This window comes from Pipistrellus hanaki (genome assembly GCF_964339955.1).
Source record: "Pipistrellus hanaki genome assembly, chromosome: 4".
Taxonomy (NCBI): domain Eukaryota; kingdom Metazoa; phylum Chordata; class Mammalia; order Chiroptera; family Vespertilionidae; genus Pipistrellus; species Pipistrellus hanaki.
Window position 1 is genome coordinate 40,173,546 of NC_140506.1, and position 246,455 is coordinate 40,420,000.

Below are 246,455 nucleotides of genomic sequence, written 5' to 3' on the forward strand. Positions count from 1 at the left end.
CCATCGTGACAGTCCGCCCACAGCGCAGTTTGCAGAGATTTATTGTGCTAGACAACTGCTCGAGAGCCACCAAAGCTGTTTGGGGAACAGATAAGCACAGCCTCCCTTGAGAAATGCTATATTTACTTCAGAATTCTCCATGGATATTCGTTCTTTCTGCGGCTACTTCCTGAATGGAAATACTCTGGTGTGCCATAGATTTTAGTAATTTTTGTTAGAGACACTCGATGCTCCAAGCAGTAGGCAGGGAAGTCAAGCGTCATGATATTGGGCTTCCCCTGAAAGGCCTGTAACAGCTGTGAGAGGGTTTTATGATTTAAGGTGAAAAGGCATGATTTCTTGAGTCTCAAAACCCTAAGTGCCAAAAAAGCACTTTAAGTAGGAAAAGAATGACAGGCCTGTCAAGCAGTAACATATCTGTATTTTCATCTGACCTTCACGAAAGCACTTTCAACATCTGCAAGGACAAAATAAAACCCCGCCTAAGTCAAGTGGGTCTTAGAACAAAAGATTAATAACACAGCAAAACCTTAATTCAGGTAGGAGAGCCTGTCACCCCAACTCGTCAGCTGTCACCTGTATCAGGACATTCTTTAGAATGAGCTCTATCATTAGGGTTATATAGTTTTCTTCTTGGAGGCTAAAGTAGGGGCAAGAGGGAGCAAAAGAATGTATTTTACGTATTTTTAACTGCAGTGAATCCACACACACTGGTTCTAAGATGAAGACTGACCTGTCTGTCAACTTCGGTAGACATCTCCTTTGTAAACACTTTTGTGACCAGTTTCTTTCCGGTGTGATCATTGTGTTTGTAATCATGTCTTAGAGTTAAGTGGTTGGAAAAGGTATCAGTTTCATTACATTGACAATAGGTCAAAGACTCTATTGACAAACTTTGGAAGTAAAAAATATTTTAGCTTTGGACTTTTTCCTTTGTTCCAGAATAATAAAGCTATACATAAACTTAATAAATGGGTCTTGCAAAGTCATGTGCAAATCAGAGAAAAGATATTAAATGTTTCTCTGATAGTTAGCTGCCTAAATTCTCAGCTGGCACAATGTCTGTAACATCATACAGATTCACTGGGCTTGACTGGGAGTTGGAAGGTAATCTTATTAGCTTAAATATTGTAAGTGTCGTAAATTGATGAAATATATAGACCCTTGTAAGAAGGAAAATTTTAGAGTAATTGTATACTATTTTCCAGATATGTGTAAGACCAGTTTGGGTTGTAATTAACATAAGAAGAGCACTCTTGAAGCTATTTACAGAATAAAATGTCTCTGGGGGTTAGCAATTTGCAAGCATTTGAGGTAATTTTCTAAAGAAGAAGCTTTTATACCTTCCTATGAAGTCTTCTTAGACACCTCCTATGGAGTTACAGTTGATTCATAAACAACATAATGACTACATGTCAAAAAAAAAAAAAAAAAAGAGTGACAAACTGTGGGTCTTTAAAAAAATGGAAGAAACCCTCAACTTGCTTGCTTTCTGTTGACAAGTACAACATAAAATTAGCCCACAAAGACATTTGAAAATATACTTTCTTTTGCAAAGGTAGGTAATTATTTTCAACATTACAAAGTAACTGTAGTTTCCTTGTTTAGTGCTATTTTGTTAAGGAAGAAGATCCTCAATAATGTAAGGATTTTATTTTATTTTTTTTAATCCTCTTGCGAGGATATTTTTTCCATTGATTCTTAGAGAGAGTAGAAGAGAGAGGGAAAGACAGAGAGAAATATCAATGTGAGAGAAGCACATTGATTGATTGCCTCCTATACTAGCCCCTACCAGGGCTCAGGCCAGGCCAGGAAGGAGCCTGCAACCTAGGTACATGCCCTTGACCAGAATCCCTGACCAGAATCCTTAACCAGAATTAAACACAGGACTCTGTCTGCAGTCAAATGCTCTATCCATGGAGCCAAACCAGCTAGGGCAATGTAAGAATTAAAATTAAATAAATAAATACCTTAATAAGAAATCATACTACTTGCTATGAAGAAAAATAAGTAAAAAAATTCTTGGTCAACATTCCCAGGAACTCAATAATTATAGGCTATAAAAGGATACATTCACATATGCAAGCCCAGATCCTTTACATTAGAACTTAGAAATTCTATATACTCATGTTTTCAACTAATACCATGTGCAGTTCTATTCTATCATCTGCCTGTCCTTTCTGCCATGCTGTTCAGAGTTAGTGTAAACGTGTGTCATTGCTATTGCTGAAAAATCTCATCATCTAATGGTGACTTAGTAAAGATTTATATATTACAAATCTGAGAGTTTTGTTTTTAATTTGCTGAGTTATTCTAGATGCAACCAAAGACTATAAGATAACATTTTAAGAGAGAAATTATTCTGCTGAAAGAAATTCATTATAAAAATATAGACTATTTTTAATGAGTTGTCTCAAAAGTATTTCCAGCCACGATAGGTAGAAAATAAGTAATCGTTATCTTGGGAGCTTAATATAAAATAGTTTTTAGGTTCCTAAGTTTAAAAATAAAGTTACATTTGTCTCTGCTCATCTCTGTTCTGCTTTTCTTTGGGCTGGTTCCATTCTCCCTCAGGACCTCTCCACAGCTCCCAGCACTCTGCATCCATCAACTATCCCATAGTTTCATCGTTCCTGGATTGGGTCTTACTGGCCTGGTTTGGGTCTTCCACCCATCTCTTAGCCAATCACTGTGGTCAAAGGGATGAAATGCTCTTATTGATCAGGACTGGGTCATGTGTCCATGCTAGCAAAGTTTTCTTTCATATAAGCCAAACAAACTAATAATGGGGAAGAGGTATATCTCCCATGGAAACCAAGGTGCTATTACCAAAATAAGGAATAGTTGCTGAGAAGACAGAGGCACAAATACTCAAATCACTCTGTCTCAGGCACTTTCACAGCAATTAAAGAAGTTGCTTGAAGACCACATTCTGGCAGGGCAGTGATGACTATAATGGAATTTCCTGTCATCCTAGTATGTTGACTGCTTGATATTTTATGACTAAGATTTATGTGACCACTCACATTATTTATTTAGGCATCAGAAATTATTTAGATTTATTGAATGTCCAAATTACATGTGGATTCATGCCATCTTTGAAAAAACAATGACATTCTAGGAGCCTGTGAGCTCTGGGTTGGAAGTCACATTCCAGACCCAGCTCAAGTGTGAAGTATATACACATTGTAGTGAAATAGATCTCCGGAACTTTTTCATCTTGCAGATCTGAAACTCTCTACTCACTAAACAGCAATTTCTCTTTTTCCCCTCCTAGCCTCTGGAAACCAGCATTCTGCTTTCTAGTTTCTTTCCACTATGATCGGAAAAGATACTTAGTGTGATTTCAATCTTCTTGATTTTTTGAGACTTGTTTTGTGGCCTAGCCTGTGGTCTATCCTGAATACTTTTCCATGTGCACTTGGGAAGAATGTGTATTCTGTTGTTGGATGGCGTGTTCTGTACATGTTTGTTAGGTTTAATTGGCCTAAGCTGTTGTTCAACTCATCTGTTTCCTTATTAACAAGATCTCCTGTCTGGTTATTCTAATTAAGCTTTATAAGTCTCAATTCTTCATCTGTAAAATGACAATAAAAGCACTACCTACAGGTTGATTTAAAAAGCTATTCCTTGTAAAGTGTTAACACACTTGACATAATAGTAATTACTCATAAATGTTAGCTATTGTTAATAATCCCCAAGAAAGCATGAAAGGGTCAAGGCATATGCATCACCATTTTTCAAACATAAATGAAAAATGCTTAGCTTAAAAGATCTAAGCTGAACACTGAAAGATAGATTTGCCAACAGTAGAAATGAGGAATAATACTAATTTTGTATTTATTGCAACCCACTTGTCAGTCAAATGAATGTCTTTCTCCCTCTACTTACATCCACCAACCAATTAATACATCCCCCTGCTCCCATTAGATGCTCCCATCACAAGATGTAGGCATACTTGGCATAAACTCCTCATATTCACGACTCAGGAGATCCAGAGCCCTCCCCAGGCTTTCAACTGATTCCTAATAACTTGTAATCTTATATTTTCCTTAAATCTGTAAATGATGCCTGGTTTTAGCTCCTGCTGACCTAGATCCAAAATTCAGCTTCTTAGCTGATTTCCACAAAAGATCGATTTGAACCAACAATTTCATGCATTCTAAAACTTTCCTAAAGTTTCACAAGGTCATGGGAAGAGGTCACTCCCCACTCTGCCATTGTGTTAGACCTACCTCACTCAGTCTCTCTCTTCCTTTGCCTGACCTCTCTGGAGTAATTCTTCCTCATAACTCTTGGAATGAATGTTTTAGTTTCAAGTAAAATTATCAAGATATATTTTCCAAACAAATACAGTTTTCTTACTGAGGAATTCTGTTACAGATATTAGATAAATACTATTTTTAACCCCATGACATTCCATTAGATTTCATCATATATTCCCACTCAGGAAATAGAGGCCCTGCACCTCCTTTGTAGAAGGTTCTGTACAGGAGTGAGATCTTAAGCAAAGATGCCACTACTCAATCAACCACACATGAAATAACACATATCTCAATGTACCAGTAATGAAAGCCAAGAATATAATGAATCTGTAGGAATTTTTAAAATATATTTTTAATGATTTCAAAGAGGAAGAGAGAGATAGAAACATCAATGATGAGAGAGAATCATTGATTGACTGCCTCCTGCACTCCCTCCACTGAGGATTGAGCCTGCAACCCAGGCATGTGTCCTTGACCAGAATCAAACCAGGGACCCTTCAGTCTGGGGGCCGGTGCTCTATCCACTGAAAGCCAAACAAGGTAGGGCAAATCTGTAGGGATTTTAAAGTGAAATATTGTCTTTAAAAACTTTTTAGAATGACTTTTTTAGAATGACTTTTTAAAGTTTTCCTTTTATTATTTTTAAGAATGACTTGTTTTCATCAGTACATTGCTACAGCTAACATCTAAGAAACATCTACAGCTAGCTCTGAGAAACATTTTACATACATAATCTCATGTGATTCTCATAAAAATAAAATCTCTGTGGCATAGACATTATTATTGTGGGCATAATATAAATGAAGAACAGGTTCATATAGCTATCGTGAACTGAGATTTGAACCTACTTGTTGTGGCTCAAATTCTATTTTATTTTTGCTGTTGTTACATGTGAGATCAAGTTTATTAATATTCTTTCCTTTCCTACTTGGGCTAATATTTTTAACTTCATAGAAAGATTCCTATTTTTTCTCCATGGTTGGGGCAGAAATACATGTTCAAGTGGAAATAGATATTTGGCCTACAAAGTATCCTATCTTTTCCCTTCCTTAGAGCACCTAGCACTTCCTCTGAGAATGTCTTCGCCATTGTGCAGCAAGCTTGTGGTTGGAATGGAATGGATCCCACTTCCTGTTCTACGTGTGGACTCTGGTGTCAATCCATCCGTTAATCTCATCCTGATGGTTGAGGAAGGAACAGTCATTTAGCTTAAAGTCAAGCAGAACTTGCCATTCATTTGACTTGGGTGATTGGTTCAGGTTGGTCCTGAGTGAAGCTCAGGTGTTTATGTCATGATAGACAAAAAGAAGGCCTCTCCATGGCTCCAGCTAGTGTGATGTGTGTAAATGAAACCTGGAACTGCTACAGCTATTTAGCTGTCATTGGAAGCCAATCTAAGTGAACTGCCTAAAAATTCAGTCAGGTTTTGGTCAAACCATGACTGAAGCCCACTTGGTACTACAGAACCTATAGTTACATATGCTAATAAATGTCTTTTATTGTTTGAGTAGGGTTTTTTGTTTTGTTTTGTTTTGTTTTGTTACTTAGAACCAGTATTTCTTAAACTGATAGAACCATTCTCACTTTTATTTCTGAATTTTATTTTTGGTTTTACTTCACTTGACCAAGAAGTTTCTCCCAAATATCTTCTTTTAAGGATACCTTCCACATTTAATTTTGTTTTTTGAATACCATCAATTTTAAAAACTCATTTAAATACATTTCTTATTTTTCTCTAATATCCTAATCTTTTCTTTCTCAGAGTTTAATTCACTTAAAATTCTTTCCTGAGACCCATTTATTAGTGAACTGAATTATCATAATTCAAGGTCATCAATAGCAAAGTCATCTTTTAATTTCACACTGTAAATTAATTAGTTACTACCAATAATCTGAAAATATAATATAAATGTTCCTGCAAATAAATTGTAAATATAATATGGCTTTACCTCCATTTAGATCCTAAAAAAAACATATAATGTTAGTGATGGAAGGAGCCTTAGAAATCATCTCTAATCATAATTATTTTAGAGATAGAAAAATAGAGTGAAAAGAAATTAAGTGACCTGCTTAATATCTCAAAGCTAACGGCAGGTGGTTTCCTGTGATTCCTAGCTTTTTCCATTAAATCATGCCTTCTCGCGTGCACTGAAGCCTATCAAAATTAAATAAATAAGACCAGCATTTCAGAGGACCAATATAATTCCATAATGTCTGGTGTAATCAGTGTGCCATAAACTAAGTAACATAAAAAAAGCACTGACTTGCACTGTATTGATTTTCAAGTCTCAATGGAAATTAATATAGTTTTGTGGTTAAAATTCTATTTGAACCTTAAAAGTCACTGAAAATTAATTTTTAATACATTTCAGGTCATTGATTTCTTAATTTATTAAAGTAACATGTACATCGTTTTTACAAAATAACAGAAATTTTAAATATGAAAGAATAGGAGTTTTGGTAGGCTTTTCTTTCCCTACTTTAAGATAGTAATATTTAAATATTTTTATACTGTTAGATGCTTTCTATAAAGCAGATAGAGATTTCTTTTTTGTTCTCTGTAGCATGGCTCTTCAAGCCTCTCTGATCATCAGAATCAGCCTGAGACTCTATAAAACTACAGATTCTCAGCTATATCCAGAGCTAGATCCAAACAGGAGGGCTCAAATGTCTGTATAGATTCTGCTAATTGGTCAAGTTTAGTTAGGAAGCACAGCTCTACAGCATTCTATAAAATATGTATTTAGCAATGTTTTACTATAATAAAAAATATCCCATCAGACAAACATACGCATTCATTCCCTGAACAATGGATGAAAGCTGAATTAGTAGTTACCAAGATAAGTCACATTTCTTATACTAATGAAAATAAGCATATAAACAAAAGCCAAATTTTATTGTCTAAGATGCTCTAAGATACACCACTATGTACCCTGGAAAATAGTTACTAATTAAGCTGAAAGCCATCAATTGTAAGATGCATTGTGATTTCAGTAATGATAAAAACATGCATTTTTAAATTGATAAAGTGCAATAAGTTCTACTCTTGTAACTAGAGTTACAATGGTACCTGCCATGTTGAGATTGAGTAAAAGAGAATAACCTGTAGGCTATAGAGAAGTTGAAACTCATATTAATAATCCTAGCAATGCTACTAAGACATCTTTGTGGCTCTTATATACTACTTCTAAGCCTTTCCTGATAACTAGAAATTCATCCTGCTAAGAGCTCTGAGCTCCCATACTATCTTGGGGATCTTTGTATAAAATTGATTTCAGAATGGGACCTTTCCTTCATCCACATGTCTAACTTTGATACACACACACACACTTACACACACGCATACATTTCTTGGAAAAGTCATCAAGAAGCAAAGCATCAAAAGCAAAACATGCTAAAGGGGGAAAAAAAGGCTCTTCACAAGGATGACATTCAATTCTCACTATGTATTGTGGTAGCAGAATCTAATTTCAAAGTTTTCATATTATCACTAGAGGCCTGGTGCATGGGTGGGGTCCCTTAGCCTGGCTGTCGATTGGAACCAATGAGGGCTGTCTCACCCAGTTATGATCAAGGATGATCAGGGCTGGCAGCAGGGAGGGGCCATGGGAGGTTGGCTGTGGGAGTACACTGATCACCAGGGGACACCTCCTGAATCAGTGTACATCATAGCTACCAGCCAATCATCTGGTCATCCATTCCTAACTGTGTCACTTAGGCTTATATATATATAGACTAGAGGCCTGGTGCACAAAGTTTGTGTACACGTGTGGGGGGTGTCCCTCAGCCTGGCCTGCACCCTCTTCAACAGGGACCCCTTAGGGGATGTCTGACTACCAGTTTAGCAGGGATGGTGTCTAAATCAGCAGTTGGACATCCTTCTCAGAATCTGGGACTGCTGGCTCTTAACGGCTTGCCTGCCTGCATGATCACCCCTAACTACCTCTGCTGGCCAGCCTCATCACTCCCTATTTGCCCCTCTGCCGGCCTGGCCATCACTTAACTGCTCCCCTGCTGGCATGATTACCCCTAACTGCCTCTGCCTCAGCCCCCACCACTGTGGCTTTGTCTGTAAGGAAATTGGATGTCCATAAAATATCTAGTTGACCCATTCTAATTAGCATATTAACCTTTTATTAGTATAGATTGCTTGGACCAAAGTTGTGCGAGTTACATTTCCTGTTGGGCTATTCAACCTGTTCCCTGTAGCTAACTATAGAAATGCTTTCAGTTTGTCTCCTGAAAGAAAAGCCAAGATTTAAACTTAATTTTTTTTTGTTTTAATAAAACAGTAGCTACTGAAAATTGTGAACTAAATTTACATTCTAGCCAAAATTGTGAACTAAATTTCCATTCTCCCTCCTTAATTTTCATTATAAGTAATGATACATTGGATTTATCTCTCTGGTTGTTTCAAAACTACCTATACTAATTTTGTGGACATAACAGCCTTCCTGATTCATAATATTAATTTTATATTTTTTAGAATTCTTTCTTGGCTTCTCTGCTAACTCAGTTTCATTTGGTAGTGAGTATACTGCTTCCCTATATGATGTTGGCTTTCCTTAAGTGTATGATTTTTTAGATTTTTTATTCATCTTTATTATTAAAAGTCATTAGATTGCCGTGGGGCCTCTATTTGTATGTTACTTTGGAAGAGAGTGGGAATTGCTGCTGCACGCTTGCACACCACACTGCTTTTAGCAAAAAAAGGTGCATGGCAAGGGATGTCACCAGGAAGTGGCTGTAATCATCACTTTGGGTGATCCCTTTTAATTAGGGTGCCCACTTTCATTGTTTGCAATTGGACGCAGACTTGCTGCTTAGGTTTTGTGATCCAAGATAAGAACAGAATCAACATGCATTTTTATTCCTTACTATTGAACTTCAAATAATGACCCTAGTCCATGCCCAGGCCCCAAGTACTTTCTCCACTGTGTCTGCGGCTCACCATTAGTTCTCCCCTGCATGCATCCTGACCCACAAGTTCTCTGTTCAATTGGATGGCATCTATTTCCAACATTCATGGATTCATCTGAGAGTTCCATGTCTTATTTTCAAGAGCAGTTACATATTTATGCATGTTGTATGTGTAGCTTTGGAGGCCCAGTGAAGGTGGGCTCAGTGTCAGTTGCTCTTTTTTTTTTTTTTTTTTTTTTTTTTAACCTCTCGGCTTCATATTGCAGGGACCTCTAGTGCCTAAGCTCCTTTATCGTCTTCTGGGTCTGTTCGATAATGAGAGACCCTGGCAAACGATTGGAACATTTGGAGAAGGGGCAAGCCATGGTGTGTCTCCCCCTTCTCTCTGTTTTCTTTGGAGCCTCTGGCAATGGCTCTTTTAGAATCCCAGGCCAAGGCTTGACCCACAGCTGAGTGGCCCTACCTTCTGAGCTTGTTACCAATGCTTAGAGATAGTAGCTTCCTGTTTTTGTATATCTTTTATTTCTCTCACTGCTTCCTGTTTCCCCTTTCCACATTTCCATCATGTGGAAACCAATCTCCTGTATTAAACCCCTTTCATTTAAATACCTAGAATGGCTTGGGCTTGTTTTTTATAGTCCCTGAATAATACAGAGTGAAAACCTAAAGCATGTTCTCAATCTACTATCTAAAAATGAACATATAGCCGGAACCGGTTTGGCTCAGTGGATAGAGCGTCGGCCTGCGTACTGAAAGGTCCTGGGTTAGATTCCGGGCAAGGGCATATACCTTGGTTGCGGGCACATCCCCAGTAGGGGGTGTGCAGGAGGCAGCTGATCGATGTTTCTCTCTCATCGATGTTTTTAACTCTCTATCCCCCTCTCTTCCTCTCTGTGAAAAATCAATAAAATATTAAAAAAATAAAATAAGATAAAAATGAACATATATCAATAGTAACATTAATGTAACTTAAAAGCACAGTGTAAGTGCTATTTAAAATCGCCTAGGAAACCATGAATATATTCTCTTCGTGGAGGCGGGAACTCCATAGCTAAATAATGTTACGAGGCAGTTGGGACCATTCTGGTCCTCCCACAGCCCTCTGTTAACCACCGTACCACCACAGTGCCTCGGTGATTGTTATTTATCTAACTCTGTTCATTTCGGTTTTTGTATTTGTCTACATAAAAACTGTTTTCAACTTGTGTTGCACCTGCTTTTATGTTCAAAAGGATTTTGATGTCAATTCCAGCCAGAGTTTGCCGTTTGGTGAGTCCCTCGGTGCTACCACGCTCAGCATGAAAGACACTGCTCTGTTACCAAGACAAGAGCCTTTAATTATCTGCATGCTTTCATTGTGTTGGCATGCACTTTACCTTACTTGTTGCCTGTTTAACATTAGAAACAGAAGTCCTTGTATTTTGGTTGTCTAAAGAGAATTCCTTCCTGTGTTTGCCCTCTCTCACGGCTGGTGAGGAAGAGAGAGGAGTCCCTGAGCTGCCGGGAGTATTTCCCAGGACCCTGCCTCTCAAGAATCACCAGTAGCTCCTCCCCCCACTCTGTGCTCTCAATTAACATTATAAGTTTAAACCTGCTATTATCCATTCCTCTTTATAAAATGATTCAAGATACCCGTTAACTCGTTCAGCGTGATTTTTTAAAAAACTAGAGACTGATAAATGGCCTACTTTTTATTTTTCTCAGAATATTTACACTTCTGGACTAAATACTGAGCTATAAGTCATCCATGGGATGGCCTGCTCACAAGAATTTGTCATTGAAGTGATCCCATATGGTACTATGAAAAAAAATGAACATTAATTACAATTAAATGTGACAAGTAAAATTTCCAGTTTGTATCTTCTTTCTCTAGATTTGGAAAGCAACTTTAGTCTGTTTAAGGGCTGTGGGAGGCTGACGTTTAAGCCACAGAGAAGCTTTAGAAAAGGAGCCTGACAAAGCAGCTTCCAAACATAGTTCCCAAGATTTTTTAAGAGGCCCGTGGCTGCTTTGCCAAATCACCAAGTCAAAAAAACACGTGTCTGTTTACTCAATCCAAAAGATTCCATAAGGCTTAGACCCTTTGAAGATGGCTGAAGTACTGCCGCAAGGTAAGAAAAAAAGTTTTGATATGCCATTCTGGAATTTGCAGGAGGTGCTTCTTTATTCTGCACAACCTCACCCACCAGCAGCTTTGCCCACTGGCCTGACACAAGATAACTCAACGCTGTGTCTCGGATGTGTGTGTGAATGGAAAAAGTCTTCCTTCTGCAACAAGCTAAAGCAGGACGTGGCAGGAGGGGCAATGTCTTCTGACGAAGACCAAGGCCGTGGACAATGTGCATCGCTTCTGGACCGATTCATCCACCCTCCCTCAGCTTTCCATCTGGAACAGCCATTGCCAGGCAGGGCAAGTTGGCGGGCTGTGGAAGCACTTAGGCCGAAGAGAACTCTTTTGTTCACGGCAGAGCTGTATTCTGGAGGGACAGCCAGTGCGGACACATTCAGCATCGGCTTTCAGCCCAGGTTCACGCCTTCCTGCCTGCATTTCGGAGCCACAGGTATGTTAATCACTCCAGCCCAGGGACTCCGTGAAAAATAAACACTGAGGTGATAACTCATTAGAAAGGCTGCATGTTCCTCTCCTGCATCAAGTTAAGTGCTTCTTCCTGCCCCAATTGGCTCTCGGGAGAGGAGGTGTGCAATGTCCTCAGGTTTGGGTTTACCTTGGTTCGTTTGTCATCAGATTCTCCAAACGTGGATACCTGTGGCTTGATAGTCATGCATTTTGCTTGGATTTCCAACTTCATTCAAAACCCATATAACTTCCACAGCCTATTGAGACAAACCAGATGAAAGGTTTCCAACCACATCCACTCACCAAGCCAATTTGTTGCTGTTTTCTTAGGGTTTCTGATCGCCCCATCTGTGGGGCTTGGTTTGTGTGAGGCCGGGTGGGAAAATATTGCCTAACTGAAGGAGTGTTAATCATTTCCACTAATAGAGGGAACGTTTTTATTGCTACTTCACTGATGAAATCTTTCCCCAAGGCAAGAAAAAAATAACAAAACCCCCTCCTACCTGCCTGTCTCAAAAGAATTTTAATATGTCTGGGAAATTAGCATCCCTGAGAGATGTTTATTTAATGCCTCATTAAGGGAGTGGTACTCCTTTGGAAATAAGCACTAGGTCAGGGAAGATTAAGCACTGAACTTGGACTCAGAAGTTCTGGGTTCTTCAAGTTTCAGTCTGCCATTGACCAGCTGTGACCTTGGAGAAGAAAAGTTATCATTTATTGAACATCTCAAATTTGCCAGGCATTTGGCATTCATTTCTGAAATGTCAATGATGCTACAATAATTATTAAACCCCCATTTCGAGATTAAAATAAAGTAAGTCACAGAGGGTGCGATGGCCTGCTCAACTACTAACAGCAAACAATCTGTGGAGCCAGGAAACATCCTTGGGTTTTATTTTTCGGACTCCAGAGCCTACTGCCATTTTGCTATCCTGTGATACGTCATTTTCTTTTACTGGATCTGAGTTTTGATTTATTTTCATCTGGGGAAAAAAAAATGAGATAATTAGGCTAAACCTTGAAAAAAACCCCTTTGAACTTGGATACCCTGTGATCCTATAATTGAGCCTAAGCCTTAAACTTGTAGAGACTATAGCTTGGTTCAGTTCAGCCCCAACAATACCCATATTTATAAAACGAAGCTGAACGGCCCTGGGTAGGAGGTGGGACGAGATTAAGGGTCTGTTATTAATCTGGGAAAGCTTCCGGCCCAAAGGGTTTTCATCTGGTCCAGGCAGGAAGAGACACGATGTAGAGTGTGCAGATGGGAGGAGGTCAGCGCCAGCTTCAGAGGGTCTCTGGGAAAACACTGCTGGGGCGGATTCAAAGTGAGAGACCATTAGCAGGTCTGGCTGGCTGCATGACAGACTCTCTGGATCAAGGCACCCGTGCTGAGGAAAATGAAAATGGGCCCTTCACTCCATGGGAATTCAATAAACATTATTGACTGACTGGCTGAGGTGAAGTGAACTGCAGAATTGCTTTGAAGCCCGCAGTTACAAGCCATAATTGAGAAACTGTCAGGAGATTCAAATTCATGGAAAACCATGAAAGAATAATGTTTCCATGTTTCAGAGCTTTCCAAAATATAAAGTTTCCTTTCTGCTGTTAATTTCCTCCCCCCTTCTAATTCATTTTTTTTTTAAACTTTTCCATCAAGGAGCTTATTTAGTAACTGTGTATAATTAATTTTTAGCATCTTTCTTTTCAGAAACTTCAAAATGCTAGCAAATGTTGACAATTGTAACTTTTCGAATAGCCCAGGGGGGGAGGGTAAGGCAGTAGTTGTAAATATTTTTTTTCCCCTGACAAACAGGAATGCTATGAAGAAAATGATTCTAATATCCACAGGATCACTAACTGCACAATAATATAAATACATGCAGGCGGAGAGCTATAGCCCAACTCTTTGGTGAGTTCCTATTCTTTTCCTCTAACACGGTATTAATCATCGGCTCTTTAGAGTGGCTTGGGAGATACAGTCTTTGAACCTACGAAAACAATCATATCTACTCTGTCACCTTGTGCTATGTACTTTAGGTATATTTAACCTTTAAAGCAACTCTTTAAGATGGAGGAGATTTCAGGGTGGAGTGACATGCCCATGGTGGCAAAGCCAGGTTGCAACGCTGGTCTGTTGGACCTCCACCCCTTGCTCCTTCCACGGTGCACCTTACAACCTCCTGGATGGGCCAGCAGGTGCCTGGCTGGCCTCAGAAAGGTGCCTGGCTGGCCTCTAACAAAAGCCCCCGATATGACCTTTGGTCATCATTTCAAATATCTTTACCACGTCCTTTATAGAATCCCTTGAAATGTGCCATAAAGCACAGCCACTCCTAAATGTTTTCTTCACCTTGGCCTGGAAAGAAATGTTCCGTCTTGAAGTTAATGGGTGAAACTACAATAGAAAGAAGGGAGATAAGTGTGAAGGAGTGTTTACCAGAAAGTAAAGCTTACTTTGTAAATGGAACTCTATGTGAATTCCTTTTCTCCCAAAGATAAAGAATGACACAGGGCACTACAAAAATCAGATCCATCTGCATTTAAACATACACGCCTATGTGCACCTATGTGGGCACCTGTAGTATACTTAACTGCTTTATTTGACAATCTTTTAGTTAATAAAATTCACTCACAATTTTACTTTCTAACGAAAAACCCAGTGGTTGATAATCTTCTAGGTTACCTAGGTTAAGTAGGTGTGAATACTAGTTTCCTGTTCTCCAAGGATCCACACAATACAAATAATGAGCCATGTATGAGGTGCCTCTGTCTGTTCACTCATCTTACGTGAAGGACAAGAGGTCCAGAAATCACAGTAATGTGGTCGTTTCACTTTATTGAAGAGAAATTATAGACGCCTTGGGGAAGAGAGGCAGCAACCAAAGCTGGAAAAACAGAAAGTGAGCTGCACCCCGAGAGGAAACTATGCGAACATGGAAAACAACCTTTTTTGATCTCCTGACTTTGACTCCATTGCAATTCATTATGTATCTTCACACTCTGGATCTGTGAGTGTCTGTAAATGTTGCTTCCTGCTCCTAATGTAGAAGTTAGGTACAAACAGGAGGAATGAGACCGGGGTAAACAGATGTGGTCGGCCCATGAGCTCAGGGCTGGGTCCCAAGCTGAAAGTTGTTCAAGTCAAAACAAATGTGTAAACTAAGAAATATTTCTTGGTAAATGCCACCAACCTGACCATGCCCACGGGCACTCGGAAAGCCTCAGCTACAAACCTGGCAGGGGAGGGTGGGTGTGTGGAGGCATCAGTCAGCAGCTAGCATTTGGATCAATAACCTCTACAAAAATAATCACTCCAAAAGCAATCAAAAGGCTTGTTCTTGTTTACACTATTATTCTGTATTCATGCATTTACTGCAGCCATTGAAATAGTAAGTATTTTGTTCAAAGTAGAAAACAGCCGTTATTTTTGGTTATTTTATGTCATCCTGATTAAAATGTCCTTTTTCTCTGGTACCTCTAATAAACCTTATATGTTCTTTTTTTATATATAAATTACTGAATGAAGAAGACTTTATATTTCTTGAGATGTACATGCATTGTTTTTCAGTTCTTTTCTATGTAATTTCTCCTTTTTAGACACAAAATTAAGATTTAAGAGGACTTTTTTTTCAAATTCCAAAATTTAGTTAGAGAATTTTACCCATTATATATGATAATTGGATGCAATTTTAGAGCCATTTTCTGGGTTGGGTGTATAGGTTGAACTTTGGAATTTTCTGGCACATCAAATACCTAACACCTTTTGTCCTTCCTTTCAGAGCAAGAACACGCCCATTGAAATGTTTCACTACGTGAAGCAGCATGGATGGAACTGGAGAGGATTATGCTAAGCAAAGCAAGCCAGTCGGAGAAAGATAAATATCTCATGCTCTCACTCATATGTGGGGTACAATGATCAATGTAAATTTGATGAACAAGAATAGATCCAGAGACAAATGGTAGGGGAGAGGAGTTTAGAGAGCAACCAAAGAACTTGTATGCATGCATATTAGCATAACCAATGAACACAGACCCTGGGGCTGTGGGGGCTTGCCTGGGGTGGGAATGGCTGGGGAAGTTCAAGCAGGGAAAAAGGAGATATATAAAACTTTAAATAATAAATAAATAAATAAATAAATAAATAAATAAATAATAAATAAGTAGTTATACCTAAGCAGATTACTATCCATGCTTATTAATGTGCTCATTAAAGAAGTATTTAAAAATGTGGGCGGGGGGGGGGAAGAGAAATGTTTCACTATGGTTTTATTAAGGAAACTAGCGATAAATATTATTTTAGTAATAACCCAAGAAGGTAAAAACTGTTAAAATATAGGGGTGGGCAAAAATGGGTTTACACCTGTGAGTACATGAAACAGAGATTTTACTCTTGTATTACTACTTATTAATGAATTATCTTATCTTCTATATGAACAACTCTAAACCTACTTTTGCCCACCCCTGTATATAACCCTCATATTTTAAACTGTATATCTTAATAGTCTTTCATAGTCATTACAATGGACAATCTCTAGAATATAGACCACATTCGCAGAAGTACTGCCGTAAATGTCTGACATCTGAGTTATCACTAATCTCCATCAGTAGCATTGTCTTTCATTGAAAGTAAAAACCAGATCTTCATTTTATGATACAGGATTAGGTACCACATAATCAAACCTAATAGATATGATCTGCTCCTCCTTTAAGCTTTAAAAATAAAAGTATCTTCTTATCAATACATATAATGTATGTTAATCCCACCCATATAAGTCTTGACTTCTAAATGCCTTTAGTAGCAAAAGGCACCACAAGAAAAGTGTGTTGACTAGAATTCCCATCAGAATATGGAAATTCTTTTTTTTTTTTTTAAATCATACATACTTGGAGTTAAAGGTGCAAGTAAGATTGTCTTATAACCCTCAAGACAAAGTGGAAGAATGTCCTGGTTATGTGAGATAGGTATAGAAAGGAGTGAAAAGTAAAGGAAAATGGGAGGAGAGGGGGGAAAAAAATAACAAAAGCTAGTGCTGTACTCATTTTCCTAGTATGTTCAATAAAGTTACAGAACCCAAGCTTACTTCAGTTTCTGTAAACTAATTAATAAATGTATTTACTTGTTTATTCAATCATTTAAAAAGGTGACAAGGAGAGCAGTCAGGATAGCTTTAATGAAAAGGTGAAGTGGTCAAAAGGAAAAGGAAGTAAACATTAAGTTATAGGAATTTTGAGTCAAGTTCTACTCATATCGATACTTCAAGGAGGGGAGAAGACCCCAATTGGAGTATGAGTTGTATAAGGTTTTTCCAAACCTTTCTGAACACAGTGCAGCAAATTTCTCAAACACAATAGTCTCCTATAGAAAATTGTCTCCTGAAGTACAATACGTATTGCTGTTTGCCCTAGATGAAAATTATTAAATTAACCTCTTTTGTTCAATATTATTGTATGGTGTAGATTTACTTCTTATTATAACAATAATTCTGAATTTTCTTGAGTTTGATCAAAGCTGAGTTGTTATGCTTTCCAAGTTTCAAAATAGTGTATATCTCTCAAAATGCTTAAAATTTGCTAAGAATTGTGTATTTTCAAATTATGAAGATGAAGTAAATTATTAATTCTCTTTATGCTATTGCCACATGGCAGTCCCATTTTGGCTGATAAATAGAAGTACTTGTCACCATTTTTCATTCATCTGGGTAAGTTGGTCTTGAATTATGCATAGATATTATTCAATGTAAGCAGAATCCATTTTTTTATTTTTATTTTTTGGCATAGACAATGATCATCCTACTATTAAATTGGGGAAAGCATCAGAGAACAGCTGCCATAAGATGTGGAACTTGGGTGACAGAACTGCAACAGGGAGAAATCAGAAGACATCATTTCAGAAAGAGTTAAGACATGAAGTCAAGAAATCAGAGTATGTTTGAGGAAGAGCCTATGGTCCCATTCTTCTGGAGGGTGAGGTACAGGCATCAGCCTGAGGAGCCAGCTCTTGGCACATGTGTTGATGTTCTCATGATGGAACAGTGGTCAGGCTCCTACAATGAGCTTTTTATGCAGCAGGTGTTGACAAGTGGAAACCAGAAAGGGAGAAGTTGGAGGATGCCAAGTGTTGACTACAGCTGGCAAATAAGTGTGATTGGGAACAAAATTATTAACGTATGACTGTTGCCAGTCTTACCATCCACTTAACAGACTCAGGAAAAGTCTTATTTTTCTATACCATTTCTTCCCTATCTCCAACTGCCTAAGAAGGCCCCTATCAGTTTCATTATCTTGGTTCTCATAATCAAGGATGGAAAATAGACCCCCAATAAACTACATAATCAGAGATGCAGAAGAAAGCCTCTGCCATTGTTATTGGAACATAATGGAATGCAACAATCTTCAGAAAACCCCAATAGATAAGCTGAAAACTTTCTCCTTTCCTTCCTTCCTTCCTTCCTTCCTTCCTTCCTTCCTTCCTTCCTTCCTTCCTTCCTTCCTTCTTCTCTCTCTCTCTCTCTCTCATTTATTTATTTTAAAAGCCCAAAACAAAATTAGACTATCAGAACCAGAAGTTTAAGAAATATTATCTGCAGGGGTTAACATAGCACCACTGTAATTGGGGCATAAATATAATTTATATCCATTGCTTAGTGGGGTCAGGGCTTATTGTGGTAGGCATAAATGACACACTGGAGAGATTTTTCTTCACTAGACAAGGACTAGGGAGACATTGAGGACTCCTGAACAAGGTGGTGTTGTGGTTAGTATTCTTTAGGAAGAATCATCTAACAGTCTTATCCATACAAATGAGGGGGGGGCGGGGGAATAGAAGACTGTAGAGGGCTGCCTGGGAAGGCACATGGGCAGTTTTCTTTAATTATCATCAGCTGAACTCAGGGCATAGGCAGAGCCATGCCCTGGGAACATGCTTCCCCAATAAGACTGGACATGTTAATCAGTTCTGATTTCATAGCAGCCCAGGTGTTGGCAGGGGCGGGGCTATATATGTAAATGTAGGTCTATAAAAATAAATGCGCTGTGAGGCTCCAGTGTCCTTGTCTTTGCAGCCTCTCCATCAGAGAGAATGGATGGCATCCCACCCAGCTCCCAGCTTTAAATCTATTTCTGGGTCTTCTTTCTTTATTTCTATTATTTCTCAATCCTTGGCTGCCTCCTCTTAGAACCGGTTCGACCATCTCTCAGCACTGGACATGGAAAAGGGAGATCCCCGCCATATTTGGCCACTGCTGCATCAGGCCCCCACAGAGGACAAGTGAAATCTGGTAGGAGACTTTCCAATATACCAAATGAAAGGTAATGAGAAGGTGTACTAAAAGGGAAGTGTGAGGATAGAAAAGAGAAAATGGCAACGTATTGGTAAAGCAAAATGAATGTAGTCATTGTGGAAGGCAAAGGAAAAGAGTTGATGATTTGATATTTGAGGTCTCAGGAAATGAGAAATGGAAGTCCCTTAACAGCAGCAAAGAAATACTTCAGGGTAGGAATAATTATCTTAATTCTACATGAGTTTTTTATGTATGGGTGGAACATCTGGGCGAGAATGCCCCATGGACAACTGGAAATATAAACTCCAAGAGAAAAGGCCTGTGTCCATCTTGCTGACTTTTCACCATGGTTTATCTCTGAACCCTAACATGTAATAGGGTTCAATAAACATTAATCAATAAACACTGCTGAATGAAGAAAGAATAAATCTAAGTCAGTTCAATACTGTGAGTTCGTATGATAGACTATTGTAATTGTTTTATGCTTGCTTCTCTTTATTTATAGATTCTTTTTTCATTTTTTATTAAGGTATTATATGTGTACATATCTTACCATTGCCCCCCGCCCCACACCCATACATACCCTCCCTCCCTGGAGTTTTGTGTCCATTGGTTATGCTTACATGCATGCATACAAGTCCTTCGGTTGATCTCTTATCTCCCCCATACCTCCCTATTTATAGATTCTGATATATATATATCTTCCATTTCTGAGTGCCTGGTATATCTCAAGCCCTGAATACATGTTTGGTGAATTAATAGATGAATAGGTGCTCTTTTAGTTTATATACTTCCTTATTCACCTCTTTTTTACATTCAAATAAGATAAAACTTACTAAATATCTTATCAACATAAATAATAAATATCCATACCCATAAAACTTATTTTAAAGAAAGAGTGACAGTACTAAATCATGGGTTTGCCCCATCACTTTGGAAATATAACCATGGGTGTTTCAACATTTGGATATTCTGTTTGACTAATAGCCTATCTGCATCGTCAGTAATTATAACTACAAAGAGCCTGAAAAAACCTTTGGGCATCAATTTGGAAATGATTGCTTAAAGGTAAATATTTTTTAATTTTATGAATGGCTGGAGTTTCCCCATTCTTAGTGGCGACATATGACTCACTTTTGTTCCTAGAGCAAGCTTTTAGAGCTAATAAAGCCTGCCAAACTGAAGGTCTCATAAGGTTCCTGGGATACGAATGCTTCCCACAGTCCTCTATCCAGCGGTGGGTGAGGGCCTTTGTAAGGAATATGGTGTTTCTACTTGGGGCAAACTTCTCATTTCATATTCTAGGTTACAAGGACTTGACAATATATTAGCATTGCATATAATATATTTATATGGAAAGGGTATCTGGTCATTAAGGATCATTCACTTATGTTCCCATAACTCTATTTTATAAGTAAAAATATAAAATACAAAATTTTAGTCTGTAGTCATTTTCCCCCTTGGGCTGAGATGGCTTCATGAAAGTTAAAATTTTAAAAAGCACAAACCTTGAAAACAACATCTGGTGTTGCCTTTGGAAATTAGAACCAGATATGCTTCCTTATCCATATTTCAGTTCACATGATTAGCCTGCCAGAATGGTAAAAGGGAAAAAGCCCACTAATTTAATTTCTGTTCTCTTTTTAAAGACACAATAGAAATATTTTAATACTTAAAGTAGCTATGGATCTTTTTTAAGTGCACAGACCATCCCTGAATATACATAACTATCAGAATATAAATTTTATATATAGTTAGCATTATTGTATTTCACATTCAAAGGATTCACTGGGTTTCATATAAGTAACAACAGGCAAACAGTATAAAAGGCTCATAGGTTGCTTTTAAAACTGGTTTTCCAAATAATTTATGGTACACGGGTTCCTGAGAAAAAATTGAGAGCAAATAACCATTTGATTCAAGCCATGTGACAGGCATTAGTACACATCCCATTCAGATCTCGTTAGTACATATCCCATCATAAAAGATGAGGTAGAATTTTTGTGATTTTAAAAACTTGAACACATAATTCACATTATGAACAGAATAAAGATATACACAGAAACTCTTGGACATGTGATTAATAGAATTATAAGTTTACCAAGTACTATAGAGCCCATTTTATTTTACATTTATAAAAAGTTTAAAGTAAGCCAAGTACATATTATTTCCATTTAACAGATGATAATATTAAAATCTGCAAGCATAGTATGTGGCATCGTTACTTTCATACAGCCAATAAGTACTAGAACCTAGAATTTCTGTATCTTAGATCAGAGTGTTTTCCATTATTTAATATTATGTTTTTACATGATGAAAATCCAACAAACTATATTACTAATTGACTGATATTTGGTACCTAGAGTTCAATTGCACTCAATCCTAGAAAAATCTACCTAAGGGGGAAAAAATGGCATGAAAAAACAAACATATTAGCATTGTACTTAGAATATCTATGTGTTAAAACCATTAGATATAAAACTTTTTTTAAAATGTATTTTTATTGATTTCAGAGAGGAAGGGAGAGAGAGAGAAAGAAAGAAACATCAATGATGAGAGAGAATTATTGATTAGCTGCCTCCTGCAACTCCCAACTGAGGATCAAGCCTGCAAAGTAGACATGTACCCTGCCTGAGAATTGAAGTATGACCTTCTAGGTCGACTCTCAACCACTGAGCCATGCTAGCTGAGCTGAGACTTATTATTTTGACAGAATATCTTTATTAATTGACTAGGGCCTGGTGCAGAAAGATTCGTGCAAGGGTGGGAGGATAGGGATCCCTCAACCCAACCTGCACCCTCTCCAATCTGGGAGCCCTCAGAAGAGCCCTCTACAATCCCAGAGTTTCTATCTGTCTTTGCAATCATATGAGCGAGTTGTCTGAGATCCCAACCCAGTTTGGTTTGGTCCTCACAAAATAATAGAGGCTTTTTTTTTTTCTTTGCTCCATTGGTGGATATTTCCTAGAAGTTGCAGGATATCTTTCCTTTAATTTTTCCTCAACACTGACTTTACTTATGTTTCTCACCTTTGCTTTCCCTCCATCCCCCACTCACAACAATAACTTGCTCCAGGCTCACTTTGCTCTAGTGCCTAGGTCAGTGGTCGGCAAACTCATTAGTCAACAGAGCCAAATATCAATAGTACAACAATTGAAATTTCTTTTGAGAGCCAAATTTTTTAAACTTAAACTTCTTCTAACACCATTTTTTGAAAATAAACTCACCCAGGCCATATTATTTTATGGAAAAGCCACACTCAAGGGGCCAAAGAGCTGCATGTGGCTAGCAAACCACAGTTTTCCAATGGGTCTAGGAGATCCTGCAACACATCTGCCACCAGGACTACAATGCCCAGCATTCCTGATGCTCCCCATGCTCTGGGCTTCTGCTTCTGGTCTAGGGGTTGCCAACAGAACTACAATTCCCAGAATTCCTGATGCTCCCTGTGCTCTTGGTTTCTACTTCTGGTCCAGGGTCTGCACAAACCAAAAGGACTGTGAACTCCAGCCACCCCCAGCCTGGGCTGACAGGACCGGACACTCCAGTGGCATCCCCAGGACCTCAGCTGCTTGGCACCAGCATGCTGTACACGCTGCCTACAGGCCTGCTATCTTTGTCAGGTTAATTTGCATACTCACTCCTGGTTGGCTGTGGGTGTTACAGAGGTACAGTCAATTTACATATTAGTCTATTATTAGTATAGATGTTTCTAATTAACTATATAAATATGACTATATTTTCTATTTCTTTAGTTGTTTTACATGTAAGTTTCTCCATAATTGTTCCATTTCAAGAAATTCTATAGTCATAAAAATATTGTGTTTGTTCATTCAAGTGTAGAAAGAAAATACAATGATCTAGTGTATATGCTACATAAGTAAGATTTATTTTTCTTTTATTTAGGGGGGATGAGAAGGCATCTTTTAAAATCTGCTCTTCATCTTACCAATGAGAAAATTGGAATGAAATGTCTCCCTTTTTTAAAATAGGGCTTTTCATGGTGGCACCGCCCTTTGGCTAGTCTGTTAAGGTCAGTTCCAAAGTCCTATTATCAAGTTTCTCTAAATTAGCTTGAGTGCTGGAACATTTTTCCATTTTCTTAATCCCTCCATAATTAATGGATATTCAGTCCTCTATATAGTCTCATAATATAGGATTAACAACAATAATAGTAGATATCTCTCAATATTATAATTTAGTACAGTATTTTCAGTTGTGGAAAAGCTGGAGAAGGAATAAGAAAATCACACAATCATGATAATGCATACTTCCTTTTGTATAAACAATTTGGCTTACTCATCAAAACCTATGAGATAGACAGGGAAGCTTGCATTCTTTCTGTATTAAAGATATATATAGAGAGAAGGTAAATGAGGTATACAAGATCAGTAAATGGCAGTTAGATTAAGAATCTTGGCATCTCTGCTCTGCTGCTCATTTTCAGGTGACTCACTCTAAAAAGTTCCCTAATTCTAGCCCGGTCAGCATGGCTCAGTGGTTGAGTATTGTCCTATGAACCAGGCGGTCATGGTTTGATTACCAGTCAGGGCATGTGTCCAGGTTGCAGGCTCAATCCCCAGTATGAGGCATGCAGGAAGTAAGCTATCAATGATTCTCTCTCATCATTGATTTTTTTTCTCTTTCTCTCCCTCTCCCTTCCTCTCTGAAATCAATAAAAATGTATTTTTTTTAAAAATGAAGAAAAAGTTCCCTAATTCAAAAGCCACATTATTTAAAAACAAACAAACAAACAAACAACAACAAAAAAAAAAAAACCATGAGACAACTATGGACTAGTTTGAAATTCAGGAGCTCTGGATTCCTGTCTCGACACCATTTGGCCTGACTTAGTACTCTTGGGCAACATGGCATCATAGTGAAGGACATGGGTCCCAGAGGCTTTATGTCCCCCATTCCTCCATTTACTAGCTCAATGAGCTTCACAAGTTAGTTTCACTAAGGCTCAGCTTTCTCATCTGTAAAATGAAGATGTAAAATCCTTGAATCCAGATGGTCATGAAGCCTTTCTTTGAACTGCAGTGACTCCATTTTTTAACTTTAGGTTTTTAATCTCATAAGAAATAAATTGAAATTTTATTGAAAAGCTTTGCTGAACTCCATTATGAATTTTCTTGGCTAGCTAATGCTTAGAGCATCACTGTAATTATTAATGGTCTAGAAAAGCATTGGTTTGTGAAAATATTTGTCATTATTCAAAAGGGATGGGAATTAATATCAGCTTTCAAACTTTAATTAATGTAATTTTATAAGTATTCCTAAAATCAGATGGCCCAATTGGATATTGATTCCTGGATGCCAGAGGATTCATTTTCTTTTATGGGATGAATCCATTTCTTCAAATGTATCCCAATAATTTATCATAGTTAACAATGAATGCCCTGTTTTCCCCTCGTCTTCCTTTAATTTTGTTTTGATCCCCCAAAAAATGTAGGATTGAAATACAGCCATAATAAATATTAAAATGAGAAATTCAATTATAACTCCAATCTATTTATTCAAACATACCCCCAAAATCTTTATACAAAAATTAAGTAGTGATAACTTTATTAACATACTTGCATGTATAAATTTAGAATATTTTCATGTCATTTAACATGCTCTCACTCACAGTAACAGGAAACTCAAAATGGATTAAACATTGGGAAATTTTTTGGCTTGCCTGGCTGAAAATGCAGAGGTAAAGTGAACTCCAGAGAAGGCCTTATCCAATCATCCTGGTCGGGTTCCTTTATAGCTCTCTCAGCCCTGCCACTCCCTGTATAATGTGACTACAGGATGGAACAGGATGGCTTCCGAAGACACAAACCCTGCAACAACGAATGTCTACAGCCAAGAGAAGAAAAAACAGAGCTTTCAGAACTCACTCTTAGAAGATAGGAAACTTGTTGAATTTCCCAGCAAACTCCCCCTCAGATGCCTGTGGTCAAAATTGGATTGGATGCCCTCTTGTGTACCAGTATTTGAGGCTGTAGAGTAGTGGGATAATGATCCACCCAAGGTTAGTTTACTTACCTACGTAATACAAAGGGAATGGTTAACATAAAATTGGGATTCTTTTTAAAAAATATATATATTTTATTAATTTTTTACAGAGAGGAAGAGAGAGGGATAGAGAGTTAGAAACATTCAGTCTGCAGGCCGATGCTCCATCCACTGAGCCAAACCGGTTTCAGCTAAAATTGGGATTCTTTAGAGACGGAAAATGTGAAGAATGTATGCTTCTGTGTGGGCAACCATCAGTATCCTCTACCTTCCCATATCTACCCATTCATTTTTCTAAAAGGTATTAACTGATTCATTATGATCCCGAAACGCAAATATTCCTTCTGATATGCCCTTGGAAAAAAGTACAAATGTTTTAAGTATTAAATAAATTGGCTTGAGCTATGACATTTTTATGCTGCTGGCAAGCAACCATGTCACAAGGCGTGGACAAGATTAAAATTTCAGTTTAATGGCTGGGATAAGTCCAAGTATAGAGAAATAAGCTTCTGCAACTATATTTCATGCACATATAATAGTGCATGCCCCCTCTTAAAAATGTAAACCAGAAAATTTCACACACACTGACATTAAGGAGGAAAAAGGAGTTTTCTCATGAAAAGCATTCAGCTTTGAGAACGGCACGCAGAAGTGGTGTGGTATTAAGATCCCCGATAATGCTAGATCCCATGATCCACAGGTTACTTTTAGCCAGTAACCTGCCAATAAATAACTTCCCTGGGAATGAGATCTTACACACAAGAAGATTTATATGGAACTGATAATATTTAACACAACTTTTTAAAATGTAAAGCTGAGGATTTTCAGAGCTCTAACAAAGCCAAGAGGAAAATACAGACTTTCTGGAAATGGTGTTTTGGACATTGATGACTCCATCAAAATAGGAAATCTTATTTTATATTTTAGAATTTCTTTTTATTCACTGCCTTATAATTATTCTTAAAGAATTCCAAATCTCTATCCTAAGGAAGCAATGGGCTTTTCTCTATAACTAATTTAAGTTTGAAAAATGATTATTTATTTATGTTGAGTGATTACCTAAGTATTTATAGAACAGGTTCTATATGTCCAGAAAAAATTCTAATCCATAGTTTCTGCTTTCAAAGAATGTACAATCTATTTCAAGGCCTCAATCCAAACATATAAGGAAATATAAATAAAAGATAGCATTTTAACCACTAAATTGTGAATCAAGGTATATTGATGTAAAAAGGACCAATAAGGAAAATCATATTCTTTAGAGAAATTTCAAAAGCCTTACCATCATACTATCATCTATTGAATACATATCTTGTACAAGATATGTACACTAATAAAAGAGAAACATGCCAATTACCGTCACACTGCTATGCCAATCAGAATGAGTATGCAAATTAACCTGAATACATGGCAGCAGCTTTGCCCCCCACCACTTCAGGCCTGTGGGGGTCAGAGATACCAGGCCCCAGTGCCTGAGGCTGGGTGCAGCCTGGGAGATGACAAAGCTACCTGCCCCATGATCCCAGGCCGCAGCCAGCCAGAGAAATCGCCCGCATTGCATCCCAGGAAAGACGAAGAAGCCACCCACCTGCAGTCCAGGCTCCAGCACCTGCAGCTGGTTATAGCCTGGTAGACGAAGAGCCGCCCACCCCACAGTCCCAGGCACCAGCACTTGCAGCTGCAGCCCAGGCAAAGCCACCTGCCCACCATCCCCTGCTGCTGCAGCTGGCCTGGGCGCCTATAGCTGACCAGAGGGAGGGAAGCCCAGATCCTGGGTGCCTGTGGCGGCTGGAGGAAGGAATCCTGGGTCCCTGATGTGGGGCCGAGGCAGAGGTGGCTAGGGGCAATCAAGCCAGCAGAGGAGCAGTTAGGGACAATCAGGCTGGCAGGCAAAAGAAGTTAGGGGCAATCAGGCAGGCGAGCGATTAGGAGCCATCAGTTCTGGATTGTGAGAGGATTGTCCAACTGCTGGTTATCCCCTGAGGGGTCCCAGATTAGAGAGGGTGCAGACCAAGTTTTGTGCACCAGGCCACTAGTTTTTAATAATATATAATTTAGTCTAGCATCAACTCTATAAATTTAATTCATTGTCATTAATATTTTACAGAGAAATTGATGCTAAGAGATAAACTTGCCAAAGTTAAAAAGTTAATAAAAAGCAGGATTAGGTGCCCTAGCCAGTTTGGCTCAGTAGATAGAGCGGCAGCCTGCAGACCAAAGGGTCCCAGGTTCCATTCTGGTTAAGGGCACGTACCTTGGTTGCAGGCTCCTCTCCAACCTAGGCCCTGGTCAGGGCTCGTGCCCAATCGATGTGTTTTTCTCACATCGATGTTTCTCTCTGTTTTTCCCTCTCTCTCCCACTTTCCTAAAAATCAATGGAAAAATATCCTTGGGTGAAGAGTAACAACAACAAAACAAAAAACAAAAAACAGGATTAGGAATTGAGCCCATATCATCAAATCATACCATGTGGTTGCTTAGCTATGAAGATTTTTCTGCCTTCATAAAATAAGATGGACTTGGTGAGCATTTTGCATATTTAGCAGTCTTTCTTAATAAGTTGGACAAACAAGGGTATATTACCCAAGAGGGCCAACAGGAGTGAAGGCACAGTCCCTGGAGTATCCATGGTATTTGAGGGCCCTTGAAAGAAACTGCCCACACTGATCTAAAGTTTGGACAAGGTGGAAGAGGAAAAAAAGTTTGGGTAAATCCAGCGGAGCTGAGTTATCGCGATGAATACGGCATGGAAGAGTTTTACAAAAGCATTTCTCAGTATAAAATCACTGTTCAAACTCTTTCATCTCTTTCTCATCCTCAGCCACATCTCCAAACGCCAAAGGACTTGAAATGAATCACCAGGACCACCCAACAGCTTTCAGACATTTAGTTTAAAGTCAAAAGCTTGGAAGTGTTCTTAATAGCTAAAAGGTTAATACTTTTCAAATCCTGGGTCAGACTACCCCAGGGAGAGGGCAAGATGGGTTCTGCTGACCTGGAAATCCCACAGGCCCCAGGTGACCTCCCAGGCTGCTCCTCCACATTCCACAGGTTCCGCAGTCTGGCATCGCCTTGTCAGTTCGAAATGGAATTCAGGCTCACGTGGTGTCTGAGCTGAAGATCTCCTCCTATCTGAAATAGAAATAGCTCCAAAACTGAAATAGTGCATATGCGTGTGTTTACAAATATGCAGATAATATCTGGGAGAAAACATAAAAACTGGTTATTGTGATTGTGTCAGGGACAGACAGCTGGCTGGTTGGGGGACATTCAAAGAGAGGGGCCTACTCCTTACAAATCCTCTTGTACTTTTTTCAATTTAGAAGAATATACATGTATTGTTGCACATTCAAAAATGTGTATATTGCAAGTGAATTAACTTTCTATTGGTCTTTTTTTGCTTGTCTTTTTACCATGCATGCATTCAAAGCACAAGTGCCAGATTAATTTCCCTAAAAGCATAGTTCCCATGACATCCTTCTCCCGGTCCAAATCCTTCAGTGGTTGCCCATCACTAACAATAACTAACTTGCAAGGTTCACAAGAATTGATTTACTAATATAATTTATGTTTCACACCACATTTCCAAGTAGGTTATGCCTCATATGACAAGTAATGGAAATGGCATGTCATGAATTTTAAAGATTTGCTCAGGGTTACACAGCTGCCTCTCTCAAGCAGCTTATTGAGTTAAGTCAAAACTCTTTGGCCTACCATTGATTTCAAACCTTCCATGGAAGTTTTCACATGTAAATCCCCAACACCTCTCTTCTATTTCTGATAAATTATTTAAACACTGGTTCCTCAAATACTTTCTCACTTGACTCTCACTGTACCTTTTCTCAGGTTCTTTCTTCCCCCATAGAAAGTCTCCAAACTTCACCTATCGCTTATGAAAATCATCCACAAATGCACCTTGCCCTGACTCTTCCATGGTTTTCATATTTCCCTTCCCAGGACTTTATTTGTACCACTCATAAAACTCCATGTTAGTTTTAATTATAGTTGTTTTGGTGTTTGTATTAACTTGATTACAAAACTGCAAACTTGGAGAACAAAGATCATTGTTTTTCATGTTCATATTTTTCAAATACCTAGAAAACTACTTTTTGCTTATTAGAGGCTCAAAAATATTTGTGGAATTTAGTTTAAGAATTTATTTTCTGGGACACCAGAGATGCTTTGTCAGAGGAAGGGAAGTTTGGAGAAAATCCAGGAACTCATTTTACAACAGATATCACAAGCCATCATTATAACATTCTCTGAAAGACAGTTGTATTTTGTTAGACAGCACAGGGTTTGTTTATTTGGGGATTTTGTTTTTTAATCTGATTTTTTTTTTGGGGGGGGGGGGAGGAGGAGGGGAGGCAGCATTTAAAATCAGAAGATCTTGCCGAAACTGGTTTGGCTCAGTGGTAGAGCGTCGGTCTGCGGACTGAAAGGTCCCGGGTTCGATTCCAGTCAAGGGCATGTACGCTGGTTGCAGGCACATCCCCGGTTGGGGGTGTGCAGGAGGCGACTGTTGATGTTTCTCTCATTGATGTTTCTGGCTCTCTATCTCTCTCCCTTCCTCTCTGTAAAAAATCAATAAAATATATTTTTTTAAAAATAAAATAAAATCAGAAGATCTCATGAAAAAAAAAAAATTGAATTTCTAACCTTTCTTGAAAATGGGGAAATGGACTAGAGTTGGTAATACCTGCCTTTTTTTTCAGTAAGGTACAGCCTATCTGGTGTGCTATTGCCCACCATTCACAACTGCCTTACACCAGGCTGATTATGTGATACCTGTTTGTGCTGAATGTTTACATTTATCATTCCTACTAGGAATGTAGATCCTTGTTTCTTCATCAAAAAGTCCCTAAGACTTGTGACCTCTTACCAGCGCTTCACACCCATTTCAATGGCCTAATGAAAGCAATTCGCTCAACCATTTTTGAAAAAATACCCACCCTCTTCAATGTGTCGATAGTAAAACCTCAAGCAGAATTTAAGTCTATATTACATTCAGGCATTTTAATGAAAATACAGGAAAATTCTCTACACAGAGAGAAAGCTGTCATTTAAACCTTGAGACATTGCCAGTGAAGCTACCACTAATGTCCTAGTGCCTCACAGGCGCGGGGGGTGGGGTTGGGGTGGGGGAGCAGAATGCAATACAGGGGACAGAATTTCTTAGCTACAAGGGATCTAAAGAAGGGCAATCCAACACTTACTTTATTTCTGCGATATTCCTATCAAGTTGGTTTCTAAAATCTCCAGCTCTCCTGTAAGGGCAAGTCCATTTCAACTTTCACAATTTGCATTGCAAAAAAAAAAAAAAAGTATTCTTTCTTATGTGTAGGGAAAAGATGATTTACTGTAACTTTACTACATTGGTCCTTCATTTTCCCTCTGTAGTAACAAAAATCACATGTCACAGCCTTTTTAATATTTAAAGACTACGATCATGTTACCTCAAAGTCTTCGTTTTCCTCAGGTGAAACACCTATGATTTCTGGTTAGTAGGATCCTCATTCCCTTGGTAAGTCCTTGCCTGATACATTATATCCCATCACAATTCTTGGCACCCCAAACTAGACATAGCATTACAGGTATTGTCTGGTCCAACAGAGTATAACAGAGCTGTACTGACTCACTTCATTATTATAACCTTAATTAGTCGTTTTGGCAGCTACAAATCTCTGTTGACTCACATTGTGATTGCAGTCGACTGGAACCCCCAAGTTCTGCTATAGCTCATCTTCACCAGCATGAGCTTCCACAGTTGGGCTTCATATTTATCCCTGTCAAATCTCAGTGTTTATATTGGCTCATTATTTCAACCTACCAAGGTATTTTGGGATTTTATTCTACAATAGAACTCTCCCTTCTTGATTTTTGTTCCTGTAAATGTGATGTGTATGTAGTTCATCTAGTCCCCGGGAGGAACTAGTTTTCTAGTTCCTCCCGAGGACAAGAAAACAGAATAAGAAAGGATCTTGCTTCATATCCTCCCTCCTGGTTTTCAGATTAAAGCTGGTCCCTCAATATTTTTTGAGAGGGTCATTTATCTGTCACTGATCCGCCCAACTCTACTGTTAGTTTTCTCACCTTGTTTTCAAGAATACTGTAAAAAAAAAAAACTTGATGGATTCCTCACATGCACAGGAGAAAAGCAGTGCCAAAGAGAAGCCTTAAAAGTGCTTCTTTTGAGTGGAAAAGTCTGAATATATATGTATATTAGGAAAAAAACACATAGCATATAAGGAGTTCCATGCTATCCACAGTTTCACGTATCCCCTGTAGACAAGGGGGCCTACTGTATCTCAATATCTACATTTCCTCTATTTCAATACTTACATCCATATTTTTATCTCTTTGTACCTATATCTACATACAATACATGTCCTTATATGCTTTGTAGTCACAGATACACACTTTCCTTGGGAGAGAATTCAGTTTCCATTGGATTTTCAGAAAATTTTCTGACATAAAAAAGATTAGGAACCATTAACTTAGTAAATTCTCTTGAGCTACAATATATAAAAAAATAATTCTATTTTTAAAATCTCTAATGATCCTTACTTATAACATGCCTACTACATGCTATAAATGCTCTAGATATTGAGCATTGATATGAACAAAATACACCAAGCCTATGCCCTCAGGTAGTTTACATTCTAGTAAAACAGTAGACCACAATGACCAAGATTAATACGAAAGCGATAGTATGTTTAATGGTGATAAATGCTAAAGCAGAGCGAAGGGATATGAAGTGTCTGGCTCACTGAGAAGATGACATTTGTACAAAGATCTACAAGAACTAAGGTGATTGGAGGGAAGAAGGTCCCAGATAGAGATAACAGCAAATGCAAACTCTTGGTCTCCCTAATGAGCAGCAAGGCTGTGGCGGAATAAGCCGAGGGGAAATAGGTAGAGATGAGTTAGGAGTGTTGACAGGGATGACAAAATGGTTCTCAGATGTGGAGAGCAGGGAGGTATCCCTCAGAGGGCATAGGGAAATCTGGGGAAGAGGTGTTTTTTGGTTGTGATTGGAAACTCTGCTGTCACTTAGAGGGAGCAAAAATCATGCAGCCTGCAGGACATTTTGGGCGATGAAAAAAGGCTTTGCCCAAAATGCAAACAGCAATCCCATTTAGAAACCCCGGGTAACTAAACTCTGGATTTTACTCTAGATATAGATGGAAGTCATTAGAGACCTCAGTGCAGAAGAGTGAATGGACTCATATTTATTAAGGCTCAGCCCAGCCATTACTTTGGAGGTGACAGAGACCAAGGCAGAAGCTGAGGCCAGTTAAGAGGCTGTCACAAACACCATGATAGTTGATCTAATAATGGAGATGATTATTCAGTGACTAAAGGCAGGGGACATGCATACAGTGTGGACACACTGGGCAAAGAGATGGTTCCATCCTAGTCCTGGACGGGACAGAGCAGGAAGGCTTGAGATTTCATCACCCTACACAGAATGGCGTGCGATTTAAAATTTATGAATTGTTTAGTTTCTGGAATTTTCCATTTAATCTTTCCCGGTCTCGGTTGACTATGATAATTGAAACTGCAGAAAGCAAAACTGTAGAGGAGGAGTGAGGGGGAAACTACCGTACAGAAATGAAGAGAGAAATCTAAAAGAGACCAAAAATCACCAGTGAAGTAAATAATTTTATCTTTAGTTATTTACTTCACTGGTGATTTTCCTCACATATTTCCTAAAGTATTTACAACAAACGTGTCTTAATTTTGCGAAAATGTAAAAATCTGGCCTATCTACAACTCTACTTCATAAATCTCACTTAGGACAGTTCTGATTCGACCTTTCATCTTGCTCTTTTTCTATTCCCCTCTCTCCAATGCTTCAAGCATCAAATGCCACCTACAGATGCCACTTTCAGGAATTTGAAATCTCAGCCTTCCTCTACTGGGGTGATTATAACCATGCAATACATTTCCAGACCCCCAGGATTTTCATTCTAAGGAAAAATGGCAGAATTGTTAGCAGCTGGATCCTCTTTGAAAGAGCAGGCCACACAGATTTACTAAAGCTTGGGGGGTTGGTAGGAGGAATGGAAAAATTGTCACTCAGGTCCCCTTTCCTGGCAGCGCCTCAAAAGTTACCAAGTGAGAACAGCAGTGCCCAGCTGCCCTGAAAAGCCAATGAGAGTGAAATTTAAAACTTGAATTGCCCCTCTCTTCTCATTATGTATTATTTGTCAATCACGGGTAAAAAGTGCTTTTTGCCCTCCAGCTGCTAGCCCCGGGGTGCATATATCTATCACTCGGTGGTGCGCTTTCCTGTGGAACATTGCAGGGGGAAAAATCAATGATTTCACCTTTCTTTCAAGGAAAGGTCAGCTTTTTTCTCTCTTCTTTATCTTTTTTTTTTCTTTTCTTTTCTTTTTAACCTCATAGTTTAAACTAAGAAGGCAAGTCATTTGGGGAATCCTCTGCTCCCCCCCCACACACACACACAACAGAACATCAACTTGTTTTTATGGTGAGAGGCATCTTAGATATTAAAATAATGTATATTAGAAAACATGCAAGGAAACGTTCTCCTCTTTCCTGTTGGAGCCAAAATGTCTGAAATGAACTGGATTGCTGCAGCCAGGTAGGCAGGGATGTTGTATTTCCTTGTACTGGGCCTTGCAAATGAGCAATAAAACACACATTAGCACTCAGTACGAGATGCAGACCTTTAAAAACAGATTCGTTTAGATGCCTGCCTTTCAAACTTATTCTACTATATTGAAACACATTGCTCTCGTTTGTACATTCTATTCATGTGACATAGGAAGTGTATTTAAAATTATGTTTAGCACCGTTTTAGGACCTAAGTAACTTTTTATGGTTCTATGAAGGGAAGTGAAGACATGAAGCTCAGATATGTTTTCAATTGATGTAATAGATACACACTAAGTCACACCACACATGATTTTCTGTCTAGTGTTCCTAAACAAAGCACCACAACATCGCACAGTTACTCAAGCACATGAGAACAGAAAACCCTTTAGCGTTTCTTTGTCTCTGAAGTTTTCATCTTTGACTTTTATAAGGAGCAAAGGCCCACTAGAGGACATGCTGACTTTTATTTTAAGATTGTTTAATCAGGAAAGTGCCCTAAAAGCTTAAGGAATCGTGGCATTTGTTCTTTTTTAAGTTAAATAAGCACTTGCAGAAAACATTTCTAAGTTGTGATTAAATGTACGCACTTTGACAGTGAATCAAAATGCTGACGTTGATAACCTGCAATGATGCCGTTGAAGTAAGGTAAAGCAATATTTTCTCTGCTTCATTCTTTTTTTACGTAATTCTAGAAACAGAAGTTGATGCCAACTGAAAAAAATCCAATAATGGAAGCCCCAGTGAGTCAAGCTTGCACATTCATGCTCTAATTCAATGGAAATGTGAGGTAATCACGTCTGTCATAAATTTTACAGAACATAGGTTTGGGCAGTGAGGACAGTCCAATCATTTGGGCCCACTTATTTCTTTAAGTTTCCTATTTTCTGTGGGCAGGAGAGGCACCCAGCTGTAAGCCCAGGATCAAATGGAAATAAAACCACTGAGAGAGACCTGGTGCGAGGCACTAACCTGGCCAGGTTTCCGGCATTGCATATGGTTTCCATCTGAAGCTAACGAGACCTGGGGCACGTCTTTCCATACCTATGAATGCATGTGTGCAGGCTGCCCCCTCGGCTGATTCTGATTTACACCTAACTCCCTCCAGGCTCCCTAGAAGTGAACTTGGGTGAACTTCATGCAGGTTCAATATTCGTAATCAAATCTGAAATTCCAGAGGTTGTGTCTGGGATTCAGTTTCAAAATGAGGACATGTCTTTTCAAGTTACGTGTTTCCAACTATTGTTGATTATCGGGCCCCGGCATCTATTAGGTTTAATGTTGTGCATTCCTGAATAACTAGATACTGTAAGAGAATAAAAACGGAGAGGACCAGCAACATGGGTGGGTGGTTGTAGAACACCCTCAATTTCAAAGTGTGTCTCATAAAGAAGCTTCCAAAGAGTTGAGTATTCTGTGGTGGTTCTTGGCAACAGCTTCTCTTTTTCTCTTTATGCCTCTTCACCCTCCTCAACCCACTCAACAAAACTGAAATGAGAAGTCAGCCAAACCGAATGCTTACCCTTGCTTCCTTGACTCTCTCTGAGTTCCCAGTTTTATGCCTTTGTTCTTCTGTCCTTTACCTGGGATACCTTCTTCCTTTTGCCATATGTCAGCAACCTCTCTAATTATAAGGCCCAGTTTACAGCCTCTTTACCCTGGAGCCTTTCCTGACCCTGTCAAAGGGAAATGTTCTATCCTTTATCGGAACTTTCATAACCCTTATGAAGTGGCGTCATCATCATGATATATATATATATATATATATATATATATATATATATATATATATATATATAATCCCCACACCAGATCATAAGACACTTGACGGTAGGACTAATTCATCTTTCTATCACTCAGTTGTTAGACGATAAAGTCATTCAAATGATACTTGTTGAAAGAATAACAAATGAAGGAATGGGTCTATATTAATTGTATTCAAACATAAAGTGACAGGAGGACATGAACATAGCCTATAGTACCATAACTGAAGGCTGCAGTGAGTGAGCATATTTTAAAAAGAAAGACACAGCTGAAACCGATTGGCTCAGTGGATAGAACGTCCGCCTGTGGGCTGAAGGGTCCCAGGTACGATTCTGGTCAAGGGCAATGTACTTTGGTTTCGGGCACATCCCCAGTGCGTAGTGTGCAGGAGGCAGCTGGTCGATGTTTCTCTCTCATCGATGTTTCTAGCTTTCTATCCTTCTCCCTTCCTCTCTGTAAAATATCAATAAAATGTACTTTAAAAACAAAAAAAGAAAGAAAGACACATTTAGGCCCATTACTACTCTTCTGTACTGTCTAGCTAATGCCAACCTTGCCTCCACTGTGGGTCTCGGATGGATAAGTACTTCATTGTCCTCATCCACCGCTACATCCCCAGCCCCAGCTCCAGCCCCTCAGCACACTAATTGGCCAATAACAGACACTCAATAAATGTGTTTTGAATGAATAATGTATTGAATTTTTTAAAACAAGGACTCTTTATACAATGTAAACCTTTTGGCTAAAAAGGGGAAATCCTAGAGACATCAGAAGATAAAACAAAACCTAAGTTATCTTAAGGCAAATCACTGAAATGGTCTCCCAGTTTCTACCTGTCTGACCTTGTCTGAGCCTCCTGGATCTTTGAGTTCTCTTCCTGTATAATGTCAAGTTGATGAGACAGCCACAAGTGATAATCTGTGTAAACTCGGCTGCTCTCTTATTAGCCCAGAGCAGCTTATAAAAACGAATACTGGCCTTGCGGGTTTTTCTGGAGAGCACTCTCATTTCCAAAGTAGCTCTCAAACTTGATAAGATCCAAGTCATTGGAGCAGAGATTAACATCAGACCCAGGGCAGAGGGTGTGTGTGTGTGTGGGGGGGGGGACAGTTAATCACATTAAAACAAGATAACATGCTATCTGAGAGAAAATTAATCCTTGCTTCTAGGCTACGTTATTTATGAACTTGAAACATGAAAATTCTTTTAAATAATCAGCTGGTCTGTTTCATTTCATATGGCTTCATTGCTTTGACATCTAAAAATCTTCATTTTATGAGTATTCAAATGGTTCCTGATTAAAATAGCTAGCAATTTTATTATTATTTCTTGTTTTATAAAATAAGAATATGATCAGTTTCTAAGGAGCATATTAATATCCTATTTCCAATTAGAATTCCAGGTTTATAATATTAAGTACCTAAAGCTGACAACATAATTTTATTTCCTTCTGCAATTACAATGTAACATTAGCTAGGAAAGATACACAGAAAATTGCATAGTGGCCTGTGGTTGATGAAGAAAGTTTGATGCACATCTGTGAACTTCGTAAAACAAGTAATTGCCTATTTAAAATTCCTCACTTTTCCAGACAGTTCTTGTGATTTTTGATGGCATCATATCCTATTTCAAAATATGCAAGATATTTATTTACTTATAGAACTACCTAGTTACACCTTTCCCCACAAATGACTTTAATTGGCATCCTCATTAATATGATTTATTAAAAGGGAAAATTTACCTTTATTTTACAAACTTTATCTACCAGGTTAATGAAAATATAAGTAAAATATAAGAAAATAGCTTAAGATATTTCAATACCTAAGTACCTTTAATAACTTAATAAATGTTATTTGTATATTGAATACATAACCAGGAAATATTTCTCAATCACTAATATTAAATTAAACTGTTAACGGGGGAGTTCCCTTTTTAATTACGCAACCTGTAACGGGCGCGTACTCTTTCACTAGGACGTGTCAGTACGTCACGCCAGAGGACGTAATTTTATATTATTATTTTTATTTATTTATACTTAATTAAAATAAATGAAATATGCTTTTTCACTTATTTATATATAAAGCACAAAGGAAAATACAAAATTACAAACAAATGGAAAAAAATACCAACAAAAAAATGAAAACATTGAATTAAAAAATTATAAATTTTACAAACAATTATAAAGATTACAAAAAATATATACCGTCCCTCTCAGGGCGCAACATATATTTCAAGGACGTATTCATATGTCCTACCCGTTCCCGATATTGTTTATGTTTGACATATTTATAGTTCCTGCTCGGTTAACAGGTTAAGTAAGCACAGCCAAAAGTTGTTTAAATCCAATTATATGCAATAATTACCATTATTACATTATTTTCAAATTATGTCCATTGAATTACCAGTTATTCTTATCTACCTATTGTAAAGAAAGCTAGCCCCAAAGGATTGCTCTGTAGCCTAGTTGGTTACTATTTACAGTTATAGTAATAATAGCAGTAAAATTCCTTTAAAGTCACTTCAAGTATATTAATATCATGCTCTTAATTAAACTACAGTTTTACAATATCAAGCACCAAAAGGTGAGAGCATAAACAAATGCATTTAATTCAGCCACTTATTTTACTTTAAAATGTTCTGTGATTCTGATATTTGGTGTGTATCAGAAAATTCACACAAACCACAAAGTCCTGTGCAATTTAATTGCATTTCTGAGTTGAATTACTACAGTAAAATAGCTTCAGAATTCTGATAAGCATTCGTTCAATATTTTAGGTAACTTTTAATTTTTAATTTAAAAACACCAAGTGACTACCACAATGATGAGTTCGAGTTTAATCAAAATGTTAACATTAGTTAATACATGACAAACAACCATACTATCAGCATTTCTTCTCTAACCCCAGTTACTCATGAAAATGCCAAAACTAGACTATCACATACTCTCTCTTTTTAGAAAATCAAAACAAACCTATAAAGTGGGCAGAACAGGTGGCATTCCTACCCCTTCCCCACTTCGCTTTACTTATGAGAAATTTGAGACTCAGAGTCTAAATGCCTCAAGTTCACCCAATTGACAAGCAGAAGACCCAGAGAGCCAGTTTGGAGGTGGGGAGGTGGGAAGGATTTGCTAGCAAAATTAATGAAGTATTTTGCATTCAGAACAGCAGGATCACTAGCTCTCCATTTCTTATATTTTTCCAAGAACGCTTATTTGCTTTGTATGGGGAATCCTAATACGTTTCTTCTCTATTTGTAGCATGTCACCTATATGTGATCAATTTATTCTAGTCAGATTTCTATTTTCCACCATACTTGGATTCAAGTGTTAGTATTTTTACATGCTTTTTGTTAGTTTGTTTCTTTAGATTGTCAAGCAAAGGTCCTATATGTTTTCCTTCTTTTGAAGTACCTTGCACCTAAGAGAAAGCCAAAGAGCAGAAATTAAAATTCAGCCAGGTCAAAAACATATTTTAGGAAAATATTTGTTCCACATGCTATCATTGAACAGATATCCACTTGACTCCTACCATGTATCTAACAACGACCTAGGAAGTCCCTACCTAATAAAAAAAAAAAACGATTACAGTGTACCATGCCATGTGCTTTAAAAGAAGCAACAGTTAGAGAGCTCCCAGGAGAAGTTAGGTAACATGGGAAATTGCTAATAGAGAAGGGGACAATTAAAGTAGCTATTGAAAGATGGAAAGGAATCGACAAAGAAGGGAAATCTAGGCAAAGAAGAGAGTTGCCCAACCTGGTATATAGCACTTTTAAGGATCGGTTCCCTTCTGGCAAAATGAGATGTGTTTTAAAAGCAAAAATTTCTATTGCATGCTCAGTTTTGTTAACCTTTTCTTCTTGAAAGTCCACTTTTCACCAGTTTTGTATGATCTGTCTCCTAATATAACTTGGCCTCCTTCCAGATCTTGATAAAGGAACCGATCCATTCTTACACTTTGACCCTAGCAATGATTTCACTTCAGCATATTAGTGGAGGATTCCTAGATTACATCATCCTAGCCCAACTCAAAGTCCAATGATCCATAACTCCTTTAAGCATTTCTCTATCAACGCTGCCTCATCCTCCCTGAAAAATTGGGAGAAAACACAAACAATTGTCCAGGGACAGAAAACAAGTGCATATGGCCAAAAATATGGAGGTCTGGGAGAAAAATGCAAATACTAGAGGTAAGAAAGTAAAAACAAGAACAGTGATAATAATAAAACTTCCCACATTGAGCAGTAGCTGACAGGCACCATGTCAAGTTTAGTCCTCACAATTCCATGAAGTAGATACTGTTATAATCGCTATTTTGCAAATGGAGTGACTGAAGTTCAGAGAACTTAAGTGATTCCCTAAAACCATACAACTGGTAAAAGAACCAGCCAGATTCCCATTCCATCCCACTCCAGAACCCACACTCTTAAGCTCTATGCCTCCCAAATATAGGTTATTGGCTTGTAAAACATCTGAGCTTAATCATGATGAAGCGAGCCATTGAAGGCTTTTAAGCAGATATGTGTTTAGACTTGAATTTTGAAAGATCATTGTGGGAGAACAGGTAAAATGGCAGCAATGTAGAGAGAGTTTGCATACCTCCATTGAGAGAAGATGAAGCTCTCAGCTTGTGTGTTGACAGTAGCAAAAGGAGGAGACAGAAAGTATTTGAGAAGTACCTCACCATGTCTAGATGAGGAAGGTGAGTCGGCGAGGACTGTGAAGTCTTTGGCCTGGCTAACTGTTGATGACTGCTAACAGTTTTCAGCAAAGAATGAGGTCACAGGTGCAACTGGCTTAAGAGACAAGAAACTGAGTTGTGTTAGTGCCAACTACCAGACACACTTCCCACTAGAATAAAGCTTGCCTGTGTCCAGATTGTTCCTCAAACTCAATTTCATAACTGAAAGCTCTTTTTAAAGTAACCTTCTTGGAAATCTGTCAAAGATTCTAAGAGCTGCTGTAAAAAGGAACTCCTACCATTTGCAACAGCATGGATGGACCTGGAGAGCATTATGCTAAGCGAAGTAAGCCAGCCAGAGACAGATAAATATCACAGGACCTCACTCATTTGTGGAATATAATGAACAACATAAACTGATGAACAAAAACAGATCCAGAGACAGAGAAGCATCGATCAGATCTTCAAACATCAGAAAGAAGGCAGGGGAGGGTGGGAGTGAGGGGGAGAGATCAACCAAAGGATTTGTATGCATGCATATAAGTCTAACCAATGGACACAGGCACGACAGGGGTGAGCGCACAAGAGGGGGATAAGGACACATATGTAATACCTTAATCAATAAAGAAAAAAAAAAAGAGTTGAATTCAAAGGAGGTGAAAAATATTACCAAAAATAAACAATTAATTTAAAAAAAAAAAGAATCTATGAACTGTCCTGATGTGTCTGTCTTCACTTTCCCTTTCTCCTCTATTTCCTAGGATATTTGTAGGCATCACAAAGAGAACCCACTATCATCTTCCAAATCAGCACCCAGGCCTTACAGGAAAAGAGCCCACCCAGCAGGGTTTTAATTGCCTCTCTATCTTTTGTTCCCCTAATTGCCTCTATCTAACCACCCAAATATCCTTGTTGTTTTCTCTCCTCCCCCTCTCCTCCCCTCCCAACCTCCCCAAGCCATGACTCATCAGACCACCAGGTAAAGGGCCCCAGGTCAGCAAGCCAGCAACCAGGGAGAACACAGAGAGGGTAGAGAATGGCTCCTAGAGTTTCTCATTTCAAAAAGCTTTTGTAGCTTATTCTTACTGAGCAGAAAATAACTTTTGAGGGGTCCAGTCTATGAGATACCATAAGGTTGACACAGTTGAGATTCAGCCTCATATGAAAATGTGATTGGCTTTCCATGCTAAGAAAAACAAAGCTAGTGACATTTCTTCAGAGCCAAATATTTCATCACATGAACTATAAACCCTCTGTCTTAGCTGTAGGTCATGTGTCAACAAGAGGGTTGTTTATTTTTTTAACTGTGTCATATGACCCAACTGCATCATCTATAATAATTTTCTGGAGTGAATCAGACAGCCAGGACCCTCTCTCAAACACAAATACTGAAGCCAACTCAAAATGGGCAGCTGCTATGTGTTTCTGAATGGGCCGTTGTAATTTAAATGTCTCATTCCATTGGGAGCTAAGAGAGGTGACATAGCACAGGAGCGGCTTGGAAGTGAGAGTGTTAGTGGGGGTGGCTGAGCTATGTGACCTTTAAGGTCTGCCCTCCAATTCTGTTTCTGGTTGTCAATGAATGTACTTCAGGAGTGTTAGGCACTGGGGAAAAGGTTCTTGGGAGGTTTCTATGAAAGGAAAAGAAAAGTTAGGCTGCAAGTAGGAGGCTATGATGAATGGTTTTCTTTACATCAATTTCCATAAAAAGTGGCTAATTAGATTGTGGATGTCTGCTCTACCTGTGTTATAAGAAAAAGGGGAAGTTCAACTTGAACCAAATTCATTCTTAGAGGGTGCTTGAACAGCACTAACAGGCAGAGATCAAGTTGGTTCCAGGGCTTTGTTTTAATTCAGCTAAGAAAAAGGTCATTAAGCACTTCCTACATGCTGTGTTTTGTTTTGTTTTGATTTTTAGTAGAAATACTTAATGGAACTTGGAACCTCACATATAAACTGTTCCTTTAGTATCATGGTCAAATTTTCGCACCAAGAATGGATCTTAATTTTATTCTAAAATTGTAATCCTTAAATCGTACCTGAGACAGTTTTTCAGTGCACTAAATGTGTATGAAAGCATGGGCAGCAAAGGATTGCTTCAAACTAAAAAGCTTCAAACTAAAAAGCTTCTGCCCAACAAAGGAAACAATCAACTGGGTGAAGAGGCAGCCTAAGAAATTCAAGGAAATATTTTTAAATCATCTATTTGATAAAAAGGGACTTAAACCTTAAGATCAAGAAAACAAATAATTCCATTAAAAATTAACAAAGAAGCTGAATAGATATTTCTCAAAAGTAGATACACAAATGGCCAACAGGTATATGAAAAGGTGAAAATTTGAATATTATTCATCCTTAAAATAGAAAGAAATTCTGTCATTTGTAACAACATGGAAGACATTATGCAAGGTGAAATAAACCAGACACAGAAAGACATATACTCATGATCTCACTTATATGTGGGATTTAAAAGTCAAACTCTTAGAAGCAGAAATTGGCATGCTGGTTATGAGGGGGTGGGACGTGGTTACTCTCCAGGGAAAGGCTGCTTCTTCTCATGGGAATGGGAAGAACTCAGACCCTGATTTTAACAGAATAGAAGTAAAAATGCCTCAGTGATTTACTAGGTGTACCAGTTAATAATGCGGATTTTTCCCCATAGATGGAGTTACACATATGTTGATATATATGCGATTTGATATGTATGCTATTGTTGTGTTGACAACGAGCTTCAAAACTTCATATGTCAAATTTGCTGAATGTGTTAACATCATATTTTTATGCTTAAAACTGTCAAATTTCTTGCCAAAAAAAGAGCGTTTGTGGGGAGTTTTAATTCATTACTTTATTTTGAAGAAAAAGTTATTGTAGATTGCAGGAAGCTTATGGTGAACATGCTCCATCTCAAGATACTTGTGAACACTGGTTTAAACGCTTTAAAAGTGATGCTTTCAATGTAAAAGACAAAGAATATCCAGGTCAACTGAAAAAGTTTGAAGACCAACAATTATAAGCATTATTGGATGAAGATTCGTGTCAAACTCAAAACAACTTGCAGAAAGATTAAACATTGCTCAGCAAATAGTTTCTGATCATTTACAAGCAATGGGAAATATTTTAAAGGAAGGAAAATGGGTGCCACATCAACTGAATGAAAGACAAATGGAAGACCAAAAAGTCATCAGTAAAATGTTGCTTCAATGGCATGAAAGTCTTTTCTGCGTGGAATTGTGACTAGCGCTAAAAAGAGGGTTTATTTTGAGAATCCCAAATGCATAAAATCATGGGTTGATCCAAGTCAACCATCAACATCAACTACAAGGCCAAATAGCTTCGGAAAGAAGACAACTCTCTGCTTTTGGTGGGATCAGGAAGGTGTGGTGTATTATTGCTTCTAAAACCAGGTGAAATTGTTAATACTGATCGCTACCAACAACAAATAATCAATTTGAACCAAGCTTTGATGGTGAAATGACCAGAATGTGCCAGAAGACAGGACAAAGTAATTTTGCTTCATGATGACACACCATCACACACTTCAAAACCAGTTAAAGACATGTTAAAAGATCTTTTCTGGAAAGTATTAACCCACCCACTGTGTTCACCAGACCTTGCTCCTTCGGATTACCACTTTGTTCTGATCTATGGCACATGTACTTTCTGAACAGCACTTCAAAACGTATGAAGTGGAAAATTGGGTCTCTGAATGGTTTGCCTTAAAAACAAGAAAAATTCTATTGGGATGGTATCCACAAATTACCTAAAGATGGGGAAAATGTGTAGCTAGTGATGAACATTACTTTGAATAAAGCGCTTTTGATGTTTCTCTTAAAACTATCGTGTTTTCTTTAATTAGAAAATCTGCATTATTAATCAGTACACCTAGTAAGTTGAGAGCAGTACATTAGTTGATGGCTCTTGCACTTAGTTATCAGAAATGTACAAATGTCCTTCATGTGATGACACCCTTTCTTCCAACCTTTTTCATTGCATCAGAAATGAAGTTGCCAATTTCTTTCTCTCCTTTTGCAGAAATCATAGTGACCTGAGCTATTTCTTCAGGGGTCCTCACAAGTTGAGATTGCTTTTTAAGTTCAGCAATTACAGCATCAACAGCTAACATCACACCTCTGTTGATTTCCTCTGGATTAGGACCTTTACTTTCTCAGTCTTCCCTGGCCATAGTGTGCCAGTGCAGTAGCAGTGGTGGTACTATCCCCAGCCTCTCCATTTGTATTACAGGCAACATCTTGAACAAGTTTAGCACCATTTTTATCCTCCCTTTATCCTCTTCCACCTCCCCTTACACTTTTCCCTCTGGTAATCAACATTCTTTTGTCTGTGAGGTTTTGTAAAACCAAATAAGGTAATTCACTAGGTATAATGGTCTAATTATCACAGTATAAAGTCATAGGTCATATCCTAGACCTTACCAGGAACTTTTAATGTATGTTCCAAGTAATATGTAGTATTAATTTCAGTCCCAAAGAATCAAGAAGTTATTCGTATTTAATAATTTATTTAATATATTGAATCAATTTCACACCGTCTGTGAGAACTGCCTCATAATTTTTATAGGCTTGGAATTCCCCAAAGGGTATCTCAAGTGTATCCAAGTGTTCTGTTACTTGGATCAAGGTGCTCTCTTCACAGTCCTTGAAATTCCATAAAGCTTCTGGTAATTTCTGACCATGAGTGGAAGTTTAGATACGGGAGTCCTTGTCAAATGTGTTTAGTGAACTCTGGTGGACATGGGGTCTAGTACTGCTTTGTTCTTGCACTCATTTGAGCCCTAAATGTAGGACTGCTGGCAGGGAAGTTCATCCATAGCACAGCTTGGAACTGAGCACACCGAACCAAGCCTTAAGCACTGTTCCCAAAATGATGTTTTGAGGGCAAGTTTGGGAATCTTGTCAAGTCTTCATCTGAGACTCTTTTCCATATTAGTGTATGCCCTCACCCCCCAGAGTTTTGTGTCCATTGGTTATGCTTACATGCATGCATACAAGTGCTTCGGTTGATCTCTTATCTCCCCCACATCTCCCTAACCTTCCCGCTGTAATCTGACAGTCTGTTTGTTGCTTTACTGTCTCTGTATCTATCTTTTTGTTCATCAGTTTATAATGTTCTTTATTTCCATAAATGAGTGAGATCATGTGGTGTTTTTTCTTTCATTGACTGGCTTATTCCACTCAGCATAATGATCTCCAATTCCATCCAGGTTGCTGCAAATGGTAAGAATTCCTTCTTTTTTATGGCAGCATAGTATTCCATTGTGTAGATGCACCATAGTTTTCTGATCCAATCATCTGCTGACGGGCACCTAGGCTGTTTCCAAATCTTAGGTATTGTAAATTGCAGGCACAGCTCATTAAGCAGAAGGAAGGAAAGCTGGCTCACCCTCTCACTGTTGTCTCTCACTGAGACTGGCCGTCCTCTGCTTTATGAGAGCTCTAAGTGGTGTGCCTTTGCCTCATCAGTTCAAGTGGATCAATGCATACTACCCTGTTTCCCCGAAAATAAGACTGTCTTATATTAATTTTTGCTCCCAAAGATGCGCTAGGTCTTATTTTCAGGGGATGTCTTATTTTTCCATGCGCTAGGTCTTATTTTCGGGGAAACACGGTAGTATACCCATGCAACACCCACCAAGCTTCTCAAGCAATCACATTAGCCTCTAGGAGGGAGACTACACGTGTTCGCGCGCACATGAAGAGCAGAATACATGTCCACAGCGTTTCAGCATCTGTGCTGGACGACATGCTCACCGCCCTGCCCTGGGCAGAGGCGTTAGCCCCTTTTATTCCAGCTCTGAGACCCAGGTCCTGTGTTAAGGGCCAGCGGAGAAGCTCGGAGCTGCATTCGGCCCGCCCTGCTGTGCACAGCTGGAGAAGCACATCAGTCATGATTTAGCACTCAGCAGCTGCGGGAGCGGAGGCCCCTGCCAAGTGCCAGTCTCTGATTCCCCTCTCTGCCAGGCAGGAGCTAATTCATTCCCTGGGCACCCGGCCACATTTCAGAAGGAGCAGGACTGGCGATGGCTGGGACAGCAGAGACACACAGCCTCTTGAACAAGCCACCACTATGAACTAGCTTGCACCGTGAACTTTGTGTTGAAGAATTGAGCAATTGGAAAGAAGAGGATACAGGGAATGATTCATAAGGCATTGTAGAGCCAGTGATAACGTGGAAAGTCCCAAATAAACATATTATAATAAGCAGAACGTAATTTAGCGTCCTTGCGTGTAGGGTGGCTTCTAAGATGAGACCCAATTTTAAATTCAAGGATTCCAGGGCTTAACTGGCTTGCTAATTTAAAAATAAATAAGCAATCTACTATTTCCTGTCAAATCTCAGGGTGAGTCCCCGGAGCCAAAGCAGCATCAATCATTGGACACACGAAATAATCAATGGCCTGCAGTGTGTGTGGGAGGCAGGCTACAGGAAACACTGGCTACCTCAGGCAGTGTGTGAAAGGCTCCCCAGTCACCTCTCCACGAGGTAAAACGTCATTCCTGTCTTCCTTTGTTCTTCCTCAATCTTATCTCGATCTTATCAGTGATTTCAGCATTTCACTCTTGCTCTCTGTGGCATTGTTGCATCACTCCGTTTTCTGCTAGAAACAGCAGATCTTATTCCAACAGGCAACCCTTGGCTTCTCTTTGTGGCAATCTGGGTTTGTGTTTGTTGTCAGCCTAAGGGGTTAAAATTCATTTTAAATAACGGCATGGTGGTAGCAATCCTTCTCACTAGCCTCAGGAACAGGTTTTTTTTGTTTTTTTTTAATTTGCATTTAAAGTCACAGAACCTATTTGGGCTTTAGAGCACATTTAAAGTCACAGAACCTAGTGGGGTTTCAGAGAGAATTTGATTACAATTAGACTTTTTTTTTTTTTTTTTTAGGACATAATAAAAAATAAAATTGTTATTTAATAGGCATTGAGATATGAGGCATGTTGCAGAAAAGTGTTCGAAAACTATGGATAGGTTAATTCATTTAAAATAAATGATGCTATTGCAGTCACCATATTTTAAAATTCTATATGCATTTTTTTTCCCCCCCAAGAAAGAAGGAACCTTAAAGCAGCATTTAGTCTTAATCTTTTAGATCTCCTAAGGGATGCCTCAACCAATACATCAAGAGCCCTGCACTTGAAGTATTGGAAAACCAGCATTTGTGGTGAGCAAGGAACATCGGTTAATCTCAGATTAGGATGACTCCTTTGTTCGATGTGTGGAAGTGGTTTCTAGCAGACATTCTTATATTCCCAGGCACAATATTTATCTTCTCAAAGCCAAATGAACTCTAACAGCCAATGTGACCTTTAAGTAGTATTCTTCTTTTCTGTCTCTTGGAAAACAATTTAAGGGGCTTCACTGCATTAGTGGGATTTTCCCTTTTTTCTAGCCTTCAAAAGGTTTTCCTTTCATCTTCTTTTTCTTGCTCTCCAGCTACAAAATGTGCTCATTATGGGTCTATCTGTCAGCCGTAAAGGGAGGAGACGCCTTCTATTTCAGCAGGTATGAATCTCAATCGCTGCTTTCATCTCCAGAGAGTTCACTTCTGCTCTATTTAATAAAGCCCAACACTTCAGTAATTAGAGTCATTAGCAGGAAGCAGGACTGGAAGAAGGAATGCCTTCATTTATTTTTGGTGTCATACATTATTATACCGTTTAATTCCCCAGTAGGCTCTACACTTTTCTTCCGTCCTTTTTTTTTTTTTTTTTTTTTTTTTTTTTTTTAATTTCCTTCAGATTATTTGTGAAGGAAAACTCCTCATGTAGAAAATTAAGAGTGGACAGCAACAAAATAAAAACACACTACTTCAGAATTGCACACTTGCCAGAAGAAGGAGGACATCGATGCTAGAGATACAACTGATTTCTCTACATTTACAAAGTATTTTCTCTAAGAGAGGCCGAAGCTGTTGCTAGAATAGCAGAACCAGCACGTTTTAAGAATGACAATAGTGAGCAGACTGGCTCACCAGTAGTTCAGCCAATTTGCTACTGAGACTCCAGTTGGTAGTGAGTAGACTACTAGGCTCAGGCATAGTCAGGGAGGAAGGCAGATGACTATGCCTCAGTCAGGGCAGGTGCAGACCACTTGGGTCTCCACAGGACAAGGATTGACAAACTATGACCCACAGACCAAGATGACCCAGAGCCTATATTTCTATAAGATCCACAAACTAAGAATGATTTTTATATCTTAAAATTATATATATATATATATATATATATATATATATATATATAGTATTTTATGATATGGAAATTCTATGAAATTCAAATAGCAGGGTTCATAAACAAACTTTGACCAAAACAGGCACACTTTTTTTTATTTTAAATATATATTTTTATTGATTTTAGAAAGTGGGGGGCGGGGGGAGAGAAACATAGATGAGGAACATCGCTGGCTGCTTCCTCCACACTGCCTACTGGGGATCTAGCCCACAACCCCAGTATGTGCCCAGCATGTGCTTCCTTTGGGAGCCTTAATTTCCTTTCTTATTAGTGGCCCTGTAATTTGGATCGTTTGGGCCAATCAGAGCATCTGATTTCCCCTCGTCATAGTCATTGGTTTAGGAATAAGAACAAGACCTCACTTAGGTCAGCGTGTCAACATGAAAGGATTTTTACTAGAGAATTATGGGGAGTTTTCCTATTCTTATCAGAAGTTAAGGGATAAATCCTTTTTTTTTTTTTTTTTTTTTTTCCCCTATGATTGCATGGTGAAGGGGGAAATTCTGAAATCTCTATAGCCATTATTGCTATGATGAAAGAAGTAAGGGGGAAGCAAAAACAAAAATATGGACGATAGAGCTGAGAAAACTTTGCAAGTCCTATTCACAGTTCTGGACCAGGCCACACCAGAATCTATTGGGTAACTATATTTTAGTCAATATAGTCCCTCTTTAATTATAAAAAGATTGAGAGTAATGTTTCCTCTTTTTTTTTTCAATTACAGTTCACATTCAATATTAGTCTGTATTAGTTTCAGATGTATAGCATAAAGGTTAGAAAATCATGCACTTTACAGAGTGGTCCCGCCATATTTCACCTGGCACCATACATAGTTATTATACAATAATATTATATATTGACTGTATTTCCTTTGTTGTAATTTACAACTCTGACTATTCTATAATTACCAAATTTCACTTCTTAATCCCTTCATCTTTTTCACCCAACCCCCAACACTGCTTCCGTCTGTCAACTGTCAATCTGTTCTCTGTATCTGAGTCTGTTTTTATTTTTTTTTTTTTGTTCTTTAGATTGCACATATAAGTGCAATAATATGGTATTTGTCTTTCTCTTGCTCAAATCTGAAATCATTTTAGCAAATGGAGTTAGTGTAATCTGGAATAAACTCAATGAAAAAGAAAAATAGAGAAGGATTAAGAAATTTATATATTTTTTTTTAAAGGGGTGACTATTCTTTTTAAAAAAATATATATTTTATTGATTTTTTACAGAGAGGAAGAGAGGGATAGAGAGTTAGAAACATCAATGAGAGAGAATCTTCGATCAGCTGCCTCTTGCACACCTCCCACTGGGGATGTGTCCGCAACCAAGGTACATGCCCTTGACTGGAATCGAACCTGGGACCTTTCAGTCAGCAGGTCGATGCTCTATCCACTGAGCTAAACCGGTTTCGGCAAGAAATTTATATTCTTGTCTCAGATTGACCAATTATTAACTACGTCTTGGAAATATTTTGGGCTCTCAGGTCAAATGAGAGGAGTGGATTATATTAGTGGTTTTCAAACATTTTCTAAGAGTGAAGCCTTTTATTCAAATGAAGTCTCAGGAAGAATCCAAAGAATTGCTACTCAATGGGAGCCTAAAGGGCCTACCATTTCCTGCTTCCTGTTTGAGAAATCTTAAGGATCAGGATCACAATGTGAAAATAACTGGAAGTAATGATCTACAGTCTGGACTCAGACTCAAGACAGGTTTGCTGGTCTACTGAATGAGTTCCAATCCAGACTCTGCCACATTCACTCTATGTGACCATGGATGAGTTACCAAATCTCTCTAAGCTTTATCGCTCATCTGTAAATTAAAAAATAATAGCCCCGATCTCATTGGGTGGTTTCTAGGATGAGGAAATAGTGCCCAGCACTGTGAATGCTCAAATGTTAACTGCGATTTAGGTTCTTTATAATACTCTTTAATTTAAGCAGCCATCAAAAAATATCATACTTTTTCCTCCCCTCCTTTTTTTCTTATGAGATGTGGCTCAATTAGGCATAACACCCAGGAGTATGGGATAAAAGCACAAGTAATTAAGCCATTGCTATTATCTTAATTACCACAAATTTAATGAATGCTTGGCATGGCAGAATAAAATGGCTTCTGCCAGGCTCTTATATCAAAAGGCTGTCTGGAGGAGGCAAGCTGGCAGGAATTACACGCCTCCTTTGATTCCCTTTCACATGTTGTTTCTCATTACAGGAAGATGACCTATGACTTACCTACAAACATCTGAACACTTTGAGGGATCTTACAAAAACTCTCTCTTTATTCAAGGACTTGAATGTATGCAAAGTGCTTGAGAAATAAGATGTATAATCATGACTCATCATAAGTAGAGTAGATGCCACTTGAGTCATGTCTTGTGGAGTTATCCAGTGTTTAAAAGCATCACGTAGCTGTTGCTTGACTTCATCCAGTTGTCTTGGTCCTAGTTGGAAGATGGGAGACAGCCAGCCAGTCATCTGTCCTGGATGATGTTATTCAGAGGGGCACTTGACAGTGAGCCCGTGGATATAAACTAATACTACATAATTAGGAGAGTCTCTGAATAATCTGAATGTATTTGAACCCCACTTGGTTTCCCTAAAGGAGTGTACTAGATATAGTATTTTAGTTTCAAACAACAGAGACAAAATTCAGCTAATCTAAGCAGGAAAAAAATTTTAAAAGAAAAAAAAGTAGGCAAGTTTTTTTGTTTTTGTTTTTGTTTTTGAGGGTTCTCATGAATGTGCATCAGAATGCTGCCCTTGCCGAAACTGGTTTGGCTCTGTGGACAGAGCGTCAGCCTGCGGACTGAAAGGTCCCAGGTTCGATTCCGGTCAAGGGCATGTACCTTGGTTGCGGGCACATCCCCAGTAGGGGGGTTGGGGGGCGGGTGCAGGAGGCAGCTGATCGATGTTTCTCTCGCATTGATGTTTCCAGCTCTCTATCCCATTTCCTTCCTCTCTGTAAAAAAAAAAAAGAAAATCAATAAAATATATTAAAAAGAAAAAAGAATGCTGCCATTAATGCATCTTCATTCCACTTACTCCAAGCTTCATGTCGCTCCAGTACCTGGAGGAAAGAATCTGACTGCCTACATTGGCCAGGTGTCACCCACACCTGGAAAAATCTGCCCCATGTGGGGCTATGCCCTGAGAAGCAGGAAACATAAGCTGGGCTGGCACTCCAAAAGGGTCCATCCAGTCCAGAAAACTTGCCAACTACACATCACTCAAACGTACAGGATCCCCATGAAAGTGCCAGAGTTGAGGTCAAGGCTCTAAATTCTACACAAGGCAGAAGTCTATTTCTTCTTGAAATCAATGAGACTGGCATGTTCTTTTTGTTTTTGTTTTTGTTTTTTTCTGAGGAAAAAGTCAGTATTGAGTGAGCATATATTTATATTTTGATGGCCAGGTTATACCAGATATCTATCAAAAGTGATCAATCAATCATTATGCTTTTCCCAGTCTCTTCGATAGAGCTTTGGTAGGTAATAAAGAAGTGGCATACTTGGAAAGTGGAATTAAATCCTGAAGTTTTTCAGTCAATAAATTAAGCTTATTAACAATTCTAAAACTAATAAATTATGCCTCATTGGCACACCTATTCCTTATCTAATTGTTAATGCACAGACATTCCTTTGATATGCTAGGCACTCTTAGTGAGTAAGATAGAATAACTCATTAGTTAAGGAAGAAGACTTCAATCATTAGCCACAACTCATATATAATATCCCTCTTCCATAAGCCATATATTAACCTGGTTCAGTAATTAACAGGATTATAGGACATTTTTAAATGTCCAAAGACATACATAACTACTACAGTATCATTCATGTAGAGATTTTCTTACCAAGAGTTGTCAAATGATTTATTTTTTTTCAAAAGCCTCAAAATATACATAACTGAATGATGAAATAAATATAAAATTCTCCAGTATTTTAAAGGCATGTAAAATGGATGGAGATACATTTGTCATTATTGTCATAAACCAGGTAATCAGGAAAATTTATTTTGTTGATATCTTTGTGTCCTCTAATGTCAGATAGATACATTTCATTTCATTTCATATAGAGAATTGAGTTTCTTCACTCAGAAAATAAACTCAATGAGTTGACACTAATTTTATATTCAATGCAAGGCATTTATTTCTGGAATTGGACCACTTACTCTGTTGTATATTTGAAACGTTCATTGACTAGTATATACATTTTAAGTTTATTATCTTTTGCCTTTACACAAAACCCTTGGCAGGCGATTCTTTAGCATATACGTTGGAGATAACCGAGTCTGTTTCTTGTCAGTTCTAAACTTAAATGATTTACTTTTCTTGATGGTTGAAAGTGCTTAAAGTCAGGGCATTAGGGGGTAAGTTCAGTCCATTTGTGCCTCTTCAAAGAATTAAGAATTTACATGATGGATGAAAGTTTACTAAATACTGTTCACATTCTGGATTTCCAAAGGCAAATAAGGAGTGGCCACCCTTAAACACTTTAAGTTCATATGAAACATCTAGATAAGTTGAGTAAGGGAGACAGTAGAGAAAAGGAAAGATAGAGCAACAGATTTGGAGACAAAATGACAGACATTTTATATTCTCATGGGAATGAAACAAAGGGAAAAAGTCAATAAAGCAAGTTGCAACAGGAGTCTGATGATCTGAAAACATCAAGCATGAGGGAAGAAAAAGTAGAGTGTAAAGTTCAAATGCATTTACTTGCCATTTATTTTATCATATGTTTACCATAAAAACACAGACTTAAAAAATAATAGGAAATAAAAGCCAGTTATTCATACCTCATAAAAAAAAACATTATTGGCATGCTGGTATGTATTTTTATTTTTATATAATGTGTGTGTGCACATGTGTGTGCATATACAGAATTTTAAAAAATATTTTTATTGATTTCAGAGAGGAAGGGAGAGGGAGAGAGAAATAGAAACATCAAAGATGAGAGAGAGTCATTGATCAGCTACCTCCTGAACGTCCCCTACTGGGGATTGAACCTGCAACCCGGGCATGTGCCTGTGACTGGAATTGAACCTGGGACCCTTCAATCTGCAGGCCAATGCTCTATCCACTGAGCCAAACCAGCCAGGGCAATATACAGGATTTTTTAAACTAAGAGATCACAGTGCATATTTCATAATATGACTTCATCACTTAATATATTGAGTGTATCCTTCCATGTAAATACTCCTATATGTATTTAACAATTGCATAAATATCCCATTTTGTAGAATAAACAAATAAATGAGATCCCCCACAACTTCCATTATTAAAATGGAGCTACAGCTCCATCGCACCTGGAAAAACTGTGGCAGCACAGATGTTAGTAGACAGATCACTGTAGGACATTCAAGCTGTTGCATCCAGCGTGTTTTGCTCAGTTGTATGACATGCCCACATCCTGAGCTTTTCAGGTTTCTCTGTCTGCTATTCTGCCTCTCTCATGTCTCAATGTCCAACTTATTTTGTCTAACCCAGGGAACTACTCTCTTTTGCTCGGTGTACTGCAATGTTTAATAGAATCGAATTCCCCCATCTAAAGCAGCTCCAGGCACTTTAATGAAGACTCCTGGTAGTAGAGGAGGGAACAATTTAACATGAATTGTGCCCTACTCTGTTGAAGGTTGACAAGATGTGAATGTTGAACTTTTTAAGGGTAGAGGTGGAGTGGGAGCTATTACCAAGTGGGCTTGAAATAGAAGTAAGAAGTCTACTCTTTTGCCCCCTCCCCACGCCCCCCAAAAAACAAAAAAAAAAACAGCACAAAACCCTGCTCATGCAGACCTAAGTACAAACTTAGATATGTATTTAACTTAAACACCTGTGTGTTACAAATTAATCCTAGTGGACACTGATGTGATTTGTGCCATGCTGTTCTTTTAAATGTATCATTTCTAAAGTGGAAAAATATCATTTCCAATGGCAGGCTATAGATTCAATACCGTATATTATGTTGTATTCTATAGTGAAATACTCTCCAATTATATTATAAGGCTATATTAGAAAAAATTATAATTTATGTAAAAACATTCATGATATATTGTTAAGGGGGGAGGCCATAAAATAGCATGCACTATTTTATAAAAACAAATTACATGTTTTAACTTTATATGGCTATCTAAACATGAATAGTTAATGATGATTATTTTGGACTGGTAGGATTACCGAAAACATTTATTTTTTTCTTTTTGTATATTTGCATTTTCTAAATTTTCTGTAATTCATAGATTTAAATTTTGTAATGAGAAAAATTTTAAGTCATTTTAAGTATGAAACAAATGGTGCCATGAAAATATGTCTCCCATATGACTTCTGAAGGAGCTTTATCACCATCCCTCAAGCACAAAGCTTATTACTCAGAGGTCAATAGTTTCTTAAAATAAAGAATAAATAACGGAAAATAGAGGCATCTCTTGCTTAGCAACATACTGTGCTGGGGTGATCAGGAATAAATGCAGTTACAATAGCGTGTTACCTTGCATCATAGTAAAGTCAGAAGGAGGGCTGAGAATTGGGGGAAGTGATAAGCAATTAAAACACCTCAAAGTGTGTTTTATTTATTTATCCTTCTCTACCCTCAAGTTGATGTGGATATTTGCCTTTGCATTGTATTAACCAATGGTGAGTTGATTCTTGCTGATGGTCATAAATAAGGGTAATTTCAGGATTAGGTTAAGTAGCAACCACGTGCGTCCTGAATGCTTCCTGCTGAAAGAACCATTGTTGTAATCACAGAATGTCTCCTGTAACTCTTGGGAAGACAGAAAGGAGCCCCCACATAACTCCTGGCAAGGTGGATTCCTGAGTACATTTCACAAAGAAGAAATTCCAACCACACTGGGATGGCCAAGGTAATACCTGGAAAAAAACAAATGAATCTTCATTCTCTAAGAGCGCTTTGTCCGTTTAAGCAACTGCTGAGAAATGTAAGTGGGGGCCAACCCAAAGCTGAGGGAAATGAGACTTGCCCCAAAGTTTTGTATCTACAATATTACACAGACATGGCTCCCTCTCACCACTGTCTTCTATAAGGAGAGCTGAATTCACTCTCTTAGACTGCAGTTGTGTGCCTCACTCTATTTTCTCATAGCTCTGGCATTTGTGCTGTAACTGCAGACTATGTATACTTTAGTGGAAGGAAGAAGTGGGAATAGAAAATGTAACATGAACTACACCTAGATTATGTGGACAAAATACTAAATAGGATGTCTTCAGTGATATCTGTCCTCTTTAAGACAAAATTAAATATAAGATTGAAGTCATTTTAGTTTAAAACTTGAACAACTTTTTTTGAGAGCCAATTTCTCTAGATTTCCATGACTAATTAAAATATGACAAATTTGGATGCTGCAGAAAAAGCCCCTGTGCAAATCAGTGTTACATATGCTTACATAGAAAGAATACTTCTGTAGTTAGTAATATATAACTCAGGTACTGTAGTCTGCTGGTCCTATCAACACCAGCTCACCAGTACCTTCCAAGGACCACTTTTTAAAATTTTTAACTCCATTGGGTGTGATATTCAGAGTATCCAAGATCATCTATCATTTTGTTGGACTTCTTCACAGCCTCTCTGTTTCCTGGCTGAGTTATTTATGTAACGTTACTCCACATGGGAAAGCCCAGCTGTTAAAGTTTTAGGATCAGGAATAAGAACACCTTTTTATTAGATCTTTCATCTTGTCTACAGTGTTTTTCTTGGTTTTAAATAATGGTATCAGCATGCTGGCTCCCACACCATAACTCACTCCATGTCTTTGTAGGGAGAATGCCCTGTTGTATTCTGGGGTTCCAGAATGGAGCTTATATCAAACTAATATGAAATCAATATGTGGGATTGTGTAATCACCTGGTGAGTTTGAACTCATACAAGGATGGGCACTGCAGGAATAAAAATGATGACTAAGTTATAGACTGGTGGGAACAAGAGGGAAATGAGGAAAGAGGAGCTTAGTGGATTAGAAATTTTGATCATAGAAGGGAAGTTGTATCACTTTCAAAAATAGGAAAACATAGGAGAAGCATGTTTAGAAGTGAAGATAAAGAGCTTAGTTTGGGAAACATTAAATTCGAGTTGCTGGGAGCAGATCCAGGTGGAAGGGTCCTAGAGGTCACAATGTCCTAGTAATGTGTAACTGGTTCCCAAAGCAAGCTCAAACAGTATTAATACCTGGGTATTTTTTAGTTCTCATACTTTACAAAGTGTGCTTGGTGACTACCCTATTTCCAATACGTATGATCCCCCAACCTCACTCCAGACAAATTTGTATGGTTAAGGATATTAATGCAAATCTTCTGAATTGAAAGCAGACTTGCAGATTTTGCTTTTCTACTATGTTAAATTCAATGGTCTTAAGCAACCATTTTGAATTCTTTTGAGCAGTTAGAAATCAGAAATTCAGTGACTTTCTCTATAGTTTCACATCAACTGGTAATAAAATGGAGCAGTGAGGGATTTACAATACACATCAAAGGAAACTAAGACAGTTTTTCCATTCACATCTGCAATACTTTTTGAATTCAACATTCAGCTACAAATACAGGGGTGTGCAAAAGTAGGTTTGCATTTGAATGGGGAAAATTTATTCTTGTATTATTAACTATTATATTATTTCCCATACAAACAACTATAAACCTACTTTTGCCCACCTCTGCATAGTTATTGCAATTCATCTGGTTACATAAATTCTTTTTAGTAACAGTCTAACAAAGGTATGCCTGTTAAATCCGTGCTGGGAAGACAACAGTAGAAAGACCATGCTACCCAAAAGAAAACAGTATGAAAATACAAGTCTTTTCATATTTTCCAATGGTATAAATTTGGTCAATGTTATAATGGGACACTGTTTAGACATTTTGGACAGAACAAGAGCCACTTGCCAGAATGTTTGGGCAACTGAAGGCTTTCAGCTGAGATAAAAAATAATTGTAATAACTGTCAACTTTCATTCAGAATCAGATTTCAACCATCTCTAGGGGGAATTAATGACTTCCTACCTAAAGTAAGTAATTTAGATTATTGAAGGCTTACTCAAGTAAAAGACTGAACAGTCCTAAGTTGCAAAATAATAACCAAAAACATAAACTCCCCCAAATTGATCTTGACAATTAAAATATGAAAATAAAAATAGAAACATTTCTCTATTATCATCTTACTCAAAAGATGTCAATTTCAATTTTTTTTAACCTTTAAAGAAACTTTCACTCATCTGACAAAAATTAGGAGGCTCTTGAGAGTTCATTTTCATTTTTATTATACACCATAGGCATGAGGACCAACCAGAGTAAGATGATTAACTGTACTCTTAAAATCACAGGAAATATATTTCCAACTCTCCCCCTTTTTTTCTGACATTGGAGTGGCATTTTGGATAATTTGGGATTAATTTAGGGCAAAGTAAGACACCATGGAGGGCAGTATATACATGACATAATTGTGAGGCTATTTCTGGAAACCAGTGAAACTTGCTAATGGTTATTGAGAACAGGCTGCACAGTATCCACAAAGCTATTAAGAGTTCTCACTAAACATCAATAGGTTCTGCGACTTTCAATAAAAAGATGTATAGCGAAAGCAATTTCACCATAGGCTAATGGATATAAACAAGAGTTAAGTTCCTAAGGCATCTCATCAATATTGTAACAAAATGACATTAGTTATGTCCTTGACGTGCTCAGCTACTTGTCTTCTGAACATCTATTGTTCTGAATATCAAGAAAGTAAAAAGCAGTCATCCCATTCTTGTTTTTAGCTTCCCATGATCCAGTAATTTCTCACAGGCTTTGAAGAGCGTAAATCCTTGCTTATTGTATATTGTTTTGTACACCCAAGAAATGTCTGCTCTTGTGCTGATGTGTGCTCTAACAATCATGGCTGCTTTGGCACTGATGGAGTATGGGTGACTAAGGTTCTTACAAATACTTGACCTGCTTTATATACTTAGTAGGTGAGTCTCTGGATAGTATGCTATTGTATTCCTGGGCCAATAGATTTGTTCAACCTTGTTTGTACATTCACCAAGGAAGGATTTTATTTTGTTGTTGTTTTTTGTTAGGCAGGAGGGAACACATATTGAACTTCAATTTTGAGGTAGGTAATAGAAAGTGAGAAAAATATAGATCCTCTAGGATCTAACCTCTGCTCACCTTTCTAGGCTTGTCTAACTGATCCACAGGTAGCATAAGCTAGGTACTTATGGTCAATATATCACTGGTGCCATTGCATACTGCTCTTAAATTCAGCTTAGGCATTGGATCTTTGGAAGTTCACATCCCTGACTGCGTTGTCACCCTTACTTTCTGGTAGAAACCTGGCATTCTCTCAGTAATAAATGCTCTTTCACCCACTACTACTTTATGACTACTGGAGGGAAGAAATTGTGTTCTTGTCTATCTTCAGTGATATTATATGCTTCTTGAGAGAATACTGAAATATAAATATTCTATTTACAAGTCCTAGTTCTTTTCACAAAACTAAGCAGAGATCTGTTCATTTGTGATTTTGTAAACTTGGAGAAATTAGTTCATTCAAACTTGTTTTGTCCTAAGATAAAACTAGACTGGTCTGCATATCACTAAGATGAAAGAGCCTACTACGCATTACATATTACTATTATCCCTAGCACAAAAGGGCTATTTTGAATCTGAATATGTAAGAGCACTCAGGATCCTGTCTGGACCAGCAGCACAGGCACTGAGGAGACACTGGACTTGATTCTAAACTTTAAGCCACAGAGGGAATCCAACACACTATGTAGCCTTTGGATTGACTATCTCTTAACACTGCTTAGAAAGAAGACATGCCCCTACCATTGGCAGAGCTGACGCCAACCAGGAATTATCAGTACAAAACAAATTCCAGGAGAGATGGAATTAAAGGATTCTGGAGCCAGGAAGGCTAGGGAGAGTATCTGAACCTAGTAATCTGTGAACTGCAGTGCCCATTATGCCATGCAGTCTCTCAGTAAGACTGTGACAACAGCAGTCCATCTGATGTGGAACCTGATCCTTATTCCTCTTCTGCATCCTACCATCCCACCATGGCCACAAAGGGAGTATCTGAATATTCCCTAGGCTTAAAACTACCTACACTGCCCTTTGGGTTACAGAACAGGATTCAGTGGTAAGTCTTCGAAAACAACAAAGAAAATGCTAATTGCTTTTATTCATAGAATCCTGTGTCTTTCTCCCACCTCCTAAGGAGCTTGTGTCTCAAAAGGTCAGAATGGCTGGGTTCAGAAATAAGCTGCTTCCCACTCTGTTCAGAATCTATAGAGTGCAAATTTTTATATATCACCACAAATTTTCCAAAGAAAATTGCTTCCTCTATCTTCCACCTACACCCTCCAAAATGCCAAATTAAAGAAATGTCTTAGAATTGATTATCTAGAAAATTTGTCCTGTTTTTTGGTAGTAGATTCATGTAACATATGAAAAGTTAGTTGACATAGCTTCTAGAAAGTCTAATTGGCAGCAGAATTGGACAACAGATGGTTACTAAGAAACCAGACCCAGAAAGGTGACTTACTCTGCATGTATATGCTGACAAGAAAGTACTATTTTGGGGATATCCTGAAAATCCCTGACCTAATGCAAAGCCCAACAGAAAGTTCAGAGTAGGAACAATTATCATAGCCTGATTCTCTATCTAAAGCAAAATATAACACTTTAAACTACCTTTAGATAATAGGCCAAAATATAAAATAAAACAAATATATTGACAGCTTACAAAGCAGCTTTAATCCTTTGAAAAAAGAAGAAAAGCTGGCAACATATAATCACCTTTTCTTAGATGTTTCCTAAAATTCTTTCCAAGTAGTTTAATTTTTAAGAAGAGGTGGCTTTCAGATCTCTGTCTTGTTTCTGCAGAAAGAGCTACTAGCAGACTCATTTAAAAATAATTATAGGGATTAGCTGAGAACAATAACTAATTAATACTATACATAATGGGCAATTTCTAGGTAAGATGGTCCGCGGAGCAAGTAGATTTGAAAAGTATTAATCATCATCTACTAAGTTACATAAGAGATTCCAGTTCAAGTTGACAGACAAACATAAACCAGATTCAAAGTGCTGTATTAAAAAACAACAAAAATACAGTTTGCATTTTAGGGTAATTAAAATAAGTGGAGACCTGACTCTACACAACACAGGATTATCATTTTGTAATTGTTCTATGTTATTCTTTTTATTCTAAGAATGTAGTTTTACTTAGAGAATGACAGCTGGTCAAATTTATACTTAAGACATTTATCCATACTTAACCAGAGAGGCTGTAGAAGCGATTACACCAATCAGCTGTTCTACATCCTTTCACGTTAAATATGATCACTTTCTCAATATTACTCAAGTCACATCTCATTTATCTTTCTCCTTAGAACTGCATAGGCTTATTTTAAATAGTTTAAAAAACTGTTATAAACTACAGAGTTCGTTAAGAGAGGAGGTACTCTGGTTAATGCTCAAAATGGTGTGGCCAGAGGTAAAGCAAGTATTATTAAGTATGAATGCAACCCTTAGCAACACAAATTGAACCCCTTTTTTCCAATAAAAAAGCTAGTTCAATATACGGTCTCATTCTATAAAGATATATCACTTCCAAGTCACAGTGAAAGAAACTTGAATAATTTACCAAATTTTTCTATGTGCCTTGGAGATACTAAAAACTGGTATTGGACACAACAAAATGACAATTGCAGAATGTAATATTGTAGTGACAGTACTGAGATTGATTGCTACAAACTCTTTTGAGTATTAAATGATTACATCTTAATTATATAGAACATTGGTCCAATAACAAAATAGAGAACAGCAGCTGGGAATTTATCTCATTCAATGTTGAAACAAACTTATACATTCTTTGCATCATTTTCTGCAGATAAGTCCCATTTTTATATTGAAATTTGATGACAATTCAATTCAGGTATTTTTCCAAGCTACTGCATGAATAGGATGCTGAAGGCCATCACTATACAGCATACTGCAACATAAGGACTCTTCCGTTCACCTGTTGGAAACAAGGGAGAAATTCAAACTGATTGAGTAGCTAGCAGATATGATTCGGTTATTATTTACTATTGGAGAAGAGTAGGTAAGAATCACAATCAAGTTCTTGTTATGTAGTCCATATATTTTGAGGGTGGGGTGGGGAAAACAAGAACTAGATGTAATATAAAAGCAAGTATAGACCAGCTGGTATGACTCAGTGATTGAGCATCATCCTATGAACCAGGAGGTCACCAGTTCAATTCCTAGTCAGGGCACTTGCCGTAGGTCACAGCTCGATCCCTGGTGGGGGTCATGCAGGAAGCAGCCAATTGATGTTTCTCTATCTTGCTCTCCCCCCACCACCACCTCTTTAAAATCAATAAAAACATTAGAAAATAGTACAATATAGAATGCACTAAACTTCATCAATTTATTTCTAAGAGCACCTCCTTTTCACTTGTTTAGAAAATCCTCAATTGCACCATTTCCGTGCCACTGAGTAAACCCAGATATTAAAAAAATACAACACAGAATGTAGGATAGAGATCCAAGAGAAATTATTCATTCTCAATTAAGGTCAAATAAATATTGCTTAATTTTTTTCTGCAGAAAGGGAAACTTCCATTAAAAAAAAAAATCAACATACTAATTTTAGCTATATTTTTTCCTCATTGGTAGCAATTAGTGACACTTTTAAAAGGAAAAAGAAGCATTTTAGGAGGAAAATGAACAGAGGGTGAACAATAAAAATACATGTTAAGAATGGGCATAAAATAAGATGCTTAATAAAAAACTTATTTGAAATAACAATTTCTGAGATGAATTTCATCTCAAAATTTTTATATATTTTTTATAGTTATGATTACTCTGGGTCAAAACTTTAGAACTTAAAACAACCACTTCAGTATGAGTTGATTTTTACATGTGTTTAAGGACTGTTTATACTAGGGTGAATTTCCTTTGCATGAAATAGATCTGGAGTTGGCTTGTGAAATGGTGTTGTGGACAGAGATTTGCGATCGTGAGTTAACTCAAATTCATCTTATTTTTTCCTGTTTCTTTAGCAATTGCAAGGCTGTACAATTTCACAAAGCACCAGGCATTTATGTGCTGCCTTGAGGACACATAAGAGAGAGTGATGTGCTACTTCTAGAACTGATCCTGGGTTTGTACTGGGACCCTCTAGTAGATATGGTTTATTCATCGCTCACTTGTGTTTCTCTATGTTTAAAACCACACTTTTCTAGCAACTAGGATCCTTATTTCATTTAGCAAGGTCAGTTAACTACCTCAGAAAAATATCAAATTTGACCACACTTATCTAAGATCCTCAATTGAGCTCACATAGTCTTATTGTTAGTGAGTGTACATCTTTGTGTCTGTTCAATGACAATATTCATAAAAAAGATATTACACACACACACATACAAATAAAATAAACATTTGGAGTTTTTCTGAAAGTGTTTTTCTATCCATAGACATTTAATGGACTTCTTCCAGCTAAAGGAAAATATAGGAAGTGAGAGAACAGTGTTTTCACTATACCACTACCTCAACTAGGAAAAAAAAATCTTTTAAAACTAAAAATCTCCTTGGTTATAATTTTTAAGCAATACTGATTTCTTTGGTGGTAAAAACAAACAAACACCCTTGTTATTAAACAAGATTAAAAACCACAAAACTCATTCCAACATAAATTTCAGGTAGATTCCATAAGTAAGCCTGTTACCCTTCTTGGGGCTAGAAACTCTCATTGTCCAAAAGTCTTATTAAACACCCACAAGAGAAATTGATATTGTCCTAAATTTTCCATCTGCTGGAAATTAATTTTTGAGGAAGTTCTCTTCCTCATTCTCCAACTTAGAATGCTATAATTTACATATGGGTTTCATTTTTCTGTTTTTAATTTTCTTAAAAGAGATTGCCATGTGGTTGAACTTGGGTAAGAATGTTACTTCTTGTCTGGTCTTGGTTCTGTATACATGAATGTGAAACAGTTGCTGTAATGTGATGTGTAACATAAGATAATTTGGCTGGGTCTTTTCCCATTAAAATTGCATCCTTTCCTTGTGGACATATTCTGTGTCAAGATAAGAGGAGCATGTGTTTGAGAAAGCAGCATATCAGCATCAACATTTTTTAAGTTTCTTTGCCAAAACAGAAAGCTAATGCATTTATAGAATTGGCAAGAAGTAGTACTTTAACTGAACTCTTTAACCTATGAGAGTCACGTAATCGAGAGGAAAATAAAAATAAATGAGCAAGCAAAAAAGAAAAGGCAGTTTATAATTAGATATAAAAATAGATGAGACTACAGCAAAGCATTAAGCTACAAACTGAATATAAATGTTTAGCTATATTTTCAAGTAATAATTGTGAGCAAAGGAGTTACCTGGGTTGACTAATGAATGAAGCTGTACTTTTATATTTTATTACATAAAATGAATTTCAAATACCTTAATATTTTATTTCTGAACTAGAAACTTAATGATAATACGGAATTAAAAGCTCAGCCTCCTATCTCCATACTTTATTTATTTTTACCAATGAATATTTAGAATTACTTTAATACAGTGACTTTCTATTTCCTCAAACTGTCTTGCTCCTCCATTATGCTCTCTCTTTGAAGTTTACTTGAAATACTCTTACCACTCTGTTCCTTGGCAATATTATTTCTTCTTCTGGGTGATTTGGCGCTGACGCAAACAGTTTGGTTTATATATATTTACATTTACCATCAGCTATCAGCATTAGCCATTGATGATGCTATTGAGTCTCTTTATCTCTCTTTTTTGATTATTTTGAAGTGCTTAAGATTTCTTCTACTATTTCAGGGCTTGCGGCTGTTGAGCATGACTGAATGCCAGATAAGTCTGTACCACAAAGCTCTGTACATCTAGGTTGGGTATTCTCAACTTCAGCACTATTGACATTTTGGGCTAGTTCTGTTGACAGGAGCTGTCCTAAGCATCATACACATTATACAGAACAACACGTTCTCTACTATAGGCATTTGTGCATAATAGTATAAATAATTGTCTAAACTCTTCTCAAAACCAGGAATGCACAGCATTCATACCTGAATTTTAAGAGACTTTTCTCATATTCACAAGGTATCCACCACGTCTAGCTTTAAAAAACGTAAGGGAAGAAAAAACATAAGGAAAAGAATTCAGAGAACTCTACAAACTTTTACAAAATGGCAGAAAATTAGGAAGCCTGCACTGTAAAACTGACATTTGATTTGTGTGAATAGGATATAAGTAAACCGGCCAACAATTTACTGCTGAAGAAAGGAAGATTATACAGAGACACTTACCAATTCTGGCACACTTCCAAAATATACCCAACAGTCTGCATAGAAGAAAAAAGAAAAAAGTAGTCACTTATTACAGGGAAAGAGAAATCATTTTCTCAGTATTATAGGGAGAATTCATTATACTAGTATTTTAACTTCTGATGCTTTGCTTCCAAACTGAAATTTGTTTGATATTAAGTCACTTATGTAGGAAAGTAAAATATAATAACTTCCAGTATTAATGTATATAAACTTACTAACTGGAATGCATGTGGTGTCATAGGTTAAACCTATAGTACATTAATGCAAAAGTGGCAAAAATTTGCAGAAGGGCTTACTATTTGGTCTTTTAAAATGTAGTTCTGTATTTAAATAATTTACAACCATGAACTCCAGAGATAGCATCTATAAAACTATAACATTCAACAAAGAAGAATACAAAAATATGTGCCTATTTTTTCAATGTAAGTAGAAAATCCCACATTAGGAACACAGTGTATGAGTTAATTAAATATGGCATTTAAAACACTTTCTGGAAATAAAGAGAATGAAAATGAAGATGTCCATTTCAATTCTACAAATGAATATATTATGATTAAATACATATTATATGTATGTATTTATCACTTATTTGACATATTGTCAAATTTGACCAATGCAAGAAAAAAAAAAAAGATATTCAATGAATAGAGATATCAGAAAAAATAAAAACACTGCAGATAACTATTTTGTTGGTCTGATAGAATAATTAATGGTGCTGTGCATAGTTACAAGTTAAGATAAATTAAAATTACTTATTGTAGTAAGTTAGAATCAGTGTAACAAAATCATGATATTTAAGTTCCAGGGGAATTTATATTACACTCTTTTTGCCCGAAGAGATGTCTGGCTAATGAATCATTCATTATATTAGAATGATTAAGACTGAAAGAAAATACTGGTTCAATTAAGTTCTAAATAGGTTCTTCCTCCTCTGAAGTATAATAGCTTCCTGACCTCAAAGCAAAGTCTCTTACTTCAGCTTAAATGGAATGGGTAAAAATAGAAGTTATTTTGAAGGATGGACATTCTGACAGGTGAAACAATTTTACTATAAGAATAAAAGGACAAAAACTATATAGACTCTTGAATGAAAGTAGTGACGGATAATAAAAGGGCCAGATTGTGCCTAAATTTAATCCTGCTTAACTGCTTGCTTAATTGTGATTAAGTTGAGCCATTTATCTCTTTAATAGCATTCAGCACTCAATAGAGTTGTTAAAAGGATTAAGTTTTTACACAGCAAGTCTTTAGAACAGTGGCCATGTGTTGTGTTCAGTAATACAGAGGCTGCTAAAGGCACATGTGACAATAACTCCAGGTATCACTCAAAACCAGGTTGTATTTCATAAAAAATGGAAGACAACTGGTTAGTGATGTGTAATGCCACAGTTCCTTGATTCTAAAAACGTATTGATTATAATATACACTACTGATTTAAAGTTACTCTGCTTGTGGGACTTAGGCAGCATACCTGGAGCTCCTCCATGGGAAGCTCAAAGTCCCACAGAACATTGTCTGAAACCATCTGATCACAGTCAAGGTCTTTTCAGATATAATATTCTATTTAGTATCATCAGAAATTTGTACAGCACAGTTGACATATTAAAGCTATTCATATTTCCTTCTTAGACATATTTCTGTATTATTCAAAATGCTATTCATTAAAACACAGGAATTTTAATAGATGGTAAAAACCTAAACAATTATGCTGCTTAGTATCTATGGCTATGAGCCCATAAGTATGTCTTCTGATAAAGCTATCAGGTCTATGAAAATAGGAAACAAGACAAAATAGCAAGCTTTCCCGCTGTTTTTTGTTATCTGAAGCAGCAAAAAATTAAGTTGTGATTTCCAGCCGTGAAGTCATCAAGAACTAGCTTTATGCAATCAACCTAGATTCTCAACTTAAGCATGGAATACTCAATATAAAGATATATATTGTAACTAAAAAAGATTAGTGTATAATTTTTTTCTGCAGAAATATTTCCTATAAACAAATCAAAATAAAATGGGACTTAATATTATATTTATAAAATAGAAACAATTATTTTTAAGAAGCTTTCAAAGGATTAACTATCAACATAAACTTTAAAATATAAAAATAGTTATGTTATTTCTTAGGGCTTTTATGTAGGAGAAATATACTACTACTCAACCTCTCCTGTAAGGTTGGTAGCCCTGAGAACTCCTTTCATGTAGCATGTTATGGAGGTATTCCTGCTCCTAAAGGAATGAGGAGCAGACATATTTCCACATGCAATCTACTTTCTTCATAATAGCATCAACATTCTATTCTACTACTACGTGATTATTCTTTAATGAAACGAACACTTAGAAGTATCTTATTAGGTAGAAGTTAGCATTCCATATGCTTTAACTATAGTTAATAGTTGGGGTTACAGAGGAAGGAAAAAAGGAAATAAAATTGGTTGGGTAAAAAGACTTCACACGCAAGTAAGAAACAAATACAATTAAGCAATTTCAACAAATGGACAAAGTATTAAATTGAGTGCCGAAGATGAAGTGCAATAGTTTAGGGGGGGAAAAAAAATGACAAAAAGACAAAGAAGTAGGGCATGGTCATAAAAACTGATGGACAAATAGCATCTGTTTTCAACTTTAGTAAATTATTTAAATAAAATCCCTCAGGCCAACAGAGCCAGATTATCAGTTTATTAGAACAGGACTAATGATTTTCAATATTCAAAACTGGTTCGAGCTCTATTTTTTTCTTTACAAATGTTCAAACAACCCTAGTAAATAAAAAAGGTTAAAAAAAAATAATTTAGAGAATGGGATGTTTGGATTGATGTTAATTATGACTCCAAAGATAGAATAGATTGAAGAAGAGAGAGCAGAAATTATTACTCTCATGGTTGAATATCTACCACCTGGCCTTTGTAGAAGTTTTTATTAGTGGAAGAGAAGTGTTTGACCTTGCAAGATTCTAATTTGGCCTTTGTATTATCTTCCTGTTAAAAACAAAAAAAGGTGCTGGAGATAATTATTCCTATGTGAAATCTTCTATTATTTCATCCTTTTATTTCTTAAAATCATTAAGTGAGGTACAGGCTCTTATCATGAAAGGATTAAGACAATTCATAGAAAATTAACAATTATATAAGGCAAAGAAAACAGTTTTTACCACATGTTCTCTTTTTTAAATATACTCTCCTTTTGGTTAAATTCAATATGTATTTCTGTATTACAAATATGACACTTTATAAAACTTAATTTTGTGTGTTATGATATTAAGTTCAAATTTTTTTTTTAGGGGGGTAGGGATAATGAATCTAATAATTAACAGGGATGTGACATGCCCAAGAATGTTTAAGTAAATAAATTTCTTCAAAGATGTTAATTTTATGATATAGACAGGGAGTTCATATGATTAGAGCAGTCTTAGACTGGAGAATGTCTATATTATTTTTTTATAGAAAGTATGCTTACAAACTTTAATACTTTCAAAATGTGATAACCAATTTTACTAATTATTCTATATTCTTAATCCCAGAAAAAATCTGTTGCATCTTTTTAAATATATTTTTCAATCTAATAAATTTCAGGTCACTTCTGATATTTATGCTTTTATTTAATAAGATTCTGTGAATATAGTTTGATTTTTAAAACAGAGGAAGAAAATAAGGTAAAAAGTTATTACAAAACTAAGCTATATATAGAAATTAAATTGTTTAATGGTGTTTAGAGTAATTTACATTCAATATCTATAAGAATTAATTTGGGTGATTAGACATCATTAGTAACATACCCAGTTTTATTTCTGTCCAGGAGGCTGGGTGCCAAGGATCGGATATAAGCACAGGTACATATAAGCAGCAAGATTACAGTCAACAGACTCTGAAAATTGAAAATGGCAGACTAAAAAGAGAAAAAGAAAAATTAATATCAAAAGAAAACATAGGCAAAATATGCCTGACAAATCCATATAAAGAATATTTTTTCTTCAAAAAGCCAAACAGAAAAACATATCTAAGAACACTTAAAACCAAAATAATAAGGCATTCCGAGAGTGTACTTTCTTCTTTTGTCTTTGGGCTAAGGAATGGAGAAGATGTAACAAAAATTCTAAATTCAACAACTTTAAAAACACTACAGAAAAAAGTCACAAATCCAAAATAGCTCATCAAAGCTGAATCAATATGTAATTAATACAGATGTTCTGGAGGCCCAGACTACATGTGGGACAAAGAGTCTCCAAGCTCTACTGAATCACTAGCCTCTAAGTCTCTGTTTCACATAAACTGAGTGGAAAATGGGGAGATAGACTAAATGTTGGCTAAAGTTTCTATCAATTCTGAAATTCTTTTAGGATAGGATGCTTTAAATTTAAGCAATTGCGCACAGTTATTTGCTTTTGGTGAAAGAAAAGCACTTGATCATTCACTACTGAATGTTTAAAAGTTATTCAATAAAAAACTTAAAAATCTTAAGTTTCCAGTCATAGTAAAGGAAAGGTAGACTTACTCTATTCAAAATTCAGCTCAAGCATTATCTTTTCCAGGAAATCTTGAACTCATCTGTTTCCCCTCTCCTATTTCATATAGAATTCTCCTTCCTGTTCCCATAGCAAACTGACATACATTTATTATAATACTGGATGGGCCCTGAAGAGTGGACATTGTCTTATCAGACTCAATCTTTAGCACCTAACACATATTAGGAACCAAATAAGGGATGGCTGAATAAATAAAAAGTGCACAAATGCTACTGTATAATAATAAGCCCAAAAGAATCTAGTGAAAAACAATTACAGACCGTAAAGGAATTACATATAAGGTAGCTGGCTACATAAATTAAAATATTTAAATCAATAGGCTTCACGATTATATCATCAACCAGGTAAAAGATATAAAAAAAATTTCATGTACAATAGCAAAATATCTAGGAATAAGCTTAATATGAAATGTGCAAGATTGGCATCCAAGAACAAAACTGACAAAACCACAAAACATAACGAAGAACACAGAAGTAGAACCAAGTGCTAAGCCTGGTTCTTATACTAGAAGGCAACATCGTAAATCCAACTGGATTTTAATTTTGCATCGGTGAAGACAAGTGATATACATTTTATAACTTAAACAGAGTTAATGGATAATCTCAGGATCAATTCTAAATAGAAAACATTAAGTATCTCACAATGCTTACCTTCCAAGGGTCATATTTTGAACACACACACACACACACACACACACACACATATATATATATATATATTTAACATATATATCAGTATGTTGATAAATATACTACTTGGTAATAACCTCATGAAATATATTTCCTTCCAGCAAAAATAACTAAACATATATTTAGTATCTACTCTGGGGTATAAATAGATATGGGATGAAAAAGTACATAGCATGATTCTTTTCCTCTAGGACCCTACAACAATTGATATTCACTGGGTGCTTATTTAGATTATCTTATTTATCCCCATATATATGTTATTAATACCCTTATTTTATACATTTTAACTGAGGTATGCAGCAGTTATAATAGTTAGGACATATGTTTTCAAAACTAAGTAGCAATTCGCTGTAGCATATGTGACTACTGAGCAATGCTGACAAAAAAAGTGCTGTTTTCATAAAGGAAAGTCAGGAAAAGCCTCAAGGAGAAAGCAGGAACTGAATCAAGCCTTGAAAGAGCATAATCAGATGGGCAAAGAACAGAGAGCAGGCTCCAGAAGAGACCAAAGCATGTAAAGCATTCCATAGGATCAGAAATTTGCATGTTCAGGGGAAAATGTGCAGATTTATTGTATTAAGCAAAGGATTTATGTAGTAAAGTGGCTGGAAAATAAATTTGCAAAGGAGCTTTATCATCTTCCGTAATGGAGCACCTAATGCATGATTTTGCAATGTATATTTTTCCCTTTCCTGAATGTCTTGTTAAAGAAACAAGCTTAAGTGATATGCTGTCTGGGATTGGCTTCTAAGTAATCCAGTGTGTGTGTGGTGGAAGGTGTTGGATTGATGAAAAGCTGAGTATATGAGGCTTCACTGGGCTCTTCTTTCTACCTTTGTATGTTTGAATTTTTCATAATAAAAGGTTTTGAGGCACTTAGAAACATGGCTATTATTAAAGAAGTGGGGTGTGTCATATACATTTGTATGTTAAACCGTTTACGAATGAAAATCATTTACAAGTATGCAATATATAATATATGCAACTTTGTTCCTGGGGTTTATAAAACCCCAAATGTAAACAAATAATCTTAGTGGTAAAATCCCTGAGATGCACTCAGACTGGTTTAAAGAGTTTCAACTTCTAGACATCAATGCACCATTGCTTAGCCTACCTAAGCAGTCCTCCTAATGCTTAGCATCTGTTGGCCACTGATATAAAATTCTATTCTCAGGGTTAAAGGAAACAGATGTTCCTGTTCTGTAGAAAATTAATTGGGATTTCAAAAAGGTAAGCGCTAGTAAAGAAAAGGGAAGAAGCAAAGAAAAAAATAAAGCATATCTGATCGCAAAATAAAGGGAAAGGTGATAAGGTGGTAAAGGAAGGAAAATTCATTTACTGTGTTTAATTTTTTTCAGATCTTTTCAATCATGAAATCTTTTTCAAGGTATTCTGCATTTTCCACATTTCCATCTAGTTTTGCCTGCCTGAAACTGGTCTCAACTCAAGAGGTACCTCCTCTGGGAAATCTCTCCTGTTCCCACTCTCCACACCAAGCAGGCAGGATCTCTGACATGTGTTACACACATAGATGCCTATGACAGTGCCCATCATACTGTACTGTAATTGTATCCTTTATTTTATTGGGGTTCTTATCAACCCCACTGACTATTAAGAAAAATAGTGCATAGTAGTCACCGAAAAATGCAGAATGAACAGGAACTTGTAAACAATTACAAATAATATCATTTTAACAAATGCAAGAGCATACTTAGGTTCCAAATTAACAATGAACGTTATTACAAAAAAGTGTAGATCAGACTGCTGAATATTGTTTACTTAAGAGAAACCTCCATATATTCCTTTGCATTTATATTTACTTGTCACTGATACTTGGAAAATCCAAAAGGAAGAAGCAAATATCCTTATGCTTATGTTAACGGCAAAGGCTGTAGGGTAAAAAATAAAGGCCTGAGGTAATTTCCTTTCAACATTTAAATCTTTTTATATCACAAACTGGAATTCAGAGAAAGTTCTATCAGGCAGCCAGTCTTAAGGTGCTTGCATATGGAACAATGTGTCTTCTTCTGATTCACCTAAGAGGTCTGGATAATTAAGTGAGTGGGCAAGCTGGCTGGCAGAAAATTCTAGAAACTCAAAGAATTCTCCCATCTCAGGTTTACCTAGTTTTCCATGAGGACACCTTGTGATAATGGCAGGGGGTTATACAATGGCATGCTATCCAGCTTAATAAATAATAGCTACATAAATTAAACACTAAATAATGCACGTTGGAACTAAGGAGTTATAAACTTGTTTCTTCTGGAGGCTCTAGGGAAGAGTCTGTTTTCTTGCCTTTTCTAGCTTCTAGAGGCTGCATGTATTCCTTGGCTAGTGACCCCGACTTCTACAGTCACTCCAGCCTCCTTCTTACAAGTATCCTTGTGATTAAATCATCCCTTCCCTATCCCCATACATAATTCAAGATACTCATCCCATTCCAAAATTCTTAATCAAATATGCAAAGTACCTTTTGCCAAATAAGATAACATATTTGCAAGGTTTTCTTTTGTGTGTGTGGGGCATTCTGTTGACCACACCTACAAATACTTCCTTTTTATGAGGTATCCAATAACATTTCCTAGACTCAGGGTTGCTTGGGCATCTGGATCACAAACAACCTCAAATACAGTCAAAATGGTAACCCTTGACTTTGACCATTACTCTCATAGTTGTGCTTCTAAAGATATGGTAATGGGAGATCTCCAACTATTTTTCTCCAAAGGCCCCTTTTATTATCCCTCCACACCCCAGACCTATCACACTATGAATAGCTAATCAGAGCTTCTAAAATACTTCAAATAATTAATGTTATTGTACTAAATTAACTTATCTAGACCAGAAGGAAATCAACTTGATGAATCAGTTACTTTGTATAATCTCTTTAAAGTAAAACACTTTTCAGTCCATTTGAAATAATGAAAATAATATAGATTTTCATTTGGCCACCACTACAGTGCATGAAATCATTTATCAATGAATAGTCAATGCAAAGCTTAATGTCCAAACACAAAATTATTTGCAATGTTGATACATCTTTTTAAAATTCGCTATGCTGAAATCAGTTTGAAGAGTTAGTAATACCTATTTCAGATTCTGTTTTTGTCATTTTATCTATGCAGATATAATTTCTTATTTTTGGAATCATTCTTGAATGTTAATGCTGACGGGTCATGAGACAACACATGTCTACACTTATACACAAGTTGTCTACTGAAAGAGCAGCAAGATGTTAAAACTAGTCACTGAGTTTGAATATAAGGACAAGAATTCAAGAGAAAGTTTTGTTTTTAGATGTAAAAATAAAAATACTTCTAAGTAAAAGAAATCATTCAAAACATTAGGAACAGAGGAAAGAAGAGGAAAAGATCCTAAGAGTTTAAAGGTTCACATGAAGAAACAATGAGAAAAGTAGCAGAAATATGCATATTAATATGCTAAACAGTGATTTCCCAGAGAGTGCTCAATGACTGGTTGCTAATCATAAGACTTTAACTAAGCCTATACTATTTCCATTAGTCCTGGATCACTTAGGCTACAAGTAGCTTATTTCTTTATTTTTAAGATTATTAAAATAAATTGTTTAATCAATTTGTTAATTAAGGGCTTTCTTTATGCTTAACACTGTCTGGGAGCTTTAAATGTTGACTGTTTCCTATGTAAAAAACACATTTTTATTAATCTATTTAATTCTGCCAGTTTAACTAAAATTCACTTTAATCAAGAACTGAACACCAAAGATTTAAATAAATAAACAAATAAACTCCAAATAGTAGCAATTTTACTTACTTTAATAACTACTGCTTTTACACAAAACTAAAGTCATTTATCCCTCTCTGGGGGTCGAAAGAAACCCACAGATGACACTCCTGACCTAATTGTGTTACAAAATTATACAGCACTGGAAAAGTGGGTCAGCACTTTATCTTTTACAAATCTAGGTCAGATCAGCATTTCCAACTAGTTTGTACTTGTAAATTCATATGTACCACTATTATCTCTGAAAACAGAAAACATGGAAATATAGGGAGAAATGTAAGCCTGTATGTGAATGTGCAAACACATACACAGATACTCCATTTACCCCAAATAACTGACTACAGGTGACTGAGAGGATTTTCACTAATACATAGGAATATTGAACATTTTCTTTTAGCATTATTAGAACATTAAGGTCAAGCTTTGTTGCTTACTGTAAGGTAGCACTGATATCGTACCAAATATACAAGCTATCTTAATTTAATTTAAAACCCAGAAACCAGGATTGCTTCATGCTTCAATGCTAAGAATACACCAGCTTCTCTGAGTACCTGTGGCTAAGTAAATATTTGGATTATTTAATGAAATAATCCAAGTGCATAAATCTGTCCCTGGGTAAATCATAATTTCTAAGCATCAGTTTAATTCCCTTTGTAAAGTGAGGAAGCTGACTAAATAGCCATTTTATCTCACCGAATCTGTTTCAAAAGTATAGACTTTCTCCACTTACACTTTCCACTTAAAATTAATAACTTTCATTGCTACGCATAAAGCTACAGTCCTGATTAGAAGCACCCCAACTTTGTTCTGCACTGGCAACACCTTCAAAATTATTTTATTTATCCTTTCATTTAATCTAACTACAATTATCAAGAGTTGAGGCATTCAATCATGTACTACCTGGACCACTGCTTTTTTAAAAACTGTCTCCCAAATTTTAATCTTCCTCTATTTAAATATATCCTCTGTATTATTACCAGTTGGTTTTCTAAAATTCACACCATCCTTTTCCCTGCTCATAGTTTTTACCAGGTAAACAATGAAGCATCATCAAAATATAAAGTCCTTAGTATGGCAAAAACCTCTTCAAGATCTGACCCCAATCTTTCTAGTCTCATTTTTCATTTCAGTACTTAACTTCTATTGCTGCCAGTTTCCAAGCAACTATCCAACTGATGCCCTTTGGCTCCATAACTGCCACTTCCTTTATCTGTTATCTAAAGGAGAGAGAACACTGTCCAGCTCCGGATAATGATTCCTTAGGTAATCCCTAATCACTCTTGAACACACAGGTCAGAGCGTTACCTCTCCGCAGCAGTTCCCAGCCAGAATTGCTCCTTTTTTTGTTTCATCAGAACTTCTGTGCTTATATTCTCTCTGCTATATGATGAGGGAGAACATTTCACAACCCTTCTCTTATACTCAGTTTAAATATAAAATGTGGTTTGTGAGCATTAAATGAGAATATCTGTAAGTCACCTATTATATCAACAAATAAATAAAATGAAGATAAACTTCCTTAGGCTAACCAAGAAAAGGATGGGAAATGGTAATGATTTTGACCTCCTGGCTCAGTCTTTCCACTATAAGATTGTCTTTCCATATATTAGCAGATACCACATGGAATTTACCTATTTAATAGACTTTTCCATTGGACTGTGAAGTCCTTGAATACACTGAGCATGTGTCACATGACTTTGTTGTATTGAATTGAGAGTATTCCAAACTCTCATTCATTTGGTGTACTAACTTAATTGACACTGTGATGTCAAGATTGAAAGGTCTAGTCTCTACTTCAAGAACTCTGCCAAAAGAGGGGAGAAATATAGGCAACACCTTTTTTGCTGTTTTTCTTGCGATAAGTGCTATGCTAGTGGGATACTGGAGATATATACGAGGACTCTGGATGCCCAAATGGATGGATACCTAAAGCAGACAAAAATAGAAGGACAGGCAAGGTCTTTTAGGAACAGATGAAACTTTAAGTGAATCTTGAAAGATATAAAAATTTTGGGAGAACAAAGTATTCTAAAGTTCTAAAAAAAAATATTAATTCTTAAGTGGTCTACTATCAGACTGTTTAATGCTCTGATAGTTGTAAATTATTACTGTTGATAAACATTTTATGGCCTTGAAAAGCATTTAAAAAAGAATTCATTAAAATATGGCAACTCACATTTAAATCATTATCACTGGGTAACTTCATAAATATGCCAAGTTTAGGTGCAAACTCAATGCTGATACCCAAAGCTCATAGGAACGAGCAGAAATGAAAAATTAATCCCAGGGCAGTTGTTTCTATTATCCACCCATGTCTGATTGGAATATTACATATGAGTGACAAATAACTGAGACATTTCATCCTCTATTAGGTTGTTTCTATTAACAAATGAAGATTTCTGGCATCTGGACATTAAAATAAATTTGAGTTCCACTAGGGTGTGCAACCCCAAGCACATCAATCTCCCTGTCCCTGACTTCCATCATCTATTCAGAATTTGCTGTGGGCTTGAAATAAGACAATGCTTTTAAGCTTGAAATAAGACAATGCTTATAACCTTGTTGGAAGATATACAAGAATTAAGAGTAGCAGTCTCTCTACTCTTTTTAAATTGAAGGAACCAAATCTAAGTTAAATGACAGCTCACTAATGACACTTTCAGAACAAGTGTATCCACCTTATCATTTGGTAGGTGGAGAAAGAAGCTGGACAGTATCCTTGTCCAGGGAAGGAGTAAGTTGGGACAAACTGCCATCTCCTCTATAACTGAGTGGTAAGTGAGTGGTGAACTTCTTCAGGGAACAGACTATGACTTAATGTCTTAGCTATAATTAAAGTAGCTAGCATAAAGCTGTAACAAGTAATAAGTTTTCCATTAAATGTCTAAAGGTTTTCTGCTTGGTAACTTCTGGAAATACAAGCTTTGCAACTACTGTAGAAGAGCATTTGGGTATTGTGGTTACTTTTGATTTTGTAAAAGGCAGCCATCCTCCCCTCCCCCCCTCCCTAAATATGCTCATAACTGCAACAGTTGGCACATGGAGTTCATAAATTCATCATGAGGGCATGAAGTAGAGGTTTTTGGCATTTTATCATAACACAGGTAAAATGCCTCACTCAGACAGGAGCTTGGGTGCTCATTCTATTACTACTGATATTGAATGTGTTCTCTGTCCATGTTGGCTTTACCTCCTTTTTGCAGGCTGCAGATGTAAGCATTTCTTTTGCAAATTTTGTGACTTATTTCAATCTTTTCTAAGAGGCCCAAACTATTAGATGAAATCTGCAGTAACACAAAATAACATACCACCTTAATAACGCGATGGAAGGCGAGGAAGGACTGAGGCCAGACAGCACTCCAAGTACAATAAGCTACCGGAAGAAAACCCTGTCATGAAAACCTAGAGTGTGTACAGTAGCATCCTCAAGGTCTAGGAGAATCAAGTAGGAGGGACCTAAAGGCTACTAATTCAACCGATTAAAATTTAAGATGTCAAGTTGGACAACAATTAAAAATGAAAAAATCTGGATCAGGAGCATAGGGAAAGGAGAGCAAACTAATATCTCAAAGACCTCCAAGAATCAAGCCAGCACATTTCTTCGGAACAGAGATCAAGAAAGTGGCCTCTAAGGAAGGGAGGGGCTCCAGACCCCGGGGTTATCCTTGGGGGGTCAGCCCCCGATCTCCCGGGCTGGGCGTGCAGGGGCCACATGGCCTCCGGGCCCGTGCATCCTCCGAACCCCGGGGGAATCAGGTTGGTGACAAGGACCCCCGGCCCGCGCGCCCCGGGCCGCCTCCCAACCCTCGAGCCCAGGTTCGGGGTGACAGCCCCTTCAGAAAGCTCAGCCACGACCCCACAGCCCCCGATCTTACCATAGTGAGGCCGGCGGAGCCCCAGCCACATCAGCCTTCCGGGCCCAGGGCGGAAAGGGCGTGCTCGCCGCCTGCCGGTCTCCCTCCTCCCGGCGTTCTGATTGGGCCTCTCGGGGCCCCGCCTTCCGAGCCCCACGACGAGGATGGCAGGATAGGCTCCTTTCCACCGGAAGAAGGCGGGAGTTGGTGACGTCACGCGCTCCTGCGGAAGTAGATGACCCTCTCATTGGCTGCGGGCCGTCAGCCTGTGGGAGCGGGCCTTTTGGAGGAGACCGGAAGTCGAGTCACTGAGAGGTAGGTTTCAGAAGCCACGGCTGGCCTCCTTAAGTAACAGGAATTGGAGTCTTGCCCTTTTTTTTTTTTTTGCTTGTTCTCCCCCCCCCGCCCCTTTTCATTTTTTAAATTTTCATTGTTTTTAGATCCCTTTTTTTTTCCGTCTAGAACTCCGCAGTCCGTGGGCATTTCCCCACCAGGATCCCCTTGAATGTGTAAGCTACGGGGCCCTCCGATTGTGGACTCCGGGGCGCCTGGGTTCGCTGGCCGGATCCGCGGGGCGTGACCCAGCTGGGCCCCCTTGTCAGTGTCTCCCTTTGGATTACAAAGCGTCTTTGAAATGCTCTATAACGGTCTTGGATGAAGAGGAGCCTGGAATCGGGAGGGTTGTGTTGAGTAGGCGGTTGGATCTTTTCTCTAACACTGGCCTCTTCCCTCTCCCAACCTCCAGCTTTTTGTAAACAGTCAACAAGTTGCATCTGGGGCTGCAATGTTGGCCCTTTGGGATCACGGGCAACTGTCTGTGGTCAGGGATGGAGAGCACCTGCCCTTTCCTGAGTTCACTAGCCGGTTATGTACTCTAGAGAAGTGATCCAACGGCAAGACGAGTCATATGCCAACCTTTTCTTCTAATTAGTATTATTTAGCGTTCTCTAATTTTAATAATCACAGTAGCTGAGGCTATATTCCCCCCCAATTTTTTTTTTATTCGCATACCCTAGATAACACAGGCGCGTTGACGTATTCAATTTGCATAGTTTTTGGAATTCTTCGAGTTTATTCCTCTACCCCCTTAAATGAATCAGAAAATTATGACAACTCGTTGGCTCCAGATGTATAGTTTATTTTCTTCCCCCTCAGCAGAGTTCTTTTCAGAATGCTATTTTCTACATTCTTTATTAACTCAGAAAATGGATAGAGGAAAAATGAGAAAGAAACTAATAAGGAGTTGATTTATTAGTCTTTGGCCAAACTATATGAGATCTTTAGCTATATTTGGCCAAACTATGAGATCCTTCTATATTTAAGGCAGCATGGTGATTAAAACATTAGATTTCTGTTATGTGATTATATTGTTTGCTACCACATTCAGTTTTTAAAAAATGTAATTAACTTTCCAATCTACTGAATTGTCAAGAGTTGGTCAAATGTACAATTTTATCAAGTTTTTATTGAGCTTTATTAATGGGAAAATGAGAGTGCAGCAGAGGAATAAAGATGGCCTGTTTCTTGGAGAAATTTAATGATCATGGGAAAGAGGAGAGTAAGAAATGTGTAAAAAGTGTACAGTAACCTCTTCTATAAGAAACCAAGCCACTTATACCTTACAAGTCTTGCCATTCAAGATAAACAAATTTGGCTTAGTTATAGCAGTTATGTTGTGCATCTCATCAAGCTTGGCTTCTAAAGTAGTAAATGTGTTGAGATTTCATGACTTTTTGCTTTCATGTGAAGATTGTCTTGATCTACATGAACATTTAAGGGAAATACTTCTGTGTGAAGCTGTGCTTCAAGCCACCTGTGAAGAGCACTAGGAAGCTGAAGTTCAAGATCACACTGTATTTATGTATTACAATTAATTTTAGGCCATGGGCACTTATGTACTTCAGCTTCAAAAGAATAAAGAATAGTATTAGCCAGTTAAACTTTTTCATTGAGGAACACAAATGGCAATACATGAAGCTAAACATATGTTTTGTTTTATTTTATAAATGTAACATAGCAAACAAAATTAATAATTTTTTTTATAAATGTAACAGCAAACAAAATTAATCTGACCTGTGGTGAGAGGTGGGAAGTTAGTAGTTGTGCTACCTGATCATTAAGTACATAAATCTACTGCTTTTGGTTTTTACTGCCAATGAACTACACAGATAATAATTTAATAAAAAAAAAATATTTTAGGTACTATCTTACATTGCTGACTATTTTAAAAGTCTCTTTTCTGGCAGCACTGCTATGAATTTTCATTTCTTACTAAATCATCTTAGATCCTTTACTTACTAAAAATAAAATCTAACTCTGTCATTCCTTTATTCAAAAACTGTTGTCACGAATATTTTCAATTTTGATTTCATTGGTTTCCTCGAATTTTATGTAAAAATAGTGCATATTTATATTTTTATGTGGAGAGAATTCAGAGTCTTCTCCAGTGTTATGAGACTTAAATGAGTTCATAAAGTAAATCATCTCTTCAAGAATTTGGCATTAATAAGCACACAGTAAGCATTGCTTATTGTGTCTAGCTTTCTCTTTCACTAAATTAAAAATTCCTTAAAGGGAGGGATAATGATGTAGAGCTTATTGACTTGCATGTTAGACACTCAAAAGGTTTTTAAGATAAATTGGTATTGCTTTTATAACACTAGACCACTTTCTCCAGCTTTTCTCTTTTTACTTTGTATCTAGTATTGAAGCTTTCCTTTTATATGACTTCCCATTTTCTTTCATTCACTGATATTCACATATATTAAATGGTTTTATTTAACTTTGTAGCCACCATAGTTTGAGGTTGAGGTTCTTCATGTTCTAGTATTTGTCTTTGTCCTTTCCCTTCTCTTTTTTTTATTCTCTTTTCCCATGGCTTGTAGATTAAGACTCATAAAAGTTTTGTTTGGCTTGCATGTTTTTTTTTGTTTTTGTTTTTTTTTTACCTTAACCTTTCTCAACTTCCAACCCTATTGATTTGCTCTTCTGAAAAATCCTTAGTTTTCTATACTCTAAATCCTAAACTTTTTTCTATTCTTTCTTGTATGAGGGAAGAAAAAATAATGTTCCCTGGCTGGACTAATAAGTAAATATAAGATACATTAATAAGAGAAAATAACCAGGTTTATTACATATTACAGAAGTGTCATAAGAAAATGTGACAAGAGGACAAATTGGGTAGTTAAGGCTCATATGCTATTTTGAGCCCAGGAGAAGGGTAAGGGATAGAGGGTTTGGGACTATATACGGTAGGGAAGCAAACTTAGAAATAGAAAAGCAGATATTTTGTAAATAAATGTTTCCTGAGTCATCTTTTAACTGCAGTGAGGACTTTGGTCAAAGGAGCCTTGGTAGGTTCCTCCTTATCATATACTACTTCTTATCTACATTAATAAAAGAAAAACATGCAAATTGACTGTACCTACATAAGACCACAAGCCACACCCACTAGCCAATCTAGAATGAGTATGCAAATCAACCCAACCAAGATGGCGGCTATTTTGCATATTCAGGCACAAAATGAAGACTGAAGACAGAGTAGAAGGAAGCCAAGCCTGCAGAAGGGAGTGGGATGGCAGAGAAGGGAGGGAAGCAGGCTGGGCAGCGGAGACGGCCACAGGAAGCCCTATTCTTGCAGGAATCTTCCTACAACAGGCCTCTAGTTAAATTATAATTGTCTATGATAATAGCTCTCTTTCTGAAGCAGGACCTTTGTTTAAATTCCCTTAAGCTGTTGGGGGAAGGTAAAAGATTTTTCCTGATTATTTAACTAGCTTTAAATAATCAATATCCCAGAAAGCATATTTTGGGATTATTTCAAAATGGCAATTGCTCCCACACACCTACAAAATGCTTTTTTTTTTTTTTTTTTTAGCATTACCAGTGATCTCTACGTGTGATCATTTTCATTTGTTACCATTTGAACTGTAAGCAACTTTTGGCACAATTGATCATTCTTTTTTTGATGATATATTTTCTTCACTTGATTTCCTGGACTTCACACTCTTGGTTTTTCTTTTACTTACTGTTTGTTCCTTCTCAGTCATCCTTCAGTTAGTCCTGGTCTCTTATTATTGAAGTGCTCCAGAGTGCAGTCTTTGGTTCTCTTTTCCTCTGTCTACACTCCCTCTTGATAATATCAAGTCTTAATGACTTTAAATACCATCTGTATACTGAAGACTATCAAATTCATATTTCTTGTTCCTTCTCTTTCTGAACTCCAAACTCACATATCCAGCTTTCTACCTCCACATCTCCACTTGTTTTCTTCAAGATATTCAAACTTAAATGTCAGAAACTAAACTCTTTTACCCCCCTGCCCCATTCTTTCTCATTTCAGCTGATGGCAATTCTGTACAGCCAATTGCTAAAAGTTAAATATTTGGAGTCATTCTCTACTCTCTCTTATATTCCATCCAGTCCATCAGCAAATCCTATTGATTCTTTCTATAAAATATACCTAGAATTTGACTGTTTCCTACTATTTCTACTGTTAGTATTCTGATCATCTTTTGCTTGGGTGTCTGTCATTAGCCACTATCATTTCTTGTTTGGGTTGCAGTAATAATGTTCTATCTGGTCTCCCTGCATTCTTTAATCCTTGCTTCTCTACAGATTATTCTCATACAGTATGAGAATAGTGATACTATTAAATTTAAGTAAAAAATTGCATTAAAATATAAGATTCTAAATGCAATATGTTATCCTAGATTGAGTCCTAGAGTAGACAAAAAAAATATTAGTGGGAAAAACTGGTAAAATCTGAGTAGTTTGAAGTCCACCTAATAGTAGTGCACCAATGTTGGTTTCTTTGTTTTGATAATTGCACCATGGTAATATAAGGTGTTAATTTTAGAGGAAACTGTATGAAGGGTATATGGGAATTCTGCATTTGCAACTTTTCAGTAAATTCAGAATTATTCTCTAATAAAAAGTTTATTAAAAGCAAATGTCACATTGCTTTTTTGCTTAAAAACATTTCATGTCTTCTCATTTGACAAGACTCTACATGAGCTGGTTCTCCATTACCTCTCTTACTTTATTCCTTCATATTCTCTGCCTCCTCACTCTGCTCCAGCCACACTGGCTGCCTTGTTTCCTAAGTATGCTAGGCCCATTTCCACTTTAGGGCCTTTGTACTGGCTGCTTCCTCTACTTGGACTGCTTCTTCCCAGACATCCACACAACTAATTCCTTCATCTCCTTTATGTATGTGTTCAGACATCACCTTTTCAATAAAGCCTGCCTTAATTTCCTAATTAAAATTGTAGTTTTGCAGCTGATTCCCCTCTTCTCCCAGCTGGCTTCTGTGCTCTCATTTTCCTCTATCCTGTTTTATCTTCACCTTTTACTATAGTACTTACCACCATATTCTAATACTTATTAGGTATAATTTTAATTGTTTGCTCCTATTAAAATGTGAACTTCAGAAAGGCAAGAATTTTTATCCCATTCTATTATGCCCTTTTCTAAAATACTGTTTGGGAGTATACAATATGTTTTGGTTAAATAATTAAACTTGACTGGGTATTTTAATTGTAAACCTTGATTTACGATCCGTCCGAAACATTGAATTATTTATCGTTTTCATTTATCATGCTATTTCTTGCCTTTGCTCCTGCGGATTCTTCTTCCTGGAATGCCTTACTTTATCTTTTTCCTAAATCATTTTTTTTTTTTTTTTACACTTTAAGATTCATATCCATCCCTAAATCATTTTTTTTTTTTTTTACACTATAAGATTCATATCTTAAAAGATGTAACTCAAGGAATCTTTCCTTCAGTGTCAGGCTGCTAATGTGCAGCTTTCCAGAGGAGCTCTCACCCTGCCTCTGCACTTTTGAGACTTGTAATACTTATCTTTGTGTGTTTCTGTGTCCCTGGAGAGCTGAGAATGTGGGATATCACATTCTCATCTTTGGGATATCCAAGCCTGGGTACATAGGTAGTCAATCAACGTTTTAATGTATTGGCCTGACCAAAGTCACTCATCTTCGTAGCAGTAGAGTTTTGATTTCAAGCTTGGTCTCTTGAGTATAAAATCAATGCTGCATTTGCTATAATCTGTTTCCTGTAGGAAAGGTGACCATCTTTAAAACAATAGAAGGATGGGCAATTTGTTCCTTCTCATTTGTGGAGCTGAAAATGATTAGGCTTGAGATTAAGTAATCAAAACCAAATACTGCTTGGAGGACACTCCTGAATTCGTGACTGGTTTCTTTGAGCTTTACTCACCATGCAGAAGTGACCAAACTCGAAATAAGCACAGAGCTTAATCGGTTTTTTGCTTGAGAGGATTCTTTTAGCTTTATAAATTTATCGAACAGTTAATGAGAATTTTATTGGATAAAGAAAGAACTTGCTCAATTGGAACAGAAACAAGTGCTGCTAAGAAATAAGATGCAGCCATTGTTGAAGAGACTCGAAGTCCTTACAGTACAAATATGGACATGATTTGTCAATATTTACCATAGAATTTGGAAATTTCCAAGTTCCTGTTTAAGAATATTACACTAGCATTGAATACAGTATATGAATAATAAGGAACATGTCCAAATGAACAGTTGCTCAGAAAAAATATATAGCATCTGTTAAATGTGGGGCAGTTAAAAAGTTAATATTTAGAAAATTATTGATGCTTCTTTGCTAATTTGTAGGTAGGTGCTTATACAATAGAGTACATTGATATAGTTCCATATGTGGGCTTCACTTAAGTGTTTTTTAAACATGACAGCATGATTGTAATTTATAACTTTGTAAATTAGTTGTTCTATGATACTTATGTGTAAATTGATTTTTAAAAATCTTCCCTTAATATTATGTTTAGGAACCAACCTCTTCAATTTAAGCATTATTCTTATAAAAATTGGCCCAAGTCATGACTTAGATATTACCTTTGGGAACTAAAAGTTTGTGCTCTGAGAATTTAGCAATATAGGAAACATATGAAGTTTCTGGCACTGGCTGGTTTGGCTCAGTGGATAAGAGTATTGGCCTGTGGACTGAAGTGAAGGGTCCTGGGTTTGATTGTGATCAAGGGCATGTACTTAGGTTACAGGCTCCTCCCAAGCCTGGACCCTGGTCAGGTGCATGCAGGCAGCAACCAATCGACGTGCTTCTGTCACATAGATGTTTCTGTCTTTCCCTCTCCCACTCTCTAAAAATCAATGGAAAAATATCCTCAGGTGAAGATTAAAAAAAAAAAAAGTTTTTCAAGTTTAAATGTGATAAGGAAATTTGTTCTGGTTATCATCTAACAACTAAGATGAAAGTCTGGAGAAAAGAGTGAGTTAAGTTGCTATGTATGGTTGAATATCACACATCAACACTGTTAAATCCCATAAGAATATCACTGTATTTGATGTAAAGTAGAAGGATGTTTGAAGCTTCTATAATGAGTCATTGGAACCACTCAATCTTACATCTGTTATGCAAACTTTAGAAGGAGGTTAAACTTCATGTTTTTTTGAGTGATAGTCCTAAAAACAGTTCCAGAAGGTCATAAATTAGGGGTATTGCAACTGCACCTGTCAGTGTTTCTCTTTTTTGATAGCAAAAATTGATAGATTTTACTTAGCAATTTAATCATTTAAGCACATAATGTTATGTTTATATTGTGAAGAATGAATGCAAAGTTCATTTGAGGTCAGATATTCTGTTAGAAGCTATACACTATTTGTTTCTATAAACACCTTGATAAACATGAAAATACAAATTTGCTCAAAATATTCAAGTGTTTATTATATAGCAACTAGAGGCCCAGTGCATGAATTCGTGCACGAGTGGGGTCCCTATAGGTGGTCTGTAGGGATTGGGCCAAAACCCGCAGTCCAAGGCCACCTGCAGCTCCTGCTTGCCACTCCCACTCATCCCGGCTCCACTGTGCCTGCCGCGGGCTTGTGCCCAGTGAGTCCCGATTGGGAGAGGCCCGCACTGCCATAGCAGAGCTCTCCATACATGAGCCCTGCAACTGGTGCCCTCCCAAGGGGAATGGCCTTCAGGATCGGGCTGAAATAGGCTCTCTGACATCCTCCGAGGAGTCCCAGATTGTGAGAGGCACAGGCCAGGCTGAGGGACCCCCCGGGTGCATGATGGAGCCAGGGAGGGACTGCTGGAGGGCTCCAGGGCATGTCTGGCCCATCTTGCTCAGTCCCAATTGGCTGGACCCCCATAGCAAGCTAACCTACTGGTCGGAGCACTGCCCCCTGTTGGTCAGTGCACGTCATAGCTAGCAGTTGAGCAGTCTTAGCATATCATTAGCATATTATGCTTTGATTGGTTGTTCAGTTGTTCTGCCAATTGGTCTATTTGCATATTACCCTTTTATTATATAGGATGAAAAAAGTTGTCCAGTGTTTTGGAAATGTCATATGAGAGTGTAAGCATAGTAAGTTTAAAATGTAAAATTTCCTGTTATTGAATACTGTGTTTCCCAAAGTGTATGGTGCATACATATCACTGATGGAATATGCACAGTCGCTTACTTCCAGCTGTTTTGCAGGTAGCATGAGATAATTTAGGTTAAGAAAATTAAATGATTTGCTGAAGTCCACACAACATTTGCATCATCTTATTTTGTGTATCCCTGAACTAATTATTGTCATTTAGTTAATTTTACTACTTTTGTCCTTTAACCTTTATATTTGCTTCATAAGTGAGTGATCTATCTTTGCTATATATTTACCTTTTTATAGTGAGATTTTTACTTTTGTATGCTTTTTGCCTTAATTTGTGTCATTTCTTTCTTGTAAGGCTAGTTTAGTGGTGATGTACTCTTTTAGCTTTTGTTTATTTGAAGAACTTTTAATCTCTTCAACTCTTAATGATAAACTTGCAGCTAGAGAATTAATTCTTTGTTGGAAGTTTTTTTCTTTCAGCACTTGAATATGTTATGCCACTCAATTCTTGCCTGTGGAGTTTCAGCTGAAAAATCTGCTGATAGCCTTAAGGAGTTTCCTTTGTATGCAACGAGTTGTTTTTCTTTTGCTGCTTTTAAGATTCTCATATAGTATATACTAGAGGCTCGGCATGCAAAAATTCGTGCACTGGGTGGGGAGTGGAGGGGGCTTAGCCCAGCCTGCACCTTCTCGCAGTCTGGAACCCCTCAGGGAATATCCACCTGCCGGGAGCAGGCCTAAGCTGGCAGTCAGACATCCCTCTGGCATCCTGGAAGCCCCCGTGGGATGTCTGACTGACAGCTTAGGCTCGCTCCCTATAGGGAGCAGGTCTAAGCCGCAGTCGGACGTCCTTAGCACTGCGGAGGAGGAGGGAGAGGCTCCCACCACCACCGCTGCTGCGCTTGCGGCTGTCAGCCTGGATTGTGACTGAGCGGAGTTCCACCTTTGGAGCACACTGATCTCCACCAGAGGGCAGCCCCTGTGTTGACCATCTGTCCCCTGCTGGTCAGTGTGTGTCATAGTGACCAGTTGTTCCCAGTTGTTCTGTTGTTTGGGTCAATGTGCATATTATCCTTTTATTATATAGGATATGGTTTGATACTATTCATGGTTTCAGGCATCCAAGGCGAGGGGTTCCCCATGGATAAGGGGGGTTTAAACCTGACCCACATATCTCCTGGAGGCATTAGGATTTTTACCCTCGCTTTAAATGTACAAGGCTTGATTTAAATTTTAGATGTTCAAAGTTTCAGTTCAGTTTGGGAATGTATGATCCAAGCAGACTTAGAATTAAATCTTTGCTTCTATCTTGGAGCCTCCTCCCAATAAAGTTGTCCAAAATATATTCAGAGATGTGGTTGAAATTGCAGCATAGGAAGTATGTAATTATTCATCCAATTAGGAATGTAATCTGCATGCACTGTTTATTACTATCATTTCAACCATGTAAAATTGCCATTCTTTGTGGGTTAAAATTTGTTAAATACTGACAATTTCATATGGTTCTCAAATATTTTTGTATGGATGAATTAGGTAGGATTAACTTTCATTTGTACCCCAATATTATCATTCATTTCCTTGTTTGCTATTAGAAAATAGGGAGATAAATGGATGCAGTTTTAAATAAATGGTGGGTTTGTGAATGAAAAAAAGTACAGTGCAAGTCTTGTTCCTTTTCCACACAACTGCCTTTAGTTACATTTCAATTCTGAGCAGCATATTTTTCATGTAGAAAAGATTATAAGCATAACTGATGGTGTTTCATAAGAATATCCTAACTTTTCTGAAAGTAAAATCTGAGAGAGGTGTCAAGATTTTGAAGCTTAAGAAATCATAAATATTGAATTCTTAATGAGAAAAGACTGTTGCTTAATAATGCCATATTTCAGGTACTATGATATCTTTAGTTCTGTTAAGTGTCATTCTCACATGAAACTGAAATTAGAACTGAAGTGTTCTTGTGAAAGTTTCTAAAATGCTAAGTATACTCATTCATCTGCCCTCATTATTTGTAATCAAGAGTGTTCTTTTGATAAATATAAACAATTCATAGTCTTGGAACTTTTGGTCAAATTTTAAGGGCATTTGGAATACTATACATTAGATTTAATGTGGGAAATTTATTTAGGCTATTTTATTGTTTTTAAATACTTCCATAAGTAAGAGAAAAGAAAGAAGAGGAAGTTAAATTTAAATGACTCACTGAAACTAATGCTTATTAATGGCATTTGTAAAAGATTTAGCAGAGGAAATGAACAGTAAATATGATATTTGAAATGGCAGCAGCTGGCATTCCACAGTTATGAGAGATAATTGAGAATGGACTATGACCTAATTTTTTAGACTTATTTTATATTTCTAATATTTTATTTATGAAGCATCATATTGTTAACATAATGTCTTCTTTGAACATCAGCTATGTAGTATGAATTTTGAATAAGATTATGCCCACAGTCTTAACTATATTTTACTCTTACTTAACGTAAATCAACCATTCTAATTTGCTTGGGGTTGGGGGTTTCCTAACCCTCTAGGAATATAGGACTTTCAATATTAAAATCAATAAAATCTCAGCTGAACCTGGGAAGATGGTCACTTTGTTTTCATTTTCAAACTTAATAGAATGGAGATAATCCTACCATGATTAGAAAGTGACTATTTCATAGTCCTATACATACTTTACCCTTAAAATTTAGAAAATTCTAATTTGAAAAGATTACTTCAGGAAAGCATTTCTTTTAAATAAGGTTAGTGTGATATTTTTGTTTTAATTGCTTTCGAAATATAAAGGTAAATTGGTTTTATGGTCATTTTTTCAAAACAAAACTTTAATATTAGATAACACCAACTAGCAAGTTGACAAGCTATTAATAATGAAAATGCTAGGAATAATTAAAATATTGCAATATGAGAATTTTGACAAGATATATACAAATAGTCAATTTTTAAAAAATATTAAATAGGGAAATAGTCCTTTACATTTAGTTTTCCTGAATTATTGTATGATGTTTGCCTTATCACAAGTAAATAGCTCAATATTTGTTGCCTAAACCTTTCTTTTTAAAAAAATCTAACAACTAGAGGACCAGTGTATGAAATTTGTGAACTCATGGGGTCCCTCAGCCCGGCCTGCACCCTCTCGTAGTCTGGGAGCCCTTGTGGGATGTCTGACTGATGGCTTAGGCCGGAGTCCCAAAGGGAGTGAGCCTAAGCTGTCAGTTGAATATCCTTAGTACTACCATGGAGGCAAGAGAGGCTCCTGCCACCTGCTGCACATGCCAGCCATAAACCCAGCTCAGAGCTTTTGTCTGAGCAGTGCTCCCGCTCTGAGAGTGCACTGACCACTCCTGCATTGAGCGTCTGCCCCCCTGGTGGTCATTACGTGTCATAGCGGCCGGTTGTTCTGCAGTTCAGTCAATTTGCATATTAGCTTTTTATTATATAGGATTATATATGGTCATACCCTTGAATTTTTAAAATGTGATGGAGTTAAGAAAAAATTATCAGCACACTTTTGATTTGCAATTTACCTTTTTTCTTTCTTTTTTGTTGTTAATCCTCACCAAGGATATTTTCCCATTGATTTTTAGAGAGAGAATAGAAGGGTGGGAGGAGACAGGGAGAAACGTCGCTGTGAGAGAGACAATCCATTACTTGCCTCCAGCAAGTCCCAATAGGACCTGGGCTCTTAGAGCCTGCAACCGAGGTTCCTACCCTGGACTGGAATCGAACCCTTCAGTCTGGGGGCCTATGCTCTATCCACTGAGCCAAACTGGCTGGGGCTCTTCTCCTTGAACAAAAACATAAGGTTAGACAAAATAATGTGATCAGTAATCTAATTACAGACTACTAACAGCATGCGCTCTGTGCTAATCTTTATTCCAAACTCACTTTAGGTATCAGCCTACTTTTCTCAACAAGGGGGCACTTAAGTTTAATTGCTTCATTAGAAACATGCATTTAGCCCTTTCTGATCTGTAAGTACAACTCCTTGGCATAGCTGCAGAAGTTTGAACACCTGCAGCCCAAGCAGCTTGAAAAGAAACCACAACTTACTATGCAGGAAACTGAAAGAGGCTCAAGTTCCAAATAGTGTTATCAATGATACAGTGTTGTCACTAACTTGAGCTGACCTAAGAGAGTTGGCTTCTGCACTGCTCCTTATCAGCATCCAAAAGGGCATACAAAATTCTTTGTAAACTAATTTAAAAAGTGTCTTGTTTATTCAGAGGCAACTGTGAATGGTGTTTGTTCAGAGTGTAGATCACATCAATTGCATACCAGCCAACAACTTATTTCTCTTCTAAGAGAGAAGCCAAGTATCAAAGACACAAAGTACTAAAGATAAGCCTCTCAATTCTCAACTGTTCTGAGCCTCAATAAAGTTACTGATGTACAAATTGGGGTGGGATCTAACTGTTTCCACCTGCAGGCTTGTGTTAGATCCTTGGCTCTGGCTGGGAGAGGTAATGATACTAGACTGACCTTTAGTACCCCTAGATAACAGAGTCTGGCTTTCTTATGGCCTAATCAATCAGTCCCTTTGAAAAGGATCGCACCACTTTTCTTCAAGTAGTCTTTGGGCAAAAAAACCAAAACTCCTATGATTGACTATTTTTATTTACATGCCTGGTGAAAGCAAAGAGGCAGTTGACTTGTTCATACTGAATCTTAAAAGTTAATCCAAGTCAATCTTTTTTTTTTCTTTTTCTGTTGTTCTTAGGTATTTTGTATTTGTTAGTTATTGAGAGGATGTTCTCAGTAAATAAGTAAAATAATGAAGTACTTTATTTATTACGAAATATTGTTTTATTAGGAAATTAGGATTCAGTTTATGAAGAAAACATTTCTGAGGCTACTTACACAAAATATTTATAGAAAACTGAGCTGTCACATATGGCTATCAATATATTAAGTGCTTAAACTCAGCTCACATGTAGCATCCATGGTTTCAAATCTGAGTTTACTAAAATAATAGAATCTTTGAAATGATATTAATTTGTTTTTGTGATGAGTACCTAGAGTTAATCAGAAAATTGGAAAATATTTGAAAGATTAATAATTCAAAGCTGTTGCTAAAACTAATCTAATTCTTAAATATCTTTTTAAGATTATTAAAATTAAAGCCCTTTGTGTAATTGTGAGTAGGATGAGTTACTGGTGGGCATTTGGAATATTGAATTTTAAGTTAATTTATCTATATACTTTAAAATTTGTTACTTGTTTCAAATATGGTAAAAAAAATAGCAGTGAAACCAACTACTGTTTTAGTGAAGTAATTCTAAGTACTGTGTTTCCCTTTCACAAAGTTACAGTCATTGCCTGCAATAGCTGTGGTTCATGAGGCACATTTAAGAATAAATAATTTGTGTAAGTGTGTGTTTGTATGTAAATTTTGTAGAGGCAAAATGTGGCCTTCATAAGTAGTTAATATTACCCTCCTTTCCTCCATTATAATTGTGTAAGTTTCTATGTGTCTTTTTCAATGATTGGCTTAAAAAAACAGTAACACACATTTTCCAGTAGTTTTCAAATTTAAGGATTATGGAGCATGTGAGTAATTCACTGCATGTTAAGTGTATTAACTAATTGATCTAAAAGCATTATTCCCAAATGGGTAATGCAGTTCAGAGTTAAACACATATAGGCAATAATGGCCTCGATGTAGGAAAAATTGGGACTAAATGAAATATTTAACAATTATTATATATATTTTTAGTGATTCTGATGTTAGTATTACAAATTTACATATGTTTGAAATGTCAACATGCTTAATTGAGATGACTGAAGTATGAATATTTTATAATTTTGTTTTTTACTGGGAAGAATAATATTTTTCTGAATAAACTTTAGGTAGAAATTAAGAATTACTTCTTATTCATCAATTTGGAAGTATTATGGACTCTTAATTTTAGATATTTTTCTCTTTATTATGAAACTTTCTCGACTTCCTTGTATAACTTTAACATTCTACTATTAAGCATCTTTTCCACTTCCAAAAAACAGAGATCTATAGTAAACTAGTGTTGTTTTGTGAGGAGTTGACAGAGTGAGTTGTTTTTATTTTTATATTCATTGTTAATTAGAAAAATATGATGCTTCATTTATAAGAACATAATAGTTTTAAATTGAAAAAGGAAAGTAGAAGTTCTGATGTAAAAATTTGCTTTTATTAAAATGTAGTCAGTTGTCAATGAAATGACAATAATTTATTTTTGGATTTTTGTAGCATGCTATATTTATTGGTCATAAAAATTCGAAGCAAATTTACATTCTTCTCCCCAAATAAAAGGTTACGGAATATCCTTTTATCTTTTTTAGGATCATCTAGTCAGAGATTCATGCTATGTAATTAAAAGATAATTCTCTTTAGTTTTCTATCTTCGAAGTTTGTGCTTTATTCCTGGATTTGACTTTTTATCGTTTATTCTTTGCATATTTGTAATTAATTTTTAGGCCATTTCTTTGGTTTTGCTTTTTTGCTTCTACAATACACGGAGAGCATGTAGAAGCAAAAAAGCAGGAGACCATGACCATGAAGAGACATGGTCAAAGGATATTCTAGTATTAGAAAAATGTGGTTTCCTTTGAACGAAATAAAATGTGTCATATTGTAGTCTGGTAAGTTTGAGGTCAGCAGGGCAAGGTTCTAGAGTGAATTTCCAGAAGAATTTCACACACAAAAAAAAAACACACCAAAATGAGAGTGAATCACTAGAAAAAGTCTCAAGTCTTAATTTATTCTCCTTTTAAAAACAGAGTATTGCTAGACTTGTGGAGTAGGTAGGTTTTACAAAGGACTTCCCTGGGTCCTTGTGATTTAAATGGAGATAACAGCAATATAGCTACTGAGTATTGATTGATGTCTATGAGAGGCTTGTTTCTTATTGTAAGCCACAGATGTCTATGCTCAAGCTTGTCCTGATAAAATTTTACATAAGTTATTTTAATACTTAGGAGGAAGGTTTATTAAATTTCCAAATGGCAAGATCAGGAAGATATTATAATATGTTGGGTCACAGTGACAGAATCATTATTCAATGTAAACTTGATAAGCCAAATATCTTCTATACATATAAAAGGCTAATATGCAGTGTTCCCTTGGGAGTTCGACCAGGAGTTCAATCGCTTGCTATGATGTATGCTGACCACCAGGGGCAGCGCAGAATGCAGGAAGGAACTGGCCAGTAGCTGGAAGGCCATGATTGACCCGGATCACTGGCCAGGCCTTGGGACCCTACGTGTACACAAAATTTTTGCACTGAGCCTCTAGTAAAACATAAAATTGCACCCCTGCAGAAACAAAGAAACAATATTGAACCTTATATACATATTCAGTCACATGACTGAAGACGAAGGAGATTCAGCAGTGCAGTCAGGGAAGGATAGTCTTTAATAAATAGGACTGGATCAATTTGATATCCATGTGAAAAAATATATATTTTGACTCCTCCTGGATACAATGCACAGAAATCAATTGCAGATCTAAATGTGAGAGATAAAATTATAAAGCTTTGAGATAGCCATAGGAGAACATCTTAGTGCCCAAAGAGTTCTAAAGCAGAACACAAAAAATATTTCCATAAATATTTTGGTAAATTGTAACTTCATTAAAATTAAGAACATTTCATGCAAAGATACCATTATGGAAATGAAAAGGTAACTTGCAGAGTTGAAGATATTCACGATACATCCTATATAATAAAAGCCTAATATGCAACTTGTCCCCTCGGATGGTTGTTCGACTGGGAGTTTGTTCACTATGATGTGTGTCAACCACTGGGAATGGTGTGGAACATGGCAGGTGCTGGCGATGTGGTTCTGGCAGCAGGCGGCAGTGGAGGTGCTGCTGGCCCAGATGGGTCCCGATGAGAGGGGGATTGTGGCAGGATGGTGGGACAGGTGAGTGGGCTGCACTAGGCCAAGGTTGGTGCGAGCAGGGCCCTATTGCGGCGACCAGTGGCAGCGGTGGGTTGTGGGGCCGCCGCCTGGCTTCTAAGCACTGAGGGAGCCGGTGGGGGTCCAGGCCCTGATCAATCATCTGGTGGGGGTGGTAAAGCAGGTGAGGGGGTGGCAACAGACCATGGTGGGCTGCCAGGCAGGGCTGCAGGGTTGTGGGGCTGCAAGGCTGAGGGCATGAGCAGGGACTGCGAGCCTGGGGGTACAAGCTGGGACCTCACCTGTGTACAAATTTGTGCATCAGGCCTCTAGTATATTTATAAAAGGATTAATACCCACAATATAAAGAACAAATAAAGAAAAAACAAGGACATCAATAAGAAAAAGACAACTGAACAGATGCTGCACAAAACTTGATATTCAGATGCCCAATAAATATATAAAAAGTACACAATATTATTTCTCATCTGGGAATAATAATTAAAGCCCTAATATACTGCATACATATTAAAATGGCTAAAATTAAAAAGATGAGAAATGTTTGCAAGGATGTCAAGCAAGCTTTCTTATACCAAGTATATATTGGCACAAACCTTTTAGAAAATTTTTGTCTGTATAGTATTAAAACTGACCATATGTATATACGCTGTAGGTGTTTGCTAGAATGTTTATGGCAGCACTATTTGTGATAGTAAAAACCTGGAATGTATTCAAATGTCTATCACTAGTAGAATGGATCAACAAATTATACTATACATAATGGAATAGTATACATGATCTTCATACAACTCTTAAGAAATATGCATAAATTTCTCAAATATAATTTTGAGTAAAAGAAGCCAGACAGAAAATAAAATATGCCGTGTGTTTATAATAAAAGTGTGATATGCTAATTAGATTGGGCATCCTTCCGGACAAAGCTGGGTGGGGCTGTGAGGGAAGTCTGGGTCCCAGGTGCCTGCTGGTGGCCAGAGGCTAGGAAGCCCCAGTCCCGGGTGCCAGAGGGAAACCAGTGCTGGCAGCAAGGGAAAAGAAGGCCTACTCTTGCCCAAATTTCGTGCATAGGGCCTCTAGTCTTCTACACTAATAAAAGAGAAACATTCAAATTGACCATCCCTTCGCCACAACCATCAGCCAATCAGGAGTGAGTATGCAAATTAACCCAACAAAGATGGTGGTTAATTTGCATGCGCAGGTGTGGAGCGAAGACTGAAGATGGCATAGAAAGAAGCCAAGTACTGCAGAAGGGAGCAAGATGGCAGAGAAGGGAACAAGGCAGCAGAGATGGTAGAGAGCAAGGCAGTGGAGAAGAGAGCGAAGCCCGCTGGCAGATTTCGCTTCCTTCGCTACTTGGCTCTGTCTGTTGGAAGCCCTATTCTTTCAGGAATAGGCCCAAGAAAGATCTATTCTTGCAGGAATCTTCCTGCAATGGGCCTCTATTATATATATAAAAGCCTAATTGACCAAACAACTGAACAACCAGAATGACTGGTCAACCAGTTGCTATGATACACACTGACCACCAAGGGAAAGATGCTTAACGCAGGAGCTATCCCCTGGTGGTCAGTGTGCTTCCACAGTGGGAGTGCTGCTCAGCTTACTGACCCATCCTGGTGACCCACCAGCCCAGTGGTAGCCACTCACTCCATCATTAGTCCTACAGGCCCAATCTCTGGAGAATGGGGCAGGCACTGACAGACCAGCACCTTGGGCACCATCCTGACAGTGCTCTTGGCCTCCTAGAAATCGGCATTGGGCACCACAGCTGCTTCCCCTCCCTAGATGCTCCTCAAGGTGGCTTCCAGCAACCAGTGCAAATGTCAGTGGGACGGATCTGGATCCCAGGCCGGCAAGGGCATTCCACCACCTGCCCATAGGGCTGATTGCATCCCGTCGGGACCCCACTCATGCACTAATTTGTGCACCGGGCCTCTAGTGGGGATCAAGCCCACAATCTGGGCATGTGCCCTTGATCGGAATCGAACCTGGAACTCTTTATTTCACAGGCCAGTGCTCTATCTACTGAGCCAAACCTGGTAGGGCAGATGGTAATATTCTTGATTTAGATATTGCTTACATGGATTTGCTCAACATTATATTCATAAAGTTGTATTTTTATATGTATACTTTTCCCTGTATATAATACTTCAATACAAACTTTATAAACACAAAAAATTGTTTATTGGTTAAGTTTAAATACTTCCATATAATACATCTCTATTAAAAGGTATTCCTGTCTCAGGGGACCAAGTGAGTCACTGAGCTTGGTAACTTCTTTCCTGGGGAAGGCATGACTGACTAGGTACTACCAACTTTTGATTCTAAAAATTTCTTTTCTTAATCTTTATTCTTATTGCCTGTTTTAAATAATTTCAAATAGTCTTTCTCAGACAGAGAAAGAGGCTATTGGATCTTGTAGAAAATTTACTCTTCATATTGGAGATAGTAATTATTTAGCTTCATGATTTGGGCAAATCATTCGCCATTAATGGGCCTCCGCTTTTCATATTTTTAAAAATAGTGAATCAGGATTGAACAGAACTGATTGAGTTTAGTAGTTGGCTAACTATTACAGTTTTGTTTTGTTTTTAACTTATTTTCTTGTTGCTATAGCTGAGAAACCAATACAGAAAGCATTGCTGTTTGATAGTCATAATTTCTTGCTAAAATATTAATTTTATTCTTATATGATAGGTGATCAGAAATGGAGAAAAAAGTAATCAGAATCTGCCTTGCTTCTGAACCTGATAGAATTCATTTTCTACAAGTCAGTTGGGAAAAAACACTTGGATCTGGCTTTGCTGTTACACTTACTGATGGCCAGTCAGCATGGACCGGGACAGGTAATATAAAAAGTAAAATTTCAGTAAGCATCTATTTTTCAGTTGTCAGTGATAGTTCAAATTAAAGTGTTTTGTTTTTTTTAAATAGGTGTTGGATATAATTAATATTGTTGCTTTTACTTGTTATTGATATCTAAGTTGTATACAGATTTGTATTGTATTTAATGCCATTTTGTATAATTAATATTTATAGAAGGATAGAGAAATAAGAGTCTGCAAATTCTGGTTACCATTTGAGCCTTAGTATTTGAATTTGGTTGGACTTTTAAATGACATATTTATACCAAACGATGTGTTGGTTTGGTGGAGTAGAGTAGTGGTGCTTTTCTTTTTATGTTATATTAGTAGTCTGGTGCTTGAATTTGTGAACATTGAAATGTGAGTAATTAGAAGAAATATTTTAATATTGCTATTCGCCATTTCTCTATAATAGAAGTGTTAGCCAAATTCATGATCAACAATGACAGATCTAAACATGTATGCACTTGGCGCCAGCGAGAGCTTTATATGTATCGCACATGTATATCGCATATATATATAAATAAACTTGCTTAATTAGATCTGCTTTATGATTTAGCTAAACTTTTTCCAGCCCAGTGAAGCACCCAACTTCTCTTTCATGTAATTGTCAGAAACACAGCAGTAAATATTAACACGAAGCAGATTATTATTGTAGATCACACAGGGCGAACAAAGGGTAAAATATTTCACTGCAGCTGTGTTTATCTATATTCTGCGCAGTGAAAAAACTGAAGTCATTTTCAAGGTCCACCATTTCTTCTTTTCAGTTGGATCAAGTTTCTAAGCTTTCTAAATCTTTGTTTTCCAGGTAGTGAAAAGAAAATAGTATTCCATCGAGTCTCTTATCTATCTGCTCCAGGACTTCTGTGAGGATCAAATTAGTTGAGGCACTTGAAAACGCTTCACAGACATTTGGTAAAATGTTCCCACCTGGCTGTGAAGCAAGCCATGTTCTTGGGCTGAAGAAACTCCAAGGAGGCTAGTCACTAGGGAGAGGAAACCAGGAGTTGCTATGTGATGTCATTACCAAGACAGACACTTAGCATATTACCCCTTTGTATATATATGTGTATATATACTTTATATACTCACATTAAATTATTTTCTTATGAACATATATCACCTTTGTAACAAAACAAAACAGAACTTATAGCCTAAAGGTTTATAATGCATGGTTTAAACCTATATATTGGATTTGGGCAATTAGTATGTGAAATAGACGATTGAATTATTTATTTATTTATCCTCATTGATTGATTGCCTCTCACATACTCCCCGACTGGGGCCATGGATCAAATGTGCAACCAAGGTATATGCATGCCCTTGACCAGAATTGAACCCAAGATCCTTTGGTGCTTACACCCAAGCTCTAACCACTGAGCACATGAGCTAGGGACTCTTGATTATTTTTATCTTGGTGATAATCTTTTTAAAAAGGCTAATGGCTTTGAAATAATTTATGGAACATGGCACATATACTATTAGAAATCTAGAATTATGTTTTACTTATATAACAAAGTTTTAACACTCCTCTAAAGTATTAATCAAAAGATTTTAAGAACTATTTTGATAGCTATGCAACAGTCATTTCTATAGTTGTGAATGATGTTTTAGGTAAAATAATTTTATCATGTTAATTTACATACTATTACTATCTTCTTTCAACTTTTGCAATACTTCTCTAACATACTATATCATCCTTTAAAATTAGTGTCACAAATGTTAGATATCAAACTTCTGGATACTTGTTGGGTTGGCTTCCTGTACTAAACAAAGTTTCAAACAGAAAATTTTCCAGTGCATTGGTCACTTTCTATTCAAAGATATCTGATAAAGTTTTAAATCTCACATATGTTTTATACTTTTATTATTCATTTCCATTTTCTTGTTTAAATTTTGGGGACAAAATATGAAAACCAAATAATATAACATTGTTTCCATGTTTATTTAAGGCTTATTACATAAATATAATTTGGTTTACAGATAGACAATAATATGATTGAGAACATTGAAACAATTAAATAATTGAAACATGAAAATGGATTTCCTTCCTATACCTCATCCTGCTTTTTGTACAACTTTTTGGTTACTGCAACCTTCAATTTGAATAATTTTTTTCTCTTTTCATTTGAGTGAAATTAAAAGGATGTGGGGTTCTTTTTAATCTCCCACACACTAAACTCACTGATTTCTTTTCCATTAGCAATGTTTTATCTAATGAATGTTTTGGGGGTCTAATTATCTCGTGGTCTATCAGCACTTCACCATTATAGGGGGTAATATCACAGGGTTAAGTCACAAAGTGGGCTAATGATCGATGGCTGTTATGTGACATTTATAAGAGTTACAGTCAGCAGTAAAAAACTTATGTCACTCATCTCTGGAATAGTTTAAATTTCATTGAAGAGTAAATTAAATTGTAGAATTCTTTTATTATCATAATTATATCCACTTATACTTGTCCTAAACATTAATATTTGGTGACCTATATGGAGATTATGTGGCAGGGCTCAGTGGAAAAGAATTTTTAATGAATGGGATAGTAAAGTGAGGCCATTTTAGTTCGTTATACATAAGAATCCAAAGGAAAGAATTTTCTTTCCTTACATTTTCACCTACCCATACACAGTGAGAAAATGATGCCTGCTTGGCTTTTACCTGTCTGAAAAAAATTTCCATATCCTTGCTGAGTTTTATTATTTCCGTGGCTTTTAATCCTGGTCACTGAAGCTTTTGGAGTATTGAATGCTTACAGCTGTGCTCCTTTCAGATAGTCTTAGCACAAAATTCGAAACTGGTAGCTAAGCTGTTGTTTTTTTAAGATTGAAATTCTAAATAGGCAGTGAAAATTTCACATTTGTTGTTATAGGACATGTTCAAGTAAAAATTTTTAAAAAGCTGGTCCCTTTTTATTAAGCAAGTTTTGAAAGGATGAGTGTACTAGTAACTAGAAAGATAAAACTGACGAACGAAATAGAAACAGGTATGGTTACACAGAACAGACTGACAGCTGTCAGAGGCAAGGGGTTTGTTGGGAGGCTGGATGAAAGAAGGTGAAAGGATTAAGCATGAAAGCATATATGTATTTGTATATGTATAACACATAGACACAGGCAACAGTGTACAGTGATAGCCAGAAAGAAAGGGGAGGTGAGGATAGGAAGAGATGGACAAAGCAGGGATAAATGGGGACCAAGCTTTGTCTGGTGTTGCTCAGTGGTTAAAGGATCTGCCCAAGCAATGAAGGGTTGCCGGTTTAATTCTATGTGGAAGGCAGCCAATCCACATGTCTCTCATGTCATGTTTCTCTCTCTCTCTCTTTCTCTATCTCTCTCTTTCTCTCATCCTTTTACTCCTCTTCCCCCTCCCTCCCTCCTACCTCTCTAAAAATCAATGGGAAAAAAATATCCTCAGGTGAGGATTAACAGGAAAAATAAATGGAGAACAAAGGAGACTTTGTTTTGGGTGATTGGTATACACTGTAGTGTGTAGATGATTTTTTGTTGAGCTGTATACTTGAAATATATGGGGTTTTGTGAGCCAGTGTCATTCCAATAAGTTCAGTTAAGAAAAAGAAAGATAATTTTCTTTTGTATGTTTTTTTCTTCTTTAAAATGAAATATTCCATAATAATCAATGCAGCATTCACAGATGGGGTAACATAAGATGATATCTAAGATGTTATTATCTGAATCTATGCTCTATAGATTGGCATTTTTGTCTCTCTTTAACTGTTGTATCCCTGGTGCCTAGAATAGTGACTGGCACATACTAGAAGTTTATGAAATGTTTTAAAATAAATGAATCAATAAATTATACTAAATATTTTCAGATAGTTTTCATTTTAATGAAGTATAAAATACTTTTAACTATGTTTTATCAATGAGAATCTATTTTTCTTTTTTTGTGTTTTATACGTTTGTCAATAGCTGCATTAAAGATGGCTTCTACAGATTTTTATTTCTCTTGTGAATTAATTGCAACTCTTTAAAATTATCCAATCACAAAATATGAAATTATTGGGAGCCCAGTGCACAAAATTGATGCATGGGAAGGGTCCCTAGGCCTAGCCAGTGATCAGGGCCGATCTGTGGGGTGACTGGCAGCGATATCAGTGGGGGAGGAGCCCTGCTGGCACCTGCCTTGGCTGGCCTGCAGCTTACAGGCTGGTGGCAGATCCTGTGTTGGGCGCCTGCTTCCTGGTCATCAGTGTGCATCATAGCGACCAGTTGTTCTGCCATTTGGTCTATTTGCAAATTATGCTTTTATTATATAGGATTCCTCAATTAGAAAGCATTTATCTTCTTATTTGTATATTGTTTCTGAAGGGCTAATAGGGTATTTTAAAGGTGAATAGATTTGATAGTGATGATCATCTTAAATATGTATCTGCTTCAGAGAGAAAAAATATGTGAAAATATTTTAGAAACTGTAAAAATCACAAAAGAATATAAGATATTTTTATTCTTACCTGTCTTCAAAGGCTGCGTTGAGACTCTTTTCAATATTAGACTTATTATCAAAAATTGCTCATTAAATATATATGGATCGCTTCCTTATTGCCTGTCATGGGACTTCCAGATACTTGTTAGCACACAGACGAACATTAAGAAAACCTCTTGTATTTTCACGGATTCTTTGTTTTCTGTAATACTTCATATTAATGTTTCTCAGTATCATGGAAGAAGATATTTTATCCCACATCTCATATCTCTGCCTCATGTCCAAATAGAACAACCAGAGAGACATAAATATGAATTGTAGATTCACCGCTTATTGACTCTATGACCCAAGACTATTACTTGATCTCGTTGAGCCTCAATTTTCTTCTTTGTAAAATGAAAATAATGTCTATCTTTCAGTGTTATGAGGAATGGGATAAATAAATGTAACCTTTAAGTGTAAAAATATAGAACCGATGGTCTTGCATCTTTGTGGTAGCTTAATCAGACACGGAAAACTACCCAATTGCACACTCATTCCAAACAAATGTGGATTAAACCTTGTAATTTGAAAAGCAGACAGATACAAGATCTATCGCAACACTTGAAATGTAAGAAAGAGAAATCCCCAGGTGCCAGGTATGTGGAGATAGCTGAAAACCAGAGTGGTTAATGGCAACAAAAGCTTGACTATATAGGCTCATTGAATATCTGAACTACATATGTCTAGATGTCTGTGATTGTAATATTTGAGTGTGATGTGATATTAAGACTGCAGGCCTCTTAAGGAATTGGAGCTGGGCTCTTTATATAAAGAAAGAAATTTGGAAATGTTATCATGTTAATGAAATCATCTTGAAAAAAAACAACAAAAAACCCACTCAAACTATACTCTAGTTGGGGATGCAGCACAGAATCACTCAAGAGATAAAATGAATAACCCAACAAAAATAAGAACCTGAAGCCTGTGTAATGTTTGGGTGGGAGGGTTTAAATTTGAATTATTTGTCTCACATGTAGAAACCAAGTTAAGAAATTAATTTTCAAAATTGGTCCAGAACAGTGACATCCGTAGGGACTGACTCGAAGGCGGCAAACCAACAGTTTTATTTATTAATAGTACCACCTGTACTGCCCAGAGCTCTATATGCTCTGGCTATAGGAGAGCCATGCTTAAACATGGCCATGCATTTTCCATGCAGGAAAGTAGAAAAGCATATTGAGAATGTGTAAGCAGATAGAAGAAATGGAATTTGTATCCAGGAAATATGCATAAAGACTGATATGAAAGACATTTAAGTATTTTTAAAGACTTCAAATATTTAAAAGGAATGTGTTACTAAAACCAGATTATGACAAAGAAACAGTATCCAAAATTGAAAATATATTTATTGAGCCAAAACCGGTTTGGCTCAGTGGTAGAGCATCGATCTGCGGACTGAAGAGTCCCAGGTTTGATTCCGGTCAAGGGCATGTACATTGGTTGTGGGCACATCCCCGGTAGGGGGTATGCAAGAGGCAGCTGGTCGATGTTTCTCCCTCATCGACGTTTCTGGCTCTCTATCTCTCTCCTTTCCTCTGTAAAAAATCAATAAAATATATTTTTCTAAAAGAAAAAAAAATTTATTGAAGTAAATATCCTTAAGGATGAATAAAACCTGAGCTTTAAAAATACCTAGGTGAGAAAACTGGAAGCCAGGTCTATAATATAGTGTATGCCTTAGAGGAGACACTCTATAATTATTAGTTCCCTTCCCTTTCCTTCCTCATCACCTCACCTTTTCTGTTGTTGGCACATCTATAATAATAAAAGCATAATATGCTAATAGACCAGACATCCTTCTGAATGTCCTTCCATCCGGACAGAGCCTGCAGTGGACGGGGGCCCAGGGAGAGGTGTGACGGCAGGTGGGGGGTCAGGGCCAAGGCCCTTGCCCGAATTTCGTGCATTGGACCTCTAGTACTGAGATAAGAAGAAGGAACTCCACTTTTACATTAATTTGACTCTGCCTATGTGAGTGAGAAATAAATAGACTGCTGACTAATCTCTTTAATAATAGAAAGATGTAGTAAAATACTGAGCTTATAAAGATTATTGGAAATTATTTCTCTGGCTATGACCTTGGAGCAGGTACATAAGATAGTAGTTTCTATGGTATTTTACAAGGCATGCATTTCATCTGAGAAGAGAAAGAAGGCAAGGAATCTAATACTTTCAGATAAGATTTGAAACTAAATGCATTTCTCAAAAATTGTGAGTTTAGTTAAAAGGTATAATTTGACTTAAAAATGTATGGTGTGGGGTTTTATTTTACTTTTTGTTTAAATTTCTACCACATAAGTGATAATTTAGTAGCAACAAGTAAAGGAATATGTTCATATGTTTAGAAGTTTATTTCAAAACTTTTTATTAATATTTCCATAGTTTCTGAATCAGCGATTTCCCAAGAAGCTGATGACATGGCAATGGAAAAAGAAAAATATGTTGATGAACTGAAAAAAGCATTGGTGTCAGGAGCAGGACCAGCAGATGCATACAAGTTTAATTTTTCTAAAGAGTCTTGTCTTTTTTCCTTTGAGAAAAACCTGAAAGATGTTTCTGTAAGTAATACTTTATAAAATGTGGTAAAATATCAGAACACATCTGAGGGATTATTGAAATAATTAGCGTATTATTTTCAGAATATCTCAGAAATAAAAATTTGAAAAGTATGTGGTTTCCAAGTTAGAAGAATGCTTCGAAGTTACAGTCAATGCTTTATCTTAATGAATTATGAAAATTAATTTCTGGAACATGTGTTTAGTTTTTAAAGCTTTAAGTATATATTTTAGAGATAATTGCATGAAGGAGCAGTTCTGAAAAGTGAGGTCAGAAGGTTTAGACAATTGAGACAAGATCTATTGAAATACATTTGGGGAAATACTGATTTTAAGAAAGAAAATAATATATTTATCTTTGAATATTTAATAATTATGACTTTTCTATTATCAGGATGTATTTGGAATTATAAAATGATATAATTAAGTGTAGTAAAATTTATAATTAGGAATTAAGATGTCTTATTTATAGTATAAAACTTAGAAATTTTAAAATAGAAATAATTCAATCCCAGCTTTCCAAAGCTTACATGCTTTACAGACAAGGATATCTACTGCTTGTCCTTCTCAGTTCCTATACCTCAGATCAAGATCAGTGATTTATTAATCAAAAGTATTATGTTTACTGTTTGTATATTTTACCCAAGTTTAAGGAATAATTGGAGATTAAATTATCTGCATTTGGCCAGTGGTTTATCAATCAGAAATGAGCTCTGTAATAGAAGAAAAAGAGAGTCATCTTTATCACATTAAGTTTAAGGACAGTTACTGACAATTTGTCCTAGAACCAAATTGGTTTAAAAATTATTGATAAAATTTTTTAACTCAGATAGGAATTTAATCAATTAGAGAAATATTTGAAGCAAAATATTGAATCATTTTTTCCAATCATTTTCTATCATATAGAAAATAATACAGAAAGACTGGTGTCAGTAATTGCTTCTATTTAGAAGATATATACTTTTCACATTAGCTGCCAATGTATGTAAGTTCCAATAAATTAAGTACTTAAAATGGTAATTTAAAATAAGTTAAATAAGAAGGTCTAGTTTGCCCATACAATGTTCTTTCCTGTACAATTCAATGATTATCTATACTGTACAATTATTTACATATATATACTAGAGGCCCAGTGCACAAATATTGTACACTAGGGGGGTGTCCCTCAGCCCAGTCTGCATCCTCTCCAATCTGGGTCCCCTTGGGGGATGTCTGACTGCTGGTTTAGGCTAGATCACTGTGATATCGGGCCTAAACTGGCAGTCGGACTTCCATCTCATATTCTAGGACTGCTGGCTCCCAACTGCTCGCCTGCCTGCTTGCCTGATCACCTCTAACCACTTCTGCCTGCCAGCCTGATTATCCTTAACCACTCCCCTGCCAGCCTGATCTCACCCCCAACTGCCCTCACTTGCAAGCCTGCCCCCACCCCAACTACCCTTTTCTGCCAACCTGATGGCCCCCAAATGCCTTTCCTGCAGGCCTGGTCCCCCCCCAAACTTCCCTCCCCTGTGGGCCTGGTTGCCCCCAACTGCCCTCCCCTGCTGGCCTAATCTTGCCCCCATCTGCCCTTTCCTCCTGACCTGATCACCCCTAACTGCCTCTGTCTGCCTGACCACCCTTAACTGCCCTTCTCTGACAGCTTGATCTTGCCCCAAACTGCCCTCCCCTACAGGCCTGATCTTACCCCCAACTGCCCTCCTCTGCTGGTCAATTTGGTTCTGATTGGTCAGTTTCTATGCCAGTCAGCATCAAAAGCTTCACCTCCTAGGAAGCCATTGGCTCCTCACAGTTGACCCAGATTTGGTTCTGATTGGTCAGTTTCTATGCCAGTCAGCATCTCTGGGCCTATCAACAGGGCCTGATCAGAAAGGAGGGGCTGATCAGCAGCCCTGGTGGAGGCCTGGAGAAAAATGGAGGTATGCCAGGCCGGGAAAGAAAGACACAAGTTCTGATTATCAGCTGCCACGGAGGCTATGGATCAGACCCTGCTTCTCTCTTTAGGCCTCTCTCTGGGACTGATTCGCAGCCCCCCTCAGCAGTCAGTGCTGGGTCATCGTCAGACATAGCAATCTGCAGGACTGACTTCTGGGTGGTCAGTCCTCTGGTCATTGTGGATGTGATGGACCCAGGGTTTTTATATATTAGGATACACACACACACACACACACACACACACACACACTATAGTACTGTTGATGGTATCTTCTAATATTTTGAAATAAATCATTGTCAAATTGGGAGTAAAGCCATTTCTCATTCAACATTCCCATTCAGTTTGTAGGAAGTAAATAACATTATTTTTTGCAGCCAGTTTCTAGATTTCATGTGTTTTGTGTATACTAACGTGAAGCAAATTCCATATTTGTGAGGTACCTTTGAAACCTGAAAGGCTTTTGGTATCTTTGACATGGTGAAAAGTGGGGTTTGGTACATTAGGCAGGGATGGAGAACTTGCCATGCTTGGCTGTACATCTGGTTTTGTTGCTTCTGTGAAGAAAGAACTTCAAGTCCTCATGACTCATGTCTTTTTCAATTGGCTTGGCATGTATCAGCATCAGAAATGGTGAGAGTAATCCAGAAAGATACCACCCTGAAACTAACCAACTCTTTCAGAGCCAAAGCCTTTTAACCCCTACCTTTTCAACAAGTTCCTTAAGTAACGGAAGCAGAATAAGAGATTCCCAGTAATTGAGAAGTGTAGTATGGTTTCCTAAAGGATATGTCTTAAATCACTACATTGTAGTTTAAATAGCAGCCATCTTATTTATTCATTTATTAACTTGCTTATGGGAAAGAGAAAAGCTATTCTCAGAGGCAAGGAGTTTATTCATGGCTTGGCTTACTTGAGATATATTTTTGGATATTTGAATGAGGTAAAACTTGCACAGTTCTGCAGTCAACCTAATGGATACAGATGAAAATCTCAAGTCCATTTGGACAAACTGCCTTGGGAATCTTCCAGTGCTTCAGGATGTTTCTGCAAATTGAATTTCAGAGTTATAGAGTCTCATAAATTCATCTGCTGGCAAAAATTAGCAGACAATTGGAAACATAGCAGAATACTTCTTAAGGTTAATTATACTTTGGTGACCTAAAAGTTTAAATGGAGTTTGTAATCCTTTCCTTGGTGAGACAGCATCTGATTATTGCCAAATATGACCAACTACACTTAGAAGAAAAGAGAAGAATGAATGTAGATTCCACTCAAAAGGTTGCAGTGAATTCTGGTGTTTGTTGACATAAATTTACTCTTTCATGGCTAAATATATTCCATGAGTTCCAAGTATATTTGCTACCAGAGTCATAATTCTAGGAGTCCAGGTTTTTAAGCATTTGTTGCCATAATTCAAGAAGATTTATGCGTCTTAATCTGTGTTGGTAATCACTATAAATTTAAGCATTTTGAATATACAAAGTCATACAATACATTTGAAATTTATATTTGTATCAAATTTTCTTTTTTTAATCTTAAAAAATAAAGTTGCTGTTGATTTTTATATTAAAAACTGATTTAAAAAATATTATCTGTGTTTTATCAGAGTGAAAGAATTATCAATTTACAAAGCAGCAAAATATTAATTTTATTGATGAAAGTGGAAAAGAGAGAGGACAGAAAAGAGAGTAACATCTATGTGAGAGAGATATCCATTGGTTGCCTCCTGTATGTGCCCTTCTGGTACATGGGAGGATATTCCACCAACTGAACCATACCAGCCAGGATAGCAATGAAATGTTTTAAACATATAATGTATATGTTGATGTTTATATACATTTTGGGAAGTGGGGAGTAGGTGCATAGTTCTCATGAGATTGCTTTTGAACTCAACACACCCAATATTTCATTTATGCTCTAATTGGCTTTTCTTTACAGATAATATAGATGCTTTTATTTTAGCTTAATTCCCATTTGGATAAATGTTGAATGACCTGCTAGACACTTAACTATTTTTCCCTGTACAGTACAAACCTTTTGGGACCATCACCAGTGCTCTTCAGTTGGCAGTAGATTGTGCTAGATGAAAGCATACTCTAGTGCCCTCATTGGGAGCTCATTATCTCTTTTGTATAAGTGCTCTCACACACTCTGGAGACTATTCATGGTCTTCATGTCATTGTTTTCCCTGTACCTTTCACAATTCATGCTGATTTTATAGTAATATATGCTTTGTCATGCAAATACTACATCTTAATGTCTTCCTCTTCCTTTTTTTTTTTTTTTTTTTCTTCCATAGCTTGGTTGTTTCTTCAGAAAAAAAAAAAAAATTTCATTCATGAGCTACAAAGAAAAAAAAGACCTAATTATTTTTTATAAGAATAGCCTTGGGCTCATCATTCAGCTTGCTCACATCTCTGTTTTCTCATCTATAAAATTTCAAAGTGATTTCTTAGATTTAGTTTAGGTCATTGAAAATGCTGTAGTTTTTATTTCTAAAAATTGCCCTAATGAAGGAAAACCAGGAGATTCGAAGGAAAACTAACTATGACAAATAAATCCACATGTGCTCGTGCACACACACATACTGCATAAACACATACAGGAGAACTGACTACAGGTCTCTATTAGAATTCTGGTAAAGTCTTTTTGTGTCTCCTTTTCTTTCGTCTCCCTTACCCCCACCATCAAATGTTGGCGGTTTAGGCTGAAAATTTTATGATGTGAATTCCATGGAGGTTTGTTGTTCTCTGATGTAAAAATCCAAATTGGCAGTCCTGGCTTAATATGATGTCTTTATGATGCCAGAGGTCTAGGCTTCTTTAATCATGTTGCTTTGCCACTTTTAGCAGGTAGTTTTTATCTCATAGTCCAGATGGCTGCTCTAGGCCTCACTGTTATGTTCACCTTTCAGGCAACAGGACCAAGTAAAAGAGAAAATAAAGAGCCATGTACCTTTCCCCCCTAAAATTGCATGCATTACTTTTGCTCATATCATATTGTCCAGAACTAAATCACATGGCTTCACATAGCTACAGGGAAGTCTGTGAAATGTGATTTCAACTATGTTCTTTGCCCAGCAATTTCCATTATTGTATATAGAGTGGAAGGTGGATTTTTGAGAGACACCTAGCAGTTTTTGCATGTTAACATTAGGGAAGATTGAAACATCATTCAGAAAGGTTTACTCTAGTTATTACAAGGATATTTCCCTAGTATTTTTTTTTTTTATTACAAATCTATGTTTCAGTGATATCTTAGTTTTAAAAAATAGTCAACATATAGGCTAACTGTAATCACTATATATTGCAACTTATTTTAAAAGTGGAAAATACATCCTAAGTTCAAACATCCTCCCTACATTTATTTAACTTACATTTATCATATATATATAAATGAGGTAAAATAAATTAGCCAAAAGCAGCTAAAGTTATTTTTAAAAACAGCAGTCCAAAATCCTATATTATTGCCATGTGTCCCTGTGGTTAGGGGACTTTAAATTTAAATGGCGATTTCCAGATGAAATAGCAGAATTGGAGCATTTATTATGGTTCTCTGCCAAATACTTTGTCAAAAATAATAATGACTTTCAGGTTTGTGGGAGTATGGGTTGCAAATGTGTTGTTTGAATGCCTAAAAAAAGAAGTTTTAGTATTCTTTATTTCTATGGTAAAAGTATTTGTATACATCTGCCATGTTTGTATTAAACTCTTTATAATTTCCTGACCTTTTTTGAATGTGGGAAGTAAATTAGTAGTGTAAGTGATGCAGAAATCCTGCTCAAAGTATGTATTTTCTAGTTAAGACATAGAAAGGACTCGAATTATGGCTTTAAAGTTATTTTTTAGTTATACTATTTGGCTTTGAGAACATATTTCAAATATTCTGGATAGTCTGTACTGAAAAAATAATGCTGTTTTAATATCTTTGTGATAAAAATTAAATTGGACAGTTTGTTTACTTCTGTAAGATCCTTGTAATTCTTTAAGTATATTTTATACTGGAGGCCCGGTGCACAAATTCATGCTTGGGTAGGGTCCTGACAGCCTTCAGATCGGGTTGATAGGGCTGGGCAGGCCAGAGGAAGGAGACAAAGGAGGTTGGCCAGCCGGCCCCACCCCCTATCCAGTGATGAACTCCTTTAGCTTTTTCTTGTCTGTGAAGCTCTTTATCTGGCCTTCAGTTCTAAATGAGCTTTGCTGGGTAGAGAAGGGTGTGGCAGGAAATATTCAAAGTGATGAAGAGCAAGGACCTGCAGCCAGAGTGACCTTCCTTTTGAAAGGACACAGCTGCTCTGGGGGCTGAGGGTTCAGTCTCTGTGAAACCGGGGTCAGTCTTTGCATTGGGCGAGTGGAATCACTGAGGCCTATTTGAGAGTCTCCAAGGCTGGGAGTGTGATCTCAGAACAGTGAAAAACATGTTTGTCAAAGGATGTTATGGGTTCTCTCTCTACAAAACCCCCACACATGTCTGGGTTACACCAACAGGGTTGCTTTAACACTAAAGCCTCCATCTGCAAGCCCAACCGCCTCCAGGAGCTGGCGGGAGGTTGAAAGTGGCTGCAGTGATGAGGCCTATGCCAGGCAACCTGGCAGGTGTCAGCAGCTCAGCTGACTGAGCCCCGGGCGCGGGAGACAGGCTCTGACATCACTGTGCTGAGGATTTGACAGCATCAGCAGGGGCTTAGCTTGTTGCTATTTTGTTTTATTTTTATCTCCATTTCCCTTTAAACCTCTCCAGGTTGTGTGCATTCAAGAGAGGAACAGCCCTTGCAGCCTCGTTGGCAGAGAGCATGCCTTCAATCTGGGTTCACATGCAGCCGGACAGAGTCCTGTTTAGAAACCGTGTAGGTCTTGCATTATTTGCGCTATTACCGATGAAGAGGGTTTTAGAGTCTGACACGTGAATATGTTTCCTGCTTATCCATGAGGGTAGGAGGCCGAGTGCAGCCACAGGCACAGCCATAGTACGTACTTCATTCACTCACAGGCCTCCATGCAAGGGCAGCGATGCAGGTGCTTTGCACACAGAGGGGGCTGGGGAGCAGGATGGGGCAGCAAATTCAGAACATGGCCATTGAGGCCCTGCTTCTCCCAGAACTTCTGTCTCAGTCCCGATCTTCCTGCTTCTTCCTCTTGAGGCGGTTTCCGGTGTCTGCAAGACATGATGTTTATTACACACTGTTTCTCTGTGTGGGTGTCAGCATGGGGTTCCTGAATCAGCTTCCTTCAGCATTGTGGTGGTGGTTGGGGGGCAGCATGAAGGTTGGCCAGCCGGCCAGTTCGCTGACCACAGTGGGTCACAGCAACCAGTCGTTCTGGTCATTACAGTGTTCCAGTTGCTGGCTTTTTATATATACAGATAGATACTGTTCTGTGGAGAGTGCTTATTTTTGTTGCAGTGTGGAAATGCCTTATCCTTTAAGAAGTTTTCACTTTACTTTCTCCTTTTTTTCAAAACTTTCTTGTCTTTCTTGGTATTCTTATAGGGTTTCTATATTTTACAATTCCCTTTAAATCTAATACTAGGGGCCTTGTAATTGTCATATTTCACTCTTTTACTGTGCTTAACATTGGAAATGACCACTATGTGCCATATGTTATGCTACATACAACCCTGATGATTTTCTGAACTAGATCCTGTTATCATTTCAGAATTATGGATGAAAATTAGCTATTATAGAGGAAACTAACACTCAGTAGTATATAACTTATCCAAATCCAAACAGCTAGTGAGTGGCAGGGCTAGGGTTGAGCACAGGTGATGTGACTTCAAAGCATATGGGCTAACTGCCGAGCTATATATAATGTCTCTTAATTTTGTATGTAGTTTATGTGCTCAAATTTATATTGAATTGATTTACTAAAGTTCTAGGGCATTACAATATGCCATTTGTAAGGTTGGGAAGGTCTTGGCTAAGGGAGCAGTAGTAAAAGGAAAGAGTTCTAGGAAGACGAATTGCACATCTGCATGCAGTCAGGTACACTGAGCTGTATTGGCCATGTTTGTAAAGCTCTTTGAAGGTTGTCAGGGTAAGCCTCCTTGTATTTAAAGAAATAATCCTTAATTCTGATTACGTTGGCAAAAGAAACCCATTCTGTACATGGCTCCTGGTTAAATGACATCCCAGAGACACCCATTTCCTTTGTATGTTGTTTCACAATTTTTATTCAGAGATCCATCTTTGACCTCATTTTTATTTCTAAATTGTAAATATTAGACATTATTACAAATTCTTTCAGATAAATTACTTGTTTAAATAGTTTTCAGAAATCTTTGAGTAGCATAAATGTTTTTCAATGTGTTTGTCAAATTGGTATTCAATGGTAATGATAGTTTCTATTATATCAGGTGATCTTTCCTACTTGACGACACTTAAATATAGAGATTTGAATAGTTATCAGTAACAGAATACTTTGTGATGAAAAGTGATAAACTTTTTTTTTTTTTCATATTACTCTATGGGCTCTTTATAACCCTATGGAACAGGTATAATTATTTGTTAGTGTGATTCAAAGATTAAATGATTTGTTAAAATCCTCTTTCAGTGCTATTTTTATATCAGGACAGTTTTATTAGTGTTGTTTTTTAAACAATCATTATAATAAAATTCCTTCAGAATAGTAAAGTCTGTTGTACTTATAAATGAAATGAAAATAAAGAAATATAAAACCACTAAGTTACTTAATTTTAAAGGTATTCACTATTTTATATCACAAATTTATCCAACTTGATTAAGTTATCCTCTTAGTTTAAATAGACTGCTAACCCTGGATGGTTTGGCTTAGTAGTTAGAGCATCTGCCTGCAGACCTAAGGGTTGCTGGTTGGATCCCTACTCCTGTCAGGCGTTTGGGTACATGATGGAGGCAACACATTGATTTGTCTCATTGATGTCCCTCTCTCCTCATCTCTCTCCTTCCCTCCCTCTCTCTCTCTTTAAAAAACACATAAATCAATGGAAAAAATATCCTGGGTTGAGGATTAACAACTAAAAAGTGCTGAAAATAAAACTTAATATATTGTGGGGGTTGATATTTTTTTTTTTCTTCTTATTCCTTCTTTTGATCCATTTGTTCATCTGGTATCATTTCCCTTCAACCTAAAGAAGCTTCTCTAATATTCCTTATAGTGTAGGGTGTTTTTTTGTTTTTGTTTTTTTTGCAATGAATTCTCTTAATTTTATTTTTTCTGAAATTTCCTTTATTTTGCCTTCAAACTTGAAGAATCTATTTGTTTTCAGGGGGAGGGGGACAAAGGAATCTGGATTGACATTTGTTATTTTAGGAATTTCAATATGTTAAAGTTCTTTGTTTAAATCTCTGTTATTTCTGATGAGAAATTAGTGTTCCTATAGTTTATAACTCTCTTGTATGTAATATTTTCTCCTATCTGCTTTTAATATTTTGTCTTTATCTTTGTTTTTCAAAAACTTGGCTATAATATGCCTATGAGTTTAATTTTAAAATACTTTTTTTTTTTGTAAGAGTTCCTGAGTTTCTTGAATTTGTAAATTTATGCCTTTCACTAAAATTGGGAAGTTCTTGTTCATTATTTCTCAAATATAGGAATATATATTCTTATTCTTTTTCTTCCTTCTGAGATTTCACTTAAAGATTCCTGAGGCTCTCCCCATTTTAAAAATTCATTTTCTCTGTTGTTCAGATTAGATTATTTATACTGATATTCAAATTTATTATCTCTTTTTTCTTCTCAATCCAGAGATTTTTGAAAAACTTACTAATTTTTAATTTCCACTATTTCTATTTGGTTCTTTATAACTTTTATTTTTCCAATGAGTTGTTCTATCTTTTCATTTATTATGATATTTTACTTTAAATCCTTGATTATAGTTATATTAGCTGATATAAAATGTTTGCTCATTTCAACATCTGGATAAAATATGCCCCTCTCCAGTGATATATGGGATATAGCTTTGATATGTTTTTGTTTTTTCATTTCTTAAGAAATTTCAGATGTTGTCCTGGACATTGTGAATGATATATTATAGAAAGTGGATTCTCTTAGACACATTTGAAGAATATTGACTTTTTTTATGTGTTTGTTTTTTAAGTCAGTTAACTTGGCTCTCTTCCCAACTTCAAATTCTGTTTCTCAGCTGGTGGGAAATATCAGGTCAGTTCTTTTAACCTGAAGAAGGCTGCTTGGAGTCTGACTCTCACATACATGGTTTGGGAATTAATAAGAGATTTGAATAGTTTATCCATATTATAATTTCCCTACTCTGGATTTCTCCTTTCCAGGTTAAAAGCCATAAAAATGGAAATCTTATTCAGTGTGATTCCCTTGTTTTCAGATTCATCCTACTTAAAATTTTTTTTATGTGTGTTTTCAGGTATTATATTTTAAAAAGTAATTTGTTTAGAGTTTGTAATTGTTATCTATGTGATCAGATCCTAAGAGAGCTGTCTGACCAAGAGTAGAAGCAGAGATCTGTACTTAGCTTTTAAGCTCTTCAATCCCTTATGATCTCATGGCTTTTTTTATTTCAACAAAAGTATGTTTATATTTCTGATCTTTTTATTTGTTCGGAAATTGTGCTCTGGCCTAATTCTTTAAATTCAGTCTTTCTGATGTCCTAGTTTGTGCCTTGTCTAATTAAACTCATGCCTATATTTGAATAGTAGAAAATTTCCAGGGAAAGTGAATAGGAGTATTGAGGTACTGACACTTAAGAGTTTACTGAAATGAAATTAAGCAAAGGGCCAGTTAGGCTGAACCTCAGGAAAAAGTATCTAATGGTGAGATTTGTGAGACTAAACAGTCTGGCAAGGGGACTTTCACTGAGCTATGTCAAACTGAATTGGAAAAGTCAGAGGAAAAACAGGTAATAAGTCCAGGTCATGTGTTGGCAGATGGCAGTTTGCATGATCTCATGGTTATCTTTCTCAGTGTGGTCATTAGCAGGAAAGCCTTTCAGGTTGTACATTATTAATATGAGTTTCTGAATTGGATTGGCAAAATAGACTTCTTTAAAAAGCTTACAGTTGATCATGAAAATTCTCCTGGAAAGGAAAAGAAATAGTGTATTTATTTTTATATGGTTCGTCATAAAATTCCATGATAGGCCTTGAATTGTCTTGTTTATCACTGCATTCCCAATATCCAGGATACTGCTTGGCACATAAAGGGCATTTAATAAGCATTAGTATTCCTTGTACTTTTATTATACTTTTTTAAATAACAGTACACTATCAAATGGATGTCAGTTATCGAAAATGATAAATAAGGTTGATGTTTTCCATTATTTATCTTATTCTCTTCTTTTTCCCTTTTCTCCTAAGTCCAGAATCCTAGGTTTAGGTGTACTTTGTCATTTGGGTTATTTGGGGGAAAAACAAAAAACTGTGAAATATACTGCAGGAGAATAGAATATCAAAATTATTTGCTGGAATAAAGATTATTCAGATTGGTTAATGGTACCAGATTTGAAGTGTAATAGTTCTGACTTTGAAATCTGGCTACATATTATATTCATTTGTAACTTTTGGAAACTTTCCTAACTTCTCTGATTTATCACTTTTAAAAAGTGTGGATAAAAAGTATGGATAAATTAATACCTATTTCAAATAGTAAATGTGAATTTAAAATGAGATTAATATATAAAATTGTTTAGCATCATGATATGGAAAGGTTGAAAAATCACTGGACTCAGTCATGGCTATTGGCAGTTAAACTCAACTTTATGTCCTTTTGTCTTCCTTGGAGATCTGGGGTGAAAGTTCAGAAACCTCTAATGTGGTTGGTTCTGGGTCTGAGAGTCACCTAAATTAACATAACAAATGACATCTTTATCACTCTCAACACTTATAAATTTCAATGGTTTGGGAAGCTGTGAGCCAGGAATTATGGAAGAAGACCAGCTATATATAAATGTTTTACATTGTGTTCTGCTGTTCATGGAGTTTACATTGGGCTCCTGTTCTTTTTAGTCAATCACATGTAGCTTGCGTTCTTTAAATGACAGAACTATGTTGAAGTATGTTGCATTAACTTAGTACTAGTCCACAATATTTTTATTTTTGCCTATAGGAAGTATATGTAATGGGTATGTCATCACATGTTAGACTTTGTTACACGTTAGACTTTAATAGAGGCATAATGATTAAAGACATCCTTAAAGCAAAATGAATAATTCATTCAAAACAACAAACTCCAAATATTCCTAACATTCTTAATTATAATTATTGCTCTCCATTAAGTCTTTTGAAGCAGTGATCAAAGAAGCTGCATTTCTGGGTGACTTGGTCTTTTGAAATATTCACTCCCAACCAAGGTAATATTTCATCCAAAGAGATGATGTTGTAAGAACTGATTTATAAATGTACTGATAAGCTAACTCGCTAAGCTGCTTTCTGGATGGTTGTAAGTATTCCATAAGGGATCACTTTTTTAGGGTTTGAGTAATGAGCACAGAAGGTGTTGTTTATTTCCACTAAAATAACAGCTTGTTTGGTATATTGTGCTAACCCAGCTGCAAGGCTAACATGTGCCACCCATGGAGAGTCCAGTGAGGACTTACTGAGGCTTGGCTACTGAAGCTGCTGCCATCTAACCAAACAGCACTGCTGATACTGTGACTTTGTGCTTGATCTAAGTTACATAGGTTAGAAAGAACGAATCTTTCCAAGTATATGAGCTGCTAAGATTTTATATTAAAAAGTAAAAATAATAAAATCAGGAAGAATCATTTTTGCTATAAATTTAAAATCTGATAATTGAATCTTAAATGGTAGCTAAATTGTAATATTTTCTTTAATTTTAGTATGGCAAACATCTTATTTTAAATACTATCTAAATAGCTTTCTCTATAAAGCTATTATTTTTAAATAAAATATTTGTATTATCTGTCTCCATGTTTTGCCACTACAGTGAAATTTCTGAGAACGTTAAAAAACAAAAACAAAAACAGCTATCACTCTGATATCAGTTTTATTGAGTATTCTCGAATAATGCATGTTGATAGCAGTCTATCATATGGAGTTAAGTGTTTTACTTTGCAAAGGAAGCCTCTTGGTGTTAAAAGCTTCCTAAGCAGAATTTGTTAGATCAAGGTTTGAATGATAATATAACTGTGTGGTCTAATATATAATGTTTGTATAGCAGAGGTCACTTGGAGTTCAGAGTGTTTCCCAGGTACTTTAACTGACTGTTCAATTAAGGGGAAAAAGCCTGTTCAAAGATGAAGTTATACTGTTACAGAAAACATGGGAGCATTGAAGACTTATGTGAGGGTTCAACATAAATACACACACACACACACACACACACACACACACGCCTTTGCATTGATGGTATATGAACAATAAGAAAGATTGTTGGGCTTGTGTGCTATGAAATTTATTCCAAAAATATACCCTAACTTTTTGCCAATTTATTCGCTGGCCTGTCACACAGCTGTAAATTAGTGCAGAATATTTCTAGGATTTATTGTGGCTAGAATTTTTGCCTCTGTGATAAAGATAAACCTAATTATTCAGGAATTCTGTATTTGTATAATTCATAGTCTGCTGGTGAAGAGGATTTTTTTTATATTGAAGTATGTGTCTTATAAATTGTGCTTTTGTGTTTTTTAATATAACAAGTTTTTTAAAAAAGATTCATTTAAAATAAGAGCAAAATTCCTATATAACCATTCTTCTACAAACAAGTATATAGTACTTCTTAAATGTTTTGTTTGCCTATGGCCCTCAACAAAGAGAGTGGTAGATTAAGTGAAAATGAGTTAGTGTAAATCATGGTGGATTATTTTACAAGTATAGTGGAGGGCTAAATGTTAGAGTCATTGCCTAAGGTAAAGGTTGAAAGTAATCAAAATTATCCTTGAAAGTCCTCTAAATTGCCAATAAGTATAATATGCATGGCACTATCTACCAATAAGTTCAGTACAAGCAGTTTTTCCTGTAGTGATAAAAGACATTGCTGTTCTTTTCACTAACTACCAGGGTAAAAAAAAAAAAAAAAAAACACCCTTAATTTAGGTGCTATGTTGTATCAAAAATATTTGTACACTTTTTGGAAGCCTATTGAATTTACATTGCTTCTGTTAAGTATGTATATGATGTAACATAACTTACTGCTTGTGGTAAGGTAAGGGTTTATAAAATGTTGCCAATATGTAATGAGAAGAGCATGGGCTTTGGTGATAGGTGACTCCTGATTCAAATCCAGCCCTTTCCCTCCATGTGTGGCGTAGGGCATTTTATTAAACTTCTCTGCCTCAGCCTACTTGTCATGGGAACAGTAAAAATTTTTTTGATAGTGTGTAAATTGGCCTAGCAAAAGTTGCTTTCAGTTATATTTCTGTTTTCCTTTTCTATCTTACCATAAGTGTAACTACAATTTTGAAAGCAATTGGAATTACATTGCTTATTTAAAATGTATGTAATTTGCCGAAACCAGTTTGGCTCAGTGGTAGAGCTTTGGTCTGCGGACTGAAAGGTCCCAGGTTCGATTCTGGTCAAGGGCATGTACCTGGGTTGCAGGCACATCCCCAGTAGGGGGTGTGCAAGAGGCAGCTGGTCGATGTTTCTCTCTCATCGATGTTTCTAACTCTCTATCCCTCTCCCTTCCTCTCTGTAAAAAATCAATAAAATATATATTTTTAAAAATGTATGTAATTTATAAAGACTTAGTAAAATTATATTTTAATAATTTTCAGAAGCTTTCTGATAAAAATTGAACTTTTTAGCGTGAGGCCCTTTATGATTTATCTGTTTTTCTCCTACTATCCTTGTCTACTTCCACCAAGAAATTACTTTTGCTTGTGCTACTAGTTCTCTCACTATCCTTATCCCAACTAACTCTGACACTTAACTCAGTTATCAACACATGCCTCTTGGTTTCTCAAGTCATACATTTCCTTAGCATCCTCTTTGTTGACATAGCTATGCTTTACTATATTTGAGGTCATGGGCCATATATACATAGTACTTAGCATAAATGCATGAGATCATTGATCAATGTTTGGCTCAATTAAAATGTGGTGTTTTTGAAAAAATAGAGAAATGTTTATATGAACATTGCCATGTTCTCTGGGATAGTTTTTGAGACTCCCAGCTTTCATTTGCACACTAAACTTTGAATACTTTCATGGGCAGTTTTTTGACAAGTAGTAGTTTCTCATGTACAAAACAGTAGGCTTGAAAATATGGTAAACGCTTTACTCAGAAGATTAATCACTCTTCCAATTCTATCAGTGTCAGGAGGAAAAATAATCATCAATGCTTCTTTGTCAGAGAATCTAGACATGCAGTAAGAAATGGGTGGAGCTGTAATGAACTCACCAGGCCTTGCATGGGTGCAACTGGCCGTGCTGTAAACAGGAGACAGCCATTTCATCCTTGATAGATCCATGGGAGTGGTTTGCTTATAGATTTGGGAGTTATTTTGGGAAAAACATATATTTTTTGGAGGTTTGTTTTTCTAATACAGTAGCATTAGGCCAGGGGTTGACAAACTGTGTTTGTGGACCAAATTCTACCTGCCTCGTTTTTGTAAATAAAGTTTTATTGGAACACAGCCGCACCCATTGGTTTGCATATTGTCTTTGGCTGCTTTTATGCTAGATGGACAGAAATGAATCGTTGTGACAGACAACTATAAGGTCCTCAAAGCCTAAAATATTTACAGTTTGACCCTTAACAGAAAAAGTTTGCAGACCCTTGCATTAGGTACTTTGCCAATTTTACCATTTGGCAATTGTACAGGAAATTCATATCTGCATAGCCTATCAAGGAAAGTAAACTCCTGTAGAGGCAGTTTAGTAAATAAAACTAATTTTGGTTTTTATTAAATCTATTAAAGTATAATTTCAAAAAATATAAAATCATAACATTATAATTATTAAGTGAACCCATTTAAGTTTTTATTTAACTCATTAATTAACATGGGAACCTGTAAGATATTAAAACTGTTTCAAAGGAAAATAGTGTATACTTATGTAATCAGTCATGCTGAAGTAAATTTTAATCAGTGTAAAACTGGGTAATATACAGCAATATAATGTTTGTAATCATCTTTTCTATGGGTGGGAATTGTATTTATGTCAGACAAAATGCATTTCTATGGACAAAACGAGTATACTTTCAGTTTTTTTAAAAACTTACGGAGTTAGAGAAGACAGCAATTATTTGTACACCTCCATAGAATCAGGGGCCTAGGATGTTCTCTAGAGAACATCCAGCATTCCATTGAAAAGACATTAACAAGTAATCTTTTGCCCGTTTCAAAATCTTTACCCATTTTCCCTAACAAAGGATAAGCCAGTTAAAAAGTACTTTGATACAATAAACATGTAGGAGCTAAAATTTAAAAATGTTATTGATTGTTGCTCCAGATAAAATGAAGTACTTTTGTAGGGAGAAGTATTGTGTTCATGGATTGGAATACTCATGTAATAAGGATTATATTTCTCCCCAATTAACCCATAGATTCAAAGCAATTTCTATGAAATTACAGAAAAATTTTCTGTAGACAGAGTCAAATTCTAAATTTTATTTAAAAGAAAAGGCACAGACTCTGGAATACCCAAAACAATCTCGATGAAGTAAAGTGAGAGGAATCACTTCACTTGATTTGAAGCTTGCTATTTACACTAATCAAGACAATATGGTATTGGCAGAGATATAGACACAGATCAATAGAACAGAATTGAGAACTATTGAAATAGAACCACTTGAATATATTCAATTTATGTTTTCAAGAAATTATTTTACTTTAATTAATTGAGTATTATAGTCAAAGTAGATAAAAGTCCCAAGGCAGTATTGCCAGGGATTGGTCAACTGTGTGTCAAGGAACCAGGGAATGTCTCAGTGACAAGCCTAACAATATGGTTCTGCTCCAATTTGCTTAGGATTTATGCCAATCTAAAATTATGTGACAGATTTTTTAGTTGCTTGTGATTCTCCTTGGAGAAGATGATAAAAGTGTCTAAATTTTAGAAAGTAAAATATAAGCAAACACTTTTGGTATATTTTTGGGATCTAAATATAGGTAACAAGTTCTTAGATTTGGCACCAAAAGCATGATTTATAAAGCAAAAAAAATGATAAAATGTATTTTAAAAAATTAAAAACTTTTGTTAAAATTAAAAAGACCCTGTGACGAGGATGAAAGAACAAGCTTATACATTGGAGAAAATATTTGCAAGCCGTATATCCAACAAAGGATTAGTGTCCAAAGTATATAAAAAAAATTCTCAAGATGCAATAGTAAAAATACCAAATAAATCGATTAGAAAAATGGGCAAAGACGTGGCAAAAAATGGGCAAAAAGCCTTTTACTGAAGAAAATATATATGTGGCATATAAGCACACGAAACAATATTCAGCTATTAAAGAAGTGCAAGTTAAAACACAATGACATATCTCTATACATCAATCAAAATGACAAAAAATAGCAACAGTGACAAATGCTGGTGTGAATGATAAACAATATTACGCAATGTAAATAGTCACACTCACTCTTGAAAACAGTCAGAAATGTTCACACAAAAACTATTTAATAATGTTTATAGCCTCTTTATTTTTAGTATCCCCAAACTGGAAACAACTCATATGTCCTTTAACTTGTGAATGGTTGAGCAAACTGTGGTGCATTTAAATTGAATACTAACCACTAAAAGCAAATGAACTATTTATACATACAGATTGGATGAATCTCAAGGGAACTATGTGGAGTGAAAAAAGCCAATCCCAAATTGATTCCATTTATATCACAAAATTCTTGAAATGACAAAATTACAGAGATGGAGAACAGATTCGTGGTTGCCAGGGGTTAGGAATAAAGAATCATGAGGAATTCTTGTGGTAATTGAGTTATGGTAATGGAATGTGTTCTTCATCTGGAGATGGATACAATGTATATGAACTACAATCACAGTAGACCTTAATACACTCAAAAATGAATATATAGGAAAAACGGGGTAAATTTGGTTAAGATGGGTAGATTGTATCAGTGTTGATTTCTGGATTTGAGGTTGCAGTGTAGTTTTGCAAGATGTCACCATATGGGAAACTGGGTAAAGTGTACTCAGGACCTCTTTCTTTGTACTATTTCTGCAATTGCATGCAAATCCACAATTGTCTCCACATTAAACATTTAATAATAATAAAAAAAGAGCATGGATCTCTCCAGAACATTCTTTTATATTTAATTTTCATTTACTTACTTAAATAGTATGTAAAATAAATATATTTATAGTCCTATGACAATTGTACCTACATATGCAGTTAAATATTCTTAGGCCTTAAATTAGGAAGGGGGAAATCTCTTAGTCCGTTAAAAAAAATTTTTTTTTATATAAAACAAGTGTGGATATATCTTTTTTTTTAATTTGAATAATCAGAGGTCAATATTGTACTATCATTAATAGCATTGGAATTAACATTTTCAAAATTTTGTAGTTTGGTAACAGCTATTTCAATATAGGACTATTGTTTAATTTTTAAAATGTTAGTTATGAATTAGAATGTTTTGGGGTATATAGGTTTAAAAAAGATTAAATGTAGGCCATTCTTATGGAATTATAAGTATTTCTACCAACGCTGGCTGACCACTTTGGAGTACTCCCCTTTTGCTATTTTAGCTCTTTTTTCTCTGGCTTTACATAGGCAATAAAAACTGTAACATTCATGTCTTTTTACATATTAATTTTACTCATTAGTTAAATACTTCCTGGAAATTGGAAGTTTAAAGATAGAAGAGTAAATAAAACTAGATAGTATAGCTGACAAGTCAGTTGTGAATGAAATATGTTCAGTGAAAAAAAACTATTAATTATTTAATTTTGAAATGGTTAGAAGGGCCAATTGTGAAGAACATAACATTTCATTTGGAAATGAGGTCTTCATTATTTATTTATAGATATGTTCTTCAGGGAATGTAACCTATCTTTTTGTGTTTTGAATGACAAACAGTTGAAAATTTAAGAAATTCATCAAGCAATTCTCCTGTGAATACTACCCTGTTTCCCCGAAAATAAGACAGTGTCTTATATTAATTTTTGCTCCCAAAGATGCGCTAGGTCTTATTTTCAGGGGATGTCTTATTTTTCCATGAAGAAGAATACGGTACACATTTATTGTTAAATGAAAATAAAGGACATTTATTACCTGTATACGGTACGGTAGTACGGTAGTTGTCAACACAAACCAGACAAACTGTGAATCCTACAGTATCAAGAATTTACTCATTTGTTCAATGACAATCATGTCATCATCTTCTGGAACATCATCATAACAATCCAATTCCTGAATTTCCTGGTGAATTTCTTGTGACTCCATTTCTTTCAGAATCAGTGGACCAAATCTCTCATGTTTAACCTGGGGGAGCCTTATTTTTGGGGGATGCCTTATATTTCACTCAGAAGGAAACCTATAAGTAGGTCTTATTTTCGGAGGATGTATTATTTTCGGGGAAACACTGTAGACTGGTCCCTATGAGATTTTCTCAAGTGCTTTGTCTGGGCTAGTTCTCAACTTAAGTCAGTGTTTTTCAACCTTTTTTGGGCAAAGGCACACTTGTTTCATGAAAAAAATCACAAGACACACCACCATTAGAAAATGTTAAAAAATTTAACTCTGTGCCTATATTGACTATATATAAAGTAATTCTCTTGAATAGGAATCAAATAAACACAAAGAAAGTATTTTATAATTACTTTATTATGAAATATTAAGTAAACAAAATAGTGAAAAATTATAAAATTCTTGTCTTGTCTGCACCTACGGCACACCAGGCAACATCTCGCGGCACACTAGTGTGCCGCGGAACAGCGGTTGAAAAACGCTGACTTAAGTGATGGGGCTTTCGTTGCATTCCTGGGAAGATTCACCATTTAATAGACTTCATTTTAAGGAAATGTTTGGTATGTTGTGATTTATGTAGTTCTTATGGCCATAACCTCTACACCATTCTTATTTTTTCCTTTTACTCATATTTTTTTTTTGTCTCCACTGCTATATTTATTCTTATTTTAATGTGATTCATTATTTGTATAAGAAGCAAAAAGCCTTTTATGTAATGATCCACATAGTATATGTGAGTCTTAGAGATAGATTTCAGGTCTCCAGAAGACCTAAATGCTAGTAATAGTAATTTCTATAGCGTATTACATTTATTTATTTTTTGTTTGTTTGTTTATTTTTTTTTGGGGGGGGATGACATTGTTTAATAAAATTATCTAGGTTTTAAGTGTACAATTCAATAATACATCATCCATATATTGAATTGTGTGTTTACCACCCAAAATCAAATCTTTCTGTCACTATATATTTGATCCCCTTTATCTTTTATTACCTTTCTCTCCTCCCTCCCTCTGATAACCACCATATGTTATCTGTGTTTATTAGTTTTTATTTGTCTTGTTTGTTCATTTTCAGTTTTACATCCCACATATGGTTCTTCACTTTTTCTATCTCACGTATTTTGCTTAGCATATTAGGTGTTCTCAAGATCCATCCATATTGTCACAAATGGTAGTATTTCATATTTTTTATGGCTGAGTAGTATTCCATTGTATATGTAACACATCTTCTTTGTCTAATCTTCTATTGAAGGATACTTTAGTTCTTTGTATGTGTTGGTAACCATGGATAATGCTGAAATGAACAGAGACACAGATATCTTTATGATCATAGGTTTTTAAATTTTTCAGGTACATAGTATTCAGGAGCTGGATCATATGGTAACTCTCCTCTTAGTTTTTTTATAAACCTCCATAATGGCTGTAGCAGTTTACATTCCCAACAAAATATATGAAGTACACACACATTCATCAACAAAAATAAAATCTAAATAAAAAAATGGGCAGAGGACCTGAACAGGCACTTCTAGTATTGCTCTTAAATTACACTTGCAATGTTTTTTATAGGTCCCCTTTTTTTTTTTTTTTTTTTTTTTTTTTTTAGCTATTTAATAAAGTAAGAGGGTTTTTAAAAAATATTTGGAACAACTTATACTTAGGAATACTCATACGTTTTTATTTTGATGCACAGAACACAAATATAGATGAGAAGGGGATTACAGCAGGATTATGAAAGGTTTATCAAGTATACATAATGCTATTAAATTTTGAGTATATATTATGAAATTATATCATTACTATAGTATGCAATTATGTAATTATGAGTTTGTGTAAGTGTCATCTGAAACAAATTAACAAATATGATTACAATTGTATTTTTGCTTGTAACAAATTACATGTCATATAGTTAAGTAAATAATAGTTATATAATAGACACTTCAGTCCTAGTTACTACATATGTCTTCACTTTATGTGTTTTATGTAATAGCTCATTTCTGGCTGAGTTTTGTGCTCTTATTTTTGTTTCCTTTTGCTTCATTTTTCTAAACATTGTGGGTTTTTTATAATATGGATATAAGATTTTTTGAAAACACTAGCTGTATTAGCCTAGTATGTTAGTATTATTAATAGGCTTTAGTGTAATTGGAAAAATAATAACACTAAATGATAAAATAAAATTTTTCTGTGAAGAATAACACTGAAAACCCATGACTCTCAGGATATCCTCGGTCAAGAATTTTACATTATTGTGCTATCCAAATTTGTGACATAATTTTTTTTGCTAGGCACAAATTTAAGTTCTGGATATCACAAATGATCTTCTGTGGGAGTTAAGAAACTTAACACAGAGAGAAAAACTGATAAATTGATATCTCAAAACAACTTTTTTTTTTTTTTGCCATCTACTGTGTTATATGCAAATACTATTATGAAGTAATAAAACTATTTCTTTGTGAAAATAGTTATCTACAAGAAAACAAAAATATGTCAGGGATGACCTAGCATTAAGAAACAACATATGAAATATAAAAACTTTAAAAATTAAGTAAATGAAGCACTACCCTGTGAATGACATTTATTAACTAAGATGTAGTTATTCTTTAAAAGGTGATAGTTTTTCTCCAGCATTAAAATATCAAAATATTCTAAATGATATAATTTAAAAATGTATACACCACCACCTCAATGAAGATACAGAATCTTAATATGTGCCCCCATCTAGTTCATCCTCATTCCTGGCAGGTAGCCACACTTCTGGTTTCTCTCATGATAGACTAGTTTGGCCTCCCCCAGTATTAATATCCCCAACCAGAGCAGTATATGTGTGTGTATATATATATATATATACTATATGTACTTAAAGGGAAGCATTTTTGTTCTATTCAGAATATATACTGATTGGACAACAAAGAATACCTTCTTAAAACTATTCATCTGTGGACAATTCTAAATTTTAAGTTCTATTCTTTCAGAGATTGATTTTTTTATTTATTATTCCTTGATTGGAAATAAACTTTTACTTTTGTTGCACTCCTTAGGGAGAGTTGCAAGGTGACAGAGAAAGATGAAACACAAAGCAAGTGCTGTGCTTACTGACAAAAATGAACTAAAGAGACACATTAGGTCATGGGCTGCTTGTCTCCTTCAAGAGAAAAGGACCAGGCCAATCTGGGCTCTCCTTTTATTAAGTTAGAACAGCTGGGGTTTGACATTTTTCTTCTCCAAATCTGAAGACTAGATCATGTTCATATTGGATTTACTTGTCTTTTACCCATTTGGTCTCCTGTATTCTTTTGGCTTGGGATGTTGGTTAGTGTGTAGTATGAATTTGAGAAAAAAAAAAAATTCTTCTCATTTTAGAATGGAATATTTAAAATAAACAGGCTGTGTTTATTACTGTGGAAACCAGACAGTAAACAGAAGGATTTTAAAAGACTAAGTCATTGAATGCCAACAGGACTCTATTAATACTATTATTCTTTCATAAGTTTTATTTCTGCCATAATTATTGAAATGCTTTTTGAAGCAATTATATATATATATTAATTTTTTGCCATGCAAACATTTTTTTTATTCTATTCAGTGGAGAAACCTTGAAGTCATAATTTTGTATAGCAATTATGATGGCTAGAACCTTCTGAAGTTGTTAAACTCTCAGGAATTACCTGATAGCATTTTTCATGTTTGTTAACTACCAATAAAATAGTGACCTTGTACTTTGTGAGTTTGCTGTATCCATCTGCTTTCTTCTGTAGACTTCATGGAAGTGCATTCTGAAGACCTGTCCAATTCCTTGGTATATAACTTAAAATCAAAAAGTCAGGGGCCATCTTTCCCGAAACAACCATACAGGTGACTGAACATCAGGCTGCATGGGGCAACAAGGCCATCAGGGGGGTTAGTGAGGGACAAGCAAACGAGTAAACAGCAGGCTGCATGGGGTGATCAGGCCAGCAGGGAGGTTAGTGAGGGACTACCAAATGATTGAACAGCAGGCTGTGTGGGGTGACCAGGGTGGCAGGGGTAGCAGTGAGGGGCTACCAGGCTAGCGGGAGAGGGGAGAGAAGGGCAGTTGAGGGCACCCAGGCCTGCAGGCAGGTGAGCAGTTAGGAGTCAGTGGTCCCGAATTGTGAGAGGGATGTCCAACTGCCGATTTAGGCCCAACCCAGCAGTTTGACATTCCTCGAGGGTTCCCAGATTGGCTGAGCTGAGGGGACTCCCCCTCCCGTGCATGAATTTCGTGCATTGGGCCTCTAGCTCTATATAATACAAGAAGTATTTTTCTTTCTAGTGTACCACTTTGTGCCTGATATGATATTTGGGTAAATTTGGTGAAACCGAAGTTGCTAGGAAGTAAATTCAGCTTGTCTCTCATGTGGTAGTTCCTCCAGTCTTATCTTGAAGCAATCCCCGTTGTTCAATTCAAAAAAAACTTCCTAATTATCAACTGTATAATTTTCTGTCATTGCACAACAAATTGTTACAAACTTAGCAGCTTAAAGCACCAACCATTATCTCACGGTCTCTAATAGCTCAGAAATCTAGCCATGTCATAACTGGGTTCTCTGCTCAGGATCTTATGAGGCTCAAATCAAAGTGTCAGCAGGACTGCATTCTCATCTGGGGCTCAGATTCTTCTTCCCAGCTCACGTGTTTCTTGGCAGCCTCGATTTCCCCCTGGCTGTTATCCACAAGTGGTTCTCTGCTCCTAGTGAACATTTCCTCCATTTTCAAATCCAGCAACAGAGAATTGCCTTCAAGTTGAATTTCTGTTCTTCACGAAGGTCCATTTTAAGGGCTCAATTGATATGATCAGACCCAGCCAAAATAATCTTTTCTTTGTATCGTCTGATGTGCCATGTAACCTTATCTAATCACATGAGTATCTCATTAAATCCTCAAATTTTACCCACATATGAAAGGAGAGGGTTATATAGGCATGTACACCAGAGTATGTGAATCTCTCTTAATATATATCGCTTCTCGGCCTTTTGGCTAAGATCAAGTGAATCTCTCTTAATATATTGTAACAATGACAGTAAGTGCCAAAGCATTTCTGGCAGTTGAACCTACATCTTTGCTCTGACCTTTTGATTCATACAAAGAAAGATTAGCCTTTAAAAATATTATTAAATATTCATTTTGCATCTGACATTGTTTCTCTGTGAATACAACTTTTTATATAACTGTGTATCTCAGTGTACTAGTATTCTGTATTTTCAAAGTGCTACCACTATTCCTTCACTTTAGTTTTAGGGATTCATCCCTTAGTACCCCTTCAAATGAACTGGGATTACTACATTGTCAAAATACAATAACTGCTATACCATTTGGACATTTTTTTGGCAATGGGTAAGAGTTCTCATTTGATTGCTTCAATAAGAAAGTTTGCAGAAGTGAAGCTATAATATGCCAAAACAGTTGATTTTTTTTTTTTGGACTGCACCGAAACTGAGCTTCTGGTTTTAATATTTGCTAACAGCAAGGTGCTAGTCTATGTAACAGGACTTATTTACATAGTTACCACAAAACACTTGGTATTTCATGTATAAATGACATTATTTCATTAAAAACAGTAATTTTAGTCCCTAACTATTTTACTGTTGTTTTTTGTTTTTTGTTTTTTTTCTGGCTACATTTACACTTTGAGCTTTTAAATGTTAAAAATTTATGGTTGTGATATTATAGCTTGCATTGATTTTTCTGAAATTAATCTATTAACATTGTAGGTCTTATAAAATACTATTACTCTTGTATTTATGTAAAGCATATATTCTGATACATCTTTCTATAACATAGAAGTTTCAACATACAAAACTAAAGAAAGGATATTTAATTGAATTTGAAGTTTTCATGTAGGATTCTACAGAAAATTTTTTTACTACATTTCACATGTTTCTTATACAATTAAAAATTTTAATGTATTTTTAAGAGAGAGAGAGAAACACTGATTGGCTGCTTCCTTCATTCCCCCCCACTTGGGATTGGTCTCACAAGCTGGCATGTGACCAGTGACCTCTCAGTGCATGGGAAGATGTCCAAGCAACTGAGCTACACTAACCAGGGCTCCTTATACTATTTCAGTCTTAGATACAGAGTTCAAAATCTGAATTTATTTCTATTAGTCCCACAGAAACTTCTGTATTAACTGACAATATCTAAAACATAGCAATACTCATTAACTATTACTTATTATTAGAAGTGTTATGTTATAGCTAGTGGCCCAGTGCACGAAATTCATGCGTGTGTGTGTGTGTGTGGGGGGGGTGTTCCTCACCCCCCTGCACTGTCTCCAATCTGGGACCCCTCAAAAGATGTCCTACTGCCAGTTTACAGGGATGAGGCCTAAACGGGCAGTCAGACATCCCTCTCACAACCCGGGACTGCAGGCTCCACCTGCTCACCTGCCTGCCTGGTTGCCCCTAACCATTCTGCCTGCATGCCTGCTCATCCACAAATGCACACCCCCGCCCCCCCACTAGCCTAATCACTCCCAACTACCCCCCCATGCCAGCCTGATCACCCCCAACTGCCCCCCTCCACTGGCCTGCTCTCACTTTCCCTCCCCACTGGCCTGCTCACTCCAAACTGTCCCCCCCCTCCCCCCCCTTGCTGGCCTGATCACTTCCAACTGACCCCACTGATGGGCTGCTTACCCTCAAATGGCCCTCCTGCTGGTCTGCTTACCCCCAACGGCCCTGCCATCCCATCCTGGCCTGATTACCCCCTGGTGACTCAAGGTCCCAGCCCCTCCTTTTTTCCCTTTTCTTTTTTTCAGTGCCTCCTTGAGCAGAGGCCAGGCCTAACTGGAAGAAGTATCTAAGATTTATTTATCTTCTATACTTGAAACTGTGTAGCCTAGAGCAGAGTTCAGGGCTGGCCAGGGTGAGCAGGAAGCTTGGCTTCCTCCATTGCCAGGGCAACCCAAGCCTCCTGCTTGCTCCAGCTCTGTGGCTGGCTGCCATCTTGGTTGGGTTAATATTCATACTTGCTCCTGATTGGTTGGTGGGCATGGCTTGTGGGTGTAGTGGAGTGATGTTAATTTGCATGTTTCTCTTTTATTTGTGTAGATTTGGTTTATTTCCTCACTTTGGTGGAACATATTCTCTGAATATGTCTTCGTTATTTTGAATTTGTTAATTAACTGACTTCTAATATCTACTAGTAGAATAGCTATAGAAATCCAGTGCCATCCTGATTCCTGATCATTCATATGTAACCTATTTTATTGTTCTGGAATCTTTTAGGATTCTCTTTTTGTCCGAAATGTTCTAAAATTTAATGATAGTATGTCTTGATATGAGTCCTTTTTTATAATCCAGTGTACTGGAACGTTTTAGTAGACCCTTTCTATTTATTAATTTAAATCTTTTAATTCATGCGTTTCTTCTAATATAGGGGTGTCGAACTTAATCAGAGAAGGGGCCAAAATCTAAAATCCAGCCTAAATCGCGGGCCGAATGGTTTACTGAACAGTCATAATCTGACAATGTCATAAACTGACAGCGGAGTGCAGTGATGACAGCACGGTGCGGGCCACATTGCAAGGCCTGGCGGGCTGGATTTGGCCCGCGGGCTGTGTGTTTGACACATGTGTTCTAATACTTTTAAGATTCATTCTTCATTTTGTTTAATTTTTTTTGTCTAATTCTATCCTGGGAATTGTAACTGATCCTATACTGTACTGATTTTTTATTTTTTTCCTCCTATTTTCAAACTATTTAGTGTGTGTGTATAGCCCAGAATTCCATCTTTGCATACCTTTCATGTCAGCAAGTGTGCTTTCTACTTGTTGTACATGAGCTTTACGATTGGGGAGTGAAATGTGAGAAATAGTCATATAAATATGGATCTCAACCTCTTTTGAGGACTCTCCAATTGCTGCCTTCTCTCAGTCATTTTCCAGTTCCTTGAATAGATTTTTGTTTTTAGGTTTTGTGTTTTCTGGGTTTTTCTTTCTGGTTCATTGTTTGTAATTATTATCTCCAGCAGGGTTAGTCTAGTGCAGCTTACTGTGCTATTAGTACCTGAACTGAAACTACCCTATTGTTAATATTTAATTACTTTTTTCTTTGCAAGAAAATTCAATTAAATGCATAGTTAGCATTCATTGTATTTGCCAATTCCTCTTACTCTCATCAAAATTAGATGCTAAATTTTATAGCTTATAAATAGTTTTTCTATGTAATTATGCATCTAAAAACCACCTTAAAGTTTTTAAATGTTTTTAGAACAATAATTTGTTTTTATCTTTCTCTGAGAAACTAAGTGAATGAATAAAGTAAATATTATCAGTTTTTGTGTGTAAATATTTTGGATAGAAATTTTTGTTTCCTAGAGATCTGCCATTAAATTATAAAATTATAAAAAAAGAGTTTTGGATTCTTATTAAATACTTTTGAATGACAATATATGGAAGAATAATTTTTAATATTTAGTTTTAAAAGATAGTTATTAAGCTTTAAAAACTTTAAAAATAAATTTATAAGCTATATAATAAATAAGCATTTTGTCTTGATTTCATATTTTCTCATTTTATTTAAATTGAGGATTTAAAGATACTTTGTATTTCTATGACTTTTAAAGGATCACTAGTGTTGAGTTTATTGGTTTATGATAACTGATTTTAAGGACAATAGAGTTATAGTTAATGCAAGTTTTTATAAAACATTTTGTTCAAAATGTTTCTAATATCAACATAATGTCTTTTAATTTGACCAGTTACTATAAGAAAGCCTTCTAGTTGATTCTGTATTTATATATAGTATAATTACTTAATGTTAATTAAAACTCCCAATTAGACTAAGATAAATATAGATTTCACTATATGACTTATTACCTGTATTTTAACATACTAATGGAGTGAACATTTATAGTCATTCTAAGTAAAAGTAACTTCTTTTATTCCCTAACCACATAGACTTGGATTTTTGTTCTCAAGGATTCTCTGACTTCCACCAATGATTTTTTACAGTTATAAAGACTGAAATAAGATTTCTTAGATGATACTTAATATATTAAAGCATATAGTGTGATCTTGAAATGCTAATAATTTGAAGCACTATAATTAGAGCTCAGCACATTTTTTACCTTTAGATTATTGCATTTTGATTTTAAGAACCTACAGGATCTAAAATATGCTGAGTCTCCTTTTTATTTATTTTTTAATTTTTATAATATATTTTATTGATTTTTTACAGAGAGGAAGGAAGAGGGATAGAGAACTAGAAACATCGATGAGAGAGAAACATCGACCAGCTGCCTCCTGCACACCCCCTACCTGGAATATGCCCACAACCAATGTGTATGCCCTTGACTGAAATCGAACCTGGGACTTTTCAGTCCGCAGACCGATGCTCTATCCACTGAACCAAACCAGTTTCTGCAAGAGCCTCCTTTTTAAAAAGAATATATATTTTGATTAACTTCAGAGAGGAAGGGAGAGGAAGAGAGAGATAGAAACATAAATGATGAGACAGGATTATTGATCAGCTGCCTGCTGCATGCCCCCCTACTGGGGATTAAGCCCACAAATTGAGCATGTGCCCTTGACTGGAATTGACCAGAACCCTTCAGTCCATTGACTGAAGCTCTATCCACTGAAATAAACCAGCCAGGGCTGCAGAGCCTTCTTGATCATGCAATCTGGGAGGTTTAAGCATTTTTTTTTTTTTTTTTTTTGAGCTGTAAGAAAGTTGGACAGGAAAATGGTTGGAAAAGTAATAGTAGTAGTCTCAAAATATTGATCTCTTGCCTCTTTAGTTCTTATCAGTGTTTTTTTCTCAGTTCTAGCTACCTTGGAAGATAAATATGACCAGTTGTCAACTTAGATATGTTGCTGCTTTAGAAGTTTCATTTTTAATTTTTTTTTGTTTAAATCTAAAATATACATTTGAGCATGTCACTAATACAAAGAGTTCATGATAAAAAGGTCTTAGTGAAGATACAGTTGATTCAAAATACTTAACAGTTGATGATTAATATAACTAGGCCAAAGTAATACTGTTTACTCTCCTATTTATTACTTAACACGACTATTTCCTATATTACTAGAATTTTACAACTATGCATATGCAATTATGTATTTGTCTAGTGTAACTTACCATGATTAACAACTTTTAAAAAGTTAATTGTTCTCAACTTTTTAACACAGAAAAATAAAGACAGCTTAAATTTTAGATTATAAACTGATTGAGGTGCTCAGTATAAATCTATGTACATTGAATTCTTCAAAAGATCCTTGGAACTAACTACAAAAAGAAACGTATCTTTGCCCATGCTTCTAAGGAAGAAATATGCTTTAAAATGTCTTTAATTTGTGGTTTCTGATTCTGGTGTACCATTTGAAGCCCAGATTTTATATTGTAGATTATTTTGAAATGACAGAATTAATAAATAAAGAACAGTCATGCTAATAGCCTTACTTGTCAAACAAAAAGCTAAAGAATTTAAAATTGACCCAACCTTACAATATAGCTTTTGTGCAAATTTGCTAGTTTCAAAAACAATACTTTCCTCCATTGCCACTTTTCATTTGAGTGGCAGGATAAGGATGGGCTGAATATAGGTTAGAGCACAGAAATACTTTTTGCCTCTGAATTTATTCAGACGGATATGAAGTCCTCACCAAAATTCAGTGTATATGGGCAGGTGGAGTCTTGCATCTGTAATGTTGTGGGCAGGCTGGAACAGCAGCTGTGAAAGTGGAAGGGTGCTTCCTTCTCGGTTCTGACCCATGTCTTTATAAGCAAAGTGGTCCAGTAGAGTTACTCTCTCAGATTGAACAGAATTTTTCAAAAAAATAATCGTAATCTACATGATAAAAGGCCTACATGATAAAAGGCCACGGCCTGTCAACGACCTAAACAACCAGATGGACGACTGGTCACCAGGAAGTGCATGGAGCACCTCTCGGTCCCTCCCCTGCAGTTCACAGGCTCCTATCACAGCAAGGCTGACAGCCAGTGAGCAGGTGGTATGGTGGGGGTGGGGGTTGGGCAGGGGGAGGCAGGCACAGCAAGGTCATTAGCCTCCAGGGCAGAGGACTGACAACTTTGCTGCTGTCACAGGCTGCATATCAGGCCTGGAAAGAGAGGCAGGGCCTGATCTGCAGTCACTGTGGCTACTGGCAAAGCCCGGAGAGAGAGGCTGAGAGAGAGAGGCGGGGCCTGATCTGCAGCTGCTGAGGCTGCTGTTGAGGCCTGGAGAGAGAGAGAGAGAGAGAGAGAGAGAGAGAGAGAGAGAGAGAGAGAGAGAGAGAGAGAGAGACACGCGCGCAAGGCTTGATCAGCAGCTGCCACGGAGACTACAGATCAGGCCCAGAGATAGGCTCAGAGACACTAATTGGCATAAAAACTGAACAGTCAGAACCAAATCTGGGTGAAATGCGAGGAGCCAATGTTTGCCTAGGAGGTGGAGCTTTTGATATTGACTGGCATAGAAACCGGCCAATCGGGACCTAATCTGGATGAACTGGGAAGGCAGAACCTAAGGTGAGGCCTGAGGAGTGGTTTAAGGGCAATAGCTATTTGGTGCAAGGTGTACAAAAGTGGTTCACTTTTTTAGTGACCAGTTTGGTAGTATAGTGCATATGGCTGGCTATCATGTCCAGATATAGGGATTATTTATTTTTGTCTGTCAAGAGCATCTTCTGCTGAAAAATGCTCCCCTCCCCCATTTAAGAAATCCTATCCTATATAATCACTAATAAAAGAGAAACATGCAAATTGACCTTCACTCCACTACACCCACCAGCCAGTCAGGAGCAAGTATGAAAATTAATCCAATAAAGATGGCAGTGGCCATGGAGCTAAAGTGAGCAGGAGGTTTGGGTTGCCCCTGGTGATGGAGGAAGCCATGCTTCCCGCCCACCCTGGCCATCCCTGGACTCCACTCAAGGCTACAAAGTTTCAATTATAGAAGATAAATAAATCCCAGATACCTGCTTCCAGCCAGCCCTGGTCTCCACTCAAGGAGGCGCTGAAAAAAAAAAAAAAAAAAAAAAAAAAAAGGAAAGGAAAAAAGAGGGGCTGAGAGCTTGGGTCGCCAGGGCGTGTTTGTAGCCTGAAAACAGCCCTCAGCCCCTCACCCAGGCTGGCTACACCCCCATGGCCCAATCCCTGTAAACAGGCAGTCGAACATCCCTTGGGGGGTCCCAGATTGGAGAGGGTGCAGGCTTGGCTGAGGGACACTCCCTCCCCCATGCATGAATTTCGTGTACTAGGCCTCTGGTCTATACTAAAAAAGGGTAACATGCTAATTAGATCTGTTCAATCCGCCATCTTCCAGATGTCCGACTTCTTTACAGACAAAGCCATGTTGGTGGGAGACGAGGCAAAAGCAGTTAGAGGCAATCAGGCTGGCAGAGGAGGGCAGTTGAGGGTGAGATCAAGCCGGAAGGATTTTAGGGGCAATCAGGCTGGCAGGGGAGGGAAGCTGGACACAAGATCAGGGCAGCAGAGGTAGGTGGATAAGCTCTGAGGGCTATTGGAGCTGCCAGCCACCGCTCACACTCACTGATGGTGCTGAGTGATGGGGTTGGTGTTGGGCACTGGCAGTGGGTGCTGAGTGGTGGCTTCATTGCCAATAGTGGGTGTTAGCTGGGTTGGTGCCAGCAGCAGGTGCAAGCACCAGGAGGGACCATAGCATACTATAGCAAAGAATTTTCAGTAACCACCAGAGGTTTGCCCCGATGAGAGTGCCCCACTTTGGTCTGGTGCCCCCACTTACCTGCTCCACTATCCCACCATGGCCAACACTGCCATGTTTGGCCCACACCCCCTGGTTGTCAGCACACATCATAGCAACCAGTTGTTTGGTTGTTCTGCAGTTTGGTCTACTTGCATATTAGCCTTTTATTATATAGGACAGTGATAAATCATTGCTTTTGTTACTGTGTGGTGTCCCCGGATTTATCAGTTTCCTAAAATCCTACACTTCTTTTAGCTATTACTAAAATTTTCTTTCTTCAAAAATAGCTTATGTCCATTATTCAATTTTACCTTCAATATTAACAGAAATTAGCATTAAGAATCCTCATGTGTAATTTCTTATCTTAATCTCAGCAGAATGATTTGAAGAAGGCTATAGCAAACATGATAATATCCTCATATGGCATTTATATTGTTCTCTGCTAGAAGATGGGAGAGTGAATTACAACTTACAAAAATTATTCTTAGTTGATATGTTGCTTTATGTGGTAAAGTTTAATAAGGAAGAAGAAAGTTGTCCAGTTTTTTGTTCGTTATATATCTGGTAAATGTGCTGTATTTGAATCCAACTTTTTCCCGTTAGAAAAAACTATGTGTATTTAAAACTATGCTGCTCAATTTTTATATTCTTCTAAAGCTAATTATATTTTCCTTTCTTCCTAGTTCAGACTTGGTTCCTTCAACTTAGAGAAAGTCACAAGCCCAGCTGAGGTCATTAGAAAACTTATTTGTGACTGCCTGGACACTATTGTAGAAAACCAAGCCAAAAATGAGCACCTGCAGAAAGAAAATGAAAGGCTTCTGAGAGATTGGAATGATGTTCAAGAAAGGTGGGTGCATAATGTATTATAAAAACACTAAGCTCTCTTTAGATCATGTAGTGTTGAAGATTTGTTAATGTGTAACATAGACTAGCATATATTTTAAATGTCATTAATTATACCTTTACTTATTGTAATTAAACCAAATTATTGGACACTATTGTACATTATAGTAATGAATGAACACTTTTAGGTCATTAGTATTTGGTTGCACCAGCAAATTTATCTATGATAAGGAATAATTGGGCAATGAGAATCAGAATCAATTAATATTAATCAAAATTTAGGAAGGTGATATTTATAAGGATTTCTTTAGCTCAAATTACAGGATTAAAAGTGAATAAAAGAGACATGAAACATAAATAAGGAATGATTTATTTCTTATTTGGAATCTTTATATGAATGGCAACTATTTCAAATGATGTGTGTCTTGGCTCCTGATAGAAACTTATTTTTCCTGATTGATTGAAAATTCATACCACTAGCATTTTTAAAAGACCAGGTAATTGTGACTACTGGAAAAGACATTTGAAAGCCTTTTATTTTCCACATTTTACCTCTCTTTTTTAAAAGATGAAGAGGAAAGTCACTTCTTTTCTTCATTATGAATTTTTTCAACTATGGCATAATCTAGGCTGGCCTAGGATTTAACCTGTGTTACTCTCTTGTGTAAAAGACGTTTGAAGAAAATTATATGTATATTGTGAACACTCTAGTTCTGTAGACGTATATAGTATAATATGCATATGTTTGTGCATATATATATTATAACATCTTAATTATGTGGAATGTACATCATAATGATAATTATTATTACCTCCAGTGGGTACAATAGATTTTTAAAAATTTTTATTCAAACCAGTGATAGCTCTAAAACATAAGAACACATTCTATTTAGGATCATATTCTTTTTAGGGGAATCATTGACTTTGGTTTTATGAACTTCAATAAGAATATATGTATGGGGAAATGCATGAAGAATAAATGAAGGATATTATCAATATACTAGAGGCTGGGTGCATGAAAATTCATGCACTGGAGGGGGAGTCCCTCAGGCCACCATGCCCCCTCTCACAGTCCAGGAGCCCTCAGGGGCAGGAGGTGATCAGGGGAAAGCGACACCCCATCAGACCTCTGCTGCTGCTACTACCAGCAGTAGAAGCCTTGGCTGGCCCTGGTTACCTGAACCTTGAGCGGCCCTGGACAGCTGGGCAGCTGCCATCTGAGATTTGTCTGTAACTTGGGCTGGCCTGGGAAACTGGGGGGCTGAGAGGACTGGGAGACTCTGGAGGCAGGCACCTGGAGTGACTGGGCCCGCCCTCAGGCGGGCCCAGCCTTGCTGCATGGCTGCCACCCCGGAGAGGCTGAGGGGACTGTGCCCAGTCATCTTGTGGCTGTGGACGCCGCCATCTTTGGGGGCATGGCAGTCAATTAGCATATTCCCTCCTTATTGGCTGAGGGTGCTGCCATGTTTGCAATGGTGTGAGGGTCAATTAGCATATTCCCTTTTTATTAGATAGGATGTATATAACAATGAGGTTGACTAAAATAAATTATTTGTATTTATTTACTTATTTTTCTCTCTTCTTTACACTTTATTTTTATTTTTTAAATTTCTTTGTTGATTAAGATGTTACATATGTGTCCTTATTATCATTTTTATTAATTAATGCAAGACATACAAATTAAGTTTCTAATACCTAGGTTATATTTGGCTCTCAGTTATTAAGGAAGTAGTTTGGTTAGTTCTGAATTAATTTTTATCTCCAATCATATAAAAATAATAAAACCAAATAAAATATGTATAAATACTAGGAAAACATACAGAAAAATAAGTTATTTTTTCTCTTTAACTTCTATTTTATTCATATTTGAATTGATATCAAATATCTCTGTTAAAATGCATGTTTTGGGGTCTACTGATATATGAAATAAATCAAATTAAAGGAGATGTACTGTGTTCGTGGTAAGCCATTATATTTAAAACTCAAAATACCCTCAAGTTGATAGAAAATTTGATCCACAAATTGTCCAGAAAAATGCAGACTGGGTCTTTGGTACTTGAACAAATTGATTTAAAATGTCTGCCAGAGGTTGAAAGAGGTATTATCTCATCAGTATTCAACACCATTGCCATGGAATGGAAAGCAGCAGGGAACAAAGACGAGAAAATGTTCCCTATGCTGTACATATAATATGTGGTACACAGATGCTTGATTCACTATATCTGAGCTATGCAGAAAGTGCCTTTGTGGTATTGTGGCAAAAGGTTTTCTATTGGATCAAAGCATAGCCATGCATCTTATCACCTGCCTTGTTATGTGCCGGCTATTCTGTTTTTGTAAAGATTGGGACAGACATCTTCAGAGGCGGGAGATGTGTGCTGTTGGGGTGACCTTTCAAACTGAGAGGAAAGAGAGACCACTCCAGAGAATTCTAGGTTCATTATATACTAATCAGGTGTTAGGTTAGTAGCTTATCTGCTGTACCCCAAATTTTCAATTTCAACGGAGAAAGGGGCTCTTTTTAGGAGCTATAACTGTATCTTGGCCATGGCCAAGCAGTACTTTCTTAGTGTTCCCTCTCAGCATTCTTAGAATACTGGAAAATGAGCCACAGAGTTGCAGTTCCAGCTTCCATGAGGTAAGTAGTACTGTTACTAGGGATATGACAAGACCTTGGTTTCTGTTTCCTGGAAGGAAAGTTTTTAATCAGGATACAAAGTGTGGCAAAGTAAATAAGAATTTATTGGCTATAGGAAAAATATACTGAGAAACAAGGAAGGGCATTAGGAGAGCCCAGGCTGGGCTGTTGTGTCTCACTGAGAAATCAGAGAAAAGGAGGCCTTGGAGACAGTTCAAGGAGTTAGCTCTGGGTGAGCTGCTGCTGCTCATTGCTCCCCTGGTTGCAAGTCTCATGGATCCGAGGGAAGAAGGGGAAAGGGAATAACACTGGTATCTTCCCTTGGGGGAGAGCATGCACTGGTTCCTTCATCTGAGCTTATTTACCTTTCTCTTGCAAGTGGAAATCTTAGGAAAGGTTACAGGGGAGGATCTTAATAGAATATTCATCAGTTTTCCAGGTATGCTCTTTGAGGGTTGTGGTATCCTCTGATTCATCAGGGCCAGGACAGGGGTTCATTAATCAGTGTAGCTGGTCTTGAGACAGCCATGAAGTCCCTTGTCTGGTTTTGTTGCTTTTCTGGGCCTGGAGCTGAAATACAACGGAGGCTTAGATGCTATCTTTAGGGAGGACAAGGTCCGGGGGTCTAAACTGCATGACTAGTGACATGCTAGGGGAGGATAGGTTACTCTGAGGTGAGGTTTTTATTTCCCAGTTTTGCCCCTTGTTGGGCATCTGGGGCTCTCTGCCCTGGTGAGTTTCTATACCTGGCCCATTGTCCTTGCTCTGTTTATGTCTGTCTAACTGCCTATAACAATGCTGATCAATAGTCTTTAGATTAGAAATAGGACATGAACATATTGAGTTAGGTCATTGAGGACATGGAAAATAGAGAGTCATTAGTTGGGGCCATCATTTAGTTTTCTTAGTAGCCTCTGATTTCTCTTATATCAGTGTCTGTCCATAATCCAGTCATTTCTTCCCCATCACTATTCCAGAATGTATGTCTAGGGAAGAGAAAGAAGGAGGGGAATAAAATAGATGCAGAGAATTCCTTTATAAGATAGGGTAGATATATTTCAAATATGTTGAATACACAATAGGATATTATAGAAGCAAAAGCAATCATATACACATGTGCTTATTTCATGAAAAATATGATATGTTAAGAGGAGAAATATGAATTCCTAAAATATGAATAATATCCCCTTTTTTTGCAAAATATATCTTTAGATAGAGACTATCTAGAAGAAAAAAATGAATCTTTAATAGTCTATGCCTGGAATTGTAAATTAAATTTTACTTTACTTTTTGTTGATATTTTTTGCATATATGTTGATATTGAAATAAGCATATTATAATAATCAGAGCCAACTCTAAACCTATTTCTATTTGGGGTGACAGTGGATAGTAAAGGAACTTTGAGTAAAGAATGAAGGTTACAGTACAATTAAAAAAAATGAGTTTTAATGTATAGACTTAATTTGCTGCTGTTGTTTTTATTTACTTTTTAATAATTTTAGTCTTAGTTCCATTTTGAAAAAGTGATGTTACTGGATTAATTTAATTTTGTATAGTTTAGATAGAGAAAACATTAGAAATATTGTCTGTAAATCCTTAGCTTATTAGCAATATTTATTTTACTTTTTTTCTATTTATTTTAAATAACTCATGTTCCATGTTACTGAGTAGGTCTCTGGTTTGCATTCCTATATCAAGCTAGAAACTCTCTAGCTTTATTCTGATTTTAGTTATAAAACATATAATTTGAGGCAATTTTCAGCAGATCAAAATTGGTTGACACACATTGAATCATTAGAATAGAAGAGACCTTGAAAGCTCTTCTATTCTATCAATCTGCCTTCAGCTAGAATCACATTATATGGAGATGAATTCAATCTGATTTATAAAGACCTCAAGAGATAGCTTCAACTCCCTTTGGTCCCCCATTACAGTGTGGAAGAACAGTCACAGTCAGAAATTTCCCCTTTCCATCTATGGCTAAGTCCTACATGGTGCAGTTGAAAGCCATTTCCTCTTGTTCTGTCCTCAGAAAGGATGAGGAGCAGATGTTTACTATCTTCTTCTGTTCTTAAGGCTTATTAAATCTCTTTACCACTGCTTTCTTTTCCAGCATTCTTTGTCCTCTGAACTTTATTTATATTTTCCTATGCTGTACAACCCTGACCTGGATATAAATTTTGCCAGAGCTGATTATAAATACAAGGATTCCTGTACTGTTTCTAAGTACCACATGTTCACATTTATGTATTTTGTTTTATTTGGGTTTATTATTCAACCTGTTGTTTTATTTTAGATGTTATTTCTGTATGAAATTACCTTATTTCTGTTATTTTTGTTGTTTTTAATTTAAAACTTCTTATTCTTAGATTCTTTGTTTTCCCACCAGAAATATTTTATTTTGGATAGCCAGTATTTCTCATATTTAGTTTTTATCCTTTTCATTTTTTATGCTTCAGTCCTAAGTTACTAATTAAACTTAATAATTGTTCTGTTGTCCTAGTCAGCCTTGAAAAGATGAAACATCATTTAGGCCTTTCCTGTTTGAAGTTATTTATGGTTCATCAGGTTTGAGCTTTGCCTTGGATTAATTGTGGTCTCATCTAGTTGTACATGAGTTCTCCTTTAGTATCTCTACTTAGCAGTGAATCTCAAGCCTCTCTTCTACTGAATGGTACCACTTACTAATAATATATACCTTATTAGTAAGTGGTACCATTCTTGAGCTGGTGGGTTGGCATGAGACAAGTGATATGGAAGGCATGGTAACTTAATGCCCTAAGGGAGGATTGGCATGAAATATGGGGAATGGGGATAGTCATTACCTTTTAGTACTGAATAGTGAATAAAAGGATAGCATGTTCTGAATTTGTTGATGAATTAAGAGTAAATTTATTTCCTGAAATTTTTCACAGTAATACTCTGTTCCTGCTAAGCCCCACTTCCCAGCTTTATTTAGGAAGTGTTATCCAGTTTGATAGTCAGAAATTTGGTAGCAACAAAATCCTAAATTTTCTAAAACTAAACAAGTTTATTTATTTATTTTTTAATTCTTACTTGAGAGAAGAAGGGAGGAAGGAAGGGAAGGATGGAGAGAGAGGAAGAGGAAGAAAGATAGATATAAGAGAGGAACATTAATCACTGCTTCTAGTATGAAGCAGTGGGTTCCACCCCAACTGAGATGGAACCCACAGCCTGTGAATATGCACTGACCTGAATCCATACAGCTACCTTTTGGTGCATGGGACAAGCTCCAACCAGCTGAGCTTGAGCTAAAACCAAGCAAGTTTAACTCATGGGATACCACTCATTCTGTTGAGTTTGCTCTCCTATCACTGCAGTATTTTTGCCTTTGACAATGTGGCTATGATACTAATTATTTAGATTAACAATATTTTACTCAAATTATATAATATTTCATTTTCATATATTTTTCAGTTTTAATTCATGTTGATAAGTGCACATACTCCATTAATCAGGGATTATTGAAGTGTTTTATATGGAAATTAAATATGCATTTAAATCAGATAAATTACTAATTGGTTACCATTCCTAAAATTTTATATAATAAATTATACAATATTTTTAATGTATATTTTTAGAATTCGTTTTTATTTTGTGTAGATTTAAAGTATTTCATTATTATATACTCAGGTATTTTAATGGTATGTATCTTTTTAAAATTTGTGTTATTGTGTTACATTATAAAATAGTACAAGAAAATGAGAATTAATGTTTATCTAACACTTTACATCAGAAATACCAACGCTTAAAATAGGCCATCAATATTGGCAGCTCTTCAACTTTACCCCCGCTCCCCGCCACACACACTTGTTTCTCATAGAGCTTTGCTTGAGGAAAACAGTTTTGTGATATTAATATTTACCACAATTTTTTTAGAAGCTGAAGAAAATGAAAAGTATTACTGCTACATTGATGAATAGGTGATAAAGGAGTGAAAAATATAAAATTCAGAATCACTGGTTCTCCATTTCCTTATAAGATGTCCATGTAATGCACTGGCTTTATTCATTTATCTTATAAATAACTACTCAGTATCTGTTGAATAAAGAGCTGTGCTAGGTACTAAGGATAAGGCAGCCAGTAAACACACAGGCACTTTGCTTTTATGACTATGCTATAAGAGTGCTGTAATTGTTCCCAGAAAATATATTGCCATATGTTTCTGTTCATAACATCAGAGGTCCTAATTCTTTGTAGCTCTAGATGGATATGTTGTTGAAAGCATAAGGGCATATATATATCAAAGGTATCAATTTTTTTACAGTTTTGTTTCTAATCATTTCACTGAAAAATATTTTGTGTATTATAAATATATAAAAATAGTATAGATATGTAAAATACATATAGTGAAAATTCTAGGATACTTGCATAGAACAGCAGAAGCACAAATAAACAATATGCTAAAGAGAAAACTAAGGCAGAACTAGACTAAATTTAAAAGCATATTTTATATAAAATAATTTATATTTGAGTCTTTACATAGATGTTTATTCATGGTGTGTATATATGCACATATCAAGTACATGCAAATTCTGCTAGTTTGCTTTCTTTATATTATGTAGTGTATCTGGAAGGTCAAAATTAGTACACTCTATTAGCTCATTTGAATATTGTAGAAGTAATAGAGAATTTTATGTTTTGTCTTACATGTCTAAAATTGAAGTTATATAGTGTTTCACATTTGCTATTTCATTAATCACTGCTTGGAATTTTCAAAGTGTATATTTTCATTCATTTTGTTTGCATGTGCTTGAGTGTGTGTGTTGCTGGGTATAAGCTACAACTGGCTTAGAGGAGGTCATAATCTATTTAGGGGAAACAGATTAGGCAAATCGCTTAATCACAAAACAAGATTACTATTGCTATTAGAGTAATATTAAAAAGTATAGGAAATATAGGCTTTAGTTACTCTTGTTTGATTTTCTCCCATAAAAATATTCATTTGAAAATAAACTGGATATGTGACTGAATTATTGCATTTAGGCATTTAGATGTTTTAAAAGTTTTTTGGTATCAGTTTTTTATTCTTATCTCAATACATAAATTATTAACAATAATAAACCATAAGTTCTGATTTATTTAGCTATTTCTACAAAACTTTAAATCAGTGGAAGCATGTAAAAATCATTTTTAATTGCATTTTCCTTGAAAAGTTTTCTTGAAATAATCTACACTATTAAATTTTATAATATTAACTAGAGGCCTGATGCACAAAGATCTGTGCAAGAATGGGCCTTCTTTCCCCTGGCTGCCGGCACCGCCTTTGCTCCAGCCGGAGCTGCCTTTCCACCTTCCCAGGCCCGGAGCGGCTGGGACGGTGCAGTGGCTGGGACAGTGCAGTGGCTGGGGTAGTGTGGAGTGGCAGGGGTGGTGTGGAATGCCTGCATTGTCTCCTTGGTGACAACACACATCCTGTCCCCAGCCACTTGGCTGCCTGTGCATGCAAATTGACCCTCCATCTTTGTTGGGTTAATTTGCATACTCACTCTTGATTGGCTGGTGGGTGTAATGAAGGTATGGTCAATTCGCATCTTTCTCTTTTATTAGTGTAGATGTTAAGAAAAACACCATGGTTTATTTATTTGTTTACATTTTAGGTTTGAAAAATGTGTGAATGCTAAGGAAAATTTGGAGACTGATCTTTATAAACGATTTATTCTGGTGCTGAATGAGAAGAAAGCAAAGATCAGAAGCTTACATAAATTGTTAAACGAAGTTCAAGAACCAGAAAAGAACATTGAGCATGAAAGGTATTTTGACCATTCTGGTTTGAGATGACAGCTGCACAAATTTAAGAGCAATTTCTTCCCAAACTCCATGAAATTTAGGTGCTTTCCTTTAATAATATGAGATTATTTGATAGTGTGGGTGGGGTTGGATGTTCTCGCTGTTCCATACAATGGTGTGGAGATCTCAGCCTGATCTCTCCATGTCTGCCCAACTGTCACACTTACACTTAAATCATGAAACTGGCATGAAGTTTATCTAAATATTCCTGGTTTAATTCTTAGACATCAGTAAGAGATATATTAATTTTAAAAATTAATGTTTTGAACAACTACAGAGTAGTTACACATTTGTAACCTTAATGACTAAGTAATAGCTAATTTTAGAATTAATTGGTTCTGAGAGGGTATGTACTGAATTTTTTAAGTAAAAATCATAGGTGACTGATGGTTTGGATATTTACAATTATTTTAGGCATTTTCAGATATAGGTTTGGGTCTATTGCCTTGCATCTAAGAGAAAACATAAGTTTACTAGTGGCATAATCTTATATAAATAAAAGCCTAATATGCTAAGTGTCTGGTCATCAGTTCAAGCAATCAAAGTGTAATATGCTAATTATACATCAGGGGGCAGACAGTTGACTGGTTGACCAGTCACTATGACATGCACTGACCACCAGAGGGCAGACACTCTGACTGGTAGGTTAGCTTGCTGCTGGAGTCTGGCCAATTGGCACTGAAAGAGACAGGCTAGGAATGCCCTGGAACCCTCCCGCAGTCCCTCCCGAGCTGGCCAACCTCTTGCATTCCTTCCTGACCCTGATCGTGTACCTGTGGGGTCTCTCAGTCTTGCCTGCATCCTTTCTTAACCTGGGACCCCTCAGGGGATGTTGGAGAGCCAGTTTTGGCCCAATCCTGCAGGCCAGGCTGACAGACCCCATTGGTGCACGAATTCGTGCACCGGGCCTCTAGTATAAGGATATAACATTTGATGTCAGATGGTCCTAGTTCAAGTGCTAGTCTGACATTGACATGTACCACTACATGACCTTGGGCAAGTCCTTTAAACTCTCTATGCCTTGCTTGAGTATCTCCATAATATGAATAAAAGCATTTGACTCAGAATTTTCAGATCAAATAAAAGGAAGAACTGTTTTGAGATTAAAATACTGAACACTGTGACCCCAGAAGAATAGTATTTTGATAAATGAATAAGTGATAAGAAACTGATTAAAGAATTAAGTATAGTGAGCACTCAACCATATGTAGGTTAGCTAAAAGATAGCTAATATATAGTGATTTATATTAACCCTACTGGCCTAGTGAACAGATTCATGCACATTGATTAATTAGAAGAAATATTTTAACATTGCCATTCACCCTTTCTCTATAATAGAAGTGCTAGAGATGGAAGAAAATTAGTAAAATGTATATGAAAATAATACATATAAATTTATTAATAAACAATAACAACATGATATAACAACACAAAGATATATAAAACAACAAAAACGTAATATAAAAACAACATTGATTCAAACAGTGACTGATAAATTGATTAAACTTATTCTAACATCTTTCTATATACCACATTATGAGTAAAAACATTTTCAGAGTGCTTGACTAATTTCCCTTGTGATGAAGTATTTACAATTTTAACTTAGATGTCAACAAAAACAACCAAATTAATGATCGACAATGACAGATCAAAACACACATGTGTGATTGGTGCCAGTGAGAGTTTTGTATGTATCGCACATGCACAAGTCAACATTTATTCTTAAATTGCCAGTGCGCATCATAGGTACCAATCGTTCAGTCAGTTGGACAGACCGTCTGTCGGTCACTTAGCCTTTTATATAAATAGATATAGTTAACATAAGTGATTGCATCTTAATTATATATGTTTCAATATATGTTTGTTTAATTATAATGTTTTTCCAGGTATATTTTCTATAATTACTTACTAGTGAATTTGGTATCTAGCCAGAGGTAAGCCAATAATATATAATTCTAACTTTTTCTTTTTCTAGAGAAACTACAACAGGATCTGAAATATCTGCTAACAGAGATACAAACTATGATGAAAGTACTGATGAGGAAGATAAAAACCTGCCTGATCCCTCAGCGTCAGCTCCTGGTAAAATAAATACACTTATTTCCTCTTTTGTATATTTCACCTGGGTTTATCACTCTAATTATAATAATCCATAATGAAAAATGCTATGAAAAAAACACTCTACAAAAAATTCTTTGGACTTTCTAGTCTAAAACCTTAAATACTAATGTTAACCATGAATATTTATTATAAAATGCAGCAATTCATTAGCAACAACAAAACAAGCAAGCATGAACACATACATACAAACCAAGGTATACTATTCTTGTTAAACAATGATGCATAAGTAATAAGCAAGGTATGACTTCATGATAAATATCTCCAGCTCAAAGATGGCTGCCTTTAACATTTGAGATAAAATCTAGCTAGGGTGGGATAAGGCAGCAGTGGTATAAATCTAGAATGGTTTAGACTACCCTGAAGTTGAAACCTTCTCTCACTGTTCAGAAAAGGAATTGTAATGGGATGACATGGGGTTGGTGAGAAGAGAAGGAGAAATAGCACTTTAAAAAAAAAAAAAAAATCTTATTATAGTACATTTTTAAAATTTTTTATTTTTAAATGAAATTTTATTGGGGTGACATTAGATTACATGAATATATAGGTTTCATGTGTGGATTACTAATTTATAAAAACTGTACATAGGACCATGTGCCACCATCCAAAGTCAAATATTCTCCTGTCACCTCATATAAGGACCCCGATCTCCCTTCCTTCCCCTCCCTCTGGCAATCATACACATTCCTAAGCCTTTCTCAGTCCCTCTGGTCAAGCACCCAGCAAGCAGGTTTTTTAACCCATGGATTATTTTACTAGAGTTTTATAGATTTTCTAGAAGCAGAGGCCCCTGAACTCATTTAATATTTACATGATTATGGCGTAAGCCAATATTCTCACAATTAATGTTGGATTCATTTATTTAGCAAATATATTTTTGATTGTCTATTATGTACCAGAAACTTTTCTATGCGGTAGAGAAGAAAATACAAAAATGTCTGCTTTTGTAGAGTTTAAATTCTAGTCAGACAATAACAAAATGGATCCATTTAATATTAAAATATGTTAAATGCTAAAGAGAAAATTAAATCAGGATGATGATTGTGATTTTGGCCAGGGCACAGAAAAGGCCTTGGTCATGATATCCAGGGCAGTAGCTAAAGTGGGCAGGTAGAATCAAGAGAGTTGATTTTTTTTCTTAGATGAGAGAAATAATCATGTTTGCATACCGATGGGAGTAAATAAGGAAAGGTGGAGGGAATATCCAGGTAATATTCGATATACAAAGGTAAGGATTGCTGGAATTCGTCTCGAAGTAGTTAAGAGAAGATGGGATCATATGGACAAGTGCAGGACTCATTTAGCTAGGAGCATGGGCATAACGACAAAAAAGAAGGTAGACTAAATGGACAGAAACACAGGAACATATCTAATTGCAGTCATGGAAACTTACTGTTGTTGATTAAATTAGTTGATTGATTGATCTGATTCTAATTAGATTTGAATTGTATCACACAATCTTGCTTTTATACGTCAGAGTTAAATTTCTTTTCATTTAGAGGCTATGCTTGTTTTACATTAGTGACCAATTTAAAATGAAATCATTCTTTAGTAATAAAATGTAATCAAAAGCTCACAGAGAAAATCTGTACTCTTTCCAATTTAAACATTCACAGTTTTTAAAAAATAGAATGGCTTTTGATTTTGTTCCTTATTCAGAGAATCTCACCAACCTTTGAAGTAAATGAAAATTATTGTTGAAGAGAAAATATATGGTTAAATTTGGGTATATGAGAATGGGTTCTTTCTATGTTCAGTCTCCTTTAAGCAAATCTTTTTAAGTTGCAATTATACTCTTTCAAATTTGGCAAAATTCTCTTCTCTTCAAAAATGTTAATTTCTTATTTTTTATTTTACATGGCATATTTTCTTTTACTCACATCAAGTTCACTATATATTTGATGTATAGGTCTCTTATTCTAATTTTTTGCATTTAATTGCTTTTGATAAGTTTTTTATGTCAAGAACTAAGAGCATTTTAATAGAAACGTTATTCTTTTTCTTCTGCTTCAGTAAGAAATGTTCAGGAAATTAAATTTTGCTTAAAAAAATTGAATGTCAGTTCTAAAATACTTGATACTGAATTAAGAACTAGATTTCATAGATCAGAGGAAAATCATTGTATGAGCTAAACAGCAAAGAGAGCCTCCTTATAATTTACCATATTTCATGATTTACTTTGTTACAGAGACAAGGTACATTCTTAGGCCACATGATTTTTTTTAATCACAGCTTTATCTTTTGGTATTTTACATATTATTATATTGTGCTTTGGGGAGAGCTATAACAATTCCTTTCTCCATCTTTACTATATAATACTTATTCTTAGAATACTAGTAAATATGCAAATTTATTTTAGATACTAGGGGCCCAGTGTACAAATTTGTGCACCTAGAAAGGGACTGTGGGCTGAGAGGCTGTGGTGGGCACAGGGGCAGGTCTCATCCCATCCTCTGTGCCCCTGCCCTGCCCCTTCCAGTGCATTCCCCATCCCCTCCTGCCACCACGGCTCCCACGCGCTGATGGAGTCAGCCCAGCTTGCACCTGTTGATGGCAGAGCAATTGGTGACTGCACCAGCAGTGAGGGAAGCAGGGCCAGTGCCTTCAGTTCATGGGAATGGCGGCTGCTGCCCCAATCACCCTTCAGGAGCAGGGAGAGGTGGAGAAGCCCTCAGGGACAATCGGGGCTGGCAGCCGCCACCTGCACCACTGACAGTGTTGAGCAATTGGGACCAGCACCAGGTGCTGGCAGCAGATGCAAGCAGCGGCTCTGGTGCTGGGTTCAGGTGGGGCTGGGGCCAGTGCCGGTGCTGGCAATAGGTGCAAGCAGTGTCTCTGGTGCTGGCAGCAGGTGCAAGAGGCGACTGCTGGCCCTGCTTGCTTCTCAGGAGCAGGGGGGAGGGGAGAAGCCATCAGGGGCCATCAGGGCCTTAACTGTCACTTGTATCTCTAATGGTATTGAGTGATCAGGGCCAGCGCAGCAGGTGTGAACGCCAGGCAGGACCAAGGCGCAGGAGCAAAGAATATTCAGTAGCTACGAGAGGCTCTCCCTGATGACTAGCACCCTGCCGTGGTCTGGCACCCCGCTCACCTGCTCCACCATCCTGCCTCAGCTGACACCCATCATGTTCTGCTCTCTGCCACCTGCTACTGATGCCCACCACCCCCTGGTGGTCAGCACACATCAAAGTGACCGGTTGTTTGGTTATTCGGTTTTTCCACCATTTAGTCTATTTGCGTATTAAGGTTTTAAATAATATAGATTGCAAGTACATGTGTGCTTTTCCTACAATAAAAACAAGAGGAAAGGAACTTGATGGGATTTAATACAACACATTTACTCTATCTTTCAGAAAGCCATTTCTTTACCTTGTTAAATGCGTAACTGGGTAGTAATTTTTATTATGCAATTTCTTCGTTAATTATTAAAATCACCAATTTTTTTCATTAGTTGTTCACATTATTAACTTATTACTGCATGACAAAAAGAGGTTTGTAAAGAAACCGAGATCATTCAGTGATTCCACGGTATTTATTCAAGAAAATAGTCTGTTAATTTTTATGACTGTATCCAGACTTAGGGTAGCTATACTTTAATTTTTATGAATAAGCAATCTTTTTTTATTACTTTATCTCGAAAGTTCACATTTTTTCCCTATCGTTAAGATTATTGAGAAAATAGCTAATGATATGTAGTCCAGTCTAATAATTTACATCATGCTCATATGAACCACAACATATGGTATGAAAAAAAAACTTTATTCATTAACAGTTTATTAACTAAAAGATTTCTAAAATATTCTGAAATCTAAATATCACAGTCTGCACCACCCCACAATGACATTTTACATTTTTCTGTAACAAGGTTTACTTTCTCTGTCTGAACCTCCAGAATTTTTAGATAGGTAGCAATAGTATTAAAAACTTTATTTCTTAAGCTGTGACCTCATGCTAAGGCTTTAGGGATCATAGATATTTTACATTTTCCCCTGATTAAGATTGTGACAGAAAAGGTGGTTACTGTGATTTCTATTTATAGCTCAACCCCTCCATTACAAAGGAAGATGGGTCACTTGTACTCCCCATCTAGTTGGTATTAACACCTATTGCTTTAAAGATTTCCTAGTTAATCTGGGTTCCTCCTGCATCCTAAGTTTTTTTTTTTATGGGTTGTTGTTTTGGTGTGTGTACATGTGTGTGTTTATTTAATGGAAACCTGATAGATTATTATAGATATTATCGAACAACCTTCACTGCTAGAAACCTTCTGTTTCTTTGGATAAAATCAAGATAACACCTGATGTCCATGGTTGTGGAGAAGCTACAGGTTGAATTAGGTCCTGTGAGTAATAAACCTCACCAAAATATATAGAGATATAAACATAATTAATATAGCAGCTAAGTGCCAGACTACCAATATTATATTTAAGTTGCCTGTCATTTGCCCCAACAATATCTGACATAATCAAAAAATAACTTATTGTTATGCATTTTTAAATATTTTCATCATAATTTGTATTCTAATAACAGTAGAATTGTATGTAAATACAGCTTTTCAATGCATATGGATATTCTAAGAACTTTAGCCATTTTTAGAAAACATTTTAGTTGTAATATAATTCAAAATGCATTTGAATATTTAGTGGAAAAGTTGGGTTTATTTCATAGAAATGGAATCTTTTTTTATGAAACATTTTGAAAATTTACTTGACTCCTAATTAGCCATCATAAGAGGAATTATATTATTTAAAATTTTTAAAATAATATTCTTGAATTGTAATTATTTCTATTAGTAGAAATTGGCAATATTTCTTACAAGTAGAAACCAATGAAATCAGCCTTCCTAAAAATACAAGTAAGAAAAATATTTATTCTAGAATTTTTTACCCTTCTTAGCTTCGTATGAAAGGTGCACAACCATTAAAAACAAATAAAATAAGCTTTCTTACCACTTTTCTATGTAATTATTAGTTTGAGATTTAACACATTAGTTTAATTAGTCCTGCTACTTAACCAACAGGAAGGCCTCTGTATAACTGTTATTAGTAATTTAGGCTTCTGCCTAGTTGGTGGGCTTCCTGAAAGGAAGTGTGATTATAGAATAGCCTTTTTGAAAATAAATGAATGGCTATGTCACACAGTTGATGAATGCTGATATAGTAGCTTTTAAAAATAGAGCAGAATCCAAAATTTCTAAGTATCAAAGAGCTTGTTGCTTCAAACAGTGAATGTCTGCTCACAGAGGGGATAACAGCATGTACTGCCAAAGAGATTACTCAGTTCAGCTTTACAGTCACAGATTCTGCCCTTGATCTTATCCAACTTGTATCATAGGCACTTTCATTTATAAATTCTGAATAAAAAGCTTGATTTAATGAAACCTACCACAAAACTAAAAAAGCAATTTGAATGTATTTCTTAGCAATTGTGAGATTTTACACATCAGTAGTAGGATTGCTGAGGAATGACATTTTAAACTTGATAAATCTAGATCTCCTATAGTTCTAGATCTTCTATGCAGTTCAAGTTCATTATTTTTCAGATGAAGGAACAGAGGCGACCGGAAATGTTAAGTGGGTTACTGTTGGTCACTCAAGAGAAAAAAATGAGAAAGTATTTGCCTTCTGTAATAATTAATTAACCACATTTTACATCTCTTTTGAGATTCTGTAAAAACCCTAGGAGATTTCATAACACTGAATAAATTACCATGGATGCAATCAAATAATGAGAACATTTTTTCTCCTAAAGAGAAGAGAGGTCTTATTTGTATATAAAGTCTCCAGAAAGATATTCAGCATCATCAGATTAAACAAATAGCTTGGGGAGAAAATTCCAGAATATATTGTATGTATATCTATTGAGATCTTCCTTCTATATTTTCTCAAATTGAGATATAAATGACATGTAACATTGTGTAAGTTTAAGATGTACAAATGTGTTGAGAATAATGACAATATAATTCCTTAGCAACTTTGAATTTTATAATACAATATTGTTTACTATAATCACTATACTGTACATTAATTTTCAGGATTTATTTATCTACTAGTTGCAAGTTTGTACGGTTAAATAACATTTCCCCAATTTCCCACCTCCCCGGCCTCAGTTAGTCAACATTCTACCCTCTGTTTTTACAAATTTGGCTTTTTAAAATTCCACATATCAGTGAAAGCATACAGTATTTGTCTTTCTTTGTCTGACGCTGTATATTAATTTCTTCAGATTTTGACTTAGTGTTATTTTCCTGAGAACTCGCAAATGTACCAGTGGTTGTTAGCAAATCTGTGAATTCCTTTATAACCCCATTGCTAAAATATAACTGATAGAACCTCCAAAGCCATTATTTCTGCATTTTTATTTAGTATTAGACAGACAAAAATAATTCTAATAATAATATTTGTCTCTAGCTATGGATGAACAAGGAAGTTGGCAAGTCCTCTCATTTAAAAAAATAACTAGAAAAAAGAGAGAAACAAGCATTTCAGTGTTCTGAAAATTGGCAAAAGGCAAACAGCTATATGAAGTGTTTATGCTTGAAAAATTGCTGAAATTCAGGTTTAAAAAAAATGGATTTGTGTAGTACTTGCCTAGAGCTGCCCCATTGTTATCCCCCAGTCCCTCATTCCCTCAACTTGGTCAGTATGGAAGTTTTCTCAAGACCTGGGAGACCATTAAGACTGGCTGTGTTATACCTGGACCAAAGAGAGCTCACTCACTTATCACTGGAAGTGATAGCCACATCCAGCACTATTATTGGTGAAGAAATGATCGTGGCTACAGTTGGTAAGTGGGTTGGACCAATGGATGTTCTAACCTGAGGTTAGCCTTCTATGTGGCTACATTTGTACCATATTGCTTTAAGCATCAATGACTAGGATTTTACAGATATGGTGACTTGACATAAATATTCATCTATATGCTATTTCAATGGGTAATACATATATGATATAAGAAAAATTATATTATCACATATTTAACTTAAACAAATTTTTCTTTTGTGCATAACTTGTCAGAGTCTTTATTATGCTATTGTGCGAAGGGTGCAATGTACTGTAAAACATTTCTCAAAATTACATGACCTTAGGGACTTTTTCAATGGATATTATTATTTCATGCAGCCCATTTGAGAAATCTTTTAAATTATTTCAACTTGTATATAAATGAGGTGAGAAAGGGGGGAGTGTTTATAAAAGAAAATACTTTCCTAGTATAGTCTATACATGTCCTTGTTTTAAGAGTAGATGCACTAAATAGGAAGAGGATATAATCAAGGATATATTCTCAAAGAATAGTATGAACCCATGAGAATAATGTTAAATTTCAAAGCATAGAGTGACTTGCAGGAATTCTGGGAATAGTTTAAAATGATATTTTACCATTGTTGTGGTCAGGGGACTGGTCTGAGAATGGACTTAGGACAAATGTTTGTTAATATAATCAATATTGATAGTTGAAAGAAACATTACATAAATGCTGCTTAATTTGGTCTATCTCAAAGTGAGTTCTTGAACCTCTGGTTCATGAAAAATGTTTTATGAGGGTATCATTGAGCCCTTCGAATTATGTATGTGTGTATTAGTTTGCTAAGACTTCTATGCCGAGACCGGTTTGGCTCAATAGATAGAGCATTGGCTTGGGGACTGAAGGGTCCCAGGTTCGATTCCAGTCAAAGGCATGTACCTTGGTTGCGGGCATATCCCCAGTAGGGGGTGTGCAGGAGGCAGCTGATTGATGACTCTCTCTCATCGATGTTTCTAACTCTCTATCTCTCTCCCTTCATCCCTGTACAAAATCAATAAAATATATTAAAAAAAAAAAAGACTTCTATAACAAAGAACCACAAACTTGGTGGTTTAAATAGCAGAAATATATTGTCTCATGAGCTAGAAGTCTGAAGTCAGGGTACCATCAAGATTGATTCCTTCTGATGGCCATGAGGGAAGGATCTATTCCAGGCCTCACTCCTAGGCTTATCACTGGCCATCTTATTGGAGTCCACATTTCCTTTTTTTTATAAGGATTAGGGCCCATACAAATGACCTCGTTACTTGATTACCTCTGTAAAAAAGTCACATTCTGAGATTAAGACTCCAAAATATATTTTGGGGGGAATACAATTTATCCCATAATAATGGAAATGTACATTTTCAAAAGAGACTATGTTCCAAAAAATATTCAAAACCATTAATCTTGGAGAATAGTGTTATACCCAAAAAGATAGAATAACAGAAAATGGAAACTTATAATAAATAACAAGATGAGAAGAAAAGATAGTGTTCAAATGGAAGCTGTGTCACCTGTCAGTATATTGGACTGGAGGTTTGTCTAGAGCTGCATTGTTCAGTAAGGTAGCCACTAGCTATATGAGGCTCTTTGAATAGTGGGAATGTGATTAGTCTAAATTGAAATGTTCTGTAATTATAAACAACACATTGGATTTCAAAAATTTAGTATAAAAAGAATGTTATATATCTAATATATTTCTATATTAATTATACATTGAAATAATATTTTGGATATATTTAGTAAAATGAAATATATTACTAGTGTTAACTTCATTTGTGTGTATTTTTTACTTTTGAAATGTAACTAATAGGAAATTTAAAAATCTATATGTGACTCACATTATGTCTCTATTAGACACACTGGTCTTACTGTTTGAGAAAGTTCCATGTCATGCTGATTATGTGATTCTATAATAGATTTATATGATTGTGGAAAAGAAATCAAATTGTACTATCAAGTGTCTATGAAACTTTTCATGTAAGTTCATGAGATCTATAGGTGGATATGAGTATTTTATACCTCAAAAATACAAAAGATATTGCGCTGTTGTTGTTGTTTTTTATTAATTGTAGTAAAGCAGAGTAAGGAAGCCTGCATCATTTAACAATTTGTCCTCAGAAAATGAAACTAGCCGAAACCGGTTTGGCTCAGCGGTAGAGTGCTGGTCTGCGGACTGAAAGGTCCCGGGTTCGATTCCAGTCAAGGGGGTGTGCAAGAGGCAGCTGGTCGATGTTTCTCATCGACATTTCTATCTCTCTCTCTCCCTTCCTCTCTGTAAAAAAATCAATAAAATATATTTTAAAAGAAAAAAGAAAAGAAAATGAAACTAAACATTTTTTACTGGCCCTGTAAAACTGCAAACCATGACCTAGTTGAAAGAAGAGATGGAGAAATGCAGCAGCAGTCTCTAAATCAGCTGAATGTCTGTAAGGTAACATGTAGGATTCTCGTCTTTCTATAATTGTAATAGGGATCTATACCACATATAGCACATCTGGTTCCTTGAGGCATTTCATCAGCATCACCTATAAGCAGTAGATAAGATCAAAGGGATAGAGAAGGCTACCAGTGATGAGGTTGTAGAATGTGCCAGCCCACCAACATTGACATGATACTTGCTGCAACTCTGAGGGTCTAGGGATGTGTGAAGGATAGTTATCAGCGGGCTTGCTAAACAGATTATGAGTTATGCAATGGAAGAGAACAGACAAGTAGGGTGGGCAAAAGAAAGACTCAAAGTGAGACCCTAAGTTCAAATTCAAGCCTTGTACAACATCTGGAAAGCTGGGAAATAGAAGCTTCAAAGATGTACACTCAGGATTTTGTGGGGAGAGGGGAAGGGTTATAGTTTGGGGGATTATAGAATAGAAAAAATTTGGGGTATTGCTGGGCATATTGTTTTTTAAGCACAATGGCTAGCCATATTAACAACCATATTATGTATTAATCTAAATTAATAACTTGAACTAAATCAGAGGTTGTAAACGATCCAGTTCACATACTTTGCTTTTCCTTTGGTGATATCATGCTTCAAATAATAAATTTGAATGCATTTAAACAGGCAATAGGTTCCCTAGTTTTCTGTAGTTCTCAACACTATCCTTTGTTAGCATTTTATAATTATTTTTTTAATGTCTGATAATCTTTGTCTTTTAACTGGAGTGAGGATTAAAATAATTTGTAGTTTGTGTAATTACTTATATATTTAGATTTAGCTCAACTGAGATACTATTTGTTTTTTATTTTATTATCCCAACTTTCCACCCTTATTAATTTGTTAATTATTTATTCTTATATTTTTGTTTTAATGGTTACCCTAGAAATGGCAACATACATATGTGACCTGCAATAATCTAATGTAAATGTAGCTTTCATACTTACTAGATAATGCTAGGACTTTAGGACACTTTAATGCTACTTAACCTTTTTGCATTGTTGTAGCATGTATTTAAACCTTCCATATATTGTAGACCTCATAAAGCATTATTATTGTAGTTTTGAAAAGTCAGTATTTATGTTTATTCACAGCTTTACCTTTACCTTGTTCTTTATTCCCTTTTGCATTTTGGGTTGTCATTGGGGTTTGTTTTCTTTTATCTTTTAAAACTTTTCTTTAACATTCCTCATAGTGCACAGTTAGCTTTCAATAAATTCTCTTGGTTTCAGTTGTGAAAGCCTGAAGTTTTGAAAGGAATTTTGTTGGTATAGATTTCTAAGTTAACAGTTGTTCTTTCAGCACTTTGAAGATGTTACTCCATTGTCTTCTGACTTTTTGTTCCTATTAAGGAATTGTCTCTTAGACATATCGATGCTCCTATGAAATTAGGAGCTTTTTATGCCTTTTTATTCTTGCTAATTTTATACTATCACTTTGGTATTTAATAGCTTTTGTCTGATGTATCATAGTGTGTGTGTGTGTGTGTGTGTGTGTGTGTGTGTGTGTGTGTGTTTCCTGCTTGAGATTTATAGAGCTTTCTGAATTGGTGGCTTGAAATATTTAATCAGTTTTAGAAAATTATTGGCCAATAGTTTTTTCAAATATTGATTCTGTCCTGTTCTTTCTCATCTCCCTTTCTGGGAATTCAATTACACTAATATGAGACTTTTCCATATGTTAGAGTTTTCACTATGTTCCATACATTCTTATGGTCTTTTCCATAATTTCATTTTTTTTAGTTTGTGTGCTCCGACTGATATTTTTTCAACGGATCTACTTTGCTTATTGAAATTACCAATCTGTTGGTTTGGTCCTTATTCATTTTCCTTGTGTATGATGAGCCGATTAGGGATGTATATTAATCTACTTTGAGGGTATGTATCCCTTGGTTGTTGGCTGCTTGAAGGTGGTGGTCTCTTATAGCAGCTGGTTCGGAGTCTTGCAAATCAAAGAAATGCGATAATTAAAATAATTAGTGAATTTGACTTATGTGTTTGCTGCATATTGATTTACTGATGGCAGATGTGTGTATGGTATTTTGAAAGTGTTTTTACCCCATTCATGACACATTTCAAATATAAAAGTGCCCAAAGTAGCAGTAAGCATGTTGTAGTCACATACTTAAAGCAGATGTAGTAATTGAATGCCTCCAAAGGGTGATTAAAATTAACAGAAATAACTCCAGAATTTAAATAATATAGTCTATTCTTTCCACGTATTGTTATATGGTGCATCATTGTTCATCATTGAGGTGGGTGTTATGGCCTTATGAGGGAATTGAGAATAATGTAACAGTATGAATGGGAACTTTTTAAGAACTTATTCTGTAAGCTGGACTTGAGATATGAGGCTTTGATATATACCTTGCTACTCTCAGACATTATGATGGCAAACACTGTGATGACTATAAGATGCATTGACTAAGATTATACACATCCAGCCTAAACTCTTTCTTCATTATATCACTTTGGTAATGACAAGATTTTTTAAACTGCTGGGACCAGTAGAGGTGACAGTGTTGATGACAAATCAGGAATGATCTATTGGTAACTCAAAAGACCAGTGATGGGTTCGGAAGAAGATGCCGGTTGACCTGCTTTCAATGCGTTTCCAATAGTTTTTATTTGGAAAAATTATGGTTAAAATTGAATACCAACAGGAAGATAAATTGAGCTAAAGAAATATCTTCTAAGAAACTATGTTTATTCTATTAAAACTGTATTTCAGACGACAAATGTTAAAATATTCTTGAGTTTTATTAACAAGTTTACAAAACACTGTGAATAAAAATTAAACATTTTCCTTCTAAATTGTTTAATCTTTACTATGGCAATTAATATGCATTTTTTATCTTATTAAATAATGAATACAGCATGCATCATTTTCCACAGTTCAACATTTGCATTATTAGAAAGTTAATTTATTTCTAACAGAATGTGAGATTATTGAAAATTAAATTAAGTGCATAACAATATTTGATATACTTTTTAATTTGCCATTCTATACTCAAATTAATTTTGTTAATATAAAATTCAGTCTTTAATAACAATGTTTACTGAAATAGAACTTCCTTACATTTCTCTGTGCATTTATCTTTTCTTTATTCACTTTTAATGGTTATTATGTTTCATAGAGATATTTGTAGCATACTTGATTTGGAAGTATAAAATAATGAAGTTCAATAAGAAAGATTGCATTTTAAAATAAAAGTTTAATAATTTTTAGAGATTTAAAAAATAATAAATAGATTTAGTTTACTTGACAAAATTCACTAATTTCTTTTTAAAAATATTTTTACTAAATTTTAGAGAGAAAGGGAGAGGGATAAAGAGAGAGAAATATCAATGAGAGAAACATTGATCAGCTGCCTCCTGCATGCCCCCTACTGGGATCTAGCCTGCAACCCAGGCATGTGCCCTGATGGAGAATCAACTAGTGACCTCTTGGTTCCTGGGTTGATGCCCAACCACTGAGCCACATCAGATGGGCCAGGACACTTTCTTTAGTAAAGGACACAAATTTCAAAGGCTATTTAATGTGATTTTCTCTTTAAAAATTCTGAAGATTTCTTTTCATGAATTTTCAACTGCAAATCAAGCCTGCAGAGGAGCACTTTCTCTGCTGTATTCTGGAACAGCTTCCAAAGTAAAATACTAGATATTATAACTTGATGTAATTTCCACTACAAAGGAGGACAGAAACGGTGAATCGTTTCTTTTAAAAATTATAAATGACAACCTTTTTAAAAATACTTTATTTTAAACTCAAAGCTAAACAAAACAAACAAAAAATAGCATCTGATAGTTATATGGAGAACCTCTCATAGACATGTTGACAGTTGGAAAGTCTGTTTTCAAAGCCAAGTGCTTACAGATCATGTTACAAAGAATATGATTGACAGGTCAGAATACCATTGGCATTCTCATTGTAACTCAAAATCAGAAGCGTGTTGCTTTAGAAACATAAAACAAAGATGCCATCATTTTATAAGCATCTTTCTATTTCTTGACTTCATGCTTAGTTAGGAACAAAATAAAAATTTTTTAAAGAGGTAAAACTTTAAGAACTCATTTGTTTTCACACAGAAGGATAATATGGCATCGCTTGAATCACCATCTCATGTAATTCTGAAGAAGAGAAAATTTTACCTTCTTATAAGAATTCCTTTTTGCTTAGAATTGCTTTTGTATTATATGTGCTTGTTTAAATATCACATTGAATAGTAACAACCCACTTGTTTTAGATGCCCCCACATTCTAATGCTACTTTATTATTTGAAGGTCGGCATTATAAAAATAAACTAGTGTTTGTGAGAGGCATAGCCTATTTTAATGGAGAAGATTTATGTGGTGAGCTGAGAGCTCATGTCTGATCTTCCTTTAATTATTGTGGATCAGGATACCCTTCTTGAACCTCTACAATAGGCAGGGATTCTGAAGCTGTATAGTAACAATATACATGAAAGTATTTACACTCTGTAGAACACAGGGACTTGTATCTTTTAATCAATGTTATTATTTTAAGAAGGAATTTATAGATCCCAAAGAAATTTTTAGATAACATTTTCTTTGTTTTCCATACTCTCTGTTCTCTATTGTAAAAGGTAGTTGAGTTGATTTCATGTTATTTTTTCATCACACAGCACAATGCCTTGCACACAGTACACGGTAGGATTTTTAACACTTGTTCATTAAGTGGTGAATGAATTCTTCAATGTATAATGAAATATATTTCAGATGAACACAATAAATGCAGTTGATTTGGATTATTTTAAATTCATTTTCCTGCCATGTTGTTTAAATACCATTAGTAAAATGTGGACAAATTTGGACTTTCATTGTTATTATCTGGCATAAAATCGGAACTGACTCAGAGTTTATTTTAGCATCATAATATTGCTAAACAAAGCTCTGCAGTTATGACTTTTATTTGGCACAATTTCCTACCTATTTCAGAAGGATAAATTATGGTTTATACTAGTTGTTTTTCTCTAAGCTTCATAACACTTATTTAAACTTTGTGTTATATCCAAATTAGCCTAAAAGACTCCATTCATTCTCTGTTCTTTGGCTGGCGTGCCACTTACTTACAGATTCATTGACTATGATTGATTATAAACTGCATGTGAGACCCACTTATACGGATTCCTCATTTGTTAGAGTTTAAATGAGTCACAATTCCCTCTGCTATTGGACTTTACAACGTGCAATAAGGTGTTTTTAATGACTTTCTCTGAAAAATATACTCCTTTCATCTGCAGGTTAGCCCAGTTTAAATCTCTATTTTGTTGGACACTACCCCAAAGAAAACTTTTATTCTTCATTATTCTTTTTGTTCCATGAAACCATATCTCAAAATATTTTAAAAGCTAGTGCAAACTAATTATACCACCATAAAATATTTTCACAAACATAAACCGTTACAATATTCTACATCAACCAATTCACCAAAATCACCTTTTACATTTAGTACAGTTCTTATAAATTAAAAAAATGCACAATAAATGCCACTGTTGTAGTTAGTTGTGTATTTGTCTGATTGTGAACTCCTTTAGAAAAGGGATAAAACCACGGCTTATACTCTTGCATCCCAGAATCAGTACAGTGCTTTATTTAATGGGTAACCAACATTTTTTTGGTCAGATTGAACTGTCCTAATACTTCGTAAAAGATCTACGAAAAATCTTACACAGAGGTCTTTCGTGTAACTGTGGCCTAAAGTTAAAAACCAGGAGCAGAAGCTGAGCTGTCAGGTGGCTGGGTGAAAGACCAGGCAGGAGAGCATTAGGACTTTCCTCTGAAGTGACTTGTTCAGTTTGGGACAAGAATTGAATTTGTGGAGTTTTGTCCAAATCCATCTAGATAACCTCTTATCCCCCTTTCCAAACTATAGGATGCTTAGGGTTATTGTAATGAAGTCTTGCTCATGAACAAGGTGGTTGAGTCTGCTAAGTTTCTGGTCAAAAGAGTAGTGGGAAAGTAAACTAAACATTAATTTTGTGCTGCTCTGTATTAGGTGCTGGGCTAAGTGCTTTACATAATTTATTTAATCTTTTTACATTATTTATTTAATCTTGACCAGATCTATGTCAGGCCTTATAGCTCTCAATTTCAGAGAGGTTAAATAGTTTGTCCAAGGTTATGCAATGAGTAAGTGAAATAGCCAACATTTGAACTTATACTGAACTCATATTTGATTGGCCAAATTAATAACTCATTTGTGGCTGATGAAGCCTGTCCTATGTAATTATGCACTGTTACTTGTCTCTTTTACTATCAAATAATAACTCAATTTGATTGTTAAACAATCAAATCTTAACTCTTTTATGTGGGTGAAATGACAAGATTTAATGTAAAGAATATTGAAGTAAAAAACCAATATTGTTACTCTACCTGGTTTGGCTCAGTGGATAGAACGTTGGCTTGCGGACTGAAGGGTCCCAGGTTTTATTCCAGTCAAGGGCACGTGCCCAGGTTGTGGACTTGATTCCCAGTAGGGTCATGCAGGAGGCAGCCGATCAGTGATTCTCTCTCATCATTTTTCTCTATCCCTCTTCCTGCCTCTCTGAAATCAGTTATCCTATATAATAAAAGTGTAGTATGCAAATTTTCCCCTTGACCAAGAGTTTGTTTGGGAGTTTGGCCAAGGGTCAGGGCCAGCTGGGGGAAGGGAGGAAGGCCCCAGCCAGAAGCTGGCAGCTGCTAGGGAACTTAACAGTGCATGGTTTTTGTTCTCTGGGCCTCTAGTAGTTAATAATTTACATCCCTTTTGAAGCATCAGTTTGGTATAATGTAATTGATCTTTGGCTTATTGACTGACTCTTTTGGGAGAGCTCATCCTTTCCCAGGAAAAGACAATGGTCTCTTGCATTTGTGTATTATCCAGAAACGTTTACTTAGAACTTCTGTTAAATTGTGATATATGCCACAATTGTTTACAGCACTATGGAAACCTAGTTTTCAGCTGTAGTTACCAATATATTGTATTAGTATTCTGATCAAGGCATTTTTTGCTAACTTCTCTGCGTCTAATTTTTCTCATCTGTAAAATTTAAGAATAAAAGTAAAGAACCGCAAATTCAATCAGGTTTCTAATGCACTTAAATTCTATTGTTTATTCTTTAATGAGGTGAGGGAAAGTGTGCCAGAAGGTAACTCTAATGCATAGGTAGAAGGGTGTTCCTAAGTTTTCGTCTACCTATTGCCATCAGAATAATTCTGAAAGGAATTATATACAGTAAGCAGCTCACTGATTAAATCATAGCTTTATTTTCCTCCATCTGATTTTTGGGAAGCCCTATGGTATTTGATAATTCTGCCTTTCGAAAGTGTAACAAGAAATATAGTCAAGAAGAAACTTACAATGGTTATAAAATTGATCATCCTGGGAATAACATTTCTCCTGTCTCCAGGAAAATGTTTGGTTCACCTTATTTATATTGCTAAGGGGGTGCTATATTAATGGAAATTATATAGTTTTAAAAATATTTAATCTTAAGCATCTTCAAATATAATTTAGTATCTTAAAGAAGATCAATTACATTATACCAAACTGATGCTTCAAAAGGGATGTAAATAATATAAATAATAATATTATTTGATATTATTATTCTAGAGGCCCAATGAATGAAATTCATGCAAGGGGTTCAGCCCTCCCAGCCCCTCCTGCCCCAGCCCTCGCAGCCTAGCTGCCTCGTGGCCCACTGGTCGTTCTGCCATCTGGTCTAATTAGCATATTAGCTCTTTATTATATAGGATATAATGTAATATAAGGCCTGTCATACTCAATAAAAATTAGCTGAATATAGCATTTTTATTATTACTACTAGAGGCCTGTTACACGAAAATTCATGCAAGAATAGGCATTCCTCCTCCTGGCCGCCATCACTGGTTTTCCTCCGGCATCTGGGACCCAGGCCTTCGCTCCAGATGCCGTCTTCCAGTATTCACTCTAGCTGGAGCGCCGCTCCTGTAGCTCCCTCTGCTCCTTGCCCTTCCCCTCATAGCAGGCATCCTGCCCCACCTGACTGCTCCACACCTGCACATGCAAATTGATCCGCCACCTTTGTTGGGTTAATTTGCATACTTGCTCCTGATTGGCTGGTGGGTGTTGTAGAGTTGTGGTCAATTTGCATGTTTCTCTTTTATTAGTGTATATTAGTGGTGGTGGTGGTGATGGTAAGAGTATTACTGTTAAATGCAAATAAATATTACTCTTTTACTTAAATGTTTCAGAAATATTTTAAAATATGCTAATATTCATTCTAGTAATTCACAAATTTTAAAAATATTTCTGGAATTTAGTCTTAGTAAAATTTGATAAGAGATTTATGAAGAAATATAAAGGTGGCTTTCAGTAAATAAGATCTTGCCTGATGAACACGGGCTTTTGATTTTGGGATGGGATTGACCAGGTTTCAGAGAAATGTGAGTTGGTAGGCTAAACAATGAGCCTTCGTACCCCCAGCTACTTTCAAAATTTGGACAAAGCTGCTGTTCTCTAGTAATTCTTTTCATGCTTATTTGGGTCAATATATATTACCAAATGCTCACAAAGCTCTTTCTTTAGTAAATTCTCTAATTTTCAGCTTTATTTTAAATAACAAAAATAAACATTAAAGAATGAGGTAGAAAAATGTAATAATAAATACTATTAGACACATAGTGTTCATCTATGTGTATTCATCTTATGCTGAATAAGAGAGAATTATATTTGCAAAGTGATTTTGATGAAGTTGAAATTTTATTTCCTCCATGAATCAATTTAGTTTCATCAACAAATTAAGCTTAGGTCATACCTTTTAGCTGTATGGTTCTCAGGTTCATAAGTAATAAAAAAAATTAAACTATTTTTATCAGGATTGTAAAAGTTTTCAAGATACAGACTTTTTAAAGTGTAAGGAGCTAGGCAAAATAGGGTTAACTTTTTCTTTAAGAAATGGTTAGTTGCTAGGAGACAACAAATAGATGTAGATGTCAAAGCTCATAAGTAGACCGGTATCTCTTTAGAAAAGATGTTTGATTCCTGCTCACACTAGACTATGCCATTAATGATTAAATGCCTAATGATTCTATTTGCACAAATTTTAAATTTCGTTGGGAAAAATACAAATGATTGGGCTGTGAAAGAAAATCGTGTGTTATAAAGCATCAAATTAATTTATTTACTCCAGCATTTGTTAAATGCCTGTTAGGTGTTGGGCCTAATATCTGGTTCCAGGGATCTCATGTTAAATGTCTTTTCTTTTAGGAATTCAGCCTGTATTTGAGGAAAGAAATATCTAAACATTTAATTTCAGTGCAAAGTAGCAAGTGTATAAGTGCACGTTACTCATATATGTTCAGTGAATGAACAATTAATGAATGAAATTTAAAATGTTATGTAAGAAGTAAGATGAAGGTAAAAACTGAAGAAATGACTGAATCCATCTGAGATTTATATATACATAGAATTGGTGATGTTTGAATTGTACATTAAAGAGTAAGTAGAAGAGCTACAGAGTGAGCAGGCCGAGAAGGAAACACAGAGCATTCCAATTAGAGAGAATATGTGCAAAAGGCACGAAGGTGTTTAAAAAAAAAAAAAAAAAAAAAAGAGTAAAAGAATAGGAAGGGTGCAGCATGGTGAGAAATAAGCTGGATAGAGAGCAATACAATTGCACTAATCTTTTAGGAAGATAAAGGTCATTACAGTGTGGAGGATGGACCAGAAAGAAGACCCCAAAAGGCAACAATGAATTAAAAGAATATTGAATTAAAACAAGAGAATATAGTGTCCTCTGAGATGGAGAGGGGAGAGACTGAGAGCTATTTAGATCTAGAGTTAACAGAACTTGATGATTTATTCTGCATGAATGGGTTCTGATTTTTTGGTTCCTATCTTAAACTAGTAGATAGATGGTAAGACTAGTAATCAAACCAACAATTTAAATTTTTCACATATGAATTTGTGCTTTGGGGACCTCAGATAAAAATAAAAATCCCGTAAACAGTTGGAATTCTATCCAGAGCTAAGAAAGCACAGTAGGGTAGATTCTGTCACAGTTAACAGCAGCATAAGTTGGCAAGGTCACCAAGGAGAGCCAGTACTGTGAGGTACTGAGTCCTTACACAGGACCCTAAGGGCCCTGTCAGAAAAACAAAGATTATTTTTGAGGGGGTTTCTCAGGTAACTCAAAATAAGTAATACAGGTGTGTGAGAATCAGTATGTGTATTTAATTGGTAACTAGTGACTATCCCACAGGACTTTCAAATAGTGATTTATGTTAAAAATTCAACAATACAAAGTAAACAAAGAATATAAAATTTTGAGTTGTTACCTTTTTAAATTAATGCATTTGTTAAATAATTGCACACATATTATTTATTTTAAAATCTGAGAAGTAAAACCTAAGTTTACATGAATCTGTTTCTTTTGTAATGAATATAGTGTACTAAATTAATTCTGTTAAATAGAATAATACCCAGTCCCAGTTCATGGATCTTTATTTTTTTCATCTCAGGAGAAGGCTTTCTTTTTCACAAATGCTTTATTATTCTACAGTAAGGTTTTCACATTTTTACTGAGCATCACAGTAATATATTTCACATTTCAATGAGCATACACATTTGCATGTGTGTGTAAAACTGGCATACATTTTATGAAATACTACTTACCCTTGTTTATATCTTATAAATATTATCTAAGATTTTTATTTTTTTTACATCCGGTTACCATCTACTTAATTTATTTTATAACTCAGTAATGGGTCACTACCTGCAGTTTGAAGAACTCTGGCCCCAGACATTATTTGATATCCCTAATGTTTCACTGTTTTGCCTTATTGATGTTTATTTTTTTACCTTCACTAACACTCTTCTATGAGATTGTAAACAGGTCTGATTCTCATATATCTTAAAAAATAAAAATAAAATCCTATCTTGCTTGTTCTACTCATTTTTAAAATTATTATTGAATCTAACTTTAATTTTCCTCCAAACTTATAATATGTATGCAATCAAAACTTGCTACTTCAATCTTCCCATTACATTGGTGCTTTTTGCTACAATTACTCCCTTAGCAATACATCCAAAATCAGTTTCCTTGATAATAACAAGCACTTATATAACAGTTAATGTACCAGACTAAGTGCTTTATAAATATTGACATATTTAACTCACAGCAAAATAGGCACTGTTCCTGTCCACAGTGAGATATATAGCTTGCCCAAGGATACACAGCAGGGAAACTGATATTGAAACCTAGGTATCATATATGGCTCCCTCTTAAACTGAAACTGATTTCTGTAACAACAGATTGCTATTTGTATTTTTAACCAAGACACATACACCTACTCCTATATCTCTCCTGATATATTGTTTCATTTAAAATCAAACATCATTTTTAAAGACTGAGCTGTAATAATGTACTGGTAGTCTGAAAGTAGCAATGGTTGGTAAGTGTTCTGACTACATGCTTGTCTTCAAGAGAAGAGAATGATATTTTGATGGATGTAGTGTCATTAAAATAGTTTCACAAATGTAAGGAGATTGAGTGCTCCAGCAAAAATGAAAATATAGGAATGTATTTGTTTCCTAAGGCCAACATAGCAACATGCCATAGCTGGGTGACTTAACAGAAATTTATCTTTTCACATTTCTGGAAATTGGAATTCTAAAATCAAGGTGTTGGCAGATTTAGTTTTCCTGAGGTCTTTCTCTTGACTTGCTGTTGTCTGTCTCCTTGCTGTGTCCTCACATGGCCTTTTCTCTGTGTGTGCCCATCCTGGTGTCCCTGTTTATAAGGAGGACACTCATTAGATTAGGGCACATATAGCCTCATTTAACCTGAACTCGCTATTTAAAGAGCCTATGTCTAAACCCAGTCACATTCTGAGGAATACTGGAAATTGGGACTTGAATATGTGAATTTTAGGGGGACACAGTTCAGTCCATAACAAGGAGTTTCTTACATGAAAAAAGGGTATCTATTGCACATAGTTACCTTGAAAAGGATTGCAAATTCATTTAATGAAAATGAGATCTAGCAAAGAGATATCAACAGATAGAGTATTGATCCTGAATACTGTTGTCAGCAGGATAAAGGAGGCAATAGATTAAGAAATTGGAAGCACATTTTAACGATGTAGAGAAAGGAAGGTCAAGACAGATATGTTGATCTAACCGGCCTTTCTAGATACAAGCAGAAAATTGCTGTTCAGGGATTTGCAAAATTTATATCCTTGCTATGTGCCTACCACTGACAAAGTCTAAATGGAGAGAGGAACAAACAACAGTGGGATGTGGCAGATGAGGGCAAACGCTTAGAGCATATCTATTTTTTTGAGGTAATGTGTAAAGTTAAAATTGTTTTTGGATTTAAAGGTATGTAATTTAAAGACATTATTTTTCTTTTTTAAAATTTTATTTATTGATTGGTTTTAGAAAGAGATGAGAGAAGGCGATTAAATTGGTTTTAGAAAGAGAGGAGAGAAGGCGATTAAATTGGTTTTAGAAAGAGAGGAGAGAAGGCGATTAAATTGGTTTTAGAAAGAGAGTGGAGAGAGAGAGAGAGAGAGAGAGAGAGAGAGAGAGAGAGAGAGAGAGAGAGAGAGAGAGAGAGAGAGAGAGAGAGATTTATAGTTCCACTTATTCATTCATTCATTGGTTGCTTCTTTTATGTTCCCTTACCAGGGATTGAACCCACAATCTTGGTGTATGAGAACAACACTCTAACCAACTAAGCTACCTGGCCAGGGCCAAGATATATTTTTCATAATTCCACTATTTGGCAATGGTGAATGTAGTAGAAAAATGAATATAACTATTCACATCATGTATTTGAAGTATTCATGGTTTCTTCCTTAGTATAGACCACAATTTCCTATCTTACATGTTTAGTAATTTTTGTTATACTATACACTGGGCATTAAGAGTTCTATGTTGTCAAGAGTTTGTTATCTTCCTTTGAAGACTGTTGAGTTTAACAGTTAAACAGTTATTTTACTGGCAAATAAGTCCAGTCCTTTTTTGTTGTTTTTCATGCTTAATTATGGTGGGTCCAGACATTTTAGGGGTGTTACCGAATACTCAGCAATTTCAACTTTGGACTGGTGGCATTTGACTCCACCAGTCAGAAGTTCTGCATCTTCATGTGTATGTTACATCAGGACTTTTTATTCGGCTCATTGGTAACTGTTTTCTGCTAGGCCTTACGTCCTGCTCTGTGCATGTATAGTTTATCATTCATCCAATAACTCAAAGTGACTCCTTTGGGGGGCTCAATTTTGTGTAATTTTTTTGGTATTCCACCCTGCAAATTCCAACTATTTCAATAACACCAAACTCTAATTTCTGCCCCTTCGATGGAGTGCAGTCATTGTGCTCTGCTTGGGCTCCATCTACCTCCTTGTGCTGAGGTCCAGGAGGTGCCACCAGTCAGAAAGCCAGAGTGATCCTGGGCTTACCTCTTGTATCATCTTATTTCAGGAAGCATAGTCCTGCACCAACTGTTGTTCAGTGTTCAAAACCAATCATTTCTTCTTGAGAAATTGAAAACATCTTAAACATGAGGTTTGATAAAATTAAATTCAGCTTTATAGAGGTCGTTTTTTGCTGAGGCAAGTTTTATATATCCTTATTAATACTACTGCTGTTTTGAAGAAATCAAACATGGCTATATATTAGCAACATAGTAAAGATAAATCACACCAGCTTGAATTTATTAATGTAAACCACTTAATAAAAACCCCATCCTGAGAAGGAACAGCATGTTAAAATCACATGAGTTGAGAAAAGTGTTCTGAGAATGGTTCTGTTAACAGAAGTTTGTTTTCTTAGCTTTTTTTTTTCTTTCTTTCTTTCTTAGCTTTTGATGTCCTCGGGTAACAAAGTCAACATTCTTCTGTAGTTAATGAAAATAGGTTTGGAAATAGCAACAGGTGTCATGGCTTAAATCATTAGGGCACCTTGTTTTCTTTATTATAATCACTGAAACAAGAGCTTTTGAAAGTAATCTGTTTCGGTATAGACATGAAGAAGGAAGTCTAGGAAGTATCCTTATTGATTTTTGGTTTTGTCATGTGTAGTGTAACAACTTAAGAGTTAGTAGACTTTAAAATAATTTTTTAAATATAAACAAAAACAGAAATGTTTAGTTACTAGAAACCTAGGAATATAATCTTTATTGTCATCATAGAAATAACACATTAATAAATAGAAAATAAATGAGAAGTTAAATTACTTTATGAATAACTTTTAAAATATATTTTTCATTGATTTCAGAGAGGAAGGGACATAGAGAGAGAGAGAGAAAGAGAGAGAGAGAGAGAGAGAGAGAGAGAGATGATGAGAATCATCTATTGGCTGCCTCCACATGACCACCACTGGGGATTAAGTTTGCAACCTTGGCATATGCCCTGACCAGGAATCAAACTGTGACCTCCTGGTTCATAAGTCCATGCTCTACCATTGAGCCAAGCTGGTTGCGAGTTCTGGCCCGAAAGAGGTGCTCCATGCACCTCCTGGTGACCGGTTGTTTGGTCATGACTCCATAACAGTTTCACGAACACACACCTTTTATGATATAGATAAAAAATCAAACAAAATGAAACAGTGTAATATAAATAAAAGCCTACAGATGTTTGGAAATGAAATTTCACAAAAAAAAAAACTTTCTCATTTGGGCAAGACATTTAACACAGTAGTCACTTAAAAAATTGGTCTGAAAGTACATTTCCTTTTTCTTACCAAATTGGAATAATATAATCCTTTTTGCAAAGCATAATAACTTAAATTATAGCACTAGGCATTTTTATAACAGGTGTAATTATTTGGTTTAACTTTTCTATACTTAATTTTATAAACTAAAATTAAAAAAAAACTTTCTCAGAAGTATTACATGACTTACTCACAGTCATCAGTCAGTGATAACAGAGTCAGATGTAGGATATTTCTATAATACTAGAGGCCTGGTGCATGGATTCATGCACTGGTAGGGGGCATGGCCTGCAGGATTAGCCCTATGTGGGATCACCACTCATCCTGGTCAGCGAGCAACTCTTCCACTGTGGAAGCACACTGACCACTAGGGGGCAGCTCCTGTGTTGAGCGTCTGCCCCCTGGTGGTCAGTGTGCATCATAGCGACTGGTCGACCACTTGTTCTGGTCATTCTGCCATTCGGTTGTTGGGCTTTTATATACACAGATTAGTTCACGTAAACATTCTCTTAGGGTTGTTTTTGTGTGTGTTTTTTTACCATTTGGCAAGAAATGTTTTTTTAGTTCTTCTTAGTGAAAGCATTACCTTCATGACATTTGGATTGAGAGCTAGTTGGGACAATGTGTCTAGCACTGCAAACCAGGAATTTTCTCCTTTCAGAAAATTATTCCACACTTTTCAAGGAAAGCCTCTGAAATTTAGCCTCATATTTAGCTCTTCATAGAACCACTACAAGCTGGCTTAATTATATCATAAAGGCATTAACCTTATTGTAAAGAAGTATAAAGAAGTCAAATAGAGGACTTTTTCTTAATGTATCGAAGTTATTCTAAGTGAAATAAACTAGTCAGAGGAAAACAGGTACCATATAATTTCACTTATATGTGGAATCTAATGAACAAAATAAACTAACAAAGTTAGACAGACTCATAGATACAGAGAACAGACTGATGGCTGTCAGAGGAGAGGGGGTTGGAGGCTTGGTAAGAAAGGTGAAGAGATTAAGCAAAGAAAGTAAAAGAAAGACTCATGGACACAGAGAACAATAAGGTGATTGCCAGAAAGAAGGGGGAGGGGGCGTGGTGAAAGAGGTAGAAGGGAAAGGGGGAATAAGTGGTGATGGAAGGAGACTTGACTTGGGGTGGTAAATGCACAATATAATATACAGATGATGTATTATAGAATCATATACCTGAAAACCTGCATAATTTTATGTCACCCCAATAAATAAAAAATAAATAAAAAATCTCTCTCTCTCTCTCTCTCTCTCTCTCTCTGACTTTCTCTAAAAATCAAAAGCTGAAAACCAGTTTGGCTCAGTGGATGGAGCGTTGGCCTATGGACTAAAAGGTCCCAGGTTCGATTTTGGTCAAGGGCATGTAGGGGATGTTCAGGAAGCAGCTGATTGATGTTTCTCTCTCATCGATGTTTCTAACACTCTATCCCTTTCTCTTCCTCTCTGAAAAAAATCAATAAAATATAAATAAATAAAAAATAGTCCAAACATTTTTTTAAAGATTAAGCAAATGCTGGAAAAATAAAGTCGAAAGTCTGGCATGTTGAATAAACTGTCAAAGCCTCTTTCTATTATCATTTTTCAAAGAGAGGATTTGTACCCAAGATTAATGATTCTTATCTATCCAATTCATTATATAATTACACACCACTTCACTTTTGCTACTTCCATTCTTTTCTGATTTGACTTGCTAAACTAGTGACCTTGTCCTAGTTGTAACCAGTTAACCTAGAGTCACTGCAGGTAAAACGCTTATAGTACATTTAAAAAAATAATAAACTGAGCTCTGGTTAGGGTGACTCAGTTAGTTGTAGTGTTGCCCTCTACACCAAAAAGGCTGTGGGTTCATTTCTAGACGGGACACATACCCAGGTTGTGGATGGATCCCTGGTTGGGGAGCATACATGAGGCAACAATCCATGTTTCTCTCTTACATTGATTTTTTTTTTTCTCCCTTCATATCTCTCTCTCTCTCTCGCTCTCGCTCTCTCTCTTTCTCTCTCTCTCTGACTTTCTCTAAAAATCAATAAGAAACATATCCTCAGGTGATATCATTTATCCTTATATCATTTATTTTAAAAGGTTTTATACTTTATTTATTTTTGTCCAGTGTCTAAATTTATACTAGTTCAATGAAATCCTAAGCTCTGTAAAAGGCCTAGGTTTTATTAAAAGTCTACCCAAATAAAAAAGAATGGAAGTTTCAGAAACCTTTAAATCTCTATGAAGAAAACACTAAAAAAAAAAGTCTTAAGTTGACAGAAGACCATACCTGTGATTCAGGTACAACAATAAAAGCTTTATGTTGGCTCCAAACATTTATGATGTAGGTCAGAGGCAGAGGTCCTTTTATAAAGCTGGTGAAAGCTGGAAATTGTAGCTTTGTTTTCTGAAAATGTATTAACTATTAAAATTTCTTAAGTTTTTTTTTATTTTTAACTTCAAAATTATATAAATTGGAGGCTAATTTTTCTCCTTCTGTAACTGCTTTTCCCTACTAATATTTTCCTTTTAATGTTAACTAGACTGGCAGCAGCAAGCATAGCTAACCAATAGTGTAGTATTTTAAGAAGCTATTTATTGTTAACTCTATTAGTATTTAAGAATTTATATCAGTCAATCAACTAACATTTATTACAGAAATAGTGTGTGCCAGAGATTGTGCTAGTCTGTTTTGTATTAACAGTGTATAGAGCACAGTCAGTTTTTGCCATCACAGAGCTTATAAATATTACAAATATTATTACAAGTGTGGTAAGTCTATTAAGGATGTTGTAAGAAATCAAATTATAGTTAGTGTTTGATAATGGAAAACAAAAACTGAAGCTTCACAGATTAATTTGGAAAAAATACTGAGAGATTAGAAAGCTTTGTGTACCTTAGAAATTCCAAATTAGGAGGTAAGATGGCGGAAGAATAGATGGGCGGATTCTGAGCCCTCTCCCGAAGCAGAAAGAGAGAGCAACTGAGGGTCTTGTGCTGTGAGTGTTTATTGGCAAGCTGGGAAACAGCAAACACCAGAAGAAACTGCTGGGGGGCTGCTGACAGAGGTGCCCCTCACAGGGAAGCACCCACGCGGGCTGTGTCCCTGCCCGGAGCTACCTACCGGCTTGGACGGGGAAACCTCGCCATCTTGAGAGGAAGATAGGATCGTGTCAGAGGCCTGAATATCCACAGCCGCAGCGACCACCAAGCATCTGTGACCCCCAGAACGCGGATCCCAAGCGGCGCGAACACTTGCCCTCACAGGATTGCCCCACTGCTCAGCGAAAAGGTCAGATTTCGCGGGGAGAGGGTGGAGAGCGCTCGCGGCGAAAACAAAAAGCCTGTGCGCACAGAGCGCGCTCCCGGAAGCTGGAGGACAGGGGTGGTGATTACAAGTAGAAGCCCCCGCTGTTGGGCGGTTGTCACCCTTGAAAGTGGACGGGGCTCCTAACAGGGGAGATATCTAAAGAGCAACACATTTGGATCCGGCTCGGAGGGATATCGGAGAGTTGCGGGAGATTGCAGTTGCTCGGACCTGCCCCCTCCCCCCCTCCATAGTTCCAGCTTCAGAGAGGACGGAAAAAAAAAAAAAGCTGGAGAGGCTTTAGAGTCTGGGAAGTCAACCTAGAAACACTGCCCCCAGAGGCTAATTCACAAATTGACTCTAGTGTAATAAAAACAAAGCAAAACCTGCCTAAAAATCAGGACTGGATCATAACAATAGAGGAAGCGAATGACCTTCATTACTGCTAATTTTAATTAAATTTTTAAAATTTTATTATTATTTTTTTTTAATTTTTAAATTTTTGTTTTTTACTTTTGTTTTCATTATTTGCAACGTTTACTCAAGAAACTATTTTTTTTCTTTTTCCTCACTTGATTTTATCTTGATAATTATTACATTGTATATGTAATCAACATTATTACTACTACTAATTTACCTTTTTCATCTTATTTTCTTTTGTTTATTTTTATTATTTTTATTCCATTTGATTATATATATATATATATATATATATTTTTTTTTTTTTTTAATTTTTATTATTTTTTTTTAATTTCAGGATTACTGTTCTACAGTCTTTATCTATCCTTCTTTCTCCAACGCTTTATTCTATCTCAACCCTACCTTTATGCCCTCACCCTCTTTCCAATCTTTTCCTTTGATACCCTGTTTATCTTAACCCTTTCCTGCTCTAGATTTCCCCCATTCCATCTGTCTACCCACTCCTAAAATTTCACCCTACTTGTATATATCTAATTTCCAACTACCTGCTCCAAACCCATTCACACCTCCCTCGCAGTTGTCCTAAAAACAAAAAAAAAAACAAAAAAAACAAAACAGTCTTACTCTCTAACTCTGAAGTTGTATGTTGAATGTTAACTTTACTGAAGTTGTATGCTTTTCTTTTATAAGATTGATTTGCCTATGCTTTTTGTTTGATTGCATGTTTTTGTTAGCTGGGTTCTAGTCACCCTTATTGGTGGTTATTAATATCGCAAACACATTTCGATTCAGTGCCTTGTGTGTTGTACCTGGTTGTGTTGTATTTTGTGCCTTTAAATCAAAGCAGGAGAGAGAGAACTACACAACCAGACATCATAGATCATGGGGAGACCAAAAAACAGCCCGCATATGAAAGAAAAGCAGGCTTCACCAGAAAAGGAAGTAAACGATATAGAGGCAAGCAACCTACCAGAGCAAGAATTCAGAGTAACGATCTTAAGATGGCTAAAAAGAATGGAAGACAAATTTGACAATTTGAGTAAGACCCAAGAGGAAATGAAAAAACCCCAAGAGGAAATGAAGATGACTCAAGATGAAATGAAAAATGACATCGCTACTATGAAGAACTCAATAGATAGCATCAAGAGCAGACTAGAAGAAGCAGAGGATCGCATCAGTGAGCTAGAAGACAAGATGGAAAAAAATACCCAATTAGAGCAGCTTCTAGAAAAAAAAATTAAAAAGCAGGAGGAGAGCCTACGGGAGCTTTGGGACAATGCAAAACAAAACAATATTCGAATAATAGGGGTTCCGGAAGGAAAGAAAACCGAGGTAGACATGGAAAATGTATTTCAAGAAATAATGACAGAAAATTTTCCTGAGATAGAGAAGAAAAAACCCACACAAATCCAAGATGCTCGCAGAGTCCCAAGCAAAATGGATCCCAGAAGACCGACGCCAAGACATATTATAATTAAATTGGCAAACACCAATGACAAAGTTAGAATCTTAAAAGCAGCCAGAGAGAGACAGAAAGTTACATATAAAGGAACCCCCATCAGACTAACAACTGATTTCTCAACAGAAACTTATCAGGCCAGAAGGGAATGGGATGAAATATACAAAGTCATGCAAAGAAAGGGTCTGAATCCAAGAATACTGTACCCAGCAAGACTATCAATCAAAATTGAAGGGGAAATCAGGAGCTTCACAGACAAAAAAAGACTAAAGGAATTTATCTCCACCAAACCAGCAATGCAAGAAATGCTCAAAGGTCTACTGTAAAAATAAATAAATAGGAAGCGAAGAAGGAACACAGGGGTATAGAATAAAAATGGCATCAAATGAGTACCTATCATTAATAACATTAAATGTAAATGGTTTAAATGCTCCAATCAAAAGACATAGGGTAACAGATTGGATAAGAAAACAAGACCCATACATCTGCTGTCTACAAGAAACCCACCTCAGAAAAAGAGATGCACACAGACTGAGGGTGAAGGGATGGAAAAAGGTTTTCCAGGCAAATGGAAATGAAAAGAAAGCTGGGGTAGCAATACTTATATCTGACAAATTAGATCTCAGAGTGAAGGACATAACAAGAGACAATGAAGGCCACTTCATAATACTAAAGGGAGCAATCAAACAAGAAGAAATAACCCTGGTAAATATATATGCACCCAATACGGGAGCACCCAAATACATAAAAAAAACTGCTGGAGGACATTAAGGGAGAGATTAACAGCAATACAATCATAGTAGGAGATTTTAATACCCCACTGTCACCCTTCGACAAATCATCCAAACAAAAAATCAGCAAAGAAATATCAATCCTAAATGACTCACTAGACCAGATGGAATTAATTGACATCTTCAGAACATTCCACCCCAAAGCCACAGAATATACATTCTTCTCAAATGCACATGGGACATTCTCAAAGATAGACCACATTTTGGGACATAGGCAAAGTCTCTTCAAATTCAAGAAGATAGAAATCATATCAAGCATCTTCTCAGACCATAATGGCATAAAACTGGAAATTAACTACAATAAAAATAATCCAAAGAAATCAAACACATGGAGACTAAACAGCATGCTATTAAACAAGGACTGGGTTACCAGAGAAATCAAGGAAGAAATTAAAAACATCCTGGAAACAAATGACAATGAAAACACAACAATCCAAAATCTATGGGACACAGCAAAAGCAGTTTTGAGAGGGAAGTTCATATCCTTACAAGCCTATTGCAAAAAACTAGAAAAAAGTGTAACAAATGATCTAACTCTACAACTCAAAGAGTTAGAAAAAGAGCAACAAGAAAAGCCCAGTGTAAGTAGAAGGAAGGAAATAACAAAAATCAGAGCACAGATAAACGACATAGAGACCAAAGAAACAATACATAAGATCAACAAAACCAAGAGCTGGTTCTTTGAAAGGATAAACAAGATAGATGGACCTCTAGCCAGACTAACCAAGAAACAAAGAGAGAGGACCCAAATAAACAAAATCAGAAATGAAAGAGGTGAAATAACAACAGACCCCACCGAAATACAACGGATTGTTACAAAATACTATGAACAACTCTACTCCAACAAACTGAACAACCTGGAGGAAATGGACATATTCCTAGAAAAATATAATCTTCCAAAACTCAATCAGGAAGAATCTAAAAATCTCAATAAACCAGTGACTTGGGAAGAAATTGAAACAGTCATCAAAAAGCTTCCAGCAAACAAAAGCCCAGGGCCAGATGGCTTCACAGGAGAGTTTTACCAAACATTCAAGGAAGAACTAAAAACTATCCTCCTCAGACTATTCCAAAAAATCCAAGAGGAAGGAACACTTCCAAATTCCTTCTATGAAGCCAGCATCACCCTAATACCAAAACCAGATAAAGACAACTCAATGAAAGAGAATTACAGACCAATATCCCTCATGAACATAGATGCTAAAATCCTCAACAAAATTCTAGCAAATCGACTCCAGAAGAGCATCACAAAGATCATACACCACGATCAAGTAGGATTTATTCCAGGAATGCAAGGATGGTACAATATCCGCAAATCAATAAACGTGATACATCACATAAACAAATTGAAAGATAAAAATCATATAGTCATATCAATTGATGCAGAAAAAGCATTCGATAAAATCCAACACCCTTTTCTGATAAAAACTCTTAACAAGGTGGGAGTACAAGGATCATACCTCAACATAATAAAAGCTATATCTGATAAACCCACAGCCAACATTATACTCAATGGGCAAAAACTAAAACCATTCCCTCTAAGAACAGGAACAAGACAGGGATGCCCACTCTCGCCACTCCTGTTTGACATAGTACTGGAAGTACTAGCCATTGCAATTAGACAAGAGGAGGAAATAAAAGGCATCCAAATTGGAAAAGAAGAAGTAAAGTTATCCTTATTTGCTGATGACATGATATTGTACATAAAAAACCCAAAAGACTCCATTAAAAAACTAATTGACTTAATAAATGAATTTGGTAATGTAGCAGGATACAAAATTAATGCCAAGAAATCCATGGCTTTTCTATACACCAACAGAGAAACTGCAGAAACAGAGACTAAAAAAGCAATTCCATTTACCATCGCACCAAAAAAATTAAGATACCTAGGAATAACTTTAACTAAGGAAGTAAAGGACCTATATGGGGAAAACTACACGACACTGAAAAAAGAGATAGAGGAAGATGTAAGGAGATGGAAGAACATACCATGTTCATGGATTGGTAGGATCAACATCATCAAAATGTCCATACTTCCTAAAGCAATCTATAGGTTCAATGCACTCCCCATTAAAATACCAACGACATATTTCACCGACCTAGAAAGAACTCTCCAAAAGTTCATTTGGAACAATAAAAGACCCCGAATAGCCACAGCAATCCTGAGAAAGAAGAGTAAAGTAGGAGGGATCTCAATACCAGACTTCAAACTATATTACAAAGCCACTGTTCTCAAAACAGCCTGGTACTGGCACAAGAACAGACATATAGATCAATGGAATCGAATTGAGAACCCAGATATCAACCCAAATCACTATGCTCAACTAATATTTGACAAAAGAGGCACGAATATACAATGGAGTCAAGACAGTTTCTTCAATAAATGGTGTTGGGAAAATTGGACAGACACATGCAAAAGAATGAAACTAGATCACCAACTTACACCATTCACAAAAATAAACTCAAAATGGATACAGGACTTAAACATCAGACGGGAAACCATAAAAATACTAGAAGCATCCACAGGCAGCAAAATCTCAGACGTATGCCAAAAGAACTTCTTCACTGATACTACCCCTAGGGCAATGGAAGCTAAAGAGAAAATAAACAAATGGGACTACATCAAAATAAAAAGCTTTTTTACAGCAAAAGAAACCATCAACAAAACAACAAGAAAGCCCACAGTGTGGGAGAACATATTTGCAAATGATACCACTGATAAAGGTTTAATCTCCAACATCTACAAACAGCTTATACAACTAAATAAAAGGAAGATAAATAATCCAATTAAAAAATGGGCAATGGACCTAAATAGAACATTTTCAAAAGAAGACAGAAGGAAGGCCAAAAGGCACATGAAAACATGCTCAAAGTCACTAATTGTCCGAGAGATGCAAATCAAAACAACAATGCGGTACCATCTCACACCTGTCAGAATGGCCAACATCAACAAATCAACAAACGACAAGTGTTGGCGAGGTTGCGGAGAAAAAGGAACCCTCGTGCACTGCTGGTGGGAATGTAGACTGGTGCAACCACTGTGGAGAACAGTGTGGAGTTTCCTCAAAAAACTGAAAATGGAACTCCCATTTGACCCAGTAATCCCACTTCTAGGAATATATTCCAAGAAACTAGAAACACCAATCAGAAAGGATATATGCACCCCTATGTTCATAGCAGCACAATCTACAATAGCCAGAATTTGGAAACAGCCTAAGTGTCCGTCAGCAGATGATTGGATCCAAAAACTTTGGTACATCTACACAATGGAATACTATGCGGCCATAAAAAATAAGGAATTCTCATCATTTGCAGCAAACTGGATGGAACTGGAGAACATCATGCTGAGTGAAATAAGCCAATCAATGAAAGAGAAACACCACATGACCTCACTCATTTGTGGATAACAAAGAGCATTATAAACTGATGAACCAAAAGATAGATATAGAGACAGTAAATCAACAAGTAGACTGTCAAATTACAGCGGGGAGGGGAGGAAGATCTGGGGGAGATAATAGATCAACCGAAGGACTTTTATACATGCATATAAGTATAACCAATGGACACAAAACTCTGGGGAGGGAGGGGATGTGTGGGAGGGAGGGTGGGGGGCAAAAATAAAAAAATCAATAAAATATATTAAAAAAAAAAAAAAAAAAAAAAGAAATTCCAAATTAATTCCTTTATAAGTGCTTGTGTAACTATGGCTTTCTTGCAAACAGTGTGTCCCTCTGCCCTATCCAGTTATAAACTTCTGGAATACATAGTGCTGGTGTCTGCTGGATAGTGCTTGACATATAATATGCTCAATAAATATTTGTTGAATAAGTGAAGGAATGATAGAATCCTTAAGTTAACAGTTAATTTGGTATTATACTTTTTTAATTAAAAAATCAGATTGTTTTGCAAGTATAGAATAATACTTAATATATTCAACTTATTATTTTTTAGTGCTGTATCTCTTTAATGCTGGAGTCCGTACTTTTTTTTTTAGTGGTCCACCCTGTGCCTGACATTGAGAGCATTGGATTTCCACAGATGACCTCTTAGGTTACTCCAATGTCATGTTGTCATTAAGTCTGACTTCCCGTTGTGCTGGCTAAAAGAGAAGCCTGACTTTTGGAAAAGTGTACATACATGGATACACACACACACACACACACACACACACACACATGCTTTTAAGTGTTCAGTGTGTTGTTAATTATTGATTTATTTTGGTGATTGCTGATTAGTAGGTTAGACTATTGACCTTTTGTGTAAGATGGTCATCAGTTACTCAGATTAGATTGTGAAACTGGGTAACAACTGATTACAGATTTGAAAAAGAGCTATTTGATGAATGGTGAGGCAAAACAAAGTTTGCTTGTTTGGTAAGATTAGAAATTTACTACCATAAGATAGGTCACTTTAAGATACTGCTCATTGAAGTATGGTGTTACCAAGCTTATCTCAGTTTCTTTTTTGGTTTATCTTCATGCCTGTCAGTAAGACAGACTGCAGAGGCACAGGATAGCCCAAGGCTTTGTTTGGGTGTTTTCCATGGTGTAAGAAAGAATATGCTTTATGAAGTTGCACATTTTCTTTGAGTAGTATTTTTAAGGTTTGAATTTGTGTTTTTCCCTCATTATTTTATATCTTTTTAGATAAAACAAAATGACTTAAGTCTCTGTGAAGTGAATAAATGAATAAAATAGCAAAAACAGTCATAGCGGATTGGCTACTCTATATATATAAAACAGAAGATAGATCTATGAAAATTGGTTTATTTTAATTTCCAAAGCCATGCATTTATCTTTTTTATTATTACTTTCCTTGTATATCTCTAAGAAGCTATAGAATATAACCTAAAAGATTTTCAAATATATCTAAGTGAATTTCAATTTAATTTTTTGTAAGGACACACATATATCGTTAATAATACTTTAATGCTGATGTCAAATATTTTCCAGTCCTGATTTTTTTTTTTTATGCACTTCATCTGGAGGTCCATAGGAATTAAGTTTTGATTTAAAAATATGACACACATTTGAAAATAAGAGTTCAGGTCTCCATATTCTCATGTATAACACCATTGAGTAATGCCAGGAATGTATCAAAGTATAAAGCATGCCCTCTAACTGTAGGGTGTTTGTAATCTAATTGGAGAAACAGAAGGTATACATACAAAGAATAACTATAGGAGATAGCACTTATAAAATGAGTGGCTCAACTGTAAGCCACACAGAGAAAGGAGAGATTGCTGTGGGTTAGAACTACTCAAGATGACTGAAATGACTGAACTGGGCTGTGCTGGAAGGGAGTTGATCCTATTGAGGAGTAGAGGACATTCAAGACAGAGAAAGTGAGGAACAAAAAAGATGTGGAGCCCTGAAGCCCTTGAAGGAATGTACATACTATGGCAGAAGATTTGTGGGAAGTATGGCTAGAGGGGTAGGTGACCATCACATTGCAGAGGGATTTGAATTCAGGGCTCGGATCTTAGGGTTTTTGTTTTATAGGCCATGGGAAGCACTGAAAGGTTTTTGTTTGCATATGGCCTATGGCAAACAGCATACATTTATTTTTTTCATGGACAAGGGACCTAAAGATCAGAGCCTCTTATTCAGTAATTTAACCACAGGGCTAAGTAGCCATTGCCATGAATAACGTGCCTCAGGACAGTGGTCGGCAAACTCATTAGTCAACAGAGCCAAATATCAACAATATAACAATTGAAATTTCTTTTGAGAGACAAAATTTTTTAAACTTAAACTTCTTCTAACACAACTTGTTCAAAATAGACTTACCCAGACCATGGTATTTTGTGGAAAAGTCACACTCAAGGGGCAAAAGAGCCGCAGATTGCTGACCATGGCCTCAGGACATTAACTTTTTGTTTTGTTCAGGGGCTGGAAAGAGGTGTGTATGTTTGGGCTGGGGAGATGGAATGAAGTGTGGCAGTCTTAGAGTTTTATAGAATCGGTGTGTCAGGCTATATATCATATGAAGAAGGGGGAAATCCATAGATAGGAGATAATAAGGAGACCCTGATAAAACAAATTATAAACCTAAAAATGTCTTTAAAAATACTGAGATTTAAGGGTTTAATAGTTAGAGACTTAAGTTTACCAGGTAGTTTAACTCATGGCAGTTATGCAGGTCGCCAGCAGTTTAGCCAACAGCTGTTTCAAACTTTTGGACACTGAGAGTACCCGGGGAGCCAGCCCTCTGTCTGTCCTGCCTGAGCTCCGGCTGCCAAACTCCTGCAGTTCTCTGTCAGATGGGAGGCAGTGTGTCTTTCTGTGGAGCCACCTCTCACAATAGCAAAACTTCTGTAAAGAGCCCAATTTTCTAGGTTCAGTGAACCTAATGAGAACTTGAAATTCATCCCATGGACCCCTCAATGAATGTTTCTGCTGTAGTAAGTTAATTGGCAATCGTTTGTTTTTTTTCTTCTTTTTTTCCCCAAAAATTCCTGGAAATGGTGCAAGACACATTGTCATGACAGAAACTGATGAATACTAAAGACTGAGAATTCTGGAGGTGGAATCTCAGAAAAAGATTCCCTGTCAATAAAAAGGTATATACTTCTGCCTGGATTTGAAAACTTCCAGTTTATGTAAGGTTGTGAAATAATACTAGCCATTTTGACCTCTTATAGATGTTCAGATCCCTTCTGTTGTATATAAAACGTCTTTGCTTGTTTGGAAACTCAGAATCATTGTTGAAAGGATCTAATGTCAGAATAGACATAAAGCGTCAGCACTGAGACCAAATGTAAAGACAGGGCTAAACATTAGCACAGGTAGAGGTTAGAGGTAGGATGGGTTCACATTTGAAGACTGTTTGCAATAAGCAGGTTAATACATAGGTACCAGGTATTGGAATAGTTTTGTGTTTTTTTCTTCTATTTTTCCTGGTTTCTGGTATTGCAGGGGGTGGAGAGGAAAATATGGGATGGAACATTTTCCTATTTATTAAAGACTATATAAATGTTATGAAATCTTTATTCTAAATTAATATGTAAATTAAGATAATATCTTACAGCTTGCTCATACATTTATATAATAAGCTGAAGGGAAAACTGTTTCCCATGGTGCAAACACAAAACAAAAAGGACACGTTCAGTTTCAGCAGTAATTGGCTTGTGTGCTAGCCCCTTTCACTCATGACAGTGGCTACAGGACTCAAAAGGGAACCCTTGTCAGGAGAGTGGGGGGGAAATGGTGCTAGTGAACTGACTTTAAACACTTGGTTACACACAAGTTGTGATTGTTTGTGGCAAATAATGGTGGACACCAAGAAATGTGAAGGGTGGGACACTGAATTATCAGGTTGTTCTCCCACCATACAGACAATCTCCAACTAAATACTTACTCGCAAGTACGCACAAAATAATTCACCAACCTGCCCTAAAGTTTAAAGAAATTTTAGGTGTCCCAGTCACTCCCTCCTATAAAATGTTTATTTTCAAGGGAGGATAATGAATTATCAGGCAGTTTTCCCAGGCTTCAGGCAACTACAATTGTCCAGAGTTCATAACTGGACACAGAACCACTTTAAGATTTAGCACAGGGCATCATCTCTAAGAGTAAACAGACCTCACAGTGTTTATACCCTGTTCATGAAATGGTGCCGATGATCTCTTAAATATTTTAGCCAATCTGTATATCTATAATGCCTTTAATTTCACTCAGAAGCAGTATTTCATCATGCTTGTTTTCCTGCCCTGTGTTCACCAGGCGTACACACATTTCTGACACTCCGTATACTGATGAGTAAACCATCAAGTGCTGATTGAGATGCAGAGCACAGAGAGCCTCTAGTAGCCTCTTTAAGAGTATGGGAATTGTTATCCAAACCCCAACAACTGTTTCTGGTCTGTGTATTTTTGAGTAGATGCTAGCTACACCTGGGTTATACTAACTTTGCCTAACATACACATTTAAATATTGTATTTTAAAATAAATTGTAGATGTTACAACAAATAATAGAATCATATGACGTGTAACACATCCTTTTGGATGCCAGTGTGTAAGCCATTGTTTAGAGTTTTTGAAATGAGTGGCGTAAGTTTTTTGTGACTTTATTATGTTTTTAAATTTACCATACATTTTAATTTAAACTTAGTATTCTTTCCTCCTTGATGTCCAACATGCCATCAAATGCAGTCTTTCTCCACTTTTCAAGTCTATCTATAGTTGAAACTTCCTCTAACGCACACAATTTTGCTGGTTTGGTTCATAAACAAGCCTGTACTCTGTTGATTGCTTACTACTATGTGACTGAGTAAACAATTCTAGGTGAGAGTGAACTGGGTAAGAAATCAGTAAACTGCAGTTTTCTTCCTTAGTTACCTCCTAGCTTAATAAAAGTAGGGAAATCATTCAGTTTTAATGTGTTCAGAGCAATGACCTTTTTAAGTATATCCTTATTTTCTCCAAAAATATTTTTCAGGGTAAATAAAAATAATGTGCAATAAATATAGTGGAACTTATGTGTCTTGATAACTTAAAGAGCTTTGGAAAGTAAATTATGGTTTGATGGGCACTTCATTAATATTTGATCAAAGACTAATTTACCAGTAGGGAGAAAAATTTTTAAGTTGTCATGTGATAAATTATAAAAACAAAAGCTGTATGATTTGGGCAAGTTAACTAACTTGGTTTCCTAATAAGTTAAGGTAATAAGTACTTCACAAAGTTAAATATTAATAAAATAGCAGATATAAAACCTACAACAAAGTATCCAGGATGTGTTTTCAAAAATAGTATCTATTTTAAGGGGAAAAATATTAAAAAAAAGAGTTTCAAGAGATTAGTCAGCTGTGTCCAAGTTATTTCAGGTCACTCAGAGAAGCGTGACTGCACAGTGAGAACTCAGTGTTTTCTTCTTGAATGTGATAAACTTGTGCCTTAAAATCCACTCCTTCTGCAGAACTATATACTATAAATAATAAAACCACACCAAATCTATTGTTTTAGATTGTTGTTAGTTCTCTAGTTACATTCTAATAAAAATATTAACTCCATTAATTATTAGCAACCTTTGCAACCAGCATCACAGTCAGCTAACCATTTCCATCACACTTTCTCTTAAATGGAGATGAGAGTTATTGATGCATTTGATTCCAGTAGTTTCATCAAAATTAAGTATCTGACTCAAGGGAGAAAAGTCTCCACAGGTTGTTCAGCTGTAATTGCAGCTTTAGCATAGAGCTAAACTTACAAAAAGTGTAGGATTCTTAGCTTCACTAGGCCTGCCCCTATTTGTGCTAAAGCAATGGACTTGCACAATTTTTAGCCACTTGTCTTCAATTTCTTAAACCTTTATACATTGCTAAGCTTTCTCTAATTGTGATGAAAGCTTGCCCTGGTCACTACAAACCATTAACATGCTAGGAAAAAAAGTATATGAACTGGCAAGACATCCAAAGTCCAAATTATATGGATATTATTTATTATTTATCAATAGCAAGGTGCTCTTTTTTAATAGAAATATGTATTATAACAGAATATGCTGTGTATTAAATGAAAGAATTCTAAACTCCCCTAAGGTTCTTTGTAACTAAGTTGTTTATAAGAGAATAAAAGAATATGAATCCAGCATGTTTCTATTGTTGCTTCTGTTTCATGTGTATCAAACACTTTTAGAGGCAATTTAGTGGTTTGGCTACATTAGAGACATCTATTAGTATTTTTATTTATTATTTATTTATTTATTTATTTTTACATTTCTCTTGTGCTCACTGCTCACAGTGGAAAAGTCTGTGTAACTATCTCCATCACTATTAGAAATTCCAATTCCTGCTAATATGTGCTGTTTAGTATCAATTTGATTTATATTATTCTTGTAGAATTATTTTTCCATCCAAATACCTTTTAGAGGTGCCTCTGAGGTGCTTCTATCTAGTCCCAGCACTGAGAGACCAAACTGCCTGTAATGCATTTGGAAAGATTGTTGCCCAGATAGGCAAAGATCATTTTGCCCAAATTGTTCCATGTATTCGATATACCTTATATTTTATATTGGTATTAAAGTATAACACTCTGTGTAACTGGTTCACGTCAAATCTGTATGGTTTATTAAAAATAGTTTTGCTTCACTTTGTGTCACTTTATCAATGCTAAAGCAGCAAGTTGATACTTACAGATTATATGCAGAATTTTGTTGGATCACATTTTTTTATGTCATTTTATTTTAGCTACTATAAGAAAAGATGATTCCATTCTTTCAAGTCCTGATGTCACTGATATTGCACCAAGTAGAAAGAGGAGGCAGCGCATGGGAAAAAATCTCGGGACAGAACCTAAAATGGCTTCTCAGGAACATCAGTCCGAAGAAAAGGAAAAGTAAGTCATCTTATTCTTTGCAAAATAGTGAGATGACATTGAAAAATCTAATATCTAATCTAAAATTGTATTTTAACTTCTGAACTTAAGGCTATTTTTAACGAACAAAAATTATGGTTTTGGGGAATTGTAAAATGTTTAAATCCATATATTTTCCCTGGTGTTCAGTTAATTCATATTAATATTTAAGACAGAAGTGTCAAAAATATTAGCAAAAATTTTTTCTTGTGGTTTTTTAGAGTAATTAGAAATGGCATATAAGATACTAAAAATATTAGAATCCAGTTTGCATTTAATAAAGTATTTCAGTCTAATTTACTGCTTTAAAGAGACCCACAGAGATTTCAAAGTAACCACTTGATTTGGTTATGCTTATAATTTTTTTATGTGAAATGTCTTTCTAGTCACCTATTTATTGCTTTTAAATTTAGACACATTTTTTATTTCTATAGTTTACTCTCTAGTTTTGACTACCCTCCCTTTAATCTGCATTCTAATTTAGTTGTAATGAATTAAGAAGTTGAATTAATAAACCTTTTATTGCAGCAAAATAATCAGTATTTATAAGAAATTTTTATCAGTTGAATAAAAAACAAAGGTGCAGCCGAGGAGATCACAGTTTGATTCCTGGTCAGGGCACAGGCCTGGGTGGCGGGCGTGGTCCTCAGTGTGGAGTATGTAGGTGGCAGCAAATCGATCAGTATTGTTTCTCATCATTGAGGTTTCTCTCTCTTTCTCTCCCCTCTCCCTCCTTCTCTAAAAACAATGAAAATATATTTTTAAATAAACAAACAAACAAAAAAAACACAGGTGTAAATCTTATGCATGCCTGAAAATTTATTTATTTTTCTTTAAGATTTTCATTAATTTGGCAAATGGTAATTGAACAATAACTATATGACATGATATTACACATCAGTGGTTTTCAAAGTGTGGAATGATGAGGACCTGGGGCATTCCCAAGATGTTTGTGGTGATCCACAAGATGTCTTTTCTTCAATTCTATCCCTGTGTGAGGCCAGATTTTCTTCATGTATTTCAGTTGAAATAACATGTCTCTGTGATTGAATGCAGAAGCCAGTGAGAATTCCATAGTTTTTAATCAGCCACCCATCACACAGATTTGTAAAGGTGTTAAGACATTGACCACAAAGGATTCCCTCCCCCCGCCCTTTGGAAAATACAGTGATTTTTTTTTAATAAAGAATATATTGTGTTACCATATTCTGGATTTATTTTTAAATGAATTAATAAAGATCTCAATTTTTTCGCAGTGTTAATTTTGGATATAAATAAAAATTCTTGGAGTCCTCAAAAACTTCTATTGTAAAAGTATAAAGGAGTTTTGAGAGTAAAAAGTTTTAGAATTCTGTAATGACCATGAGGGTGCCAAATAAGCACAAGAAGTCCGTGCCTTCAGGAGACTTAACAGCCTGACCAAAGTTTTTTAGTTTCTTGCATAAACATAAGAATTTTATAGTTAATAGTGGAATTATTTTGTTTGTCTGTTTATCATTGGGGTTTTATTCTCTCTACAATTGGCCTGATATACTAATACTTGAAAATGCCATTTGTATACTATGGTGGGTCCCTTATGTCTTCAGCCAATATATGTAAAAACCCAGTGTGCACTACTCTTACTGGTTATTTATTATGTAAATTTACTAACTCCATAGAATTCATAGTATGGCATTATCTCTTGTAATAAATAAAAAATATTTCCAATTTGCAAACATTAGAATAAGCAAGCTAGTCCTATAGGTTAATATGGAAAAAATAAAATTATACTTTGAAATATTCAGAATGTACTTCATTCAGTCAAGTAGTAAGCAAATAAGTAATGAATATCAGTTATGTGCCAGGTATAATAATGTATGCTGATGGTTAAGGAAAGTAGGAAATAGATATAATCTTGTCCTCATGGAACTTTTAGTCTAATTGTTTTGTCTGATAAAGATTTCAGAGTGTTGAAAAAGAATGAAATATATTGGTTTTATGTTGGAGAGATGCATCTTCAGTCTTTCTGTTTGATGTGTGAACTATTATAAATATAAGTTGTGAGGTTACCAACATTTTCTGAATACATATATTGCTTAAACAGGTTTTTTATATGCATGATACAATGATGGAAGAAGTTTAGATGTGGATGAAAGACTAAATGTTTTATTTAGGCTTTTTGCTAAAGGCGATGTGTTTTCTTTTCCAGGTTTAGATGATCATGTCAATACTTATTTTATATACTTTACTTACAAAGTTGACATAAACCATATTAGCTTTTTTAATTGCCTGCTAGTTATATCATTGTGTACCTTCAGGCTCAAGCACTGATGTTGAACCTTTATCTTATGTTGTTAAATTTAAATACTACCTATTTCTACCTTCCTAAACACCTTTTCACTCTGATAAATTCTCATCAACAATATGTCTATCAGTTAGGTTAATATGCTTTAGCTGTAGCTTCCCAGATGTGGGTAGGTTGCTACTTAGGGGTGAAAAGATATTGGCACCTAAATCTATTATACTTGGATCAGTTTACCACTTTCAAAACATAAACACAAATTACCAAAAAAATCACATGTTTGTTAGTTATTAGCAATCAAAATTCATGAAGATTGCACAGAAAGTTTTGTGTTTATAGTTCATATTACCATGGCTTATTCACCATTACATCCCATTTAATTTACCTAGAAAGCCTGATTTCATTTCTTGTTTTTAATTGTAGACATATACTGGGTGTGAAACATTTTTGTCGGACTCTCACAATGCTATTTCCTTTGTATCCTCTTCCCCGCAGTAGGGTGTGCATGCATCCTAAGACCCCACATGATTTTACAGTGACTAAGGATATGCACAATAGATACTGCTATTTATTGAGAACAAAATAAAAATAAAAATAAATCCTACTATGGCTTTCCCTCATGCCTTTATTCATTTATTCATTTATCGTTCATTACAGAATGCTTGCATGCTGAACACTTGGGAAACATTGATGAGCCAACTAGCACAGTCCCAGCTCTCATAAAGCTTAGTCTGTCTGAGTGAAGGCAAGCATTAATTATATCATTACAAAAATATATATTTGAAACCTTTTGAAGGATTTTTGAATTTAGAGGAAATTTAGGGAAGGGGATATGACCTGAGGAATCCTCATTTGATCACTAATCTGAAGGATAAAGAGGAGTTTAGTCCAGTTTAGAGAGAGGAAAGGCCTGTGAGTGTGCCCCCAGGTGAAATTTTTGAGTGATGGGAGTGACGGGAGCTGGAAGGAAGGAAGTGAAATGGGGATGAGGGCCACTCAGAGAACTAGGTGGTAGTGTGGCCTTGGTTAAAAATTTAGCCTTTCTTTGTAGTGTTAATGTAAGAAACAAACCTGTGAAGAATTTTTGTGAATTTATTTGAGCCAAACTGTTAACTGCTGTGAAACAAAATCTCAAGGGATTGAGATAATCTCCTGAGAATGGCAGTTTTGCACCTTATTTTATACATTACAATCAAAAGAGAGGACACAAGAGGGTTACATTGAGGATGCAAGTGGGTTACATTCAATTCACTGGTGATAAATTAGGGAGGTGGGAGAAAGCAAAGTGGGGAAACCTCTGGGATTGGATGAAAAGTAAATGATAGATACATACATCTTTACATAGGTGGGTACCGGATAGTTAACAGTCAACAATTAACATGATAAAACAATGAGAGGATTTAGGGTTTCAGCCCTGGTGCACTGGTGGGTCTGGAAAAGGGGGAATTACTCTGGCATTCCAAAGGAATGTTATCTTAGATACAAAAGACAATAGACAGATAAAAATTGACCTTTGTTAGGGAAGATACTGGCCTAGGACATTACTACCCACCATAAACTGCTTTTAGTTTAAAGTTTTAATTTCAGACCATTCTTTGTGGTTACTTTAGGTCTCTGAGTTTGCAAGGCCTTCCCTGAGCTAGACATGTTAGCATGTGGCCCCTTTTCGTCCACAACATGATAGCATTTCCGTTTTTCACAGCACAAAGGATTTTTCTCCTGTTTTTCCTACCTTTTGATGTAGTTATTTAAATCTTCTTAAAAGTCTTAAAAAATATCAGATTGACTAGAAAACTTAATAATTTGGTCATCTTCTTTGATATTATAATTAAAATTATCTGAAGCTATTGTATTTTGTTTCTTTTTCTCTTTTTACTCTGTTTTCAAAGTGGTTAATGTTGTACAGTTTTGGATTCCCAATAATAAAAACTTTCATCCTTTTGAAACACAGGAAACTAGAAAATTGAAAACATACTGAAAGTTATGTTGAGTGCTCACAGGGATAATAGCTTAAATTCGCATGTGTTAGCAGTACTGAGGTGCAGAATTGTACTTCCATTTTACCTTTTTACTGGTAAATGTAAGTGCATTTTTCAGAAATATTTTTAGATCTTTGATGATTTCTCACTTCTAGTAAGACTCTGAAATCCTTAAATCTGGCATACATTAATAAACACTCATTAAAAAATTTAGTGTGACTGATTCACACAATATGATTATGCTTGAACAATAGTCATCCTGTTCTGTCAGCTAGCATCAACACTAAGAGTTATTATCCAACATAACCATATGCTATACATTCCTTGCTATTTTCTATTTTACATCACTTGAAATTGTGATTTGTAGAATTGTTTGGTATGACTTTTTAATTCCATTTGTTAAACAAAATGAACCAGCCGACAAAAACTACAGAAATAGTGAAATCACTTTAATATTTACATAGTAAAATCCTGAGTATAAGAAAGAGCTTTGTAAAATTACTTTTTATAGATAGACAAGGTACAATATGTGTCTAAATGAAATAGCACTACATTCGAGCTCTATTAGGCACCAGCTTAAATTTTTAATGAAGTAATGCTTTATCATACAACATAATAACCAAGGAAGAATTTTACATTTAAATATTTTTCAAATTTAAGAATTCTTAATTCTTCCAAAATCCTAAAAAGAGTGAACACATTAAAAGCCCATTAATAGCATTCTGTTGATATGACATAAGGTCAGTTGTAGGCTGTTAGACTAGTTGAATCACTTTAAAATTGATTAGTTAATCCATTCATTACTTATTTCGTTAAATTAAGTCAATGTCCCAGTCTCATTGAAATTAGCAACCAGTTAATAAAATTGGCCATCTGACAAAATGCTCAGATAAATTATTTCATTAATACTTTTTGGCTTGTTACATCTTCAACTGTTTCAGCTCATTTCAACCTGCTTGGAAATTCTGCTTTACCTTGTTCTAGCTGTTTTGTTTCTCAGTTCTATGGGTTCTCTTCTTGAAAGGAAACTAGTTTTAAGAGCTATTGAAATTAGCATCTGAACAAGGGTCTATAAATGAAAACTTTGTCTCAGAATCAGGGCTTCAGCCCCCAGGAGAGGTGGCCACAGATAAAGCCAACCCCCAGTCCCAACCAAATAAGCATTATATTGTAAACTAAGGAGGTCAAACAGGGATGTAACATATAGGATTAGTTAATAGAACTGCACTATAAAGTTCTTATTGCAGACTTTCCTCTTTAAATGATCCTTAACTAGGAAAAGCATTAGTCTGGGGTAGAGATGGAACTATACAGCAGGGATTGGGTTAATACCTCCTGCCTACCTTTCAACATGAATCTGAAAGTTAGATGAGATCATGTGAATGAGAGCACTAGCGCAGTAGGACACTCTAGGAATATGATGTACTGTTATTTTTAAAGCACTGCTTTCCCTGGGGTTTCGGATAAATCTTAGAAACCTATTCCTGGGAAGGAAATTGTGTTTATGGAATTTTTAACCCTGGAGTGTTTTCTTTCCTCATAATTCTTATGGAAATGAGGATAGCCCTTATCATTTTATGTGCTAGATCAGCAAATCCTCTTTCCTTCTATTTACTAATCAATAAGATAAGTTGTGAGGAAATAACACAATTGGAAAACCAGGTTTTAAAAGCAATTGATTAATTTGATATGTATGTGTTTGTAGTTTATCATATTTTATATTATTAATCATTGAAAATTTTACTTCCAACTCATTCAAGTATTTACTTATTTTTTACAACTTAATCATTTGCATCTGCCAATTTAGAATATGATGGTTGACCATTCTATTCTTTCTAAAAGAACTCTTTTCATACTTATCCCTGATTCTTAAAAATTTCTAACTATTTATTGCTTTTTTTCTAGTTTAAACCTCAACATATTTGAAATGTGTGTGTGCTTAATCTACACGGAGAATATAATTTATCCCATTCAAATATCTAATTCTTGAATATTTTTGGTAACTAAACTTTTAACTTCTTTAGTGTCAAATTAGGAACATAAAATGTATGTGCAATTGCTATATGTTTACTTTGGTCATCATGAGCAAACCTCATTTTTTACACAACTTTAATTTTATCATAATGTTTATCTTAGTTGCAAAAGTAAACACCATAGTGGTTTTAAAACGAGCTGGGTTTTTATTAGCTTCACTCTGTGTTTACCTAACTGTTCAGGCTGTGGCTCTCACTTTCCTTTCTGCATGTTTGATTTATGGCCCCTTGGACTTGTTCCAGAATATACTGATTATGGTCAGTGCACTTCAAAGATGATTTATTAATTGTGTTTGTGACTCAAATAATTAAGTAAAGATTGACCATATACATTACTATATTTTTGGCAATAAAATCAGTATTACACTTTCAGATAAAGTTTGCCTGAATGGATATTTTTAACTATACAGAAAGGACAAATGTTAATATTGTTTAAAAGTATATTCAATATTAACTTTGGCTTTATGGCTTTTTTACACATGATTATCAAATGTATCAGAGGCTTGGTCTTATAAGTATGTATATTTTAAGTTCTATTTTAACATAATTTTAGAATACTATATTATAAATGAAAATAAGTACATATTTAAATAAAGTATTTTCATGATTACTCATCCTGGTAACAACCCTTATAATTTCCTCAGGCTATTCATGCATTTCAATTTCAAATTACTGACAGACTTGAACTTCTTTTTGATATAATTTTAATAGAAATCTGTTATAATTTTTCTGCATTTTAGATAAAGGGAATTTGTCATATATTTCATATATATCGTGCCCCTATCATTTAGAAGACTTCCTTTCATAAAAATTTTTATAAATTTGGCTTGATAGTAGTTATTGTTTCAGGCATTTTAAGTACTTTACCAATATAGAATAATGTGTAAATATTCATTATACTTAGTCAAAGGGGTTATTAATCAAAAGGAAATAACTCCCTGCTAATAATTTATAGTTCCATATCAAAAGAAAAAGGGGAGACGAAACCGATTTGACTCAGTGGATAGAGCATTGGCCTGCGGATTGAAAGGTCCCAGGTTCGATTCCAGTCAAGGGCATGTACCTTGGTTGCAGGCACATCTCCAATAGAGGGTGTGCAGGAGGCAGCTGATCGATGTTTCTCTTTCATCGATGTTTCTAACTGTGAAAAATCAATAAAATATATTTTTAAAAGAAAAAAAAAAGGAGGTATACTTATTTTTTATTATTAGGTAGGTATGCTATTTTCAAAATTTATATTTTAACAATGAAATTGTAGAACTTAATTCTTCTACTGTGGTATACAACTAAATGTTAAGTAGGTATTTAGTTTGTATTAAAACATCATGAAATGAAATAAAATATTTTATTATAATAGAAGTGATGGCTGTTTCATGTTCTAAGCTTGTATGAAAGTAAGCTAGTGATAAGGTATAAACTAGTTATGGCAAAATAAGAAGGTAATAAAGGATAAAAAACACAAACATGTTTTATTTGAGCATCATTATTCAAAAATATTTTCAGTAAATTTTTTGGACACATACATTATTTAATTAAAAATCTTGTACAATAATTTTATTTCTAAGCAGTTACTAAAACTATAATTTTGTAGATCAACTTTATGGGTGTTACTATTTAAAATGATATTTTTGTAATAAATGAAGATAAATTATTACTGTATTGAATGAAGCAATGTTATTATATCAGCATTATTGAGTGCTTTGTCCCACATATACCACTTTTAGAAAAAAATAGAATAAAGAAGTTGTCACAGCTGTCTTGAACAACTTTGTATATGAAATAAAACAGTGAAGGAAGATTAATCAGTAGCACACATTTATCTTTTTCTTTTTGATCACATTATATTTTCTTACTAACTGTATTTACTATACTAGAGGCCTGGTGCATGAAATTCGTGCATGGGGCCGGCAGGGGTAGGGGGTGTCCCTAAGCCCAGTCTGCACCCTCTCCAATCAGGGACCCTTTGAGGATGTCCCTCTCACAATCTAGGACTGCTGGCTCTCAACTGCTCGCCTGCCTGCCTTCCTGATTGCCCCTAACCGCTTCTGCCTGCCAGCCTGATCACCCCCTAACCACTCTCCTGCCAGCCTGATTGATGTCTAACTGCTCCTCTGCCAGCCTGTTTGCCCCCAACTTCCTTCCTCTACCAGCCTGGTTACCCCTAACTGCCCTCCCCTGCAGGGCTGATTACCTGCAACTGCCCTTCTTTGCAGGTCTGGTCCCTCTCAACTGCCCTCCCCTGCTGGCCATCTGTGGTGGCCATCTTGCGTCCACATAGGGGCAGCCATCTTTGAACACATAGGGGCAGATATTGTGTGTTGGAGTGAGGGTACTCTTTTATTAGACAGGATAGAGGCCTGGTGCATGGGTGGGGGCCAGCTAGTAGGCCCTGACGGGTGTCTCAGATCAGGATAGGGGTTGCCTTGGGGTGTGGGGCAGCCTGAGTGAGGGGCCTATGGTGGTTTGCAGGCTGGCCACACCCCCTGAGACCCAAATGGAGGTTCTGGTATCTGGAATTTATTTACCTTCTACAATTGAAACTTTGTACCCTTAAGCAGAGCCAATCTTCCTGCTCACTCAGTGGCCAGTAGCCATTTCTGTTTGGATTTGTTTACCTTCTATAATTGAAACTTTGTAGACTTGAGTGGAGGCCTAGGCTGGCAAGGGCAGGCAGAAAGCTTTGTTTCCTCCGTTGCCTGGAAAACCCAAGCCTCTCTCCTGCTCTCTGTGGCTGTAGCCATCTTGGTTGGGTTTATTTGCATACTTGCGCTGATTGGCTGGTGGGTGTGGCTGGTGGGTGTGGCTTGTGGGTATAGCAGAGTGATGGTTAATTTTCATATTACTCTTTTATTAGGTAGGATATAAGCTGAAATTCTATAATAACTATGAAATTTTAGAGTAGTGAGAATCAATATTCCATTTGGAGGACTGTGGAATACGGACATGTGGTAAGAGAAAACTGGCTAGACCGAGGCATTGTGTTTGTCTTTGTAGAAAAATTGAGGTTTCTAATACATAAATTAAAGAAAGATAATACAGAGACTAATCATTCAACCCAGTCTCCTGACTTCTCTTCTTTTTAATAATAGAACCCCCTTCCTACCACCTCCTGCATCCCCAAGTTTTAATAGGGCAAGTGGCTGCCAACCTAGAGGCTATCTTTCCCACACACATAGGAAGGAAGATTTGGCCATGTGACAAAGTCCTTGCGAAGGGGTGAACGTCATGATATGTACAGTTTTGGGGACTTGTCCACACAATGATTGGGCATACATTCCCCTGCCTCTCTCCTCTCTCAGGCTGTCATCTAGCTAGCATTTAAGGCAAACCTCCTAGGAGTTGGCAGAGCAACAAGAGAGGAAGAGTCACAGTCCCTGGGCAATCTCATGGGACAGGGCAGCATATCCACCATGGACACCCTGCTACCTCTAGACTATGTCTAGCTTACTTGAACCTTGGTGCTTTTTGAGTCTCTTCATTACAGAACTTGAGGTATCCCCTGGCTTAAAAAAAAAAAAAAAAAGGCCTTTCCTTTCAGAGTACAAGAGTGTATAAATAAATGCATGGAAGAAGACAGGAGACCAGTGACAATGTCATGAGATGCACAGAGATGTAAATACAGCTGGCAAGGTGGATGGGATCAGATCGCAAAGGACTTAAATGCCAAAGCTGATTTATTTGGGCTTCTTTCATGAATTCAACAAGGAACTGTTCAAGGTTTTGAGCCAAACAATGGCATGATGAACAGTGCTTTAGGGAAATTTCCCCGGAAACCGTATACTAGTATTTGATGGAGGGAATGTTTGCAGACTGTCAAAGAAGATAAGATACTAGAGGACTCCAGGAAGGGTTCTCTGAAGAAGATAGTGATTGTAAGTGCATGTGGTTGGAAAGGGAAGGAAGGGATGGATTGAGAAACATGTAAGGCTGCTCTCCTTTTACTACCATAGACCTGAGAAACCTAATCAGTTACTGAAAGGTATTTGGTAAACGTGATCTTTATTAAAGTAAGTGATCTGTCTTTTGAAATCAACCTACGACAAAAGCTGGATAAATAAATCTTGGTGGTCATGAGCTTTGATTTCACAAAAGTGTGGAAAAGTTTTATTTTCCAGGCTGGCATATTTATATGCTCAAGTATATGGATATATACAATATTAATTTTATATTATTTTACTTCTTTTCATTTATTTAAATTTCTTGAACTTAATTGAGTCAGTAAGTTCTCTTCAAATCATATTTTAAGAAAGGTTGTCAGTCTGAAAGGGGTACTATAATCTCAGGAAACCTTCCTCCATGTAAGTGTTCTTGTTAGCTCCAGCCACAAGAAATATTCCCTTTGAACATATATTTTTATTTCAATCTGAAGTTATGGGGTTTCTCTTGCTTGCAGATATATGATATTCTATTTATGGGCTACAGAGAAAATCAACTTTTTCACTGTCAAAATTTGTTATGGATATAGTGCTGATTTTACAAAGTGTTCTGCCTATGGTAAAAATATATGACTATAAAATTTCCAGACTATAGAGAATAAAATAGGAATTGTATTCACAAATGCATTTGGCAAACTAATGAAGTTATGATATAATGGTATAAAACCAAACAAACCTATATATCCTTATTTCAAGGAAACCAGGAGAATAATATTTTCTATTTATTGAGAGGTTTGTTTTGATTTTTTTTTTTGTTTTGGTTAAGCAATAGATGGGACCATATATAGCATATAAACTGTTAAATAGATTTCATCTGTTCTGAACAGTATAATAATGAGGCCATGTGATACAATAGTTCCAGGTGCATTTGGAATGCCTAACTAAAATGAGTATTGTAGCTATACACAAATAACACAAAATAAAAATTATTACCTTTGTTTTTCTTAACCAAGGGTGGTTTAAATTACCATACAGATAATTAAACATAACAGTTATAAGTGATATATTATCAAACATCACTGACTAGATAACATTAAGATTAGAGGAAGAGGGTGACTTCTAAAATAATGACAGCAAATTTAAATCATGGCTCAATATTCTAATTTCTAAAATGGGAATAGTGCCAGGACCGGTTTGGCTCAGTGGATAGAGCGTCGGCCTGCGGACTGAAGGGTCCGGGGTTCGATTCCGGTCAAGGGCATGTATCTTGGTTGCGAGCACATCCCCAGTGGGGGGGTGTGCGGGAGGCAGCTGGTCGATGTTTCTCTCTCATCGACGTTTCTAACTCTCTGTCCCTCTCAATTCCCCTCTGTATAAAATCAATAAAATATATTAAAAAAATAATAATAAAAAATAAAAAAATAAAATGGGAATAGTAATACCTACCTCATTAAAATTAATGAGGTGACAAAGATAATATGCCAGGCACATGGTAAATGTTCAATATTGGTTAGTACTGCTGCTCTTGTTCTTATTCATTTTATTTTCCCCTTCCACTGTCCCAACTGTCCAGTTTTGACTACAGATTGTCTTCCAAGTCAAGTAAATTAGTCTTGGTAAAGTTATACTCTGGAAGCATGTAAGCTATGTTTTATTCTGTTCAATAATTTATAGTCTAATAATTTTTATCATAGAAAATTCCAGAATATTTAGAAAGTGGCCAAAGATGAATTTAGAAGAGTTATGTTATGTAACATTAGTACTTGCTTGCTGATAACGTGTAGCTTATGCATACTCAAATCATAAGTAATTTTCAACACATATTTGCTGAGTACCTAGTGTGAGCCAGGCACAGATGTGGGCACAGAGAGTATGACAGTGAGCGTACAGTTGACATTAAGTTCTAGTTTTGTGAAACAAGCACATATCATATAATCAAGAAATACATAATTAAAAGAAGGTGACCTATAAGAGAGTGATGTGGTGATTCCTCTTTCTATGGAGTCGTCATGGAAGATCTCTGTAAGGGATTGATATTTAAAGGGAAGCCAGATAACAAGCAGACCTGCCTACAAAGCCCAGGAGAAAACAAGCAATGCAGAGGTGCTCTGGTGAGCCAAAGCCGGCCCGCTGAAGGAATAGAAAGGTGGCCCCTGTAGAGGGAAAGACAGAAATAAATGCTGTAAATTTGTGGTCAGTGAAAGGGAAGGGCCAGGTCATGCAGGGCTTTTGCTGCCAATGTTCTTTAAATTTCAGAGTGTAATGGTGGGTTTTAAGGAGGGAAATGCCATGGTCTGATGTTTGTTTTAAATGATTGCTATTCTCACTATGGAAACAGGATGGTGGTGGGATTAATGAAAACAGAGACATGAGGTGAGGGTTTTACAGCAGTCCCAGTGAGAGTCCATAGTGGCTAAGACTGTGGGGAAATAGTGAGAGCATCCTAGATGCTGGGATGTTGTAGCAGTCAAGTTGCCAGGACTTGCTGTTGGGTTTTACTTAGGACAGTAAGGAGAAGGGTGGAATCAGCAGGATTTCTGTTTTGGGTTTGAGAAACTAGGTGAGTGTTGCAGTTTTCAGACATGGGAAGGACGGAGAAAGAAGCAGGTCTGCAGTGCAGGAAAATGAAAAAGTTCTGTTTGGGCTAGGTTAAGTTTGAAATACTTAGCAAACATCAAAGCAGAGCTATCAAGATATGTGAGTCTGGAGTTTCTGGAAGAAGAGAGGTCTGGAGACAAAGATTTGAGAGTCCTAAACATTTGGGATTTATGGTTATGGTCTTAAAGTGAAATAGTCAGCATGGGTGGGTGTTTCTCTGCAACAGTGCTTGAGTGGTTCCTAATGTGTGGCCTTAAACAGCAAATAGGCTGAAGGTAAAAGGAGAGAGATTATTGCAGGGTCAGAGTTCCAGGCTTTGTCCTTTAATAGATAATAACATCTGTGGGAAAATGAATGCAGTCCATTTTTGATGATGGATTTTATGGATCATACCTGAGTTTAATAGCCAGGTGGTTGCTTTCTGGGCTCTCAATACAACTGAACAATTTAATTATCTGTTCCTGGAGACGTTAACTTTATATTAGAACTGGATTTTAAAATATAGAGAGTATTGGGGGAAAGTTCCAATAGAATATAATTACTTTATTTTAATCACCTTTAAATTGGGTTGTTCTCAATTTAAATTACTGAATCAGAACAACTTTGAGGGGGAGCCTTTTAAGGCATAGTTTCTGACTCCACTGCCAGGCTAGGTAGAGAAATAAAAAATACATGAAATCTTAATAGAGCAATTATTTGGGTGACTGCGATAGTCAAAAGTTCTGCTCACTGAATATTTCCAGCTCTCTGCCTTCTGGACACACGGTAAATTTGAACTTCACAGATACAGTTGAGTGAGGCTATGAGACTAGTTCTTACCAGCAAGTTTTGATTAAAAGTGTCATGGTTAATTTCCAAGCCAGAGAACTCTCTTTCCTTCTGCTATAGTCACTGCCAGTGCTGTACTTTTCCTGTCATCCTAGGTCCTGAAATGAGGACAGCACATAGTGGAGCCCCCACCTCCCCTGATGGGCATATGGCACTAATGAGAAATTTAAAGCTTTGTTATTTCAAGTCACTGAGATATTGGGGCATTCGCTACTGTGGGATAACCTAACCTATTCCCACCAATAGAATACAGAGACTTGTCCACCTAGAGCATATTATTATTATAGTATCATAAAACTGCTGTTTAAAAAATAACCACAAGACAACATTGATTAGAAATTCAGTACCACTACAATGAACTAGATATTGACACCTTTACTGTAAGCAGAGTAGAGGATCAGAAAAAAAATCATTGTTTAGCTATATTTGTATTATTACAAATTTATAAATATATATCATATTTCCAACTGTTACAATTTGGAAATGTTATGTTCTCCCCTTACTATTGTAATTTTATGTAATACAGAAATGTTAGGACAGCAGATCTTTAATAATGTTGCAGACAAATTGATACTTTGTTTCATTAAAAAATCTAGCATTTTCATATTTTTCTCAAGCAACTAGTGGGAGTAGATTTTATTATTCACTGAGATGTTTAACAAGTGCCCTTTTATAAGCTCCTCTTGGTCATCAAAGGGAGTCCAGCTCCTATCCAGAAGGTAAAAAGAGATTTGACATCAGATTTGACATCACTTCTCTCCACCAAATGACTTCACTTTCCATTTGACTTGCTTATTTGTTATCTGTCTCAGTTATTCCTTGAACCAAAAAAAGTACTAACCAAATTAAAGCCGTAGTCTTCACTCCACTAGGTATGCAGAGATTAACCACAATGTAGATGATCTAGAAACTAATAAATTGAGTCATTTTTAGTCATAGAACTTTTGAGACAGAAATAAAGTAAGATATTCCTATTCTCTTACTAAATACTTGATTATTTCTTTATACACTGTTTACTTTAAACTGGCATAGAGTGTTAGCCAAATAAAGCATGGTAGCAGGGGCTTTATTTGTGGTCAAAGTCTATGCTCACTGTCAATCTCTTCTTCGTTTCTTTACCCTCTTTTCTGGAGTTTGTTTTAGTGTAGTATTTGTTTACACTATACTAATAGTATCTATAGTGGGGGGGGGGGGGGGGGGGAACTCTGCTATTCCAACCTAACGTTTGCAAAGAATCTCCCCTGGAGTTTAATTGTAAAGTAAAGAACCTTCCACTCAAAAAGACATCCTACAATAATGGTATAATTACAAAAATATTGAGCAAGGATGTTGAAAACCTGTTTTCAAGTGTCAATTGTGTAATTTACTAAACTCGATTCCTTGTTTGACTCTTTCAAATCAGGCTCCCTCTTTCCAGGTCCCTGTCACTGCTTTGGTTTAAACCCTTGTTCCATAGCTTCCTTCTAGACTTCACACAACTTCCAGAGTGATCCTCCTAAGATACCAATTACTTTCTGTCTTTTAATGAGTTCTTTCAGCTTTCAGGATCATGCGCAAACTCTTTAGGTTAGTAAACTGAACCTTCCTGAACTGATCTGATCTTTGCTTGACTCTCTAGCCCTGAGGCTATTAACTGTAAGTCTGCAAGCAAAATTCAGCTCACATAAGTGTCTGTGGTGGTTTGTCCATGTTTCCTTAAAAATTTGGTACCAACATTAATTTAAAAATTGAGAGATTTCTGGCTTCTCTTAAAATTATAAGATTAGGCAACTGATTGATGATTTTCTCTCATCAATGTTTCTGACTCTCTATCCCTCTCTCTTCCTCTCTGTGAAAAATCAATAAAATATATATTTTAAAAAAATTATAAGATTATCCCCTGATATGGTACCAATTTGCTATACCGACTGAACAGTCAATATATTTCTTTAGAAAGGACATTTACTCTTTAATATACCACAGTTTTTACCCATGAAGTTTCACCCATTTCTGTAACTTGTGCGCATTGATTGAATTTTCATCCCCCTTTGACCTCCTCAGTCACTTTTTAGTGTTCATTTTTTTTTTTAAATATATTTTATTGGTTTTGTACAGAGAGGAAGGGAGAGAGATAGAGAGTCAGAAACATCGATGAGAGAGAGTCATCGATCAGCTGCCTCTTGCACACCCCCTACTGGGGATATGCCCGCAACCAAGGTACATGCCCTTGACCGGAATTGAACCCGGGACCTTTCAGTCCCCAAGCCGACGCTCTATCCATTGAGCCAAACCGGTCCTGGCTAGTGTTCATTTTTTATAGCACCGAATTTTATCAAGTTCTTCCAAAGTTTTATGTTTACCCTTTCCTGGATGTCCTCCAGCCTTTCCATTTTCTTATCTCACTGACCCATCCTCTTCCTTAAAAGTACAGTACAGTTTTGCCTTCATCAGAAAACTCACCCAACTGACCTTTCTGATGTACGTGTGCCACCTATTCTCTCATAGTGTCTATCACACTGTATAGTATTTGTTGATTTACTTGTTGGTGTCTTCCACAAGACTGAAACTTCTTTGGGACAGGGCAATGTATAATTTGTCTTTGTGTCACAATTTGGACCTCGGTATCATCATCTATAAAATGATGGGCATAGATTAGATGATCTCCAGAGGCTCTTCTTATTTGAAAATCTGCTCTATAATGTTCATTTTTGGGAATCCAGGGTCAGAGGATACTTTGAACAGAGATTAACAAAAGCTTATATGCATACAATGCAAGACTTAAAGAATCTAAAACATGTGGTGTCCTGAAGTACTGACTGCTTGAAGAGATCATTGTTCAAAGACAGCAAACGGCTAATCCATTAAGAAGGAATTATTGGTGCTTCAGAGAGGGCATTTAATAGCAACCTACTTATCATCACAAAAAAGATGAGTAGATATGTCAGCAAGAAATAGAATCTGATTCAAATGCTACAAATGGGGTTTGTTACCATTTAACAAGCGGAATAGAAAACGCGTACTGCCCGTTTGTGAGGAGGTGATCATCACACTCAATTGGCATGACAGTGCGTGCCTTAAAAGCATATGGCACAGAAATCCTGCCTCCAGGAATTTATCATAAGGAAGTAACCATGAGTGTACACAAAAGAAATGGAAGCAATTCAAATGTCCAGTATTAGAAAATTGTTTGTCAATGAATGGTTTTAAAACAGTACTTCTTAGAGTATATGATTCCACAGAGTGTGTTGATAAGCATCTCAGAAAACCCAGAGCTTCATCACTTCAGCCAGAGTAGTGTTTCACTTTTATTTCTTGTACATATTAAGGTTACATGTGAGGGGAGGGAAATGTTTTTGCTCATAAATATAAAAATTTGAAAACTAGTAGATTCAATAAATCATAGTAATTTATAAACAGATATAGAAACATGTATTATGTTAACAGCTCAGTTGTTTTTTTGGGGTAGTGACTATAAGTCATTCTTTTCTTACTTGTATTTATCTCTATTTTCTACATTGTTTACAGATAACATGTAATTATTTCTGTACCAGACCAAAAAAATGATTTTTGAAAAAAATTGTTGCCCTAACTGTTTTGGCTCAGTGGATGGAGCATTGGCCTGTGAACTGAAGGGTCCCAGGTTCGATTCCAGTCAAGAGCATGTACCTTGGTTGCAGGCACATCCCCAGAAGGGTGTATGCAGTAGGCAGCTGATCAACGTTTCTCTCTCATCGATGTTTCTAACTCTCTATCCCTCTCCTTTTCTCTCTGTAAAAAATAATAAAATATATATATTTTTTAAAATTGTTGACAGCAGTAAGTAGTCTACAGGCCACGGTAAATTTCCTAGCTTACTGCTATTGTTATGAATTTTCCTCCCATGAAATATTATAGGTTGTAGAGAATATTGAAGATACAGTCCAACCCCCTCATTTTATATTTGAAGAAACTATGACCAAAATGTTTCAGTATATTGAAGTGAGAGCTGGGAGCTGGTGACCTTTTGATTTCCTGTGCTTTTCCCACTAACCCAACCTGTAAAATGGGTTAGTGCAGTGGTCAACAAACTTATTAGTCAACAGAGCTAGATATCAACAGTGCAAAGATTGAAATTTCTTTTGAGAGCCAAATTTTTTAAACTTCTTCTAATGCCACTTCTTCAAAATAGACTCGCCCAGGCATGGTATTTTGTGGAAGAGCCACACTCAAGGGGCCAAAGAGCCACATATGGATCGTGAGCCGCAGTTTGCTGACAATGGTGTTAGTGGAAAAAGCACAGGAAATCCTAGTTGGAGCATGTATGTTTGTATATTTTTTTTTCTATGAGTGAAAACTAATTTTTTTGAAATGCCAATGGTTAAAATTTCTTTATTTAGAAAAATTGGCATAAACGAGGACATTAAAACAGATCCTAAAACTGTCATGACTCATTCTGATTTATAAAATTCAATTTTTATAATCTACTTTATTCCACTAATTCATTAAATCTGTAGGTTCAGTCACATTTTTTAATTTGGAGTTCAATTTAACTGAGCTCAAATGATTGTTACAATTTGCCTTCACTTTTGGCATCTAAAAGGTAGACATTAGATACATGTTCCATCTACCCCACCTTCCTTCTCAGACATGAATGTCCTTGGGAAGCACTCTGTAATAGGTGTCATTCAGGATCTTTACTCATCTCTGAATTATCTTGCTATGATCACATTGACACCCACCCCAAAAAGTAATGGCTTTGTGTAATAGTTTTTTATGTATGCGTACATATGTCAGCACTTTCCCATGGCCCTTTTTGGGTTTCATGTTGAGAAATGAAAATTGGGTAGACCAGTTGAGCTTACAGATTGAAGAAATAGTGAAAGGTAATGTATTTCAAGTAAAGGAAATGCATTTTAAATAAAGGTAATGCATTTTAAATAAAGATAATTCATTTTAAATAAAGGTAATGTATGTCAAATAAAGGAAGCTTCAGAAACATCACTTACTCCCTCTAAATCTACTATCAACCCCCAGGTTTCCCAAAAAGTGAATAACCAATAATGAAAACCTTTCACCTTTATTTTTAGGGTGAAGGTGGAATCATTTTTTTTTTTTTTTTATTGATGATTCTATTCATGAAAAAAAAAAAAAAAAAACTAGATGAAGGGCTTTATAGAGCTTCTTTTCTAACCATTTCCCCTAAGAATCTTAATGTCATAATTTACTTAAAATGCAAACCTTTCAGGCTTGTATCTTATAAGAACATTTTGTTCTAAAAGAATTGTGACTTCAGCCAAAACCGGTTTGGCTCTCAGCCTGCTGACTGGAGAGTCCCAGGTTCAATTCCGGTCAAGGGATTGTACCTTGGTTGCAGGCATATCCCAGGTAGGGGGTGTGCAGGAGGCAACTGATGGATGATTCTCTCTCATCGGTGTTTTAACTCTCTATCCCTCTCTCTTCCTCTCTGTAAAAAATCAATAAAATATATTAAAAAAAAAAAAAGAATTGTGACTTCAAAGAAAATCATTTACTAGGTTGTTTTAACTAACATAATTCCTTTGAATACCACATGTATTCGATTTAAGGTAAATTTTAAAATATTTTTAAGTGTAGTTTTGCAACCTCTTTTCTGGTTTAGTAATTCTAATTGTTTTAATACATCAGAATTGCTGTTCATTTACTCTGGGAATCAAGTACAAAACCTCAATAATATAAAAATGGAATCAGATTTATAAGCAATCAATTTATGCTTATATATTTTCTCATGATTAAACTTCTGATATAATATATCAGAGTTTCCAATGAAGCATTTAAAGCTAGGAATGACTGTACCACTAGCTAAAAATTTTAATATTGAAATATTCTTATGATACTTTAACCAATCATGGTTAAAATGTTAAATTAAATACTTAGAGTATATTGTAGTATACTAGAGGCCCAGTGCATGAAATTTGTGCACTCAGGGGGAGGAAGGGCAGTCCAGGAGCCCTTGGGGGATGTTCGACTGATGGCTCCCCTGAGGAGCAGGCCTAAGCCAGCAGTCGGATATCCTTAGTGCTGCTGCGGAGGTGGCCGTGAGCCTGGCTTCTGGCTTAGTGGTTCTCCCCTGTGGTAGCACACTGACCATCAGGGAGCAGCTTCAGGAGGTGCTGTCAGTCCCAATGGGCTTCCAAGACTGCAAAGCCAGTCGAGCTCACCATGGATTGATGCAGGAGTCAGTCTGCCGAAGCCAGCTGGAAGAGAGCACGCTGCCCACCAGCTTCCGTGCTGCGCCAGAGGCCCGTGCTGCACCAGGCCCACGGTGTCTAGCCACACTTATCACATCTCCTTGTGGGGCCTCGGGTGCCATGACTCAGGCAGAGCGGGGCAAGTAGGAGCCTGGGGCCCAGGTGCTACTCAGGGCCCAGAGGTCAGCTGGGACTTGCCCATCCATGCCAGACACACACTTCAATCGCCAGGCAGGCCTAGGAACTGTACCCATGCACAAATTTCATGCACCGGGACTCTAGTAGATTAATAAAATCAAGTTGCAAAATTGGACATACATTATAATGACAATTAGTAAAAAACAGAATAGAAAGTAGTAAATATTTTTTATTGGTACATAAACATTCTGAAGTGTTACATGTAAACTGTTAATTCTGGCTACCTCTGATGCAGGTGGGGACTTAAATTGAGGGGTGGTTGGTTAGTATCTCAAAGGATATTTTAGCCTGATCTGAAGTACAGTCATGTATGACTTGTAGAATTAAAAATAAAATATTTTTAATTTTTTACTTTTTCATTGAATTTATTGACATTGACAAAGAAAATTATATAGGTTTCAGCTATACAATTCTACAATACATCATCATCTGTATATTGTATATTCTATCACCATTTATCCTGTTTTTACCCTAATCTACACCCCTCCATTCAGTTTCTCTCTTGTAATCACCATATTGTTCTCTTTGTCTATGAGTTATTGTTGTTTTTGTGTGTTTTTTGTTTTGTTTTGTTTTTTGCTTAATCACTTTACCTTTTTCATCTAGTCCTACAAACCCCTCCCTTCTGACAAATGTCAGCCTGTTCTCTATTCTGTTTGTTGGTTTATTTTGTTCTTTAGATTCCACATATGAGTGAAATCATATGATACTTGTCTTTCTCTTTATGCTATTTCACTTAGCATAATGCTCTCCAGGTCCATCCACGTTGTTGCAAAGGATAAGATTTTCTTCTTTTTAATGCCAACTAGTACATTGTGTAAATGTACCATAGCTTTTTTTAGCCACTAATCTTCTGATGAACACTTGGGCTGCTTTCAGATTTTGACTACTGTAAATAATGCTGCAATGAACATAGGGATACATATATTGTTTAGAATTAGTGTTTGGGTTTTTTCAGATATATTCCCAGAAGTGGAATTGCTGGAAAATAGGCAATTTCATTTTTAATTTTTTGAGGTAGTTCCATACTGCTTTCCGCAGTGGCTGTATTAATCTATAGTCCTACCAGCAGTGCACTAGGGTTTCCTTTTCTCCACATCCTTGTCAACACTTGTTGTTTGTTGATATATTGATGATAGCCATTCTGACAGGTATGAGGTTATATTGTGGTTTTAACGTGCATTTATCTGATAATTAGTGACATTGAGCATCTTTTCATATGTTTATTGGTCATCTGTGTCCTCTTTGGAGAAGTATCTACTCAGGTCCTTTGCACATTTTTTAAGTTGGGTCATTTATTGTTGTTGTTTGTTTGTTTGACTGTTTTTTGTATTGTTTTATAAGTTCTTTATAAATTTTAAATATTAAGCCCTTATCAAATGTATCATTGGTGAATATGTTTTTCCATTCAGTGGGTTATGTTTTCATTTTGTTGATGGTTCCCTTGACTGTGCAAAATTTTTTTAGTTTGATTTAGTCCCATTTGTTAATTTTTTTTTGTTTCCCTTGCCCAAGAAGATATATATATCAGAAAAAAATATTACTACAAGAAATGTCCTATATTTTACTGTCTATGGTTTCTTCTAAGATATTTATAGTTTTATAACTTATATTTGAGTCTTAGCCATTTTGAGTTTATTTTTGTGTATGTTCTTTCCTTCCTTCCTTCCTTCCTTCCTTCCTTCCTTCCTTCCTTCCTTCCTTCCTTCCTTCCTTCCTTCCTTCCTTCTTTTTCTTTCTTTTCATATATCTGTCCAATTTTCCCAATATTCTTTATTGAGTAGACAATCTTTATTCCACTATATGTTTTGGCCTCCTTTGTCAAATACTAATTGACCATAAAGGTGTGGCTTTCTTTCTGTTCCATTGATCTATGTTTGTTTTTATGCCAGTACCAGACTGTTTTTATTACTATTAGCTTGTAATATAGTTTGATATCAGGTAGTGTGTTTCTCCAACTTTGCTATTCTTTCTCAAGATTGCTGTTGTTCTTCAGAGTCTTTTTGAACATTTATTCTAGTTCTGTGAAATACACCATTGGTGTTTTAATAGGAATTGCATTGGATCTATAGATTGCTTTGGGTAGTATGGATTTTATGATGTTCATTCTTCCTCATTCATGAATATGGTATATGTATCTTTAATTTATTCAGTGTCTTATAATTTTCTGAGTACAGGTCTTTTATATCCTTGTTAAATTTATTTCTAGGTATTTTTTTTCTTTTTAAACTGTAAAGAATATATAGGTGGATTCTGGGAGTTACTGGACTATACTAGGAAGGAGAAGGGATGAATAGAGAGGTAAATGGTAGAGTGACTGATATTTTGTGAACAAAAACAGGTAATTCCATGTCTTTGGAATTACCATGTAATATATTTTTTAATGCTTGTTTTAACCCACTGATTGACAGACACCAAGTTATTGAAACTAAGCCTCTTTTCACTCATTCTAATTTTTTCATGGTTTTGGGATATAAATGGCAATCAAGGAGAAATTGGATGAGATGCTATATTGCCCAGCAAATTAATATCGATGGGTGAACTGTTTATTTCATCACAATAGCTTTGATAAATTAAAAGTAATAAATTCAGTTGAAAACCATGAATATGTTCTTATAATTCTACATTGTAATATTTTTTGGTCTGTTTGTAATTCCTATGGGTATTGTTCACAAGGGTGGAGACATGGGCTGTGTTGCCTCTGCCTTCACTCCACCCTCCTGTGATGTGGCATCTGACTTGCAAAAACTAAAAATATGATTTTTCATAGGAACTTGTTATTTCCTTTTTTAAAATTTGTTTGAATCTGAAATGGAATTAGTCTGCGATATTCCCTGCCCTTTACATGTGTTTCTTTAGAAAAGCCAGACAATTCAGCCCTTAATTCCTGGTTAGTAAGATATCATCCGTAGCTGGGCGAGGTTCTAGAGATGGGATAATTTGGCACAACACATCTCTGACTGACATATAAATCTGATTCTTGGAACCAGTGGACTATGAATTTGTCTGTGTGAATTTCAGTTTTCTTTTTTAACCGATCAACTTCTTGTCTGAAATATAAATATGCTCCCTGTTATAGTTCTTCTCTGACCTTTCTGACTCACACATTTGCTTTTCTGTATGACAGCTTGTCATTTTTCTATGCCCAAAGCAACCAACAGTGGTTCTCACCTTCACTTAGTGGCTTTCTGAATTGATTCTCCAAGATATACTCTTTATAATACAAGAGACTACCAAAGTTTGTTATAGCAATAAAATTATAGCAATAATACCAACAGCCACCATTATACCTACTGCTAGAGGCCCAGTGCACAAAATTTGTGCACAGGTAGGGTCCCTAGCGGCTGCCAGCTGCCAGACAAGGCCTTCCTTCTTTCCGCACCACCCCCTGGTGGTGAGCACACATCATAGTGAGCAAACAAACTCCCGATTGGTCAAACTCCCGAGGGGACACTCTGCATATTAGGCTGATAGATAGATGATAGATAGATAGTTAGATAGATAGATAGATGATAGATAGATAGATAGATAGATAGATAGATAGATAGATAGATAGATAGATAATTTCCCCCATTGCACTAATAGATTCTCTACATTTTACAACAATCTTACAAGGAAGATCTTATTCTCCTCCTTTGACACAAAAAGAAACTGAGATATAGGGAGGTTTCCCAAGCTAGTTTCCCCAAGGATACATGGCAAAGTAAGGATTTAGACCCAGGTCCAGACAGTTTCCTCCCCAAAAACCTGCATAATAGCAAGTTTCATTCTACAGTGGAAACAGACAATGAGGTTCCATTGAACATATATTACTGTCTGCCAAGCATCAATTTCTTGTTAATTTTGATGTTTTCTATAAATTAAACAGACAAATTATTGAAGATAATCTCCTTTATAGGAAATCAGCAAACTGATGTTAACCACATCACTAGATTAGTGTTTTATTAAATAACTGGGTACGCTAGCCTAGCCATTTGACATGTAAAACTAACAGTTACAAGCTGGAAACTGTAAGTATGTAAGAAGATTGAGAGATGTACAATAAAGGGTGCTTAATAATGCAAATAGCTATAGAGAGGCACCTAAAATAGTTGAAGACTAGATGAAAATTATGGGGCAAATACAATGTGAAAGAGATAGAGTTGACAGTACTTGGTCACCAGTTGGACAAATGATATAATCAGCAGTAAAAGGCTGCCACCAATAATAAATTCGTTGACCATCAGTGTTCTAAACTGGCCCATAAGAATTACAATTTCATTTATGGTGTATATTACATATACACCATAAATGAAATTGTATTTTTTAGGCATATTTCCAGGAAGCAATAATGTAGATTTTTAGGCATATTTCCAGGAAGCAATAATGTAGATTTTTTATGACTCTTCACCTCCATTTTTCTGCCTTGTTTTCATAGTTGCAGTCAACATACTTTTAGGAGAATGGAAAAGAAGGACATATATACTGAAAAGATCTATAGTAGACTTACTATTCTGTCTGTTTATAAGGTTTCAGGAACAATATGAGAAAATAAGAGAAAAAAATTTTAGTCCAAAATTATAAGCTAAAGCTTTTCTATCTAACAATGAAATCTCTATTTTCAAACAATCTATAACCCAATGTTCTAGAGCAATAAGGGGGAAATAGCACAACTCTCTATACTTTATTCCACAAGTGTTCATCCTAAAGGTTGAAAAATAAAGCTGAGTTAAATTTTATTAATATTGACATTTGATTATTTCAGCATGACTATTTACCATACAATTTTATAATGCAATATTCTTTGCTTCCATTATAAATGATGCAGAACAGAAGTGCAGACAGATATCCAGAAATATATTAATAAAATCCTCATGATGCATTCTCATCCCTATAATATTCAAAAGATTGGATTGCTATCAATGTTTTGACCATCTGTATTATGTTAAGTCTCTCTTAAAGATGTTTAATTTTTTTATTTGACTACATTTTAAATGAATGAAAAATGCAGTTTTATATTGTGTTTGTACTTTACAAGGTACTTTCACATCCATTGTCTGCTGTAATAAATTTTATTCATCTTTTCAAAAAACAGTTTTTGCTTATATTGATTTTCTTTATTGTTATCTTGTTTTTAATTTCAATGATTTCTGATCTAATATTTATTATTTATTTTCTTATTATTTCTTAGGCTTAAATTTCTCTTCTTTCTCTAATTTTCTCACGTGAAAGATTAACTTATTGACTTTGGATCTTTCTCTTTTCAAATATATGCATACAAAGCTATAAATTTTCTTCTGAACACTGCTTTTGCTGTTTTTCTCAAATTTTGATGAGTTGTATTTTAACATTTATTTCAAAATATTTTTAAATTACTCCTGAGATTTCTTCTTTGACCTGTGTATTTAAAAGTTGTGGTTTAGTTTCCAAATATTTTAGAATTTTCCAGTTATAAAATTTATGTTATGGATTTTTAGTTTACTTTCATTGTGATTTAAGAACATATATGATTTCTATTTTTTTTAAATGTGTTGTGTTTTGTAGCCCAGTATGTGGTCTATGTTAGTGAATGTTTTTATGTGAGCTTGAAAAAAAAATGTATATTCTCCTATTGGATGAAGGATTTTATAAATGTCAGTTAAAGCAAGGAGATTGATAATGTTATTTAGGCCCACTATATTATTGCTTGATCTATCAGTTACTCAAAGGAGGGTTTTTAAATCTCCAACTCTAGTAGTGGATTTTTCTATTTCATTTTTCAATTCTATTAGCTGTGCTTCATGTATTTTGACATTATTATTTACATATATGCTCACAATTGTTTTGTTTTGTCTATTATATCTTTTTATGTTTGTCTGAGAAAGTCATTATTTCTTCAATATTGAAGGATATTTTTACTGGATATAGAATTTTAGGTTGGTAGGTTGTTGTTTTCTTTCAACACTTTAATATTTCACATCCCTTTCTTCTTAGTTGCATGGTTTCTGGAGAAATCCACTATAATTTTTACCTTGTTCATCGAGAATATGGTAAAATTAATTAATTTGAACTCAACTAAAGAAAATAGAAAGTTTTTTTTTATTATTCATCTTACTGTTCCTCTAGGTAAGATATTTTACCGCCTCTTGTGCTTCCAAGATTTTCTCTTTGTCTTTAGTTTTCTGATATTTTAATATGCATCCTGAGATTTATGTTTGTTTGTGATGTTTATCTGGCTTTGTATTCTCTGACCTACTTAGATATATGGTTTGGTGTCTATCATTAATTTTAGATAATTCTCAGATATTATTACTTCAAATATTCCTTTTACTCTATTTTCTCTCCCATTTCCTTCTGGTATTCCAATTATGAATAGGCTATACCTTTTTAAATTGTTCCACAATTTTTGGATATTCTGTTCTTTTCCATTATTTGAATGCTTTGCATTTCAGTTTAAGTAGTTTCTCTTGACCTATATTCAAACTCACTGATTTTTTTTCCTTTGCTCTGTCCAGTCTTTTGATGAACCAAATGTATTCTTTATTTCTGTTATAGTGCTTTTGATTTCTAGCACTTAATTTTGATTCTTTCCTGGTTTTGTACCTCTCTGCTTACATTACTCATCTGTTCCTTCAAAATGTCTAGTTTTTCTGTTAGTACCCTTAACATTTTTATCATAATTATTTTAAATTCCCGGTATGATGTTTCCAATACATCCAAAACAAGCATCTAAGTCTCATGCTTGCTTTTTTACTCTTAAGACTTTTTTTCCCTAGAATTCCTTATAATTTTTTATTAAAAACTGAACATACTAGTATATCAAGTAATAGAGGCTGAAATAAAGAGGCCATTTATGTGAGGATTTATGTCACTGTGACTAGACATTGTACTCTATTTAATGTTTCTTGTAGCTGTAGGTCTCAGAAGCTAAATTCCTCATTATCCTTGTTTTTGTCTCCCTTAACTCTCGGCTTCTCAGAGAGTCTGCATCTTCCAGCTTTCAACTGCAATCCACTGTTGTTTTACTGACACCTTGTTTGTGTGATGGTATGGTATAGAAGAAAACATTCTATTTTTTTTTAATATATTTTATTGATTTTTTACAGAGAGGAAGGGAGAGAGATAGAGAGCTAGAAACGTCGATGAGAGAGAAACATGGACCAGCTGCCTCTTGCACACCCCCTACCGGGGATGTGCCTGCAACCAATATACATGCCCTTCACCGGAATTGAACCTGGGACCTTTCAGTCCGCAGACCGACTCTCTACCACTGAGCCAAACCGGCTTCGGCCATTCTATATTTTTATGGTTAAATCTCAGTCTATTGGTGGGCCTGTGTCTTAGAGGTATGACCTTCACAAGTATCTCCTTGGTGTCATAGGTTTTCCTTCTTCCCTGATAGAAAGATAAGAAAGATACAGAATGAGAACTATCCTTTCCCGCTGCGGAAAAGCTTTTACCCTGGAGAGAAGGCCTTTTTTATGGAGGGTTTGGATATATTTCACAATGATGACTCTTTCCCTTCCCCTGCCAGAATCAGGAGGGGTCCTTTTTTGGATCTTCACCATGAGAAACTGCTGGGTTTCCTGGAGGTAAAATCCAGGAAAACGTGGGGATTTCCTAAGATTATGTTCCCCAGGAGTTTCTCACTCTCAAGCTAGTCTACATTCATTCTTCAACAGTTCATTAAAATTACAATTTAAGAGTTTGTACCAATTTATGGCTACAGGGACCTCAACTCCAGGTGAGCGTATCTCACTTGTGACTCTCTGGATTAACCTATCTTTTTAGATTCCGGGGGGAAGGGGTTGCCCAGCAATCTCTAGTGTCTGATTCATCCAAGAAAAATTATTGGTTTTCAGTTTTATTCAGCTTTTTCTTATAAGAATAGGAGGGATGACTTCCAAGTCATTTACATTTCAAATGTGAAACTAGACATTTTTTGTAAAATACTGAATTTACCTAATCTGTAAACAAGTCGAGAGCTGAAATATTCTTAACTAAATTTGATTTATACAATTAAAATATTATAAAAATTGAATGCTATATACATTATGTAGAATTATAAAGTGTGCAATTTTAATAATTATTTAAAGAAATAAAAGCAAATATCCACCTGTATTTCATTTGTTTTGTAAATATTTATTGCATGATTTCTACATTTTAGGTACTCTGATTTCATATTCTTTACCATGTGATTTACAAGGATTCTCTGTTAAATATCTATCTTCACTACTCAGACACTTTATACAGCACTTTGGTGTGACTGAAGCTAGCAGTTTCTCGACTAAAAAATAATTGGAAAGAACCTGTCTCATTTTATCACTACATGCATAAAGCAAAATTTTTCATTATTTGTGACTTCTCATTTAAGAGCTCTTGTAGTACTTTAGAGAACTCAGGGATTTTCTAAATTAGTACAAGAAGTCTAAGTTCTTCAAAATTTCTTTTCTCTAATCTAAATAAATTGAACTTTTGTGTTTTTGTCACTATTCACTATTCAGAGATTTGTAGAATGCTACAAAATTACTACCCCTCAGGAATATTGGCAGGTAAAGATGTATTCTTCTTTAAACATGATAATAATGTCATTTTTGAAGGGGAACTGTAGTACACTTACAAAATTATTATTTTTTTGGAGGGTAGGGGTTGTGTTTAGTCAATTTAGCTAGATTATACCTGTGTTTTCAAGACTTCAAAATCAGCATATTGATATTAATAAATTCAGATAGAAAATAAAATAAACATTGCTCAGAGCTTTTAGTCTCTAGACATTTAAGTATATAAAACAAAATATATTTGTATATATAGTTTTTTAAATGTGTGAAGATTTTCAAAAACAAAACAAAACAAAAAAGATGGGGGCAGGGAATAGGCTGGTGAAATGGAAAACTTAAAGGACAAATAGCCTAAAGACCTGTATTGTAAGCCCTGGTTTTGCATAAATTTGTGTAACTTAAAATTTTATCCACAAATGAGTATATTATATTAGGTGATTCATAAGAGTAGTTTCAGCTCATAAGTTATATAGTTTTATGTCATAGTCTACACTAAGATTATGCAATTGTGAAATTTATAAAATATGTTTTTGAAAAGGATTGTTATTTTTCTATAAAATTTGCTGAAACTTTCTTTCTCTATATATATTTTTAAAAGTGTGTTGGGAAGGATAGAAGAAGAGATTGAAAAAAATTAAATTTTCCATTTATTTTACAGTCCTTTCCTTCAAAAGTGACCTCTTCTGCCAGGCTTCCTGGAAATCACAAGAGCAATCCCTCTTTCCTCTTTGAGTTCATAGGCTATTTAGCACATCATCTAATGTTTTACCCATTTTCCCTGGTATTTACATACAAGCCTTGCCTCCATTCTCAGTTTTTAAGCTGCTTGCACGCTGAGATAGGACACCTGCATCTTCTGTCTCCCATGGCATTTAGCAAGGTGTGTGTGTGCGTGTGTGTGTGTGTGTGTGTGTGTGTGTAGTGAGGATGGGGGGGGGGGGGAGTGGTGATTGTAACTTGGAGAGGTAGGCAGAAGCCAGATCATGCAGTCTGGAGTCCAAAGTAAGGGTTTTTATTCTATGTATTTTGGGAAGCTATTGAAGGGTTTTAAACAGTGAGTTTTGTTATTTGGTTCACTTGTGAGATCACTTTCTGCTCTGTGCTAGATTGAGTGTGGGCAAGAGTGGAACTTTGGAAGGCCAGTGAGGAGACTATTGTATAGTAATTTAAAGAGACGAAAGGGATGATGTGTTGTCTGATTCGATGTAGAGATTGATGCTTTCCACTGGGAAGGAGACTTGACTTTGTGTGGTGAACACAAAAAGATATGCAGATGATGTTTTATAGAATTGTACCCCTGAAACCCATACTAAGCAAATCTGTGGTGCCCCACCTTCACGTGAGAGTATATGCACTTTGGGCAAACCCTGGGATTTGTCTCTGCTCTACAACTCTGCAAACGGCAGCATTAGTTCACCAAGTTCCAGTAAATGTCCTTGCGGGGTGTGGGGAGAAGACTTCAGTGCTCCTTACCTCTGGAAGGACCTGCCTTTCTTTAAATTTTATCTAATATTTCCTTAGTACTTTATCAGCTTTCCAGTGCTATTAAAAGGAGGAAAATAGCCGAAGCCAGTTTGGCTCAGTGGTAAAGCGTTGGTCTGCGGACTGAAAGGTCCCAGGTTTGATTCTGGTCAAGGGCATGTACCTGGGTTGCAGGCACATCCCTGGTAGGGGGTGTGCAGGAGGCAGCTGGTCGATGTTTCTCTCTCATCGACATTTCCAGCTCTCTATCTCTCTCCCTTCCTCTCTGTAAAAAATCAATAAAATATATTTTTTTTAAAAAGGAGGAAAATACGTATGTATGTACATGCACACACATTCATATGAGCATTTTTAGTTATTTTAAACAAGAAATATTGTGTAGACTCCTAGTGTTTTAAATGTTGAAAACAAGCATTCATACTGATAAGCAAAAATATAGCAAGAATTGTATTAAAGATATAAGTGGAATAAATTTATGTATAAACTTAATCGGATGTATGAAAGATAACTTATTGTGACACATACATTTATTTAATTGAAAATAAATTATGAAAGATCAGATTCAAGGAGAAATAGCTCAAAAGGTTCTAATAACAATTTTTCAAAATGTTTTATCTCAGTTAATCTTTACACTGATTCTATTAGGTAGTAACTTTATTCTCATTTTACTCATGAGAAGACTGAGACAGAGAGTCACAGATAATAAGTGGTATGAAATGAAGTCAAGCCCTGATTGGATAACTAAATGGTTAGAATATTGTCCTGATATCCAAGATTGTGGGTTTGAATCTTGGTCAGTACATATACAAGAAATTATCAATGAATGCATAAATAAGGGGAATAATAAATCTCTCTCTTTCTCCTTCTCTCTCTCTCTCTCTCTCTCTCTCTCTCTCTCTCTCTCTCTCTCTCTCTCTTTTCCCCTTCCTCTCTAAAATCAATAAATAAAAATTTAAAAAATAAATAATAATAATCCATGCTCTATACTATATTGTTGCCCTAGCGATAAAGGAAACTGAAGGATATTTTTATTTATGTATATCGAAAGGTTTCAAATATATCTCTGTGATAATTTTAAGGCAAAATATGCATTGATAAGAACAGTTATTATATAGCATAGGAGACATCACATAAATGTTGATGACAATATTTTTATTATGAGAAGTTTTAATTATAATTGTGGCAATATACAGAAGTTAAGTTACAGCAATAATTTACAATACTTCCAAATTGTAAAGGAGAGATTACTTTTATGGCAAATCTTTAAAAAACTAAAATAGCCTTAATTTTATAATACAACTAGAGGCCGGTGCATGAAATTCATGCAAGAGTAGGCCCTCACAGCTCCGGCTGCCTTGTGGCCCCGTCCCTTGTCCACTGGTTGTTCCGGAAGGTTGTTCTGCCGTCTGGTCTAATTACCATATTAGTTTTCATTATATAGGAGAACTCAAGAAAATCAAGTATAATCTAGCTTCAAAAAAAGAGACACAAATAACAATAGAAAATTTAATTAGAGAGACAAAGAACACCACATAGCCTATTTATATTTGTTAATATTATATGGAATAAACTGTGTTAAGGATGAAGGATTTGAGGTAATGATTCAAATGAGAACAATTTCAAGTTCAAAAATGGTTATAAATATAATTAAGGAAAACTTTGATAATATTTGCAGATGACGCATGGCCAATTAGGAAACAATTTGAGAATATAGTAAAATTAATTCCTTTGAGCTAAACTATAGTGAACCCTGATTAACTGTCATAATTGGAGCGTTGAGTAGATAAAAAGGAAACTACAAATAACCCGGAATTGTGGTTAGAGCAAAACTAATAATAATATGGCACAAAATTAATTTATTAATTATCTGGTATTTCAGACCACAATTCACAGATACTTTCCAAAAGTGTAAAAATAATACAAGTACATTCTTTATTTAAGACCACATAAATTATATATCAAAAAATACTAAGCTGTTAAACAACTTCTTAGTAAACATTGCTTGTATTCTTAATACCTAAATTAGGCAAAAAACCATGTTTCTCTTTCTTTACTAATTTTATCTAAGTTCAACCAAAGTCCATGTTGTACACTGTTAAAATATACCATGAACACTGCTGTATGATTTGAGGGACAGGCCCTTAGTGGTCAGCTGATTATAGACTGCTTTCTACTATCTGTTTGTTATTACAAATATATTTTGATCTGTAGATGTTGTATAGATTTACAGTAATTTTAATTTCTTCACAAATACATTCTCTGTAATTATTACTTTATCTTCTACCATATAGTCAAGAATTGAGTTCCCTTCCAAATATATAATCATCTGGAGGAAATTTACCTTTGCTTTGCTTTTATAAAATTTTTACATAAACTAATATTTACATAAGGCTCTAAGAATAATGTTTTATTTGCTTCATAAAATAAAACTAACTTTCTTTTAAAGACTTTGAAATTGACCCAAGCAAGGTAGCTTAGTTGGTTAGAGCATTGTCCTGAAACGCCAAGGTTTCAGGTTCTATCCCCAGTCAAGGCACATACAAGAAGCAACCTAATGGATGCATAAGTAGAAAACAAATTGATATTTACCTCTGTTTTCCTTCTCCGCTCTCTCTAACATCAATCAATAAAAAAAAAGTTTTTAAAGACACTAAAATTGGTTGGTATGATATAACTAAAAATATTTGTTATATTGAATTATTGAACAGAAGTTCAATTTCTGAATTAAAACCAAATAAACATATAAGCTAATTATAACTCATTCATATTAGGGATCATTTTATAGTGATTGGAACAAAAAGAAAGAATCAAACTTTAGTCATCTTGCAACCAAGAAAACCATAATGTGTTGACCAAGGAGGCAACCAATTGATGTTACCTTCTCACCTCCATATTCCTTCTTCCCTCTGTCTCTCCCTCCCTCTCTTCTCTTATCCCTTCCTACTTCCTCTAGAAATCAATGGAAAAAATATCCTCATTCCTCAGGGGAGGATTAATTATTTTTTCAAGATTAGTAATTTCTATATTCATCTCATTTTAAATGTGGAAAGGAAGCATTTCATGGAAAGGAAATCACAGATTATTATTTAATTTCCATGTTAGATTTTATAAGTCACATTTTAAAGTAGGGTCAAACATAAAACATTCAAGTAATCAAGCAGATCTTTTTAGATTGTAGACTCTTTTCTTAAGATTGACTTTTTAAGTGCCAAATGATTAAAATTTTATGTTAACAAGAATAATTTTATAATCAACAGGGAGGGTCACCATCACAGAAATGGAATGACATGGTTCCCAGCCATTGTTGTGTGATATTCTGCATAGTTTGGGATAAGCTGCACATGGCATTGATGGATTGTGAATGATGGCAGCAGAGCCACAGCATCAATCTCCCTCCCCAACTCTGGCGAAAGCACAGATTAGGCAACAGGAATCTGCATCACAGCTGAGCCAGTGTCTCTCCGAGAGGGCCTGGAAACCCTGACTCATCTCTGTGGCTTCATTTCTTCCCTCGCGTGACACCCAAATACAGCACAAAGAACAGAGCAAAGCAAAATGAGAGGGAAAGGAGAAGGGCATTTTGTAACTCTAAAATGTTTCAATATTCAGTTGTTTCGTCAGGCCTCATTGATGTGGGAGGAAGTAGTCAGAATTGCTTGTATTTGGAAGTCAAGACCTTTACTTTGCCAGAGGGAAGCACACTTGACTCTCCCTCCCTCTCCCCGGTTATCTTTTCTAACCTCTGGGCTTTACACTTACAGTTCCATGGCCTGATATTACCAAGAGGCACAAGACTACTCCCCAAAATATTTCCGTCTCGCACACTTACTTGTTAGTAGAAGAATTTCTAAAGTGTTTAGGGAATTCTGATGGCATTTCTCATTTAATTCATTCAATCTGGTGATGCTTTCTCATTTAAAAAGTGATTACGCATTATTTCTGATGGTTCTTTGGGGGTTGGAGAAATAACAAGAGCTGTAGAGAACAGCTAATACATATTTCTATTTATGGGCCTTCCACAAGCAATTTTGAAAGATTTCACACTGTTTTCAACACTGAGAAGCTACCAGCTTTCTCTGTTGTAGTTCCCTGAATATCTTATAATTTAGCTAAGAGAGGAACAAATGCACAAAATATTTACTTTTAAGACAAAGCAAGATACATATTAACTTAAGAGTTTAAAAAACAACAATTTAAGAGCATCATAAGCAGAGTGTCATGGACCAGGGTGGAGGACTGACTTAGTTGTGACTATCAGGAAACTATATAGTGAAGTTCAAATTGGGCACACACCAAATCTGACATTATATGAGTTTTAATTATCTGAAAGTGAACTTTTAATTGTCAACACAAATGCCAAAATACTATACAAAACATTCTTTCTTTGAATTGTTCCCAGACATTTCCTACATAATCCAGCATACAACAAAGAAATGATACGTATTTATTTGAATTTATATACATTGGAAAAATAAGAATATATATGACAAAGTTTAATAAACACTAGGCAGGCTGATAGTTTAAGTCTATAGGTAAGAAATTATCCAATAAAAACTATCAGAATTATTTAACATCAGTTACTTTCATAACAAGTATTATTCTAATTAATAAAAGTTGCAGCTCTTAGCAGTTCTTTTTTAATTGAAATGTAGGGCATAGTGAGAAAGTTGAAAGAGCAAACTGCAAAAGTAAGGTGAGCCCTGCCTGGTGTGGCTCAGTTTGTTGGAGCATCATCCCGTACACCAAGCATGGCAAATTCAAAGGCTGACACGGGCCAAATAAGCAATGTTTAAGTTTGTGGGCCCCCAAAAAAGCTTCAATTTTCATAGAAAAGTAGGTTTATTTTGATAGAGACATGCTGAATACAAAGGGCTGAAATAAATGAGTAATCACTGACATAAAATAATAGAACATTTTAATAAAAATTAGTTTTTTTTTCTTGAATATTAACTTACCAGACACTAAATGACTGTACCAATTAATAAGTGTAACGCAAATAAACCTATTTTTCTTGTTCTCCGAAAGCGAGATATTTCTTATTCCACACACGGAACAAGACAGTACAAGACTAATGATGTGGCAATCGGCTGCTAAAATATTTGCTGCTAGTATTAGTGGAGAGAAAGGCACGTAAGGAAAATGAATGCAACACTACCATAGTAATCAGTCATTAGTGAACATTGTAGTTATTAATAATATGTATAACAGGATATTATAAAAATTAAGTTATGAATTTTTTATTAAAACGTTTCTTACCGTTATATTGTCTGGGCCGAAAAAATATTCGTTGTGGGCCATATCTGCAAATTTGACATGCTTGCTGTACACCAAAAGGTGGTAGGTTTGATTCCCAGTCAGGGATAACACCCAGGTTATGGATTCAATCCCTGGTCAGGGCGCATGTGGAGGGAGCTGTTTGACAGTTCTCTTTCACATCAATCTCTCTCTCTCTCTCTCTCTCTCTCTCTCTCTCTCTCTCAAATCAATAATAATAAAAAAAAAATGTTTAAGAAAAGTAAGGTAATAACCAGGAGGCATATTTTGTGGTTATATATAAAATTCTTTACTAAATATATGCACTGTAAAAGATTAGCTGTCTATAAAAATATGGAATTCCAGATAGAAAATTTGAGATCAAATAACAGTAAATGTTTGAACCTGTATTTTAACTTTTGTGAAGAAAGTCTTTATGAAGCATGTAGTATACTCTGTGTCTCCTTTAAGCATACTCTACCGGCAAAAGTAGGTTTACAGTTGTTAATATTTTAAAAAATTATACAGTAATCTATATTTATAAAAGCCTAAGCAACCGGTTGACTGGATGACCAGCCAATAGCTATGACCTGCACTGACCACCAAGGGGAAGACACTCAATACAAGCACTACCCCCTGGTGGTCAGTGTGCTCCCATAGCAGGAGCGCCCCTCAGCTGACAGATAGGCGCCAAATGCCATGCTCATGACTGGCAAGTGCAGCTGTGGCTGTGCAAGCCTCTCCCACGGACAGTCCCCCTGCACACCTGAGTGGCAGCAGTGGCAGGCGCATCAGGACCAAGATGAGCAGGAGCAGTGCAGCACCTAGCCTGGGCACCCAGCATGGGCTCAGGATCCTCCCCAGCCTCCTGCAGCTTCCCACACTACTTCATGTTGTGTAGAATCCACACAGACAGCAGACTGGAGCCTGATGAGCTGATGGGTAAGGCTGTGTTGCAATAGTGTGGGTCCACTGATCCCTGCAGGCCAGGCTGAGGGAGCCCACTGGTGCAGGAATCTGTGCACTGGGCCTCTAGTTAATAAATAACCTACAGTAATAAAAGAGAAAGATGCAAATTGACCATACCTTTGTGACGCCCACCAGAGTGAGTATGCAAATTAACCCAACAAAATGGCAGGTTAATTTGCATATGCAAGTACTGTCCTGCTCCAGCCACTCCGGGCCTCTGAGAAGCATAGGAGGTGGAAAGGTGGCTCTGAGCCAGAGGAAAGGCGGCTCCAGGCCAGAGTGAAGGGAGTGCCAGCAGCCAGGGGAAGGAAGGCTCGTTCTTGCACAAATCTTCATGCATCAGGCCTCTAGTACGAGAAAAAATTCTGTGTTTCATGTATTCTCAACTATAAACCTAATTTTGCCCCCTCCTGTATATTCCTCCTTTTCTGAATGTTTCATAAAGCCCTAAAAATGTGTCAAATATGTTTTGGAGGGTCAAGGGAGTTGTAGTGGTAAATCACAGGAACTTTCTCCCACCTCTTCTTTCTCATTTTCAAAGCATTTCAACTTTTTACTATTTGTTAGATGATTTCTGCAAGATTTCATATGAAGAAAGAGTTCAACAATAAAGTGAAGTTTAAGTCCTTTGAGAAATTCTTATGTAGTCATATTACCAAGGAAGCATTGATGCATGTGAGCAGTCAATTTTTAATATAATAGTCAGAAATACCATGGATAGGTGAATGGATAAAGGCTTAGGCACATCCATGGAAGTACATGGTGTGGGATATTTGAAAAAAATATGTGGGGCAGTAAGTTAATATCATTATAGAAATAGGCCACTTTTAACCACTTATATTTTTGAGGAAATACAAATCTTACTTAATAAATGGATACAGGCATTTGGAAAAGACATTAATGCTAGAGAAAATAGAAGGCAGAAGGAAAAGACGAAGATTAAACACGACATGGATTGACTCCATATATAAGAAACCACAGGCCTGAGTCTACGGAAGCTGAGAAGTACTGCTGAGGGCAGGATATTGTAGACATCACTCATTTATAAGGTCACCAAAAGTTGGAACTGACTCAACAGCATATTACATACACAGCATTTACAAAATAGTTTTCTGGTTTCCTTAGAAAGGTCAATGCCAAAGTCCTCCACACTTTTGCACATTGTTTTGTCCTTAATTCAAAAGTGCTCTCTGAAAACATTTACATTTTACATTCTAAAAAAATGTAAGTACCTGTAATATTTGGCATATTCTTTATCTAATAAAAATTTACTTATTAAATATATATCTCCTAAACCTAAAATAACAGTAAATATAACCCTAATTATGTTTTTAAAGGAAATTTTTTTAAACTAACATTTAAAAACTCTTTGTATAATTCATAAGTATTTATTAAATTTTAGATTGCATAGTCATTACATTTTTCTGCAATTTATACTTGATTCATAATTATTTACATTATCTAATTTTGTATCCCAATGCAGATATGATTTGAGTTTTTCATAGTTCCATGTGTGAGAATTCATAATATGAGAACCATTCTTTTCATTTATTGCGCAATAAGAACCAATTCCTTAGGGAATTTTACACATAGAAAATGCAATTTGCCATTTGAGAAGGCTATCCATGGGATTCACATTAAGTTAACAAACATTGAAATATCAAAACTAAAATTTTTACTGGACTCTGTTAGGCTACTTCTATTAATATTTATAGTAATAACATTATAATAAATATAATATTTATGTGATTTCATATGCTTTTGAACACAAAGAATTATTCTGGGGCCTTCTCACAAATGGCTTAAGGATTTAAGAAAACAGTAATTTTTTTTTTTACATACCATCCACTGACATCTCTCTGCAAAGTAAAAGCACAGCAAGTTAAGAATTTCACAACTAATTTATATGTTATGGAAAATTTAGAGAAAAATACGCATATTCTATATAAATAAATATATTCTAACATATAGATGTATCAAAGCAACAAGTACACATCAAACTTACACAATATCACATGTCAATTATATCTCAATTTTAAAAATCAATGTTTAAAAATGCAGACATTTTCAAAGCTTAGTAGTATGAATTTTCTTTTGACATAGTTAGGAATGACAAATAATTAACTGCCTATGAATGAAAAACATAGTATCTGACCTCTGGGAGATTACGTATCTGCTGGAGATAAAGATGTGGTCATACGGGAAGATAATGACATATACTCATATGTCTTACACTATAGGATCCCCAAACTCCCTGTGAGCTGAAGTTCTGGGGGAAGATGTTAGGGAGTGGAGGCTTTCTGGGGTTCACTGCAGTCATGAGGGAGGACTGAAGCTGCGTGGAGAGAGGGAGGAGGCATTCTGTGCAGAGAGGCAGTGTAGTCACTGGTTGAGGCTTGCTGAGCCCTGGCGAAGATTAATCTAATGCAGGAGTCATAGGAGGAGTAGCAGGAATCATAAGGAGGAAGATGGGCCAGAAGTGGGGAATGTAATAAAGGAAAAAAAATCCTCCTGGAAGAACGAAATGTTTGAAGATTTCAGTATCATGTTTTCACGTTCATTCTCTGTACCCTTCTGCGGCAGGCAGAATAATGCTTCCTTTCACATCCCCAAAGATATCAGCTTTCTAATGCCTGGAATCTGAGAATATCATCCTCCATATAGTGACATGTGACAGAGAACGGTATAGATGGTAGGCTAAATAATAGTCCTCAAAGATGTCCATGTTCTCATCACTGGAACCTATGAATTTACCTTATGTGGCAAATGGATTTTTCAGCTGAAAATTAAGGATATTGAGAAGCGGAAATTATCTCAGGTTATCCAGATGAACCCTAAATGCAATTACAAGGGTCCTTATTAGAAGGAGGGAGAGGGAGATTTCAGGCAGAAGAGAAAGAGGCTATGTGATAGAAGCAGAGTCACAGAGAGAAGATACTAAACTACTGACTTTGCATGCGCAGGAACGAGACATAAGCCAGGAAGTGCAAGAAATACAGACATAAACCAGGAAGTGCAAGAAATGCTAGAAAAGTCAAGGATATGAATTTTCTTTAGAGCCTAGGGCAGGAGGCTCGGGGAGCATAGCCCTGCCAACACCTTGCTTTAGCCCCTAAGATGCATTTCACATTGTGGTCTCAAGAACTATGAGAATACATTTGTGTGTGTGCGTAGGCCAGCATTTTTGTCATAATTCAGCCATAGAAAGTCAATGTAGGCAGGCATCAGGTGCTCATGAAGTTGTTGGAAAGCCTGGGACTGAGCTCCGGGGGCTTCTAGAATCTTCTGTCTCACACTGCTATCAGAACACAAGAGGCCATGCTATCAGAACACAAGGCCACTACCATAACTAATCCAGTGGCCAGGAAGCTCCTGTGGATGACAGCCTCAAATTTGGTAAATGGCCATGGGACTTTGTCTTCAGGCCATCACCTCTGCCACAACTGCTGACATGTAGAAAGCTGAAAAGTGGACGCAGGAATCTGCTACAGAAAAGCCTCTTCCTCTGCATCAAGACTGCTTGCTGGTGAGAGGAGAGAAACTAATATGAATCTAGAAGGTGTTATTTGCTTCATTCTCATCTTCCAGACATCTTGGTAGTTTTACAGAGGAGAATGGGAAATGGTTTTTAGCTTTCCAAGTCCCTGCAATGGTAAAAAGTTATTCTATAATGAGAGTGGAATAGGAGATGAGCAGAAAAATCCACAGAATTCAACATAGAAGGTTTGAAGTTATATATATGACCATTCTAGGTTTTATCACTCCCTGTTTTTCTAGACCTTTCTAAGAAATATGAATTAAGAAAAGTAAGTTAACATAGCAACATGGATGGAACACCAATTGTATGATGAACATCGCATGTAATCAAAGTGGGGAGATACTAAAGAAAGATAAGACTTGACCTCCATTCTGACAGAGAGCACATGCTTAATGAAAAGCAAAACTGATACTGGCCTGTGGTAACTACAGGATAAATTATGTTTGGAAGTTCTAAGTGATAAAAATAAGTTGGAAGTGGATTCTTCATATAGGAGGAGAGTTTTGAGTCTTTGTTTTTTTTTTGAAGAGAGTAGAAAATGCATTTCGAGATGGTGAAGGACATAGTTTATCTGCAGGATGAAGGAGGGAATCTGAGTGATTCTAGGTGGATGGTACAGAAGTTATGGGAATGAAAGTGCTAAGATTTATGAAGTTGCTAAGTAACCAAGATTTATGAAGAACTGGGTTTTCGTAGTGAAATTATTATGACTTAGCAAAGTCATTGGAGTAAGCTCTGAGAAAGGAAGTTAGGAAACAGTACTTGCAAAATTCATTTCAGGATGCTGAAGTGCCATCCAAAGGGCAAAAGGCAAAACTCTGACACCAACTGCTAGTGAGGTTTGACTGGAAAGAGACTGTGCTGCAGATATATAAATAGCTATTTTTCTTATTACATTCTTTAAAATATTATATATAATTTATTTGTCTCTTTTTTTTCACTAATACATCAGTTTCATAAGGATAGTATGTTGTTTTTTTTTTTGTTACTAATACCTTTATGGGGAAAATTTACTAGATATCTCATGTACAGACAAAAATATAAGGTTAAATAAAATCTTATTCTTCATCAATATTATTTAATTATTTAGTCACATCCTCACTTCAGATATCTCCTTTTTATACTTAAATATCCCCTAACACTGGAAACTTTTTCTTTAGTAAGTGTCACTTTGATATACGGAGCGGAGCAAAAGTAAGTTTTCAGTTGTTCATATGGAAAATAATAAAATAAATAATAAATAATAAAAAAAGAATAAACTCTGTATGTCATATACTCCCAATTGCAAACCTACTTTTCCCCCACCCTGTACATTTCTTTTAAAAGCATAATCATAGACGTCAATGGGGGGAGAAGGAGGTAAAAGGAGGCATATGTAATACTTTAAACAATAAAGAATTTAAATTTTTTAAAAATTAAAATTAAAAAATAAATAAAAGCATAATCATAATACCTGGTAGATACCAGTTTTTTAAAAATATGTATTAGTCAAACAAATAAGTCATATATCTATATATATTGTTCCAATAAAAGGATAAAAGTAACATAACCCTGTACATTGATAATTATCTTTTAACCAAATTTTTAGGTAAAATGTGGCCTAGTGAAAGAAAATAATTTGAAAAGAAAAAGTTTTAATTGTTAGTGAAATTGTTATGTGTAAAATAGTCTGCATTTTCTGCACCAAAAATGCTATAGCTGATAACTTTCAGTAGATAGTGTTATTTCAGTATTCAGTAAATAATAATTTTACTGAATATAAGCAATATGACTGCAATAAACATTTGTTTCACTTCATTTTTTTAGAGTTACAAAATTTGCCACAAATTTCATCAGCTACTGTGGAATGACATAGCAGAATGCATCACGGAAACTTCTAACTCTTTTGATAGTGTTACTAGATTCCCCTCCTTCATGGAAACATTTAATGTTATTAATATAGAAAAACTTATTAAAAATTTTTGTAGTCTTATATAGTTTGTGAAGCCACAACATAAAAATAACTTTTTATTTTTCAAATCGCTGTTAATTTTAAGCAATTTGAAGAGTAATTAGGAGACCAAACAGCTTGATATCTCATAAAGTATGCAAGTGAATTAGATATGTCCACTTTAGAAGCACAGGTATGGAAAGCTTATTTCATAGCTTTAACTAGAATTGTGGAATATAGATAGGAATGTAACATAATTGCAGAGGTATAGCATTTTCTGAGGACAAAATTGACCAGGATGCAAAGAAGTGATAAAGTGTTGTGGTATTGTCCCTCCTTACCCATGATTAAATCACACCAAAAGAGCACAAAAACCAGGAAATCAGTTAGACACGCACTAGAGGCATTCACATTCAGTATCTAAGAGAGCCAATTAATTCTGGCAGATCATGTTCTATAATGCTACTTAGAGGATCTGAATTTAGGCTTAAAGTAAAAATAACAGTTTTCCAGCCTGGGCTCAGTGGTTGAGTGTTGACCTATGAACCAGGGGATCACGGTTCGATTCTGCGGTTGTGGGCTTGATCCCCAGATGAGGGCATGCAGAAAGCATCCAATCAGTTGCTATATCATTAATGTTTCTATCTTTCTCTCCCACTCCCTTCCTTTCTGAAATCAATGAAAAAATATAATTTTTAAAAAATAACAGTTTTCCAAGCAAGGAAGATAATGCAAAAATGAAATAAAAATTTAAAAAGGGTGGTGAGTTTTATAATACAAAACTGTATTTCGAAATGCATATTTTATTTTAGGAAATAGTAACCCCTAAAACAATTTTGTTTGATTTTTAAAATTTTGATTAGTCCTGCCAAGACCAGTTTGGCTTAGTGGATAGAGCGTCAGTCTGTGGATTGAAGGGTCCTGGGTTCGATTCCAGTCAAGGGTATGTACCTTGGTTGCGGGCACATCCCCAGTAGGGGGTGTGCAGGAAGCAGCTGATCGATGTCCCTCTCTCATCGATGTTTCTAACTTTCTATCCCTCTCCCTTCCTCTCTGTAAAACATCAATAAAATATATTTTAAAAATTTTTTGATTAGTCCTATTTATCAGAAATGAGTAGTATAAATTTTTTTCAAAAGGAGAGCAAGGCTATGAAGCATTCTTGGAAAGAGTGATATATACACTATGAATAGATAAAGGAATATCCCATTGTAATAAAAGTATAAAGAATAATTATTATCTCTTGCCGTTGCCAGAAGCTGAAGATTTTAGAGAAGTTATTATAAGGAAATTTTGATTAAAGCATCTCAACAGTACCCTAGCTTAATGAGCTAGGGATAGATTATTTATTCTACTTATACAAATAATTATCAGCCTCTTAGATTGTAATAGAAATAGACAACACTTTCAATAAAAATATTTTTCTTTTCCAATTTTATTTGGATTATAAGAATTTTGCCTAGAAATTTTTGGCCAAGAAAAAATAGAAAAGTAATTTCTCTCTGTTCTTTTGTCAAAATTAAATACTAGAAGTATTGAGGGTGACTGAACAAAACATATGATACTCTGTTGAGTAATCTCTAGAAATTTTGTAGACTGGACAGAATCTGAATGAGTTTTAAAACCTATTTTCAAAGTTGATTTAAGTAGATGAAAGAGAGAATAGTAAAGAAAGGATGTTATAAATCAGATGGAGATTTACTATGATATGAATCAGGTATCGGCGATTTGGCTGTGAGAACAAAGAGAAGGGAACAAATAAATCATAAAGGACAGTTGGTTTATCCAGGACCTACAAGAAAAGTAAAAATAAAAGGCAGCTGTTGATTTTGTTTCATTTTCCAGAGCCAAGAAATTGGGTTAGCTAATTACTAGATAATGAGAATTTTATTCCCACACCTTTCACAGCATTAACAAACATTTCAATTTTGTAGGTAAAAAGGCCAAATAATTGCATTTCACAAAGCCCTAAGACATAAAATTTGTAAATGATGTCTTAGCCATATTCTCTTGGTTTCCTGTGGAAGCCCCACATTTACTCCCCTCCTCAGCATCTCCGGCTCACCTGAGAGCCCTGTTGCTCTCAAGCCCTCCCCAAGTCTCTCCTGCTTCTGGCCAAACACTTGGTAAATGGAGCCATGCCTATACTCCAGTTAAAAATAGGTTTGTAAACTCAGCCAGTCAGGGAGGTCTCACCTCGCGTATTATTTTGGCAGAGGATTTTATGAGATAATTGCCTCCAAAACCAATCAAGAAATCATTGCTCTATATGCAAATAGACATGGAACTGGAAGAGGTGTTAGAAGTCATTTACACAGATGGCAATATTCTGTTTGTTTCTTTGTTTTTCATCAATTCTGTTGATAAAACTTTAAAATATTTTATTCATAGCCACCAAATAATGCTTAAATAATGGATGGCCCATAGTTTAGGAAATCATCTCATTATTCCTATGAGCATAGTTTCTTTCTCTTCCCCTGCCCCGTATATATCATTTGGATGATAACCTCTAGGAACAATACACATGCTAATATTCACTTATAGAAAGATTCATTTTAAATATTTTACAATTTCTACTTTTCATTTTACTGCTAAACAAAATATTTCTGTGACTATTCTAACAATATATTTCTTGCTCAGTTTTATAATCAGATATCTAAGAATTTTATGTTCATTGGTAATACCATTCATTTATATAGAAATATACCTTTCCATTAATTTTCAAGGATTTTTCATATGTTATATTCATTGGCTACTCTGTTAACAAAAATATTGTCTTATTCCATCTTTATCTCCCTGGCTTCTATCCATGCCAGCCTAATCCTGGACATTTCAGTCATTCCCAAATTATTTGGTCTGCTAGTCTCTAGATAAGAAATTACTTCCGTTTGTCTCCATTTGACAATAATAGGAAAACTAGGTTGACAAGTAACCACCATTTAAATCAGCCAGTATACCAATGTGAATTTTACTAAAATCACAGTTTTGGGATACTATGCTAAATTACTAGTATATAGAATTACAACAGATCTTATCCTTGACCCAACCTAACAGATGTAAGAGAAACAGTAGAATATATTTTTTTAAGTATAAGCAGTAAGATTGTCTTTTGCTATTCCTGTAGCTTTTTTTTGGAAGAAGGAAAATACAGTTTTTATTATTCTAGGAAGAAAACAATATGCTGTGGTAATTACCTATAAGACTTTGCTAAGATTGTGACTATTTGACACTAGATAATCAGGTAGTCACCTTAGGAGAGTAAAGATTTTGATTGACTCAAGATAATATACCTACTGCTACCATCTGACATTCGAAAAGAAGCCCACTCTGTAAAGGCAGGCTAAAAACCATTTGAAAATAGACTAGGGAATTCAGAGGTTGATCTGAGCCTTTGGTAATCTGTAGAACAGGATCTCCGCGCTCCCCTCCCTCCCACCGCCCTCCCCCCCTCACACACACACTTTCTTTGCCACTTTCACAGATCAAATGAATACTCACGTGATTTTTATTTTATTTTATTTTTTGTAGAAAAAGTTGCCTTCTGTCACAATATGGAACTGATCAGTCTTTTTTGACATGATAGACATTTCCTATTCTACTTCCTATTACAACCTAATTCCCAAGTCAACATTCCCCTCCTGTCTCTTAAAATTTAATTTTACTTAGTTACTCTTCATAATAGAATCTATCTCTAATTTTTAAGGCATATTGAAAGAAATTAAACCTTCCAACCAAGCTCAAACCATTTCATGTTTAATATTCTATAAGGGAAAATCCATTTTGAATCTATATGTTCTACTGACATCGCATTTTCCACTCTTCCATTTGGAACTACAATATGGTTTATTTCTTGAAGTTTTGCTTCAGCAACTGTAATTTTGTCATGGTATAACATAAGTTTTTAGTACTGTACAGTTACATTTCTTTTGGTCTTTCAGCAAATACTTATATCTAGAAAGCAGCTTGTGATCTTTTTAAAAAAAAAACTTTTATTTTCATATATAGTTTAAAATATATTTTCATTGATATCAGAGAGGAAGGAAGAGGGAGAGAGAGATAAGACAACAATGATGAGAGAGAATCATTGATCGGCTGCCTCCTGCACTGGGGATCAAGCCTGCAATCTGCACATATGCCCTTGACTGGAATCAAACCCAGGATCCTTCAGTCCACAGTCCTATGCTCTATCCACTGAGTCAAACTGGCTAGGGCTGTGACCTATTTCTTAAAGAATGTAGAAAGAAATAGAAAATCTAAAGAAGCATATTAAGCACCCCATGAAAGTTTGAAACTAGCAAGCCCCTTTCTTAATTGCTTTCCTTCATTCTTAGGTGATTGTTAAGAAACTCTTATTCCTGTTCCATGAATATTTATTTCACAATTAAGAATACACTGTATATTTTTAAATTAGTAGTTTTTAAAAATACTTAATGACATAACAATAAAAATATAGCTTAAAATGCTATTCAGGGGAAAAGTTATATCTTTTTTATTTGTCTTGCTTATAGATATATAAATAATATAAAGTAAAATTCATGATTCTTAGGTGTACAGTTTGATGAATTTTGGCAAACATTACAATCAAGCAAGGAAATATTTTCACCATCCCAAAAAGATTTTTCATGCCTATTTTTAGTCAGTCCTTTCTTCCACACTCATCTCTAGCAACCACTGATCTGTTTCAGTAGTTTTGTTTTTTTCCCTCCGGAATGTCACATAAAATCATACAATATGTAGCTATTCTGAGTCAGTTCTTTCATGTAGCAGCATGCTCTTGAGATTCTTCCATGTAGACATGTGTCAGCATTTCATTGCTTCTACTGAGTAGTACTGTGTGTGTGGATGTATCATGTTTGTTTATCCATTCACCTTATAAATTCTTTCACTATTAATAATTATTTTGTTGTTATAAAAATTTAGCTATTATTTTAAAGTACTTAATATGTGTCAGGTATTGTGATAGACTTTTAACATAACTTAAATGATTTAATGCTGCAAATAATAACATAGTATTTTTTAAACAATAGACCCAGGCTAGATTAAAATCCCTTCTCCTCTTATTATGGCTTTGACAACTCTAGGTTTACACAACTGTTCAAAGGAGATGATAATGATAATACCTCACAGGGCTGTTGTGAAGATTAAATGGGTTTATATCTATAAGCATTTTAACAGTGTCTGGCTCTTAGTGTCTAGTAAATGTCAGTTATATTGATATTTTGATGCATACTTTTAAACAGCCATATAAAGTAGGAGTTAGTATCCCCAATTTAAAGAGGAAATGCCCAATGGACACAAAACTCTGGGGAGGGAGGGTATGTATGGGAGCGGGGGAGCAAGGTTAAAATATATACACAGATAATAATTTAATTTAAAAAAATTAAAATTAAAAATAAATAAATAAAGAGGAAACGGGCTCAGAAAAGTTCGGACTTCCTCAGAATCACATGATCACCAAAGTGACAGATCATAATTTTAACCCAGTCTTATCTGTCTTCAAACTTGGTACATGCTGCATGAAAAAGACTACTTATTATTAAATTAAAACCACCGAATCTCTGACAGTGTGGCAAACTAGATAATCCGAGGTATCCTTTCACTGAAATACAGCTAAGTCCTGCACAAATTACAAATATTTTTTTTCCAGTGCACACAAACCTGAATTCGAAGTTACTGGAATTCTTTCAGGCCAAGCAACAAGCTGAAGCCAAAGCAGGCACCTTGCTGTGAGATATGAGAGTAAATGACCTGAAGAGGAGGGCCGCCCTGAGATAGAAACCTGCTTGAGCACAGCCCTTGGAAGGCTGATTGCCTTAGGCCTCGAGGGCCCTGAGTAGTGCCCTGACTCAGTGGAGAAAACACACAAATCCTTTTCAGAAGAAAGGCCTCAGGTTTTTCAAGAACACGTTATTTTAATATTATTGAACTTTTCTGGCAAAGTAAATAAGAAATTCCCAACTAGTTCTTTAAGGCTAAGATAAGTTTGATTCCAGAAGCAAAAAAAGCAAGAGTTTGAAGAAAAAAAGAAAAAAAAACAGACCAATTTTATTCCTGAGCATAGGTACAAAAATTCTGGAGAATATTAGAAAATTATATCTAGCAATGAATTTTTTAAGCAGATAGATGATAGATAGATAGATAGATAGATAGATAGATAGATAGATAGATAGATAGATAGATAATGAAAAAGCACTCAAATACAGTTCAGTATGATGTCCCAAGGACCAAGTTTGTTTGAAAATGCACTGTCTCTACTCAGCCTCATAGTATAGTGTGGACATTTGGGTACAATACTCTAGATGACTTTGAAGATGTGTACTATCTTGCAGTAGTTTTCTAACCAAAGTATTCCGTAGAAGTAGTCTTGGGCAAGCTGGTTTTCTTTGTTTTAGAGTCTCTTTGAAGCAGAAAATTAAACTCTTCTTAAAAGGTTTTGCTGTTAACTAAAGAGTTCCATTTCTATTTGTCAGACAATGCTTTGACACATGAAAAAAAACAAGTAAATCGATTATGTAAATAGGTAGACAGCTTATGAAGCACAGACCAATGACCCTTGGAGCTCAGAGGATCAGTGTTGTAAAACATAGATACTTCCTGACAGCTTGCACACGGCTCTGTTGTTCTGCAGGAAATCTGCATATATTTACTCAACATTTAAACTATATGCAGAGATAGCATTCATAACAATTTAGAAGTGAGCTCACATTCTAAGGTATTGTAAATGAATATTTATTCTAACAGTCATTATTTAGGTATATAGGAGTTGTGTGGCCACTAAAGATTTTCTTTTCTGTTGAAATAAAATCCTAAAAGGAGAGACTAAAACTAAACTTTATTGGCACAATCATTACTAATAAAAGGCAGCCATAGTCATCTCTCTGAAAGACATTTGACTGAACATGTATAATTATCACTTATCCCATCACAAGGATAATACAGCAAAGCAGCAGCAGCAGCAGAGTTTATATTTGAACATCTCAAGAGTACCCATTTTTGTATTTTCCACTACTTCAGGATGGACAGTACCATATGGCTTCCACATAAGTGGACCTGTTACTAATAGACGAGGACTGATGTGTAATTACGTTTTCAGTGATTCATCTGTGAAACACCCTGGGTTATTTTACGTGGAAGCATCTGGTTCACATGTGTACAGTGGTTATTCTGTGGTGACTGACAACTCTATTCCTCTACTAAAGTCCCAGTTGCACAGATGTGAGCTCTTGCCTTCTTATACAGACAAAATCTGCATTTGAAAAATCCTTACCTCGACCCTGTATATGAACATCTCAATTTCCTACACATCCGCACACACACAACACTTTCACTATAATATAAGCATTTCATGCAGTGTATTTCAATTGTTGAACAGATGTATGTCGGCGTCTTTATCTCTTTTTATGTTTGTTTATACCATGACATCTGTTTTAGATTGTAAGCTCAAAGAGGGCAGTGACCATGTCAATTTAATATTATGCAGACAGTGTCCAGTGGAGCATAATTCACTTTCAAATGCTTGCTAGGTATTGTCAATCAAGGTGGTGATGTTAATGACTTCAAGGAAAAATGGAGCTTATAATCTAACTTTAAGCACATTTTTCACTTTAAGAAACATTTGCTGTAAATGGCCCTGCTTTCAATTTCACACGTTATAATTACCCAGGGAACACATAAAGCTGTGTTGTTTTGAACAGAATTAGTTTACTTTATGTTAGAATAATTCTCTAATGATGTGTGGTATGAGATCTTAAAGAGGCAGAGTTCAGGCCCTGGCCAGACATCTCCATTTGTTAGAGTGTCTTCCCATACACCAAGGTTGTGGATTTGATCCCCGTCAGGACACATACAAGAATTAACCAATGAATGCACAAGTAAATGAAACAATAAATCTCTACCTCTCTCTCTCCTCCCCTCCCCTCTCCTCTCTTCTGTCCACCCCTCTAAAATCAAGTTTTAAATAAAGAGGCAGAATTCAAGGCAAATTACATGAGGGATGTAGCATTTTAGTTGAGCCTTCAAATGTAGGTAGGTTTGGGGCAGGTAATAATGAAGGGAAAGACATTTGAGGCAAAGGAGAAATAGGAAAGTAGCCATGTCTTAGCCATTTATAAATTGTGAGACTTTAGGTGAGTGAGTCATTCAAATATCTAAAGTTTTGGTTTCTCATATGGAAAACGGAGACCATAACAAGACATAGGATTATTGTGACAATTATATGAATAAGTTGCTTATCACAGCACCTGGAGTAAGGAGAACATTCAATAAAGTTTCTGTTACTCTGAGTGATAGATTAGCAACTTTGAATAGACTTTCAACAGAATTTTGATTGAATTGGAAAAAAAAAACATATACTAATATATCAACAGGTAAATGGACAGGATCATTTTTATTTTACTTTTTTTGTTGTTATAAAGTTTTTTTTAAGTTTTTGTAATATGCATATGCTACTTCATACACCAAAAAACAAATGATTTTGTTATTCCTTGCATTCACTAGGATTGATATAGGATTTAGAATTTCTGTATCTGAAACCTAGTCTTCTTCTAAGAAGCGAGTATGGAAATTCATTATTTCTTTTAAACAAATGTTTATCTTAAGTAGTAACTATTTCATCCTAAGAAACATTTCAACACCCAAACTAAGTTAAGAAGAGGAGATAATAACAGAACATGTAGTTTCATAACTTTGGGTAAAACCTAAAAGTTTAACTGTTCCTTTCTATTCTGAAAACACTAGAATTTTGGACCTAGAAGTGGAAATAGCCTTTTAACCACACCCCACCTAAATGTTGGAAGCAGTATTTTGGATTGGATTTATCTGGATATCTAATAGGGTCTTTCATTATTTTAATAAAATTCCCATGAATATAAATAAATATTTCCTTAATATTATCTTCTGATACAGCAATCTTATTATTTTAATAAATATTCCCTTAATATTATCTTCTGATACAAAAATTTAATTTTCTTTATGAGAAAAGTTGCTTAAGGTACGAAAACAATTATTGTTATTAAGGGTAAGAATTACTTTTATTTACTTTTAAGAACTTCTTTTTTTATAAGTCCTTTTCATTTATTTTTTATTTTGTTTTTTATTATCTAAAATATTATAGATTGACCCCCTCCAACCCCGACCTGCTCCCCTCCCTTCACCATACCACTGTCTTGTGTCCTTGGGTTATGCATATATGCATATAAATCGGTTGGTCAATCACTTCCCACCCCCATCCCGCCCCCTCTCAATATTTCCTCTGAGATTCATCAGTCACTTTTTAATTGTTAATAGCTAAATGTCTCTTCAAGAGTTATGGGAACTTACCCTGAAAACTTCAAGTAGGATTTGGGGTAGACTGATATTCAGCAAATCAAAAGGGAAGGCGATAGGAAGTCTACAACACAGATGATACTGGTGACAAGTTTGCTGCTTTGTGAGCAGAGGTGAACACTAAGAATAAAGTCCACTAACAAGGACTAAATTATTGGAAAAATCTATAAATTGAAGTAAAAATAGTTCTCTTACTATAAAGAAAAGACAGTAAAACTTTAAAAAAGAAAAAAGAGGAAAGGAGGGAGAAGAAGCCTAATAAAGCAGAGTATTCATTTGTTAGGAAAATACATTATTATTTATTTATTTTCAGGCAAAAAAACACACACACAAAAATTACCAGTGAAAAAATTCACCAAATATTTCCCTAGAGAGAAAAAAGTAGGTATTTTTTTAGTGCTAGAAAAGTTAACTTGTGATTATGCTAATTAAGGATCAAAACTAGATTCTTAATAGGACAGAATGAGTCCACTCACCCATACATACAATTGATGGTGGTGTTGTTTTTAAGTTACATTTATTGGTCCAAAATAAGTCTGAGCACTTGGTTAGGTTCAGTTTGTGTCTGGTGTACCAAATTCACTCAAAGTGACCGGGACATTTAGGTCAGGACAGACTACAATAATCTACAGGTCCTGTGCAAAATGAAAACTCACAACACTTTCGTTCAAAATCCTTAAGACTTTCAAAATAGTGATAGCAGAACATTAAACCTGGGATAAGGTCCTTCTAAGCGTGTGGCTCTGTGTGACTGAATGCATGGGTCACGTGCCCATGAAGTGGCCTTGTCTGTGGTTCTTTAACAGCCTTACTCTTTGGAACTATCCTAGTGAAACCAACACTCTGTCACTCTGTTTTGCTATCTCTAAGACCAGGGTTGCTAGAAGTATATATCGGCCTATCAGCAGCTCAGTGCTATTTCTGCCTTGGATTATTTGTTCGCTCACCTTTGTATTCCAAGCATCCAGCACAGCCTCTGACCATGGGAAGCTCTTGATGAATAGTGGGTGGCATAGGGTGGGGGAATGATGGATAACAGTGGTTGCCAGCTGTCTTCCCCACTGGTGATTCTGATTCAGTTTGCATCGAAATAGGAGACCTGTGTTGGTTCCTTTGAGTTTCATGTTATATTGCACAGATCTTGCACATGTCTCTTCCAGCCAGCGTGAGGGTTTCTTTTTAGTGAAGGCCTTCCATATCCTGGTTTTGCTTAGTCTTTTTCTCTATTCAGTTATACTGAAATGTACTTAAACTGATAGATTAGGATGACAATTGAGCCCTAACCAAGTTAAGGCTGGAGTGGTAGGCAGAATGATGCCCCCTTTCCAAAGATGTCCACATCCTAATTCTTAGAAACTGAGACTATAGTAGATCCCATGGCAAAGGGAAGTTAAGGGTGCAGATGGATTAAGGTTGCTAATCAGCTCACTTTAAAAGTAGGTAAATATCCTGAATATTCAGGTAGATCCAATGTCTCACAAAGGCCCGTAAGTGGAAGAGAGGCAGAGAAAGACATTCGAAGAAGGACGCAAGGTCGAAGTGGAGATGTGAGGAGTCCACCTGCCAATGCTGGCTCTGCAAATGGAGGAAAAGGTTGGCCTCTGGTAGCTGGAAAAAGCCAGTGAGTTCTAGGTCACACTGCCAACCTCCAGATCTGCAAGATAATGGATTTGTATTGTTGTAAGCCGCTCTATTACGATAATTTGTTACACCAGCAGCAAGGAACTAAACAGTTGCTTCCACCCTGATGGAACTATCACTCCTGGCTGCCACTTCCTTAGCAATCTCTAACCTCCAACACTGGATATTATTTTCTGCCCATTTTCCCCCTTTTCTTGATAGCCAGAAGTAGAGTTCTGCCTTCCCTCTTTGCGTGTTCTTATTCTCCTTAATTGCACCACTAGGTTGTGTTTTTAGTGGTGCTGTTTTTTTCCAGGCTAGTAAATACTATATTCATGGGAAAACATGCTGGCGGGGCAGGATGATGGACTTTTCAGACTTTATAAAAAGTCTGAAAATAAACATTTATTATTTATAAAAATGATTAAACTTCTATTTTGGTTGTAGGAAGAACTCTAAATTTACTCTGTTGACTTACCAGAGATATAAAAACTGTAGAAAAATTATCTCTATTCATTGAATGCAGTTTATTGAACACCTGTTATGTACTAGGTACTAAGAACAAAGGGTCTAAATCTATGCTATTTTTTTTTTTTAAATTAAAAGGATCTCTGTGTTCTGGTTGTGCAGTGTCTATGGCCTGCAAACAAAATTATACAGGGTTTTTCCAGGTCTAACTTTTTAATTGAAATACTTCAATTCTCTGTTTTACTAAGGAGAAAAATCAACTCTTGAGATATTTATGGCCAGAGAAAAATGTTTAATGTGTTTTGAGTTGGCATTAGAAATTTATGCATGTATTAATTAAATGTATTATATTATTTTATTTTATTCTCCTGTGGACTATATTTTTAAATATTTAATTGCATGTCACAATAATTGTGTCCCTCTTTATGGTTATTTTAACATTGGCACTCCCAGAGGGTAGTAGTTGTCTTACACCTTAGAATTCCAGTGAAGGTGATGTTGTCTGAACTTGGCTTGCTCAAGACAAGACAGAACACGCCCCAGATCTAGTGGCAGCCAACCCTGGTTAATTAATTGTATACAGTCATGATTTATTTTTATTAACCTGTGCAGCTAAGTATGGGTGCAGGCTTTTTGAAATACTCATAATCTCAAAAGCATCCTCAATGTTTGGGGATTTTAAATTGGTTATTCTTTTAAATTAAGCTATTAGCAGGAGCTCTTTTGTAGTTTACATAATATTAGCAGCTAATATTAATAGTTTCCAAATGTTTTGTGAGAAGTTATAAGCATTTTCATTTAAGCTTTAGACTACCTCCGAGGCAGATATTATTATATCAGTCTTCCTGGAGAGAGAACATAAATCCAGTTAGGTTAAATGACTTGCCTAAGGTCACATAGTTAATAAGAAATAGACCGAGATTCAAATCTATGTGTCCTGACTTCAAGCCCTTCTCTTTCAGCCACACCAAGCTGGGGGTGGCTCCTCTGCCTTGGCAGTTAGAAATATTACTCAGTATTGCTGGGTCGACTTGACCTAGTCTTAATTGCCCCTGGAGGCACGTTAATTGTGAATATTAACATATTTTATTTAGGTTCCATGGAGGACCACTGACAAGGTTTATACAAGTGTACAAGCTGCTCCTAAGCTGCCCTTCTGATTGAGCTGTTTGCCCTGCAGCTGGTTAAGTTTTTTTAAAACTGGTTTTTAAGACCAGTTAACAGTCAGTGACTATGCCTTTCATCCTAGGACTCAAAAAGAATATTTACATAGAGAGGTCAGTTGATTGAGGTAGTAACTGCAGTACTGAAACTGAATAAAAATTAGTTACTAAATGAATATATGTAGATTATAAGTGTAGATATGAAGATATGTGGATCAACAACTGCTAAAATGTGAAATCGTTGTTAGTTATTAATATATACACAGACTTATAATCAAATGACCACTAAAGGGAATTCCTGGGATTGGAACTTTCTACTATTGAGATTAAAAAACACATGTTAATAGGTGGAATTTAAAGGAGGCAAAGGAAAATGAAAATTTGGATAGAATAATTAAAGAAATGGCTTGAGAAACCATCCTGATCTTGACATAAACATACTTAGAGAACAGAGCTTATTGTATGTGTTTTACCTTAATCATGAGTATTGTTGTTGTAGGCCCTTGAATTTTTGTGACCCAGAATAGCAACAGATTAATTCTAAAGCAGTTAAAGTAACTAAATTCCCTTCATCTTTCTTTATGTTTTAAAACCAATTCTGAAAGAGCAATTAACTTTTATTTTACTTATGTATCTCTTAATTTTATTTTACTCTATGTGGAATATTTTAAAAATAAAATTATCATGATTTTCTTTGTCTCTAGGCTTGATCCTCCACTACCAGAGACTTTGAAAAAGGAGCTCAGCTCAACTGACAACATGTCGTTAGAGACTCTGAAAAACAGTAGTTCCGGAGACCTCTTTGATGAGATTTAACTGTCCCAGAGAAGTGCTTTGATGTTCACTAGACTATGCTTTCTATTCATTTCTTTAAACCAAAAAAAGTGAAATTTCAGCTCAGCAGCAGCTATTACTTCATCTTACGATTTAATTACATACACACTGAGCTGAAACCATTGTGCACAATGGATTACATGTGTATATGAAGATATGATTTGATGACAGTGGTACATTATTCTAAACTATTCATTCAGCATGCCTATAATTATATAAAATCTCGCTTTTTGTTGCAAAGGACACATTTATCTTATTCAGTTCACAGGTATTACATAAGCTGTCTAATATCCTGTCTAGGAAGATTTTGGAAATACGACAAATCAAATGTCTACACTGGCTTGTGTGTTTTTTTAACTACTGTATTCAGAACAATTATGTCTGAGTGTTTTAATTTGTGGAATGATGTATAAAACCTATTTTTTGTTTGTACACAAACTACCTTAAAATCTGATGATACAATTTCTGATGCATTGAAGATTTCATATTCTTAATAAAATATGTTACTTAGCTTAACTTTTTCCTTTACTATACTAACAGGTCTTTATAAAGTGGTTACTGATGCTAATGTACCCCTCTTTTTATTTTTTTAAAAAGCATGGAAATTATTGATGACACATTTGTTTTTCATGTATGGAACCTTCTTTGGTGACAAGGATCTTGTGTTCACATTTCATATTTACCTCAGTGACATCTGCAACAACTTTAAAAAATTCAGTTCCTACTTCCTAATCTCTCATTTCATCTTCCTTATTTCCAGTTGGATTTCCATTTCTTCCATGCTACTAAAAGTTCAGAGTGACCCCCATGGTGATAAATCTAAAAATTGATCCATTCCCATATTACTAATCCTTTCAGCAACATTTGATAGTCAAACACTTATCCTCAGTAAACATTCTCTTCATTTGACTTTTGCACTAATTTATGCTATTGGTGTTCCTTCTTCTTCCTGGCCACTTTTTTTTTAATTTTTATTTTTTTATTAAATTATTATCTGTGTACATATTTTAACATTGCTCTCCCCGTCCCATACCTACCCTCCTTCCCCAGAATTTTGTGTTCATTGGTTCTACTTATATGCATGTATACAAATCCTTCAGTTGTTTTTTTTGTTTTTGTTTTGTTTTGGTGTTTTTTTGCCTAAAAATCTTTAGCCTTCTTGTTTTATTACTTACATTATCTTCCTAGGTTATCTGTGGTTTTAAATATCACTTATATGCTGATATTTCCAAAATTAGAGTATTAAACTATAGTCACATATATTTATAAAGGGTGAGGCAAAAATAGGTTTAAGGTTGTTTGTGTGGAAAATAATACAATAATGGGATTGCATTTCTGAAGTTTTTTTTTTTTTCCAGCTTAAAATTTATAATTCTTGGCCCTGGCATCTTATAGTATTGCTCAGGCTTTATTAGGGAAATTCATGAAAGAAAAGTCACATCTCCAGAAGAGATATATTATGTAATATTAAAAGGTCAAGAAATTACTTTAGAAAAGTTTTTTTATTTTTTTTAATGGTCTAATCCACATGTGTCAAACACAAGGCCCGCAGGCCAAATCCAGCCCGCCAGGCCTTGCAATGTGGCCCGCACCGCGCTGTCATCACTGCACTCCGCTGTCAGTTTATGACATTGTCAGTTTATGACTGTTCAGTAAACCATTCGGCCCGCGATTTAGGCTGGATTTTTGATTTTGGCCCCTTTTCTGATTGAGTTCGACACCCCTAGAATCAGACAAACTTATAAAATGCTCCATCCTATCTGGCCAGTGTTGCTCGGTGATTGAGCATCAACCTATGGACTAGGAGGTCATTGTTCAATTCCCAATCAGGGCCTTTGCCCAGGTTGTGGGCTTAATCCCCAACTGGGGGCATGCAGGATGCAGCCATTCAGTGTTTCTCTCTCATCATTGATGTTTCTATCCATCTTTCCCTCTCCCTCTCTCTGAACTCAATAAAAAACATATTTTAAAATAAAGTAAAACACTTGACCCTATTTTGGAGCTGAGCAGCTCTTTGTTGATTCAGTTTGATTCAACAAATGTTTATAAAGGATCAGGTAGGCACAAAACACAGAACTGGGCCATGTAAAGAATTTAAGGATGAATCCATCCATTCACTAAATATTTGTTAAGCATTTGTGGCAGCCCCTGTTCTGGGCACTGGATGTGGCAGTGAATAATATGAGCATTCTGTTGCTGTGGAGCTTATGTTCTAGTAAATGAAATTTGGGGCCTGCTCTCAAAGAGTGGAGTATTGGGAGTGGGCTTAGGCCCAAAATCACAGTGTAATCAGCTGTAATATCAAGAAGTGGTAAGATAAGTGCATAAAAGGAATAATAAGTGGAAAGTTATGGGTGAGGACCTACAGAAGATAAAAGATCCAATTAAAAGGTTAAGAGAACTTGGAGTAGGTTGAAGAGAGTGTGCTGGCCAGGGGTGTTTAGGAGTGTGATATTAACTTATGTAATAGGAACATAATAATTGAGCTCCACCATTCTGACTGGCACTTCCTTGGGAAGTTATGGACTCCCAAAAAAATTCAGGTCATAGGCCCGTCCTGGGCAGCTGGGAATGGACAGTAAGTCTAGTCAAGGGCCCCTGGGTAGATACTGCCTAGAAGAGCCAGCTCATCCTCGTCCTTTTGTGTCTGATTCTTTCACTCAGCACTATTTGCAGAATTCATTTTTTTTTTAAATATATTTTATTGATTTTTTTTTTTACAGAGAGGAAGAGAGAGAGATAGAGAGCCAGAAACGTCAATGAGAGAGAAACATCGACCAGATGCCTCCTGCACACCCCCTACCAGGGATGTGCCCACAATCAACGTACATGCCCCTGACCGGAATCGAACCTGGGACCTTTCAGTTTGCAGACCGACGCTCTACCACTGAGCCAAACCGGCTTCGGCTGCAGAATTCATTTTTAATAAAATGAAGCTAACATCTAAGTTCATGTAAGGCCTCATGAATTTACCTATAAATCAGGAAATTTAAAAAAAAAATAGTAACTTTTTGTAAGAGTGATAGAACCACAAAAGAACTATTCATGCATTCATTTGTAGCTAGTCTGAATTTAAAAATTTTTCACTGCTGATCTGACAGCTTCTAATATTTGCAAGTTGTTTAGTGATAACCTAAATGATTTTCTCTGCATTTTAATAACTGGAAAAGGATACCTTGAAAATTACATTACAACAAGCATTTTGTGGTTGCTTCATAACTGACCACCCACCATCTCCTATTCTGACTCCCGATTCTGACCAACTCAAAACACTCCAGCCTATATTCTCCTCATTTTTCCCTTTCAAATAACGCACATGTCCTCTCTTTTACCAGCCTTTGTCCTCATTTTCTGATTTTTCTCTCCTCTATTTGAATAATATTCAACATGAATTTTATTGTTTATGTTGATCTTTCTTCCCTCATCCTAAACTTTGATCTCATAGTGCCACAGAGAACCATACTTTCTGAGTGAGGGTCTCTGTCCCTAGAGGTTCTTGGTTCTCTAGGAAAGGAAGGAGAGATTAGAGCTCTGCACCCACCTTGATAGTAGCTATTCTTATGAAATGCAGGAGCAATTTTGGTGGCCACTGTTTCAGTAAACAGAATATAGACCTGTCCTGAACCACCTACTTTTGATTTAGAGACAGTCTCCAACTTAATTTCTATCTGAAAAACAACACAGCCCAGTCAAATAAATTATAGGTAGATTAGACTATTTATGGAACTTGCTCATACAAGATACTCCTAGGAACTGGTCTAGCTCTGCATTTCTCCAGCAGCCGAACCTAAGCCAACAGCTTGCATACAGTCAATTTATTTGGGAGTGTGACAGTGGGAGTGCTGGACTGAAACCATAAAAGGAAAGGGGGGGAAAGCCAGTGTAGGGAGGCCTTATCAAGGCAGCCAGCTCTATGGTGGTGCATACTCCACCCCGCGAGGATCTTCTGAAAGATATCTTGAACCTTACACCCTAGAGCGAAAGAGAGAAGCATTTATCCATGCTATTAGCAGGACTGATGAGTGATTTTGAGTG

General features: G+C 36.0%; 2 protein-coding genes across 3 annotated transcripts; one reads left to right on the plus strand and one right to left on the minus strand.

Annotated features, from left to right (window-relative positions):
• Positions 1 to 57,608: 57,608 nt before the first annotated feature.
• Positions 57,609 to 77,661, minus strand: TMEM167A (transmembrane protein 167A). The gene is made up of 4 exons (XM_084881377.1): positions 77,545 to 77,661; positions 68,475 to 68,584; positions 64,685 to 64,719; positions 57,609 to 61,384 (listed from the first exon to the last, which is right to left on the minus strand). Exons 1-4 carry the CDS (start codon positions 77,545 to 77,547, stop codon positions 61,314 to 61,316), a joined length of 219 nt encoding a protein of 72 aa, XP_084737503.1. The 5' UTR covers positions 77,548 to 77,661; the 3' UTR covers positions 57,609 to 61,313.
• A 60-nt stretch (positions 77,662 to 77,721) lies between these two features.
• XRCC4 (X-ray repair cross complementing 4) lies at positions 77,722 to 242,981 on the plus strand. 2 transcript variants are annotated; one of them, XM_084881375.1, is made up of 8 exons: positions 77,722 to 77,838; positions 96,516 to 96,664; positions 103,553 to 103,728; positions 136,366 to 136,532; positions 144,788 to 144,940; positions 146,953 to 147,059; positions 187,181 to 187,328; positions 242,291 to 242,981. In XM_084881375.1, the coding sequence occupies exons 2-8, from the start codon at positions 96,526 to 96,528 to the stop codon at positions 242,400 to 242,402; spliced, it is 1,002 nt and encodes a 333-aa protein (XP_084737501.1). In that variant the 5' UTR covers positions 77,722 to 77,838; positions 96,516 to 96,525; the 3' UTR covers positions 242,403 to 242,981. The 2 variants fall into 2 exon arrangements, with proteins under 2 accessions (XP_084737501.1, XP_084737502.1); XM_084881376.1 differs by lacking the exon at positions 77,722 to 77,838 and adding an exon at positions 77,964 to 78,032 and having other exon boundaries at positions 242,291 to 242,961.
• The last annotated feature ends 3,474 nt before the right edge of the window (positions 242,982 to 246,455 follow it).

What these genes read in the sequence shown, in the direction of transcription:
- TMEM167A (XM_084881377.1), bottom strand. An exon ending in CTGGACAGAAATAAAACTGG is followed by an intron (nt 64,720 to 68,474) that starts GTATGTTACTAA and finishes TCTTCTATGCAG; the next exon opens with ACTGTTGGGTATATTTTGGA. An exon ending in TTGGAAGTGTGCCAGAATTG is followed by an intron (nt 61,385 to 64,684) that starts GTAAGTGTCTCT and finishes TGTTTCCAACAG; the next exon opens with GTGAACGGAAGAGTCCTTAT.
- XRCC4 (XM_084881375.1), top strand. Translation starts at nt 96,526, where the DNA reads ATGGAGAAAAAAGTAATCAGAATCTGCCTTGCTTCTGAACCTGATAGA. An exon ending in AAAACCTGAAAGATGTTTCT is followed by an intron (nt 103,729 to 136,365) that starts GTAAGTAATACT and finishes CTTTCTTCCTAG; the next exon opens with TTCAGACTTGGTTCCTTCAA. An exon ending in TCCCTCAGCGTCAGCTCCTG is followed by an intron (nt 147,060 to 187,180) that starts GTAAAATAAATA and finishes ATTTTATTTTAG; the next exon opens with CTACTATAAGAAAAGATGAT.